The 243,477-nt window shown below is 42.5% G+C and overlaps 9 protein-coding genes and 2 long non-coding RNA genes across 20 annotated transcripts; 5 read left to right on the plus strand and 6 right to left on the minus strand.

Moving 5' to 3' along the window:
• Nucleotides 1-822: 822 nt before the first annotated feature.
• On the plus strand, nucleotides 823-38,348 carry MAPK1 (mitogen-activated protein kinase 1). Its single transcript, XM_066331390.1, has 9 exons — nucleotides 823-1,196; nucleotides 17,207-17,389; nucleotides 18,410-18,599; nucleotides 22,776-22,892; nucleotides 24,498-24,612; nucleotides 25,199-25,330; nucleotides 27,440-27,549; nucleotides 28,279-28,406; nucleotides 30,593-38,348. Exons 1-8 carry the CDS (start codon nucleotides 1,054-1,056, stop codon nucleotides 28,393-28,395), a joined length of 1,107 nt encoding a protein of 368 aa, XP_066187487.1. The 5' UTR covers nucleotides 823-1,053; the 3' UTR covers nucleotides 28,396-28,406; nucleotides 30,593-38,348.
• A 14,649-nt stretch (nucleotides 38,349-52,997) lies between these two features.
• On the plus strand, nucleotides 52,998-74,787 carry YPEL1 (yippee like 1). Its single transcript, XM_066331391.1, has 5 exons — nucleotides 52,998-53,135; nucleotides 56,714-56,996; nucleotides 67,841-67,884; nucleotides 69,305-69,413; nucleotides 70,377-74,787. The coding sequence occupies exons 2-5, from the start codon at nucleotides 56,880-56,882 to the stop codon at nucleotides 70,464-70,466; spliced, it is 360 nt and encodes a 119-aa protein (XP_066187488.1). The 5' UTR covers nucleotides 52,998-53,135; nucleotides 56,714-56,879; the 3' UTR covers nucleotides 70,467-74,787.
• Nucleotides 53,670-54,100, minus strand: LOC136368919 (uncharacterized). Its single transcript, XR_010744929.1, has 2 exons — nucleotides 53,840-54,100; nucleotides 53,670-53,760 (listed from the first exon to the last, which is right to left on the minus strand). It is a non-coding gene; the product is annotated as an uncharacterized lncRNA (long non-coding RNA).
• A 3,929-nt stretch (nucleotides 74,788-78,716) lies between the features above and the next one.
• Nucleotides 78,717-115,594, plus strand: LOC136368921 (uncharacterized). The gene is made up of 2 exons (XR_010744930.1): nucleotides 78,717-79,477; nucleotides 115,232-115,594. It is a non-coding gene; the product is annotated as an uncharacterized lncRNA (long non-coding RNA).
• On the minus strand, nucleotides 91,450-159,685 carry PPIL2 (peptidylprolyl isomerase like 2). Of its 2 annotated transcripts, XM_066331393.1 has the most exons (20): nucleotides 159,589-159,685; nucleotides 159,456-159,505; nucleotides 159,002-159,047; nucleotides 158,318-158,380; nucleotides 158,105-158,156; nucleotides 145,257-145,308; nucleotides 142,526-142,617; nucleotides 140,988-141,077; nucleotides 132,452-132,527; nucleotides 131,500-131,660; nucleotides 129,874-129,949; nucleotides 128,586-128,692; nucleotides 116,932-117,021; nucleotides 115,486-115,519; nucleotides 107,366-107,483; nucleotides 104,805-104,861; nucleotides 95,271-95,343; nucleotides 95,086-95,148; nucleotides 94,448-94,587; nucleotides 91,450-92,790 (listed from the first exon to the last, which is right to left on the minus strand). In XM_066331393.1, exons 1-20 carry the CDS (start codon nucleotides 159,618-159,620, stop codon nucleotides 92,697-92,699), a joined length of 1,566 nt encoding a protein of 521 aa, XP_066187490.1. In that variant the 5' UTR covers nucleotides 159,621-159,685; the 3' UTR covers nucleotides 91,450-92,696. The 2 variants fall into 2 exon arrangements, with proteins under 2 accessions (XP_066187490.1, XP_066187491.1); XM_066331394.1 differs by lacking the exons at nucleotides 140,988-141,077; nucleotides 142,526-142,617; nucleotides 145,257-145,308.
• Nucleotides 159,686-161,365: 1,680 nt separating this feature from the next.
• On the minus strand, nucleotides 161,366-193,785 carry HIRA (histone cell cycle regulator). 5 transcript variants are annotated; one of them, XM_066331395.1, is made up of 25 exons: nucleotides 193,522-193,785; nucleotides 186,668-186,730; nucleotides 185,799-185,909; nucleotides 184,924-185,014; nucleotides 184,351-184,445; nucleotides 183,428-183,523; nucleotides 182,445-182,605; nucleotides 181,354-181,521; nucleotides 180,714-180,827; nucleotides 179,124-179,194; nucleotides 177,071-177,176; nucleotides 176,280-176,501; nucleotides 175,588-175,673; nucleotides 174,945-175,139; nucleotides 173,400-173,570; nucleotides 171,217-171,436; nucleotides 170,369-170,473; nucleotides 169,413-169,561; nucleotides 168,517-168,678; nucleotides 167,706-167,764; nucleotides 166,622-166,727; nucleotides 165,341-165,463; nucleotides 164,223-164,386; nucleotides 162,581-162,669; nucleotides 161,366-162,086 (listed from the first exon to the last, which is right to left on the minus strand). In XM_066331395.1, the coding sequence occupies exons 1-25, from the start codon at nucleotides 193,625-193,627 to the stop codon at nucleotides 161,970-161,972; spliced, it is 3,150 nt and encodes a 1,049-aa protein (XP_066187492.1). In that variant the 5' UTR covers nucleotides 193,628-193,785; the 3' UTR covers nucleotides 161,366-161,969. The 5 variants fall into 5 exon arrangements, with proteins under 5 accessions (XP_066187492.1, XP_066187495.1, XP_066187494.1 ...); XM_066331398.1 differs by having other exon boundaries at nucleotides 193,591-193,783; XM_066331397.1 differs by having other exon boundaries at nucleotides 171,217-171,421; nucleotides 193,522-193,782.
• Nucleotides 193,786-194,017: 232 nt separating this feature from the next.
• MRPL40 (mitochondrial ribosomal protein L40) lies at nucleotides 194,018-196,944 on the plus strand. The gene is made up of 4 exons (XM_066331406.1): nucleotides 194,018-194,145; nucleotides 194,780-194,863; nucleotides 195,877-196,032; nucleotides 196,383-196,944. The coding sequence occupies exons 1-4, from the start codon at nucleotides 194,099-194,101 to the stop codon at nucleotides 196,690-196,692; spliced, it is 597 nt and encodes a 198-aa protein (XP_066187503.1). The 5' UTR covers nucleotides 194,018-194,098; the 3' UTR covers nucleotides 196,693-196,944.
• C17H22orf39 (chromosome 17 C22orf39 homolog) lies at nucleotides 195,828-198,670 on the minus strand. Of its 2 annotated transcripts, XM_066331408.1 has the most exons (4): nucleotides 198,519-198,670; nucleotides 198,239-198,406; nucleotides 197,509-197,655; nucleotides 195,828-196,417 (listed from the first exon to the last, which is right to left on the minus strand). In XM_066331408.1, exons 1-3 carry the CDS (start codon nucleotides 198,543-198,545, stop codon nucleotides 197,530-197,532), a joined length of 321 nt encoding a protein of 106 aa, XP_066187505.1. In that variant the 5' UTR covers nucleotides 198,546-198,670; the 3' UTR covers nucleotides 195,828-196,417; nucleotides 197,509-197,529. The 2 variants fall into 2 exon arrangements, with proteins under 2 accessions (XP_066187505.1, XP_066187504.1); XM_066331407.1 differs by lacking the exon at nucleotides 195,828-196,417 and having other exon boundaries at nucleotides 197,481-197,655.
• Nucleotides 198,671-199,426: 756 nt separating this feature from the next.
• Nucleotides 199,427-204,907, minus strand: UFD1 (ubiquitin recognition factor in ER associated degradation 1). Of its 4 annotated transcripts, none has more exons than XM_066331401.1 (12): nucleotides 204,762-204,907; nucleotides 204,489-204,621; nucleotides 203,753-203,785; nucleotides 203,214-203,335; nucleotides 202,784-202,914; nucleotides 202,347-202,419; nucleotides 201,795-201,863; nucleotides 201,213-201,278; nucleotides 200,876-200,923; nucleotides 200,426-200,514; nucleotides 199,965-200,046; nucleotides 199,427-199,551 (listed from the first exon to the last, which is right to left on the minus strand). In XM_066331401.1, exons 1-12 carry the CDS (start codon nucleotides 204,762-204,764, stop codon nucleotides 199,477-199,479), a joined length of 924 nt encoding a protein of 307 aa, XP_066187498.1. In that variant the 5' UTR covers nucleotides 204,765-204,907; the 3' UTR covers nucleotides 199,427-199,476. The 4 variants fall into 4 exon arrangements, with proteins under 4 accessions (XP_066187498.1, XP_066187500.1, XP_066187502.1 ...); XM_066331403.1 differs by having other exon boundaries at nucleotides 204,515-204,621; nucleotides 204,762-204,839; XM_066331405.1 differs by lacking the exon at nucleotides 204,489-204,621 and having other exon boundaries at nucleotides 204,674-204,839.
• A 425-nt stretch (nucleotides 204,908-205,332) lies between these two features.
• Nucleotides 205,333-217,539, plus strand: CDC45 (cell division cycle 45). Its single transcript, XM_066331409.1, has 19 exons — nucleotides 205,333-205,409; nucleotides 206,652-206,711; nucleotides 207,043-207,135; nucleotides 207,569-207,706; nucleotides 208,287-208,436; nucleotides 209,360-209,415; nucleotides 210,002-210,050; nucleotides 210,637-210,698; nucleotides 211,085-211,135; nucleotides 211,933-212,052; nucleotides 212,426-212,557; nucleotides 212,922-213,020; nucleotides 213,270-213,431; nucleotides 213,632-213,770; nucleotides 214,123-214,206; nucleotides 214,669-214,787; nucleotides 215,200-215,276; nucleotides 215,808-215,874; nucleotides 216,526-217,539. The coding sequence occupies exons 1-18, from the start codon at nucleotides 205,359-205,361 to the stop codon at nucleotides 215,870-215,872; spliced, it is 1,707 nt and encodes a 568-aa protein (XP_066187506.1). The 5' UTR covers nucleotides 205,333-205,358; the 3' UTR covers nucleotides 215,873-215,874; nucleotides 216,526-217,539.
• A 13,203-nt stretch (nucleotides 217,540-230,742) lies between these two features.
• CLDN5 (claudin 5) lies at nucleotides 230,743-234,453 on the minus strand. Its single transcript, XM_066331410.1, has one exon. The coding sequence runs from the start codon at nucleotides 234,376-234,378 to the stop codon at nucleotides 233,728-233,730; it is 651 nt and encodes a 216-aa protein (XP_066187507.1). The 5' UTR covers nucleotides 234,379-234,453; the 3' UTR covers nucleotides 230,743-233,727.
• Nucleotides 234,454-243,477: the final 9,024 nt, after the last annotated feature.

Consider the following 243,477-nt stretch of genomic DNA (forward strand, 5'->3'; position numbering starts at 1 on the left):
GCGGCTGCGGTAAACTACCACGGTTTGGCCGATGGCAAAGGAAACTGGTGGGGAGCGGGAAGGTGGGATGCCAGAAATGACCTCGGGGAGTTGGGAGAAGTAAGGAATTGTCAGGGACAGGGGTGGGGACAGCTTCAAGGCAGGGACAGATGAAACGCAGCAGAGATTTTGGTAGTGAAAATGTCGGTGGTTGTCAGGGTCATTAGAGAACTGCAGAAAAAAAGGCAGAAGTGGAGTTATGATCCTTGTGCATAAACTCTCACAAACAAGGAAAAGCTATTGTAGGAGAACTCTGCCTTGCAGAAAAACAGAGAAGGTACAACACTGTTGCAAGCAGTGATCAAACCATGACAAACCTTCTTTTAGCTCGGATTTCACCTCCCCTACAAAGTTTATTTACATTTATACGGGAAGCAGCGAACAGGAAAACGTAATTACATGTAAAAACAACGTGCTAAAAAGAGGTCGCCAAGCTGTGCGCTGAAGTCGGGGAGTGAGAAATGAGGCGGCCCTTATCGCGGTCCCGAGCCGCGGCGCACGGCGGGCCCGGCCGGGCGCTGAGGGCGGCGGCGCGCTGAGGGCGGCCCGGGCCCGGCTCCATTTCCCGCCCGTCACCTGACGCCTCTAATGGCGCCGCGCGGCCGCGCGCCCACGTGACCCGCCGCGCGCCCCACGTGACCCGCGGCCGCCGCGCCCCCTCCCCAGCGGCTGCGGTTACCGCAGTCCCCGGCCCCGCCCCCGGCCCCGCCCCCGCCGCGCGCGGCCCCGCCCCGCGCCGCTCCCTGCGCGCGCGCCCTCGCCCCCCCGCTTCCACCTCCCGGGCCGGGCGGTGCGCGCGCGCGGCCGGCGGCGCCTCCTCACAGCGGCCGCGGCGGGTTCGGCGCTGACGGGGCCCACGGGTCGGGACCGGCGGAGCAGGCGGCGCCTCTTCCTTCCTCCTCCTTCTCCTCCTCCTCCTCCTCTCTCCTCCCTCCCGCATCCTCCTCCTCGCCCCCCTCCTCGCCCGCCTCCGCCCCCCCGCACGCAGGCACCGCGGTTCCCGGCACGGACAACATGGCGGCGGTGTCGGGGGCAGGGGCTGCAGGCGGCTCCGCTAGCGCCGGCGGCCCGGAGATGGTGCGAGGACAAGTGTTCGACGTGGGGCCGCGCTACACCAACCTCTCCTACATCGGCGAGGGGGCCTACGGCATGGTGTGGTGAGTGCGGCCGCCGGGGCAGCGCCCTTGCCCCGGACAACTCCCTCCTCCCTTGGCTCCCTCCCTCCCGCCGCCCTGCCCGGCCGCGGGCCCGGCCCGCCCTTGCCCTCGGGGAGGGGGAGCAGCTCTGCCGCGCTCTGCTCGGCTCTGCCTCTCCCTCCGTGTTCCCGAGCTTGTCCCTCCGGCATCACCCTTCTTTGCTCTCCCTCCCTGCACCCCCACCATCCCTCCGTCGCTGGGTGCAGCTGAGCGTCTCCTTTCGTTTCGCCCCTGCGTTTATTTTCTTTAATATCTTCTGCCTCTGGAGTTGGTCGCTCTCGTTATTTCCTCCGTCTCCGTAGTGCGATTGCAGACGTTCAGGAAGAAGGGGGGGAAGGCGGTAAATCCTGCTGGCAGCCCCGCGTCCCTGCCCGTGCCCTGCCGGGGCTCACCTGGCTGCAGCAGCCCGAGGTCGCGGGGGATAAAAAAGGTGAATGTGAGCGCAGGAGTTGCTGCCGCTGCCTGACTTTGCTCAGGACGTGCTGTCTGTGCTGCAGAGCCGGCTGGATTAGTGCCTACGTTACCGTGTGCGGGTGAAAGTTCTCTTCAGCTCTCCTAGCTCTGAATTATATTGCTGTATAAAGACTTAGACTGAGTCTCACTGAAAAGCGGTCGTGTATCTTTGCTGTGGGTAACATCGGTCTTAAAGAGGGAGGTGAGCAAACTACAAAAAACGTGAACTGACTGGATTAAGAGTGTGAGATGGATTTTTTGGCAGCCTGTATGAGCTGGGGTGATGCTGTGTGATCTGTGTATCTAATGACTGGCTTATTAACCTGGCACGGTCAGTGACCTTACTTAGGATTTCATATTTTGCCTTCCATTAGTAAAACTCCTTCTATTAGTTTAAAAAAAACCCGTAGTCCTGAAATAACTTAAGGGATGCAGATGAAAAACTCTTTTTTGTTGCTGTCTTATAAACTTTCTTGCAACACTGGCTCTGTTTCTTCGGTGTGGTTTTCAACCAGAGGTACTAAAAAGCGGCTTAGAGGCTGTGACTTCGTGAAAGCTTTATCAGCATTAATTTCTCTCTCCGGTGAGGAATCTTTTGTAAAGCAGCACATTTCTCAGTGAGGACACCTCACAGCCTTCAGCTGTGCCTTACAGATTTTTATAGCTGTAGGTTTTTGCACATAGTCACTGAACTGTGCTGGCCTGTCAGGATGAAGTCATTGTGTGTTTCAGGGAGGGAGCTTTCATCTAGGCCTGAGTTTTGTGTTGTGGCCTTCAGGTTTTGTTTTTTTTTGCTGTGAGAAGAACCTTCAAAATGTAAATCAGAAATCCCATTTACAGTGTAAAAATATCCTTGTTATTGTTTCAGTGTTAGAAATTGCTGCAATATATCCAGTCCAAAACTTGTTGATGTAGCTTCTGGTACAGGCTGTATTTTATTATGGTTATTTTATCATCTGAGCCAGGGCAAGGAAATGGCTGCAGATAATCTCAGTGGTGGCTGCACTGGTTTGCACTCTCAGGTTTTGGAAGGTCCTGGGGAATAGCATTGCCAAGGTGTGTGCTGGGCACAGTCCAGTTCACATCAGTGGGGTGTTAAAAACTGTGTTCCACAAACCAAGTGAAAAGCTGAAATATTTCACCACAGGTCAGGGACTGCAGAAGCAGCACGATGGCAGCTGATGCCCTTTTTTGGCATCCCTGTGCCAGTGAGCAGATACAGGGGAAACAGGGCCACCTCTGCCCCTCCAAATGATGTGTGGTAAACTTCTACACTGAAGCTGTTTCCCCTCCAAGTCCAAAAGGTTATTTTTTACTTGAAAACTTCTTCTAATACTTTGTGTCTGCTGTGAATGCTGCACAGAATTACTGTAAAAATTTCCAAATCTCCAGTTCAGCTGAAATATGCACTTGGCTCCTGTATTTTCTCCTATAAAATTATTAACATAAAATGCCACGTTATGTATTTTGTGCTCTTGCTTATTGCTCTTGTGCCTTGGGTGTGAAGTGACAGGGAACAAAGTCTCAGTTTATAGCATGTACTTGGTCAGGAGCGTGTTGGGTGCACTTGTGGCTAATGCCATAGCAGCTGTGCTGAATTGTAGTGACTGCAATGAAATGTGATTAGCTCTCAATCCCGGGCACGCAGGTTGTGCAGTTCCGTGCTCTGTGTCGGTGTTTGCTCTGGTTGCTAATGCAGTGAGGATCTGCAGGAGCTTCTCCCTCGGGGGGTGGGGTAGAGGGCAAGCTGTGAGTGTGCAGATGGAGATGTTTCCTGCAACTGCAAAATCCATTTGAATGTGTACACTTTAATAAAGGAAAGCGAAGCAGGCCCTGATGCTTTTGTTTTAGACCCACAGCTGATGTGGACCTCTTCGGAGATGATGGTTATTTATTTACAAGTGCTCTGTGCCATAAGGCTTGTTACACAGCAAACGAGTGTCTTTTGACTCGTAAAATCCTTCACTCTCTTTCTCATTTTTATCCTGATTCTTATGTTTTTAGATTATTGGATTAGGGATTTGAAAACAACAAAATGCTTTCGATTATATGAGTAAAAGGGCAAATGAAGTTCTTAGGATATTGCTGTTATGGTCAATCTTCCATTTTGATTTTGCAGCAGAGAGAATAATGTTTGAGAAATATTGATCACAACATAAAATACCAGTACAGGAAATAGGGGAAGATGTTGGCTGAAGAGACTGTACATGAATGTTCTCTCATCTGGATTTGAAAACCCTTAAAGGCATTTAACCATTTTCCCTAGTGCAGTCATTTTTTTACATAATCAGGTTTTGAGTAAAAATAAACTCAGCAGAGCACTATATTTACTGCTGTGTTGTGGTTGCACTTTCTCAGCTTTGTAAGCAGAAAAGGCAAGTTATCAGGCCAAACCCTGTCCTAATGTCTTCCAGTTGAACTCTGCCAGAAACGTTCAGCCTGTGATACAGCCTTGTGCCTCTCTCTTGTGGCACAGGGTGAAGTGGGATCCCTGTCAGAGCCCCTTTCTAACCCGTTTTTGTTTTGGTCATTCTGCATGTGAAACTGAGGGCTGAGCACAGAGCTAAGTCTGAGCCAAAATCCTCAGCACTTCCTAGGACTGCAGGACATTCTTTGGGCAATTACTTAGTCATGCAGTCATGTTTGTTACTCTGACTTAATTTATCCAAATACATGTAAATGTTGTCTTATCCTCCTCTGCTTTCACTTTAGAATTGTTAGTTGTTTTGAGGGGCATCGGTGTAAAGTTCTTTAAGTGACTTTCCCTTTCATTCAGTGATGGGGGGCTATCAACACCAGAGTCAGATGGAACCCACTTTTAGACCAGGTCTGAAAGTTTCAGAAATGCCTTTCAGACTCAGCGAATTGGGAAAGGCTGTTGGGTTGTTTCTTTCTCCCCTTATGTGGGCTTGGTTTTATTATTATTAGTAGTAGTATTTTTTAAAGCAGCCTGCTAACAAGCCATACTTCAAACAAACTGGAACAGCAATAAAAACATGATAGAGTTGAGTTTAAATTTCCAGTGTGACTTATTCTTCATCCAGTGGTAATCAGTGGTCAGTGGTAATTTGGCAAGGATGATAATTGGACAGTTAAAAGCAAATAATCTTTGGAAAGAAATGGCAAATTGAATGTGATAGGGATGTTCTCATTTTTATCCTAGTTTTTGGAAGCTTTTTTTGTCATCAAGCTTATATGAATGTGAAGTGATATCAGTGCTGCAAATAACTGCTTATAAATAAGCAGTTGAATGCAGATGAGTGCAGTTGGAAGAAAATAATCTGCAAGCTCAAATCTTGGATTTCTTGCTCTGAATTTGGTGTGTTACAAAGAGAGCTTTGTGTTACTGATGTGCCGAGGAAGAGTGATATTAGAAGTTTAGGTAGTTATAGATAAATTTTAAGGTAATACTGATAAGAATACTTGAAGCATTTGGCAGTAGATTCTCTGAAGTTACACTTCTCTCTGCTGTCTCACGGAACAGCCCTCCTTTTAGAGCATCGATAAATTAAAATGAAGAGAAGCATTCTAATAAACTAAAACCAGTAAGAAATCAGGAATAGAGCAATCCACAAGGCATAGATAGTTATATTAAAACATAAAAAACTTGAGTGGGATTGATGGTTGCATAATAGATTCTTTGGAGTTACATAAAAAGGTGGCTTTTGCGTGCTCTGTGAGGGTCAGCCCGGGCTGGGGTGGGCTGTTCAGCGGCCGCGATCAGAAGGAGCCTGTTGTGTCTGTTGTTAACTCTTGCCTTGGTGCAGAGGGGCACGGAGCCCTTCAGTGATGGAGCCAGTGCCGGGATCCGTGCCCCCGTTTGCCCGTGCTTTAGGGAGCGCGGCTTGGGTACGGGTGTCGATACCTGGTGATTAACATGTTCTGTCTGAGCGATAAGGAGAACAGGGAGCTGATACAACTTGGCCAACCCGCCCCAGTGCAAGGATCAGAGGAGGGAATTAGGGAGTGTAATTGGTGGCTAGTTATCAGCTTCTTCCCTCTGGGGAGAAGGCAAATGTAAGCACTTCCCTTCAGTCACTCAGGCTTCTAGCCCTTGCCTAACCTGGCGTGGGAACCCAGAGGAGAAATGAGAGCTGCTTTTCCTGCTCTCCGCGGTGATGGGCAGGCGGCCCCTCGCGGGCTGTGCTGCAGAGATGGGCGGCAGCCGCTCCCTCTGTGGCAGAGCTGTCTTCAGGTTCGTGGAACGTGAGAGGTAGCAGCTTTTGCTGTCAGCCCAGGGCAATGGCATACAGCTCATGGACACTTGCATTTTATAAATAAATACACGTTTTTGTAGCACAGCATGATCCATCCCATGGGTGCAAACAGAGATGACTTACGCGTTTTCTTTGAAGCGTGCTTTATTAAGAACATAATGCTTATGTTCACAGCATGTCGATGTGGCTGCATCAGTCCATCTCCCATACCCCTGCAAACAGTTCTAATACCTGTTGTCTGCCTTCTGTAAAATCTGACAGATGGTAAAAACCTTAAAGATGGGAAGTTATTCTGCAGGTTTTGCAAAAACAGGTATTTTGCTCGAGTGAAGAGATCCTGTATGCTGCTCCGCTGGGGAAGAGATTGTATCAGGTCACATGTGAGAAATCAGACTCCCCGAGGAGACATGACATGCCCCAGTTTCACAGATGGATTTATTGCTACTCCTGAGACTAGAAATGTGTATTTGTAGGACACCAGGCTCTGTTAGTTCAGTGGCTTCTTGTTCAGGGGTGGGGATCTGCAGCCCACAGAAGAGTTGGTGCTTTACCAACTGAGTAGGTGTAGAGCTCAGCTTGTGTTGAAAACTAGTACTTCGCCAACATAGTAGGTTTTTAATGCTTCTTCTGTTGATGCTTTGTCAGTTTTCAGCTGTGATCTAGAAATTAAAATAACTGATTGATTTGGTACTTAATGAAAATATTTTATGACCTCTTGCAATGGAATATTTCCAGCATAATGTAGGTTGAAAGGAACTTTCTGAGGTCATGTAGTGCAACCTCCTACTCAAAGCAGGGCTGATGTCAAAATTAGACCAAGTTGCTCAACGTGTCCACTCAATATTTCCAAAATCTCCAGGGATGGAGATTCTACAGCATCTATGGGCAACTTCTGTTTTTAGTGTTAAACCAGTTGTCCAGTGATACTTTTCCCCTTAAAAACATGAGAGTTTGCCTTGCTGCAACTCGGGACCATCCCCTCGTGTCCTTTGTACTCTTTGTCTCTGAGAGAAATCTGGATCACTTTTCTCAGTGATTCCCCTTTATGAAACTTAAAAGAGCAGTTGGGTTTTTTCCACCACCACCCCTTTTTCCCCTCCTAACTATACAAACCCGGTTTCTTAAATTTTTTTTTTTTTTTATGTCACATCCTTCAACTCTTTATGAAATCCTAATGGTTTTCTGCTGGATTTGGTGCAGTACTGGGAGGGAGGAAAACTGGATGCAGAATTCCAGATGTGCCCTCACAGCAGGAATCAGTTCCCTTGACCTTCTGGCTGTGCACATAACACTGCCCAGTCCATGGTCAGCCTTCATTGCTGGGAGCTGGCACTGCTCGTGGATGAAGCTGGATGTTGTTCTGATAATTTGGAGAAGGCTTTCACTTAAAGTGAAGTATTTTAGGAACTTTTAAAATAACATCTGGAAAAAAATCCCAAACCCAGAAACATTTTATTGAGTGATTTCAATTGTATTTGATTTTGATTGCCAGATCACTCAAATGAAGTGTATGGAGCTATAAATGTATTCAAAAATATAACTTCTATGCTATTGTTGTTATAAGGTAAATAAGAATGGTAGTGTAATAGTGTGAAATTCAGCAGTATAGTTCATTTCAAGTGATTTATCTGTGTGAAATCTGTGTTCTGTTAATTGGCGGGACAGTTATTAAAGACACTGGTTTACCTGTGGGTGAATCTCCTTTTCAGCAGAGAGCTTGTTTTCCTTTGCTTTAGTACAGCTTTTGGGTATGTGAAGAAGCTATATTCAAACTCATCTTTTTGCAAGGTGCACAAAAAACCGAATACAGTTCACTGTCAGCTTTGGGCAGGTAGATTAGTAATAGCCAGGTGATAATAAACGTCAGTGATTCAGATGGGGTCATTTGATGAGCGATCAGTCGGTCCTTTGGCAGGGTTTCCTGTGCTCCATCGGGGTGCAGGAGTTGGTTTCTGTTTCACAAGCATTCCTGTCTCCACCCGTTTCCGCTGGGGAGAGCCAGCGCAGGGACAGCCCCGGGTCCCTCTGCAGCCTCCTGTGCCCCTGCTGCCCCCACACTGCCTGGGCTTGTGCTCTGCCCTCCAGCCCAGTCACCTCTGAGTGATGGATCTAATACTGCTTTGTGTATTTATCTCTTCTAGAAAGGCTGTAATGTTCATTTTTCTGTTAGATTTGGGCAGAATCTTCACGACAGTCCAGTTTTAGCAGAGTTGTGCCTTTGCTGTCCGTCTGTTTGCAATCCCCAAAATCACAACTGCCTAAGTTCCCCTAGGAGGAAGTCTCTTCTCTTGGAAGTTCTTCTTTTGTATTTTAAGAGAATTTTCATAAAATACTGAAATACTCTGTGGTGATTATGATGCAAATGAGAGTTTTTGTTACATGGTGGAAAGTAATTTGTCTGTGTTGTGGGTACGTTTTAAGTACGAGCAACTCGCAATTAGGCTTACAGTTTATAATGTACAATTACTTCATTTTGCAGTTTCTCTTAAAATTAGCAGTTGCCACTGCAGTACCTTGCTTACTTCTTGCTTTTTTGTAAGGAAGGCAGATTGCTCCACCAAATATTGCTGATGTGCTCTGAGGAAAATTTCAGGTCATTTGAGCACTCCAAATCAATACTCCCCAAAATGCTTCAGTCCAGAATTTGTCCAATTTTATTGGGATTTGGATGTTGCAGAATATCCCAAATGACATTCAGGTTGACTTCTATATTGGATTTTTTTTTGAGTGTTATGAAATAGCTTCCTTTCAGCTACTGTAGCCAACTTGTTCTTATGCCGATACCTCCTCTGAACAAAACACCAAGCTGTGAATATGCTGAGGGTTTACTGTTGGCAGGTCTTGTTAGAAACGTGGAAAAAAACATGCAGAAAATGCCTTGTAATCTGATACAAAGGGAAATAACTTCTGGTAGTGATGAGATGCACACTCAGTGCTAGTTTTGGTTTGGCTTGGTTGTTTTGTTGTGTTTTGGTTTGCAAGTGAAATAGTGAACTAACCATGGCAGAGTGGACAGTAGCAATGGCCTTATTTTCATCGATGCTTTGGGATAGTTTTCATTTTGCACTGATGTTTCTACATCAGGTTTAGGAAAATCTCTGCTTTTGAGTGTACATGGATGATTTTCTTCTATTTTCTGTTGGAATGAAATACTGTGAACTATCTCTTCTGAAGATTTATGTGGTGTGGAATCAATTAAATAAGCTATTTATATGGTGTGGAATCAATTAAATAAGCTGATTTTAGGAGGAGTATCTGGGATATAAGTCAAATTAGAACCTTAGCAGACAAAAGACTAAACTACACTGGAGGATTTGTTAATCCCATCACCACTCACAGCTCTCTGGTAGTGCTCTCCCTTCTCTCTGGGAAAGGGGAGATGTTTCATGCACACTTTTGTGGTTCCCACTTTGCTGCTTGGGGACGTGGTGGTTGTTTTCCAGGCTCTGGAGTAACAGTGGTGATGTCAGTGACCTGTCCTGGTGGCTTTTTGTTGCCCCTTGAGGAGCCTTAAGCACAGGGGGAGGAGGTGGCACCTCTGTGTGTGGGGCTGAGCCCTCCTGGGAGCCCCAGACCCCGGGCTGAGCCCTGCCCTGGGCTGGGGCTCTGCTGCTCCTGCAGGGGCAGCTTTTCTCTCCACACCTCTGCTCTGGCATCCCTGTCTCCTCTCTTGTGCTGGGCCTTTTGTGGTGTTGGAAAGCTGGTTTAGCTGAACAGTGACTTCATAAAAAAATACAGTTGAAAGGTGAGGGGTTGAAATGATGGACACAAAGCCCTGGGAGTGCTGGTGCTGACACGGGGAATAGGACAGTGCAGGTAAAGGCTTTGTTACTGTTCCTGCTTCAACTTGGAGCTGCCTTAGTTCTCTGAACTGACACAATGAAAAGCACCAAAAAAGTGCCTTTTGCTCCAACCAAAAAAGTGAGAAAGGCCAGAGATGTGAGGCATAAAAGGGAAAATGAACCACAACTACTCCTTTGAATTCATGGTGACCTTAGGTCGTCTCATGTTGTGGAGTTCTTACAATTTTAGCCCAAAATTCATTCCCACAGGAATTTATATACAGAGGAGAACTAGACAGGGATAGTGATATTTAATATCATAATATTTTATCAAAAGCTTTGGGTGCCTTTGGAATAAATTCATTTCACAGATGCCGAAGGCCTTTAAATGTAGTGCAGTTTGTTAAATTTGGTATCGATGCTGTCAAAGGAAATACTGGCAGTGGAGAACCAGTAAACCTCTAAAATAGGGAAGTGGGAAGGGAAGAAGTAGATAAAGTGAGATGTCAGAGTTTTCTATTTTCTGCAGACTAACATGAAGTGGCATTAAACAGAGTAGGCATACATGGTGGTTTGAAGTCAGTGTTCTACAGCTAAAGGTATGGAAAGAAAAATGCATATTAGAAGAGATTGAATTTTTTTTTTCAAACAACTAACAATAATCAAAGCACTATAGAATTAAACAGTATCTTTAGCCAAATAGTACAGAACCTTGGGTGAAATAGCCTGTATTGTTCTAGTGCCAGTATTAAGGTGTAGTTCTGGAACTGCTGCTCTTCATAGTTCTGTTTAGTAGGTGCAAACAAAACACAAATCATCTGGTCTGCCACACCCAGGATTATGAATTGACTGAGCTTCTGGCAAAAGTAATTAATTTAACAGACTCCATTTTGCATGACTAGCTCTTCGTTTTCAAAATACGAGGAGTGATCTCAGGAATTGTACTATTAAGTAATTATTATGTGCATAGTAAGTAGCTTTTTTTTTTTTTTTTTTTTTTTTTTTTTTTTTTTTTTTTTTTAAGGATCCATCAAATACTGCTTTTCAAATTCTGAAAAATAAAATTGGGCCTTTGTAACCTATCAGAGCCTAGAGTGGTTTGAGTTGGAAGGGACCTTAAGGGTCAAGTAGAGCCAACGCCCTGCAGGGACACGTTCCACTGGTCAGGTTGCTCCAAACACCTCCAGGGATGGGACATCCACTGCTGCTCTGGGAAGCCTGTGCCAGTGTCTCACCAGTATTAATTAGAATTATTTGAGCAGATACAATGAAATGAAAGCAGATATCCTTAGGAAGTTATGCAAGTGCTGTAAGAATTGGTGGCGTGAAGAGCAGTAACCTGCAGTAGATCAGATCGGAGTAAAATCGCTCCAGAGTCATTATTCACCTTTGTCACGGGAGGAAGGAGTTGGCGTAATTGTAGCAGGAAGCTTCACTCGGGATGGTTTGGATCGTTAGGAGGAAGGTGACTGAGGCAGTGGGCGCTGCTCCAGTTGGACCCATGAGCCTCGGGGTTAACTGAGAGCACAGGGGGCACACGGGCACCGTGCTATGGACTGGTGCCAAAATACCAGCACTGATTTAGAAATTCTATTTCTTTTCTCCCTTGTTGCTTTTCTATTTGTTTGTTGTATTTTAAAAAATCTAATAGTGAGGTAACTCTCCATTTTCCATGGATTGCTGGCTTTCCTTCGTGGCAGGGGGTAGTCTGTAAAACTGAATCTTTAATGGAGAAAAGTGGAAGTGTATTAAGATGCCCCTGTTTCTATAGTTTATTTCCTGAATTTTCAGCTGACAAACCTGAGAAATGCTTTGTTATTGAGAACCTCTTCTAGAGAAAGCTGAGAAATCAAAATGAAACTGCATGTGACATGGGTTGTCTTTTCATAAACTGAGGTTTCTCGAAACATGGCAAATGTATCCCAATATGAGTAGGCACTTTTTCCTTTTAAAACAAAGTGCTGATTTTGTAGATTAGTGCTAATAAAAAAGTCTAATGAATAATACACTTGTCTTCAAAAATATTATGAATAAATGGAGGAAAGTAACAAATATTTCTAGTAAACGTAGGTGTTTACAGTTGGCTACAAAAAATACATTCAACCGTGTAAAAATGACACATTGCTCAGTGTCCTCGAATAGTCTTTGACTATTTTTATTCTTTTTCCAGTCTTTTCTCTTTATTAAAAAAGTTGTACACTGTAGCTGCTCTCTGATGTTTAATCATGTAGAAGAATAAGCGAATTCTTCTGAAGAATCTGGAAGGGTTAACATCTGATTGTTTTAAAAAAAAGGGCCCCAAACCAAAACCCCAAAACCCTCTGCAAATTTGCACTTCTGCAACCACCTTCCCCCACCTCCAAAAATTGTAGCGAACAGTCTGTTATGGTGGTTGTTACTGTGTCATAATATTGCATTATTTTATTTACAGCAGTCTTAAAAATAAGTTTAAGCTATTTGCATTGTAACTTGATAAATGTCAGCGTGTTGTGGAAATGTCCACGATTGAGCTAAATGTAGACTGAATGAAAAGATTGAAGATCTCCATAGATCAGCTTGCTTGCTGGGAATTATTTTTGCCTTTCCTATTCTGAGGGTAAGCAGAATTATCCAATATCTCAGATTCTTATCGCTGGATATGCCCTTGGAATCCTGTTTCTGCAGCAACACAAAGCTACTGATAAAAAAAAATCCCTTTTAAACTTCGAATCAGTCTTTTATTTAGAGTTGCAATTAGGATGTGTGCCGGTAGCATTGTGTATTTTGTGTGTGTGTGCTGAGAGCAGCCTGTAAAACAGCCACGAGGTGAATAATCCTCGAAGTGTTGGAAGAACCTCCGTTCCCGTGGAGGGGAAGCCTGCAGGCAGCGTGGCAGAGGAGCAGGCAGTTGTTTTTCAGCGTGGAGGACCAGCCCCGTGTGGGATACGCGGGGACTGCCAGGAGCTGGCTCCTTCCCTCCGGCAGCTGCGGCGTGCTCTCACTTGTTCAGTTCTGCCCCAAATGAAACATGCGAGGAATAGGAATGGGTGAAGAACGTGCAGCAGGCATTGTGGGCAGAAGGGGCTGAGCTCTGGCACTCGGCCACACGTGCCTGGTGAAAGGTTCCCTTGCCGACACGGAGTTCATGGCAGAGGGGCCCGAGGCCGCCTGAGCAGGAGGGGCCGGGGGCTGCGGGCTGGGGGCCGGGGGCTGGGGGCTGCGGGCTCGGGGCCGGGGGCTGCGGGCTGGGGGGCTGCGGGCCGGGGGCTGCGGGCTGCGGGCTCGGGGCCGGGGGCTGGGGGCTCGGGGGGCTGCGGGCTCGGGGCCGGGGGCTGCGGGCTGGGGGGCTGCGGGCTGGGGGGCTGCGGGCTGGGGGGCTGCGGGCCGGGGGCTGCGGGCTGCGGGCTCGGGGCCGGGGGCTGCGGGCTGCGGGCCGGAGGCTGGGGGGGCTGCGGGTCGGGGGCTGCGGGCTGGGGGGGCTGCGGGCTGCGGGCTCGGGGAGCTGCGGGCTCGGGGCCGGGGGCTGCGGGCTGGGGGGCTGCGGGCTGCTGTGCCTCGCTAGTCACCGCTCTTGGAAGCAGCCCCGCCCTGGATTTCTGTTTAAAAAGGAAGTTGGTATCAGAGAGAAGAAGGATAAAAACTGGCGTTAAAAGTTATGTGGTGCAACTTCTTGGGTTATAAATGCTCATTTGTTTATTTTGTACAGCTGTGCCTGATGTTTTACTTAGTCAAAACTTTGTTAAGTTTACTTAAAATCGGGAATGATAAACTCTACTGCTGGCACTTGTATTGATTTTCACAGGACGTTGCAGAAGTATCTAACGGTGCTCAGGCAGGTTGTCACAGGTTAGTAACCACAGCTTGAAATAGGAATAATGTTGTGGCTACGAAGTTGGGCAGTTGCAAAATCTATGTTTAAATTTATCACATTACAGATAAACAGCACTCACAGCTGAATGGTTGCTTCAGCTTGTGAGGCTGCACCTGATTGGGGTGGAAATAAATCCTTCCTTCTGAATATTTCGAGTGTTGGTGACAAGATTCATCATAATGGGACAGTTCTGGTGGGTGATGATCAGTACGTGTGCTTAACATTAAAAACTAAAAACTATAAACCGGCACTCTTAAGAGTTGTTAACATGGGAACTGTTATTCCTACTTTACAGATTTTTTATCTTCTCTGGGAAAAAGTCAAGATAATAGAAAGCTCCTGACTTTAGGTGTCCCGGTTAACTGCTTCATTGCAAATATAACTAGTTGTTGTGCAGTTTAGTAGAAGCTGACAGCGCAGCCAAATCGGTTACCCTGCGCACGCTGGGACAGCCCTGCCAGAATGCAAATAATCTAAATTTAGAGCGCGCTGGGAGGGGTGTGGATGGGATGTGCTGCGGAGCCGGTCCTGGCCGGACTGCAGGGGGAGCACGGGTGATGAGGAGCCGTAAAATGAGATCAGAACTGCGGCTGGAACCCGCAGAGAGGAGCCGGTGCCGGGGCTCTGGGGGATGCACCAGGCCTGCGTTTGCACCTTCAGAGTGGTTTTGTTTGCAAATACCGGAGTGCACACTGTGAGCCGTGTATTTCTTCAGCAGAGCTCTGGGGAGGAGGGTATAAATCGCCCGGTGGCAGGCAGAACAGTTGGATGGAGGGAGACCTTGGGAAATGGTTCAGTGGGCCTTGCAAAGGACCCAGTTCTGTGAGTTTATGGTGTTTCCTGTGTAGTCAATCAGTTATTTCAGTAGGACTTTGTCGGCCAAATAGGGGCCAGGTTGTGCCTGACTCTTCAGTTCCACTGAAGTTCATAGCACGTGTCAAATCAAGAAAGCATTTTTGAAGGGTAACAGGGTTTACTTAAAGCAATATGTGCTTTAAGGGCTGTGGCTGAGAATGTGAAATGGTGTTAACTAGATAACACAGATTCTCAATATACCTGTATTATGCATGACATTTAAAGTATTATGCGCCAGCAAGTGTACCTGACTGCTTGTATGATTAGCTTCTTGCTCATAGAAGTTGAGATAATACCTCAGATGTTTAATCAAGTTGCAAAAAGACTCATCTTTCAAAAGGTGTGACATCAGAAATAAATCCCTTTTAATGTTTCAACTAGACAATATTTCAGTTTTGCTCCCCTCAGCTGAGGCGATGGAAGCTTAGCTCTGTTAGTGCACAGAAATCTGATACAAACAAAAAGATGACTGTATGGGGAAGGTACCCTGGAGAGGAAACTGATTGCATCTTTATTCCAAATACGCAGCTTTTTTCCCCAGTGAATCATGTGTATTATGGTTGAACCATCAGAAAGCAAAATTAGCCATCCTTTGCTAAATAACAGCATAAATCTTCTGCTAAGAAAATGCTTGAAGGACTGTAGGTGAAACAGCTACAAGAGTAGAAATCTTGGTATATTTAATTGATGAATTCATGTTCATTTAATCTGTACAAGGAAAGATATTTTCCATCAATAAGCAACCTTTTCTTGAGAAGCAATAACTGATTTATCAGTTATTTATCAATATTACAAGAGACTGGGAGCTTTTATTTAAGCAGCATCCATGGGTAAATATTGGCATTTTGCCTCTTTGCACTCTGCATAGCTGCTACTGTCCAGTCCTTTGAAAGGAAGTAAGATTCTGCATTGTGGCAGAAAAAATGCTCAGGTCAGTACAAAGGAGGAGCCAGGAGGTTTGTTTGTAATGATGAACTGGCCCACAGGATTCTTTCATTTCTTTCCCAAATCCAGGTTGTTCGTGCTTCTGAGTTATTTCTGGTTTTGTTTTCTGCTTGTGAGTGACCTCACTGCTCTATTGTAAACACCACGGGTGATGAGCTAAGAAAATTACTGGAGCCCGAGTGCTCTTGGAGGCCATGCCAAGTTCCACTTAGGCACTGGTTACTATCTATTTTAGGACCCAGGAACTGCTAATGTGTTATCTATACATATGCAGTAGCAGCAGTTGTAATGAATACTTGCTCATCATGTGGCATTTCAGAGCTCCCCGTGGAGCATTTGAGTTCAGTGTTTCTAGAGGCAAATAAACGGTGCTGTCTGTGGGCACAGGCAGGACTGGGGGTGCAGGCAGGTCAAAGGGATTCTGGGGGAAAACCGTGCAAAAAGGATGTCCTTACACATGATGTGCTCTATGAAGATCTTACTGATGGCTCTAGTTGACTGAATTAAATGTCCATTTTAATAACGAAAGTGAGAAATTTCAAACCATTTTGCATCCAGTGGTGATAGTTCCATCTCAAAAACACCTTGTTGCACCATATCTCTGCTTAGTTGTAGAAGAGCTTTGATGTGGCCAGGCATTTGAATTCCTCTGAGGTTTCCTTTTCTGATTGGATTTTTGTATTTTATTCTGCTTTACCTGGTCACCAGGTACCTAGCAGAGTAAGGCAAATTAAAAGAGTATCAAAGAAAGTTCTGGGACTCAATTATAGAAAATTGGTGGGATGTAAAGCCTCCTTGGTTAGTATGGTTATATTTTTATATGAAATAGTTGAGGCTAACAGAAATGTGTAGAAGGTAGGCTTGATTATTTTTTAATTTCCTAATAATGCAGTAGTGAGCTTGAGTAGGAACAAGAATCATCTAAACACATCTAAATTCTAATTAATTAAATTACCGTATACTTCTAATATAGTAGAAGCTATGATAATGAGATGCTTTGTCATTCATATGAAGAAGACTACAGAAAACATACTAAAACCTGTTAGGATTCATAGTCCAGATTTCAGAAAGTTAGGTATGTTTTACTGAGACTTTTAATTAGGCTATGGTATTCTTCATAAATGCATAGGCATGTTGAGCAGAAATACCATTTATTGAGCCTATTTATTGGTGTAGCTGGGAATGGAGTTCTGAGCTCCTGGAAAGAGTCGTGTAAATGCAGGAGGCAGTGAGTTCCTTACCGTGGGTCAGTCACTGTGATCCTCATTGTGCTGCCTGCTTCCCCACCACGTGTGTGCCTGGAGGCAGCTTTCTGTCCTCAAACTCTTGTTGTCCTTGGAACTGGACTTGGAGAGGTGTTGTCACAAATTCTCCATCCCTTTGGTTCTTCCGTGCCTGTTACAGAGGTGCTGGCAGTATAGATTGTGACAACTGCTGTTACTTGTGGGAGCTGGACATAGGACGTGGAATTCTGCTGCTTAAAAGATGATTTCTGAAAGTTTTACTGCGCCCCAAAGTGAATGGGTTAACTCAAGACGAACTTTCTCAAGCTTCTGATGATTGCAGCATATAGAACAAACCTCAGTCTTTGTTGTTGCACAAGCTGATAAAGAGGACAAATACCTTTCCTTTGTGCAGTACCCACAAATCTGAGTCAGCTGGGAAAGCCAGTGACTGTAGAGACCCAAACAGGCTGGTGACAGAGCAGTGTTCACAGCCCACCAAACTAAAAGATATGTCACTGTCACCTCTCCCCATCTGATAAAGGCAAATGTAAACAAAATGCACCATCGCTATATTCAATTGAATTCACTTTTTTCTTTCTGAATTGAATGTTCCTTGTAATGGATGTTATTGATTCTCTTCTAGCTCTGCTTATGATAATGTCAACAAAGTTCGAGTTGCTATAAAGAAAATCAGTCCTTTTGAGCACCAGACATATTGCCAGAGAACTCTGAGAGAGATCAAGATCCTACTGCGCTTCAGGCATGAGAATATTATTGGAATAAATGACATTATCAGAGCTCCGACTATTGAACAGATGAAAGATGTGTATCCTTTCAAAGTGTCACTTGGCATCAGTGTAATAGTTGCCTCCTCTCTTTTGATTGTTCCTTCCCCTTCATCCTCTTCCTTCCTAAATGCTAATAAAAGTTGGCTTCTACTATTGTAAATCAAAAGGGAAGTTAATAGTATTTGATCAGTTTATAGATTTGATGTAGACAAGCACTAGTTTTATTCATTTTTTTCCAGCAAAAGAGAAAGATGTTAATTTCTATCTTGCAAGGCAAAGAACTCAACATTGTAGAGAAGATTTAGTTCAATCATACAATTCTAAAACTATATTTGCTCTTAGTAGTGCTGCTGTTAGAACTGGTCACTTTGAAGAGAAAGTAAAATGGCCAGACTCTGCTATAATTGTCTCAAATTTTCTTGAATAAAGGGGTAAGAAAATTTTACTTAACTCTTTTCTGTCAGAGCAAAAAAAAAGAAACCCTTTTTATTGCAGTCTTATTTAAAAAAATCATCTGACTGAGTATATTGGAATTTAATTTTGGTAAGAGAAGGACTGTTGTGTTCAGTGTAGCATAATAAATATTTTTGTAGAGAAGAAGAGCTGAATTTTTTAAGTGGGGAGATGGTAGAAAAAATTGATCAGAAATGATATCTTCTACATTCCTGCTTTTATGCAACTGCTGACGAGTATCTTGGAAGCTTATTACTCATTAACCAAAAAACCACCCTTTGTTTCTTGGCAAGCAGGATAGGAATCAGATCAAATTAAGATTCCAATAAAAGTCAAGGCCTATTATGAAGAAATAGAGGTTTATGAGGATTAATTTGAGAGGATCACATGCTGGAGCTTCTTTATTCTATAAAGGGCTGTATCATGTAACAGGATTGATTGGATTCCAAACTTGTAAAGCAAGAATCATCTGCACGGTTTCATGATTGTCCTCAAACAGACAAATAAGAGAGAAAAAATGTTCTAGAAGTTTCCTTGGGTACTGTATGTTGATATCTGACATGACACCAAGGTTTTTTTGCTGCCTTACATCTAATACCTCACAGATATATTGTGCAAGATCTTATGGAGACAGATCTTTACAAGCTCTTAAAGACTCAACACCTCAGCAACGACCACATTTGTTATTTCCTTTACCAGATTCTGAGAGGGTTAAAATATATCCATTCAGCCAATGTGCTTCACCGTGACCTCAAACCTTCAAATCTGCTGCTTAACACCACGTGTGATCTCAAGGTGAGTTGGAATTTCTTTCAGGTTTTCCTGCTGTGGTCTTCATAAACAAACTGTTATAACCATGAATGTGGGATTTTGAGTATTAGTGGGATTTTTGTCCTGGAAAGATTGCCGAAACATTATTTGGTTTGATAAAGTAATTATCAAGATTTGAGTGACTAAGGATCTGTTAGGTTGCTGTAATGAGTGCATCACTGTTTCCATCTGGAGGCTGACTTGGAAACAGCCTCTTTGAAAGCTGGGTGAAAGTACTGATGTGAGGCAGCATCATGTTTACCTCAGAAGTAAACTCAGAACTGTGTATGTTTCAAGATTTGGTTTCTCTGTTTACACTGTTACCCTTTTGTTGTTGGAAAAGGACTTTGTGTTAGTGGGCAGCTAAAGCGTCTTGTGAGATTCAGTGCTGATGAAATGCACGGCAATTACTTAGGGAGAAAATGTTCCTAATTTGCATTTCCAGTGATGGGCTCTGTACTCGTTAATACTACAGAAGGACGAGCTTAGAGCTGTTATGATTCTTGGAAAATGTCAGCTCAATGCTTAGTGGCATTCAGTAAAGCAAACCAAGTGTGAAGAATTAGAACAGAAGTAGAGAATAAAACAGAAAACATGCCATTCTGTACCTTTCGGTTGGTTTTGAGTCTTCAGTGTGATCACAGTTCTCACACTTCCCCTGTGATATGAGGAGAGCAGGATTTCAAAGCGCTGCTCTCCGTATCACAAAGAGCTGTGTAGCCTGGATCTCCTCTGCTGGAAGATACTGCATGAGGAGCAGAGTGATAACACTGATAACACTGTCAGTGGCATAGGGACAGTGAACAGGGACCAGTTGTGTTCACTGTCCTTAGATATGGAAAAGGCTGGGGGAGGAAAGGAGCTGGTGAAGTTTACTTGCAGCATTGTTAAGCTGTGGAATTTGGTATCACAGAGCACTGTAGATATTGCAGTTTTTAAAAAACCACCAAGCAAGTTAGCAAAAAAAAAAAAAACCCTTATTGAGTGCCTCCTGTGGTTTAGAGTCCCACAGGGGCAGATCCATGGAAGATGAGAAAGGCACTGGAATATGTGCCCTTTTACTCTGTATGTGTATTTGCTGCTGGCCACTGATGGAGTGGAATTGCAGAGTTTACAGTGCTTGATCTGAGGTGGTGCAATGGTGTTAGTTGAATACTGTGTTGCTCCCTAATTACCCTTTGTTTTCAGTGTAGTTTTAACTTTCTCAATAAACAAAGCACAAAAAAAAAAAAAGAAGGAAAGAAGAAACCCTCTTCAAAGTGTGAACCCGTTGTGGGCTGGTACAGGTTTGTCACAATTCCTTGCTGTTCATATGCTGGTCATGATACATGATCAATTCTGTCTACATAATGAAAACTCACAATTAATAAAACAACCAGGAGTTGTTACCTACTGCAACAGGCGTGAACAGAAGGTGATGTGGAGGGATTTTTTTTAAAGAAAACTGCAATCCTTAAACTGTTTGTTTCAGAATTTTACCAATTACTCTGGAGATGCAACTGTTTGAACCACGATCTTATCAGTAACAAACTTAATGTCTCTATTTCCTTTCATACAAATACATAGAGGCAGAGGCTACTCAACAATACAACTGCAGATATTTTAGTATATTAGTAGTACTGTTGGTGTAGTTTCATTTGCTTAGTAACTGGTTGTATGTACATGATCCTCCTAAATCTTCCCATCTGCTTGATAGCTTCATCCAATTTTAAGCCATCTCTGTTTAAAAAATCCCTGATACTGATGGCAAGAACATTGTTTTCAAGAAGTGTAAGCTAAATATATAAATAGAATGCTGGTTTTATTTATTTATTCAAATTTATTTATTTCTTTAGCTGGGATGTAATTTCTTCTGTCTCAGTAGCATCTGCTCTGTCTCTCCAAGGCATGAAGCACTGACTGACATACCTGGGTCTCTCATTATGCAGTTTTTTATTCTCCGCTATGACTTAGTCAAAATGCCAAGAAAATTTGCCTGTTATTATTTTGCTCTCATATTATTTCTTTCATTTTTATTGTTTTGGTTCACATGGAGAAGCCTAAAAACCAACTCGTGGTGCTTTGGCTGGTGCTCATCATCATTTGTCTGGGCACAGGGCCCCAGAGGCCCCTCGGGCAGAGCGGCTGCTCTCAGAGTGCCCTGTTGGCACAGGGGAGAGGTGTCTGCCCTCCCCAGAGCTGTGCCCGTGCTCAGCCGGGGCTGCAGCCAGAGCCCTGCATCTCCAGGGCCCTTTCACTCTTGTGCTCCTCTCGGCTCTGCAGCCAAAACCTCTTCCTTGCAGCTTCAAACCTTCAAGTCTTTAATGGTGTTTTTGCTTTTCTGCTTAACCTGTTTCTGCTCCACTCAGCAGGGGCTTTTTGTCATTTTAATGAGCTCTCTTTGTCATTATTCTTCCTTTGCGTCCCATGAGCATTTTTCTACTTGAGTTGAGAGATTCAGAGACATCTTCTGAAATTCAGTTCTTGCTTTTCACTGTGGACCGGGGTATCTTTCTTCTTTTGTTTTAATAGTAACAAACCCTAGTGCTTTGCTTTTGTGTAACACTGAAATTCTGCACAAGTCTTCTTGCCTGTAATCTTATCTAGCTTTTTCCAAGGTTAAGAAGAAGAGATTACAACAATTTTGCCTGCTCCATAATTATTTTCTGAAGTCTCTAAGCTGTCCTCTACAATTTCTTCGTTTCTGTCTTCAGAGGAGGCTCCTCTGATTATTTGTACTGAGTGTCTGTGTAAGCTGCTAATTGCACACAAGGCAGCTGCTCTGTTCCTGTAGCCTGGGAGAACCTTGCCATGCTTAAAAAAAAGATTCTTTTTAGGTTGTTTTCTAAAGATTCAGGAGCTGGGTTTATTTTTTTACTATGTAGCCAAAGTAATGGCATGCAGCTTGGCTGTGACATTCATCATTGCCTTCTCTTCAGACCCTCTGTGTAACAGTCAGCTGCTGAATCTTGTCTTTCAGATGTAGCTTTTAGTCAGCTGAAGTATTTCTTCCCTAACTGATCCATCAGTTACTTCACTGACAGGCTGTCCCTACAGGAAAATTAAGAAATATCTGCCAGAGCAAAGTGAGGTTTCTGTGGTTTTGGTAGGATTTTCCATTACTGACTATATTGACTGCAGCCTGTTTTCACTTCACATTTTCAATATAATCACTGTACACAATCAACTATCTAAGTGCAAATATTATAAAACAACTGTAGGAGAGGAACCTCACACTGTTTGCCACTCTTCATTTGATGCCTGGTTTTCCTGAGAGCATGTATTCTTTCATGGAAATGCACTTTGTGTGGCAGTCATAACCTGGTGTGTCTGGGGGGCAGCAGAGGCTCCTGGATGTGTCTAAAGGCACTCACCAGCCTTGCCCCTGACCTGTGGGATGGTGAGAAGGCAGCAGCTGCTCTGCTCTACAGCAGTCTGTCTTCACAGTTTCAACTGTCTTAATTTCTCTCCAGGCACTAAATAGCTCTGAAAGCCATGGAGCCTCCTTACCAGAACATAACTAAAACCACCTTTTTCTTTTTCCTGAACTCACTAGTCTAAATCAGTGTTTGGTTTGCTTTTCATAGTTAGATAAAACTGTTTTCTTGGTAAGGGATTGAGAATTATTTTCTTGCTTGTGTTTCATTTTTAGGGGATTTTTTTTTTCTTTTAGGTTTATGCTTCCTTCAACAGCCCATAATCTCTCCAGTCTACCATTATCTCATGATTGGATAGGTTGTTTCTCTTGCAAAGATGCAGTTATGATGATAACTATTGTAAAATAGGGTGTTGAACTTGGTTACAAATGTGTTGGTTGCTAATTATGTTTTCTGGAAGTCATAATTGCTTTTCTTTTTGTTTTCTGGTAAGTTTCTGAGAGGTTGGAGCAGCATATCTTTGCCTGTTTGGCAAAGGTGCTGTAATCAAGCCCATAGTGGAACATAAACTGTGAACTTTTTATTATTCCTGACCCTTGAATGGCAGTTGGATATTTCTTTGTAATTAATCCAAAGCATTTTTCTTCACCTTTGTGCAGAAATTTGTTTTCTAAAAACATAGATTGCCGTCACTGCCTTCATGGCTGTTACATCATTGATTGGGGGATGGTGAATTAGTAATGTTACAGTATTGGAAATGTGTGTCTAATGTGCCTTTTTTTTCCATTTCCTTCTCTAAAACCAGATATGTGACTTTGGATTGGCTCGTGTCGCAGATCCCGATCATGATCACACAGGATTCCTGACAGAGTACGTGGCCACACGTTGGTACAGGGCTCCTGAAATCATGCTGAATTCTAAGGTGAGGCCACAGTGAGCTGCTGGGCTGCTGCTGCTGCTTATTCCCTTGGGGGTCCCAACTGTGCTTCTCCCTTCTGTGTCTTTAGGATCAGAGCACACACAGAGTCCTGGGGAGAAGTGGGCATGGGCTTCCAGTAGAGCTGCAATAAATTGTGATTCCAGAATCAGTTATTGGGTACTAGAACTGAGTAATCACGTGCTCAGCTGCCCACACATCCAGTTCCTTGCCAGTCATGAGACTGCTTCCATCACCTGCTGTGCCACTGAGCAGGACAGGAGGGGTAGGAATGAGCATTCCACTGCTGCCTCCATCAGTGTTGCCTTAATGTTATCTTGACATCTTAATTTAGGTTTAGAATATATAATGAGGGTGAATCTAATTCTGAATGAAGGCATGTGATCCTTCTTATGTGTCAGTCTTAATGGCATTCCCATAGTCTTCATGAAATCATTCCTTTGATTTTTACATATTTGGAATTACTGTTGTGTTCTGTGGCCCTCTTAAGGTGCATCCAACCCCCGTGTGAGTGGTGGGTGTCCAGCAGAGCCCCTGTGTTCACTCCCAGAGGCAGACACTTGTTAGCAAAACACCTGGGTGACTCCTGGAGCTGTATTTTATATTCTAGGATGGCTGTTCCTGTAGGATTTCCAGCTTTTCCAGTTGATGGATTTGTTTTGTTGTGGCATTAGCGTGTCCAAGACACTTTATTAAAATAGACATCTGACCAATGGAGAGGTTTCCCCCCCCCAGCTTCTTGTATTTTAAACTCTGAGGCTACAGCATTGGGCTATCCACATCTAATTATCAAAGGCCCTCACAAAGAAAATACTTTGTATTTGAGGTGGTCATCTTAAAAATTCCTGGCTTAATGTGTGATTCCTTTTATAATTCTGGCTCCTTGAACACAAATGGTGAAGGGATGACGTCCTGAGGAGCTGGTGCCAGTGGCTGTGGGGTCAGTGGGGACACAGGAGGGGCAGTGGCAGCAGGCCAGGCACAGTGGGGCTCTGTCAGTGCTGTGCCTTTCCCTGGGGATGGCACAGGTTTTCCATACCTGTGGGTATCCCAGTGTTTGTTCCATTCCCATTGTATCCCAGGGACTGGTGTGGCCTCCTGCCTGCCGTGCTGAGCAGAGCAGCCAGCCAGCAGCACTGCTTTGGCCATTCCCCCCTTGCCAAAGCCTTGTCCTGGAGGGCTGCTTACATCCCCTCAGAGGAGGGACAGCTGCTTTCACCCGTGTTCAGCACTCTGTCAGGGGCTGTGCAATTCAGAATGCCTGGTTTCCAAAAGGTTTTAGTTGAAATTTGTTATAAAATTAGGGAATCTCAACGATTTGCAGTTGGTAACAGATTTAGCTAAACTTAAAGAATCCTTTTGGAAAACTGTATCTTGGAAACTTCAGTTCTTGCTACCTCTTCAAAGTAGTGTTTTGATATATGGTTCTTAATTGTTTCATTTGTACAGAGAAACCAAACAGCATGAGAAAGCATGACTCATCTAAAAAAGAAAAAGATGGTTTGTGTGCACTTTCACAGCTTACTGAAGTAACATGTATCTGCTATTATGCAAAAATGTGACAAAAATGTGTTTCTGCTTCACTTGCAGGGTTACACCAAGTCTATTGACATCTGGTCAGTGGGCTGCATTCTGGCAGAGATGCTCTCCAACAGACCCATCTTCCCAGGAAAACACTACCTTGACCAACTTAACCATATCCTTGGTAAGCTTTGTGGAAAGGCAGCATTTCCACACCCATCTGTCTGTCTCCAGCATTTCTCCCAGCTGGGCTGGTCTTTCTCCACGGATCACTGTGTAAGGTGTGGATCTGAAGTGTGTCTGCTGTGCCCTCTAGTTATTTTTGCAGCAATGATACAGGTGATCATTGCTTTGGGGACAACTAGAGAATACCTACCAATTTATTTACTACATCAGCAGATACTTTTTTAAAACAAAATTTTAAAAGAATTTTAAAGCTTATATATTATTAGGTCCAGGTCAAATTTTTAAAAATTTCTACAAGGTGCACCACTTCGCCACTTACTGGGATCTTTTTAAGAGATTAGAGATCATTAGAAAACTCAAAATCATTTATTTCTTTTAAAAAAGAAAAGTTTTTAAGACTTTTAGTTTTTAAGCTTTAGTTTTAGTAAAAGTTTTTTAAACTCCTAAGGTATTCTGTATCCTTAAAACATGTGGTCTGAAGTATCTTTCCCAGCAGTTTTAATAGTGCATTTTAGCAGATATGATACAGCTGTATTAATGTGCTTTTCATAGAATGCACTATTGTTTGTATTCATGTTTTTTAGGTATACTTGGATCCCCTTCCCAAGAAGATTTGAATTGTATAATAAATTTAAAGGCCAGAAACTACTTGCTTTCCCTACCACACAAAAATAAGGTACCATGGAACAGGCTGTTTCCAAACGCTGACCCCAAAGGTATTTTATACTCTATTAAATTGTGTCAAAGTAATGGCAGGATGGGAGCTTTTATAACCTAAGAATTTATCTTTATATTGGAAATAGAACATGTAGGTGCCTTAAAAAGCCCTGTAAATCTAATATAAAATCATAAGCCAGCACAAAGCCCTCCCTTAGTTTATCTCTTTAAGATTAGTTTATCTTTTTAATGCAACTTTTAGTAACTCTAAGATTACGTGTTGTGGAGTTTGATCTTTAACATACATGTGAAATCCAAACTCTTATCACTTTCCTTGGAAGCGCAGTTCATTATTTAAGTGCTGAACATCAGCACTGGATTTCAACACTGGCATCAAACAGGTTTGAACTTTGTTCCTAACATCAGCCAGGAGGCAGCTGGGTAGAGTTTGTGCAGACTGTGCATCAGCTCTAGGGCACACAGGGTGGGATCACTTGGGCACCATGACAGCTTAAAATTTAATGGGTTTAAAAATTTGGTTGGGATATGTGGAGCAAAAGTTATAAAAGCAAGGAATGTAATAATTGTTAACCTTTCTTAACAAGGCTTTAGTAAAGGGTAAATATGACTTTGTTTGCTAGATAGCTATTAATTTGCCTTTTATACTCAGCTTCATACAGTTTAAGGGTGGTTGTGTTCCCAGTACAGTAGTGCTCTTTTACCTGCTCTAGCACAGTTCGTCACTTCTTTTTTAACTGATATGATAATTTACTCCTAGTGGATATGATCAGGTACTGAATTACCATGTAAAAGCTGATTTCTGCGTATGGAGCTTATTATCCCTGTCATTGAGGAAAACAGCAGTGATTTATTCTGCTTTTATAACAGTGCTCATCAGTGTGAGAATCCTCCCCGTGGGCTTTGACAGCTCAGATGGCAGCAGTGCTGGTACCTCAGCTGAGGGGGAATGTGCTGTTTGGTGCAGCACCTTGGCAGTGGCCGAGAGCAGCTGTGCCAGGGCACTCTCAGGAGCTGGCACCGAGGGCAGGACATTGCTGGGCCCCTCGTGCTCTGCCTGGGGGTGAGCACAGCCCTGGGTGGTGGTTACAGTGCAGGCCTGAGGCCTCTGGAGCTGCCCTCCAGTGCAGGGGTGTGTCTCATGCAGTGCTGGCTCTGCACAGGCCCAGAGGGGCTCGCTGCACTGAGGTGATGGTGATCCTCCCTCCCCAGGCTGTGCCACGACCTGAGCTCACAGCTGGGCTCCTCATCCTGGTGCAAAGCTGCAACTGCTGCTCTGCACTGAGACGCCTCTCCTAAAGTTCTGGTTCACAAATGATGGTGGTGAGGAGAAGAAATGTGATGGAATTTAGGATATTGCAGATATCCTAGGGCTTCTTGCTCCTGTAATAAGTTTTTTTGTCTTCTTGGAAAAGGGAAATGTGTTACAGGCAAAGTAGCTGACCAGCTGCAGTAGCACTGAATTGTGATGTCTGTCCAGAGTTTCACCAGACCTCACTCTCTGTCTTACTGGATCTTCAGGTTTTTTATGGATTCATCACGAGTTGTCTTCAATAGATTTTTGCCTGAATCTCATGAATATCAATGTGTTTGCATCTTCTCTGGAGAGTATCTGCTGCTGGTTGTGCAAGAATAGTTCACTGTGATGATCTAGAACTCCTAATGACTTCTGGATGATATTTTCATCCATAAACAGCCAAGTTTTCTTTTCAGAATAAGAAGATATTAATAATTATTTATTTCAGAAAAGCTCCATCTTAGTTTGGATTTTGGCACAAAAATCCAAATAATTTTCCTTTGAAGAATGAAGAAGTCTCATCTGTTTAATTTCTGTTGTGGTTCAAACCAGACTGCACTGTAGGATTCCTTGTGTTTCTTGCCTTGCCATTCGTTCTGAGGCTGAAGGGCCTTTGGCAGGGTCACACCTGAGCTGGAGCAGGTGGTCCCCAGGGCAGCTGTAGCCCAGGAATGCTGCGAGGGGCAGCACAGCCTCTGTGCCCAAGTTCCAGGTGCCAGCTACAGCAGGGCAGCTCCAGGGGTGCACTGCCATTAGCACAGACCTTGGGTGGTGGGTACTGTCTGGGTAAGGCTGGGTTTGTAACGCTGTAGTGGAGTGTGTATTAAATTCTTGCTCACTTTTTTCCTCTTAGCACTTGATTTGTTGGATAAAATGTTGACCTTTAATCCTCATAAGCGGATTGAAGTGGAGCAAGCTTTAGCCCATCCATATCTGGAGCAGTATTATGATCCAAGTGATGAGGTAAAGACATTGTTAAAATGTAAACATTGATAAAATGATACAGCTGATTATTTTCTACTTTAGTTTAAGGGTAGGATTTCTTCTACTGCATTAATGGAGCTGAAGAACAAATTACATCAATTTACCAAAATTTGTGTTTCTCACTTTAGTATAACACTTGGGAGATGCCACACAATACATAGATATTAAGGTGCCCTCCTTCTCCAGCAAATGGAGATTCTTAGCTCATGTGAGGCCTGGTTTCATAATGTCTGAGGCAAAGGAGACGAATGACTGAGATTGTTGTCAGATTATGCTTTAAAAACCCTGAATTGGGACTGACTGTAGTTTATGTACAATTCTGAGGAGATTCCTGGCTCCTTTTTGTGAAGAAATAGAGGAGAAGGAAATAAGCTAGTTTTCCTTAAGGGCCAGATATGTTTATTCCAAGAAATAAAAAGGTGTAAGATATTTTTTTTCTTCAAATGAATACTGAGTTATGAGCCTCAAATAAATATTTCAACTTACGGTTTGGATTTGACTAGGTACTTAGTGTGGTTGATGTAAAATTTGGTAAACTAATACATAAGCACACACAGGACTAATAGGGGCAGCTCTGCCTTGAAGGCTGCTCAGTGTTAGCTATTTGTGTGAAGGACGTTTTCAGATTTTTCCACATCTATAAGAGGAGTGCATGAAATTCAGCAGCACAGTGACAGGACAGTAATCATATTTCTTTGTGTTGTTAAGCCTGTAGCTGAAGCACCCTTCAAGTTTGATATGGAGTTGGATGACTTGCCGAAGGAAAAGCTGAAAGAATTGATTTTTGAGGAAACTGCAAGATTCCAGCCAGGATACCGATCTTAAATCGTGCATAGGTAAAGTGACAGCAGTAGGGGACACTGGGGCAGGGGGGAAATTTGGGACTTACCTTTTCCAGTGCCCAGTAATGTCCTGTCCAAGGGCCTGATCTCAGTCCTGTCCCGTTTCTGAGGAAAGTTTCTTTTTGCCCACAGCACTGAAGTGTCCACATGGAATCCAGGCAACTGTCCAAGGTGTTTACCTTGTTTGTAGGTTACATTTAGGGAATAAGAATTGCATTTCAATAGTGCTGCTTAGAATAAAAGCAATGGTAATGCTTTGAAATGCAAATTTTATTAAAATAATTTTTTAAGGGGCAATATTCTTCATGTATTAGAGATGCGTAATTTTGTCATTTGGCATCAAATGCTTTTAAGGAAACCTTCTCCTAAATGTAATGTACAGAGGAGAAATCTCTTAAATTATTTTAAAGGAAAAAAACCCACACAAGAAACTTTAATATGAATTATCTTTAGTTTTAAGTAGCTCCCAAATAGTGTTGAGCAAATAAGAAAGGTATTTAAATATTCATAAATTAATTATGACTAATCTTCCTAGCATTTTGAAGGTCTGAAATTTTAATTGAAAATGAAATGTAGTGATACTTACTGTTTCTGACTTTTTTTTTTTTTAATCAATTAATTTAACTGGTCTTCCTGTACCACAAGGCTTGTAAGTCTGGGGAGTTTCATACCAAATTGGTCAGACACTGCCTTGATTTGAGTATCTGTGACACTTCTGTGATACTAACAGGGGAAAGATCGAAGGTTTATGAGTGGAAAGGAAAAACAAGCCAAAGGCAGCCAGCTGCCCTGGGATGCCTGGTTTGTGCTCTCCTCCCTCGGAGCAGCTTCCTGCAATCACTGCTGTGTGTGAGCAGTCCAGCAGGAAGGTGAAGTTTTCAGCCAGGGCACCTGCGTGCTGCCAGCAATCCATGGCTCTGCTGGCAGTGGGCAGGAGCTTTGTGACTTTGCTGTAAGCAGTAATTTTTCTGCACTAAAGATGGGATTTCAGTTTCTGCATTGCATATACCCCTAGGTTTTCATTTAATGATGAACTAATAGGAAAGAAAAAGAAAAAAAAAGGTAGAGGAAACTTTTTAAAATGCAGTTTTTCCTTAATAGGGTAACTGCTGTTGCCACTGGCTTGAATACTTAGATGTATAGAAGCTCACAAATGAACCAATTTCAGTTTTTACAAATACTGCATTTGGTTTATTTAAGCTTGCTAGATGATATTGGAGCTGTTGCAATAACTAAAAGGTAGGGAAATCTGAAGTTATGTAAGTTGTATTGTGAATAGAGCAGACCTGGGACACAGTAACTGACTGGTGTTAATGTCCCACCCGTGTTTTCTGTGTGAGCACAGCCCTGCATGTACACATCAGTTTTGAAGAACAAGATGAAGCCTGTTCCTCATAGGGTGTAGTCTCAAGGAAGGACAGCGAGTGGTGACTGCTGTGGTAAATCACAGTTCATGATCTCTTGCTTGCCTCTTTGCCCAGACCATACTTACCTAGGTTGTATTGGGGATTAAGGGATAAAAGGATTAGGGATGAAGATATCAGTGATGTGTTGCTAGCAGAAATTTCTGGTTTGATAAAAATGTTACCTTCAAATGCTGCTATGCTGAGTTAATTTGGGGGGCACAGTACTGAAATTGAAATGTTGTCCTTAGCTTGATAAGGATATGCTGGTAACTTATCCCAGTCGTTTGTGGTTGGGATTGGCAGCTATGCCACAGCACAACAGTTTAAACACAGCTGCTTGACATCCTAGTGAGGGCCAGTCCCCAGGAGCTGGCTTCAAATGCACAGTAACAGCGTCCTGCTGTGCATTCCTGCTCCCCTGCTTTATCAGCCAGCTCTTCTCACTGGGCTCTTTCTCCAGATTCAAAGTGGCCCCGGGGCTGTGGGGTTTGGAATTGAGAAACAATATGAAAATAACAGATTTTTGGTTCAGACAAACAGTGTACTTCATTGATTAGTTATGTTTAATCTTCCTAATCTTTTGAAGAACCAAGAGACTAAAATGGAATGCCCTGATATCCACTGTCTCTGAATTCTTTTAAACATCTATAGATGGTGCTGGCTCTGGGTTAAGGTAAACACAGTGTGCACAGAGCACAGAATTAGGAAAGGGCTTGTTTTAAAAGGTGTTATTAAAGTTCCTTCACTGAAATATGTCTCTGCTCTCTTTTGTAGGACAAGGACTTAAAGGACTGGGCATGCTCAAACGTTGCTGTTCCTCTTCCCAGTTCTTTATTGTTGGTCATGTCTTGTGGCCTCTCTCAGCTTATCCACTAACTCCTTTGAGCCATTCAGGAGGGCGGTTCCTGGTAGTTTTGGCTTTTCATGCTTTCAATGAATCTTTTAAGCCTGAAGAATTGTAATTGACACTCCTATGCGTAATGCCCATTGTTGACCTATTGCAGTACTGTACTGTACGTGCACCTACTGCTGCCCGTGTTTTAACTGCTTGCTTTCTGGTTTGAAAGATGCAGTGGTTCCTTTCACTCCTGGATCAATATCCAAGAAGATAATTCATTAACCTGTAAGACGTTTACACCATGAACTATGTTTTTCTGACTTTACTGAAGTCGCTGGCATTTTTTTTTGTTTGTTTTTTTAGAAAAGCTACTATTCAGGGCACTTTAAGTCAGTGACATCCCAGATTTTTTTTGCACGTCCTTTTTAAATAGAAATGGTTGGTTAGCATCCAGCAGAGTGTACCATTATGCTATGGATTGCAGCATAAGTTGTGTTCATGTTAATCTTGCTTATGCACTTGTTTGGGTGTCCTGTGCTGTACATACAGGTATTCTATCCAGTGTAAGAGCCACATAGGAACCCAACTTAACCGAATTCACCTAAGAAACAGTTTTCCATGTATTGACAAAATTTGTACCTTTTTCTCCCTGCTTTTTCTAAGAGAGATCATTTAAAGTTTACCCACGTTGGAGGCATAGTACTCCCAAAGTTCCTACCACACAGTAGTGTTTATATGGCCTGTGCAAAGGCAAGGTGGCAGCTGCAGCTGCTCTTTGCTCCCTGAGTGCTGAAGGGTTAACACACACCACGATGGCACCACCACCCCATGGCCAGTGCTTTCCCTGGGCGAGGCAGCCGTATCTGGTGGCAAGCAAGAAACCAAAATACCATGTTAATTAACTCAGTCTACATCCTGCAAACCAATGAAATGCTTCAAATGAGGATTGATAGTTTTGATATTTGAATCTAATCACTGACATTCAGATTCTTGCAGAGAGGAACACTGCATCTTCAAATGAGAAAGTTTGATTTTACTTTTGCTCCTACAGCATGTCAGCATCTCAAGTTCATTTCTTGCAACCTACACTATGGTGATTTGTAATCAAGCCTCCATGAGCTCGTGACATGAAGTACTGTTCTGTTGTCAAGTACTATCAAACTTTTCTGATAATGCTGAGTTAGGACAACCAAACAAAGCTAGCACTAAATAACGTTTAAAATTGTATACCTTTTAATGATCTTTTCAAGTATTTGTTACTGAAATTGTATAATGTGGAGTTTACTAGGTGTTATGTTCCAGTGCAGTGCCTCCTTTTCTTTCCCCACTGCTCTCTGTGGTGAGAAATTTGCCTTGTTTAAAATAATTACTGTGCCCTCGCATGACTGTTAAAGCTTTCTGTGCAAAGATGATTGTCTAAGTGCCACATGCCTATGATCGAGAAAAAAAATAATCTATTGTTACCTCTGAGTTGTGTTCAACTGAAATGCTATTCAACAAATAACTTAGGAAAAATCGTTCTATTTTTAGCTTTTCATATCTCTGCTGTCTTTTTCTCATTTTATTTTGGCAGCAGTGAAGAATGGATTGTATAAAGACTGCTTGCTAATATGAACAAAATGCACTTGTAATTCCTGGAAATAAATTTAAATCTTATATCTTCACATTAACATTAAGAATTAGTTTTTGGTTTCCTCTTGGGTAATGTCTTTGAATGGAAATCAGGTTCAATTGCTACTGTAGTACATAAGGATGCTGGCTGGTTAATAACTCCAGGCTTCCTCATACCATTTAATCTGCTCTTCAGAGAAATCTAGAAAGCCATTAACTTAGACTCCAGTAGATAAGGGTGCTTACAAGATTCCATTTCAAAATTTTCTTTTTTCCTATAGTTTAAGTGTTAGTCTGCCAAAAGTAATTTTTAATAAGCAAGGGTTCATCAATAAAGGGCATTTTTTATTAGGAAGTTCCTGTGGTACATAAATCTCTGTAGTGGGGAATAAATTTGGAGCTTTGTCAGGACACTGCACAAGTGATCATGGAATCGTGGTATGGAACCTATGCTAAAAACATTTCTGTAGAAGAAATACGCACTTGACTGTTGATACCAGTGTAGAAATTTCTCTTGACCTTTCTACACATCTTTACCAAAATGCTTTTCTCACTCAGTTTTGAAAATTGAAATATTTCTGGAATCTCTGCTACTTGCATGATCATCATTACAACAGGAATCATTTTTGGCACGGTTGGAAAGATGACTGTTACTGAAATTAGTTTGTAACACCTCAGTTTTAATTTATTAAGGAAGAACTTTGGCAGCTTACTTCACCCTTCTCTTTCTCTTTTTTTTTTTTTTTTTTTTTTTTTTTTTTTTTTTTTTTTTTTTTAAATACTTTCTTGAATTTGGGATGTTTGAGGAGGTGTAGACTTACCCTTGCATCCTGTCTTTCTGAGTGAGAAGCCGAAGGTTTGCTTTACCTAATGTCTGGTGCTTTTGGGCTTTCTTCCTTAACTACTTTTGCTGAATCCAATTGGCATCCATCAGGATCAGTAACCACACTCATCAATCTTTTACTGAATTCAGTAAACGTTGTTGGGTTGAATTTGTTGATGCATCAAATGCTGAAGAACGATTTTTTTTTGTCAGATATTGAAAATAGTTTAAAGAAGGTGCCTCTAACAACACTGTGTTAGGTCAGTTATTTCATCATTTTACATTGGGTTCTTTTCTTTATGCAGTTTTTATATTTTAGAGCGGAGAACAGCAACTCTTAATCGAAGTAGCATGCATATTTCATGGTAAAGATGCTTTGGGAATAAGGAATGTAAACAGTTCACTGTCAAAAACATTCCAACCTTACAGCTGAAGAAAAATATGCAAACACAAAATTCTCATGGATGCTTTGGCAAACAAGCGTCTGACTCTGCTGTCCTGCCTGTGGCCAGACTCTTCCTCACGCCGAGACACCAGAGCTGGGCCGCCTGCGCCGGGAGCCGCCGGGACTGGCAGTGGGGACAGAACTCTGCAGTGGCCAAACAAAACCTGAGGAGCTGAGCAGGGCTTTCCTTGCAGAATGAGAGAAAGAAAATCCTGTTGTTGCTGCCCACTGTAATATGCTACGATATATTTATACCATGTCGAAGTTGTTTGCTGAGCAACTGTACTATAGATTTAAACTTTATTAATATATATTTGCTTATGTTAGTGTAGTTTATATAGTCCTTGGTTATTGATAAATTTATTGTGTTGTTACAGCACAGTGATATGGTATAAATATAGGTCTATACATACACACCATACACTTATGAATTTGGTCCCTTGCATAGTACTTTTATATTTGTACAGCAATGTCTTCAAGCAATCCCAGATTTTAGGGGAAATATTTTTGTAAATGCAGTGGTTTAAACAAAAAAGTCCAAACAATCCTTTTACTAAGTTTTAAATACATTTGTGGTTCAAAATGGTTTAGTTAACAATTGAAATCAAGACACTAAATTAGTGAAAAGTGCACATTAGTAAAGTGAAGCTTACAGTGGTTTTTGTAGCATGTGCTGTGATCAAACCAAGTGACACATCGGCGGAAATGTAGAAGTTGGACTACATGTGTAAATCTAGAACAAATTTCTAAAGGTTGCAGCTGGTTTACTTACTATTGTTGCCTTTTCTCGTGTTGTATCAGTGTAGAGCACTCTTAAAATACTCAAACTGCTTTGTCTTTGCTTTGTACTGTTGGTGCCTTCTTAGTCATGTACCCCACAAGTCCTGCATAGCTAATTTAGTTAATGGTAAGTTTAAAATAAAAAAGCAAAGGAAGATTTTATAAAAAAATAAATAAATCATTTTCTGTATGTTCTTATTCATTGTAACAATTAAACATTTATATTGTGACAGATTTGTGATTTGGTTAATCTGTATAGATCAATTGTAAGTAGCAAAGGTTTATATTTCGTCTTATTCTTTTGATGTTGTAAACGTTTGTGATTTTCTTTTTTAAATCAGGTAACTTAATGTTCTGTTTTGTTTTTTGGCATCTGAATCTTGTAAAAACAAATGCAAAGAAAATCATTAAATTGTGTCCCTGTATTACCAAACCAGCATAGTTCCGTGCATATCTAGAACGACTGGGACTTTGCTTTGCCCTGAGCTGGTCCATTGGCTGATCCAAAACTGCCCCTCCTGGGAAGTGCAGGGGGAGCAGCCTGCAGGCAGGAGCTCTAACTGCTCCAGGTGTGTGTCCCCCTGTGGAACTGAACCAGCTTGGAATTAAATTAGGAAAGCCATCCAAAAAAAAAAAAAAAAAAAGATACTGATGAACTTTCTTTATAGACAGGCAGAAATGTTTTATCTTTGGTGTAAGAAAATCATGAAATCTTGACCTGCTGAGTGATGCTAATCAATTCCAGTGTATCTGATGGGCTTTTTTGACACTTTGTATGAATGTTTGTATTGCACTGTTCCCATGAAATCTTGAAAGTTATTACTTGCATAATCCCTAAAATTCAAATGTTTTCATTTCAGTACAAGAGTTCTCCTCCAACCAGGAATTTGAAATGTGGGATTTCTGGGAGCAGTGCAACTAAGTTCATATCACTGTCATGGACTTTTAATTCTTTTTCAGAGAACTAAACTCTTAAAAGGTGTAGCTGGATAATGGCAGCTAAAAACCTCTCTAATTAATATGAAAAGGCAAAAAATGTGACCTGGAACTAAAGAAAGCTTAACCATAACTGATCAGTCTGTAACAGCTCTGAGAATTGGCTTGTAAAAATTAATCTCTCATTCCTCTCCTTGGCTTTCGCTGCAGAGTACAGATTTCTTTCCCCCAAGAATAATACAGAATTTCATTTTCACCATGTTTCTGTGTGTTCTTACATTTTTGTTGGCTGTGGCTGCTCCCCTGGCAGAAGGTGTGTTCGTAGCATGCACTTCAGGGAGGGACCTCAAGGTACAACTGCACAGCCACTTGGCTCCAGGAAGGTTTTCACAAGCAACTGATTGACTTAACATTGTTGTGATCTTTTTTTCAGTGGGATTAGTTTGAAATACCACACAGATTTCCTGTGTTTCACCAGAAGTGGCTGTAAACCCTCCATCTGTAAGCTTCAGGTGTAGTGGGCACTCCTGAGCTGTTGGGCATGTGGGTCGGGGTGGTGGTTCCAGGGAGCACCCCTGGGTGCTGGGCAGATGCTGCACTCAAGTACTCAGGAAGGCTGGCAAGGAGCTGCTTTTGAGTACAAGCCGTGTTTATTGGAAGAGATTAATGTAGGTCTGATGGAATCAAACTGTAGAACTCTGACCCAGGACTTTGCAGACCAAAGACAATTCTGTGTTGTGCACATTTCATCTTCAGTTATACTTTTTACTAAATTGTATGTATGTAACACTGACAAGGTTAAAAAATGTGAAACATTTGAGGCATGTAGAAGACTCAAACACCACCGCATCAACGTATGCCGTGTCTGTTGGTGGTTATGTTGCTCTGATGTGTCTTCTCACCACACGAGTCCAGGTAGCTTCAGAAAGAGTCCTAGAGCCTCAACTCTGCTTCTAAAGGCAACTTCAGTGTGTCTGCTGAGCACCACCCTGGTGTCAGAGGTGTTCACATCCCCAACAGAAATGCGGCCCCGCTCATGAGCTGCCTGTGTGAAGCCTGGTCTTGGGAGTTGGATGTGAGGACTGTTCTGTAACCCTCTGTCTGTTCCCTGTCATTTATAAATTACATGTATGACTTTCCTCCGTGTGTTTTCTAAAACTCTGCCTTTTTTTCAGTCTATCTTGCTATTGGCAATTTACTTTTCTCTGTGTTTAAACTGAGTCCAAACAAGTTCCAGTTGTTACAAAAAAAATCTTTATTCTATAGGATTTGTGAGCTTTCTGATGATAAACAGCAGATTATTGATCCTGTTAAACTGATGTACCTTGTGAATACTGAAAACTTCCTGCAACTTCCCTAAAGCTGCCTCTTGTTTTCTTCTCAACATGCACACACACAGAGCCCATTTTTCCTGAAGTTCCTTCTCTTTCCAGCTGATGAATTAGTGTGGTAGAGAAATGTGTGATCCTTCTAGCTTCGTACAGAGGTAGCTTATGTTTGTATGTGAAGGCTGAAGAGAGGAGACTTGAAGTCTTCCATTCCTGATTTCCCTGAAATGAGCAGGAAATACCTTGGAAGGGTCTTGAGTTTGTAGTGTTTTCTCACCTAAAAAGACAGTAATAAAAATACTTGCATTTCTCTTCCCAGTCTGTGAGTTTGTGTGCACTCAGCTGTTGGCTGCTGCCTCAGCACTGCTCCTCCCTGTCCCCTTGCCTTGCTGCTTGCACTGGGCTGACCTTTGATCTCACTGAGTTCCTCTTCCAGCGACTGCTCTTCCTCAGGGGTTTACACTTTCCGTGTTGGGATCTTTCTCCAAAGTCCCTTGTCTGCTCTGGCGTGATGACTTCACTCCTTTGTTCTTACTTTTCCTTACCTTGCACGCTTGTAGGTTCCTGCAGTCTCACAGCTCTGCTTTTATTTGCTGCTTTCATTTTTTGCCTCTGTACAGCTGAGCCAAGGTTACAGTTGTGCTCCACAGAGCTGGGTACAGCAGCTGGCCCTGGAGCCCTGTTCAGGGCTGGCTCTGGGGAGACTGAGATGGTGCAGAGCAGCTCCAGCCCTGGGATGGCACCAGCCACGGCGTTGGCAGTGCAGGGATCTCTTACTCCACCTTTGCCAGTTTAATTCCAGCCTTGAACACACAACTTACAAATAATGGAAGATGTTTATCTGTGATGTGTGATCTATGTCTCCATAGATCCAGGCTTTTTTAGCAAAAAACCCCCAACAAACCCAAAGCTGTAAGAGAATGCCATAGGTTTTTTTAAAAATTGCTATTACTAAAAGACTTGAAATGCACCTTTTAGGGATGTTGTTTGTTTTTGTTGGTTTGTTGTTTGTGATTTTTTTGTAACGCCCAAGACTAAATGGCTTGCTGTGAACATCTTTTTCTGCCTTAAAGCTGCAAATGCAAAAATGCTGAATATTCAGAATTTTAGCTTGAGACTCACTGAACTGATGATACCACAAGAAAGCTGGAAGGGTTTTTTTTAGTCAAGCCTTTCTCCTAGGTCACCTTTAATTTTGACAGCCAGTACTGAAAAGGAAATTTGAACTAAAAATCCTTTCTTTGTTCCTGGAAGTGTTAAAACTCACAGATATTCTAACTTACAGTTGAGGCACCACAGACTTAAGACTTCGAACTTTAGACTTTTTAATCATTCTGTGTTTTAAAAAATCCTTTTTGTTAGTTTTTGTACACGTACATACCTTTGCAGGCTTTCCACAGGTGTGGAGGGGACACAAACTTGCCCACTCAGAAATATTTCAGTGGGTGTTGTGGCTGTCACTGTAGCTCTGTGTTTTGATTCTGTTTCCCTTCATGCAGTGTAAGCACAGCACTCCAGACAAAAGTGGGGATTGAAAACAAAACCATTTCTTAATCATTCTATTGTAGCTAAACTTAATATAAACTTGGATTTGAGGATATGCTTGGTATTTTGGAAGAACTGTGTTAAGCTGTTTTTACAGCTGACTTGGTGACATTTCTGTAAGTAAAATATGCTGTTGTTCCAGCATGGCAAAGGTCTGCATAATTCATGTGCTCAACTTAATCACTGGTTTTCTTCTTGTGACAATAAATGGCATTGTACCAAAAGCAATATATCCTCTGTGTAGTTAGTAGTGGAAATAATTATTACTGTGCAGCTTGTATTGTCATTGTCTTTGCAGCCACTAGCATGGATTGTGTGCACTGTCACTTGCTCCAGGCTATTAAAGACGTCTGGGGGAAAACCAGGTCCTGAATAAGAGTTGTTTGCTTTCTGGAAGCTGCTGCTCTACTTTGAAGCAGAAAAGGGTTGCATCTGGTGCTGCATTAAGCTTATTTTCCTCTGAGTCTCGTTATCAGAATACATTTAAGTCTAGAGTCTTTCTCCAGATTTGCTCCTCCACATTGTTCCTCTTGAGAAAGGCCCAGGCTCAACACCAGCATCATTAGAGCCAAGGATGTAAGAGAGCAGAAGGGCTTTTTTCTCTGCTTGATTTTGGGATTCTGCTAACCTGTACTCAGCGTTACAGCATGGCACTGTAAAAAGACTTGTGGAATGCTGCAACTGGCTTTGCTCACCAACTACTTAAGACTAGATAAGACCTCACAAGGAATATGCAATGCTTGGGAACTTCTAGTCACAAGTTCTGTTCCCTCCTGCCCTCCAGTAGCCATTCTGCACTACTGGCTCTGCAAGTAAAGCAGCCCTGGATAACTCCCTTCAAAGGGAAGTTTCCCTTCAAAAGAAGTTTTCATTTCTGGGTGCTCAAAAGGGCAAGATTTTAAGACAGTGTCCTCCCTATCACTTGCATTTGACTGCTAGTGTAGTACTCATTATACTCAATTGTCACTGTACAAAAAATTTCATGCTGTAGAAATAAGAGGGCTGAAGAGCTTGTTCTTCTCAACATATATTCCTTCTTGCTTTCTAGGTCTAGAAAAATACCTTCTTTCAGTTATAGCCAAATAGCCTTTCTGCATTCTCTGTGCATATTTTTCTCTGCTGCCTCCTACTCATTTTAGATGTGACTTATTTTACTGCTAATGGTGTTACAAAAACTGTAGTACTACAGGTGTCATGTGGTAACTTGTAAATAAAATTACTGTAAACGCACAATCAAGTTATTTGTGGTGCTGCTCTGTACACGTGTGACACTGCCTTAGCTGTCAATCCTCACTGCACTTCCCTTGAGGATCACTTGGGGATTATAAAGGCTGTGCCTTGTGTGAGGAGCCTTTTGCTGACCAGCCTCCACAGCAATCTGCTCCTATTAACAAGCTCCAGGCAACTCTAGCATTGACAGCAATTATTCCTAGGCAGGAACGTTTGCCACATCATTTGCCAGCTGACAGCAAATCAACCCTTCTGTCAGACTGATTGTCAGCGGAGCAATAATACAGTTTTATTTGAATACCTCTAACCATTTGTATAGCAAGGACAGAACACAGGATTATTTACAGTGGGCAGCTGATGAGGAAGCTGCTGCTGGGGCGTTGTGTCCTTGGAGCCTGTTGGTGTGTTTCCTATCCAAGTGAGAGATGTGTGTGGAGAACACCAAGTGCTGTGGTTTGGTTCCAAACCCAGATGAGCTGCTCTGCTGCACTCTCAGCAGGTGCCGAGGCAAGCAGAGGAGCAGCAGAGGCTGGGCTGGAGCAGAGGGACAGCAGAATGCCGGGAGCTGGGAAATGTGCTCAGCAGCAGCTCCCTCTCCGAGAATTTGTCCTGAGCAGATGGAATGAGCAGCCAGATGTGAAGGCCTTCAGAACACTTTGCCCTCATGCATCCATGTGTTGTGGAAGGCCTGTCTTCAGGCAGTGCAGCAGCAGATAAAATTTAAGGGGTTTCATGTCTTTTCTTCAGGGAGGTGAATATGAAATGCTTTTAGGAAATATTCAAATGGATGAATTTTCTGCAGTGCTGAAGAGAGAAGCAGCTTGTAACTCCCAGCTACCTGAGACTCCAGTCAACTGTCTTTCATGTATGCAGGGAAAAACTCACTTCTTGGAAATGACAATATTTCTGCTTCCAACTTTAACTGCTTCTGTAATTCATCACTGTTTTCTTCCCTTTAAATCTCCTTCCCTGCAACTGTCACATACAGTCTCTGGGAGCCTGAGTCTTCCAAAGGTATTTAAGAGAATTAAGAGGAATACTACATGGAAACATTTATCTGGAAACAGTTTCACTTAACATGGCTCAAACAGTTTCTCAAAGCAGGAACTTGTGGCCTTTTACCACAAGGGGTAATAGAGTTCATTTACAACAGGCATATTAAACTGAACCCTTAACTCAAAGAATAAATACAATCCTTTTCAGAATAAAATGCCATGTCTGTAATAGCTATTGAATTAAATCTCCGGGAAAAGAAAAGGGACTAGAAAACAAAAGTATCTCCAAATCAATGTGCTTGAATGAATGAAATTTGCGTGTGCAACAGGGATTGTCTGAAGGTGGTGATTATAATCCAGGTGGGTTTGGTGGGTAGAGAGGTGGGCAGCAACAATGAAGCCCATGGCATTTCTTGTATAAATATTTCTATCTGCAAATTGCCACACTCCTTATCAAAAAAAGGTAGCAATTAATAAAGCAGGAGAGTCTATTTCAGCTCTTAAGGTGCTTATTTCAGGATATTCAGGAATTGTCTTGGCATTCACTTGCACTAAGAATGGATTAATGATGACATGTTTGTGTTCAGTTCCTGAAATTTTGCATGTGTATATTTTGGTTTTACTTGAATGTATGAATCATTTGAGTATCTGGTAATTTTCACTGTGAAAAGAAGTGTGATTGCCTTTCAGTGATCTGTCTTGCTCCTGCTTGCTGACTGTGCTAGATCTTGGAGCAGGGGGCGTGAAGCCTTCATTCTCTGGAATAAAATAATCTTCAGGTAAACTAGTAAAAATTACAAACTCTTTGTATGGCCTGTTTAGGGGTAATAAATGCATCTGCAAACCCTTTGCACCTACTCAGGCAGTGAAGAGCTAAGTAATTTCTGAAAAGCTTGAGGGAAACAAAGAAATGTAAACCCAGCTCATGCTCTCTTCCTGTGAGCACAATTCCTCCTGCTGGAGACTACACCACGGGCTGTCAGCTTCCTGGCTTGGTAATCAGCAGCTGCTTACAATACCACTGAGTGGGTTTTCCAATGCCATGTTGGTTTTCTTAAACCAGCCCAAAACTGGATTCCCCCAGTCTAGTGCCCAGTCTCCCTCAGGAAGTAACAGGCGCAGCCAGAGGTGTTCTGCCTGGTGTCTTCTTGCAATGGTTTTATTTCCATTTGATGTCCTGTGCAATCATTTATTTTTTTCTTGTTTTACTGTTCTCTTTAGTCCTCTTACACTTTAAAGGCTGTGCTAGGGTCAGATGAATGCCTGGCCTTCCTGGATAACAGGCAGTCCATCCTGAGAACTTTCTGGAATTCACTGCCATTAGATGTGGCTGTTGTCAAAGGCAACCACAGGAAAGTTCTGCTGCAGGGAACCTCTGAAGGTCCCAGCCCAAACCCTGCTGAGAGTGCAGATGTGGTGACCTGGACACCTCTGGGCCGCATGGGGCTGAAAAGGACCTGCTCAAGGGAGCAGGATCTTTAGTTCATACTTGCTAAAACCTTATACTTCTAAACTTCACAGTTTTTAAGAAATGCAGTGATCAAGACAGAGATTTAGGCACGGAATTTATCCTTGAATCACTTCCACCCCACTTCAGTCCCGCTGGGTGTAGGGTATAAAGGGGGCTACCCCTCACAGTTTTTTTCTGACTGGAAGACATTGGCAGCGAAGGACCATCCCCGTTTGTGCAGAGCCTTCAGCTGCCGCAGAGATGCGAAGGCTGCGCCCCTCGCAGCACAGGCTGCCCTTCCTGGCACCACCACACTTTGTGCTGTTCCCGCTCCCGGGACGGGCTTTCACTCCTGTGCCACCGTGCACGTTTCAGGTACTGGATTTTACACATCTTTTCTACAAATCAACCCCCGTCTGGTGTAATGTTTGCTATGCATTTTGTCCGCGGGTATAATTTTTCAGCATCTGGTGCTGTAGTCTCCAGAAAGCAAAAATAACAGAGATAAAACCGTCCATAGAAATGACGTAATGACACTTCTTATTCAGCCTCGTAGCAGAAACCTTGCCTTGGTTAAAATCCAAATACAAGCTTTCGAAGGAAATAAGGAAGCGCAGCTCAGAGCTCTGTGTGCAAAGCGCTCCTGCCCAGCCCGGACCCGCAGAGCCCTCGGGATGGTCACGGCTGTGCTCGGGCCATCTGCTGGGGGAAAGCTGCCATGAACTGCCTCACACAAATAAAAACCTTGCTGACGGCAGTCAACCGCGATCATTAAAAAGCAGAATTTTTAATAATAATAGTACCCAGACTGTCTAGAAAAATATCATGTCTTCTAGATTTACAGCTCCAGTGTTTTTCAAAGGCTAACTTAGTGACAGGGTACAACACAAATGTATCTCTGAAACTGTAAATGACTCATTTTTATTTTTTGTGGTGGGTTTGGGGCTTCTTTTGTTTTGGGTTTGGTTATTTGTTTAGTTGTGTTATTTTAAAGCAGTCTGAGTCTCACAGTGGGTGTACACTGTGACTGGTCAAGGCAGTAGAAATGAGGATTTAAAGACAATTGTGTTGCATGGCAGTGATTTGGTCATTCTTCCTTTTTTTCCCCCATTTCTGGTGTAGGTCCAAGCAATTACAACCACCTACAAAAAAAAGCGCACCACCGTGCTAAGGAATGAAGCACAGAAGCAAGGTGAGGCATTGGGAACTTAATATGAATATTAATGATTATGATTATGCTAGTTATGATTGTCAAACTTTGTACAATCTGTTCTTCTCATCTCCGTTCCCATCCACCCGTTCCATACATACTGGCAGAAGTATCAAAAGAGCAATTCAAGATAGAGGATTGAGAGAAGAGTATTATAGCTTGTAACATGAAAAATAAACGTCACCAGCCTGTGGCTGTGTTTTATACCCCCAGCTAAGTTGACACATTTCTCTCTTGTAACAATATCCAAGGGGTTGCAGAATCTTGTTTGTAGCAGCAGCAAAGTGTCTTACAGGAAGTTCCTGGATACTGATGCTCGGGGGATTTTGCTGGTTCCAGTAGCTTTTCTGTCACATCCCATGCCCTGCTTTGCACCCTGCTCACATGCTCAATGCTGTCGGCTCTGCTCTAGAATTCTTTAGCTCACACAAGAGTAAGTATCAGTCCCCTGATCAAATGTGAGTTATGTTGACTTGTGCTTGTGTGCTCCTGCCAGAGCAGCTGGTTTGGTTTTGTCCTGTGCCCCCTGAGCCATCCAGAGGTCTCAGGTGACATTTTTTTAGAACCCAAAAGTTTGAGATACCCCCGAAAGCCACTGGAATGTGGATATTTCTGGCAGAACAGGGTCTCCTCAAGGATACTGGGGAATACAAAAACAAAATGTAGGATGCAAAATGGGTTTCATAAAAACACAGTACAGAGGCATCTGTGACAGTTCCATCGCATGGTACAGCAGCAGTGGCACGACTTTCCTGGAATATATGGATGCAGAAGTTGACGACTGTAACCCTCAGCTGGTGTGGGTAAGATCCACCTGAGCACTGGCCTCTCCAGAATTTGGATACCAGCTGAGATGGCGTTGCAATATTTGCATTTCACCCCTCTGTTACCAGACAACAACCTTCTAACCTGGCACACTGCAGAACATGAAGCAGTAGCATTACCTCTGCCTTTATTTTAAGTAATTGTTATTCCATTCTCTGACACATGCCTGGTAACTTTGATGTGTAGTGCTGGGTGCTGCTGTCTCGAGCAGATGTAAGAGAGTCTTTTATAGCTTCCTCCCACCCTTGTTCCAGTCATTTCAAACACTGATTATGCTGTGGTTGCAGCAGCCTGGCCACACCGTTCCTCTCCTGTGCTGCCCCCCTGGGCCACAAGCTGCAGCAGTCCCTGTGCCGGGCTCAGCACACAATCTGACAGACATGTCGGTAGCAGAGCAGAACAGAGCGAGCACTCAGCAGCTGTATGGCACTGCACAGAGCACAGGAGGTGTGTACTGTGTGCAAAGTGCCTCCTGACCAAGTGACACGCTTAATGCAAAGGTTTTCTCTTGATGCAGAATCTAGCAAGGAATCCTTCACGTGAAACTCTAGTGCAGCTCTGAGCAGATTTGCTTTATGAAATGGGTACGATGTAAGGCAAAGAGAGTGAGACTTGGGCGCTGTTAACTCACTGTGGCAGTCCTGCAAACCTGTATTTATTTTCATATTTCTGAGCATGTCTGCAGGGGATACAGAATGAAATTTTAGATATGGAATGTTTTCCAGCTTGGCAGCTACATTACAGGGTAAAGCTGCTTTGTCACTCACGCCTGGATATCGTGGATGCTTTATATGACATCGCAAGAGAGACTGTTCTTGCCATGCATATTTTGCTGGGGCTTGTGACTCCTTGGAAACAGGCACTTTCTTTGTTTCCACATCGTATGGATCAGGGAATATGTCTTTCATATTAACTCTGCCAAAATATGGCTGCAGCCAGTCTTATCCTGCCTGGTACCCAGTAACCAACCCTCTACCAGTTTCCGCAGTCGTAATTTGTATTCTCTTGATCTCTGCCATCTTGCAACTGTGGCAATATCTTTAGAGATGGATGTCATTTCTACTGTGCCTGTTAGAGGCTCTATCCTGTAACACACAAGCTGATACACAACAGAACAGAACACCCAGCATGCCCTGGCAGCTCACTGCCTTTCTGCTGCCAGCACTGAAGGTGCTAAAAGTGAGCTATTTACTTTTCTGCAGTCTGAAGAAAATACCTGGTTGTGCTATACACCAAAACATGAACTTACATAACTGGGACATGATGCAGGCACCATCTTAGCCATGTGGTCAGTGAGCTGGGGTGTTGGCAGCCTTCTGTGTGTTTTCTCCTTTCCTGTGCTGAATTCAGGGTTTGGGTCACTGAGCAATCAAATCGAGGCACTTACTGAACGCAGTTCAGGGATGGCAGGAAAAGGTTAATTGAAAGGTGTCTGCTTTTATCTTCCATTCAAATGCTAGCATTTTGTTTAATGACAACCACTTGAAAAAATATTTGTTTTAGAAAAAAAGAATGCTGCCAAAATAAACAACACTGATCTATGTTTTTGTTTTGGTAGAAACTGGAGGCCACTCTTGAAGGTAAATGGTAAACTGCTTTACTGACCACAGCAAGTTAATGATGAACAGCAACGTTAGTGCAGGTTGGAGTCAAAAAGTGCTGGTATTTGCTTGTTCTCTGCGTGGCCTCGGCTCCTCTGACAGTGAGCAGGAGGACGTAACCAAATACTGTGATTGGCAGTGCTACACAGGGAAACGGGCAATGCTTGCTTGGGCTAATCTTTCTTCAACCTGTCTCCCCATTTCTCTGTTACCAGAAACGTTTGGGCCATTTGTTCTAAAACTCATAAAGGAAATCCACACACTTACGTATCAATATTTATATAAGAATGATGGCAAGAAGGGTCAGCCCGTTGTAAAGAGTCAGTGAAGGTTCAGCCACAAGATGGAGCCAGTACAGTACCAGGCACACCTTCCCAGTGGGACAAAGTGTTAGGCTGTTTTGTCTCTAAATCCTTCAGCAGTTTTAATAGGATTGTTCACTTCTCAGTTACTGAGATAGCGTTGGAGAAAATAAAATCCATTCGAAAAATAAAAAGTCAGAAATGTCTAGTATTTAGGGTACAGAAATCACATACAGCTTGTTCCAACATACAAATGAAACGTACAGGTAATCTGATCACAAAACATAAAAATCAGTGATGCTTTTTCTTGAGTCTAAATAAAACTAGTCTTTAGACTCAGTTGCATTCTCCAGGGATTTATGGAATTAAATGACCTTAGGGGAAAAAAAAAGAAGGAAAGATTAAGGAGGAGGGGAAAATTACAGGGTGGCAAATAAGGCCTTTGAGTAAATCTTATGGAATCAGATGCATGAATACGAGTAACAAATCAGCAAAGGCAGCTCTAGCAGTTGCCACAATGAAATTAAAAACCCCAGTGTGAAGAGCAGGAAGATAGGGGTTGTTTTGTATGTTTCCCTTCCAGCAGCCTGTGTACAACCCTGTGCTCTGATCATCACAGAACATCTATGGTTTTTCTTGTTAATACTGTTCTTCTCTTCTGTCTTCTTCTCACTCCGTTTCAAAGTTACACTGGATTCATATTAATTACAGTAAAAGCTTTTATTTTTGTCCTCAGAAAATTTCCATGGCCAACATTACTCTTTACTTTGTATATTTATCTCAACATTGCAAGAAGAATCAGCTCTTTAGTATCTGTCTTCATGTAATTCCGGAGAATAATTTGATGCCCTGTTGCACTTTGCCCTATAAACAATAGGCTGGCGACCACAGGAAGCCAATCCTAATCAAAATCTGTTTGCATTTAATTTTTCCTAGAGTACTGCTTTGCTATGGAAATCTGTAATTCACCTCTGAAACGAAATGAAATTCACCTTCTATGAAAAATTCCAGGTGACCTCCTGGTCATTCCTGATAACAGACACCTTCTGAATGTGGCCAAGCTTTTCATTTGTATGGTATGTCTAGCCTGATTCATGAGAAAACACTAAGAAGGTGAAAATGTTTTTACCATCAATTAGGTAACTTTGGCTTTGCTTGCCCCTTATAAGATACTCCTGCTTTTGAAGTGGGAGCAGCAATTCTGAAATGCCTTTGGGGATCCCAATGAAGAATCAGTTGAACTGGCAATTAACTGCACAGATAGATATGATCATCTGACTGTCTGAACAGGAAAAGAACAGTCCCATGCTTGAATCCACTGCTGAAATCCACAGCTCAAGAAATAATTTGATACCTTGGAAAAGGATCTGAGAAGAGATATAGAAACAACTTAGAAATTGAAAAATGTGCTTTATCAAATGCTATTACTTAAAAGGATGTTCTCATGTCTGTAGTGAGTCCTACAGTCTCCTCCATCTTACAGAGACAGAGGAAACAGCAGCTGAAAGGTAAAATTAAACACATTCAAGGGAGAAATAAGAGATATATAACTGTCAATGAGAGTAATTAATGACTGGAACAAGGAATTAACAATTTGTAGAGACAGGATGTACTAAGGCATGTTTCCCTAAGGGATGTTCTGGTTTAAATGACAAGTAATATCACCAGTCACATGGCTTGTGTCCCACAGTGAGTTGTACCACATGATTACAATAATCCTCTGGCTCTGTTTATCTGTGAAACGACAGAATATTCTTGTGCTGGATGCCCTAATCTGGGCAGGACAGAAAATGAAGATGGAAATATAAGTCTGGGTTTTAAGATGAGAAACACATCTCTTAGAAGAAAGAAAAAAAAAAAAAAAAAAAAAAAAAAAAAAAAAAAAAAAAAAAAAAGGAAACTGAACAATACCAACACAGAAAAAGCTTAAATCCCTGCCCCTAGCCAACTGTTTTGCATATATAGGCAAGCATATGCAGAATGTGTTTCTACAAAACACATATCAACAGAAATTTAATCTCTGCTTTTCTGTGGCTCACAAAACACAGGTTTAACTTCCCAGATAAGCAACAGCTGGCCAACAGTTCACCAAGGAGTTGACAGCTGCATGAGATAGGTGACAATCCTACATTTGAGTGGAGTTTTTAACATGTATGTATGCATTGAAAAGCTTACATAATTCTCTTTATTCTACTACCTTTTCCTTTTTCCTCAGAAAAACACATCTTCTGCTTTCTCTACTGCTAAATACAGGCAATCCCTGCTAGCATCTGATTTTGTGATTTAAATGCTATGTCCTCATCAAGTGCAATTAGTTTTCTACATGGTGTTGTGCTGGTTTACTGTGTTGCCACTCCTGTTTGCAAGTTAAATATTCCATTGTACTGTGTCATTTCCTTACCAGGAGTGAACAGCTGGAAACTGATGGTGCTGTTTCCAGTGTCCAGGTAAGGTGCACACTGCTCCTTGTCTACAGTCTCAGTGTTTGATGCTGGAGGCACAGCCTGCAGCCCTCTCTGCAGTCACAGTCACACAGCCACTATCAGGGAGGGCTTAGAACAGTTCTGGCATTTCAGTCTCCAGAGGTGATCTCCCCTAGACAGCACCCCTTGCAAAGGAGCTTGAGACAGCGTGAAAGAGCTACTGCTCCTTTATCAGAGATGAGGGGGAAGTTACAGAACAGACAGACAGGATCTGTCAATCCTGCATTTCCAGAGGCGTGCCAGATACAAACACAAATGGAACAGTCACAGATTCTCCCATTAGAAACACAGTGTTGTAGGTTTTAGACATACACACAGGTATTTACACACTACAATTGCCTGTTCTGCTCTTGAGTCTCCTGAGAGACTCACAAAGCCAACAACCAAAGCCATAAGGAGAAGGAGACACCACCAGGTTTCCCCACTTACACAGCCTGGACACAGTCCCTGCAGTTGCATCTGCTTTTGAGAACAGACAAAACCTCATCTCTCCACAGCTTGGTTAGTACAAAAACCAAATTTCAACAATAAATACAGCTGTCACTTGCTCTTCTGATCACCATTTTCATTACTGTGCTTATAGCACCATGATTATTTTGTGGGCCTAATATTTCTGTTTAAGAACAAAAAAGAAGTATAAAACAAAACTCAACTCTTAGTGTTATCATGCAGAGAAAGATCTAGATTTTCTACTGGAAGTTGATATTAAATTATTTAAAAAACAAATGCAAGGGTAAAATATAATAAAATTTAACCTAGCTGCTAAAGCATGGTGATGCTTGAAGGGCATGTGTCCTGGCTAATTCCCTGGAGAACCTCTCTTCTCTAGGTAGGACACTTGTATATCTGTCAGTCTGAATATTAGAAAAGTTTAATTAACATCTGGTTTTGCTATTTCAAAAGTCACACAAGAGATAAAGTAGATCTTCCACAGTGATGGTGGGCATAAACAGAGCATTTCAGATTTTGCAGATGACAAACTGCCCTCCAGTGGTGTGTATTTCAGCCCTCTGATAGAGAGAACGTATATTCTCCTAAATTAGGGATCTGGAGCTCTGGGTGATTCTGGTTTTTTTCCACATCACATCCATTTATATGTATATGAGCAGATGTCTACATCACATAAAAATCATGATACAGATTTGTTTGATTCATAGCCCCCAAACAAATTCCTCTGCTTATTGTCCCCTTGAGGAAAGCTTGAGACATCAAAGTGTTTCAGGACAGCTGATCACATCACTTGATATTCCCTGATCCACTGAAGATGCAGCTTCACTGCATCTTTTTGGGGTTTGCAGGTTTTATATTGGCACAAGTGGTACAATTTAATAGTTCTATTGGTCTCAGAAAGCATCCCAAATGAAAGGAGACTAATTTATTTGTTCACCTGAAATACCTCCCTACAGGCAGTTCCAGACAAGCAACTAAAATACACTGTGATAAATAGCAGTATAACTTATGACCTAGCAACAAGCTGGTGTACAATTAATGCATTATGTTGTATTTTCATACTATATAATCAGAAGTTTGATATTAATTTTGTAAGTTATTTCTACATTATGCTCTTTAGATCAATTGCTGCCATGTCCCAAGAAAAAAGATGCATTTTTGTTTTCCTTGGAGAACTTTGGAGAACACAATGTTACAAACCTGACTAAACAGAGAACACAAGATCAGATTTCTTGTTTTTCATTACTAAGCTTGCATTTATGGCAAGCATATAGGAAAGTAGTTAAATTCATTTTTTTAAAAATTAATTTTTCCTTCTTTCAGTGGTTTTCTTTCAGCTAACACAGAGGATCTGGAGTTTGAAATTCTAAGACAAATTGATTTTTTTAAACTTGGTTAAAGTCTCCAAACTTTTGAGACTTAACATATCCTGAAGAAGCAAAGGAAGTAATGATATTTTTCTTCTATGCTTTTTAAGCTATTTCACTGTCTCAGCCACTGATTACATGCAGTGCCCTCAAGTGCATCACGCTGTATTGGAGGTTCATTCCTCCAAGCAACCTTCACCTGCTATCACTGACTACATCCTTGACATGTCTTTATCTAAAAAAAAAAGAGAGAGAGAGAAAAGGATGAAAGGATAGTATCTAACAGTGCAGCTTGTGTATTTGTTACTAGGGAAACAAACAGCCAAGAGAAAGAAAGCCTCAGTGTCCTTGTCATTTGGATCTTTCAGCAGAGAAGCGGAGCTTGTGTTAAAACAATGGAAACACTGTTCAGCTTTCAGGATCCTTTGCTGTCCTTGCTGAATGACAGACACTTCTTTCTCCCCCTTGTCCATCTTGTCATCTCTGAAAAGGACAGTCATTGCTGCATTCCACACTGGATTGCTGGTTGTTTTTTATTCATCATGTAAGCTTTAACCCCCGATTCTGTGTAACCTGGTCAGTTCCCAACACCAAACCAAGATCACAGCAGGTCTCTTGAGGTAAATAAAAGGCAGAATCCCTGTGTTGTGTTCATACCCGTAGAAAAGCAGGCACAGCAGCACTAAGAGTGCCAGGCTTGTGCTACTTTGAGTTTGTACTGAATCAGAGCATCATCAGGACTTCAGAGAGCGTGAGAGCTGCGCTCCAGCGCGGGGAGCCGTGCTGCCCTGCAGGCCTGGGCAGGTGTGACACCATCGCCTCGGAGGGCCGGGGGACGTGTGGGAGCTTTGCCACCAGTGCCGGTGACCCCGGGAGGTGCCAGGCCGTGTAAGCCCCGCCTGACACCTCGGTTTCAGTCGCCCCCGACGCGTCAGGCACGGCTTAGCTGGACTGACACCTCCCTGCGTGGGTTGGGAGGGCAGTGCAGACATCAGCATTGTGTGTACCACGACCTTCTGCTCATTGCTAAGAATGCACTGTGTTTCTCTACCAAACGATGCTACATCCCTGCTTCTTTTTCTACTCCAATTATTACCTTGGTCATCTTTAGCTTTTGCCTCATCTAACTCATCTGGTGGGAACTGGATTAGGAAGCTGGATTTGGTGCACTCTGAAGTGTAGCTAAGTAAATCCACAGGATTATCACCTTTCTCCTGTTCTTACAGGACTACAGCTGCCAGCACCAGAGCTGGAGAGACGATGGGAAAATTGCAATAAAAGCCCTTTTGGAAATACTCTCACAGATTTTTGTGCCCTGCTGTTTCAACAAAGCATGTTTCTTCTTTACTGTGCAAGCAGGGCTTTTTTATCCTGTTCAAGATTGGCTGTTAATTTGCCATTAAGGAGGAAGGATATGATGAAGCCCTCACATAAACATGTGAATTACATTAAAAAATGGATAGGCAGAATAAAATCAACAAGCACATGGTTTACTGATCAAAGCCACTAGCTGCATTGTAATGGATTCCCTCTCTCTAGTATTCCTCAAAGTACTAAAGCCCCTTGGGTAAAGAAAACAAACCACTCGGTAAAGATTAGGAAAAAAAGAAAAACTATGTCAGGACCGACAAGAAAAGGAAGCGACAAACGCGTTATTGTCGGTGTGAGCTCATAGCATGGCAGCAGAGCCCTGCGGGTACAGTGTAAATGACAACTTCGTCACAGGCTCCAGCAGTTTGTGTCCCTACACTCCTTGTCCGTGGAAATAAAAAGGGTACAGCCAAAATAAACCAGGGGGTGGCTTTTATTGACTTTTTAAAGAAAAACACGATCACGGCCAACAGAGCTCAAATACTTGGGCAACTACTTGTATGTGAGTTGTGTTTTGGTTCCCTAAGGTGGAAAATTGTTCTTTGACACCATAAAAGCTGTGTATTTTTTCTCTATAAGCAACGAGGTTTTCCCAAACTCTTTCTCTGGAATCAATTGCTCTACCGACCCTCCTTGTCTTTCAGCCTCTAAGTGGTCTTTTTTTCCTTAATGTTTTTTTCTACAGCACTTACGTTTTACCAGACCAGTGCCACCTCCCAGGGTTTTACTAATTCCTGTAGAAACGCGGAGGACAAATTCTTTCTGGTGTGAAAACTCACTCTGATCAATCCGACAAAGCCGATTGCGGCGCTTTCACGTGGAAACTGCAGGCGGCGGCGGAACCGCGAACCGAGCGGGTTGTTTCGGCCCGGGCTGTTTCACCCCGCGATCGCTCCGTGGCCGCTGCCGTCCCGCCGCCGCTCCCCTCAGGGCCGGGCCCGCCTCAGCCCTCAGGAGCGCGCGCCGCCCGTTTCCCGCCCTCCGGGGGCGCGGTGAAGGGGCGGGGGGCGCTCGCGGCACGCGCCCGGCGGCACGCGCCTTCCCCCACAGCCCCCCCCGGCCCCGCCGCGCGCACAACGGCCGGCGGGAGGGGCGGGGCCAAACGGGGGCGGGGCCGACGCCCCCAACACACCCCTTCGCTCGCGCTCTGGCCCCGCCCCCCCGGCCCGAGCCCGTTCCCTCCTCCACACAGCCGGGGGCGAAGGAGGGAGGGGCGCGCGCCGCTTCTGCCCGCCCCCCCCCGGGAGGGGCGGGGCCGGGCGCGGGGGGCGCGCGCGCGCGGGCGCGAGGGCGCGCGGCGATTGGCTGGCGGCCGCGGGGGGAGCGCGTTTAACGGCCGCTGCGCCCCCGGGCCGGGGCAAAGCAAAACAAAGGCGGCGGCGGCGGCGGGAGCGGGAGCCCGGGCGGAGCGCACGGCACGGGCACGGCACCATGCCTCGGCCGCTCCTCGGCCCTCAGCGCGGCACACGCGCGCCCGGCCCCCGTCTATGACCCTTCCGGCGGCCACCGCCGAGACGGTACCTTCGAGGCGAGGGAAGCCGTCGTGTCCCGCCCCCTCCCCTGATCTCCCCTCTTTGTTTTTCGGTGAAGGCCCGGCGCGGAGCTCTCGCTGCCCGCCGCGCGAGGACCGGGGGTCCCGCCTCCCCTCCTACCCGTGCCCCCTAAGGGAGAGGGGCCCGGGGGCCGCTCGGAGCCCGGGCTGGGAGCGGAGTCGGCGCGGCGCAGCGGTGAGTACCGAGCGGGTGAGAAGCGGCACCTCTTCCCTGTGCTGGGATTTATTTTTTTGGAGCGGGGGGGAAGGGGACGGGTGAAGGCGGCTGCCGGAGGAGCCCCGTGCCGCTCCCCGGCCGGGTGGGGGGCGCCGTCTCCCGCGTGCGCGGGGCCGCCGAGGCAACTTTGCTGGCGGGAGGAGGCTCGGCGCTATTTATAGCGCCTGGAAATGACGGCAGCGCTGTCTGCCCGCAGCCTCCTCGGTGCGGGGCGGGTAAGGGCGGTTTACATAATTGAGGGGGGGCGAAGCTGAGCTCGGCGCGCCGGGGGCCGGTGGGGTCCCCCCGCGCTCTTCCCCGCGCCGCGCGGGGCCGGGAGCCGTGCGGTTCTGCGCGGAGCCGCTGGCCGGAGAAGCGCCGAGGCCGTGTTCGGCTGGTGGCGCAGGGAGAACGAGCCTCTGTCGTGCTGGAATCGCTGCGAGGGGCGACAGAAAAGGCGACGGCGTCACCCGCGGCCGCAGCTTCGTGCCCCGGCGTGAGAGAGGAAACGGCTTTAAAGGCGTAGGGCCAGCGGCTCCCTCCCGGCGGGGAAGGGGAGTGTCAGCCGGTAACTTTCTCCACGCTTTTTTTCTCCTGTTATTTCCTGGTACGTAAAGGTAAAAATTAGGCTGCTGTGGCTCAGTCTTTAACTCGGAGGTTTTTCCCTGCTGGAGTAAGCTCACCGCAGGTTACTGAGAGTGCGTACACAGGCTGGGTCCGGCTTTGTGCAGCTGCTCAAAGACTCTTTCAGCGTCGCTCCTTCCCTAGCGCCCCGCGGGAGCGGCGGAGGGGCCGGTTCCTGGCACGGCTCCTCCCGTGCGGCGCACGGCCGGCAGCCGCCGTTCCCCGGGCCCGCTCGGGGCCGCCCCCCCCCGCCACGCTTACCGGGGTGTTTGTTTACACATCCGGGGCCCGCGGGGGCGGGGCCGCCACGCCCCTTTGGCCGCCGCCACGCCCCTTTGGCCGCCCCGCGCCCCGCCCGGTGACGTCACGGGCGGCGGGCCCGGGCCGCTGTCGGCCCGGTTCGGGGCGGCCCCGCGACGACGGCGGACATCGCCGTGCCCGGGCCGCCGCTCTGGTAGGTGCCACACGAGTCGAGCTTCTGGACACACAGCTGGCTTTGCGCTGCGCCAAAGCACGGACTGTGCCGCGGCCGAAGAGCGAGAGGGAAATAGTCGGTTCGGGTTTTTGCTCTGTTCTGTGCGGAATAATGAGCAGCGGCCCGAGGAACTGCTCGTAACTGTGAGAGGGAAGTGAGACTGGGTTTATTCACCATTGTTAGAGCGAGCTAGGAAATGGTTTGTTCTGAATTGTGCTGTTAGAGGCGCAACAGGTCTGTGGTTCCTATGGTGTCTATCAAACAGAGTCGTCTTTTTGAAGAGAGCAATAGCAAATGCAGTTCTGTTAAATGGGCCTTGGAATTATTTTAATTTCTGTAGTTGAAGTACATTGAATCTGTAAGCGTCCAGATTTCCCATTAGAAGTGTGAACTGAAAACATTTCTAGGAATGTCTTGGAGAAAAATATTTTCTTTTTACGTTCTGGGTCACAGAGTTGCTAAGGTTAGGAAAGATCTCTAAGATCATAGAGTTCAACCATTAACACAGGACACAAGGCCACAGTAACCCACATCCCCAAATGCCACATTTACACCTATGGAACCTCTGCAAGGATTGAACTCATGTTTCAATTAATGATGGAAGGATTTAATTTAAGCCAAAGTCAAAATATCTTAGCATGTGATGCCTTTCATTCTGAAGCCATGTTTTGTTCTGGTTTTGTCTATTTCTATTAACCTAAACAACATCTGTATCTACCATTGAGTTCAAACAGGGAATTTAACAGAAACCTCAGGTTCTTAGTTCACTTTTCTCTCATATCTTCTGATAAGTGTGGCTTCATATTTAGCTGTTATACAAGAGCAAACTGTTTTCTGCAAATAATGTAATTATTATTCTTTGTGCAGATGTAGTTAAATTATCTCAGGACTCTAAGTATATAATGTTTGTTTAAATTACTATTAGCATTTAAGTCCTGCTCTTCATCCCAAAGGAGTTATTATTTCAAATATATAAATGTATCCCTTATCAAATGTTTTCCCAGTCATTCTCATGTGTAGATCCATGCCTTGGATGATAACTTGTTCCCATTTTGTTGGATTCCCATGTTGCTTTATTTTTTTGGGTTTCCTGTTGTGTGTTACATGTCTTGTTTTTGGCTTATCTCTGCCTTTGCAACTCCTTGTGTAAGAAATTTTCTTTAGCAATTCCTTCAGTAATTTGAGTTTTCTCCTGCTTACAATTAAAAAAACTAAACTGAAACCCCTGTAAGTTTTGCTGTGGTTGTCTCATGTGCTAGGCTTGCTGTTCAGTTTGCTTTCTCAGGGCTTCTTTTGGAGCCCAGTGACTGCTTCCTATAAACGGGCTTTAATTTATGTAGCTTTCACTCTCTGCTCTAGCTGTATTACCGGTATCCTCCTGCTAGAAGAGAGGTTAGTGCTGCCCTGCACACAGCTTACAACTGTGCTCGGTCAACTGCATGCTGGTAGCTGGATCAGCGTACTGTAAATTCCGTATATTGTCTCTGATTTCTGTTTGTGCTATTGACCTACTCCGGCAGTCAGCTGACAGCCGATGACACAAGTTGACGGTGCAGTGTTGGGAGTGCTCATTAGCACGGTGCCTGCATACCCTGAGAGCTGCTGGCCTCGGGCAGACCAGGAGATGTTATCAGTGTTTAGCATCTGTTTCATTTTCAGGCAAAATAAAAAGGTTTGCTTTCCAGCACAGCAGGAGGCTGTGCATGCTCTGACATGTACTGTCTGAAATGCACTCTGAGGACTAAGGATTTGCAGTTGGGTGTTCTCTGTGCAGAATTGAGCTTCAGTATCAGATTGTGGGTTCGGTGGCTTCCATCAGGCTATTCTGGTACAGTGAGGAAGTACCTAATTAGCTTTGATCAGGACACTAGTTAAGAAGGTCTTTGCCTAAAGGCATAATTCTGCAGAGCTTGAAAGAGCAGACAGGATCCCTGAATAGCGTGGCAGTATCTTGGTATTTGACTTAAAGCCAGACGTGATCCTGCTAAATTTTTGCTGAAAACTGAAGTGTACATATATAAAATATATTTACTGTTGGACAGAACAAGTGTTTTCCAAGATTGCCTTCCTTGTTGCTCACTATATTGCAACTGACCACTAGAACTTCAAAGACAAATTAACCTCCTCTCCTTCCTGACCTTTTCAGTGGGATTTTCTGCATGGATGTCTTAAAGAGTACACCTGGTATAACGTAGAAAGTGCTTGTGTTTTGTGTGGAGAGCTGTTTGAATCTTGCCCCTCATTAGAAGTGTGATGGAGTAGAAGCCATTAGTGGAACAGAACTGCTTTTTGCTGTGTTGAATGGAACTTGAACTGCGCAGCGCCTTAGAAAAGGGGCCTGTAGTGCAGCCAGGCATTTGCTCCAAATACGCTTTGCTTTATGGCTGGACTTGTTAAATAACAAGTTAACTCTGGTCTTGTTGTAAGCTGCTAATTGTTCTGCTCTTTTCACCTACAGGTTGTGACTGTTTCTCTTCTGTCATTTGTGTGGAAAGTGCCACACACACTCCAGAACAACAACGGCTTTTGCTTGCATATTCCAGTGTTTCTTTTGTCAGCGAGTTCAGCAAAGTTGTAATTCTTCAAGTGCCAGCCCTGAGCTGAGTGAGGAGCCACCAGCAGAGATGGTAAAAATGACAAAATCAAAAACGTTCCAGGCTTACCTGCCAAACTGTCACCGAACCTACAGCTGCATCCACTGCAGAGCCCATCTCGCCAATCACGATGAATTGATCTCCAAGGCAAGTGGTTTCTTTAGAGACCTCGTGAATTATTTCTTAACCAAAATGGTTGTCACTGTGACACCACTGCCAGTAGATAAGGGATGCAAATTGATGCATACTTCAAAGTATCTTCCTTGGGTTCACTCTTAGGTCATACATGTTGTGTACTAAAGAACTGGATATATTCTGGAACCTTCTGCATGTGGCATAAAGGTTGATCTAACACATTTCCCATGTTAACAGCCTGTGTCTGCGGTCAGGTGGGTACTATTTGTGACCTGTTGTGTCTCAAAAGTCTGCTAAGGAAAACTGTCAGAAGAAAGCATGGATCTCTGGGTAGGAAAATTATTCTGGTTATGGCTATTCCCGATAGAGATTTCTTTTGACTCTGGTGGACTGAAGGTCACAAAGGTGTCTGTTTCTAGAGTGTCCCACTTGTGTTGCTGAATCTGTAACCACACTTTTGCTGTCTACCAGCTCCTAAGGAATATGATTAGCCAGAGGTGTTCAAAATCGTTGGACTGTTGGAGCCTAGAGAATAGGTGGAACCTTGAATAGGCCTGCCCTTCTTCCATGTTGCTAGAAGACACCAAGAGTTGTGATGTATGAAATATGTAGGAAAGCTTGATGTTTGGGATAAATACTTGACAGACTGGTTCATTCTTTGCTTCAAACAAACTCCTGATTAAATTACTCTTGATGCTGTCATGGAGAAAACACTCCAGTTGCTTTTCAAACTTTTTGATACCAGATGTTCTCTATATAATGCTTTGTCAAATAAAATTAGTTATAAAGGGTTTGATGCTAAAAGTTCTCTCTGCTCCTGCCTGTTTGTGTTCAGCAGCACTCAGGTGATGCTCTTCTTCAGTGCTGAAGAGATGGGAGGGCTTGAAAATGCTGCTTCTTCTGTAATTACGTTTTCTTTGGGTGAGGAGAAAATATACCTGCTTGCTCATCCAAGGGCTATCAGGCAATAATGGGTTTTCCCCATACAATTTTTTCTTTTTCCTCGAATTTAATTTTTTTCCATGTTGATTTCAGAATTTGAGTATAAGGCCTTTTTGGTACTACTGCATTCTAAATGAAAAGCACTCAGGTTCATTTTTCACTTCCTGTTCTGGGCCAGAAAATACTGGGAGGGGTTAATCTTTCCTGAACTTCAGGTTGTAGATACCTACAAGAAGAAAGACTTTTTTTTTTTTTTTTTTTTTTTTTTTTTTTTTTTTTTTTTTTTTTTTTTTTTTTTTTCCTGTGTCCCTTAGGATGTATTAATTCATTGAGAAAATGCAATCCAAGCACATACCTAATAGGAAGCTTTTCTTTTTGTGGACTTAACTTTTGCATGCCAACTAAGCTGCCACATTTGCTACATGAGCCAATTTTGTCCAAGGGCTTGGGAGCTTTGGTCAACAGAATACTTCAAATATGTTAAGCAAATCATGTGTTCATTTTACAGCTTCATAAATAATTTCAAATGTTAAGAATCAAATTTTCAATTCAAAGAAAACATAGGGGACTCTTCAAAAAATCTGTAAATACAAACAATTACTTCTAAGTTGTTTCCAGTGGTGTTGGAAAGGGTGTTAGAGATGGATTCTGCTTGATTTCTGGCTTCCATAATTTTTGATGAAGACACTTTAGAAAAGTATTTGTACTTGCAGGTTGACCATATGCTTATTTGACAGCTGGTTCATATTTTGTCTAGTTAAGATTTCTTAAGCATATTTTATTGTCTAAATCTGTATGGTAAAAGAGAAATGCATTTAAATGTGCGGTATATTTTTTGTATGTTTCTAAAATAAAAAAACCTTTGTCATCTATTGTACTTGTATTTGGGACATAGCTTTGGAAAACCCTCATCTTCCTTAGGCTGAAGCTTTATATCATCCAACACTGGAGAAGTTCTTCTGATGGAAACAATTGCAAAGCAATAGATAGACTTGGATCATTAAAAATAAGTACAGCTGGCCCTTGGGAGGGGGGGAGTTGAGGCACATTGTATGCAATGAACCTAGGTTACAGATGGTTTTCTGACACATCTAGAATTCTAGTTACTACTCAGATGCAGAAAAAAACCCCAAACAAACACAAACCAACCTGAGGTGTAGCAAGTTGATTATATACCCTCTAAAGTTAACAAAGAACAGTGTGGTTCCTGGGCTGCTTTGGATTTATTGAAGGAGTAGAGACTTGGACTGTTCAACCTGACTTTTCCCCTCCCACTGCCTTACCTTGAAGGCCTAGTGCAAACCTAAAACTGTGTTACATTCTCTAAATACAGTTTTTGGTTGCAGAGTCTCACTTTGTTCCAAATGCTTCCTTTACTTCATGCCAGCACCCCGTGCCACAGGTCCTCTGCAGCAGATAAAAGCAAACAGTATTTACTTAATGCCTGGCTGTAGCTGCTTCATTTGGGGGTTGTCCCTTGCCCCTTCTTTTCTGGGTACGTGGTGCTTGTTTCTTCCTCATGTGTGGTCAGGGAAAAATGAACTAAAATGCATGGTGCACTTCTAATTTAAAGCAGCTCCAACTGGCTTTCTAATATGCTTTGAGGCTTAAGGCTTTATCATACCTGACACTGTAGTGGTTTTTGACTTGAAGATAAAAAGATAAGTTATGCTGTGAACTGAGTGGTGTTTCTCTTAAATGTTGGTCTGTCATAGAAAAGCAAGAAGTGCTGCATATTTCTGTCAATCATCCCTTTGATTCTGATCCTCAGAATACCCTAACTTCAATACAGATTTGCAATAATTCTGCTTTTGAGAACTGTTGATGTCAATTGTGTGACAAGGATGGCAGCATACACGAATCACCTTTCCATTTTCTGTTCTGTTTGAGCAGCAGGATCTCTTTCTTGCCCTGGAATGAATCACAAAGCTCTCTTTTTCTTGGGCCCTTGCTGGTGATAAAATGGCAACCAAGAGTCTTGGCAATAGCTTAGAAATAAGAACACAGATTAATGAGACTGGCTAAAAATGTGTTACCTCCTCAAGTGAATTCAGTTGTGGCTTTTGTTTTCTCTGCAGCTGTGAAAGGACTTGGTTGCTGCCCAGTGTTGAAATCAACATGATGTTAGTGGTTAGAACATACATTTCTAGAGGGTTTCACCCTGTAATAACCTTGTGTTTTCAGCAGCTGGGGAGGAGCCTGGGGAAGGGGAAGGCATGGGAAGAGCACTGGTTGAGATGAGGAGCCCCAGACTGGGAGGTCATTGGTAGTAGAGATAATGACAAACGTTAGTCTGTACAGCTGCACACATGTATGAACAGTTGCCTTAATAATTTATAACTCCCAGGTTATCTTAGGGCAACCATTGATTTGAAGGATACAGAAAAGTTATAAATTGCAGGTGGCTTTTAATTGGAGTAAGTGTGAGGTGATGCCAGGTGCATCTTAGACATGACTGATTTGAGTTGCTAACGGGTCTGTGAGTGCTGGATTTTCTCTTTCTTTGGTGAAGACTTCAGAGTCTGTCAGCATGTTAAAAGTATTTTTTAAAGGCTATGAGAAGGAATAAACCTATCATCACTACACTGGGTTGTGTTCACAAGATGGGGAAGAACCTATGGCTCTTTAAAATGTCTTTAAAAAGGCAAATATTTTTAGAACCATATCCTACCAGGACTGTAGGCACAGAAGAGAAACTATGAACAATGGGTCTTGATGAAGACTAAGGCAAGGAGCTGATAACATAGGAAGCACCTAGTGGATTTAAAATTGCTACCATAGGAGGAGGCACTTTGTGGATTTAAGATGCTCAAACAGCACATAGAAAGTGACCAAACAGTATATGTTAATAATAATAATATTAAAAATCCAAACATAATTTAATTTTGAGAGAACTTCTACACGACTTATTGAAGTACAGGGGAGGTTACCACTTTTGTGGGCTAAATAAAATGTTATATATTTGCTGCTCTTGGAGCAATTCTGGAGTAAGTTTTGTGGAAGGCCTCACTGAAAGAGCTCTTTTGATTTGTTGTGTAATAGTAGGAAATGTGCAGTGATTATTAAGAGCAGTAAATTTTGTAGGAGACAAATATTCCTTGAAGAGCATAAGTTCCTAAGCACTTGGTTTGTACCTAGTAAGTTCCAATAATTGTTTAGAAATTCAGGTATGATCCAACAAATTACAAAAAATTACAAGTACTTAATGGACTCTTGGAATGTATTGGATGTACTGCAGAGGATGTTTTGTTGCTCAGGGTTGACCTGCTTGAAGACTATTGAAGCATCTTACAGTGTGCCTTAATTCTGGGAATAGAGAGAATTTGGATTACTTTGTATAGATGTCTGTATAAATACTGTGACTTTGTTCTGTCTCATTCATTGCCAAGCATATCTGACCAAAGGGGAAAAAAGTCATGTGAAGTCACAGACAGGACTAGATGTGTCAATATTTTCAAGAATGAGTTCTGCATAAAGGTGTATATATATATGCAATTGTTATTGACTCCACTGGGAAATCCTTGCACCTTGTGGGTGAAAGAATGATCTTAGTGCTTAAATTTAGTTCTCCAAGGCATTCAGTGTGATTGTTCTTCTATTATTGATGAGAAGGAGGAGTCCTAAGCCTAAATAGATGCTAAAACATTTTTAGTCTTGCTTAGCAATCTGTGGTTTTGTCCGCCACTATTTAACTGATGAGATCAAGAGGAATTTTTAAAGGGTTTATTGTCTTTAAGTAAATATGCTGTGCTTAGCTTGGTTCAATTTGCAATCCTCCTTTGCTTATGATATAACAAGTATTTAGGAAGATAGATGGGCCTGTTCTATGTATTCTTGAAGGCTGTTTTTGTTCCTGCACCAATTTCATAAATATTCTGCTGATAATTTTTTCCAAGACGCTTTTAGTTTTTTGGGTTCATTTTTTTCTTCTGGGGGAAGAATCTGGTTTTTGAAAGAGAAGCAATCTTTGGAAAACATCCAAGAATAGATTTGAAAGCTTAAAGGAGTTGGAAAGTGCAAGGGAAGTGTTCTCCTCTGTGTATTTTGACATAATTATTTCTGAAATCCATTCAAGAAGCTGCATAGGTCAAGATAACTTGTCCTGCCTGACAAAGTCTTCACTTTGGGGAACTATCATTTGCCAGGATTGCAGGCATGCAGTTTTTGGGATAGAATTTTTTAAGGTTATTCTCTGCATATTGAACTTCATAACTTGCTTAATAAAAGTCAGTAAATAATTGAATGAAAATGAGCTTTAAAAAAAATCCTGTTTATCATGGAGTCTTCTAGAACTTGCCTAGGATGCAGCTGAGCAGCAGCATCTCTGGTGGTCTGCATTATCAAGGATTTGGATGTGAGGGAAACACCAACTGGAACAAATGTGGGGGTTTTCCTCTGATATATTTGTGTCTGTACCTTAGGTTGAATTCAGTTTTCTGAATTTATGCTGTAAGTCTGGAAGTGAGGATATCCTTACAGTCTCTGATGCATCTTGCTGAGGAGATAATTTCACACATCAGAGCCCTTGTGTTGCTGGTTTACTTTAAGAATGCTGCCCCTAACAAATACAGTTTTCTGTATTTCCCTAATTTGCTTATTTGTTCAGAGAACTGATTCAGCTTGATCTATCTTAGCTTGTAAAGGGAACGCCAGCAAATGAAAGGAAACTCAAGAAAATTAAACCGAATAAAAACCTATGGACTTCTTTCATTTTCCTCCTTTAATATTTCATCTCTGTGTTTCCAGTAGCTTGCAGACACTGGTAGTGCCCCTGTGACTTGCTCAGAATAACACCTGCCTTGCCCCCAGTACATGCTAAGATGGCAGTTTCCCTGGATATTTGCTGTAGAGCGTGATCCCTAGCCATGCAATCTAATCCCATCTCTGGGGAATAATTGATGGCATAAGCTTTTCAGTAGCATCCCTTCCCCCAGCCATGCCTTCAGCTGTGCCTTAGGGCAGTAAATACATGTTCTGCTTGACTGATATTTCCTTTCCTCCTGGGTAAAACAGCTAATCCTGGTGTTAGAGGTAAGGGTGAGTTTAACTTACAAGCACAGATCATACCTAATTCTGCATGTGTGTGCAAGTGAAACACGTAAAAAGCTTCTTTACCACACAGTGTATCAGTGACAGAGGTCTGTCAGATGACTTGAAGAGATCCTAGATCCAAACCATTCCTGCAGGTGACTTTACTGTGCTTTGTAAGGACAGTTCAACATTTTTGCTGATAATATTAGACATTCTGGATACTTTTAGCTGGGCTGAAACAAGAAAACATGATAGATCTTAAACATCCTTCTGTATAAATGGGCAGCTGGTCAGAGATACGGATTTTCTAAGGAATAAGTTAACTCATAAATCAGTACAGTATTATTAATTGAGGACCATAAAAAACCAGCCTTATAACAAGTGTAAAGTTCAACTGCAGATATTAGTGGAACTGATAAATTGCCCAGCTTCTAAGTAAAAATCCTGGTTGCTGAGAGTCATTATTGATGAGCGTTGGTCACGCTACTCTCTTCTAATTCCACTCTACTGAGTAAGACATATGTAAGACTCAGTTTGAATAGAATGTTCTGCTTTAGTTCTGATTTATATATAGTGTTCGTGATCTTGGGAGTGCTGAACAAATGTTGCAAAGTTAAAGTTTGTGTTTGCATAGGTGATGTTTATTCTTTTGAAGAGTGGTTTGTCTGCAGACTGGTTTGAACAGTTGTGCCTGTTAGTCCTTCACATTGCCATTTAAAGTACTTTCTTGGATTTTCTTTGAGGAGTTGACACACAAGGTGTTCAACCTGTCAGTCCCTTAAAATTCATATCAGTGTAACTGAATCATACAGTGCAGAGTGTGAGAAACGTTGTGCTGGTTAAAGCAAATGTTCAGTATTAATTTTTCTGGTTATGCAAAATACTGTGTTTATAGCCAAGTTACAAGCTTAGCAAGCAACTCGAGCACCAAACTGAGTTGTCCTCTTTCCATTTCTAGTAGTAGGCTGCATCAGAAAGTAGAGTTCTGATAATAAATCTTTCTCTCACCGTTCAGAGGATGCATCTGTGACAGATGTGTACCTTTTTGTGGTGTTTGAATAGAGTTTTGGGGGCAAATCTCAGCTGTTCATGTGAATAAGAAACTGACTGCCAAGTGCTGATAAGAGATGGATAATAAAAGTTCAAAGGCACGGGAATTTAAAAATTGGTATCTTTGCAGTGCTTCTATCCCAGTCAGCGTGTAAGAGCTCTGCATGGCTGGATTGCAGACCATTCAATGCTGTGAGGATGTGGCTGGGCACTGGTTTTAAAGGGAAGTCTGAGTTGCCTGGACCCACGTTCTGTGTCCCAGAATGCAGTTACACAAGTTGCTGCAGGTTCCTGTTGAGTTATCTGGGTGATGTAAACATGGAGGAACTTGCTCTTCACAGCTGGGCATGGAAACAACTGTTCTGTGGCATGTAAATACAATCCTTAGCCTCTAAACATGAGTGTAGGTAAGAAAAGATGGTATCAAATTGATCAGCCATACTCTGGGAATGGGAAGCAAGGTTGGAAGGGTGGAGCTTTTCACAGTGAGATTTTTGTGAACAGACTTTGTAAAATCACTGTCACAGGAAAAGATTGTGTTGCTCCCTCCACTCTACCTTGATAATCCTAAAAATTAGAAGGTAATGGCCATTTCTGAGGGAAAATAAGCCTAGAAGAGTACTGTATATCTAGGGCAACAAAGCAAAGGGTGCAAGAAAAGTCAAGTCATCTTTAAAAATATATTAGGAAAAGAAAAACAACTAAAACAGTACTTTCCAACCAGTGGTTTGTATTTCATTTGGCTTGAAGTTTTTTCAGCTTATGAAACAAGAGAGGGGAATAGCTGCTTTTTGTGCTATTCCTGGCATCCTGTTACTGCCCTCTGCTTAATTTTGAAAAATGCAGGGTCAAAGGAGAGCTTTTATTAGGTGATACTAAGTCAAGACTAAACATAAACTTGGCAGAAGTAATTGCATAAGATCGTTCAGAAGATCTCCTGACTCTTTGTTTTTTTTTCTGGAATCTTTTTTTTTTTTCCTTCCCCAGCCTGCTGGGGAACTTCAGGTATGGCATGTAAGTAGTCTAAAAATTATTATGTAGGACAAGACCAAAAAAACCAAAAAATTTGTATGTAGTTGGCATGTGTAATTACATACAAATAGAGAAACTAGCACATGATTAATAGAGTATTTCTTGGTGCTGTTTGGAAAAGGATTTGTGAATTCTAGTTCACAACATGGCGTTTTTAAAACAAGGGGAAATGGCTGCACCTTTTTTCATTTTAAGAATTTTTACAGTAGCTTAAGTAAATATCAATGGTCATCATGACTTTGGAAGTTCTTTTTAATCATTCCAGGCACATGAAACAAGGAAGTTCTAGTTTTATGTTTACTTCTTAATGAGTAAGAGGATTTTTGAAGTGTTCCCTTTACCCTTTCTTAAATTTTGGACTTGCACCTCTGTAGTTTTCTCTAATGTGTTGTTTATGCAGGCTAGTTACTCATTTGTTAATGGGCAGTTTTTAAGAGCACCTGAAGAGTTTTGTTTCCACCTGCAGTAAGCATTCTCTGTTTCCCACTGGCTCTAGTCTGGGGAGTCCTGGTGATCTGTAGGAGCTGCAGAGTGTAGGTCTGCACCACTCCACCAGTTTTGTGTTTAAGTATCTCAGGAGAACTGAACTAGTGGCGAGGTTTTTGTTTGTTTTAAAGGCAGCTATAAGGATAATTTTTTTTTCTGGCAGAGCTGTTCAGACACTGTCCTCAACCAAGTCTCCCCTTTTCAGGGTCAGTCCCACCTGAAGTTTCAGGTTTCACTCTCCTGCACAGCCTATCTGGTTTTCCTTGCCTGGTGAAAAATAAGACTTGTAGTTCGGGTTGGTGGAGACAGTGCTTTTTCTTTTGTCTTTGCTAAGGGTAGAACTTCCTTAGAATCAGTGAGCTTGGAAAAGACCTGTAAGGTCATCAAGTCCAACCACAAACCCAGCAGTGACCTACCACTAAACCGTGTCCCCAAGTGCCACATCTGTGTCTATGGTGACTCCACCACTGCCCTGGGTAGCTCATTCCATTGCTTGACAACCCTTTTGGTGTAGAAATGTTTCCTGGAATCCAACCTAAACCTCCACTGGTGCAACCTGAGGCCATTTCTTCTGGTCTCTCAATACTTCTTTTAAATGGTTGCTAAAATAATAAAATATTAGTGCTATGAACTGTTAAGCAGAATTTCTCATCTTCTATTAAAGATTTTACAAGTACATAAGGGCTGTATGTAACTACTCTGCCACTATTGCTACTTAGAGCAGTCCAGAGTCAGGGACTTCTTTAAACATCATTGCAGTATATAATCTGGTTAGTGTTGATTGAAAAGGATTAATTTATATGCCTTTTCTTTTTGCAAAGTGGGGGGTTTCCTTGCAAACTGTTCTGAGTAATTAAAAGACAACAATTATGGCTGTTGTGTTGCTAGTTGGTAGACTGGCAAAATACCTATTTTCATGTCAAATTACTTGTAATGATATAACTAATTACATGTCAGAAGAGGAATCCATTGCAGAAAGGACATTCTGACTATGGTTTCATGCCTGATGCAACCAAAACCATGCAGAAGTATTCAGGTTGATGTTTTCCTTCCAAAATCCTTCCATGTTTATCTAATGCAGGCTTCTGAAAAATTGGTCTGTGATGTTCAACACCAGAACCACAGGGATTCTGAAAAACAATTGTACTTTCACTGCATCATGGATAAAGTAATTAATTTTCTTGAAAGTAGGTTAGAGAATGGAAAGCCTGGAAGAAAAAAATTAAGACAGTTTACAGGGTTCTTTTTTTTTGATGGAATTTAGTATGGAAGAGAAAAAAGAAAAACTCAGTTCCAGTGTGATCCTGTTTGGATGGGAAATAATGGTTGTATCTAAATTACCAAGTAATTCAATGCAGAAGGCACCAGATGAAAGCAGTGATGTGTGGGACAGAGGTTTGGAATGTTTTACCTGTGACTACCTCTAGTCTGCTCACAAGTTCTCCCAGGATGTCTGCAGCTCATATCCTGAGCACAGGTTCAGGTCTGTGTCTGCATTAACATTGCTGAGTGCATGGGAGAAGAGCTGTTGGTTTAGTTGGTTCAGAAGGATCAAGGGTGCAGTTCCCAGGAACTGAAACTGCTCCACAAGCCAAACCAGCCCCCAGTAAGTGTGGCTGATTAGGGGTTTTAATTCAAAACTGTGCTGCTGCTCTGAACTAAAACATTAATTGAGATCCAGCTAAGAAAGTCTTAACAGTCATCGTTTGTCCATAATTTGTCAGGAATGTGAGAGATCTGAAAGCAAATGCCTGTGGTCAGGCATTTGATGGTAACAGTTGTCTTACTAAAATGAAGCTGACCTTATCTGTGAATTATAAACTCATCGGATGCATTTCCTGAGTACAATATGCTCATTTTATGCTTGGTCCAGAATTTCACTGCTCTTATATCAAATGAAGCAATGAAATTGAAATAAATCATCTTCTGGCTGCAGCAGGGGAAGACAGAGGAGATGTGAGTAATTCCCTTTGAGTTAAAAGCAGATTATTTCAATTAGCATGAAGGATGTCTAGGAAAATGAGAATTGATATCTTGCAGAGGAGTAGAAAAAACTGTTTTGCTTGTGTTATGGATATTCAATTTTGGGCAATAGCACTTGACAAAGTAAGATAAAATAATTATTAAAAATCTATTGTAGGTGAAAAATTGTCTGACCAGACTTTCCTATAAAGAACTAGTATAAAGCAATTAATCCAAATTAGTTTATATCTATATTAGCATTGTGTGTTTACTTACATATCCTTCTGGAACTATTTTTTGTTTGGTGAGGCTTGTGTTTTTTAACATGTGCAATTTCTTTTATTTTAATGCAGTCCTTCCAGGGAAGCCAGGGACGAGCCTACCTCTTCAATTCTGTGTAAGTATGTGGTTCTGGTTCTGTACACCACCTGCAGAGTGTAACTTTAGCTTCCCAGAGGGAAAACAGTAGGAATTAATGTAGCTGTACTTTGCCCTGTTCTTTTTAATGCTGGCTTTACTCACCAGCAATAGTTGTTAAAGAGCCACTGGGCTGATTCTGAAGCATTCCTGTGCACATATATGAGTTTATCTTACATTTTAAGTAATTCTGCTAAGAGCTGAAAGATTAGGGGAGAGTGTTAATGTGAAATTCCTTTTGTGTATGTAATGGTAGCTGTTTCAAGCCGGAGCTGCCATTCTGAGATACTCCAGAAGTCACAAGGTATTGAGTGATTGACTGTAGATTTTCTTTAGACAGCTCTGCTGTGGTCTAAAGAATTTCCCAGTCTGACAGTTGGATACATTTACAGGTTAATGTTTCAGTAGACTTGGTGCATCTTAAATGACCTTGAACATTGCAATGTGCTAGAGGCAAAAGGTCTCTGTGATCTTATCAAGCCTAATATTTGCAATCTTAGGCACGTCCTTCCCTTGATAGGAGCCTCTTTGCATTTGTTAGTGGGTGTATTTTAAGTTTTAATATGCAGGATTGCATTTTTGTCTTTATTTTTCAGCAGCTTCTTTTGTAGCATTTTGAAAAAGAGATACAGTTGAGTGTCCTGGTCTATTTTTGACCAGGATAATGGAACTGTAACTGCAAAGGATTTGATCACAGATCCTTGAAATTCTTTTAATATGTAGTTGTTTAGTAGTGACCTGGGATTTCTGCTATAATTCTAATAGGAAGAATCTGGTACTACAACAGCAAAAATGGCAAAATTTTGCTCCTGTTTAAAACTGTCCAAAAACTTGGTTTAGTCTTGCCTCATGTTTTCTGCAGAGACTCGTTTGTGGAAAAATTGGCTTGATGCAGTACTTCATGGGATGTTTTGTTTTGAAATAGCTGTTCGTTCATCAGAACTTTGTCTGCTGATCTGTAGCAAAGAAATATTTATGAGGCTTTTTTCTTGCTGCTATTTTGGTGCTGGTTCTAAATTCAGCTGTTGGTGCTGATTCACTGGTACAGACTTCCATTAGAGAGGTCTCAAATTGTTTTTGAAGTAAAGCCTGAAACTGTAGAAGTGTCCACTTACTGTGTAGTCTTCTGTTCTCTGCAAGTTTAACTATTTAGCTTGTCTTTGTTGCTGGGAATAAGTGGGTGTCACCAACAGTGACACCATAGCCACTTAACACCAAAAAACAAACCCCTTTTTTCTTCCTGTCCTTCTGCTCAGTGTAACTGAGGAAGTTAGTTCTGCAGCATTGAATGAGTTAGGCATTTTTTTTAACTATTTTTTGTCTGCAGGAGAAAAGGGTAGGGAACAGTAAGAAAAGAAACACACTCATCTGTTAACATAATTTCTCCCTTTTTTTTCCAGGGTAAATGTGGGCTGTGGTCCAGCAGAGGAGAGAGTTCTTCTGACAGGTTTACATGCTGTAGCAGATATCTATTGTGAAAACTGTAAAACCACTCTTGGATGGAAATATGTAAGTAATACACTTAAAACCTCAATCAGTGTTTGTGTGTTGAAGCACAGATGTTTGAGTAGCCACTGAGTAGCACCTTTGCTGACAGTTTAGGTGAGTTAGCTCTGGTGCTTTTGTGTACATCAGGCTCCAATGCAGGTTTGCTTCCTTGCATCTGCAGAAATGCTGTAGCAGAGAATAACTTCACTCTGGACTGCAAATCAAGCATGAGCTATAGGTGCTATTGCAGCTATCTAATATTTCTGTTTGGTAATCTTTTTGCAAGACTGCCAAGCACACATGCACTGAACCAGGTGGGAGAAATTGTCAGAGTCTGTAGTGTCTTGGATTGCAAAACTTGGTTATACAGCAAAAATATAAACTACAATAAATGGTACTGAGCATATTGCACTGTTTAGAAATCATGTGGACTCCATCTCAATTCTGTTGCTTGAAAATTTACCTGTGCACTTGCAGCTGTGTTGCAAGTTTGAGGTTTTGAAAATGTTAGGTTCTGGGTAGGATTTTCACTGATTCAATGTAGCTTCAGATCTTAGTTTTCCTAATGCATTCCCTGTGATGATGAATATAGAGGAGAGCTTTTGAAGAGGTTTGCATTCCCTCTTTTCATTACTTCTGGGAATAAATAACACATATAACATGCCATTTCCTAACCTTTACTTTTAAAAGCATTGAAATTCCCTAATTCTAGGGAATTAGCAGAGAGAGAACATGGATAGTTCTGCAGCAAGATCTGTGCAGTAGATCTGCTGATTCCACTTAAGAGAAGTTTGCTTCTGTTTCCTTCTCACTGCTTTTCAACCTCTAATTTTTCCCCTCCCTCCCCTTACTCAGTGTAACCAATATGGGTTGTTAACTGTAATGGCTCCTGGTTTGTATTTTTAATGTAAGCTTGAAGTTTAAAATACTTCATTTCCTGAGCTTAATTCAGTGTTGTCTTGATATTTTTTTTTCCTTTTCCAGGAACATGCTTTTGAGAGCAGTCAGAAATACAAAGAAGGAAAATTTATCATTGAACTTGCCCACATGATAAAAGACAATGGCTGGGAGTGAACCACAACCTTTTTCCTTCTGTTTGGACTATATTCTGTGGAACAGGCTTTACAAAGACTATTGCAAAGTAAAGGAAGAGCTTGGCTAGAGTGGCCCTGAGAATATCACTGAACTCTGAAACCTCACAAATGAGTAGTGTAGTGTAAGTGGCTATTTCAGGCCATGTTTGCCTTTTCTCCTTGTGTAAGTTCCCTCTTTTTGTACGTGTATTATTGTGTGAAGAGTTGTTTTGGAACATTTTGGATGACCTTTTTCTAAACTCTCTGACTAGAGAAACAGTTCACTAATTGAAAACAGATTTTACTGGTTAGCATCTCTCTGACCTATGCCTTTAATGCTACTTCTGCTGTGCATGCTTCTTGCCTAAACACCTACACTCCAGTCCTGTAGAAGTTCTGTACCTGAGCAGTCCGAAAGAATGTATGGGATGGGGTGCTTTTTTATATGTAGCATTTTCTGATGTGTTTGGCAGTGAAGAGGATGCAGTATTGTAGTTATTAATTTCTTTTTTCAATTTGAGTGTACCACAACCTATGTACATCTTGTAGGTGAATTGGTTAAAGGTACAGTGCTCACTTCAAAAAATATTTCAGTTGCACTGATCGAAGTTAGCAGGTCTCAAGTTGTTAGGAAAGGTTCTGCCAGAGATTTGCTATCTTAATGAAATAACATAGAAGGATTTAAAATCAATAATGCTATAGAACATGTTCCTTTAAGACCAACATATTCCCTAAGGAGTTTGCTGGATAAAAAATTTATAAAACTATAACTTGCAAGATGAAAAAGACAGAAAAATATATGCATCTTCTATTTTGAAAAAGAAAATTAGTTGATATATTAGGAAAAAACAAAGTTTTGGTACTGTACCTTTGCCAGTAACAGGGACTTGTGCATCAGTAAATTTTTATGGCTGGTTCCATTTACATGTATAGTCCTAATGCACTGGACAAAGAGGTTGTTGTCAAGGAAACTTGTTGAAGTCTTCTGCTTCTGCTACATTTGAACAAAAATATTTATTTTTGTGAGAAATGGCCAGAGCCTATGACATGAAAATTAATATAGTACCTGTAGGAAAAGGAGAAGTAATAAGAGGGAAGGGAAGTTTGACTTGTTTTTTCATAAAATAAAATAGCAAGATAGTTTTTAAAATTTGTGGGTGGGGAAAGGCTTTCCTGGTTTGCTGGCTAAATCATCCCCAAGTATCTTTTTATAATAAAAATTTATACGAAACTCACCTTCTCTTTTGTTCTCATGCTGTTTCTTTAATGGAATCAGTTAATGAGAGAAACTTCTGGAAAGTATATGCACAATATGAGCTGTTGGTATCTGTGTATGCAAACTGAGCAACTGTGAAAGAAATGCTCTACATAAATTTGCTAACTTAATTTTCAAATTAAACAGACTTTTTGTATGTTAAGCCTTTTAATGCTTGAGGACAAACTGTTTGAAAAAAAAACCCTTTAACACTACATAAGTCCTATAACTGAACAATACAGAAGCCTTGCCATACTAAATCCCTTTCTCTCAATAACAATTCTAATATGGCACCTGTGAAATTAATCACAGGTGCTGCTGCTGCTGTTCTGTTTTTGGGACTCTCTCATAGGCTTTCTGAACTCTGCTGCACTTTAGAAATTGTCAGACATGAAAAATTATGCCAATGGGTAGGGGCAATACAAATCTTTAAAACCAGCTTTCCAGTGTTTTTGTGGGGAGTGAGAAGAGCATTCTCCTGGGTATACACATTCTCTGTGATGCAGGCCGGCTAAACTGCCTGCCAGCTGTTGTCATGATTGATATCCATGAATTAAAAATGTAAGAATTAGAGAAGTAGTTCAAGCTGTTGGGTTTCAGTCCAGAGGCCTGAGGTGGTACAGTTACGTTCAATCTGGATTTTGTAGCTTACATGTTACTACTTTGTGTTCACGTCAGGTCTCATTTTTAACAATGTCATTGATGCAAGATGGGCTTGGGTGTTGCCTGTCTCGTGCTCTTTTTGACCTGGATTTCTTGGGATTTTGTTTTCCACCATTGCAATGTATGTTGCCAACAAGGAAGGCACTAAAACTTCTATCAGCAAAAAGTTTGTGTTGGCTTTTAAGTCCTGTTGCAATGTTGATACTTGTGAACAGCTTGTGTGAGGTTTGTGTATCTTTGGGCTTTTCTTATTTCCTGCCTACAGACTTGCTGAGGCAGTACACTGGACTGAAGGCAAAAGTAATGGCTGCTTTTCCAGAGAGAGTTGAAATTAAAGAAAATACATAAAGTATTAAAGATTTTTCTCTCCAAAATTGGGGGTTTGGCTAGCTCTTGTTAGTAAGCTAATGCTGTCTGTAACACAGTCTTATTCTTAAAAATTCAACCTCTTTCTTCAGTGCATTATTTATATTTCAAACTGGACATTTTCACCAAAACCTTAATTAACTTTGATGCCAAAGGTTGGGACTTCAAGTGCTTAGCACACAGAGCTTCAGACTACTGGCATAAAGAGTTAATGACCTATATGTGATGTTTATGGCTTTCAAGAGAACCAAACTAAGCAATATTCTTTTTGGTCTTTTATTAAGAGTGGATGCTTAGAAGGAGTAAAGAATAGAACTAGTACAAAATCACTATTTTATGCTGCCATATAACAATTCTTGAGGCTCATTCTTTTGAGGGAATATGTGAATTTTCTTCCTGTGTTCTTTGGCAGCATCAATGATTATTTTCTCCCCTCAGAAAGATATAGAGAATTCTTGTTATTGGTTTTGGTGAAAGTTGAATCCAGATAGCAATGACTGCTGGCAGATGTGAAGAGGTCAGTCTGGTCACTGAACCCTCCAGCAGTCATTTGAAAGAAAAATAAACTTACTTGAAAAAAAAATTTTACTAAAGCATTTTCCCTCTAACCAATTTTTGTAATATATTAAAGATTATATTTAAAGTTTGTATGCGTTTGCTCTGGGCAAGTTTACTTCCCCTCCAACTTGAGCACTTTTGTTACTTGTACTGGTTATTTTTGGTCTTAACATTTATTTTGTATTTTGTTTTTTATAAATTGTAACAAAAAGCTTTTGTGAACCTTTGTTTCTTGCTGGCTCTTTCTTGGACCAAATGAACTGACTATGAGCTGGCTTAGAAGAAAAGTTCATTGGGATGCATAGGAATTTGCTAGCAAAAATGTACATGTATTGAAAGTTTTTTTTTTTCCACTGAACCTCTAAAGCCACACCTGTCCTAAAGTAATTAATTATAATTTGGTGTGACTTTAGTAATCTGACCACACAGTCTCTGTCTAGGTCCAAAATAATGGTTGTAACAATGGTTTTCCAGGACTGAGTCTGCCTCCAAACCCTAGAGTTCTTCTTTGGCTGGTTATTTTAATACCTTTTTGATTACTAGAAGGCAATTGCTGCCATGTATAAAGATTGTCACGTTGCAAACTTGCTGTGAAATCAGCTGCATAATTTGGTGAGGGATTGCTGACTACTCAGCCTAACCACTCCTGCTGAATGCTTTTAGTGGCCTGGTAACCTTCATTTCATCTGCCAGTTAAAGGGCCAGGATATGAACTTGCCTTGTTGGGTGTAAGCTGTACAATGGCAAACTGTGTGAAGGAAGATTGTTACAGCTCCATTGTAATGTCCCAGTGGCAAGGCCCAGCATAATGGCCAATGTGGGTGGTGTGCTTTCAGTCCTTGGGAATCATATGGGTTATGATATTTCTTTGAGTTAAAAACTGGCCTCAGAGGTTCTGACAGAGTCCCCACTGCACCCATAACCAAAGGTCATCTGTATTTCCCACTGGTGGACCAGTGCAAGAGTGCCCCAAGGCCGGGTGCCAGGGTTGGTGGCCACGCACTTCCCTCCAAATGCCGCTCGTAGGGCTCCTCCTGCCCGCTCATCTCAGCAGCCAGATTGCACAGCAGTGACCTCCAGACTCACAGACCAAACTTCAGTCATCTCCAGCCTTGGATATTGGCCATGAGAGGAAGAAGCTGTCAAATTACTGTTAAACTTCTTGGACACTTTATTGGACTTCACTGAGACTCATGTTAAGCCAACCAGCAATATAAACACTTACTGGAAAAGGAACAGATACTTCAGAGGTTTCTTTTAAAAGGACTGTTACAAGTGGTTTAAGGTCTAAAGCATGAGTCATAAATGGCAGTTGAGTTGTGCCTCATTGTTTCTTAAACTCTTTAAAATGCTTTCTTTTACAGGTGACATGGCTGTGTTGCTGTTTTGTCCTTGCAATACTGTACATCATTTGTTGTTTCACTATATTGTATCTATTCAAGGTATCACAATAAAAGCTTTCAATTGTTTTGTTGGGTTACCTGTTGGTTTTGTGCTGTCTGTTCTTGCTACTTGAGTTCTCAGGCTTTATCCTCCGGTAGGGCCAGAGAGAGAAGACAGTGCTCTTAGTTGCTCTTAAAAACTTGTAAATGCGTTGAATCTGATTTTTATGTGGTTTTAGGACTGCCACAAAACATTTGGGATTTTTTCCTTTCACAAATCTTTCTAAAATGCAGGAATTTGTGTTGCTACTATTACGGCATTTGCCTATTTTGAGTCAACTGTGGGATCTCTGCATAGTGAGAGCCAGTCCTGAGGGGAACTGAAGTGTGGATGTGCTTTTTGTTGTGTCAGTTCAATCAGCTGTAGACCTGAGGAGCACAGCACTCCCTCTGTTCATTCTGCTTTGGCTGGGAGGAACTCCTGTAGCTGCTCTGATGAGATTATTGGTCTTGTCAGTGATACGATCCCTCTGGACTGCCTGAGGCTCAGAAGGAAGTCATTCAGTGCACACTTACGTGGTGTCTTCAATAATCCATCATTTCATCTCACAAAGGCATAGTGATGCTCTTCATGCAAGATCAAACATATTATTTCCATCTTGAGAAAATGGAAGATAGCCAACTACCCATTTTCTTATTGAAGTGCTGTCTTAGGGACATGAAATAAGGGTCTTTCCAGGTGTGAAATAACCCCCTATCCCTAGGGTTAAAGTGGCATTTAATGTGAGATGTATAATCTTCATTGTATAACAATCTACCTTTTGCCAGGATATAATTGAAGTAATAAAGACCAAATAGCAAATATCTTTGGGATTTCATAGTAACACCCCATTATATTTTGGTGTATCAGAGGGACTATAAAAACACCAACTGTCAGCAACAGAATAATTTTGGCAATGTGAACTCCAGTGTTCTGTCTTACCAGCTGGAAAACACCAGGATATGTGATTTCCAGACAGACAAGGATGGGCAGGTGCCTCATCTAAAGCTCGAGAACCTTCCACTAGCTGTCTTTTTGCCTGTTAAATTTCAGTAACTGGGCAGTGGTGTAGTTCTGGATTCTCCCCCATGCCCCAAGCCCTGCAGTTGTGACTGGGGACAGCAGTAGGTCTGTGCTGCCTGAGTCCAGGTAGCCTGAACTGGAAAACTGCCACAACTAGAGCTGAGCTTATCCTCTGCACAGGGCTCCAGCCTCTGCACAGGGCTCCAGCTGGGTCACTGCCCGTGTGAGGTCCTTTCCACTTTTGTCTCTTCCTCTGCTCCCTGCCCTTGGCTCTGCCCCAGATGGGTCTGAGCAGGGAGTGAGCACCTGTGCTGCCCCTGGCACTCACCTCCAGCAGACACAGCAGCTGTGGATTAACTGAGGCTGGACAAAGTAGTTCCTGGCTGTGAAGCAGCTCTGCTGAGCCATGGCACTGATGAGCATTAACTGTTTCTCCTCTAGCAGAGGCTGAGCTGTTCTCAGGGTTTGGCTCATTCATTTCTGTACTATTGCTGAATGAGCCGAGGTGCTCTCTGATCCTGGCAGCAGTTTAATCTATGCTAACCTGATTGCCTGAAGATTTTACTTACTAAAGATCACTCTAGATAGCAGACAATACACGTTTTTCAGTGTTTAATGAATTAATTAGTAGATTTTTCATGGTCTGATTTCTGTATTTTAATAGTAAGCACAGTTCAACTTATTTTCTTGCCCAAATAGAACTCAGTGATTTCTAGTTTAAGAAAAAAACAATGGCCAAACTAGCCCTTTATTCAAAATAGAGTTTGCATCCTGACATTAAAACATGTACATGCATGCAAAGTCCACTCCGGCATGGAATATCATGGCTTGCCCTGTACCTGCAGGAGGAGTTGCAAATGTTATTTAATTTTCAGAACATCTTTTTTTGACATGATTACCTATGATCATCTGCTTTCTTTTTACACTTGGTAGAAATTAGTTTTACAACATAAGCAAAACCTTCCAGTTTGGGACCTGGAGCTGATGACAGAGCAGCAATGCTGTATTGGGTATCTGAAATGTTTTTCTAATGTTTCAAATATTGTAGAGCTAAAAATCCAGTGGATTAAAGTGCCTGATTATGGTAAAAGGTTTGGGAGTTTTTTAGCTGTTGGCTGAGTGGCATTAATAACTATGTTTGAATTGTGAGTTGAGGTATTTGCCCATTTAAAGGTAAAATCATATAAGCTTTATTCTGCATAAAATATTATTCAAAATGTTTCAGTATGGGACCATATAAAACCACTTCCACAGAGGTGTAACACTGAAAGGAAAAAAAAAATCCCAACCCGAACTGCAGGAGCTCTGTGCATTGCCTGCACAAACAAACTTTTTTCCAAAACTTTCTTTAAAAGCCCACTAGAAGTCCGGAATCTTGTGACAGGGAGCAGGGCTGCCAAGGGCCAGAGCAGCTTGTTTTGCAATTGGGCCCTGGGGAAATTGCTACATCTGGGGGCTGTGTTGAAGCTGTAAAGCACGTGCTTTTGAGGACTGGGGGGGCTTTCCTAAACAAATATATTTCCTAAACAAATGTTAATAGATTCTCTGCCATGCGCAGGGGAAACCTGCTGATTGTTATCACAGTAAACTTTTATTCTGTTAAACTGGAACTGCTGAACACTGTGAAACCACTTAGAGGGGCACATGCTGAGTGCCATAAAGCTCGTGTGTCAAAGTTATGTGGGGCACTGGGACAGGAGGGTGAGGACCGACCAGTGAGTGCTGCCAGGGTGGCTCTGCTCAGGAAAGAGCTGGATCGGCACGGCTCTGACAGCCTGCCCTGCAGAGCAGGCACAAGTGCGAATCCGTGGGAAAACGTGACATTTTGTGACACCTCAGGCCTCTCCCCAAACCATCCCTCTCCATGCCTTGCGTTAAATGGCAAATGACACTGCTTTTGTGTGCCCTGCGGAGAAGGATGTGCCCCTGCCCGAACAGCCTGTGCTGGGCGGCGAGCGGAGCCTCCTGTGCACTGCCCGAGGGCAGGCTGCGCTGGCAACACACAGCTCCCAGCTCCTTGGGGCAAGAGGCTCTTTCTGGCCATAATCTCCTGATAGATGAATTCATCATCTGTTTCCTACTGATGGTCAAACAAGCACTATTGACTGGCTGGCACGCTCCACTTTGTTATCAGCTATAACTGATAAGATTGAAAACCCACTTCTGCTTGTCCACTTAAATTATCTTCCCTTCCTTTCTTCCTCTTTTATCTTCCTCCTTCCTCAATTCCTCACTTTTTATGATACCCATAACAGTCCAAAGTCTACAGAATTTTGTTTTTTTTCGTTGTTCCTCTACTTTCCCCCACAGAATGTGCTCCCCAAGGGGCAGCAATAAGGATTCGTGGTCAGGCATGAGACAGATGTTTCACGGTGTTTGATCCAGTGCCGAACCAACCCGAGAGAGCCACTGTGCTCCCACCCTGCCTGGCTTTGTGCGCAGCCCTGTGCTGGGAGCCCGCATGGCCAGCCCCTGAACCTCAAGGGCAGAGGACACAGGGCTGCTCTTTGCTCCTAAACTATCGCTGCTTTACTGATTAAGCTCCTGCAGCAAGTTTTAGGTCCGAATACATTTTTTGGCATGATAATCAGCAGCAAATGAGCATGTATGAACTGCAGACCTATAGCAATGCTGTGCTTTACTGCCCCTACTCCTCCTGCTCCCAAGCTGATGAAGCCAATGGATTATTTTTCTGAACAGTACTTCCCCCCCGCCCCCATCCTTCTCTTCTGCAATGAAAAGTTTCTCACAGCATCAAGGCTGGAGACACAAACTAACGCCCTTTAATTACCTACTCATAATATACAAAAACAAAAGCTTTCTCACGTCATTCTTTCAATGTTTACTAAAATAGAGACCTTGCTCTGGCAGATCTCTCCTTTACCGGCCAAAACTCACACTGAAGGTTAACAGCTCCTGAAGTTAATGATTATCTTGCCTTGTTTGCTCAGTGTTTCAGAGTTAAAACATGTAAATATGCCTCCCCCGTGTAATTGCTGTGGTCAGCCAGTGATGAGCTCTGCAGCAAACATAAACACAGCTATTAGCAGAGACAAATGTTTCTCCCTGGCCTGGCCTCCCGGGGCTCCCAGAAGTGTCAGCTCCCCCAGAAAACAGCCAGGCTGTCCCGCTGGCACTGGCGATTACACAGAGCCTGCTATGAAAACCCCCTCTCAAAATAGCAATTTCTAATCTCCCCTGAGGCCATTAATCAGGTTTCTAATCCAGCAAAGCTGTCCCTACTGTACAGGCTGTGATCCCCAGGCCTTTATTAGAAACCCCTCTTGGTCACAGCATTTACTGGGTCAGGGGACTGATTGTCACATTTGCCTGGGCAGGAATAGCTGCCCGTGTATTTCGTGAGACAGATCTGTGATAGTGATTAATGCCAAGACCTGGCTGCACCTTACCTGTGAGTGCTGGACTTAGCAAAGGCTCATCTGCATAGAAATACATCCCAACGTCAACTCAAATTTGGTAATTCCTGAAGACTTACAGTAATCTGCTTTTCTGGAGACAAATGCAATACCCAGTCCTGTCTGATTGGTTTCAGATCAGAAAGGGATGTCCTGAAGATGTGTGACGGTCAAAACTTTCTGGACAGCTTCACAAGAGCAGAGGTTTTGCCCCCGTATTGACTAAACTGCTGCTGGGGTAATTTCACCTGCCTCTTCTCCACCATTCCCCGGGTGATTCTATCTCGGAGGACCTGATGTGTTGCAGAGGTGAGGGGATGTGGCTGATGTGTGTAGCCTCCACACAAGTATGTGACAGTTGCAGCATTAGCGGAGATCCCTCTGGGAAAAGGCACTGGACAAATGCAAACCCATCGCTCACAGAGTGCTGCAGCGTCTGTGGGCAGGGCTGAGCCGCGGGCAGGGTGTTACTGAGGCGCTGGGCTCCTAAATCTCCTCCTGTTACAGGAGCTCTAGAGGTTCCCTGCGGCCCACGGTGATATTTAGGTACTGAGGAGATGCAGCTCCCACAGGGGCTTGGCTGGAGGATGCTCTGGGGCCGGTGGGGGCTGTCCTGATGCTCAGCAGTGTTGCCACTGCCCAATGGAGGGGATGGTGTGGCTGAGCCCCATCTGAGGATTTGCCTTGGTGGTTTCTGGTCCGTAGGGCCGTACTGTGCAACTCAGTGTCCCAGCCAAGCTGGAAGATGATGCCAAGGGGCAAGCAGGCAGTGGGGAGCTCTGGCTGGTGGGCAGTGCTTTATGCGCCCCAGGGCTTGTTATCCAAAGGCTAATGCGAGTGAGCAGGACAAACTTGGGGCTAGCATCATGATTCACCCCACACCATGAGTCCTGCTGGCTGAAATCCTGAGCAGTGCAGCCAAGAGATGAGCCCCCACCTTGCACAGCTGCCCATCCTGTACCGAGCAGACCCAGGGGTGTGGAGTCAGAGTGTCCCAGCGCTGGATGCTGTCAGCACAGGGCAGTGACTCATTGTGCCGCTCGGGACTCTGGGTGTGGATGCCTCACTCACGTCTCATCTTGGCAGCAGCAGCTTCCCCTGCTCAAGGGCTTCTGCTCCTGCCCAGCACGGCACCGGGTGGTGGCCAAGCAGTCATGGTCCTGGTCTGCTGCTCTACATCTGATCACATCAGGCCACAAACCTGCATTAAAGGTATCTGCCTCATCCTTGGTTTCCTAGAAATCCAGCAGCTGGCCTGGCAAGCAGACACCCAGCCCACAGGGCCGGTTAAATCAGCACAGCAGTGACCATTACACAGAGGTTTGCATGACGAAGTGTTTGCAGCTATGCCACAGGGTGGGGGAAGTGTTTTTAATCTTTGCTTTTTCCCATTTGCACTATGGATGCAAAAGAATGGCGCGGTGGGACACAGCCTGCACACACAGGTGGGGTGTTGGAGCTGAGTCCAGCTGCTGGAGCCCAGGGGTTGCCTTGCCTGTGACCAGCAGTGCCTGGGCACAGCTCCCTGCCTGCCCGGCACTGCCCAGAGCAGCAGGCGAAGGAGTTGGGAGCTTCTGCTGGAAACCAGCCCCAACCCAGGGACATGCACTGCTGAGCATTGCACTGGGCCTGTTCAAGGCTCAGGCTCCTGGTGCTGAAAGGAAAAATTATTTCAGTGCAATGAACATAATCTGAGATGCAGATGCAGCAATGGGACATGGGCAGCATGCCCAGCTGTCTTTCTCAGGGGGTGGGAACCCCTCAAGACTTTTTTCCAGCCTTTTCTTCATCATGCAGCAGTGCTGCCCCTTGCAATTGCTTTCCTTTGCATCTTTTGGCTTTTCTCTTTGTCCTTTGTTTCCTCCTCTTCTCTCTCTTTTTCTCTTTTTTTCCTTTTTTTCTCCTTTCCACTTGGCTCTTCCTTTCCCAATCAGACAAAGCCTGACAGCCAGGAGCAGTTACTGGCTTTGTGAGCTGCTCATGTCCAGCAGTACCATGGCCTGACTATGCTGGCTGGGACATAATTCCTTCCTGAGGGCAGGATTGGTGCTGGTGCCTAGGAGGGAGCTGAACTGGTTCAAGATGGAACATCCTATCCCTCTGCCCACACAAGCTGTTGTTGTGGCGTCTGTTTGTGAGCATTAACACGCCATGGTTTTGCTACTCCAAAATCCTAGGAGCTGTAACAAGAGCCAGGGCTTCACCCAACACTGTCAGTGTGAAGGGCTTCATGGAAACTTCTCTGGTTTCTGCATGTCAGCTCTGAAAACCAAGCTCATCTCCTCCTAGCCAGGCAGCAGGTCTCACACTTGAATTCTGTCCAAGAGGCAAGGGCAGCAGCAGGGCTGTGTGTGGATCTCCAGCCCTCACATCATGGGTCAGTCAGATCTGCCCTGGGCACTGGCAGCAATATCAGTAGAGCTGGTAGTTACCCCTCCTCCCCATTTTTTCCATTTTTCTCTCTTTCCTGTGTTTACATGAAGCTGAGCTACACAAATCTCTGATCCCTTCAGATGCTGGATAGAGAAGTGAAGGTTGTTGCCATTCTCCCAGGGAAGACTCTCTGTGGTCAGCACTGGGTGCTGGACTTACTGGATGGGCACAGATGGACACCTGAGGACTATCTGCTCCCTGCTCCCTGCTCCCTGCTCCCAATCCCTCAGCACTCTGCCACCATCTCCAACTGTGCCCCTTTGGTACGAGCCTGAGTGGCTCTGCTTTGGCTCTGCTGTTGCTCCCTGTGGCCTTGTTGCTCTGTGGGATTGATAAGGGAAGGTGAAAGTGTGGCAGGGGTGTGGAGGCAGCAGAGCTGGGCCCTGGGCTGAATGAAGCTCAGGTTGGCACTGATCCCTTGACAGAGCAGCCATGCTCAGTGAGCAGGGTGTGTGTGAGCCCTCTCCCTTGGAGAAAACACAGGGATGCTAAAACATCCCAACAGGCCAAGCTCTAGCAAGATCTAACTTGTTTTGTTATAGATTAACTGCCCCAATAGACTCCAGGCACTGTGCTGAGCTGGATATTTAACCTACTCTAGTGACTTATTTTTTTAGGACAGGAACATTACAAACGTCATCTGTGCTTTGATGGGGTGGTCACAGTCTGCCAAGATGTTCACCTTGCCTCTGTGCAACTCCAGGAAGGGGGTCGGGAGCAGGGGGATCCATATCTAAACACTCCAACCCCAGAGTTGTGGGACACAGCCTGGTGTGGGTCTGGGGAGCACTCTGTCCCCAAGACACGTGTGATGGCAGAAGCCTAGACCCTTCATCTCAATGCTGGGCAGAAATGCCATGTATTAACTGATTAATTCTCCCGAGCATCTGCCATCTCCTGGCAGGGCTGCTGGAGGCCCCCTGCCCCCCACCAAAGGCCCTTTGCCAGGCTCAGCAGTGCTCCGGGTGGTTTCCTTTCTGGAAAAGGTTCAGGTGCCGCCCAGAGCACGGAGGGTTTTGCTGACCCCACAGCCTGTAATCTTATGCCTGGACTTGAGACACCTCTTGGCCCCGTTCCCCACTCCTCTGTCCCCAGGACAGGCTGTAATCATCACTTGGCAGGACAGCCCTGACCTGAGCAGTCCGGCTCCCAGCAGATTTCCCCAGCCTCGCCAAGTGTTTGCAAAAATACCCAGTGATTTATTCTCGACAGCTCAGCTGAACGAAGAAAAAGACACGTTGCTCTTTACAACTATTCTTAATTTTGTTGTTTTTCCTTATAACAGAGGTTGCCAATAATAACACAGCAGGAACAGCTCCTGGCCCCAAACCTGACCGTTTTCTACCCTTTTTTGTGGCAAATGCCAGCCTGGTTTCTTGCCAGCCCAGTGTCTGCTGACGGTGTCCGGCAGAGACGTGGGCGGGATTAGCGGTAGTGAGGGCGAGCTGTGCTCCCTCAGCCCCGGCCTGCGATGGGAACGGCGGGTGACACCCAGCCCTTTGCTGCCGCTTACAGTCACTGCGACAGCTGACACCCCCCACCCCAAAGAGCTGGTTATGGAAATACGGCCGGATGAAATGGAAAACCAACAGAGACACACAAGGGCGGGAGCATTCATTACGCCCCTGCAAGACCGGACCTGGGCAAAGCCTCGCAGTGATGGGCAGAGGAGAAACCAGGAACGTTTACTTAGCCCTGGCAAGGTGGGGTGGGTGGTGTTTCTGGTTTCCTTGTCTGCACTGGGAGTGGGGCTGGCAAGGGAACCGAGCTCTGCGTCCCACCCCACAGACCCGGCGGGGATAAGCACGCTCTTTGCCTGGGAGGGGGAAATACATCAGTGTCTTAAAATGTGACCCTCCAGGTTATTCACTATGTAAATATATGCTCTTAACTAATCAAAGCTGTAAAACTCAGTTGACGTCTTCCTTGTGTCCCTGCCTGCCTCCTCCCAGAGCTCCACAAGGTCTGCAGCCACAAACACGATCAAAAATGTATTTATTCAGCTGAGCCCCTGAGAGCAGTGTGGACAGGGAGACAGCCCAGGACTGACAGATACGGAGCAGGATAGAGAAAGCAGGATTTTTGCCTGGGGTGAGGCTGGCATTGCCCAAATCAGGACAGGGAAGGTCCAGCCATGCTCCCACTAGCTGGGACGCTGCAGGATCTGGACACAACACCTCCATTGCCCGACAAAGAAAAGCTGCTTCCCTGTGAGTGTGGGAGACTGGGAATCCTGTTCACGGTCAGCCCCTTTCCCAAGCATCTCTGCCCCCACCTTCCCTTCCCAGGGGTGGCCATGGGGCTTGACCCCCATTTCCATGTTTCTGGGGAGAGGCAGAGGGCTGAGCCCAGCACTGGGCCAGCCGAGCCCTCCTCCCCCCGCAAGCCCTGGGCTCCCCCTCCCTGCCGCCTCCTGCCGCGGCCTGGCACACAAACCCAGCTGCAGACCCGGGCTGTGCAACAGCTAAATACTGGGAATCTGGGCGGCTGCCAGGGACTTTGATCCCCAGCCACAAAAACCTCCTCCACAAGCTGCCTTCTCTTGCGAAATAACCTCCTGGGGGGCTGAGCTGGCGTGTGCTGCCCCTGAGACCTTTGCAGCCCCAAAAAGGGAGTCTGTCTGGTCAGCAGCCTCACCCTGTAGTGGTGCAGTTCCAGTGCCAATGCCTGTGCCAGCGGTGGAGCCGGGCAGACGCGTGTGGCACCAAATGCATTTACCTTGGACTGCTCCCAAGCACTGCTGCGTTTCTCCCTGGTACATCTGCACATTCCAGCCCCTGCAAGGCCAGCTGAAAACCTTCCCAGCTGGGAAACCCCAGGCAGAGGGTATGTGCCTGCTTTGGCACTCAGCCTCTTCTCCCAGAGGTGCCCAGTGAGGCAGGACAGGCAGCACCATGGGGCACTGGGATCCTGATCCTGCACTGCAGGCTGGGTGGCTGGTACAGACTGATCAGGGGTGGATGATAGGACTGCCTTAAAAGCATTTTAAAAGTATTTTTAAATTTTTTTCCAATTTTTTTTTCTTTTGTTCCCAGTCAGCAGCCACAGCCTAGCTTGACTCATGGTAGGCAATAGTGAGCATCTGGGTACAAGCCCTGGACTCTGCTGGACATGCAACATCAGCCTGGCTGGGGATGACAGAGCCACAGGTGCCCTCTGCTAAAGGGCTCACCGAGCCACTGATGAACAAATTGTTTTTCCTCTTTTTGCTGTCTTTCTTCCAATGCTACCATCATCCAGCATGATGGTGGAGAGGGGCCTTTTACATTGTTTAAAGGCAAGCATGGGAAACTGAGGGACTTTCTAGTGAATGATAGACTGCAGCTTGATCAAATCAAGGCAAAACAGGGTCTGCACTAATAGGGATGTTTAAAAAGATGGCAGAAGAACATCTGGGGCTTCTCATACCAGGAAATCTCTTATGCAGCAATAAACCCTATCCCATGGTCCAAAACGCTGCCAGATGCTGGTGGTCTCCCCTGAGTTGCTGCAAACACCCCAGACTGCCAGATGGACGCTGGCTGTGTGGTCACAGCCAGCCCTGCTGTGAGCTGCTTTTATTTCACTGTTCTGTGGTCAAACCCAGATTTTCCCTGTCCTTGTTTGTCACTTTTATGAGCATTTCTGCTCCTTTATTTCTAACCACAGCCTTATCTCTCACAACCATGGACACAATGTGTCAGTGAGACACCTCTGCTTTTCCTCCTGGGACTGTGGCTCAATCTGCCACCACCTGACTATCCCCTGGGTGTGGGAAGGTTAGGATATCAGCCTTTAACACCACTCCTGTGTCACCCAGCTGTGGTTCCCTAAGCCCAGCAATAACTTGGAGTGTTTTCGTGCATTGCCAAGTAACCTGAGTGACTCCCAGCACCCTCTTCCTGGTCTCCCTGCAGTTGGACTCCAGCACATGCACTCTTGGTCGCACTTGGATTTGTGATTTTGCAGCTCCAGGTCAAGCACTTCACCGCCAGCACCCTCCTGGGTCTCCCTGTGTTTCAGGAGCCTCTGGCTGCTGCAGCTCCTGGAGCTGGCTGGGGCCAAGGGGAACTCACTGTGTTGGTGCTGAGCAGTGCAGATCACTGCTGGGGCTGCTGCTGCCAGCCCCTGTGGTGCAGCCATGGCTCAGCAGCGTGGGAGAATTTCCTTTCTTTATGAGCCAGAGTGCTGTACTTTCCTGCCCCCCACAAGGTTCCCATGGATCGGGGTGAAATCAGGGTTTGGCTCCGTGTCAGCCCCTGCCTGGGAGTGAGACAGGCCCAGTTCTGGTCCCAGGGGAGGGATGGAGGCAGCAGCACCAGTTCACCCCCTGCCAGACCAACGTGGGCCACAGCACCCAGCAGCTCCACAGAGCTGGCCATGGACATGGCACCTAACACTTCCTCCAGAGAATGGAACTTTTTTTAACCTCTCAAAATTGAAAAAAGAAAGAAAAAGTCCTAACCCCAAACAGTTTTTTAAGGAAAACCAAAGATTAGAAATACTGTAAGCAGTGGAGGCAAACCACCAAAAATAGCATCCGAAGTTTCCTCCGCGCACTCTCCCTGCAGGCAGCCTGCACTATATTTGTCTTCACTTGCCATTTCTGCTGCAATCAATTTGCAATTGCCGCTGGCAAGGAACCCATCTATTAAAAGCTCGGCTGAGACCTCTGGTGAAGATGTCTCCACTAAAAAAAATCTGGCCATTCATTAAAACAAACAAACAGAACAGTGTTGTTCTCTGCAGACCTTCCCGTTCCCAACAAAATCCCCCAAAAGCATCCCTGGCCGTGTTGTCCGGGCGCGGGAGCAGCTGTGGAAGCCCAGTGCGGGTTTCCTTCCACACAGGGAGGGATTTGCTCTGCAGCTGCTCCGAGGCTTGGAACCACTTCGTGTTTGCTGCCTGTTGTGCCTTATCTCCACGATTTGCTGCAGGCCACCCTGGGGAGGCGATTCCTCCCGGGTCAATTGCTTTTATCACAAAAGCAAATGTTTTCTATCATCCTTTTCATCCCAGGATGAAAGTGCAGCAAGGAATCACACGCCTTCTCTCACTGCCTTGGTGGGCCGTGCTGCTGGGTGCTCCTCTCCCCCCACAGAAATGTGGAAGGAGGGACAGGGAAAGGCAAACAGGAGCCTGGAGTGATTCCTGCCTTTACCTAAAAAAATAACCCCATGGGGCTGCCTAAAAAATAATCTCACAGGACTCCCTAGGGACACATGGCTCTGCCCCCAGGTTCCTGTCCCAAAAGCATCGTGGCCAGTGCTGACATGAAACTGGTTTCTCCCTGAGCCAGGCACTGGCTGGGGACTCATCTCCTGACGGGACACTGATGGGACACTGAGAACGGGACACTGGGGGAGGCAGGAGGGCTCTTTGAGGAGGCCAAAGGCTCAGAGCCTGTGTAGCCAAACACAACAGTGGCTGCAGGGGGATACAATTGCTGCCTATAAATAGCGCTGGGAAGCAAACATTAGGGAGGCAAAAAAGCTATTCAAGCTAAAGGACAATGTTGGCACTAAAGCAAATAGATATAATTAGCCATTAACAAATGAAGGCCAAAGATTAGGGAAAGTAATATCAGAAAAGTGAGAGGTGGGAAGGCTTTCCAAGGGGAAGGGCAGAGAAGACCTTGACCAGCATTTAAAACAGGCTGTGGCTATTTTTTAAAAGCCATTAAGTTATGAGCTGTCAAACCTAGCCTGCTGTGATTGCTGATGAGCCTATTTTTCTGTATAAATGGGAAAATTTGGCCTCTTTGTGATGTCAGGAATGGTAGAAGGGCCTAGGAAGCTGCCCTAATCCCTACTCTGCTTCCCCCTCCCTTGGTCAGATTGATAAATCCCAACCCTTTGTGGAGCCCTCTGTGCCTTCTTTGCCCCTCATAATCCAGTGAAGTTCTACAGCCCTTCTCCAAACTTGCCTGAAGAGATGCTTTAACCTCTGAAAGCTCCACAGCAATGCTGGAGGGGGCAAGCGCCATGGGCTTGCCCCAGCTAGGGGATGTGGAGCAGGGGAGGGTTTTTCTCACCACAGCTGAGGAGGCAGGTGGATGCAGGGACTGCCGCATGTGGGACACCTGCCCTGAGCCCACAGCAGCCCTTCACTGGCGTCAGTGCCACGAGTCCTGTCCCTGCGCTGCTGCCCTGGAAAAACCCAGACTGGAAACCCTCAGGGTGCCTTCACGGGAACTCCAGCATCCCTGGACATTTGTGGCAGGGCCATAGTTTGGATGATCAGGGGTTGGCCTTTTGCTGCCCCAGCAGAAACCTCAGGAAAACATAGTTCATCGGTGATAAGAGTGAAGGTCCCTGTTACCTGAGATAGCCACTGCCAGCTGCTGCCACGGCTTTGCTTTACTTCGCAACCAGGATGCAGGAGTCATTTCTCCCTTGAAGCCCTCACAGGGAATCAGGTGCCTTTTCTGGAATACACATTTTAGCCACGGAGCCATTATTGGCTGAGTGTCTGTACGGGTACGGTAGTGACAGAGATGGTTCCTCCTCGGTTGCTATTTCCAGAGGATGAAGTCACCGGGCTGCAGCGCCTGAGCTCCCTGAGGCTGAGTCAGTGTCGGCCCCGCCGAGCTCCGTGTGCGGCCCCCACTCCGCAGTGCCCGCCATGGCCGGTGTCCCCGGGCCGAGGGCTCTGGGTATTATTGCAGCAGAATGGCCGCAGGGCAATGGCCCGCCATGGCCGGTGTCCCCGGGCCGAGGGCTCCGGGTACTGAGGCAGAATGGCGGCAGGGCAGCAGCCCGCCATGGCCGGTGTCCCCGGGTATTGCAGCAGAATGGCCGCAGGGCAATGGCCCGCCATGGCCGGTGTCCCCGGGCCGAGGGCTCCGGGCATTATTGCAGCAGAATGGCGGCAGGGCAGCGGCCCGCCATGGCCGGTGTCCCCGGGCCGAGGGCTCCGGGCATTATTACAGCAGAATGGCGGCAGGGCAGCGGCCCGCCATGGCCGGTGTCCCCGGGTATTGCAGCAGAATGGCGGCAGGGCAGCGGCCCGCCATGGCCGGTGTCCCCGGGTATTGCAGCAGAATGGCCGCAGGGCAATGGCCCGCCATGGCCGGTGTCCCCGGGCCGAGGGCTCCGGGTACTGAGGCAGAATGGCGGCAGGGCAGCAGCCCGCCATGGCCGGTGTCCCCGGGTATTGAAGCAGAATGGCGGCAGGGCAGCGGCCCCACACGGCTTCACCCCCCCTCAGCTCTCCCGCCCTCAGCTCTCCCGCCATGGCCCCGCCACCGCCAGCGCTGTCCCAACAGCTGCGTGCCCCTTCACGGGGAATGTCCCTCCTGGGCCATGGCCGTGGCTCCCTCCCCAGTCCCAGCACAGGCCGGGTAAATCCTCCACGAGGCTGTGATAACAAACACTTCCCGAAGGCAGAGAGGAAGCGAGAGCTGCCCGGCCGCGCCGCCGAGCTGTAACCTGGCCGGGCCCGGCGCTGCCGCCTCTTCCTGTGCTGACCGACGGCGTTTGTTTGCCTCCTCCAAAGCAAACAGTGAGCAGCACACTCGGGGGGTGTTTTGGCAAACCCCCTCCTCTTGCTGATAAAAGATGCTTCCTGTGCCAGCTTTCCGACATCCTCTTCCTTCCCAGCGTTGCCGGCGATGGTGGCAGGGGGATCCCTGAAGTATTTGATACTTAGAAGCCAGTGGTTTATCCACCAGCTGCTCCCTCCTGCATGGCCATGGCCACAGCCCTGACTCCACCAAAAGCTGAGGGGACTCAGCCCCGCTCAGCTGTGTCTTGAAAGGGGCTGGAGGGAAAAGCAGGATTTCCTTGGAGACCTTCAAACACAGTCTGACTTCTCACAGTTCGTGGCCCCACATGAGATGGGAAACACCACGATCAACCATGTGATGCTAAAGCAGAGCAACTGGTAGTCTGAACTCCTGGGCTTCCGCCATTCAAACCAGCAGGGAACAAGCAAAATTAAACTGAACAATAATATTTTTGGCTTTTTCTCTTAGTAAATATGGTAACAGAGTTGCAGCTACTTGGCTTGAAAAACTGTTCGGTCTGTGCTGTTTCCCACACAGACAATACTTTGCTCCTTGAGGGGCCAGGCTGAATCCATGCCAGAAAAAGCAGAGGTGAAGAGCCGAGTCCCCCAGGAGCCCCCTCTTTGTGTGTGGAAACAATCGGCCCCGGCTGCCAGCCCCACCACACACCACTGCCTTCTCAAGGGTGTTTTGCTCTCTGCCATGGTGCCAGATCTCAGGAAACATCGAGTCCACTGGTCACCCAGTGCCTTTCAGCAGAACAACCCAGGTATGGGGCAGGAGCAGTGCAAGGTACCATAGGGCTGGTGTTATTCTAGTCAAGGCCAGACAAAAGCTTCTTCAGCCCCTGGTTAAAACCCTACTTTTTCTCTCAAAGCACATTTACTGGAAAAGTGTCAAAGAATGTAAAAATGTGCTTACAAACAGCACAGTGGTTCCCAGGAGTGAGTTTCTTGTAGTAAGGCTGCACAATTCTTGCTGATCCCTCTGGCCATTGCAGGAGTTGGCTGGGTCTTCCCTTAACACACCATTTTTGCTGGAGAACCAAGTGATGAAAGGGGAAAAAAGGGGTTTCAGTACAGCCTCCTTCCTCCCCTTTCCTGGCTCAGGTAGTGGAAACCACAAGTCACCCTGCAAAGAGCCAGGTTTTGGGAAAAGGAGGGATACAGCCCACTGCCTTGCTCTCTGTGCCCCTGTTGTCCTTCAGAGAAGAGCTTGCGTCACACTGGCCCTGTAGATTCCAATGACTGGAAGGGAAATTGAAATTAAAAAGAAATTGACTTGAATACACAGAATTAGGGGTGTGGGAGGGAGCAGAGGTGGAGCTCTGCAGGACAAAACTCCACCGTAGCGTCTGGCTGTGGTGAACAGTGACAGTGTTGGCCCCGCAGAGCTCTCATGAATCCCAGTCTGGCTGCTGACTCAACACTGGGCACAGGCCAAACCCTTGGGCCACGGCAGCACCCTGGGGATGGACCAGAGCCCAGTGTCCCCCAGCCTGGGAGCCACCAACAGCAGCTGGGAGCACCAGCCAGCCAGAGCTGGATCCAGGTCCAGAGGTGAATCACAGCTGGAGAGCTTCACTCCTGCCTGGAGCTAAACTGAAAGGGTCACGCTCAGCCTTTCCTAGAAGCCAGGAAATTGTTTCTTTTGTTATGGTGGAATGATGGTGAGCAAATGGGCAGTGCAAAGGCAGTGCTTGGAAGGGCAGGAGTGTGCTGTACTGTGCACAGAATGGTACTTCAGGGACTGCAGTGAGCTCTACCAAAAAGCTGGAACAGAATGGGAAAGTGGGCAGCTATCTCTACAGCCTGCTGCCCCTCAGATCAATCTGCAGCAAGGACTTGCTAAAATGGGAGTCCTTACCACAGCTCTGCTGTAATCAAAAGCTCCTTTCTTTCATAATAATCTCCACTTTAATCTAGTACAAAACCAGCATTTTACCTCTATGGATTCATAAAACTCCCAGCTCTAGTAATGCTGTGAACTGGACTACTCAAAAGTATGAGTTAGTTAAAGGGGATCAGTAACAATTTATCATGAAAGGGCCAGTGCAAGAGAAGCAAGAGGTTCCAGTAAGACAGAAAAAACTCAGCTTTAGGAAAGTACCATCAAATCCCCTGTTCCAGTAATCAAACGTGTTATTTCAAACTCAGACATTTGCAAAACAAACTCCCCCTATTATTCTTTCAAATTAGTTTGGACTTCCTATAATTTAACAAAGATGTAATCATATCCGCAGAGATCCCAGAATTCCTTATGAGCATCTTAAAAAGCAGCAGTGAATCATTTCCTTGTACAACAATCAACTCTGCAATGCTGTGATCTTGGAAATAACAATTGAACAGTCAAAGTCAAGCACTCAAAAGAAAATTAAAGCATTTAATGCAAAATATTTCCAAAAGTTTTTACAGTAATTTTCTATAAATGGAGTCTTTTCTTAAAGAATGAAATCACTGATACAAATGTATTGTTCCAAAGAGGATTACAAAACTTTCTCCTCAGCCACACGGGAGGTATGGAGGGCATTTCTCTTACCTGAAAACATCTAAGATGAACTGAGAAGTGATATTCAGGATCTAGCCTGCTACATCTAAGTGATGGTAACACAGATTCTTTGGGATTGAAATGTCACAGGCTGATATATCTTCACCTCATAAGGCCTTTATTAAGATGCCTAATAATTTGTGGGTATGTAATGGAAATATCTGAGATGCCTGTCAGCTACATTATATGGGTTTTCCTAATGATGGGAAGCCTGACATCAGAGCAGACTATGGGATGCGTTACCCTGCAAGGACCAGGATTTAGAGATAGGTGTTAAAAAAACCAAAAGAGTTGCTTTTGTTCCTGCTCAGTTGCTCAAGGCTGTAGTTTGTGGCACCTGAGGGCAGATGAACTGGTGCATCCTAGCACCTCTGGCTGCACAGTGGCTCAGGGAAGGGCAGCCACTGGGAGGTGTAAGTGGTGCAGCTGCCCCAGGCTCTCCCTGTAGATTTGCAGCTTCCCAGGCTGTTGGAGGCTTTAACGGGTAGAGAGAGCTCGTTGGGAGTGAGGCCCTTCAGATGACAGCAGTCAGTCCAGACAAAACTGGCCCTTGTTGAGGACCAGCAGGAGGCAGCTGGAAGGTAAGGGCAGGACAGGCTGGAGCCGCTCCACAGAGCTCTCCAGGAGCACAGGAGCTTCCCAGCACATTAATTCCTTCCCTGGCTTGGCACACTTGGCTGGTCTGGGAACAATTACCTGTAAAAGGAGCTCTTTCACCACCGTAGCTGTTCACTGCAGTTGTGCCCTGCAAGGCTGGGCGCTGCCTGGTCTGCTGCCAGCCATGCAGAGAAAGGCTCCAGCTGATCCCTGGGGAGCTGGGCTGCCTGCTCCCTGCTTTGCAGAACAACAAAACGGCCTTCGAGGAAGATGCGGTGGGGGAATGTGCTCTCTAGAAAACAAAGCCACATTAACCAGCCTCAACAAAGCAGCAGTTTTCTCTGCCAGTGGAGGGGCAGGCTGGTGCCTTCTTTCCCCAGGACAGACTGTCTTTTGGGCTCTCTGGGGCCACGTGAGAGGCTCCTGTTTGTGCTGTGCCGCCCCAGTGCTGGGCTCCCCACACTGCTACCAGGAGCTGAAGTCGCCGAAGCCTGTGCTCTTCTTCTCTTTCTTCACAGCTGTGCTGGTTGAGGGCCCATCATCCTCCATGCTGCGCTTCCTGTGGCCAGAATGAAAACAACTCTCAGGGAGTCTTTACTGCAGTGGGACCAGGGCAGCTTGGACGCCTGTTCTGCCTCCTTTCTCCCAGCACCAGCTGTACTGGAGCCATCCCTTGCCACCTAGACAGAAGTGCAAGCTCCATGCCAGCATGGGGATTGTAGGGGTTGGGGGTCTTTGCCATACCCAAAAAGAGGGAGAATGGGTCCATAGAGATGGTTTGGATCAGGCTTTGAACATTCCCAGGAATGTGTTCAAAGCACAGAAAGTTCTCCAGGCCAGAGCAGAAGATTTAACAGCTGTACCTTTTTAACATGGTCAGGAAAACATGAGCCATGAGGTCTCCCCCGGCCTTCTCACCTGCACTTGTGGCAGCAAAAGGGTTTATGGGGAACTAGGTATAAAGCAGCTGGGAGAGCTCTTCTGATCCTTCCTGTTTCTTGAGCCCAGCCTGTTGCAGTTGCTGCTGCTATTACCAGTCTCTCTTGAGCAGAGCTAGCAACCTCAGGGAATGCAGTGCAGCCAGCTCATATGCTGTGGTTTTTAGTCAGATATCAGTAGCTGATAGGGAGAACACAGAACCCTAAATCTGCCAGAACAGGCTGCAATGACTGAAGGTCCTTTCTATACTACCTGGTCTTTTCCACAGAGCCACAACTGCTGGATTTACTCTGCAAATAAAAGTGCAGCATGTCAGGAGTTTTAAGCTGGACATAGTATTTTAAGGGACACACAATAACCTGCAACTGGAAAATTTTACTGACACACTAAACTGACCTACCTGAGCTAACATATTTCTGTTCTCACAGTTATGCAAATGCCTGTAAGTCACACACAAGCTGATTAAATGGCTGCCCAGATCTGTATATGCATAAATACAGGCCTTTATGTGGCAGACAGACAACAGCAATTTTGCAAATGCTTTTAGAGAAGGCTGCTAAAAATCAAGTGGAAGGCACTTATTTTAATATTTTCCAAAACACATGCTAAGCTGCTGCTCAGCAAGGATTCTGTGCTGTCCTTAGGAAAGAAAGCAGTGCTGCCAATCCTGACAGGGGTACAAAGGGTGTCTGGGAGAGGGTGCTTTAGGATAAGCCTGTCCAACCAGCCAGGTACCCTGGAGCTGCCCAGCTGCCCTGCCCTCCCACAGCAAGGCAGGAAACCTGCTCCTCTTTCCAGCCATTTCAGCTGTGCTGGTACAGCTGTTTGTGTGGCTGAACAGGGAACCAGAGCAGCAAAGTGACGGGGGCCTGGGGCAGTTACTTTGTGCAGGGCAGAAGTTGCTAAAAGACAAACATTTGTGGGACTATGGCCTTCAGAAATAGCTGCAGAAAAGGAAGAGGATAAAAGATGGTGTAGGAAGTGACACAGCACAGTTCCTCAAAGACTTCTGAGTTCTGGAAATGTATGTACAGTTCTGAAGTCAGCAAATGCTTTTAAAGACCAACTTGGTCATGTTCAAGGGCTAAAAGAGAAGCTCAGTTAATGTATGACTTTGAAAAACAACAGAAATGAAGTAAACTCTTGACTGTCAGGACTAATGAGGGTGTGTTTGCTGGCCCAAACCAAACATCTGAGCAATGGCACTGGACAGGGCCAGCATTTGGTAGAAAGGCACCTAAAATATTCAGCAAAAATCAAAAGGACAGGGAACTCACGCTGCAGCCATGTTGATGTATTTTCCAATCCCCTGCCTGTAAGTTTTAGGAGTCTGAACCTCTTTTTTTGGTGGAACCACTTCAGCCTTTATTTTGGCTGCTTCTTCTTCCTGCTGGAACTTCTCTCTTTCAGCAGCGACCTGTGGGAAGCAAAGGGTGCAATCTGTTGCAAGAGATAGTGCAGAATAAGGAGGAAATGTCTACAATTCTTTGAAGCTTTAAAGCACTCTAAACCAGCAATCAGCAGCACTGAGATTACAGGGCAGACTTTAGGAGACAGCCCTCAAGGGCCACTACAAACAGGCTGTCTGCAGCCATTATAGCAAGACTCCTTCTCACCTGCAGCTACCCACAGCTACTGGGGGCATTCGATAGGAAATCATCAGAAGCCTGATGGACTGGGAGCTGTGCCAGACTCAGTTACAAGAGTAACTCTCCACTGAAAGAGCAGCCAGGATCCTGGCAAAAAGGCAGTGTAGAATGGCAGCTGCTTAATCTTAGCTGGCAACCAGATGGGCCAGGGGGACTGCCCATGTGCAAAGAAAAGGCATTAAGTTGCAAAGTTCTCCCCAGAAAAGCTTTGGCCTTTGAAAAAAAAAAAAAAAAAACAACCACCTCAACCCACCAAGCAACCTCACCTGTGCATCTGCCTCTTCATAGGGATCAACAAAAACAGTTGTTGTCTCAATTCTTATTTCCTCCTGGAAGCAGAAGAGAAGAGCAGTGATTCCATCTGCTGATTAAGTTGTGCCATCTCCCCCTGTTTTGGCTTCAAGAAGTGTCAGCAGAGTGACCAGCACTGCCCCCAGTGCTTCACACATACCTTGGGACGGTCTGTTTTTGGGTCACTTTCCACATTCTCCATAGCAGTCAGGGTTTCAAAGCCACCAACCACCCTAAATGAGGAAGGATATGTTATCCAGTTGTCACAACATACTCAAAATATTCCTACACCCTTACCTTTAATATATCTCATTATGCCCATTACTCTGGCAGATTTTTAAATCATCCTGTTTGGGGAGAGGGGAATTAGCAACTGTGTTTAGAAGACCTAAGATAATGTCATTCAGTGTGGAAGATAAGATTTTTTTCCTCAAATATCAGATTTGAATTTAAAATTAAACAGAACATGGAAAAGTCCAACACTCAGAGGCAAAGCAAAGCCCAAAACCTGGAAGCCACACAAACCAGACAGATGAAGAACAAGTCTTTTCTTCTTTGTTTTTACATTGTGTATGAGACCTAGGAGTGTTATCAGGAAGAGAATGGTAACTACAGCAGCACGGCAGGGCGGTGGCAGAGCTCTCTGCATTAACACTGAAAGCACAGGATTCCTCCACAAGAACATCAAGACTGTGAGCTCATGAGGGCTCTGGGAAGGCAGCAGAGCAGCAAGTCACAGCCTCAGGGAAAGGACAGGACACTTCTCAAAGCAGTTTTCACCTAGAAGGGCCTTAGATCCCTGGATTCTCACTTTTCAACTCAACATATCCAAACTCTTGAAAATGTTTAAGGCTGAAGGCTTTCTGGACTGTTGCATGTTTATTTTCAAAAAAAGTGTGGAACAATGGGAACATTCTAGAAAAGCATATTTAGAAAGGATAAATGGGGAAACCCAGATAATTATAATCCTGTCATCCTGTCATTTATCCCAGCAAAATAATGGAATAGTGGAGACAGGACATGATTAATAAAGAAAGGAAATAAGTAACAGCAATCAACAAGGTTTTGTGGAAAACAGTGTCTGTCAAACAACCTTCTATCTTTGAGACAACAGATGTGGTTAACAGGGATAACAGTGTCCATGGAACAGACTTCTGGAAGGCGGCTGATATTTTGATGGAGGAACCAGAATGATATAAAGTGAATACAGTACACATTAAATAAAAAATTGGCTGACAGGTGTCAAAATCTAATTTTAAACAGGAACCACTGAGTCAGTATGTTTTCAGAGGGGTCCCTCTGGGATCAGCTCTTGATCCCAGGGTATTCAACACTTTTATCCACTCCACCATCCACAATTAAATTTGAAAACAGCTATTCTTAGAAGAGCAGTAAATAAAGAGGAAGACAGGCTGTTGATGCCAAGTGATCCACATCCATTAGCAAAGGAGGCTGTAGCTGGACAACATCTGTTTTAATAGAGCCAAGCCACATGGCCAGGAACCAAAAATACAGCCCATATTTACAGCTGTGGGACAATGAGAAGCAGCCATAATTCTCAAACACTGCTCTAGGAGCCAGGGGAGTATGGGGCCAGGAGATCAGAAGCAGAGGCAGGAATTGGCCACTGAGGAGTCCAGGGCTGCCCATGGGACAGGACAAGCCAAGAGCCAGCAATTCCCCAACTTCCACAGGAAGGCAACTGTTTTGAAGCCCATTGTTCCTGGGACTGCAGCACCAGCACGAGGAGGCTGGCAAGGGATGGGCAAATGAAGTGGGGGAAAATCTAATTAAATGAAGCTGGTGGGGAAAAAGGATACCAAACTGGTGGAATATGTGGAGCATTTTATCACCTAACTCTGCTTTCATATCAAAGCAATGCCTTGACCAAAACACAAATGGTATTACAGTCACCTTTGTAGACTTTATACACTCACACCAGGGTATTTCCCCCTCAAAGGCATCTGTCCAGTGCCAGCATGGCAGAGTCTGCCTGGGCAGCACCAGGAGAGGCCTCTGACTCTCAGCTGCCACGGTCTCAGCCGATCCAATGGAGAAACACACTTTGTACAGCACTCCCCAGTGCCCTCAGTGCCACCCCGTGGGCTGGGACAGGCTGTAACCACAAGCCACAGGACAGACCCCGCCACAGAGAATGAACACACAGAGGGTGTTCTCACACCTGCCCCAGCACAGCTGTGATGGCTCATCTTTCACTGCTGCTCCAAACTTTATTCCCCAGGGGCCTGCTGATATTCTGTAATCAGGCTGTGACTTTTAGGTGCAATTAAAAGCCATGGATGCAGGCTAGAACAGCCTCAGTCATTTCTGACTGGAGGGAGCAGACTGCGGGAGGCTGCACATGGCTTCAGGACCCTGTATGAACTTTGGAAAGTTCATAACAAAAACTCAATTTTAAAATCTCTCTCCAGGCCAATATCAGATTCACTTATAACACTGATTAACACCCAGCCCAAGATATAGTTGCTGTATTTTAACTGCCCCAAAGGAAACTTCTGATTTAATATCAGAGGATTTTCTAGCCAACAGCTCACTCATTATCTGCTTGTATGTTTTCATTTAATTAGGTTTCTGATAATTTGAAGTGGCCAGATCAGCTGTGCACTGGCAATCTCAGCTGAGTAATCCTTTAGCCCATAGCTAGACCTCCCACAATATTAGCCCTAATGCATTTGACTGATGCTACCAGATCTTCAGTTGCTCTGCTAATTAAACTTTATTGGTAATATTTTGTCACTTGTACATTTTGAAAGGCCGTGATAGACATGGCATTCACAGGTCATCAGTAAACGACCTAAATAGTCTATTTTTGACATGACTGTAAAGCACTAAGGGGGAAGAAGACAAAGTTGTTATGCCTGCAGAGCATGTCATTCTCTTTTCTTCTTCACTTCTTGTATCTCAAATGGAAAATTGCTTCCTTTTCCCTTACTTGCACTCTCCAAGATTTTTCACAGAGTATCTCTGTGTCACTGTCAGCACAGTCAGCTCTCAATTTATGTTTTTGTCTTTATAAAGTCACTGCTGCAATCCTGACAAAAAATAAAAATTAATTTCAATACAAACCACCAGCTCAGAGGAGAGAGCTCTGACCAAAGGGACAGGAAATAATCTATGAGTCACTTTTGTTCAGGGAGCACTTGGGAGCTTTGTCAGGGTCAGGCCTGGCTGAGGTTGGTATCTCACCACTAAAAACTACCATTCAAAAAGAACAAGATCTGATTGCAAACATCACCCATCCAGTAAAAACTGAACTACACACTAACAGTCAGACCTGGATGCAAAAGAAATTGAATATTCCAAACTGTAAAAGCTTTTGCAAGCTTTCCTCTGATCTAAGAGAGACAAGGTACAGGCAGGCCCTTGAAATGTTACATGTTGTTATTGTCAAATCTCATGATGCTACAGTGCAGCACTAAGATCAGTTTGATGAGATATAATGTGTCAAAGCCCATGAACTGGCATCCCTCACAGCAACCAACACACCAGAGGAGTTTTTGGGATTCTTCGCCTGCCCAACAACACATATTTTGGCCCAAGCAAAAAGCCCATACAAGTTATATGTAGAAAAGATCATCAGATCAGTACATAAAAACATTTTTTAAAGTCCTCTAAAGAGCCTCTACTTAATATCATTCTAATATTCAAGGAAATCCGTACATAATTTTCAGTAAAAGAAAATGCAGATTCCAGAAATTCAGATTCACATCCTTTTACACATGCTAAACGTGTGACACAGACAGTGACTGTTCCCACTACATTGTCTGGTCTTGTGCAATGTCACTTCTGCCAAGTTGGGAGTCAGCATGGGAAGGAAGGGAGAGGGCATAAACAAGTTTAACCTTTCCCACTGCTTCTGGCTCTATTCCTTTTATAAGGTGTCATACATGCTTTGTCCTAACCTGACACAGGTGTTTAAAAAGGTGTTCAGATGACACCCAACAGTGAAAAGGTTGACACTTTCAAGACATCATTCACATCAGAACACCCAGAAACTGAGAGTTTGCTGTGTGCTTCCAGTAGATGTTGAACAGAGAAATGATGATCTCAACTATATATTTAGCTCAGCAACCCTGAGACAGCTTGTATTTTTAGAGGAGCTTGATAAATGTTGCATTACATTTAAGCATGAACGACAAGGCAGGTACATTTAGGGTATTTTTTTCTGTTAGCATAGGAATGAAAACAAAAATGTGCCCTTACTTTGTGCAATTCTGTTTTCTTGAAATCTGGCTAAGTTAGCACTGGAAATCTTTGCATTTCACATTTAGATGTGTTATTAAAATCTTACTTCCTGTTTATGTAAACTAGTAACCTTACTTCATAACCTTTGCATAATGCAGAAGTGAAATGTCTGGAGCAGGCTCTATCCATTTGCAATATGCCAATGAAGGTCTCACTGTACTTTAGTTAGTGCTGCCCCAAAGAAAACTGCATCTCCCCTGCAGCCCAGAGACAGTCAAACATGAACCTATTTCTCATATTTTTGTTTGCAAGAACGGTAGGAATTAAGCCTTCTCAATGCTGGGGATGGCACTGGGCCAACCTGAAAGAGTTTCCTGGTCAGAAGATGATACAAGAACAATGTCTGGACTTTTTTTTTTTTTTTTTTTTTTTTTTTTTTTTTTTTTTTAAAGAAAGCTTTAAACTACAAACAGAAACCAGAAAGAAAAACTGCTCTTTTGTAAACACATTCTGCCCTGAAGGTTATTTTTATAAAAAGGAGAACATACATTTATATACACCCACACAGAGAACAACACGTGCACAAACACGTACACTCAGGACAAAATGTTTTCTATGCATACACCCAATCTGCAATGGAGTGAGCAATTCAAATGTGCAACAAGGATGCAGCCAAAACATCTCCATCTCTCTGCTAGATAAGGGCTTAATCTAGCAGGCGAGACACGGTAATAAAGGGTGCTGAAAAAATAAAACAACTTGGAAAAAAGCTTATTGAAACTAGACTCAACAGATGAACCTGGCACGAAAGGACTTCCCTGCCTTGGCACAGGTCCCTGTTCAGAGATCATACAACTGTTTTGGAAACGACAGCAGCCCTCATGCAGCTCCAACAGCCCAGTGCTCGTGTGCTGCAGCACAGCACAGCCATGGCTTCCACAGGGAGGCCTGGCTCCTTTCCCCACCTTGCTCTTTGCTCCTATCCCAGTGTCTGGGGAGCAGACTCTGATGTGCAAAATTAGGTCAGTCGCCCTACACGGAATCAGCTCTTCTGCTGTCACACAATTTCTCCGATCTTCAGATGTACTAAAGGAGAAGAACCACAAGAACATTCCCAGCTTAGAAACAACTGGGATTCACTGATTCAAACCCTACAGGGAATGTTGCAAGTGGAAACAGACACTGTTATATAACAGTACCTGGGTAACTGGGTAATGCCTGGTAGTTGCTTTATGTAGCTAATTACTTTAGAGGACAGGAGTTACTTTCATTGCCCCAGTCTACAGAATTGCAGTAGAAAGCATTAAACAGGTTCAGGATTACTTAATACAGTGGTACTGATCCAAGGGAATAACTCTTCCACAAAAGCATCTGGCTTTTGTGGAAGGGGAGAAGAGAAGAGAAGAAAAAGCTGAGTGCACGTCAGCTACTGACTGATGCCTCCAGTGTGACCAAGCCCCTGGTTTCCCAAAGCACCTTGTTCATTATTTCTGGGAACAAGAGAATTGAAGAATGGAGCAGCAAAACCTTGAGAGGCAGTAAAAGTTATGCACATTAGCAGATATGTACAGCCTCGTACAAAAGAGAAAACTGTCCCTGACATACTCATCTCCTGTCTCAGTTGCCACTTTTTCTCAGCTCTTGACAAACACAAGTGATGCTCTAATAAACACACAGAACTGCTGTACAGATAGTTTCCAGCTTTGCCACTCTGACCACAACACTTTTCTCTCTGCTCCCTTAACTGCCCTTCATTTCATCACATCACATATCTGCAACATGCCCTTGTTTTCAAGCCCACATGCCCTGCTTGTCCTAAATCTCATCCAAAATTCTGAAAGCATTTTTTCCTTCTGTTGATTGCTTTCCACTACTATTTTAAACATGCACTTTTTAATGTGTGCCTTTAGCTTTGGAACAGGCTCCCAAAAAACATCAATGAAGCAAGTTCTTTTTTTTCCTGAGGCTTTCTTTTTTCCAAAGGTGGTGGAATATAGGTTGAAATGGGTCAGTGTCACAACTCCCCTGTATCTATATGCAATCTCTTTTCTACTTACACAGCTCTCAGGGACAGAGATTATGTTTCTATTTCTGCTTATAAAATGTTGCAGGACTCTAATCCACAGGAGCTGTGAACCATTGCAACAGAAAACATAATAACAACATGGATGGGATATGCTTGCACCTAAATTTCATGAAGCATACACTGAAGAAAAGCCTGAGCCTATCTGCTGTTTTGGCTGCAGTGTTCCTGTAGCTCCTGCAGGTCACAGCACAGCTGAGGCCCTGCTTGGAGCAGTGGTAGGAGGGAGAGCCCAGGCACAGGGCCCAGGGCAGCAGCAGGCAGGACCCTCTGCAGGCAGCAGCCCCCTGCAAATACTTCTCATCCCCTCTGTGCAGAGCAAAAGCATGTCAGTTGGTTTACATTATCTCAGTTTCTAAATTAAACCTCTTACCAGCAAGCTAAAAGCCCACAAAAGCCACCAGTTGGTTTTCATGGTAATTACATCATTCTCTAAGTCAGAAGAAATAGTAATTACTAGAAATGGTAATTACTAATTTAATCTAGGCAGCTCTGTTGGAGCAGGAAATCCATGCAGCCTGCAACACACCTCCAAGGGAAGGCCTTCTTCTCTCACTCTCTGTTTTTGCTCCCCAGCCATGCCAGATTATCTCCTTTCCTTTCAGTACCTGAGTCCTCATCACTGCCAAGGTGGGCAGCACAGTCATGATGAGCCCTTCCCTGTCCTCAGCCACACCTTTCTCCTGAGATGTGAAAGCTGCAGTGCACCAAGGCAGGCACATCACCTCTTCACTGTCCCACTGTCCAGGTGTGGGCATTAATAGATTCCCCTACATAAAAAATTGTGTTTCAAACCAGTGGGGACGTGAATGAGATGCATTTCCAGAGAAGGAACTTCTCAATGTTGCATCTCACACAGGACTGAGGTAACAAAGAAAGGAGTAGGGAATGGTTGCCCTTTCACTCTTTTTTGTTCTCCAAAGTAGGGAAAGCCTGCTGAAAAGCTCTACACAAATTACAAACAGGTCAAACTGTGCTCTCCAAGATACCTGTGTGACACTAACATGAACCAGAGTCACACTGGAGTAGTTGAGAGTACAGTTCAGATTAGAGTACTTAGGTTTTTATATTAACTGAAATAAGTAATCCTCAAATCTATATGAAAGTCACAACAGGCCAGTGAGCATCCAGGTAATAATACAATTAAACACTGATGGAAACAAAGAATCCTGATATCACGGGTTCATTCTGCTCTTAAACCTAGATATTATTCCTAGATATGCTTCCCAGATATTATTGTGCTATAATCAGCTCAGATACAGTCACCAAATCCTGGAATCCCCCAGGATCTAAAATAGCAAACTGAAGTTGGAGTTTTACTAGAGGTACAATCTCTGGCACCTTCTGGCTTTTATGACTTTTAAAAACAATGCAGGTAAAAACAGTTGATGGATTTTGATGGCAAAATATAGATTTTAAGAGCTCCACACATCAACCTTTTATTATTAAATTTGTAGGTACATTCAATTATTCAGAAATTCAATTTCTAGATTAATACAGTCTGACTGGGATACATATATCCCAGCATCCTAATTTTTACTTTTTTTGAATTAATCTTCATTTATATGCAAGACAGATCACAGTAAAATTTCCCTGCTCTGTGTTCATATGAATATGTCACTCAGTTTTCAGGCAGGAAGCCAAATATCATTCTAAAACAACACTTTTAATGAACTTTTTCCGTTGTATTTCAGCTAAAAAGGTAAGCAGCACCACTTCTTCACTCTACCACCTAAGCTCAGATTCCTCTTACAGCAAAGACAATTCACAAATTAAGACAGACTTTGCTAAAACTGCAGAAATCTCTGCTATAAATGCTTAATCAGATTCACCTGGACTAAGGGCAACATACAGTGTGAAACACCATCTGAGCTATTTTGCTCACAAGGTGCTTGAGATATTCAGCACAGTGTGAAGGTTTTGGGGAGCACCCTCCCTGCAGCACAGAAAGCTCAGCTTCTCTCCAAATTCTTTCCTGGTGAATTCTGGTAAAACACAGCAAAGACACTGGAGGACTACACAGGATGCTCACTGAGGCCAGGCTGCACCCAGAACTGAAGACCAGGCACATTTTCAGCTGAGCTGTCCTAACACAGACATTATTTGATGAGCTGGCCAGCTCAGATTAACAGCATTACTGTAGGGGATTTGAGGGGGTTTTTGCAAGGTGGACTCAAATTGTAGCTTAAGTGAAATAGTCCTAAGATCTGGATAAGGTAACTCCTCCAGGAATATACTGACTCTCAGCTTGTAGTATTAGAGTTTGCTTTATTTATCTGCTTTCACAAAAGGACAAGGGAACTTTGAATTTTTCTAGGACAAACCTGAGAAAGAAAAAAGAAACACATTTCCAAGAGTGCAATTATTGAAGAATCAGTATTGGAACTAGCAGCACTAAAATAAAGTGCCATTAAAATGAAGTGGTTTCTGTCTCAAAAACTTGCAGCCAGGGAAGATGGATTAAACGTATCACTTCCACTGTACAGCACAACTGTATGACATTCAATCAAAGTAAACAGCACATGGTTCTATTTTCCATTGCTACTTCCAAATGAATAAAACCATGAAAATAATAAAACTCCAAATCTAGAAGTAAAAAAGACTGTAGGATTCTCAGGAACTCCCAAAGCAGGAGGCTAAGCAACATTCCCACTCCTGACAAGTACAAGGAGTGTCTGAGAACAGCTCTGCTTCACTTGGTAAATACCAAATACCTGCAGCAGAGGAAGAGCAAACCATAACAAAGATTTTGTACCTTCTTCTTCAATAAATACCCCAATCTTTGTCATGTGAAGACTTCACTGAAAAACTTTCAGAAGAGACTTCTTTATAAGGAATTAAGTTCTCTCATTGTCTGGGCATTGATGGCATCTTTGTATGTGTCTGCACAAATATACATATTTTATACCAGTGATAATTGTCAGGAAGAAAAGAAAAGAAGAACAAAATAAAACAGAATAAGAAGGGCCAAAAGACCTAATCTATGCAGAAGCTCTATGCCAGGATGAAGAGCAGTCCTGCCATGACTAATTTTTCAGTTGATGGCTCATAAGAGGATGAAAGCAGTATTGAAGAGCTAATCTCTTGTGTCCCAGCAATTAACATGCACAAATATTAACATGGCTCATTACACGACGATGATTACTTTGCTCATGACTCCTGGAGGGCCACCCACAGAAGGGAAGTGAGGCAACTTTCAGTGATGGAAGGAGGAAAAAAAAGGCAGGGTCTGCTCACAGGCATTGGTGCAGTGCTGCCCACGTACTCATGACCAGGAGAGCTGGATTGTGAGCTGGCATTTTGCTCCAGTTCAGTTACAAGAGTCACTAGATTCTTCTCTTTAAGGCTTCAGACACACAAGGGAGAATGTCTGCTATGCTGCTGCCCAAAATATCCTTCACTTACCTTCCAAAAACTGTGTGCTTCTTGTCCAGATACGCACAAGAGCGGAACGTGATGAAGCTAGAAAGAATAAAGATATAACAGTTACCACATTGTCCCACTGACCCTCAACAACAGCCAGTAATGCTTAGAAACACTAAGTGTCTGCAAAAGCTTAGGGAAAGAAGCCAAGCCCATCTCCCTCTCTGGCTCCTCTCTGGAAGGCCCGTGGACAAAACATCCTTCAACTCTTCAGTTTTGTGGGTTCCATCTGGATTTCTAGAGTTTAGGTTTCTCACTTTTCATCACACTAACGTTCTTCAACAGTGCTCCAAGAGTGGGGCCTTGCAGTGTGTCCAGAATTAATCTGAGCATCTGCCTCCTTGGCCAAGCAGGCCCTGGGAAGCTCCTGCAGGGCAGGCAGACGTGTGTCCTGCTTGGGAGGAACATTTCTCATGCAAGATGGGCAGCTTGTATCCAGCAAATAAAGTTACATGACACAACAGTCTCTGACAGTGTAAACTCCTGTGTTCTGCATATTTACTTTTTGCATTTCTCTTCCCTTAAACTGGCCTGTCAGTGATCCATTTCTCCTCTGGACAGAGCACACTCGTGCTCCAGATACAGACATCCCAGAAGAATACTTTGAAGTGTCGAAAGTAATTAACTAGACTTTTAATTTTGGGGGCTGTACTTTGAAACTTAAACATGGGAACTAAAACACTAATCCAAAGCAACCTTTAGTATAAGGTTTTTCTCTAAAATTCGATGCTTCTTTGGAAGCCTTGGACTACAAATGTATGAGACAAAGGTTTCCACACTGTGGTCTGCAGACCACAATGGCCTGTCTTGGCTGGACATGCAGTGCTGGCTCTCCTCCCTGTCTCCATCTGTTACACTACATAGGAGACAGCTAAAAATATACAAGCATTCCAAAAGCACTTTTCCATATAAGCAACTGCCCCAGGAAGTTATATGATTGGAAATAGGAGAGGCTGTAATGTGCCAGTCTATTAAGATGTAGCTTGCCCTAGGAAAGCATTGAGATGCTGTGCAGAATGCAAACTTCTACGTGGGATACCACTTTACTCCTGGATACCCAATACTTAAAGTCATCACATGGTCAGTTATGTAGCATTGTAATAAAAACCCCCTGAGAAGTAGCAAATATACAGGGAAAACTTCTCATCTGTCACTGCAGTCAAAATAAAATTAAAGACAAGAGAATTAACATAACTCAGGATGGTCCCAGAGAAGTCCTGAGCATTATTCAAGCATCACCTTCCAGAGGAGACCCAGCTCCCTCTGCCCTGTAGTGCCTGTCACCTCTGGGGAGAGCTATTCACAGAGCTCCTAAGGCTGGAGGAGATGTATCTAAGTGCTGCCTGGGAACCTTTATAAATATGGGCAGCTGCACTCTCTTAAGGACTTACATATAATGGAATTTTGTATTTCATTTGCAAATTTTAGGAGAACATACAGTCACATTTACAGCAGCAGATGATGTAACTCAAAATGGCACATCACTTATGGTCTCTGTAACTTCTGTTTTTAGAATCCCCCCCCCCTTGTTTTTTTTTAAATATATATATATTAAAAAAAGAGGAAAGAAGCCTCTACTCTCCCCTAATTTAGCATGTGAGAGATGGCAGTAACACTCAAATCCAAAATAAGTTGTACAGCAACTCAATCCAGCAAACTGCCCCACACGTGCTTAGGCTTAAGAATGCAAATAAGCCTAAGAATGTGAGGCCCTGAGACAAGCCCTGGTGTTTAATTAAAGCAAACCACACTGCTGCAAAGTTTACAAGCCAACAGAACACTCAGCATCACGAACACCAAGAGCCCCTCTCCCTCCTCAGTGCCAAGACACAGTACTATAAACACACACACTCTTACTCTTTCCTGGGACTCTCAATAAAAGAACATTTTTTTATATTTACTGAGCAACCAATAAATAATTGGCTCAAAGTGACACAGAACATTTTTAAAGGACTGCAGGCAAACACCAGTATTAATGTTACACATGAAAAAGGCCATTACAACTTCAGTATCTTTAAATTTTCCCTCATTTTAGTCTTCATTCTGATTTTGTACATTGGAAACCAAGTTATTCTCATCCCAGATCATACACTCTGCCATGTCTGGGTCTACACATTTCAACAGAGCAGAACTGTTCCCATTTATTTAAAATCAGGTGACTAAAAAGAAGTTATATTCCCACAGAGTTTATGTTTCACCTAATTCCTTCAAAAAACACAATATGGAGCTAAATTTAAATTGTGAAGAAGTGTGATAAATGATAACAACTATAAGGGTAACACTGGGGAGGGACATCAACAAAAACAGAAACTTCAAATCATTACAACAAAGACAACAAATTATTGCTGATATAATAAACCTACAGGTCTTTTTCCTGTGCTTCACTTTGCTCTTAGACTGGATTGCAATATGCACCACTTGACAGAATATTTCCCTTGACTGAACTTTTAAGAGCTCATAAAACATCATTTTTCTTCTTAACAGAATGAGACACAATGTCCAGAGGAAATCAATAAAGCACAAAAAAGCAAATGACTACTTACAACTGTGATTTGTTTGTGTTGGGTCCCGAATTTGCCATACTAAGAACACCACGTCCCGTGTGGGACAAATTGGGCTTGAATTCATCTTTGAAAGGTTTTCCCCAGTAAGATTCTCCCCCTTAAAAAAAAATTAGAAGAATAATGTTTGTTTTCATTAGTTCCTCACTGTGTTTTGCAGCAGGCACTGACATTAAATTCAAGGTTTCCAGGGCCTGCAGTCACTGTGTGTTAATACATTGTCACCTCACCCCTATCACTAGGCCAATGTTTGTGCACGACCTTGAAATCTGCTGTTTGCAACTGGCAACACATTTCTGTGCCCTCACACTATCAGCTGCAACAAACCACACTTTATCAACAGCTTTATGTACCATGTGCTGAAGAACTGTCAAGGATTTAATTTTTCCATCCTGGTCCACCATAATTTTTCTCTTTTGAGGCATTAAATCTTTAAAATTGGCTTCAAGACAAAACACAGAGCAAAGAGTTACCAGTTTAATTGCACTCTGGATATAGCACTGCTTCCAGAAATAAAATATCAGGGAGATGAAACACATTCATAGAATCAACTAAGAATAGGAGCTAGAAGCTCAAATGCTTAATCCCAGACTAAACAATGAAGAATGATGATATATGGTGCTCCAAATTAAAAGGCAAAAATTAGATATTTGGACTAGGTACCTGGATGATGTGAACATTTAATATGCATTGAAGGTAAAAGAAGGATAAAATTGCACAAAACCCCAGCCCCAGCCCTCCAAAACTGATTTCTTTTCTGTGTCTGGACAGAAAGAGGGTCCGTGAGAGCTCTCTTCCTGGCTGTCATTTTTACATTATTTATGACAGATCTGACATTTTCATTTGCACTTTCCTCCAGGATCATCCTTAATAAGAAAAACAAAGGCTGAGATGAGTCATAGTTTTATAGTCAAATCCATAATCTTGTTTGACAAACCATGAAAAAATATTTCACCTTAGGACAGTATTAAAAATAAAACAAACAAAACTACCCAAATAGGCAGCAAGCCTTGTCCATTTGCAGAACTGGCTCAAGAGCCCTCCAGAGCAGGTAAGTGTACCACTAGAGAAGCAGCAGGTCAGGGAGGGATCTGTGGTGCTCCACAGCCACGTGCACACATAGCACAGAGAGCAATTTGATGATATGGCTGCACACAGAAGCAGCCAATAAAACCCAGGAATGAATCAGGCTCCTACCCAAAGCCTTACCCAAAAAATCACAGGAGTGCGTTAAATGAGGAAAGAGTTTCAGATGATACTGTGAAAACAAAGCATCACACATGGACAGCTGCAAGTGGAACTAAGTGAGAAATTCTGGAAGAAGCTGACCCACTTAAAAACCAAATTAATCATATTCAAAAGACCTATTAATAGAGTTGAGTGTTGCCTGCTCTGCAGTTTGACAAGTGGTGGCAGAAGGGGACAAACCCTGTAGAGATTTTCTGTAATCAGGAGTACAGCAGTGGTTACTTCAGCAATCTCTGGCTATTGAATATTTTAAGATCAGCTAAATTACATCAGGTTGATCCCATATGCCAATCTTTTCCAGTAGTGGATGACAGGGATATAGTACAGTTGCAGGCAGCTCTAGAGGAGTTTGTGCTGTCTGAAGTTTTCAGAGGATATAGAACATGAGCTCAGTCTGTTGAGATGGGACACAGCAGCAAGTGGCCAAACCCGTGAGCCTGGCACATCCTTCATGTGCCTCCAGCTGATGCTGGAATTACAGTCAAGCTGCTGAAATAGAGTGGAATCAAGCCTGAAGCCTTCACTGGTCAGAAAAATGATTCAAAAGGAAAGAGAAAAATTGTGAATGACAGAGGGACTCTCTCTTTGTGGCACAACAAACAGCCAGACCCAAGAGCTTGCAGACAGGAGCAATGAGCCATGATCTTTAGGTTTTGGAGTATTTATTTTTGTATGATTTCATTTTGGATCATGCACTGCAGGTCAGAATTAATCTCATACGTATGAAAGCTAAGTTTGGTTCATTCCAGTTCTCTGGAAATAAGCACTAATATTTTAGCAGAGAGTTACAGTCCCTGCTCTGTCTGCCATACAGCTGTTTCCAAGGTTAATTCTGTCTGCCTGGGAGCTGCAGCAGGAACAGGGAATGGCCTGTGCAGCATCTGCCTAAAAGGCCAGACGTCCTGTGAAGGACATAACTGAAGTGTTGAGGAGACCTGGCAGCACAAACTGGCAAAGGGCAGTGGAGACGCTGCAAAGGCTCTCAGCAGAGCAGGCAAGGCTTGGGGGCTTCTGTTGTTGTTTTGGTCTAGGTTTTTTTAATAAATTAAAGGGAATACTTTGTTTTCTTTTTCAAGGAAAACCCCAAAGTATTCTCCTTAAATTAAAAATAGCCTGAATGTGCTTTTCATCAAACTCCTGCTAACCTTTGGAATTGTTCCAGGCTTCAAGTATCTGCTTGAAGCAGGACTAGACAGAACATGTCAGAAGATGGCAAGTTACATCTATACATTTTTTTAATTACTGAAACCCAGCATGACTTTCTCTGTGAAGATTAAGTACAGACCCCTCATCAGTTTAGGGCCATGGCAGCACAGTGCCTAATAATGCTCAGCTGGAACAGGGATTTTACATTCTTTCTTTTTATTCTCCCCATTAGAGCTCAATGTAAACTTCGGAAAAACACTCACAGGTTCCAAACCTACTAATAATTATGAGGTGTTTTTAAGTATCTAGCAGATTTTACTGTGTTTATTCTCAGCACAGTTGGGAGGTGTGGCTGTACATTTCCTGAAAGCAGAATAGATGCAGACAGAGGAGGTGGGAGCATGGCAGTGTCTGGCTCCAGCCTTTTCATGTTACACTCCCTGTACTGCCACAAAGAGAGGAGGCTCCTCCTGACACTCCCCAAATCTTCCTCAGAGTGCACACAGATCTCTGCTGGCTATATTTGGAGTCACAGTGATGCAAACCCCTCACCCCAGTGCTGATGCACAGCCTACAAGGAAAGCCCAGGGGAAACAAGACTTGACTCGGGGTGTTGGGTTCAAGGCTGGCAGCACTGCCTGTCACTTCACCTCCCTCTCAGCTTATCTTCTGTCCAAGCGGAGCTGCGTGCCTACTGGACTTGCAAATGTTTCTGAGATCATATTACACAAATGCTGGAAAAGAATTCTGTGGGGTTCTGTGCTAAGAATCAGTTCACATGGCAGCAGCCATGGCTCCAGCATGTACTGCCACTGGCTTGATTGGTGTTGGGAATAATTACAGCCTGCACGTGGGAATCTACTGCTTGCACAAAGCTGGAAATGTACTTGGGATCAGCCACAGAAATACACATCATTCATCAGCATTTAACCTGTACACTGTCAATGCATCAGGAGTCAGAAAGAGTTTTTGTACAATTCTGTAAAATAAAAATCACATGCCTACTCAGATACACATGATTCAAAGCTGCAGGAAGCTGGGAGACAATTCCACACATTCTCCATTAAAAAAAAATTCTCTTAAATTAAAGACGTGTTTAACTCATCATCACACAGAGATGAAATGAAACAGACTACACAGCTCTTAGAAAAGAACATTAATAATTTCTGTGGCTATCCAGAGTGGCAAGATATATTTAGCTTGTACTGAGGCATGGTTAGTTATTCAGTCTTGTATCTGCATCCTGTGCTGATAGTAACCAGGTGAACAGATCTAAACTGACATCTGAAGCAATCACACATTAGCAACTACACAGAAAAAAGACACATTTTCAGATTGTCTTTTGAACTAAACCAGATTACTCTTTGGTAGTCTTTGTTCCTACTAAAAGCATATAATTTTTTTGGAGGCACACTGAATTTGTACAACTTTCTTGCAAAGAGCTGAGAGATGCATCTAAAGCTTCAGAAATATAGCATTCCAAAAGCCAGGTGTGGGTTGGGAATCATCATTCATGACAGTTGTGATTTTAAATAAATCCTTCCTTTTTCTGGCTTAAAAATTGCTAAGCAGTGGTAAGGAAGTAGGAGGGCTCTGATTCACAAAAATGATGGCTTACTTTCTGTAATTTTCTTCTTATCATTTGGAACAACGAGGTACATAATAACATCTGACACTTCTGTAGAGCTTTCCAAGAGAGATTCTGGAATCATTTTGCAAATATGAAAGCCTTAGCTCAGGCAGTAAGTGCTTCTCTCCCTTCAGATAAGCAGACATGGTACCCAACCCTGCAAACCTGAGAGTGGATTTGCAGAGGGCTGGAGATTAAAAGAAGTATTTTCTAGAAAAAAGATCTTGCTCTTGTCCTTTTGCTGAGCTTTGATCATGCAAGAAAAGGGGCTCTAAAACTGCTACAGTTTAGGAACTTGCCATCTTAGGAAGTCACATTGCATTGACCAAGTTTGTCTGGAGTCCTTTGCTGTTGACATTTCAGAGGAGCTCTTCTTGCTGCCAAACAAAATGAAATTCCCATCTATCAGTGGCATTTCATCCTGGACTTTTACAGCTATAATGGGGCTCCTTTGTGCCCTCCTGGATTCATAAATCACAGGCTGATTCATGAGACCTTCCACCAGGTTGCAAGAAGGAGTAGCTGAAAAAAGCCTGTGCTGCTTTGAAAATCTGAGGCTTTGCATATAGTTTTTCCTTTTTCATACAAAAGGGTTAGGATATTAAACCTATTTTTTCTACATGCAAATTTTCTTCTATTATTTGGAACACTGAAAATACAGAGCAGCTGCTCCACTTGCACGACCGTGAGTTAGAATTACTCACAATGTTCAACCACTTACTTGTTATGAACAGCAGGAAAAGAGATACATCACAAATCTAAAATTCATTTTCAAATAATTAATCATTACAAAGAATGACCATGACTCAGCTTATTGCTCTGAATACTGCCTCTATGGGTGGTTATTGTGCTAGAGAAGAAATAAGCTGCTGCACCACAATTAAACTTCTCCCAGTAGTCTTGTGAAACAGTAAGGTGAAGGCTGTAGGAAAATGAGTCAGGTCCTCCAAACCAGTGTCAGCCTTGCAGGACTGTGTCTAACTGCTCTGGCACTGCAGGTCTGACAGCTATGCTAAGGTAAAACTCTATTCCTCACTCTTTTCCCAGGGTGGTATCTCAACTCCCAGATGCCATAATGCTAATTTCCACCCTTCTCCACTCCAGGGTTAACTGCTGAGTACCAGGGATTAGTTGTCCTTCACGTGTCTGCTGGGTCACATTTACTTCTACAACAGTCCAAAAGAGACTCAAAAAGGACAAAGTGAGGAGCTGAATAACAAACAACAAAGCAAGGCTCAGGGCTGCCTACAGAGAGGAGTTCAGCTGGAGCAGCCATGGGAGAGGAGGGTCAGTGACAACCAGCTTGGCATTTGCCTCTGTGAACTGTTTCCAAAACACAAGCACACTTAATCCAGGTGAGCCAAAGCACAGTTATAGTCTGTGTATGTATCACAAGTAACCTTCTGTCATGTTGTACTAATTGTGCCCAAATCCACCCAGAAGATGAATAGTCCTGGGCTTAGTTAGCAATGGAGTGGGTGATCATCTCAGCATCTGGGGGCTGCAACCATCAACCTGACACCCTGACACATGGAATGAATATCAGATGACAGAAACCAAATGGTGGGAAGATAGTCAAACAAGTCTGTTCTAATTCCTGAACTAATGAACAGGAATAATTAAATAAATAGAAGAATATATACAGGCTTAATGCATCTTCCATGTACCAGTTTTCCATGTTTTTTTTTAAAAACAAAAAGGCCAAATCTCCTAGCTAGAAACCATCAGTTAAAGCAGAAGGTTCTGTGTGGATGAGGAAACAAAGTATGTGTTTTTTGTTCTGAAGTCATCCTACAAAAGGCTGTAATAGAAACAGTTTATAATATTGACATTTAAAGGGTAACCTCCAAATAGTCCTCCCTATTGCCAATTGAAATATCTGGGAAGAAAGCCCTGTTCTGTTCTCATATGCTTCTCTTATATTACAGAAGTCAAGTTATTTGCTTCTAAAGCCCATTTAATCTTACAGATCTTTTTTAGGTTTCAAAGGTGCATCTTTTTTTCCCTTCTAAGAAGCAGTGAGTCAAAAAAATACTGAAATCCCTTCCAGCAGAAGAAATAAAAAAAGGGAATTTATCCTGCAAATAACAAACAGGCCACAGGCAAAAAAGGTACAAAGTATGGAATCCCAGTGCTTTACTCCAAAGCTTTCCTAAAATGAATGCCTGTGATCACATTAATAATGCACAAAGCAATGGACCAACACTTTTACAGCATGGGAGCCCAGAGAGCATCAGTCCATGTGCTGCTGAGCTGAGCCCTCCTCTGGCTGCCCTGCTGCCAAGGGAACATCAAGCCTCAGGTCTGGCCACCTTCTTACAGCTTGAGACACACAAGTGGAATTTCTGCCTCACAGTCAAGTGCCCTGGATCTATCCAGTAGTCAGGAACAAATCCTGACAGACTACTTGCACTCTGTGAACTGTCTAAGCAGCTTCACTGAAGTATTAAATACAAAGGCATGACAGTTCAAGAGCAATCTACAGCCCACCAGGCTCTCCATTTAGATTTTCTTGTGATATTATCATATTCAACAAGCAATTAGGTAAAGACATATAAAATTCAATTGCCTTCAAAAAATAAAAGCCATTCAGGTGCAAAGAAGACATTTGCACCGTTTGGACTCTACAATAATTGCAGCCAGTCTCTAAAAATGTGCAAGACTCATGTCTGTTTGAGTGCACACTGTTCACTTCATTAGAACTTTAACAGTCCTGACAGATGTTTGCGAGACATCTCGCCTGGGATACACTCCTATTTAATTAAGAATGACAAGGAGGAAAACAAGATGGAAAATACTAGAGGTCATTAGACTCCCTTGTTTAAGTGAAAGAATATATGTAGGAGGATTTTCATCCTATGTGCTTATTACCATTTCACTTCCTCCTGGCCCAGCCAGTGGAGCTGAGCCTTGCCCTCAGTGCAGCAGTGCTGCCAGTCCTCTGAACTCTGTTGTCTTACAGCACTTCTGCAATTTGCACAAACAGAAGCAGGAATGACACCAGCAAGTTCATTTTCATTCCACAGCAGGATCTGAACTCCACCCTGCAAGGGTGAGAGGTGTCTGAGGCAAGCTATTAAATCTCTCCTGTCTCCTGACACCTCTTTAATTTCTCATTTCAAAAGATGTTCCTAATTACGTCTTTCCGGATTTGAACCAAAACTTTCCATATCAAAAAAAAATCAAATCACATTTGACAGTCCAAGCATAGATGGTAACAATTCTTGTTAATGGGGTTTTGTCACCAAAACACTGAAGCTTTAACTAGTCTCAAATCCTGCACCTGTTGATTATCACATACACTTAACAAGAAAAGTTGTTGAGCAACTCACACTAACGTAATTTACAAAGTAAATAGAGCTGAAGCATTTAAGCAGGCGAGGAGCTGGGGATGCTGGTGACAGCCACGAGTGGGCAGATAGAAGGTGCAAGTGGAAAATGAGCAAATTTACAGCAGTGACCAGAGGTATGACGTGACCCATCTTCTGTGGTGGGCAATGCTCTGCCACCCTTCAGCTGCTCTGCCTCCTGACCATTCCTGCTATGACACTTCCCAGATCCCAGCCAAGGGAGGAGGAGCAGGAGGAAGAATTTTGTAGCAGTGATCCCTACAAGTTAGAAAAAGAGCAGCTTGGGCATTATAAGGCAACTAGCTGGGAGAACAGATGGTGTCTGGCCAATCACCAATTCCAAAGCAGGTCTCAAGTATTTAATTAACATGGAATTTGAAAGTAACTTTGCATAAATGCGTTTCTTCCTTTGTTCTTTGTCCTGGAAGATCAGCTGTAAAATCATTATCATTTTCATTTCTTTATTTTCTGAAGGAAAAAGGAAGTAAAACCTGCAAGAATTCTACATGGAAGAGTGTCCAGTGTTTACACTGAGAATGTACTGGATGCAATTTTGAACATAGTCAACATGGTCATAAAAATATATCAACGAAACCTCTGTTTTAAAGTAAACACAATGCACCACATATCATCATTGAGATAATTTTACTTTAAAATTGTCTGGAAGTAAATGTAATAACACAGCCCATGAAGTGAGAACAACTTACTTGATTCAAACTCAACCTTACCTGTTCCTGTTCCAGTCGGATCACCTCCTTGGATCTGCAGAATTAAAATTAAATCAGTGTTACAGAGGTATCTGTGTGAAAGACATTAAATACAAACCATAAAAGCCAATTCTGCTCAATTTTCTGCCTTCTGTATTGTGTCATGTTGACAAGTCAGGAACAAGGAAACCATTACTACTTATTTGGAGCTTATTTATCAGCTGGCTGTCATAAGCATGTCATCCCTGACATCGCTTATCCATAAGCAGAATGGCAGTTCTGTAGAAATAATAGGTCTTTTATGGGTAAATAGGGAAAATAACCAATTTCAAATGGGTTAACCAGATCATCCCTTTTTTATAATGTGCCGAATAAGAACCTGCTTTTTAACTGAAGAGGCACTACTTTTAGAACTGAAAAGGCTTTACATTTTGCTACCAACCCTCCACATGATTGGAAGCAAGAAAAGAGGGAATATGGAATATTTTTTGTACCTGAATCTGTATTCCACTCACTACCTCAGTAGGAAAAATCTTTATGGGAAACCAATCTTTCAGTAACACAATTAATTACATGTACTGATCATTGTACATGCAGGATCTACAGAAATATTATTCAATGTGTTTTAATGCCAGTGGAGGGAGAGTGACACAATCACTTTCAAAGTAATACCACACAAGCACAATTTTAGTTGTGAGTTTAACTAAGAACTGAGATATACAGTGCTGTCAAAAGAAAAAAAGCTTTTTGTAGGATGACAGGATGGAATGTAACATGCAGTGATGTTCCTTGCGAGATGTGCTCTGCCTTCAGGATCAGGCTGTTAATTCTTCTGAAAGGAAGTTACAGGGCAGCCACAATATCCTAAACGGCCTGGACTGTAACTCTGTAAATAAAGATCTTTGACTACCAAAGATACAGTTCTGGAACACAAGGTGCTCTTTAACTCCTTCACAAGAAAGCCTGGGCACCCAGTGCTGGAGCACATTAGGAAAGGATGATCTGGTAATATCCAAGTACCACAGCCTGAAACAGAAATTCAGATGCTTGCTAAAGTTTCATCTGAATGGGATTTCAACAGACCACTGTATTACTTATCTAAATTAGCATTTCCCTCTCTCCTTCTGTTCATTAACCACCCACCCACATCTTAGGGAAGATAACAAGAGCCAAGGCAATGACTCTTCAAGGCTTTGTCTGGAATGCCAGCAAATGCAGTGCGGAAAGCAGTGATGCTCCCAGTGACAATGTTAGTCAGAGACAATTGTCAGTGACACCCCTAAGTACACATGGCATGGGATAGGACAGCCTCATTCTGATGGTATATTTAATACACATATATATTTAATACACATTTATTGCAGGTTGCCATGCATGGAACAACCTAAACCTGAGATAAGTTAAATACATGGGATATTTGGAGTATATCACATGTTTTGCATTACACGGGAGCTTTTTAATACTCACCACAAAATTCCGGATTGATCGGTGAAAAATTGTTCCATCGTAATAGTTCTTCTTGCACAATTTGATAAAGTTTTCACATGTTCGGGGTGTCTGAAAGACAACAGGAAGTTTTAATGAAGCACAACTTTTAAACAATCCTTACAGTGGTCACAAGAATCACTTTCCATATGTGCCTTACAAACATGCAGGACTCGAGGAGGACAGAGGCTCTGTCTACAGGAAAAAGCCTGTAATGTACCTTCTTTTAAGGCCCACTGGGGAGACACACACTGTGTTAAATAAATTAAATCCAGACTTGCAATTAGCACTAAGAAGTGTTGAACATAAGCTCAGATAATGGGAGCTCCCAGTTGACATCATGATGGTGAACACAGGTAAGCTCAGAGACTTGCAAGTAACTGAGTTTCAGCAGAGCATCACAATCCTGCTCCAAAGGGGGGCTTCTAGCACGGAAAAATGTTAATTTATCAGAGTGAGAAAGAACCTGACTTCTCTGCTTCACTATTTCAAAGTGAGCACATTGCAGTTAACTGGGAGAGGAGGATTTGGTCCTCTTCACCACTTGAAAGTGACAATGGGACTGACCCAAGTCACTGGAACACAGGAAAAATAAAAAAGACCCAAAATGGATTTTTTAAAATATTATTTAGAGTTTTGAAAAGTTAGATATATTGCCAACTTCTAACTCACTTTTACAGGGCAAATTAAAGTTATTTAGTGAATTTATGAGCCATGACATTCAAACAGTACCTTCTGAAAAACTTCATTTTCCACCTAATCATCCTTGCACAGTAATTGTATGGATTCCATTCTCTGCAATACTAAAATACCTTCAGACATACAAACACAAGTACAGGAACAGCCTGTTTCTACACTTGGGGTATGTTTTCCAGCCCTACTGTGGATTATGTGCATAAATCTATTTCAGTTTTACAAAAGAATACATCTGAGTTCTTAAAAGCCTTAAAAATATCCTTATTGCTGGATGTGCTGGCAAGTAAAGCCCCAGTATGAGCTGCAGTGGCTGTAAGTGAGCACACACAAGACTTGTCTTTGTGAAAGGCACCAGTGCACTTTGCACTGCTGTGACATCACTCTTGCTCTGGGAGCTGCTGAGAGACAGAGACTGAGCCATGCAACCTCAATGACTTAAGAGCAAAAAGAACCAAGGACAGCCTGATTATAATGATTTAAAGATTAAATAATCCCTATCTCTTGAAAAGGCAGTTCACACAAGTATTCATCTGGAACCTACAGAACTTCAGTTTCCTGTATTTTCTCATCTGGAACACAATCATTCTCACCCCTCTTTATTTACACTGAAATGTCTCTTAATTTCCCCAACAAACTTCACTTGTCATTATAAATTCTCTATATTGATTCCTTCTTAATTAGTCCGCTCAGACAACAGTTGTTAGCTGGCCCACAAGTGAAAAAATGAGCAAATTCTAATCCTACACCAGCCGTTATTTCAGATTTCCTACAGAATTCCTTACTGAGTTAAATGGTAATGGTACCATAAGGGCTTGATGGTAGAATGTCACCAAGACATTTACTTTGGTGGCATCCTGAGGGCAACTCATAAGTAACTACATTTCATTAAAATTGTATCAAGCAACAGGAGGTTTTCTTACAGTTTCAATGTTTATAGTAATTGTGAACATTTCCCTTTGAATTCAACATATATATGCTTTAAAATAATCTTTGTACTTAATCTTTGTAGTAAAATTCAACCTCTGAGGAATCACTTCTGCAGCACATGCTTCCTTTATAAGACAATATCATAATAACAGCCTTGATCCTAGTGTTTTGCTATTAGTTATTACTCTTATGTCAGTAAGGATAAAAATAAGTTTAAAATTTTTCTTTATGAATCAGAAATGGAATCAGCAGCTTTTAGCCTAAGGCACTTTATCTCTTGAGAGCCAAGCACTCTTTGGAGAGAGAGACATAGTTAATAAGTTCTCGAGGGGGAATACAGCAACCTGTAATTAATTTTTTACAAAAAAATGAAACCAGGCAAAAGACTGAGTCCCCTAGGAATGGACACCAAATCATTTTAAATTTGCACCAAGTTGATAACCCCAAACTGATTTCCTATTTATTTTCAAAACACGATTTGTAAATTATACATCAAAAAAACTGGCTCTAGTGATGTATTTTTTATGCAGGACCTGTCCTGACCCTTCTCTCTAAATGGATTTCTAGCTATTATACTCTTTCCCAGAAATAAGCTTTTCAAATGCAACCTCAGAAATATTTAGTGTATATGCAATAGTAATTTCACTGCAAGGTTTTCTTTAAATAATTGCCACCAAATTGGTTCCCATGGTCACCTTATGCATCACAGAGATACATCTGGCAGGTAAACAGCTCCTTAGCAACATTACCACTATCTTTTATAGTGCTTTTTAGCAGACACAAATAAAAGGGTTTGCATTCAATCAGTGATAAACCCCAGTTTCAGTCATGCAGTAGATCTAGAATATCTGGCTCAGATTATCTGATTTATTCAAAGCAGCCTATGTTCTTGCCAAATCTCACACTGCCAAGCACATTTCAGGGATTTTTTAAAGCAGCATCCTGTCCAAAGCAGGAGAAAAAGGCTTGAGGTTTATGGGGTAGGTGCAGATCCTCAGGACTGAAGTTGTGTTCCGCACTGACCGCACAAACAAGGCCGGTCTTTGAAGTCTTTGTTCCAACTACAAAGACATATAAACACACATAAACAAACCTGACTTTGTAATTTGATGTAAGATCTTGTGGCAGATGTCAGACTCCCAGTCTCTGAAAGCAAAGCTGTCTCCCTCAGAAACTTCCTGCACACCATTTCTGCAGGAGGAGGGGATGCTCAAGGCACCTGGCAGTGCAGGAGGTAACGCTGGTTTCTTGTTCTCTCACACTGACTGTGTGCTCCAGGCTCTCTTTTTGGCTGGTTTTGTCTTAAACCACCCTCAACAGCAACAGCTATTTTTTCCCTTCTTTATCCCTTTTACATTAAGCAGGAAATGACTTAAATTATTTTATTCTGCTGACGATGACTTAGACCTATATGTAAGGAAAAAATGGGAAAAATGACACTGTATTCACTTGATCTGAAATCCACTGACAGAAAACACTGTTTTAAACCTACTGCAACATTTCCTCAGAATGATGCAGAGACACTCCTAAACAGGAAAATTTAAAAACTGTGGAAGGCTTTTCTGACCAGGGTGTGTTAGGACAGCCCTGAGAAATCCTCCTTTTCTTAGGTCCAGTTGGGACCATGTAAGTGAACACAGTCTCTCTATGATGTCCTTCAGCTTTAAGACACTTCTCTTTCCAAATGACAAATAGTAAGGAGAAAAATCTTATTTATATCAAAAATGAGTCACCTGCTCCAACTGTGCTCCCTATTTATTTTGTAGATGCCAGATAACTGTCTTTCAACTGCTGAAAATTCACACCCAAGACAAGCAGTAAAATTTTAATAAATGCTTTGAGACAGGAATCCAGAAGAGCACTTATTCCAGAAGATGCCACAAATGCTTTGCTTGGCTCACAGACATATATATTTAATGGGGCCACAGCCCAATGGCTTTCTAAGTAAGTTTAAGTCCCCATTTAGCTAACACACTTAGTAGGTAACTCTGCATGGGAACACCAGCACTCTACCAGTTACTACGCCCAGACAAATTTCAGAGTTAAAGAGAGATTGCAACAAAGAATGACCCTGCAAAAATAGCAGTGACAGAAGACTCTGAAGTCATGATACTGGGTGAACACTGAAAAAAGGAACATACAATTTAGAAAACCAAAGCAAAACAGAAAAAAAAAAACCCTGACTGCTTACTTCTAGGATAAATGCAGATTTTATCCGAGCCAATTTCAGTTTGCATTTTGCCAGCAAGGGTGGCTGCAAGCCAGGTAAAATTCATGTCTCCTGCTGCAATCCGACACCTGAAGGGTGGGACCAACCAAGCCAGGTCCCTATCTGATTTCCCAGTCTGCAGCTGTCCATTCTCATTAGCTACAATGGGTCATTACATTTGTAAAAGTTACCTTAACTCAGAATCTGTACTGAGCAGTGAAGAGCCAAACAGGAGGAGATGAAAAACCTGCAGCACTCCTGTTGCCAAGGTGCGGGAGATGGGAAAGAGGGAGAGCTCCTGAGTTGTTGCCATGACTGCAAGGAAAAAGGCTTTACTATGTGAAGAGCTAATCATTTCAAAATGCTCCATCCCTTGAGGATGTGCATGAACCTTGAAGGGAAATTTCACACTAAGCATTCAGAAGCTGTCATTCGCACATCTGTATAATTTTCTTGTGCTAATTCCACTTCCCTTTTATTTCTTTTTTTCTCTATAAATTGGATGAACTGTAGTAGTGGCACTAAACTACAGAGACTTGCTATATGCTCATTAACCCTATGTTTCAAAGCAGGAAATAATGAAAAGCTCATTCCTCTCAAATTAAAATTGCATTCTACTGCCTTCATCTTATCACACAAATGCCAGAATTCTGCTACTCAGAGGCACGAACTAGTGATGGAAATTTCTAAAGCATCAAATGAAGCCTTCCATTTTCTTAACACATATCTCCTTTAAAATGCAAGGTGGATTTTGTTTTGCTTTAATCCATTTACATACTTTACACAGAGCAGTTTCAATCTTGTAATTCTTCATTCAGCAACTCTTCTAATGTGTGAGCCCATAAAGAGGTGATTTGATAAGGTTTTAAACTCAGTTTCCCCCCTGCCTTTCAACCCGCAGTACTCAGCCTACCCATCACAAAGAAAAGAACTCAGCAATAAAAGCTTGGCTTTATTAGGGGCTTAGTCAGAGCTAAATGCAATGGTACAATTTCAGGAATCACCATCTATCAGGTGCAAGTGTCTGTTCCCCCCTCCAAGCCATGGAAAGAAACACATCAGTGTTTCAGGCTCCAATACCAGAAGGCCATTTAAACCACCCTGTTTCACTCTGCACCCATGAACTATGAGCACGCTCCATTTGTTTCACAGCAAGAGGGACAAGAAAACCCCAAACTCCACAAAGCCCACTGCAAGAGCATGGGAAGAATTTCACTGTGGGAAGCCTATGACATTTCCTGCAGGAGAAACGTTTACTCCAGACCTAAACACCACTCCCTGCCAGCTCCACTTTCCTGCTAACAGTTCCCCAGTGTGAGAGAGGGACTGAGCCAGTGACAGGTGATGGTGGCAAACAACAGCTGCCTATGATGGTTCAGTTCAAGAAAGCCACAGTTCATCTAAGGGACACAATTCTCAATCTGGTTATACCAAGAGCAAACGTGTTCAGGTAATTTGTGATCCGTGATCAGAAGAGCACAGCTCCAGAGTGAGCACTGGGAGACATGAAAGCACTGGGGCACTGTGGGGTAAAACACTCAGCCAGACTCCTACTGATAATAAAAAAGAATCAGAACAAGCTAACTATGCCTTGGGAAATAGATTGCTGACTTGATAGCAAACATTTGCCTATTTTGTTACCTCAAAGCCTCCAAGTTTGCTTAGAACAAAGAGCAGAATGAATGCATTCTCATTACGCAGAAACTCACTGTAATTCAATCAGCTACTTAGCAAAGACTTCGGCAGATAGCTAAATCTCACTTTTAAAAGGCATTTCTTCCACAATACTGACGTTCATGATGTTACTGAAAACTTTTCTGAAGTCTAAGCAAGATGCTCAGCTTAGACAAGATGCCAGTAAAAAGATGACACACTTCAGTTTTACTTCTCACATTTTTGCAAACACAGGGACAATCAATCAGTTTAGCTGAGCACAACTCAAATTAAACAAGACATCTAATTCACTCATCTAATTTGTCAATGTTAACTACTAGTTCTCCAGAGGCAGAGTCAGACACAGTTACTACTCTTCCTCTAACTTATATTTACTGCAGTGGCAGAAGGCAAAACAACTCTCTCCCCAACTCACTGCCCCCTCCTAAATTGTCATCACACAAGGGTTAAAGGAGCTGGTCAGACAGCACAGTGCAGGGCTGGGTGCTGATGAGGATGGACTGGTAAGACAAACAGCACAAGTGGGTACAGTCTAAATGAAGATGCAACTTTAATTGCTCAAGCAACCTCCATCAGCTTAAAACTTAGAGTAAGGCAGATCCCAGGGCGACTCCCTGGCATTTTATCAATCTGCAACTGCCTGCACATAAATTCCACCCTTTCAGAAGATGCAACCTGTAAAAATTTTCACATAAGACAGAGAAGCTCTGGTAGCTGTCAACCTCCCAAGGTCACCCCGCTCTCATCAGAGGAGCTAAGGTACAAAAAAGAAACACGTCAGAGAAAGATGAAGAGCAGCAGCTGTGTAACTCCAAACCACCCAGCCCATCCTGGGGTTTGGGATCACTAAGTGGCAGACACAGCTGGCACGGTGTGTCTGCACCTCATGTCTGCAAATGTCAGAAACCAAGGGGCACGATCCAGTAACAGTCAATTCCCTTCCCAGATCCAGCTTGCCAGAGCAGCTGGGAAGGCAGAAAGGGTCCAAATGTGCCAAATGCCTTTGCACCAACTACTCAGTGCCAAAGGCTGCCAGGAAAACACACAGACAGCCCAGGGCAGCAGGGACATGGAGATGTGGCTCAGCATATAAAGCTGTGGGAATAAGGAGGAAGGGGGACAATCAAAAGGATGATGTTTGTTTTCCCAAGTAAACGTTATGGTGATGGAATCCAGCCTTCCTGGGGATGGCTGAACACCTGCCTGCCCTTGGGAACTGGTGAATTAATTCCTTATTTTGCTCTGCTTGTGTGTGCAGCTCTTGCTTTACTTGTTAAACTGCCTTTACCTCAGCCCAGAAGTTCTCCCCTTTTCTGATCCTCTCTCCCACTGGCCAGGGAGTGAGTGCCTGTGTGGGGCTTAGCTGCTGACTGCAGTTAAACTAGGACAGGGTGTTATGCCCCCAACGTTAAAACTATTAAAATATCAGCTCCCAATCACCTAGAACAACCTAGAAGTGACCTGTTCATCAAGATGGCTGTGCAGAGCCATCCTACTCTCAACCCCAAAGGACAACAGATCTGCCTGCCATTGTACCACTTGGAGGAAAAAACACACCAAGAAGTAACAACATCCTCTCTAACAAATGTTTTTTTAAAACGTATCCAGCACTTCTACCGCAAAAACACAGCCTTGTTTGTTCTTAGTTTCTGTTAACAAGATCTCTCAAAGTTTAGAGTTGCAGCTCTTCCCATAATGGTCTACTTCGATGAAAAAATAAGAAAAAAGTCATTACAACCATACCAAGACCACTGTATTTCATCCCTCAATCCTATTACCAAATGAACAGATACTGATAAAACATAAACCAGTTATTTCCCAGACAGTGCCAATCTCATGTTGACAGAAAGCGAGTAGAATGAAGGTTTAAATCAGAAAGAAAATGAGAGATTCAAGCAGACTGGAGAATCCCATCATGCCAGGAGGTCAAAGGATTTTTTCAGCAATTCACTTCTTTGCCACTGGAAATGGATAAGAAGTTTACAGGCTTCTGATCTTCAGAACAGTCCCTCACACAAAAGGTGAGATGATTTCAAAGACCAGGGGCTGAATTACACATTTATAGATCACAGGCATATTTAACAGGTCAGAGGGCCTAAAAAGATTAAAACAATCAATGTTTGTAGAGCAACAGCTTCTTTGGAAAGCTATGCCAAGACATCATCATTAAGCAGAGTCTGCCAGGCCCTAAAATCTCAAAAAGCATTTGTGGAGTGTCAGATGGAGCTTTGAAATCCATCTCATACTCTTCTTTGTTTTGCCATTCTGCCCTTAAGCCCTAAAGTACAAAACCCGAGAGAGACAAGTGAATTTACAAAACCTGCTGTGGCAGCTACAGACCAGTATTTGATTACAGCTCTTGGCACGTGCTGAACCACCAGATCATCACCCCAGTGACCACTTGTTTGCAGAGGACTCCCCCAGCAGTGAAGGGAGATAGAACACCAAACCATGTGTTCATAATTTTGACAGGATCTTCTGAGGCATGACATTTACATATTTATTTATATGTAGATATATATTTTTAAAAATGGCTGCTCTACCACCTACAAGGTAAAACTCCATCACTGTAGTGACTAATACACCAGAATGCACATGGGTAATATGCAGTTGTTCCCAGCAGCATCCTGATTAAAGCAATTAAAAGAACTTGAGGAGACTAGAAAAATCACAGCAAATAAAATACAAGAAATTCAGTGATATTCATTGCCTTTCATCAGTTATTTCTTCAGAATTTATGTGTTTGACATGCATAGGACTAGAACTGAAAGAATAACGCTTGTTGGACGTTGTTAAATCTTTGGTACTTGCCAGAACTACTTCTGGCAAGTAGAATTTTTGTAAATTTTTATCCAATTAGTGTATACAACAAATGTTGCTTATGCACAGCTGAGCTCAGCTTCCTGGAAAACGTCCCTACAAATGGCCATCTGATTAGTCCCCATCAGGAGGAACATACTGTATCTGAATAGGAGGATTGGGAGAAAAACAAATGACCAAAAAAAAAAGCAGTAGGCACACTGCTATGATCCCAAGAGAGAACAGTACCTTTGCTCATCTGAGGCACAAATTCAAAAGGGTGGGAAAAAATCCAGCTTATCTTCCAAAATCCTTTTATTGCCTTTTTTCAGGTCAATGATTGAAACCACACACCATCCTTCTGGAACCTGAGTGAAGTTTTTAGGTGATCTGAACAAGTGATTTCAAACACTGAAAATATCTGGATTCTAGTCCTATTTCATGCTCCTTCTAAATCTTGTCACAAAATAACTGATGACTTCAATCACACTGCAACACTGATTTCCTGCCCTGGATCAATACAAAACCTTTCTTGATTAGGTTTTTGGTGCTAGGAAGAATTTCATCACTATCAATCTTATTGACTGGCATCTTAAAGTACTAGTATATGAAGAACCCTGTATTTATTTTAAACAAAGGTTTCCACATGTACATATAGACTGAGCTACAAACAATCCATACTGGCAAATAGCTCACAAAAAATGGGAAAGAAAGGAGACAACAGGGCTGTGAAGTGACAGGGAGTGAGCACCCAAGGAGAGTACTGAAGGCAACAGATACTGGGCAGATTTCAGAAGCAGTGCAGAGTGCTGACAGCACGACTGCAAGAATATTTTGCTTAAATACAGACAAGAGGCATGAAAATCCAATTGAAGATTCAGTACACCGACCATCTAAGAGAGGGAGTATGTCACTTGCTGCTCTCTATTTTAGTGAGGAGACTTCACCTAAAAGTATGTATTGAAATCTAAACCATAAGACTATTTTAAAGTTTAATTTAAATGTTGCAAGTCCTACTTCCAGACAGAGGTATTTATCTGTCATATTTATATAGCAACTCCATCCTCAAGCTTCCTTAAACATTTCACAATCATGTATTTGCAGTACTGTGAAATTTTGATCACTGCCAGGGTGGCTTCCATAATGACCAGAGCACAGGATATCCTTCAGCAATTACAGAAACCCTCTGCAGTTTCATTTGAGGGAGCATTATGGTACAGTCCTGCTCCCCCTGACTGCATTCAAGGACCTTACCCACACTGTACACTTTGACAGGAAAAGGAAATTCTGTATATAAACCAGCTCCAATCAGCTCCCGGACTGGTCCAGCCTGTGCACTGGGTAAGGTAGAAAAGCTGGTAAAAACTTGGCATATGATTAATTAAGACTATTAACACACATATTCACAAGCAGAGTGAACTGGAAGTGTTTAACAGTGTTTAAATTTTGGCACTTTCCCACTTTCTAGGTCAATCTTTGCAATCTCAATAGATTCACTGTAGCTGATTTGTGCATGTTTGTGACCTATGTATGTGCTATATGTTTGCAAGATGTTTGCTCTGTCTGCACTGAGCTGACCTCAGTGTGATTCAGGAAAACCAAAGTTAGAAGCACAAACTCCTTATTTAGTAAAGAGAGAAAAACAAGTGCCTCCCGGAAAGAACTGATTTCACAGACCTAAGATGATGACCTAAAGGTGGATGTTGTGAAAACCTCCCTACAGCAGCAAGTTTTTCTATTTATTCTAAATATATATCTTTTCCCCCTGTGCAGTGCCAAAGGTCTGCTAAATTCACACAGATTTAATCAACATGAAGGAACAGATGGCTGGAGGCCAGTGTTTGAGCATGTCTGCTTGTGTAAAACAGCACACACTTCCAGGGTGTACATGAAGAAGCTTTGTGAGTGAAAGGTGGATGAATAGGAATTCATCTGCGAAAAAAAAAAAGGAAACAGAATGGATATCATACAGGAAGTTCATAATGAGCAATTGAGCCTGGGTCCTCAGGACTGAGTGACACTGGTCACACAAGTGGCCAAAAAGCCCACACTGATAAGAATAGCTGCAGTCAGCCTGCTTTAGCCAGGAGCCAGTTTGAGAACATATGGCAAAACAAATGATTCAATGCAATCTGCTCGTTCTGCCACTTCCCCTAAATATTGCTGTACTCACATCCTCTGCTTTTTGCCTTATTACAGTGTTACTATTTCAGAGCATGGAAAACACCTGTAGGGATAACAGAGACCTAGAGAATTACTAACACGATACGCTGCTGTGGAGATTCTCATGCTGTTTGCATAGATCAGCTTGAGATGTTTACACATAACTTGCTTCTTACTCATGTGGGAGAAAGGAAGAGAAGGGAAAGCCAGAAGGTTTCTGCTGTTTGCTCCTTTTTCTTCCTTGCATGCAAAAATGGATGTGTTCTCGCAGTACATCTGGATTTCACATAGGTACCCCAGCTCCTACCCTGCACCACTGCCCTTATCAGCTTTGTGAGGGTCACAGGAAACAGCAATTTTACCATTTAAACTCCTATTCACATCCTTCAACTTGCCAAAATATCAGCTTTCAGGCCGATAATATCCTGAAACAGAAATCTCAGTAAACCATCAAAGGTTTGAGAACTTTTTTCCTTTTATAGAAGTGGCTGTACAAATAAATAAGCAAACACACTACCCGAGCAGTGACGTCTTGAGACATCACAACTCATTCATCTATCAGAAGTCTTGCCACGTTTATTATTTTAAGTCATTGATTTCCACCAGAATCAGTCTGTATAGACTATAAAAAACTCCAGTCTGTTGCTTTTTTAAAATCAACTTCTCTTAATGGCAAAGGAAAAGTGTCTGAAAACTTGAACTTCAAAAACAGGAAGGGACAACAGGAAGTAAAATATTTTAAGGTTCTCATTTAGGTTTGTTCTATAAAGCTTAGGCTTTAGAAACAAATCTAACTATTTCTGGGGATCTTAACTACATGGAATCAGACTGAAAGACTGCTCTTGGTTTCAGTGAGGTTCTTTTCCTGGTTCTGTCAGTAAGCTGCTGTGTAAGCTTGGATTATTCCCTCCTCACTGTGCTCTGCCTTCTGTTTGCTCTCTTCCTTCCTGGTCGTTTGGGTCATTAATCCTGACCCTTTGAAGCCCTAAACATCCACCTTGGCATATTGTAGGTAGTCCACTACAATGATGGGACTACTCACAGAGAACACTTACACATATACTGCAAATACATACAGTTAATTAATTTATGTATACATATAAACATTTCACTGCCAGCTCTAATTCTGGTTGTTATCTATAGAAATTGATCTCATGGGGCACAGTACCATGTCACAGTGCAGCTCCAAGTTTAGGTCTCCTTTATTAGTGTGAAGTCGCACATATCCCTTCTTCTTCACATACTGGTATCTCACAACATCTTCTTCAATAGCAGCTACACCAAAGCAAAGACAGTAATTAGCTCTCTGTAAGCTTGCTCATTGATCTTTAGAAATCACCAGTAAACGATTCAGAGAACCTACTGTTTGAACTCTTCTCCTGTGGTACTAGGTCTTGAGGGATCCTACTCTGCAATTCATCTATGATAACCTTGCATGAATCTCTGTGCAAAACACTTTCCATTACAGTAAACCACCAACTCTTTGAGAACCAACCAAATAATGTGCATTTTAAATCCCAGAAGCATTCAGTATTACAAACTATAATTTTCAAGCAATGTCTAGCAACCATAAACGTTACTTTGAACCCAAGTGGCTTCTTGTCAATCCTGCAAGCCAAGCAGGCAGTCATCAGTCGACCACAAGCTGCTGACATAGAGACCTACCCAGTTCTGAAAACAACTCAAGCTGTTACTGTTGACATCACTGGCAAGTCAAACCAAAGGATCAATCTATGATGTTTCCATTCCCATTTTGTCAAAATGTCCAGTTAGTGAGATATTTTCTGTACTCAGTCACCTTCAAATCACTCGAACTTAAAGGAACTGAATTTGGTAAACAGTTTTAGCAATGTGTTCAATCCTCGCCTAAGTATGTGCAATCTAAATTTTAGTTAGTTTAGCCCAACTTTCTCAACTGGAAATACTAATGACTCAGCTGTTTAATCAATCTCCAAACTAAATAAATCTTATACATTTGTGTTTAGGTTGGAGAATAAAAGGAAAAATTTACTGTATTAAAACGTATTTTCATGTGAAAAGCAGTAAACTAAAAGCAGTAAAAGTTACCATTACAAAATTTGTCCTAATACTGGGGTAGGCCAAAAAGGTGGGCAAGGTTTTGTATGGTATCTGAGGAGAGATTATACTTCATTCCTAACTTAGAGAAGGGGATATTTCAATTTGTCATCCCTGGGCATAGAAAATGTCTCATTAATTTTTGTTCAAAAGAAGTAACAGTCATTCAAAGCCAAAGCTTGATCATAATTGCTCCGGTATTTTCAGAACAACCTCACTGGAAAGTAAGGCTACATCTGGTCAGGGAACACATTTCCATGGCATCAGCACTGACCAATTACCAATGTATTCCTTCAGCCCTCATAAATGTTTATGTGCTAAGAGGCACACTTTGACACTCAGCAATAAATAAACAGTTTGTAGGTAGGTAGCTCTAGTACCTGCTTCGTGGGTAGTTTCAGGCACCATTGCAGTGGAGGTGAAGGATGCACTTACAGCTCCAGTGGAATAGTGAGCCTGTTTGCAGAGGAAAAAGCAAGAGAAAAAGACATTAGATCTTCAAATTTATCTACTAAAGATACTATATAAGCATTAGAAACACACAAATGCCATTCTTCTGAAGGCAGACTTTTGAGCTCTAGCTCCTACTGAAAGAAACAAATACCCAGTGCAGTGATAATTCTCCATCTGTTGCCCACATTTGCTCTGATGGAACTGTAGTTAAGGCTGCTCATGCACTGAGCCAAAGAGGCTTAATGCTTCCACTACGATTTAATACATCACTATGCAGAGATTCTATTATCAGAATTGATCTGAATGTTCAGGGGTGGAGATAGGCAAGGAGTACTTCTGCCAAGACATCTGCAGAAGTCTCCAGTGCTGCTGAGTGGAAGGAAAATGCAGTGAACCACAGAGATACTGTAGGGGAGAGCAAACCAGCCCCTTCCCACAGCTGGCCCTGCTGTGTGCAGAGGCACCATCCCATGATTGCCAAAGGTCTATTTTGAGCTCTGTAATTCTGCAGGGGGGAAATGTCAACGTCACACATGGATTTTGTAGTAAATTACAAAGATCTAATCAATCCAGAGATGTGCAGCAGTTCCAGGGAAATGCCTGTAAAGAGTCCAGGCCAGGTCAGTGCTCACTCCCTAAGGTTTCACTGTGTCCTAAGCAAGTTTACAGCTATGCTCACCCACGTCATAAGCTGACAATCTGACTCACCAGCATTGTAGAGCTCATCCTTATTTCTGCCCTCTTCTTTCTTCCCCTTACTTTTTAAAAAATTATTTTTTAATCACTACAATGTCCCAAAAAAGGGGGCACTTGTGATCCTACTTCTTGGTCACATACACTCCCTAATCTGTCCCTAAATCCTCTGCTTTAAAGTTGTGTGCTGCACTGCTGTTCATTTTCATTTAAGTGTAATCAAAGCAAGCAGGCACACACATCCCAGAATTATTAAAGGACACTTGAATACTCTCTGTTGCCCATTTCAAACAGCCTTTGATGTAGGAAATCTAGATGCAGATAAATTGTTTCTCTTGAGAACCATGAACATGCAACTGGAAGAACATACTTTAAAATATTCCACTGAACTCTGCATTCCAGTGGAAAAAGAAAATGGAGGAGCAGCTGTGGATGATTTATGTATTTGTCCACAGCAGAAATGATTCACCTCCACTACCCTTAAGGTGTGCTCTCTCTGCCAATAAATGCAGGAGACAATGATAAACAAACTCAAAGTGAGAGATTAGAACCTGGGAAAAAGGTTCTGCCAACACATACATAACCACATCATAGGGATTCTTCCTTCTTATTGCAATTCAGTTCTCAAATGTTTAGGTTCATTTGCAATGATTTAACAAATAGAAACCCACTGACACATACTATGCATGTCTAAGGAATCCTGATATGATTCTCATTTTTTTATCTATGACAAATTTCTGTGTGAGAGGAAACAGAAGCAGTGTTTGTTTATACTGCAATACGGCCTCTAAGAAGAAAAACAAGTATTACCATTCTTGAAGAAGTCAATCAGTACCAAACTACAAATTAAGTCAACTTACTGCATTCAGCTTATCCACTTTCTTCTTTTCAGGAGCCTTCATAGTAGCCGCTAAAATATCATCGCCTTTGAATTCCTTATAAAGCTCCAGTAAAGTCTCTCGGGTCTCTGTATTTGTATTCTTCAAATAGTAAGATGGATCTGATTTTGCTTTTTCTTCATCTAGGTGAGACAAAGTTAAATCTCTCAGAATTTAAAAGAAACATTGTATTTTGTCCTCCTTCACTTCTTTACATAACTAATTACACAAAAACTTTACAGACATTAATGTTACTTTTTTTTAAATAAAAAGATCTAGCAACTATATATATTCCTCCAGACACAGTGACAAACAGCAATGCATAACACTAATGACAGTGTAACCCAAAATACAGCATGATAAATGCCAATATGATGTACAAGAAAAAAAAAATCAAGCCAACTATCATGAACATTTATGTGAAACCACTACAAACTATACAAGTCCATTCAAGTCTTGTAAATTTTTTATAGAACAATAAAGACAAAATACAGTTGGGTACAATATAAACTTCTGTCCTCCATCTCGTCACTGAATGGCCAGGCCTGTGATACAAAAATGCCAGGATCAGATATTTAATGTGAAAGTAGGGGAAGGAGGTTGCTGGACTGGACTGTGGTATTTGATTTAGTTAATATTTTAATTTAATATTTAATTTCTACAAGTTTCACTTGTCCTCCGTATTGGCATGCTTATTATTTGCTGGATATTAGATATTCCATATCTGAGATAATACTCACTTCTTCTGATTGGGTAAATAAAGAGATGCTTGTTTGCACAAGAGTAGATTTAAAAAACCCAAAATCCATACACAAGCATAATAAGCTAACTACTGAGAGATGTCCTTCCAGAAAACAGAGGCAATTCCACATCATCTTCAGATTTTGCATGTTTGGGTTGGTGTTTTCTCAGCCTACCTCCAATTCATCCTTACCTGGATCAATTACTTTTATGTTGTTCTTAACATGAAAGAAGTTTGAGACATTGAACTTATCCAGGTTTGTTGGATCCTGAAAATAATAATAATTTAAAAAACTAATATTAGTGATCTTGGTAGGCACCTATTCCAAGACACAGACTAGACCAAAGGGCAGACACCATAATAAATAAACTGGGAGAGACAGAATAACTTCCATACTCCCCAAACCACAGAAAGATGAAAAAAATATAAAGCAGTCCACTCCAACCAGCACCAGCAGCGAGTCTGTTCACAGCAGACTCCTGAGGGATCTGGAATTCAGTTCAAACATAATGTTACACATATATCACCTACAGAAGTTACTACCAGAACTCAGCCAAGCCTCCCCTGTCCTAGAGAAGCAAGAACAATGCAATCCTCTGGTTCTTTCCTTTGTTCTCAGCTTTGGTCTAAGATCTATGTAAAAGCACATCAACTACCTCCTGCTATTTATAATCCCAGGCTGATTTGCACATGCTCTGTGAACTTTTGCAATGCATTTCAAAATACAAATAAAACCTCAGAGCAAGTCTCTGCAGTAAGAAATGTTTTGACAGTTGCTTTTTCTACAATTGCTTACAGAACTATGTTTAAAAATGATGGGAAAAAAAGAAAAATACTATTTTGAAAATTCAATTTAGTGACCACTGGAGAAAAACAGCAAAAACTCACAGTCTGATTCTTTATGCTATCTCTAGGCAACTTTCTGCAGAACTCTGACCTTTCGTTAGAGACAGTGAGACAAGGAATGCCTACTGGTGATCTAGGTTACTTTATACTACTATTAAACAGTCTTTAATCCTCTCCTTACAACGGCTTCAAGGCTTTCTCCTCAAGCTCCTCTGCAGCACAGAAAGGTCAAAACATCAGCCCAGGACACCCAGGCACTAATGGAAAGTCTATCTTACAGGAAACAATTCAAACTTTAAAATATCAAACTAACGAAATAATATGCAATGGTTTCTGGCTCAGGATGAAAATAATACAGCATATTATGCAAAAAACTATGACCTAATGTATAGTATTAAATATATTATCCTAAAAAAATTAACAAAGCTTCTCAGACCACCATGGTTAATAAAAACTTTGACAATTTCATCTCTGCCAGAAGTAATGCTCAATACAAGCAGAGCTGCTAGCTCCATAACTTATAAAATTATCTAATTATGCCTTTCATTCATCCCTGAAATGGTATGCTTCCACTAGAGAGTGCGTTTTTAGTTTTATTGCTGGTACTAAAACCAAAACACATTTATGAAATCAAGCTGTGTGATTCTGCACCTTAATGGGATCTCCTGGCTTTTGCTGTCCCCCTTCCTAATCACCAGATAACAAATTTCTATTGTTTTCTGTCCCACTATACCCCTCCAACAGAACTTCACTGACACAAAAAAAACCCCCCAAAAAAACCCAAACCTGCTTCAAAAAACTGTATCTTTAAGATTCTGCTTTGGAAACAGACCATCTTTAAATAAAACTACTAAAAAATAGGAAATTAAGGTCTATTTTTTAGCCATTTTTGTTTCCTCTGACACCAGCATTGAGGTGTATTTATTATTTATTACCTTACATACATATTTATATATGTGAATAGAGCTGATTTTGAGCCTTGCTTCCTGACAGTCAACAAGATGCATGGAGAAAGTCTGGAGAAAGACCTCTGTGTGTTTTCACAAGATTTCTTCACTCCCAAGTACTCTGCAGCAATCATGAGCTGCAGCTTTCCAAGACAGCAATCACTGTTCTGCACATAAATGTCCTACCTCAAAAGGTGAAGGAAGGAAGAACTGCTTACCCTTTCAGGAAAGGGAAAAATATCTGTATTAATATTAATAGAGATAAATGGATTTATAGCAATCCACATCTGCAGGGCATGGCAAAGCTGAAGGGCAAGACTGACTCTTGAAACCAATTTTTCATGGACAGGAGGGAAGGCAGCAGTAAAAATGAAACAGAAAACACCTTCATGATGTTCCTCTAAAAAAAGCTTCTTCATTTATTGATTTATTGATTGTTTAAAAATAAACAAAGGACATCACAATTGCCAGTGCCTTACAAAACCCAGGGGCTTGTGCTCAGGGTACCACATATCGGATTAGTTCACACTGTTTAGCAGCCACAATTCAATCAAACATCTATGTGGCCTAACCAGCCTAATCAAAGGCATTGAGCAACTCCAAAATGTTTACAGCCTCTTTCCTTGCAGGGGATTTCTCAGGGCTCTCCAAATCACCACCAGGCCCTGCTTTGGCAGTGCATCTCTTATTCTAAGAAGGACAGCAGAGGCCCCAGGGCAGCTCCTTCTCCTTGCAGACCAGCTGTCCATCTGCCCTCTGGGAGACCTGAACTCCAAACCCAGAACTGTGACCCAGGTCCCCTGCACTAGTCCTTCCATCACATCCACGTGGGCCATCTGTTCCAATGGAAACCTTGACAAAGGTTTGGTTTACAGTGCTGTCTCTGTTTTCCTGATTCTGCAAAGCAGGAGTCTCACCACAACACATCGAGAAGGGGGACAACCCACACTCCTACCCAAAAAGAGATTTCCCTCTGTCAGTGAAACAGACTCAAAAATGGCTCCTCAAATTGAAATCTGAGTATCATCTTCTACAGGACACCTAGGACATGTTTATTCCTCCCTCTAAAATACAGCATCTTCATATACTTAGAGAAGTTCGATTAGAATTCATTTGATCGGAATTAATGTGGATCAGAATTAGCATCCTGCCAAAGTACTGCAGTGAATACTAAGTCAAACACAAGATCCCAGTTGCTTCTACCTGTCCCCAAGAGCAGAAACACTTCTGACCAGTCCAACCTGTGCTGCTGAAGACACAAACCATTTCCTTACTGCTGGTATTGACTCCTACAACATGAGAGACACAATTTTTTAAAGGTAAGACTATGAAAATTTTTAAGTTTGCACAGTATTCAGACATATACTCCAGGAAGAAAACTGTCTAAACACTAATAATTAGCTGCCAAGCTCCTCTCATTGCATCCATGACAGTTACTGGGCACGGAATCAGAGCAGTCTGAACAAGATGCCACAGGGACGGGCAGACAGACACATTCACATTGTCAAAGCCTCAAGCTCTAATGAATTAATTGCCTCTCCCTTGTCAGAGAAAGGCTGGACTCATGGGGATGTTCCCAGTCCTCTTAAGATTAAGGCTTGGAGCCCAAAGACCTAAAGGAATAAGTTCTGTGTAAGTGCACAGAAACCAGAAAGGAAGATGAACCATGGCCTACTTTTGTTTATCTTAGCATGTTTAAAAATACATATTCAAAACACCATGGCTGGCAGTCTCAGGGTTTTTCTTATTAAGGTTATGAACCATAAACTTTAGTTTAGCAAATTATAGCACAGATATAGACTTCAAAGGGTTGCTAACTATCATCACTATTAAAAATCTCATATTTAATGTTTGCCTGAAAGCTGAGCTCTGAAAACAGCTAACCTCAAGTTTCACTCCACTTGTTTTTTTTCTAGTCATTTTCTGGTTTTACCTACTCAGGGAAACAGCTTGAACTCTGTTAATCTTATGCACCACATCCAAGCCCCCAAAAAGCAGGTTAACACCAGCGGGTTTAGACTGTGATTTCTTTGAGTCTTGATTTCTCTCTTACCATTTGGTTGGCCATGCTGCATCCCTAATTATCCTCAGGACTGTCACCCTCACTGTCACTGTCCCACTTCTTTACCTGCTACTCTGCATGTCCATTGGTGCAGGATTCTCCCTCACAGAGACCTCACCCACAACTGTGAGGAAATCTGCTCTGACCTTCTGTCACACGAAGAGAAATGAGGAATAGCTGAGGAGTGAAATATCAATTAACAGTGTGCAGCTCAGCTACCTCCAGCTCTGCTCATTAACTGTGCTTCCTGCCACAAATGTCAGTGATGTTTAACAGCTTGTCTTGTCCACAGCTGATTAGGTTATAGAGAAACAATAAAACTGACATAAAGAAGCACATAACGGTAGGAGGCTTTTTTTTTCTCTTTAACAGCAGCAAACCTGTTAGCATTTAGCCAGACTTGGTGCTATCTTCTCTTCCCCCTCTCCATTTCTGAAGTGCAAAGAAGATGCATTTGTTAGCCTGCATTTATCAGGGAAGGCTCTCTGCAGGCTGCCACCAGAGCACTGTGCCTGCTACCCCTGGCACAGCGGGGCAGGGGCTTTACTGCGATTCCTTAGGCAAGGAGGAACCCCCATGCGTGCCTCTGCCTCACCTGCAGCACTGCCACATTTCTCATTAAATCCCCTGCCAGCACGCAGCTCAGCATTGGTTTGAGGATTTCCAGAGCAGGAATCATTTCTGCTCTATCCTCACAAACTTAAGTTTGTCTCTTGTTTGTGAACAGACCCACACTGGAAGATGATAAATTGACAGGGTGCTAAAGGGGAAACTGTTCTTCACTCCTCTGAATACTTCCTATCAAATGGGATGTGAAAGTTGGGTATTTCAATGTTCTCACTTTCCTCTTACACTTGCTGGAATGGGGAGTTCATCACTGTGACCAGCAAAGCACGACCTGACCCTGTTCCCCTCTCCACCTTGAGCTGGGGCAGACACTTCAGCCTGCCTGGTCATATATGGGGGGATTCAGACAACAGGTATTTATGTGCTTGTCATTAAGTTCCACATCATTACACAAAGAATAATCTGCATAATATAGGATTGAAACACACATGGAATTTACATTCACACTAATTAATAATAATTTCTACCAGATTTTGCCATAAAGATTTGACAGTAGACATTGAAATCTAGCAGTCAATCCCCCATAAATTTGAAGATAATCTCAAATTAGGCTGAACATCTAGACTGAATACTAGCTGAAAACCTGTAAAACACAGGACTGGAAGAATTACCTAGATCTGAACTGAGGTCTAATGAACTATTATTTCAAAAGCTGTGCTCAATCCTACCTTGAAATCAATTGCAAAGTGAAATGATGAACAGCAATGTACCAGAAAGGCAAGCAGAAGAGGGAGGTAAGAACACTGCAAACAAGTGTTAACAATATCAGCTTTTCCACTACAGACACCCTGTCCCCACAGATCTCCAAGCGCTTTACATCCTGCCTTACTCATTAAGGGCAACTAATTAATCTTACAGTACTCGAGTTGTCTAGCAGCTGGGAACACATTCATGACATTTTCAAGGGATGCTGGGTTTGGCTGAGCTGATCATCATCAAGGTAAAGAATATAAGTGGGTTTAAAGTTATGAAAAACATAGACAACATACAAGAGGAAATTCCATTTAAGAGACATGAACCAGTACAGTTAAGAGAAAAATTATGTGAAATAATGAGAAGGAGAGAGAAACTTGGAAAAATGTAAGACCTGCACTGCAGAAGAGGGAAAGCTTGAGTTTGTAGCAAGATCACAAAGCCAAGATAATTTAAACTTTAGTGTAAAGAGCTAGAGTCTAAAAACCTAGGAGTGCTGTCATAGTAGTAGTGCTGTATCTGGGAAGGGTATCATATGGAATAATGTCATGTGCATTTCTGTCATCATCAGCAAAATCCTTAACTAGAATCCATGAATTCTTCTGCCTGAATAACTCCATTCCAGTACTGCTAATGTATCTTGCACACCAGGATATAGTATTACTCTTTACCTCCTGCCCTGACTGGCTGGATAATATGGCCATATGCTGATGAAAAACTGCCATGCTCCACTCCAGGACATTTGCATTTCAACGGGGGAAAATGTAATTTCTGTAGATGGACTATGTGTAGGAAGCACTGCAGATTCCTTTACTAAGAGAAGCACATCAAAGACCTAAGACAGCATTTTTAACAACTAAAGTTGTGATTCTGCTTTTTTAGTTTCAAATAATAAAAGAAAGCGCTGTCCTTTTTAACAAATTTATGTTATTTATGTAAATATCACATAAATAACTGCTACTAAATTCAAAGCAACCAGATAAAATGGTGCTTAGCAGAAAAGGTAACAGGATGGATTATTACTCGTTTCAATAATGTTTAGCAGCAAGAACAGGAAAAACATATTATGCAATTCTGCCTCCTCTGAAAAGAGTAAATCTTTCTTGTTTTAATTATATATATTAGGAGGGAGAAGCAAGTTTGAGGTCAATTGCTATTCTGGTAAAATACAAGCAGATGTAGGATTGTCCTTTTTGTATCAACAAGGAAAAATGTGATCATACAAATAATCTGTAAACATGTATAATTCATATTTTCCACTTATCACATTGTATTTCACTACCAAACACAGGTATCCCATCTGTTTCCTAGGACATTCAGAGTCAGCCTCTGGAAATGCTATCTTCTATTGCTAAACACAGTATTACAGACAGCCCTATTCAGCTGTTATTTGCAAAGCAAAGAATGTTTTTTATACCAACTTCCTTCATATCCACTTTTCTGCCAAACAGCAGGGTCAGTGATACCAACTCAGTCTCAATTCCATCTCTCTTGGATTCCACAGCACTCAATTTACATGGCAGAATGAGAAAACAACAAAGTGATAAATTTCAACACAGAACTGAAAGGTTTTTAAGAGAAGGAGGAATTGGGGTAGAGCTCTGAAACACAACAGATTGCAGCCATGAACTCTGGCTAAGAAACAGAGCCACAGGTGGTGGAGCTTGGCAGTGTGAAGCCTGAAGTCACCACGCTGCCTGCAGTGCTGTCAACAAGAGAGCTCATAGAGGAGACACTGGTCTGTCTTTCAATAATTTATATGAAGAAAACACTGTGAGAAAATAACAACACATTTCTCTACCACATCTACTTAAGCAACTCTAATAGCCAGGCTAGTCATGCCACTTCAGGTTGAATCCTGGCCTCAACAAAGCAAGGCAGGGTAGGGCAGAATTTGAATAGGAGAAATCAAGTTCTGTGTGCAAGTTTGCAGTGGGTGTTGTGCAGTGCAGTAAATGGCTCTTACTTCTTCAACAGCCTGAAGCCATTTTCTGAAAAAAATACTTAAAAACTGATCTGGTAAAAGGTTAAACTCTATCTGGTCAACAGCATTCAGGTGGTCAAATCTCTTGCAGTACAATCCCAAGATGGGGGTGTCTTTGCTATTTCTAAACTTATCTAAGAAGAGGGTAGCACAGGACTGTACAGTGCAGAAGTTAACACCAATCCACAACGAACTGTTTAATTAAGAGGATCTAATCTACTCACACATTATGAACACCACAGTGGAGGTGGGAGAGGTGCAGGCAGTGTGTGACTGTGACCTTGGACTGCACAACTATCAGAATCTACTGAGTCTCATATTAGACATATTCCTCCAAGCAAGACAGAATCCCAACATGTCGAGATTGAAGATGAAAAATATTGATAAAAACTCACATAGAGAACAACTAAATTTTTAGATGTTGCACATTGAGATTTAGAGGACTAGAGCAGCTGTGAAAAATCAAAGCTAGGCAAGTAACAGGAACACACTCTTTATATATATGTTCAATTCCAACCCTACAAAACATACCAAAATATTTTTTCAGCAACTGCACATTTCAATTGTTTGTTCAAAATAACTTGATTTTCCACACGGGTGCACAGACACATTTTTTAGACACTTGTCTTTTTTTACTTTTCCAAATCCATTAGCAACCATGCAGTTACACAGAAATAACATTCTGCTGGGAGCTTTCAAACAGAAAAAAAAGCTGTATTTTTTGTATCCATTGGAATAAAAACATTTTACTTTCTTGCATTAGCTTGAACACCAACAAGCCCAAGGGAACAGAGGAAAAATATTTAAAAACATGCTGTTAAGCACTGGGGAGTAGAGAAGAAGGCTTACACTTTATTTAAATTCAGACATAAATGAAAAGTGTTTCTCTATTTGAATTAGACTGTATTGGTCATGGCTAGTGGCAAATAAGTGTTTGTGAGATGCATACTAACTCATGATTTCAATAATAATGATCCAGGAACCTTTTTCTCCCTGTTTTGAAATCATGCAAGCTTAAAAATACCTACTTTTAAACTAAAGGTTTAGATCTTTTGAGACTAAACATCACCTGTAAAGAACTATATTTTACACTGTAAAATTCACAATGCTCTTTTAATTTAGGTTTTAATTTTCTTAAAACCAGCAAGGAACCAACACTGGTATCTATTAAGAAGCAAAACATTCCAAACAAGCAAGTACAGAAAGTCCTCTGGTTTGCTGCCTTACTCTACATTTACAGAAAGGTTCCATGGAAAACACTTTTCTGAGTTTTGACTATTTTATACATCTTTGGAAGAGTAAGAAGGACAATCCACTTCAGTCTTAATGTAACATGCCAAGTTCCTAAAAGTTCAAATACTTTACATTCTAAACATTGTTTCTTTTGATACCACAGACCATGTTACTAACTCAGCCAGACTGTGTCACATGGGACCTTTGTGGCTCATCTGGATAGTTTCTCTGTCCAGTTACTCTAGTTTCCTGCTAGAACAGTGTAGATGGCATCCTTTCAGCCTCTGTAAAATAAAACCCTGTATGGGGTAAGGTGTAACAGAGAGAGGAGTTCACCTGCAGTGTGACGATGTCTTGCCGAGTGAAGGGCTCATCTGTCAGGAGATCCTTGTAGCTCTTTGGTTTTATGTTCAGCTGCTCAACTGCCTAACAGCCAGGCAAAACACACAGATAGCAAAAATCAGGTCCTTGTGTGTAAATACTACAAGTAAATATGTGGTATCAATAAAATCTTAAAGTACAAATCGTAAAGAAAACAATTTCACCCTCATTCTCAACTGGCAGCTGCAATATTTTCATTGTGGGCTTTAACAAATGAGAAGCTTTTGTCTCTCATCCCTTCAAAACTTGACAGTTTTGTGTGGTTTGCTGGGTTGTTTCTTTAAGAGGAATCTTGCAGTCTCCATTCCATAGTTATGCCTATCATTCAAACCAAATTAATCATGAAATTACTGCCAAAATTAAAAAAAAGTAATTCTTGCTTTCAGTTTCTGAGCTCTTACCTGCCAAAGACCCCTCAATCTGCCTTATTTACCCAAATGTCCCCTGTGCTCCTCAGACAGAAGTGATAATGCTGTCCCAGTACCTCCAGAAGTCCATAAATTAATTCCATGCCTATAATAACCCAGTAACTGCTATTACTTCATGTGGCACCACTTGGGGCACAAAGGCTCTTGGCACAGCCCATTCAGGGAGCCCAGTGTTGTAGATTGCAGCAAACAGAGCAAGAGTTCTGCACTACTGACCAGGGTTTAACAAAGACCACTCCTAAACTCATCCTTGCCTGTTTAACCCCAGCAGCCAAAGCACCCTGCTTACAGAAAGAACAGAAAATGCTTTCTGTTTTAACCTGAGCTTGACTGCTCTCACAGTAAGGACAGCTCTACTACATCAGAGCAAGTTTTCAAAACCATGATGAATCCAGCCTTTTCCTTGATTGCAATGGTTTCAGCCTGTTCCTCCCTCAGTATCTGAATGCCCCATCAGAATTCAAAAAGAGGATGTTCCAGTGTTTAGACTTTTCACAAAACTGGATACAGATTCATTAATTGAAGGACTTATTTGCTACTGAAAAAAACTAAACCTTGATTTTACAGTAAGGACTACACAAAGAAGTCACAATCAAAATTCCACTTGGGTTTACATAAATGTTCACAAAACACAAATAAAAATGCAGTATAAGTGTCCATGAAGGCATTCTTTCTCCTGTTCCCTCAGTGCCAGCTAAAATGCTCTTTTTTATTCACTGATATGAATAGAAATGAGGCAATTTGTGTTTTGTGATGACACTGTATCAGAAAGACAACAGAAAAATTGTACATTAATTCAACTAAGAAGCATATAAAAGCTACTCATTTTGAAACACAAGATTCAGTACATGCAGATTAACTTAAGGTTTTAGAAATATTATTTAATTCATATTCTAAAGTTGTTTCTATTTTGAAGGCTAAAGCTGGACAATGATTTGTGAAGTCAGTTCATCTCCCATCCTTTTAATTTCCCTGGATGTAAAACAAGAATAAAATTTACCTGTGATTTTGACTGAAATGCATCAAGTATAAAACATTAATAATGAAACACAACAGAGAACCTACCTCATAGGCAAAGACATTTCCAGTAGTCTTGATGGCCACAATATGGGAGTTATTTGTAAATACAGTAAACAGCACTGGACAGTGGTACTTGCCTGATAGAGGGAACAAAGTTTAAAATGAAGACCTGTAACTGTTTCAAAATAGCTAATTTCTCTGATCTCTGTGGATGGTATTTACATTAATTTTTAATATAAAGTGTAACTTCAGTGTGTATTTAATGGTGTTTAATAACATTTTGATTCTCCAGTGACAAAAAAAGTGCTAGAAAAGTAACAGTTAAGAGAGCTATAAAACAAGCAAGGAAAATGCAGTTTTGAAATCTATTTCCTTCAATTTCCTAACACAGAACTTTGTCCAACTTGCTTGATATTTATGAGATACCACAATATAATTGTTACTGTTGTAATCAAAGATTTATTGATACATGAGCCTGTACCTTGCAACATGTCCAGTGCTCTGTATCACTCTTGTTCTCAGGAATAAATGTTTAGCTCATAGCCAACAGAAAAGTTCACAACAGCTGTTGTGCTTTAAGCAGAGGGGAGCATTTTGTATTCAAATGTGGCAAGCAGAATGCCATTAAATCTGAACACGTTACTCAATAAGGAACCCAGCTTCTGCTCTAATCAAGCTGTGAATTTTCCAGGAGGGTCAGCATAAATATTAAGCAAGTCAACAGCAAGCAAACTGATGGGAGGCAATGTAGGAGGAAAAACAAAAATGTCTGGATAATCTCAGCAGAAAGCAATTAGAAGAAGGTTATTAATACTTGATCAGTTTGCTAGAACTGGGGGTTTGGGTGAGATTTTTGAAATAAGTTGGGCCTATTTGGTTCTTTTTTTTTCCTAATTACCATTTGAAAATGTAAACCAGCAGGGAGGCCAGAACAGGCTGCTCACAGCACCTGCAGGGACAGGGGAGGCAAACACCTGCAGAGACTGACTGCTCACTGTGTCACCAGAGGCAGCTCTGCCCTGATGGCCTAAGTTTCAGCTTTCATGTTTTTCAGACTCTGTGCTGCCTAGGTGTGCAGCTCTGAGCCTCATATTAAGTGTTAATCGGCTCTCTTCACAGGGTAGGTAAACAAAACAATCCTTTTTCAGCTTGAGACCAAGGACAACTATTACAAATTTCACATCCAAAACAGCATAAACAAGGGAGGGCTGAGGGAACAGAACAAGGAGGATGGAACTTCATGACCTGAAGCTGTAACTGGACAATTAAACCCCAATATGCAAATGGACCAAAACTTACAAAAGTGTGAGACCTCGTGACCATTTGTCCATTTTGTGACCACTCTGGGTCCACCCTGGGTGTAGCCCTGGCCAGGCTCTTGTCCTGCCCAAGGTGGATCCTTAAAGACCTTTTAATAAATACCTACTAGATCTCTGTCTAGTCTCTGCTCCAGGTCAGCCTTTTCAAGGCATCAACCCTCCTGCACAAGTCAAACCGAGGACACTTTTGTTAAAGCCACCAGGGCTGAAGGAAAGCCATTGCCACAAGGGACTGAAACTCAGCTTCAGAAAGAGATTTCTGCAAGTGGCATCAGGGTATGGCCCAACTGATGGATACAGAAACACACCAGTAAAATGTGAGGCCTCATTTCAGCTTCATAAAAAAGAAAAAGTCATATTCTCAGTCAAAACTGCTGAGGGCACACACATGTTGATCTGGATAGAAGGTACTCAACTCATAAGTGATCACTAATTGTGAGAAACTGCAAAAAGAACCTTTTATATCACATTTCTGTGTGAACAGAGAAGATCCTACACATGCAGCAACTATTCCACGTTATGATTTAGAGAAAAGTCTGGTGACAGACAGAACTGCAACATTTAATTTTTGTCTTTTGTTGCATTTTCCTTTGACTGGTGAATGACACAGAATGCACCTTTTTGAGGAAAAGGCTTATAAGACTCTATGGCTGTTGTCATTCCACCCCAGCGTTATGAGCTGGACTCCTCTAGGGAAAGCACAGTGTCATGGCATCTTCCAAAAGCCTTGGCTACACTACTGATCAATTTTTAACACCCTGCTCATGAGATAGATGGAACAAAATGCACACAAGAAATCCATCAGCTACAGAAAAGAGCTTGTAATCCATAGATTTTGGTTAGATAAGGAGAGAGACACTCCAGAATTTTATTCCCACCTAATCTTAGCCATTTTCATTTCAAAGAAATCATTATCTGCTTTGTAGAAGATAAATTCATCTCACTCTTCTCTTTTGTTCCCATCATGCTCTCTTAGGAGGCTGATTTTATATCTTGCAGAAATAAAACTCAAGGCAGCTGTCTTGTGTGCTTCTACTCATAAAATCCCACGTGTTTATTTAAGTCTAGTCCCTTTTATAAACAAAAAGCTGTTCAAAACCAAGTGAACAGCAAATATTGCCACAGGCAAGTTGGAAATAAGATAACATTACAGAAATTTCACTTTTTCTGATTCTTTCCTTAAAGTAAACAGTACCTTAGTGCAGTAGCAGCTACAGTAAAGTGAAATTGCTGAATAATTCACAGCTCCCCAGTGTAAAGAAAAACAGAAATGGAACTTTGAAGGTAAACATATCATTCACAAGAAGCAATTATTCTACTCAAAAAAATAAAAAGCATGATAGAGATCACAAACTGCTTAAGTTCATCATGAGTAAGACAAGTCAGAATTTATTAAAGCACTAATTACGGAAAAAAAACCCAAACAAAACACCACCACAGAAAATGACTGCACTTACCTTCACTGTTTTTAGCAAAATTCAGCTTTATAAGTGATTTGGCATCTAGTTTCTAAAGAAAATAAAGCATTAAAAAGATTAATCACAACAGAATGTAACCATGGAAATGAAAGGAAACTGTAACATCACTGTTAAGATTTTAATAGCACATAATTTATTAATAATATATTGCAAGTTGTCTGAATCATCAGAACCCTGGGAATTCAAGTCACAGCCCACAAAAACAAGGCTCAGGGAGCCTGAGAACCGGGATAGGTTTGTTTACAGGGCTGTGTTGGACACAGTGCAGTGCTAACCATGGGGAATCAGCTCGAGGAGTTGCACAACTCATAGCACAGACTGAAAGGGGAGTTTGCATGAAAAGCCAAGAGGCAAAGATCATTGCCACTGATCAGAAAGGGCAATTCAGCAGAGACCTCTGATCAAAGTCATAAAGCCAGCAAACCATTTTGGCAATCAAGTTTAATGTTTTTCTGAAATAACTGTAATTTTCCTTTTACTCAGGAAATGTGCAGCAGAGCTCACATGACAGCCAGCAATAATAAGGAGAAACAGAGGCACAGGTTCTCTGGAGAGGCTCTTGGGGTCACAAAAGGAGTCCCAGGAGGAATTTTCAGCCACTTAATCCCCAGGTAACAATTCCACTGAACTGAGGTGACAGCCAAGGGTGGGATAATGTTCTCCAGCTCTGGAGAGGACATTGCAAACTAAACTACTCCTGCTCTCCCACGCTTCATCAGAAGCATGTCTATGGCATTTTTCTGCTGCCCTCTCTCTGGAAGGGTTTTCTAACATGGGAAGAGCAGAGCTGTCAGGCTGGCAAACATTTCTGGACAATCAGGCTGCTCCTGTCCTGCAGCCTTCTCTAAGACATGGAAGCTGCAAACACACCCAAAGTAGCAGTGAGCTTCCAGTAACATGCCAGGCCCCAGTCACTCCACGGGGTCAGTATGTGATTTGGGTACATCACAACCTGGCTGACCTCACCAGCACAGCCCACTGGGATGGTCAGGTAGTGCTCCACTGTGGCACCCAGCTGGAGAAGAAAGTCCATCCCAACAAGCCGCAAGGCTGAGTCAGGATCTGAGACTTCTAAAAAACAAACCCTTTGATTGTATCAGCTGTCAGAGACAGTTTCACTGCCAAATGGATCCTTAAAAGCACACACAGCACAGGCCTTTTAAAAGAAACAATCGGTTTTCTTCTCAAAACATGCACCTGAAGAGATTAGGGAGGTTTTTGTAATCCAGACAGCTCTTTATAAACAGCTACGAGTGGAGATCTGCCAGCCCCAACACTGCTACTTCAATCATTATGGCAAAGAGCAATAAAGGCAAGTGTGAAACTAAGTTAGTGGGCTTTCTGTGCCTAATCAAAATTCATATTCTTGGTTTACAGAGTACATGTTATGACAGCTGGACTCATTCGTTTATAGGAAGGCGCTTCTCAAATTGCTCTCCACCAACTGGCAGGCTCATTTGCTGCCAGAAAGGTAACCATCTCTCTAATTTATTAGCAGGAAGAGCAATGAGAGCTAGTAGGAACAAGATGGGAAGGGAAAAAGAGGCCAGGTTTGGTTATATTTAGTTATGTGATAGAAGACCAGTACTGCTGCTTTTCCTTAAGTGGATTCTCAAAAAACCCACCCAAAACACTCCAATATCTGCCCACTGCTGGGGTACAAAGGACAGCAAAGGCAGCGCAGGTTCTGAAATGGCTAAGTGAATATAGAGCCTTATCTATTTATTTATCTTCTTACAAGAACAAATTTATCAAAGAGGTCGTAGGGGAACTGCAGAGTTGCCAAAATGAACATCTGATCCTGGACTGATCTGTTCAGCCTAAACAACTATTAACAAAAAGCAGCATCCATCTGTGCACATGTTGTGCAACAGCCCAAAAACCATGTTTCAGAAAAAGCTTCTTTAGAAATATAACCACTGGAAACGCTGATAATTTCAAGAAAGATCCTTAAATTATCCTCCTGGCAGACCTGAGCTATGCCCAAAACATACCCTCAAAGAAAGGTATCTTTAAAGCATCTTGAAAGAAAAATGGAAATAGTTCCATAAGAAACAGTTTAGCATGATTGAAGATTCAGATTTATACCTTGACAAAAATTCACAGAAAAGACAGACTAAACCACTGTGCAGACTTTAAAGGTAGCAAAAGCTGCAGTGCACTGTTTCATCTGTCAAACCATGATGTGTTGTTAGAAGTGCTGCCAAGTCCTCGGACTCTCACTCTGTGCCCAGGGAAATAGTACGGTATTCCAGGTCATATCTTTCCATAATATGGAAAATGGTTATTTTCCAGCCTCAGTTACTCATGGTGCATCACTGCTCGTGCTGGATCTGCCCCACAGAGACCAGCACTTAAACAGTCTTATGTCAACAGTAAATAAAAACCCAGTGATTGTCGTACAGGAGTTGACACTGCCTGGAGTGAAAACTCTGCAGTGAAGTGCTCTATGAATATTACAAACCTTTATGGCCACAGGCTGGCCTTCTATCAGGCCTTTCTTGAAGAAATGACCTTGGCATGTCAACTCAATGCCCTTTGGAGCAGCTCTGTGCTTTGGCTTGTGTGGCGAAGCAAGAGGGAGATACAGTGTTTCATCAAAGGAAATCTCTGGGGCTCAGAACAACAAAACCAATGATGATGCGCTACAGATTGCTCAGTGCCCAGTACCAGGCTACAGGATCTGGCAACTGCTCATAGAGCAGTCACAAAGGAGGGAGTCCAAAACCAGGACTTCCAGGAGATTCAGTTTTGAAACACCTACACATTATCCAGGGAAGCGTAAAAGAACATGCTAAACTGTGTAACATCATTTTTTTCCTCTCAAGTTCTTCATTTCACACGAAAACAGGATTATCTTGCACGTGGGTGAATCTCCTTTTATTTATTCTCCATCAAAAGTCAAAGCTTTCCAAGCACCATCACACAGTTTGTTGCCATGGAAATGACCGTTCTGCCACAAACGGGCGCTGATCTTCACGGGAAGAGACAGCAGGAGTGAATGAATCCTAAAATGAGTTAAAGTACTTGTTTTCATGTATTTTTTATTATTAATAATGCTTAAGAGAGAACAAATACTGCATGCACAGCTCAAGTTCAGAACTATTTTCAACCTGAGTTTCCCTGACACACACCCACCATCCAGTCAAAGCCACGCTCCAGTTAAGAAAGCAAGAGGAAAAAAACCAAGTGTTTATTAAAAACACTTGATCTAATTAAATCCTAAATTCTTAATGACAATGAAAAGGCCACAAGCATCTGCCACTTCCCTTAAGCAGAAATAAGACCCGCATATTCCTTTCTAAAAATATTTTATGCAGAAATACTGGAAAGCAGACGCATTTCATGGCACGTAGTGCCAGCTGCTCCACAGCAAGGAAAGGCTAAAAAAAAAACAACAAAAAAGAAACGCAAAAAAGCGTGCGAGCTCTTTTCTCAGCTGACTCCTCTCTCGCAGGCACACACTTCCACAAAGGCAGCCAAGGCTACTTTTGGCCATGACCTACTTTCCTGCGGCAGCGAGCAGCCCCAGCGCCCTGTCAGCTGACAGCCTGGCTCCTGCAGGCTCCCAAAGGGCAGCATCCTTTATTGATACCCCGGCAGAGGTGCTGACGCCACGGAGGTTAGTGGGGCACTGTGGCAGCTCGCGGGTGGAACGCGCCGATTGTTCCCAATTAAATCACTCTCTGTCAGCGCCGGGCGTCTCATGCAGATATGACCCACAATCCCCACGCATCAATTAGTTACACTCGCTGAATCCCTTTGGTCTGTGGCTGCACGTTCTTCTTGTTAATAAGGCTCTGACCCTGTTGGATATGCACCAGCCTGAAAAGCAATCAAAAGGGGCTCCACTGACTCTCTACCCACACATGGGCGGAGCTGGTGATGTGCGAGAGCTGTGTTCAGTAAAGACAGATTTTCCCGCCCTACCAACAGCGACTGTGTAAGGGTTCAAATGTTCAGCACTTGGGGATTGCACCCCCTGATGGGACACATTGAATGGCCTCTCTTGGGAACACACAGATAACCAGAGAAGCTGGCACTGGGGTTGTGTGGCCGGGTTTTGGTTGTGGGGGGCTACAGAGATGGCTTCTGTGAAAAGTTGCTGGAAGCTTCCACTGTGTCCCGCCAGCTCCAGGATGGACAAGCTGCTGGCCAAGGCTGGGACAATCAGAAATGGTGATAAGGCATCAGGTGTAACATATCCAAGAGGAAAATCTGTCCTGGCCCTGATCTCAACCCACGAACCCCCAGTGACATTTTCTCTCCCCTGTCCAGCTGTGGAGGGCAGTGAGAGAGGGGCTCCAGTAGTGCCTGGGGACCAGCCAGGACCAATGCTCTACATGGGGAAAAATTAACAAGTCACATCTGCCTGCACTGGCTGATAACATGGGGTCAAAAATCATTCAGAGCTGGTATGGCCATTTCATGGTTTTCCATCCCACCAAAACAAGAAACAGTGAGTTACCTCAAGCAGAAGAGAAAGCCAGAACAAATACTAATATTGAAATGCACTGTTGCTTAACAAGTACCAAACTCAGCTTAGCAACAGCCAATGAATTTTGTATTACATTCTTTGGTTCCTTTAGAGATGAGACCTGTTACATATAACTTTACATACGACTTCCCACTTTAAGAAGCCCTCTTACAATTTTCCTTGCTATAAAATCTTCCCCCAAAAATGGGGACACGAGTTCAATGAATAGTACTGGAATAACTCCACATATAATGGTACTTATTTTAGATTTGGTATATGGATTTAATGACGATAAAGGGCATTGAAAATCCTCAAGTCTAAACATTAGGCTTATTGGAAACAGCAGCACTGTTTTAACAAGATAAGCCATCTATATGTAGTTTAACACTCCATGAAAAATTTGGGCTCAGCTGCCAAGAGGCCAGAACAGTCTCTGGCTCTATCAAAGAGCACATTAGTAGAAATTACAATGAGAAAAAGACGTGTAGCTGTATTGCAAGATCAAAACCTGCAGTCTTAATGCAGTCAGAAGTTTACCAATCCAGAGACTCACAGCCAAATACAGCACAGTTCAAGGAAAATAAAGCTTTGCAGAAGCACCAAAAATCTAGTCTCCAATTTTAGTGAAAAACAGGCAAGTAAAGATCTGTGGGAAACCTCATGCTGCATCTCATTTAAGGCTGGAGTGCTTCACAGCTGCTAGTTTTTCAAGTGTCACAGTCACAGAATCCCATCCAATGTGCACACTTACACCAAAACACAGAAAAGGAAAAGAAGAGACCATCTGTTCAGTCTGTAAAACCTAGATGTAAATACTCTTTTGCTGTAAGGGACGTAATGCATTAGAAATATTAGGAGACACATTTATCTGCCTGTGCCCAGAGGTGGGTTACTGGACCAAACACTGCCCACCACCACCACAGTCAGCAAGGTGTGAAGGGGGAACAGCAGTTTGGCCAGTGACTCATGACACTGGAAGGTTTTAAATGTCTTTTTTTGATAAAGCACTTGAACAGTAAGTAGAAGCAAATCTCATCTTCTTCGCCCTCACTGTTTCTCAAAGATACAGGGAATTGAAAAATAAATCCCCTTTTTAGGACAGATAAAGGCTAACTCTTAGTAGTGCTGGGTACTCTGCTGTAAAACACACAAACAACTCTGGAAAAGAAGGAATCAGCTATCCATGTTTGTCAGCAACAAAGGAGAGAGGGAAATGTTCAGAAAACCCAACAAAGGAAGGAGTTCTCTGTCAGGGTTTTCATCCCCTTGACTGCCCCTGTGTTTTACGACCATTTCGTTATGACACATGACTTCCCAGTCATTCCTCAGGGTAGAAGTCATGTCCTCATTTGTTTCTATCCAGGGGCCTTGAAAATTTATGGTCACTAGTCAAATATTAACTCATTTAGACTGTTGACTAAAAGCTAATAATTTCTGAGGCCAATGAGGTAAGACGACACGGCTCAGTTGCTGCATATTGAAGAGTTCATCTCGTTCAAAGTGGATTCTGGCATTTGAGCAGCAGCCTGTGTCTGCTGCCCCAGACAAAAATGCACCTGGAGAGAGGTGCTTAACAACAACAGCTGTAACCACCCATGTCTGAAAGGCTGCTATGCCCACAGAAATACAGGCAGCAACGTTCAGCTGGAAACAACAACAACAACAAAAAAGAGAAAAGGAAGAACTACTGCTCATCCTGGCTAACTCTAACTTACATAAATAAGTACCTGCTTCTCAAATGATCCAGCCTACCAAAAGAAAATGCAAGAAATTCTCATTTTCTCCAAGCACGCTTCCTATCTCAACACATACACTGAAATGGGTTTTTGGTTTTACACTATCGAGTGTAATGTATCAAATATTACCAAAGTATTTCAGGAATAGGTTAGAAAATATTCCCACCACTGTACCAGGCATTCACACAGCATTTACTGTGTATGATTAAGATTAACCCTGTTCAAAGAAGATATATTAAAATTTAACAGATGTGGAGGAGAACTGTGACCATGTAGGGTATGAAGAACTTAAAGACATGAAGAACATCTGAGAAGAAAACACAAGTCTCAACAACAAAATGTCAAGAAAGCATTAAATTCCTCCGTGCCAAATACACAGATGTAAACACTAACAGAGAGAAACACAATTTTGGCACCAATACAAACAGGACTAAGCTGGTCAAACACAAAATTTACAGGAGATATGAATCAGATGAAAAACCATCAGCAGAAGCTCTCAGCAGCCATAGCAGGCAGAAAGTAAACACTGGTTCAAGACAGAGCAAGCAGTTTGCAAAGCAGCCTGAGAGAGCTGAAGACCTCAGACAGTCTTCCAGTTTTCTGTTCCTGATCATTTCACTCCTCTTTCTGCTACACATGAAAACCAAGATGGATTTGTCTGAATCATTTTTCAACAACAAAGCCTCCCTTGGCTTTATTTCTGTAAGCTTTGTTCTCTGCTCTGTAATAAGCTATTACTCACCCAAAACAAAACTGTATTTCTACTCCACATTGAAACTTTTCTTACAAAAAAAAAAGAAAAAAACCCTCACTGCAAACATATAGGAAAAATATGTTTAACAAAAGGGGAAAAAAGGGTGCGATTGACATTTAAACTTTTGCAATATCTGAAGACCTGAGTTGCATCAGAAATTAGGAAATATACTTTGAATTTCAAAGCTGAAGATGTGCAGACTTCTTCTGACATGTACGTGAAAGGAGTTCTCTAGAGAAAGATTAAAATTCACATTTATACGTCACTCATATTACATCCAAATGAGGCCTGAAGTGACTGATCCACCTAAATGATCACTCATTCCCAAAGCCCCAAGGAGAAAACACAGCAGACTACTTGGATTTCAGGTGCTGTGCTCTGATGTTGAAGAAAAAAATAATATGAGAGGGATATGACTCACTCCTGTACTCTACACAATAAAAATTATCTCAACTGGTCAAACTATTCAGCTCTTAATTAGACAGTCCCAGCACTCTAGATAGGGAAAACTGATGTGGACATAGCCTGCCTATGGCATTCTCCACAGCATTTTCCTGCTGCTATTTTATATCCAGACAAAAGATGAAAATGCTCCAAGTAAGCACAATCTCTTTGGAAACATTAAGTGAAGAAAACTTTTCAAGAAAAGAAGATGGAAAAGCACAAGGAAAATCTGACTCCTGCTTCAGTGTGCCATTTTTAGATGATCATCAGAATTGTGAGGTAACATTACCATCAGGTTACAGAAAGGTCTCAACAAACACTGAAAATGAATCCCACTGAACATTATCTATGGCTGTTGCACTTTCCTGATAATGTACACTGCCACACTGCCCTGAAAGAGGGCACCTTCAAACCACAGGGTTTTGCCTAATGACATCCATTATTTGCTGCTCATTATCTAGAAACACACCTGGAACAACACAATTAAAAGCAGCAATCTGCAGTAAATTACCTCCCAGGTCCTATGAACTGAGTGGAAAGCCATTGTCACTGTTGATTTAGCCAGTAAGGGTCACATGAAATTGGAACTTGTCCTCCTCCCAGTTCAGGCCTGAGATTTGCTCCACTTGACTCAAGGTTGGATGAGTTTTGTCTGTGACTGTGACCTCCACACCTCTGACTCAGTAATGTGTGAAGCTCATCCAACCCACTTTTAGTAATCCATTCCTGAAACACAGGGACCCTGCACTGATTATGTGACAGAGGTGGAAAGCAATTTGTAGTGAACCATAAAGCCCTGGCTGGAACTTAAACTGTATTTTAACACCTGTTCCTACTTGGTATTTCCCACGTTGCTCACACATGACAGTTTCTTTGCTCAGAATATTGCAAAAGTAGAAAAAATACCTAAGCCCTGTTTCTCATTATGTTTACTCCCCAGGTGAAGAAACAATAATCAATGTTTTCTGTTTCTATCTCTGTGCTTTCAAAATACCAACACGGTAAAAACACTTTCATGTTTAAGGAAGTTTCACCTTTGCTCCAATTTCTGCGTCCTTTTCAGACAGGATTTCCCTTACTTAGATAGCCAAAGACTTTTTTAATGCATTAAAAAAAAGTGTTGCAAGGTTGTTTGTTGATTTTTTAAGTGGGATTAACAAATCAACAGTAAAAGAAGTAATCTTCTTCATATCCTCATCATTAAAGCAGGTCAGCAAGCTGCACTGCAAAACCAGCAACTGATTTCTATGGGACCTATGAGACTCACTGAAATCTACTTGACCAAATTGAAAAGAAATAATGACTTCAACAACAAAATGAAGTAACAACAGCCACCAGCATTTGGAAGATAAATATATTTAAGGAATGTACATGAGAACGATTTTCCAAGTTTTGAAATAACAGATTTAGTTGCAATTTTTTTCTTTTGTGGGTAAGAAGTTATAGGTTTTGAAAGTGCCTGTAATTATCATGGCAAGCATAATCTTACCAACCTTAATTCAAACAAATGATTGAAAAAAAAGGGCACTGTTCACATTCCTAGTCAGCAGTGCTGGAGGGAGGAGGTGTCCACTGCAGCCTGTCATTGCTGCAGGGCATTGCAGGTACAAGCTCTCTGGTGCTTCCAAGGCCTGGATCAGACAGGCCTACTGCAGGAGCCAGGCACCTGTACTGCCACAATTATTTGACCACGTTAATTTCACCCCAAGTCAGCTTCATTTGGTAAATACAGGATTAAAGAGTGTGGGAGAAAAACAGCAAATATTTATATTGTACACAGAACAAAGCTTGGTGTCCAGCTCTCTCTTTTTGAAAAGCAGATGTCTCACTGGGAAAAGTCAGGGATTTTAGCCTTCTGACTCCAAAGCTGGTTCTCATTTTCCATGTCAGTGGCTCTGCTTTCTATTACTTCATCCTATGCACCACACTCCTCTTTATGGTTATCTTCAGAGGCAGACAAAGCAAAAGGCTTTTCTAACCTGTAAAAAACCCTCAGCATCTACAAAAAATTTCCTTCTTAACATAGTGAGAAGCTAAAACATTGTGACACTTAAGAAAATGTCTTCTCTGGCCTGCAGGTCTGGGTTCTAACTTTGCACGAGACAGGGCACAACACAAATTCTGTTCTGCCTCATTCAGACCAGAAAGAAACGGGACTCTCAGTCCCATAAATCCACCCCACAGCATCTTCATGTCTCCTAACCTGACTCATAGGCCAGGCTAAATTAACTGGGCTGAATCAAATTAACTGCCTTTCCAGTGTCCAAAAGAATTGAATTCCCACAGAAAAGAGGGAACCAGGGACAAAGACAGTAGCTACTTCTGAGACAAGGGAACAGAGATATTTGCCCAAGGTTACAGAGTCTTGATAGGGGCTGAAAGTACAGCCACAACAATCTGGCCTGCCCACACACAGTCAGAATGTCACTGAACCAGAGTGGAAAAAATAGGTATTGACATCAGACACATTACAATGCACAGGAGGAAAAATAGCTCAGCCCACATAGAACATACCCATGCAACAAAAAAACCCACCCCATTTTCCTCGAAATTCCTGTCAAAAGGCACGCTGATCTATCACCTGCTCATATTTGAGATTCCAAGCAAGCAGACATGCTCTGGCCAATCTCACTCCTTGAGACAGGTATCCTGAGCCCAGCTGGCTGCTCGTGTGGGCACGCTGGTCAGGCTGTCAGAACGTCCCTACATGAAACAGCCTGGCAAGCCTGCAACTCTCTGCAAGCCCAAGGAGCCAAAGTGCTGCTGTCAGTAAAAAGGAATGAGCTAACTATCACTTTCTGCTTTCTTTTTTGCAATTTTAGCATAAGGACAAGGCAGGGCAGTGTCCTGACAAAGCTGACAAGAAAAGTGAGACAATGCCAACTGACAGACTGTAGTTCAGCTGTGAGAAATGCACTCTTCTTCTAAAATGATTGGAGTAGCAGTAAAACAAACTAGAAACATTTTGTACCACAATGCATTGTTAGAAGGGGGAGGAGGGGAATAAATCTAAAGTTACTTTCTAGAATAGCTCATGGTAAATTCTAGACAAAGGTCAACAACGATTTGCATTGCAGCATTTCTTTAAGAACAAAGGCTAGTCCAATAGTTTAGGATTCAGACAAATCAGAGAAGTCCCTTGCAGACCAGTTCACAGACATCCAACTAATTAAAGACTAGCACAGTCCTATCCCCTGGAGCACAGCAAAAATAAATATATTAATGACTGCAAGGCTCTCCAGTTCTCCACTGAGGGGTCCACTTCAAAAATAAGACACTAGACAGAACTAGTGAGAGCCAAGAGTGCACCATTAACACCCCATTTCCAAGTAGTCTATTGACTTCTCTGAAGCATCTGTGCTGTAGCAAACCACAATTAGAGAAGTACAAGCCACAAAGGGTTTCACTACTACTTTTTACTTCAAGACAAATAAATGGAAAAATTCTCCAGAGCATCATCACCAACCTGTGCACAGTAATTCCATAAGTTAGTGTACACAACATGGCACTGCAGCTAACCTGGCTCACTTCCTTTCTAAGTAAGCCCAGAGTCCTGAGTGTCTCTAAGTCACCAATTCACTACCAAAGATACTTTCTGGTTTCCATGAACAAGCTGCACAGGGAACAGAGGGTGCACACACAGTGACAGATTCAGCAGAAGACAGAACAGTCCAGAGATGCTCAATTCACTCAACTGACTTCCTCTGCCACCTACCCTGCCTTATCCCAGCACTCCTACCCCATCCCTGCCCAATGCCACCCTCCTCTTCCAAAAACCTTGAGCTGCCCCTCTGGGAAACAAAGTCTAAATTACAATCCCTCTTTTGACACCACTCTTCAACTTAGAGCTCCACAGGGCTGGATTCAGCAGGGCTGTGTGCTATTCTGAAGAACAAGTGTCTCCTTTTCCCAATTGATCTGGAACACCTTGGTTTTGTGGAGGACAGAGCTGTACAGCACCAAGAGGGGGAAGAAAGGGCTCCCCAGACAGTGAGACAGAGGAAAAGGGGGGAATGCACACTGAGAGCTGGAAAAGGACTGCAGATCAACTACAGAAGCCCAAGTCAGGTAAACTAACAGGTTTCAAGGCCTGACTTCATTTAAACATTTATGGTTCACCTAGTATATTGTGCACAGTCTCCCTCTCTCTCCATTACACAACACAGTCAGGTATGTTACACTTCTTGCTTAGCATTTACTTGAAGCAATTTTAAACCACATCATGGTTCACAGTCTGCAATGAGCTGCTCTGAGTGAAAAAAAAATTGATCTGGTAACACCTCAAAACTCAAGAGCAGCAAGGTGGTGAGAGGCTGGCAAAAACAAATGAAATAGCTGTAATTCCTTCTCAACAACACACTGGCCTCCTCACGTGTGACGGAAGACCTTCACCCATCTCACCATGGCACAAACACTGCAGGAATATATGAAGTCTCAGACAGGCTGCTCATGCGTAGAGTTTGGAATGTTGCATCTGTATTTAGCTTTTTTCTCGTATCTGGCTGACGGGAAGATCTTTAATCAAACACAAGATATTTGAGAAGGAATCCCACAGCCCAGAGGCAGCGGCAAACCTCCCCAATCCTGGGCAATGGCTGCCACCCAGCGCCTGGAAAAGTAACTGCACACACTGAGGGAAAAGACAAACCTCAGCTGCTCAAGCAACAACTTTCTGCTTAAAAATTTCCTCTATGCCCTCATAATTAATGCACTTTAACACAGCAGAAAAGAAGATAATTCCAACTGGGAAATATTTCCTGTACTTAACGTTTTTTCAGTGTTTTACAACTTCATGCTGCTACAGAAAGTAATCCCTTCATAATTATCATTTATGCAGAAAAAAGGGGGAGAAACTCACAAAGGTTTCTCTCACAGTGAACCATCATGACACAAGATTTCTGAAACATACTGTCAGGGCAACTACAAATATTTTGTAGTGTGAGCTTACCTACCACTCATAATATCATCTATTAATCTCTTTAATCTGCACGATGCCAAATATCCTTTGGGTTAGGAAACATTGCTGCAAGTTTAATCTCAAATGGAGAGGTGCCAGCCTCTTGCCCTGCAGGGACCACAATTCTGCTTATATCAATGACCAGTCAGGCTTTCTGGGCAGCACCAGCATTAACAACAGCTTGTATTTCCTTCTGTACAGATGTTCCTTGTGCCACAGCTGGAAGGTAGGCAAGATACTCTGGGAGTTCATACAAATGAACCACTCACCTCTGCTCTATTTACAATTATATTACAAAAAGTAAATAGAGGTAATGCTCTCCTTTCTTCCACACGTCTTCACAGCTGAACTCTCATTCAGCTTCTGCTTTCACTAAGGTGTTTCTGTTTCTCTAACACATTAAATTAAAAACTGAACACAAAGAAAGCAAAGACATGAGGTGATCCCATCATTACTTACTTCTCCCGTGATTGGATTGGTTCCATATTTCTTTATCCAAGGTACAATGCTCCTGAAAAGAGAAGGGATCAAATAATTAATGATAAGCACCATCAGAAACCTCTACTGATGGCCATGACTGTTTTTGCCAACTTGCCAAGACCAACTGATGATTACACAGCTGTAACCAGTTCAACACCACAAAAGTAAAGCTAAGGACAGACAGGAACTTACAGAATATCAAAGACTGTCCCATCTGGTGTGCAAACTGGGTATTCAAATGGCTGCAGAGACAAACTAGAAAAGAGAGAACACAATCTTGTTAGCAAAACCAGCTGGAAATCACAATGTAACTGGCAATCACATTCAGCATCCCCTGGCAGGGAAACTTCCATAATCCTGGCAGCTGTTAGCTCATAGGTATGGAAGGCAACTTCCTGAACTGCCCAATTTACAGGGATTTCTACCCCACTTCCAGAAACTCTCTTCCTTCACTCCTGCACATCAAGCAGTAAACTCTAAAGAGAAAAAAAAGTTAGGCAGAAATATTCTCCAATCTACCTTAACCTCTATTTTAGCAAGATGAGTGACTGGCCAAGCCCATTCTGAGCAGGGACAAGTAGATTGAGCCCTGATGACACAGATTTGAAGGACTGGGACGTACACAGTAGCTGTTGTGCATTATTTTATCACTTGTGTATCCTTTCAGCCATCAGCTCCAAGCTCTGCAGACACTGGTCATGGGTCATGCAGACTCTGTTCCAGTTCTTATTCAACTTTTTCTCACCACACTAGTGCCACAGCAGGCACAAGTGAATGAAAGTAACTACCTCAGAAGAACATGGCTTTAGTTCAGTGTCAACAGCCTGATAAATAAACGTGTCATTAAATAATGATAATGTAAATTTGTTGTCTTACCTGCAGTGATCAAATGATAAACGCCTAAAATTGGTTCGTGGAAGGTCTGTTTATGGAAAAAGAAGACCCACACAACAGATTTTAATAAATACATGGTATTCTATGTGACAAAAAAACATTTGAAAGTTACGTATTGCTACGTAAACAGTTACTGGCAAGTTACTGAAGACAAGGATAAATACCCTAAAGCTTGCGAAACTTTTAGTAAAATTTCTGAAGTGAAATTACACTGCCGGAAAAAGCCCAAACCAGAGCTCTGACAGACCGAGAGCGCTGAATTCAAACGCGGTAATGAAGGCTCAGGCTGTGCCCCAGCAGCGGGCACAGACCCGGCGGAGGGCGGGGCCGCTCCTCTGGCCCGGAACGCGGCAGTTCCGAGCAGCACCGCGGGCTCAGGCCGCAGCTCGGCCCCCGGGGTCTGAGGGAAGGGAAGGGAAGGCCGGTCCCCCCTTACCTGCTTTCTTGCCGCCGTAGAACTGCGTGTACTCGGCGCACGTGATGTACCTGCGAGACAGCGGGGTCACTGAGACACAGCACAGACACGGCCCCGCACAGCCCGGCACCCCCTCCCCGCGCCCCCCGCTCACATTTTATCCTTCTGGTGCTGCCGCTTCCCCATGGCGGCGGCTGGGCCTGCCCGGCCCGCGCTGCGCCTCAGGCCCGCCCGCGCTTCCGCCCGGTGCGGCGGGGACGGCCCGGCTGGAAACGGCGGCGGCGGCAGCAGCGTTCCGGGGCCGCGGGGACGGCCCGGCTGGAAACGGCGGCGGCGGCAGCAGCGTTCCGGGGCCGCGGGGACGGCCCCAGAGAACCGCGCTGTTCGGCCTCAGGGAGGGCGCTGGGACCCCAGAGCAGCTGCCGCTTCGCTAAAGGATGTTTTCTTGCCTGGAATTTGAAATCTTTGTATGCCTGTTCTGTTGGGCAGTGATAGAACCCCCCCAAGAAAAAATGGGTAGAAAAACCTACTTAGTGTCTTAATATGGATACAGCTCTTTACAAAAAGTATTTCAGCGTCTCTTCAAAGACTTAACGACAAAGAATTGGCTGTCCCTTAACTAATTACCTTTAAATCCCGTCAAAGAGCCTTCATTAGAAAACTGGTATGAACAGCATAAGGCTGAACAGAGAATGGTCAGAGCCCAGGTCCCTTGTCTTCAGCAGGAGGAAACTGCTCGTTGTCCTGGAGCTTTCACTTATCAAACACCTCCAAATCCATTCATGCTCCTTTTTTTTTTCTTTCCTCGTTAAACCAGCACCCTGGCCGCTGCCTACAGAGCCACTGGAGTGACATCCATGGAAGTGGACAGCCAGACTCCCACTGACTGCACCAGGCTTGGCCCCAGAAGAATTTCAGCTCCTGTTTTAATCCCAGCACTTGGTTCTTGGCTGCATCTGTGAGGACAAGGTGAGCACAACCTGCCCTGCTTGCAGGGGGCTATACTAAACGATTTCTGAAAGTCCATGATTCTGTGTTGTTACAGTTCTCCTCTGAGGAACAGAATCCTTGTTCCCATGACTGCAGTCTCATTGGCAACAGCATGTGAATTATTTACATTACAACTGGTTCTCTCTATCAGACTCTTTGGCCACAGCAGCACAGCTACTCCTTGTCCTGGCTGAGGGTGAAGGATATTGTTTGTTTGCTGTTTAGGGGAGAAACGGCTCTTTTTAAAGGGTTTAAATACACTTATTCATTTCGATTCTCTTACTCAAAAACATTTCAAATCAAGACATTGAGGCGTACCCAAAGAACAGGGCCTGCAAAGAACCAACACCTTCACTTGCTCTTTTCCCAGCACCAAGTACACTCTGGGAAAAGCAAACAATTTGTTTTCAGTGGAATTCCAAAAGCACTCCACAAGCAACCATAAGTGCAGAAAGCTCTTTCCTTGCTGCAGAGCAGGCAGTGTGGTCAGGGCTGAGGGGAGCCTGTTTGGCTCTGTGAGAGATGATGAGCATTCCCACACATCTCCTACTGAGATGGGGCTGTGGAGGCAAACACTGTACCTGTCCACAGACATCAGCAGCACTTGTCTGATCACACTGTCAGAGGAAAGATCAGCCAGACAGAATTATTTATTTCCAGACACCTTACCATGATTCAGCCTGTGTTGACATTCCTGGAGATGCCTGTGCCCTTTGTAATAATTCAAGACCATATTTTTGCTTTTTGTTTGTTTTTCTTTTTTAACCAATGCAATGTTCTTTTATTTTGTACTTACAAAAAGAGCCACCCCATCGTATCCCTCCCCCTCCCCCCAAATGCCTTTTACAAACATTGAAAAATTAAAAACCTGATGATGACATGTTAATTTGGTAGAATTACTTTGAAACATAGCCTTTGAAATTAAATTCCTACAAGATGACTTTGTAGTGACAGCCTGATTATTGGCCAAATAAAATTCCTTATTACAAGTTAGCAAATTCTAGTACAAAAATAGTCCATGTGTTAGAACAGCCTCTTATTATTATTATATTCACAGGAAAGAGTCTATTGGCTGCATAATACCTTAATATTTATGAAATTTCTTTTTACGTGGCTCATTCATCTAATTCAATATAGTGTTGAGCCTCAATAAATCCTCAGGCAAAAACCCCTAAACAGGGTTAAATATGCTGTTCAGTGTACTCTGAAGTACTGTGCTTTTCACAGGACATCCAAGAAACCGCACAAACAGTTCTCAGCTAGTTTTAATATTAAATGAGATCCAGATCCAAAAGGATCCCCCTGAAGTACATATCCATGACTTTCCAGAGAAACAGAGGTCACAGCTTCAATGGTCGAGTTTCACTTGGGAAACTGTCGAGCTCCTCCACTTTGCATTTCCAGGAATCTGCTGGCACCTCTGCAGCACAGCCCCTTCTTCAGGAGTGTCCCCACGGCAGGGCTCTCGCTCCTCTTTTGTCTCTGGTTAATGCTGTTCAGCAGTTTCTCTCGGACCAGGCCCCACAGGGAAAATCTGGGGACATGCTACTTGTCTCTCAAGATGTCCAGCTGCTCTTGATACTCTGTGAAAAGCCTCTGGAAGCGGAGGTTCTGTCCAATAACAGGAAGAAGCTCTTTCAATAGTTCTCTCTTCCGTAAACCCTGCACAGAAAACACAACAGCATCCTCAGAATCTATTATTTGTTATCATTAACATGTTCCACAGAGCTCTCTAAGATTCATGCTCTTTTTCCTGCCTAGAGAGAGCTGTGTATTTATGTTCTCACTCTGCTTCCATGACTCCCAGAATAAAAACTGTCTTTATATTTCTCATGAAGCTGGAGCAGCCTCTGCAGTTCCAGACTCCAGGCTGTGCTCTGGGAGGGAAGAGATGTCTTTGGCATGTCCCTGTTTCAAAGCTGCTGTCTGAACAATGTGAAGAGCTGAAAATGCAACTCTCCTTTATCTGTGTGATACTCAAGACAGCACCAGAACTCACACTGGGACAACAAACCTCTGATTTCACATGGAATAAACCTCAGTGCCATGGGAAAAAGCCTGCTCATGTGATCAGAGCAGTGTATGGAAGGGTAACACCCTGTAATTTTGATGGGAAACTCTTCCTTGTTGTTCATTAAACTATTATCAGGACTTACCATAACTGTTGATTCCCACTGACTTCCAGCTGAGTAATGGACTGGACCCAGTAAATCCTTGCATAATTCTCGCAAACGATATTCAAACCCTGGAGACAGTCAGAAATAAAATCAGGTTTGACAGCATTTCACTACATATAACCACTCCACAATGTAGCAGACAACATTCAGGGAAGAATTACAAGTATCTGGAATAAAATAAAGCCCAAAACATTGATTTCTGGAAAGTTATATTACTATTCTTACAGCAATTCTTTGGAAATATGAAATGATTTTTACAGCTCTAAAGCATCTTATATAAGGTTCTCAAACACACCCACTACTAAAGATGATCTACAACAGGGAGAAAAACTGAAGTCTAAAGTAATTACTCCAGCTTGTTTTAAGAGCTGTCCTGATCTCAACCTTACTCTGCCCTCCCACACAAACATACCAGCTTTTAAAAAACCAAAACATCTTTAATAAAACCACACAGTTTCCAGGCTACCTTTATTTACCCAAAAATCAGAGAAGGGAATTCCCTTGCAAGAAACAAAGTCTATTCAAGAGTAACTTGTCAATTAACATATATTAGATCAAGAATTTTCATGGATTATTATTCAGTAGGTGTTGAAATAATCATAAGAATAAAGGGTCAAAAATAGGATGTGCAATTCTCGAAGTTCAGCAGCTCTAGAAAACTAGTGACGCAGCAGTACACATCTGGCAAAGCAGTTTTTGTGACATCCATCCATGGCAGCAACATTTGGAGGTGCCAGAGGAACCCAGTGCATGCAACAGAGGTTCTCAATTAGTGAAGGCTTTAAAAATACATCTCTTGATCATATGACCATCTCTTGAACTGACGACCCAAGATGAATATTTTAATTTAACTGGGGAAGGACAGAGAGAACCACACGCAGTTCAACAAGCTCTCTTGTTAAATAAGATTAGGGTCAAAGGGCAAGAATTAATGAGTTTGATTTTAATTCTGCCAACGCCTATTAGGTGGCGTAATGTGAACCGTTTCATTTCCCTCTGTGCAGAATGATTATGGAAGGTGAGGAGTAAGGCTGAATTAATACAAAGGGAACTACTAAATTATGGATACAGATAGGCCAAGATACAGCAGAGATCTTTAGAATCCAGAAAGTAAAAAGTCAGTAGGTTAACCTTGTTTAACATAACAGCATAGAGACAAAGTGTATTCAGATATAAAATAGACACAAGGAGCCTTCCTTCTGTGTTTCTTTTCTCACAGAATTTAACACGTGGAATTCACTAGTAGACACAGTTGGACTTTTAGAACGTAAAAAAGGAATAAAGTGCAAGCAATATGAGGAAATTCTCTGCCATTTTATGTGCTTGGGTACAAAGTGCACCAAGTAGTTCATTTTCTACAATGCAGTTGCCATCACTGGAGTCTGCAGATGGCACTGCCTCCCCAGACCACGGTCTGTTCCCAGTCACTGTGTCAAAACAGGACTCCTGAGGACTGAGCACTGCAGAAGCAAATGCCGTTTGGTTTGGTTTTAAGCAAAGCAGAAGCCAAGTGCTAAAAGGAGGGCGTTAAGGGCAATCATACACATACATGGCATGAACAGAGTGTTTTTTAGAAGCCCATCAGAGCTGCAGAGAAATACCAGAGCCTGGCAGGTCTCACCTTCATTAACTAGGTACCGTGCATAGATAAGGAGCCAGTGGTGATATTCATGACTGGATTGTAACATAAGTGCTGCTGCTATCTGGTTCTCCAGGTATGCAAGTGTTGTTTCTTGTTGCACTAAATGAGGCATGGAGAACAATCTTGCAGCTTGCCTTCCTGAACTGCAAAACCAAAAAGATTAACGTGCCATAAAATCAGATACAAGTTTAAGGAATACATGTTTTTGTAGCACTAGCTATATTGCACTGATCTTTAGAGGCACACAAGATATTAAGTTAAAGCATTTTAAGCATTTCTTGCATATAAACACACAGTCATAAAAAAGCTAATTTGGAAAGAAGTAGCTAGGTATTAGATTTTTTTCCAAAAAGGGATTTTTTTTGTTCTGTTATTCTCTCTCAAAAAGAGAGTGTTTTTGTTTATATTTCAAGTGCTTTTCCCAACGAAATCCCTTTCCCCTCAAGAGAACAGCAATAAAATCATAAAACTCTACACAGTTTTTCTCCAGAAAAAAACCTAAACTTGGAGGTGAAGGGCAGAAATAGCAAAGAAATCTGCCTGAGAAATCTAATTCAAATCTAAGTGAGGATGGGCTATTAAGCTACCTACAAGAATCTGCTCTGGCACACCAATATTCCTTGGTGATATTTTCACATGTCAAAAATACATATTATATGACTAATACCTCAACTTTCTCAAAGACTTCATTAAATATTAAATAAATAATAGATATAAATAAATATAGATTCTTTGAGGCCAATTGAACTAACTCAAAAATTGTAGGCCTACTCCAGAAAGCTGGTAAACTAAAAATCAAAATGTAAAAAAATGCAGTTTAGCTAATAAATGTATAATGGAATTGTCCAATACCTTACCCATCCAATAAAGAGGAGCCTTAAAATGATTATATTTTAAGAGCATGCTTTCCTGCCCCCCAAACAATCTCATAACAGCATTAAAATACAGACTATAAACATGCAAAGGATTAAAAAACCACTGTATGAACGACTGATGACTTCAGAGCCATTGGCATTCCATCAGTAACTCAGTGGTTCAGGCGTGTGAGTGGAGAACGTGACCAAACCCAAAGGCTGGTGACACGAAGGTGTCCGTACTTTGATGTGCGTCCCTGTATGACAGCCAAGGGCCCAGAACACAGCATGGCTTCTTGGGATGGCAAACTAGTCCTGAAGTCTGCACATTGTGCTAGAGAGTCCTGTTTGTCTGAAACAAGATTCCTGAAAAAAAGCAAACAGACAAGAAACAAGTCTGAGGAGTGCAAACAGCAACGTCAGCAGATCCAGCTCTGTTCTGCCTCAAAACATGATTTGCGTTTTCACCAAAAAACATCACTGAAGTGTCTCAGGAATTCCAGGGACCCTGATTGTTCCCACTACACATCCAAATTCTGCTTGTGTCGTGTCCCTCCTACCCACAAAGTTAAATATATCTAATTACATAATACAATTTACCATTAGTTTGGAAGGAAATTAACTTTCTCCTTGCCGCTTTACAATTTAATAAGAAGCCATGACCCAGAACAATGCTTGGAGTGAACATAGATAATGACTTTCTCATTAAGAACTTGATTTTACCTTATGTCAGGTCTCAACCCCCCCAACCAGAACACACACACATTGACAATCTTTTCCATAATTGCAGCTATCCCTTCATATGAAGGGAGCTGACATTACAGCTGCCATTCCCATACCTAATTAAGGATATCAACTTCACTGGCTTGAGATGCCAGGAGAAAGAGTGGCTCAAACCAATGCTAAGTTTAGACTTCAGACAGCACAGGGGTAAAATGGTACAAATATTTAAAATACTCTTTGCTGCTTTATCATGTTTAAATTTGTATGATGACTAAAGGCATTGCTGTTTTATGTATTTCCCAAGCTATGGTACAAATTAAGAAATGGCAGCAAATTCAGAATTATGGCTGAGAGCCTGTCCTCTGCTCCTTACTCCCTTAATAAAAAGAGCAAATAAGGTATTTTTCCTTTTCCAGAGGATTTGCTTTGAGTAGTTGAATAACAACAATTATTCTAAAGAGGAGTTAAAACAATAAGCCCTTTCATCCAGCAGGCTCATTACACTAATTACAACAATTATATTAGGATTACGACATGGAGTTTTTTTTCTTCTTAGGAAGACAACAAAGAACCTGCTTTGGAAAGACACTGTAAATAATTTGCCCATAGAAATTTTTCATAGGAACATAAGCCTTCCCATGGGGAAAGCCTATCCCCAACAAGATACAGACTCTTGTGCAGCCTTTTCTTGTGTTTAGTGATGACTCTTCCATGACTCTGAGGTAGAACAATTTCTTCCCAGTACATCAGAACACGTCAGTTCCTCTGAGTTGCAAAAGCAGGAAATAATCCATGACTTACCATGTAGAAAGAGAAGGATTAAAGCAGTATGCCTTCCCATCAGACATGCTCATGACAGGAATTCCGTGCTGAGTCAGCAAGATCTGAGAGACAGTTGCATCACTTCCTAAAAGTCAAATCAGACCAAAGTGTTTATTTTGGAGCCTTGCCAAAGACTCATAATGGTAAAAAATGGTATGCACCATCAATTATCAGAAAAAGGTTCAATGTTGTTCTCAAGCACTGATAGGAAGGTCAAGACACAGCTAATGATGGCAAGCACCAGGCTCAGTGCAGCAGCATTAACATCAATTTTGCAAAATACATTATCAGTCTTGATGCTGCAATTTATACGGGACATGGGCTTAATCAGGAACATTCTCCTTACCTAGGGAAAATCTTCAGCAATTCTGCCATGTCTTTTGTAACCCAAGAAGTCTTTAGCTTTCTTTTTCCCATTAAAATTAGAATTTTAAGCCCCAGCAGATTTAGAAAAGTGTGCTCTCTACAAGCACAATTTAAACGGGATAGCTGGAGTCTCATTTCCCAGCATATTCCAAGCCCAGAGCTTGTGCATGTAACTTCTAATGATGACATTTGCAAACTGCTAATACAACTTCTTTCTAGCTAGTTTGGGTTAGTACAGTATGGGTTAAAGCTAAAATAGAAGCTAATGTACTCTGAGACACTGCTTTTTTGATGATTTGTGCTGTGCCAGATATTCCAGTGATTGAAACTGAAGATTTTTAAGTAATGAATCAGAAGATAATCAGTTGTTGTTCATCACTGAAACAAATGTGCAAATTACACAGAGAAACTGCTGTAATAGCAGATTTACATTAAGTATTTATTTTGTGATCTTCACAACCCTGAATTTCTACATTCAGAAGCAAGGCAGCCTATAAGCCACAGAATCTCACACAAGTTTGCTACTCACTGATACTGTCATCACTGTTATTTCAAGAACTTCCATTTTTACACAATAATGAAGGGAAATTATTTGTTTTAGGCTTTTCAGGTTTCACAAAACTAGTGCATATTCATAAATGGCCCTAAATAGTACAGGTGGGCTCAAAGGTTGGTAATTAAAGGACTTTTTTCTTACCTGAAAATATTGTTTGCAAAGACTCATCTCTAACAATGGCTATCTGCTTGTGAACATCCCTGAAAAAGACAAAAGAACAAGTCTGCAGTCAGAAAACAACTGAAAACTCCAACCTTTTAACAAATGCACTTCTTCACTACCCATGACTAAGTGAGGGGCTGGGGAGTTTGTTTGGGCTTTTTTTTTGTTGTTGTTTTGACATTTTTCATTGCTTCAACAAAATTATTTTGGCAAACTCAAACCCCTTATGGCAAGACAGAAGTTAATAGCAGAGAAACATTTTTATGACTATTTACCAGGAAACCTCATTACAACAAAGCAAATAGTGGGGATCCAAATAACTCCTTTAGGAGCTCTGACTTGCCTGAGACAATAGATTGAATTCAACAACTGTAAACGAGTTACCAGTGTCTTTATCTTGGCATCTTGAAAATGACTGGAGTACTTTAACTCTGAAACTCGTGTGCTTCATTGGTTAAGTGTGATGGAAGATGGAAGTATCCATACTTCTCTTCCCCACCCTCCCATTCCATTCCATGTGTATCACAAGCACTTAAGCTAGTGACTTCTAGCTGATTCTTTATCGTCACTCTACAATGAAGTTCAATATTCTGGACTCTCCTAGCACAGAGACAGCATTCTGCTGAAACAGAAACAGGTTAACTGCCCAGTTAACTCTGCATATTCTAATCAAAAGTGACTTGTGGTCAGACCTGGTGTGGTTGAAGCTCCTGTCACAACAGCAGTGACACAGCTGAAGGTAGCTATGAGCATGGCCTGAGGCAGCTGCTGCAGCCAACGTGGCCCTTACCAAACAGAGAGCGTAGCAGCAGTGGTGAGAGCCATGATGCAAGAACCTGTGCAGTGCAGGGTGGAAATGGGTGTATTCAATATTATAGGAGGAAGAAGGCGACGACCACAAGCTGAAAATACTGACAGTGTTCGTTTCTCACAGGCCACGGTTACAATCTCACTGGGAAAAAAACAAACAACAAACAAGAAACATTTGCGTGTTGTCAAATTCAAGTAGCATTAAAACAGGCTGAATTCTTGAGCTATCGTATAACTTGGATAAATTCCCTAAAAAGTAACTATTGCAGCTTTAAGAAAAAATCTTCAATACCAAGAGGAGGAATGATAAACTAAACAGACCAAGGGGCATAGCTGGAAATATCAGTAAAGCTTTGGGTTATGCACAAGCTCTCCCTCAAGCCTGTACTTGTATTTAGCTTTAAAATCTGCTGCTTCTTTTCAGACCTAGACAGGGCTCAGACTTCAGAAATATACTTCCAGTTTAAACTCTGAAGTTGGAATTAGGCAAAAATGAGAAAAATTGGGAGGAAAAATAGCAAAATACTCAGGTACTCAGGAAAATACTTTGACATGACCAAACGTGCCATTTCAGATTTTTCATTCTTTAATAGTTAGCACTTGAAAACCTGTCACTTATGATTTAGTCAACTTTAATGAAGAAATTTAAAGGAGAAATGTGAAAATACAGGAAAATAGTTATAACCGGCTAATGCAAATTGTGATGTTTTAAGACTGCATAGAGTCAATACTTGAAGCAAAACCTGAGACCAAGAGCAGTGCACATTTTTGCCCATAAATATTTATTATGAAAAACAACTGCAAACTGTACTTTTGTACACCTAAAAATGTCTTCTTGCCTTCAGGGCCTCCTTCCTCCAAAAGTTACTCTCTTACCAGCTTCCTGCTGCAGCGAGGATTCGGGTGGTGAGGACTGTCTCCCACTCTTTTCCTTCTCGGTTACACTTTAACCTGCTCAACTTTGAGCCCCCCACTGTGGTAATTTCATTCTCCACTTCAAGGTACATTGATGGATCTGAACTTATCTGAAATAGAAAAAAAATGAAATAATTTTTGGAAGAGGAAACAAACTCCTCAAAAAAGCTGCAACTACTATTGGAACCAAAACAATGCAATCTTTAAGAACAGATTTAAATATGGCATTCTTTGTTTAATGTGGCTTCAAAATATACCATGGCACTTCAAAAGAAGCAGACTTCTGAAAATCAGCCTTGCCTAAAACACAAGTAATTTCTTTGTATTTGAAGCACCAAACATAAAGAAAGGCTGTGCTAGTCTGTCTCTGCTTCCTACTTATGGGCACCAGGTCAAGTCTGTATGTGCCCAGTCTCCCCACAGTCTTGAACTGGAACCACACTACCACAGTCTGAACACACCTAAAAACTGTTTCATAAATACCTAAAATATTACTGTTTGCCAGCCTGCTGAGATGCAGAGCACCTCCAGAGAGCTCTCAGAAAAGCCCTGGTTTTACTCCTCTGAGGTGAATTCCCAACAGCAGTGACAGTGCAGCAGCCACTCCCCCCAGAGACTCTTATCTCCACCACACACTGGCTAACCAGGAGGAGGGACTGATGAACCAGAGGTACTCACTCCTCTTTGGAGTTTAGCTGGCTCAGAAGTGTCCTATTTTTAGCTGATTTGCCATTATCTTTACTCATACAGACATATTCTTAGGAGCTAAAGCGTTACCATCTTGCTTGCTTGAACAAATACAGGCATTCAAACATTCATGCATCAAAGGATGTGAATAACCATAGGATATTTAAAAGAAAACAGGATGTTTTTGTTTGTTTTAAAAGTATTATTTTTTTCCCTTATAATCCACTTACTTGCAAAGTAAACGTTTTCTGTGGGATTGGGGTTGGCAGTTTAAGTGCTAATGCTGGTGCAGAGATGCAAGCAGCATCCTTCTCAGAGGCCAGTGTAGCTGGGGACTGGAAAGAAATTGCAGAAATTGTTACATTTTTCTATTACAAAAGTGAAAACCAAATAAATTCTACGAAATAGACTGATTTGAAAAAGAATTTTCTTAAAATTCCCAATAATGCCAATTGCAAAATATTAGTCTTGTTCCAATTAGTTGTATGAATACAAGTTTTTTAATATAGCTTCTAAGAATCAAAGAAAAACAAAAACTTTAAGCGATTTTTTTTAAACACCCCTATTTTCAGCTGCAACTAATTCATGAAAATTCTAGTATATTACATGGAAAATTTAAGTTCTAGATACTGAAAGCACAGGTATCTATAGGCCCTAAAATGATGGAAATTCTAATGCAACTACTTTAGGGTTCTGAGGAAATTAATGAGCATTTAAGTCACCATATCCAAGTCACTTTCTTGTTCTTGGACCACTCTCCATCATACACCACCAAAAACTGATGGCATTTCATTTTATGCTATACAGTCATGTGGCAGGTTAGCATTACTGAGCATGCTGGGACCTTTAGTAAGTAGCTACATATCTACATAAAAGATAAATGCATTTGCCACGTCATGTGCACCTGCTTTTTCTGAGTTTAAATTCTAAAACCAAAAAGTTTAAAGGCAGGGAAGAGGGATGGCTAAAAATTCTGAGGGACTGCTAGTACTTGTGTTTCCCCTGATGGAACAAGTCAACACGGGACTGATTTTATTAAGTGAACTTTGAAAGCCACAATGAATCTTTTATATTTCACCTGAACAGTTAAAGTTACTGGTACAAGTCTGGAGTCTTTCCGAGGCCTCCCTTTTTTCTTCTTTTCTACTGTTTCTCCCTCAAGTTCCAGTTTCCGTTTGGGTACAGTGAGTGGTTTAACAGCTGGAATCTTCTCTTCACTGTCACTGCTGCTTTCCAGAATATCCTTGGGTTTATTGTCTTTAATTAAATTCTGATCCTTCAGTCTGTAAAATAAAGGTCTGTAAAAAAAAAGCTGATTCCAAAAGTTGTCATGTATCTTACACATTGCCTCCTTGCAGATAAGGTGATATTTCTTAGCCCTCACTGAGTGAATTTCAAAATGTACAAAGACAGGAGGAAGAGGCTGAAGAGCTTTGGCAAACCCTTTTCAGAAGTACAATGTGCAGTATATATGTGAACCAATCAGACATATTCTCCCCTTTAAAGAAAATTAATCAAACCAGCAGTTAGCCATGGGATAAATCTGGAAATAGCAACTTTATTTTAGCATTCAGTTCCAATTACCATCAGATCTCTTTCCCTGAGCTGATACAAATAATTCAGCACTCTAAGATGCAAAAGTAGTTAATCTTTTCCCCTTCAGTGGACATTAGACTTTCAGCTTATTCATGTGGAACTTTTGTCATTCTGTTGTCTACCCCCAGAAGTTGTTCTGTGCAGTTCTGACTGCTGCAAAATGTGTATCTGCAAACCATACACGAGTTCACTGCTCCAGCTTCCATTTCAGAAAACAACTGTGGAATCACAGAATGGCTGGACTTGGAAGAGACCTTAAAGACCATCTGATTCCAACCCCCTGCCATGGGCAGGGACATCTTCCCCTAGGCCAGGTGGCTCCAAGCCCCATCCCACCTGGCCTTGAACACTTCCAGGGATGAGACATCAACATTTTCTCTGGGCAACCTGTTCCAGTGTCTCTCACCCTCACACTAAGGGATTTTTTTACTAATGTCTCACCTAAACCTGTCCTCTTTCAGTTTGAAGCCATTCTCCCTTGTGCTGTCACTACATGCCTCTGTGCAAAGTCCCTCCCCAGTTGTTTTGCAGCCCCTTTAGGCACTGGAAGGCAGCAATGAAGTCACCCTGGAGCCTTCTCTTCCCCAGGCTGTACAGCCCCAGCTCTCAGCCTGTCTTCACAGCAGAGCTGCTCCAGCTATCCCATTATCTTTGTGGCCTCCTCTGGGCTTGCTCCAATAGGTCCCTGCCCCTATATAAGTAAATATAATAGAACTAATGCAAAGTACAATCCCTGTGAACTCTCTTGTTAACCATTATACCCTAAAACAGGTCATTTAATCATGCTCTTCCCCTTCCCTCCAAGAGCTGGGTATTAACTCACACTTGTTTGGCCACTTATTCCTTAACTACTTGGCTTCAGAGAAATACCTTGCATAATCCAAACCTTTTTTCTCTGGCATCTGAATTATGCCAAACAATACACTTTTATCCATTTTTCACTGACACATTAGAAGCAATTAGGAGAGTAATTTAATACATCTTGCTTCTGCATTGCATGGTCAAGCTCATTGACATAAAAATACTGATGTATAAAAATACGTTTTACTGATAATAACTGAGGAACTACATACTTTTTTCTCAAGATTGCTATCTTTTTTTATCATTTGTTTTGGTGAAACAGGAATATTTATGCCATAACACTATGTCACAAAATAAAATGCCTTTTTTTTTTTTTCCCCTAAATCACATGGATCCAGAGCCAAAACCTTTTAAAATCAGAGAATCTTCTCTGCATGCCTTCAAGGCATAAAATTGAAATATAACTGCATCTATGATGATGAGAGGTCATCTACTGACATGTATGGTAATTTATCTTGAAGTGAATCTCTCTTGTACAGAGATGCAGCCTGGCTATTTTTGTCTGGTTTTGTCTTCTGAGGAGTCCAGCTGCACTCAGCCACACAGCATGTGCACAAACAGCCTCTTACAATAGTTTTAACTTGAAATATCTTGGAGAATCTGCTTGATACCAAAATGCCAAGCTCAAATGTACAAAGAGAAAACACTACACAGAATTTACCTATTTGTAGCTGCCCCCTTCCTTCCAATAGTGGAAGGCACCCAAGACAACTTCTAGAGTGTCAGCAGTGCGACATCTACACCACAGAATTGATGTTTCAACTCTGCATCCTTCCCTTCCTCCCTCCCCAGGCAAAGTCTTACCTGTCCACAACAGTCTGATTGGTGTTTGTTACAACAGCAGTCCCTGAGGTGGCTTTGGATCGTTCTGTGAATCGGGAATCAAACGCTTTCATAGGTTCAATCTTGGATGGAGTTGTCAACACAGAGGAAGACGATGCAGAAGGAGCAGCTGAGGCAGAGGTAGCATTTACACTGTCAAGAAAAGAGATAGCAAAAGAAGGATGGAAAAATTTAGTACTGGTAAGCTGCATTGCTCATAAAAACTAGCACTCATGATACTGCCTAGAAACCATGTTGAAAAGCTTTCACTCAAGTACACAATCAGTGATGATATTCTTTCTCCACTCCTTCATGCACCAGTGTTTTGCAAACTTTGCCTATCCTAAAAAGCTGTCTGTGATACACATCAGAGCTCAGAGCTTCATGTGGCCACATATCTGGATTAAAAGACCCTAATTCATGAATTGTGATTTTTAAATTCAGGAAGGAAATTATACTTTCAGCTGGTACTTACTATGAAAGGATCACTTTTTAAAATGATCACAGGGGTTCCTGCTTTTACCCCTTGTTCAGGTTACCAAGTATTTCCATTGCAATATTATATTTCACTGTTTATCAATCAAACAATTTGGGATGAAACAATTTATGCCAGCTTTGGATTTTGTCGTTGAAAAATCCAACCTGATTATTAGGCCTTTCCAAGCATAACTCTAGGGCAAAGGAATGTGTTTTCCCCACACTACAGCATTCTGGGATCTATTATTTCAATGGCTGTTTACTTTAGAGGTTTTTCAATCCATTCAGAGAATGAATTCAGAGAATGAATGGCTCTAAAATAACTGATGCTTGTACTAAAAAGCTGCTAGAAGTACAATTTACAAAGAAAAGGATACTTAGTAGTTTCATCTATCAATCATTTCTCATAGTCCACCCGCTCATTTTTAAATCTGTGGCCAATTTCAACTGAATTGGATGGAGAACTAGAGGTTTCAATGACACTGTGCTGCTACACATGCTATAAAAACACACTGAGAAGAAGTCATGTCAGTGCCACCACTGAGGGAAATGCAAGTAAAATTCAGCTGTTCTGTAATTAATTTGAAAGACACACTGGCCCCTCAGCACATGTGCACTGACAAGTCAATGTCACTGTGCTCTGATGGGGTTGTTACACTGGAAAAAAGGATCACCATGTCTGAAGAGAGGACACAGGTCAGAATCTGATGTAAAGTAGGTTTCATTACTTACACTACTAGAACACCTATTGTTCACTAATGGCAACTCACCAATCCATAAGCAAGTCATTTTGTTAAAGCAATCAGTAGTGTACTTCACTGCACTGAAGTTCACTGCTAGAACTATGCACCTGGATTTATCCATTCCTGATTTATCAATATGTAAAGTAACCAAACACTAATAAAATCTCAAGTGTTTTAAGGAAGGTTAGATTCTTGGGGTTTTGCAGTAAGGAAACCACTTTAACAATTTCTTCATTATAAAAATATAAAGAAGAATTAAACACTAAACAGACTCACGTAAGTGAAAAACCGAACAGCAAATACTGACCCATCTTTATTGGCTGCATCATCTGTTGGTTTTATACTGGCTGCTGTTGGCTCTATAGAAGGCTTTGAAGTATTAAGGGAATTTGCTGCGTTAGAATCTAGTGACATGAGCTGCTGGTTACTTTGAGAAGACATCATTGAGCCAGACAGAGTTCCAGATATTGGGATGCTATTGAAAAATGCTGTAGAAAAATCCCTAAACAGAAAGACAAACAACAAATACATTTCTCAAAATCACTTTGAAGATAATTCAAAAATAGTAATTTTAGCTAAAATATTTATTCCATTCTTCCTTTTTCCACATGCAGATACTCACACACAACCTAAATAAATCCTCAATTACTTTCCAGAGTAATTTCTCATGTCCAAAGGATATGAAAGCTGCTACTAATATAGATATGAATCAACAACACTTAAGAGCACTGTTCACCTACAACAGTAAATAATGAGAATTAGCCTGATCTATTAGAAGTGAAATCTTACGGCCAAAGGACACTGGTTGAAACTGTATTTCACAGGGATACACACTTATTTCCAGTAAGGGCTTTATGATGCCCTAAGACAGAAAATGCCAAGTTTGGAACAGGAAAAAAGCAAAAAAGAAGAAGGTAAGAAAGGATTTTAAAGATTACTCTCAAACATACCCAGTGTCCAGTTGAGCTATGCAGAGAGGTGTGATCCTTCTCCGACCATCTGCTGTTCGCGTCTCAACTTGCTTTTTTAAGAGATTCTGTTGGAAAATGCATTTTATCATAATTTCTGATAAATGGGAAATGCTATTTCAATTTTTTTTAACTGACAAGAATAGATATATTAGAAGAGATACCTCAATTAAAAATCTGTTAGCAAAGACTTTTTCCCATATACACAAACACTTCCAATTTTCAATCTATCCATCTGTAGAAAGGGCATTTGTGGAGGATGTAATCTGCTCTCCACTTCAGAATCAAGTGTAAAACACTGCGCTTATCAAATCTTTAAACATTGTGTTCTGTGTTTAGGACAGAATTAAATAATGCTTTCAACCTCTTTCATTAAGAAACTGAAACAGTTGTACAGCTTTTCTGTCACTAGCTACTCTTGGTTTCCATTCTGCACACCAAGAATTTTGCACCCATCAGAGAAATATCCACAAGCCTGCTTCCACACAGCCTTACTTCTGCTTAAAAGCATTTAACTTTTAACAAGTCCCAGTAAATGACCCCCAAGTTGATCAGCTGGGCCATACACAGGCTGAAAGGTGCCATTCAACACAAATAAAGGAACAGAAACTGGTTCTTCCCCAACAGTTGGGTATTTATTGACTCAGCATTTGACAGTGCCCAAGAGCACCTACCTTTCTGATGTCCTCCAGACTCTCCCCATTAACCATGCTTGCCACTTTGGGAGCTGTGGAGTTCCCAGAGCCATCCCGAATTGAGGTGTTCTTCTGATCCCCCTGCTGCTGCTGTCTCTGCTGGTACTTGAGCATCTCTGGATTCTCAATAATGGTGGTGGACAACTGAGCTTCAGTCATGATAGCCAGGCTTTTGCCATAGGTGGACTGGTGAATGTTGCTCTGTGGGTGTTAAAGATGCGAGTGAGTACAAGTGCTACCATGACATCACTGATATAATACAAGGGAATCACACAAATCTAATGGAATCCATCAAATGCCCTCTGTATCATTTATCCACCAGATTTTTTTTTTCTTGGTGTTTTCAACTAACACTAAATCAATATGTAAAATAAATGAAATTCAAAGCTCTAGTTGCTAATAGCAATGAGAGGAAAAACAGCCAAAAGCAATCAATCAGTTTTAAAAGACTTGCATATATGCAAGTGAAAGAGTAATTTTATAGTGTTTTGAAGCACCCACTTCTTGTTTCCTTGGCCAAATAATTACTTCAGATGTATAATGATGTGTAAGCAAGTGAATGTTTTCCAAATTCTTTCCAGAACAGAAATTAATACCACAAATTCACTTCTTGATTACTCTTTTTAAATGATTTGTAAAGCAGACAAGAGCAACACATTTTCTATAATATGGAAATCAGTTACTACAGAGTTCTATAAACAGGCCAGTATTTTAATTGAATCAATCCATCCCTGAAATATGATCAAAGGTTCTCTGAGTGCTTACTGTACCTTTTCCTCCTCACTGAGTGGATCTCCAAGCTCATCCTGGGAAAAGTCCAAAAATGCCACTGATCCATCCATGGAACACACCAGGATACCAAGTCCATTAAGGGTCCTGAGGGAAATTAAAGTCCACCTTTGTTTTTAATCTCTTTCATTCATGCAGAGTAGCAATCTGATGGATTGTTCAATAAAAATCTCATTTGAAGATTTATTATCACAGCACTAACTCATGGAACTAAAGAAATGGGACAGTGAGGAGACAGGATGGCAGGCAGCAGAGTCTCTGTGCCAATGCTCCTTTGCAGACTGCACAAGGATGACAACACATCTGCCCATGGCATGAGCAGCACCAGAAAACCTTTCTGAAGGGGTAAACCAGAATAGTGTTCACAATGAACAGTGAGAGAAAAATAGAAACACATTTCCTTCAATAGATGAACAAAATTTTTGTGCTAATGGAAGTGGGTGAAGAAAGGGGCCCTCAGCTGACAAGCAGGCCAAAAATCTTGGTACTAGGCAAGAACACAGGTTTGATTTTGTTATTGTTCATTATTTGGGTTTTTAAGCAAACTGCATATGTGATTATTTGTGGATACACAGTAACCCTCTTTTGGAGGTCAGGTTTTCTTAACAAAAAGAGAGAGGAGAAGCGATACCTTCTATCTTAATAGAATTATAATCTTGCATATGTAACCTATTATTGCCCATTTGAAAAAATACTTGATAAGTTTTGACTTCTACCCCAGACACTTTAAGTACAGAACTGACAGAAACAGTGACACAGTGGCTTACAGATAAAATGTTATACAGAAGGGAAGAGGAAAGGAAAGCTGGCATAGCTCCTAAGTCCTATCCAAGTTATTAAAAATCTATTACAAGTACCACAGCTATAGGCATTTGGAAACCCCTGTTTTTGTGGCAGCTGGTGCCCTGGTAGCATCACATCCAGAGAAATCAGCCTCAGCACCATAAAACAAGGTACACCAATAGTACTTCAAACTAGAAAACAGTAAAATCGTGTTGAGAGTTTTCTGCCTGCTTAGCAGAGAAAATTGCTGAGCTCCTATTGACCTCTGGATCCAAGCAATTGTTCCATGAAAACATAATCATTTGCAGATATTATGTTGATAGATCCAAGTCTAAAATTCTAAAATAGAAATTATACAGATATAGCAATATAATAGTATCAGGTTTCTCAGAATTTAATCAGTCTGTTTTCAGAATGGAGCATGTCCTGGGAACATCCCATATTATTAACATTTTAGCTATCCATTTCATATATAAAAAATCAAAGTAATGGCTGTAATTCTTATTTTAGATGGATATAAAATATCAAGCTGCCTGATGATCTTTTGTCTCTCAAATATCCCACAGAACCATTTCCTCAGAAACTGCAACATGTTAACTAGCTATTACTCCCAATGACTTCATGCCATGAAAAATGTGCAAATTGCAGATGGAGAAATAAAAAACACTACAGGAAAACTAAACTATTCAAAGCTATTGTACTAGAACAATAGCAGTACTTCTCATGAAATATTCCACTTGCTGGCTTTCTAGCCTTAATCTGTTAATGAAGGAAAAATGTTTTGGTTTTGGAAACGTTTTATTGTGGTTCACTGAGCTTTATGGCAAAATCCACATATGGCACATAGAAGCCAGGAAGTTACACAATTGTTAGCTTTAAAATTCACAGTATAAACCCACCAAGAGATTGTTGTAACTATTAAAGGCGAATTTCAGATGTGACAGAATTAAGACAACCTATGTCAGAGAATCATAACAAGTAGGATCTCATTCCACAGCTATTTTACTGTGTCTTGTTCCAAACACATTCCTATTTGTTCAGTCAATAATCTCAAGTGACCACGTGCTAGTTGGTCTTATTATTATCAAAGATGCTGCAGCAGCAACAAAACCTTCAGCAACCAATTACTTGTGCTCCAACAACCTCAGTCTGTACTGCTTGTACTGCTTTTAAGCATTTCCACCTAATAAGTACACCTGAAGTTGGTAACAATGCTTTGGCTTCCATAACAAACAGAAGAAGTCAACTTACCAGGAGATGTCCATGATTGACTTGTCAAACAGCTCATGTATGACAACTAAAGGTCGCTTCAGGCACGTGAGCTTAAGAAAACAAGAAACAAGACTCAGAAATGTCGAAGTTCTACACTGCTACACATAGTGTGGAACATTAACACTCTCCCAGAGCCTCACAACATGCACTGAACAAGATCTGGCCAGGAAACAGCTGCATGCCTGGTGGTGCATCTGAAGCACCAAGTCACCTGTTCCAGGGCTGGGACAGAAAAGCTCTGCAGAAAGATCAGCTGACATTCACCTCTCCTTTCTGAAATACAGACTGAATTTCTTAATCAACTGTGCCTTTACACCACAGTCATAAAACACTCTCTGCCACTCCAAAAGCAATTCCACAGATGCAAAAGACAGCTTCTATTCTAAGCTGTACTGAGATAAGGATGCTGCAAACTGCCAGCACAAGAGGACAGAAAACAGATGAGGTTTCCATGTCCTCACTCAGACTACTTGTCTGAGAAAGTGAAACCTATCAAGAGCAAAGGGAATTTGACTCATAATTACTCTTAAAGAGGATTTCTCTGCACTAAAGAACCAGCTTAGTAATAAAGAACTGAATAAAAAACTCCAATAACCTATAATAACTCTAAATTAGACATTCTAAGCTCTTTAATGTCAAACCAATGGACTTCAAATCTCTAGTGTATAGTACAACTGAAATGAAGCAGAGGTTCATTCAGGGAAGTTCTATGCTCACAGGTTGACAGATGCAGTGTCACTGTCATCTTCAGTAGTTATTTATGCTTCCATAGGTCTTTTGCTCTATATATGTTTATTAAGCTCCTCAGAGCAAAGACAGCCTATAACTTTGCATTTCTTTACTACCTTCTATCACCCCAACAGCCACTCCAAATGAAATCTTCATAATATAAATAGAACGTAAAATATACTGAGTGATACTTTGAAAGGGGTATGCACTGGTAGCCATTACCAGAAGCAGATTTAGTTATGCATCCAGAGGTTGATGGATAAATGTCACACTGGAATCTATAAATAGTAGATTGCAGTTAGCAATTGGTGTGGTCTGGCATGAGTTCTCATCACAAAGCTTTGCGAATCAGTTAAATTGATTCCCTGTATTTTTCAGTTGCATTTAAAAATGTGAAAATAGCTACTCTTCTCTTAGCCAGAATAAAACTTTTAGCGTAGATTTTAATGTGAAACTCAAACTAGGTATCAAAAACTTGAAAGAAGACTTAAAAAGCTCATTCACTTTCACATCCCTTTCCTTTACAAAGACAGAAGACAAGTAAAAGGAAGAAAATAAAGTTGCATTTATTAACTGTGGTAAAATGTCTTATCCTCTAACAGCTGCTCGCCCTTACCAGGGCACACTCTGCCACTGGCTTCTAACTGCTCTTGCCTTTAAAGAAATCAACTAACACCAATCCACTTCCTCCCCCCCAGCCAAACCTGTAACAACAGAGACAAAAAAACCCTAAACATGAGACTAAATATAAGACCTAATGCAGTACATGTGACCTTTGTGCTAAACCCCCAAGTTATCCAATGACCACATTAGCTCAAAGGCAGCAAAGAAACCACTTACCCAGACAGAAAGAGATCGATCTTTGCTACCAACAGCACAACAGCAGTAGGGACAACTTGACTTGGTAGAGCTCCCATTCTTTTGTTTCTTTTTGAAGATTTTTGGATTGAATTTCTAAACAAATGAGATGCCCAAATTTAATCATTCAATTTATCATATAATTACATTTTAGTAGGAGTTCTGCTTTCAAAGCAAAATTTCCACTTAAGAGTGAAAAATCATAATCATATAAATAAAGTCCTGAACCAGACTCCGTAAGAGCAACAACAAAAGCTGCAGAGGCTTTCTTAATGCCTTCACAGGAAAGGCAAACAATATTAATTTTATTAGGGATCAGAAATCCACTAGAAACCTAAATCATTTTAATCAAGTCACTGAACAGCCAACACAGCTGATGTTTGACATTCCTAACATCTCCTGTATTCCCCCTTGTCTCGTTCATTTACATTCAGTTCTCTTATCATGAGAGCAACCTAAATGCTTCCAACATGTAAAGTTGACATGATTTTTTAATCATGACCATGCATTTGCTTTACTAATCTTGACACCCATCTTCACCTCTTGTGCCATGTATACATAAAATTATCAAAAAGCACATACAAGTTTTAACTTCAGGGATCAGTCACTATCACTCACTCACCACTACTGTAACTGCCTTCCGATGCCCTACAAAATCCATGTTGGTTTTCCATCCATCCCTCTCAATGATCTGAGCAGTGGGTCCAGAATTATTCATGGCATGAGCAGAAACAAGATAGTGACCATCAGGTGACCAGCTAAGGCGCAACACGTGAGTCGTCCCTCCACACTGAAAAAAAAAATTAACATACCAGAGCTGTAAAACTGTTTGGCAAACAAAGGGCCTGTACTATAAACTATTTAAATTTCAGATTTAGGGAATTACAAAGTAACATTACAAAGTAATGATTACAAAGTAACTTTCCTGTGAATATAAAAGAATGACCTCACACACAATTCTCAGCACTTGGCCATCTTTACACAGGTGATGTAGTGTAACTTAAGAGTCCCCAACAAAAGGTGAGAAAGGAATCCTGGGAACTTTTTTAAAGGAAACATAAATGTTACATCTTCTTGGATACTTCCTCAGCATTTATCACAGTCCTAGTCAGTAGCAGGGCTGCAACACAGCAACCACTATCGATGATGATGAGACTTCATTTTGCCACACCAGCTCCCAGGTGAACTGAAGCAGATAAGGTTATTACAAAGAGCAATTGCACTAATCACAATCAGATCACTGCAGAACACTCCACTCACCAAGGACCAGCTTCTGTCCCCAGAAACTTGATCTCTTCATCAAGGTCATCACCTAACAGCCCGATGATGCCAGACCAAAGACCCCTCCTAAGTACTTACCTCATTTCTGACAGTGGCCAATGGAAGATGCATAGGGAAGAATGTCAGACTGTTGTGATCAGTGTGCCACACCTCCCCAGAATAACCACTGCATTTCCAGAAATTTGCTTTATTGTTTACATAACCCATGTAAACCTTTGACATCCACAGTAACAAATGGAAATAAGAGTCTCTAGTCAATCATATTTTTATGAGAAAGTAATTCTTTTTTCCCCTCTTTTGAAGCTGCCATCTGAGAGCTTCACTTGATACAGCACTGTTCAATTAATTCATGTTTGTGCAAAATCAGAGTTATTCTTCTAGTTTTCATTCATCCTAAGGGAATTCACTCTGAACAGTCACATTCTGAAGTACCTCATCAAAGGGTTTTGTGATGCTGGTTTCCAGCTGCCAGTCCATGGTCCGCCACACCTTTAAACTTCGATCATCAGCCTGAGAGGCAATGTACTTTCCAACAGGATCCCAGGTCAGCCCTTTCACCAAGCCAGAATGCCCCTTCAAAGTGGCAAGGATTTCTGTGCACATAAAAATTGAGAATAGAGAGTAGTCACCACTATCTCCCTTAGGGCAGAGTGTTGAGAAAATGTACATCTTTTTGAAACAGAATATTAAGTATAACCTCCATTAGTGTAGAAAGAACATATCAACCAAATTGGAACCTGTACTTAAGAAAAAACTGATATAAAAAAGTGGTAAGAAGAATTCTGGCCAGAATAAGAGGGGCAAAACTCTTTAGAAGACACATCAGAGCAGGAAGAGCAGCAGAGTCCCAGTGCTTCAGAGTTGCACTTTGAAGCTGTGGAAAGCAGCACTTGAACTGGAGTTTCAGTTAAACATTCACCCTTTCCTCCACACCCAAGGATTATCACAACTAATCCAGCTTTGTGCAGCAAGTGTGAACCAAGTCAAAGTTGTGACTCAACAGACACACAAGGCTGGTAGACCTGGTAACCTACTTTCAGTCACACTCCTGCTTATCAGCCTGTGGGAGGAGAGGCTGAGAGGGTGCACAATTAGCTTCAAAGTCTAAAAACTCTGCTATCAATATTGGACGGCAGCTTAAAATAAATGGCATGTAAATAAACACACGCAATCATGACTTTCATGTAAAATCAGCAGCACAGCCTGAATGCAGCTGCTGTCTGCAGCAGTGTGGAATTCCCTGTTCATTGCCATCCAGACCAGGAAGAAGGACTGACCTGCCAGACTGCAGGTGTGGCACCTCAAAAGACAGACAACCCATTCCCTCCTAGAGATTTGAAAAGTCAGTGAACTACAGCCAAGGAGAGAAAACTGACACAAAGCTTTACATACTGGCACACCTTTAGAGCTCTCACCTGGGAATTTGACAGCATTCCAGATGACAACAGTGTTATCTACACTACAGGATGCCAGCCAGGCATCGTGTGGAGACCACGCTACATCCATCACATCTGTTTGGGAAAAAGAAGTTTTTATTTGAGAGATTGATGGTAATCAGAAAATCAAGAAGTCTTTTTACAAAGGACTCGTGTTCTCTGTAACAATCTCTTGCTATCACTAAGAAATTATTATCACCTCACTAAAGTGGTAGGTAAGAAAGCAGCACTCATTGGGAGTGAGACTCCCCAACTTCCAATGTTCAATGGGGGTCAAGAAAAAAAAAACAAAAGGGAAAGAATGCAATGTTTAGTGATTGTAGGAAGTACTAAAGCCAGCACAAAGAACTTTGTCTCATTTTGAATGAAAAAGTAACAGAAGCTATTACAATGCACTCACTTAGATCCAACACACGTGGAGTGATCAAAGTGATTTCCATCTTGATTTTAATCACAGCTCGTATCAGCAGATGCAAAATACATTTGAAATTATTTATTTATTCCACTTTTGCATTGCTCTTTAGATATTTTTCTTCTAAATAAATATTTATATTATTTGGTTTACAAAAACATGGTCTTCTGCCAATCAGATTATTCAGTGCTAGTGTGAACCTTTAGAGTTTAGCTTCCTTTATTCAGATTCATTTTTAAGCTAGAAAATAGCAAAATATAAGTTTCTTTAGTTGTTAATTTTTCTCCTACATACCACACTTGCCAGAAGCTTTGTATGAAAAGTGCATTTCATTAAAGATTCTATTTTTTTAAATTTTCATTGTTGCTCTTAAAATTAGTTACTGACTTGCCACCAAATATATATATTTCAAACAAGAAAATGTGATGCTGAAAAGCAATTTTTTTCCAAACACATGCAAATTGTGTTCATTCAACACCTTTAAACTTACCCCCTGAATGGCTTCTGAGAATCGACACACACCTCCACTGCTCAACATTAGTAAGTTTGCTACTAGAACCAAACACAGTGCTAGGTCCAATGTACCTAATTAAAATAGAAACAGTTATAAAAAGAACCACCACAAGTTCTTCACTTTTTTTAAAGAAAATCAGCTGCACAGTACACTTCTATTTTATAGTCAGTTATTCCTACAATATGGAAGGGGAAAAAAAAGTATTTTTTTTAGAGAGAGTAATTCCAATTATTAAAAAATCAGCCTCAAAAAAATGTAGAATTTCTATGGATAGCCTAAAATGGTAACATTTCAAGTGATTCTTCAAATCCCACCAGTTTTCTTCAAGGACAGAAGAAAAGGTCTCAGCTCCTCCAGAGGAGAGAGGCTGCCCAGGCAGACACCCTCCACATCTCCAACCCCAGCGCTTTGGTGTCCCAGCTTTCAGCTCCTTACACACCAGGTGGAGCACTGAGCTCACCGAAGGCCAGCACGGGGAGGGAGCACTAAGATGTCCCAGAGTGACCTACTTGAAACGAAATCTAAAGCTGAAGGAAGAAAGATGCTTACGCAGCTCGTTTCCACACCATAATCAACTTGTCATCTCCCCCCGAAGCCAAGTAAAGGCCATTGTTGGACCATCGCACACAGTTCACACAAGCTGAAAGGCAGAAAAGAAAGTTTGCAAGATGAAATATGGGAATAAGTGGTTCTGGACTGCAGAAAGGATTTATAATACAAATAAGCAAAACTTGACAGGAGACATTTAGGATTTAAGTGGGCTTTTTCCACTCAAAGCAGTTACTCTGTCTGCTTTAGATAAATGAATTGGTACTTATCTTTCAGGAGCAGCTGAGGAATTTCTTACCTAAAACCCCCTATTCCTTATCTAAAAAAGTGTCACCAAAAGAGGCTTGAAGGAATAAAGATTAATATTCCTCTAATGAAGGAAACTTACTCTGGTAAATAAAGTGGGATTAAGAGGGCAAAGAAGGAAAGGTATATTTTCAAGAAAAGAAGGGACAACTTGTCAGGTGACCACACTAATTTCAAATGTAATGATTTATAATGTAATCAATGTAATAATTTAAAACTATAACAAATATACTTCACGTGATGCATCTTTTACACTTACTTCTCCTATCCTTTCCTTCAAAGCTCCCAGTTTCTCAGAATGTGCATTATCAAATATTTTATGGCCAGAGCTGAAAAAAGGAGATTTCCAAAGGTATCTACAGTCCTCAGCACATTTCCTTACATTTTAACAACATTTTCTGCTGAATATCTTGAAAAGTATACAGCCAAAGTATGAGACCACTCTGCAGTGTTTCATTGATTCTTCACCACTGGACAGATGATTTTTGAATTACAGACATGTCAGTCTTAGGCTTTGGCAAATTACCAATAGTCGGTAAGGAAAAAACCCAACCAAGCAACTTTGTTACCTAAGTGATTGTCCATCTGACAAAGCATCTTGGGGATATTTTCATTCTTTTCATCTTCCTCTTTCAGGACTGGAGCCATATTCCAGATCACAACTTTGCCAGAATCCTGACCTGTAAGAGACCAAAAAGCATCCCCTTCTAAATACATGCAAAAAAAGCTATTCCAATTAATCTCAGTTCCAGAACAGATGTGGAAATGTAGGCATGACTGCAGTGGGGACTTTGGAAACATCTGAATACAGATGTCACTTTGATATAATTAGACCAATTCAGAAGTGCTTTATTTTTCTTGCATCTATTAAAAATAAATTTATACAGCCTAGTACAAAAGTCATACTGTACATAACTGATACCAACTATAAGGACAACTACTTGTAATAAAACTGTATTTTAAAAGAGAAAAGATACATATTCAAATACTAAATTGCAATTATTGTAGCCAACATAAAATTATTCACTATTGTGAACCAAATAATATTTTTGGATATATTTCTTAAGCTATTCTATTTATATAATTGGATTTTTCTGTCCCAATAGCTCTACTGTTTAGCAACTGAAAAAGCTCAACTGCACATCCAGTTCCTCTTCAGATGAAAAGGAAAATTTAGCCCATATGGCCAGGACTCAATCACTGATAGCAGCTACTATCTCAATGACATCCAAGGGGACAAGGACATCAGAACATGTAACCCTGCCTTCTGCAGGAGCAGCAGCACTTCCCAACACATTTTAATAGCCTACACAATTACCTGTTTCTTAGAGATAAAAGTGATGTCTTTTTAAAAGGGTCAAACCAATTTGAGTGCTGTGGAGGCACAAGATGATTATTATTACCCAAAATTCTGCTTCCTATCAGTATACAGACTTACCTTGTCCTCCTGTTGCAAACTTGGTCCCATCTGGGTGAATGTCCACTGAAAATATTGGCTTTCCTGGAATTAGAGAACAAGCAGGAACATAGTGAGTTGTTTCACATTCAAGGGAATGCAGTAGCACCAGAACCACCATAACTCTTCTGGCTGGCAAGGGACTTTCTTCTGCTAAAGGCTCGAGTTGTAAGAATTACAGCTGACTACAAGAGCTGAGAGCAGCCTGCTGACAGGAATGGCAGCCTATTAAAAGCCTATTTGGAAGTTATCATGCCACAAAACCCAGTGATAACCAGGGACACTTAATCCAGCAGGATATGCCAAATACCTCAGAGCAAAGTAATACCACAAAGCAAGTGCCAACAAGGCAAAACTGCATCTGAGTATGGAATTTCTTCCAGGTTTCTACAGTTCATTAGCTGATGACCTGAAGCGAGTCTTCTTTTGGTTTCTGCTTTTGTTTTTTTTAAAATCCTTCCCAGTCTCAGGCTGCATTTATTGGTCACACAATTACCTGTCTCAAATTTCAATTCTCTTAATGAAACTCTTTTACCCAAAGCCTAGTTTTGATTTTATGGCTTCCATATAGAAAGAAGAGGAGTAACCAACAGTAGTATTCCTCTTAAATCCTTCAATTCTCCATATTCTACATCTTTCAGAAGAAAGCTAATAATTTTACTAGAATGTAAACTCTGTAGCAAATAACATAGCTGGGGAACAGCTTTGGAAAGCAGAAAGCCCTCACTTCCAACATGTTCTGCTCTAACCACTCATATTCACTCTCTATATGCTCACAGTCATTTTAACCTTTGAGAGGAAAAGGAAGAGGGGAGCAGCAGGTTTCCTGCCTTTCAGTGATGCTCAAAGAGCCACCACTAAAGATGATTTGAAAGAGCACGCATGCGATTTCCACATCCAAAGAATTTCTGGCAGCACTTCCAACCCTTTCCAACTGGAATGTCTCTGCAGGCAAGATCACATATAGGCCACTATAAAACAAGGCAGTTTATCAAACAGCCAAAAGGACCAGTACCAACACACCAAGATTACTTGATAAATTTCCCATGAGTGTCAAGTCTTGTGCTGTATCTTCATGAGATGTTAAGACACAAAAAAACCCCCATATAAAACCTGATAAAACCTGGAGATCTTATCCAACAGCAAGTTTGATGTCCAACTGTAGCAACTGAAACTTTGACACTAAACTCCTAATAAAATCCTCATCCAAATACCCACTCTTTCTTACTTTTTAAGGGATACACATTCGGCTTCGTTTTGACTTCTGTATCCTTTATGTTGACTTGTTTTAAGGTTTGTTTTATTTGGATTTATATTGCAACTCTGACATGTGACTTCCCTGAAAATTTTTACAGGCAGCCAAGCAAAGACCTTAAGCACAGAAAGATGGCACTCAACTTACATTCCTTCCAAGTCCTTCAGACCACATGGCACACATGAGCTAAGACACACATGAGCTGTGGTTTTTCTTCAGCTTGTTGTGCCTGATTCTCTCTTTCATCCTATTAACTCAAATGCAACATTCAGGGCTAAGCTGAATATTTAGAGAAGCACAAGCAAGAAACAAACATTTATTTTACCCTTTCCAAAATGTGGAAGTTCCTTTAAATTAAACCAGGGCATCGTTTGAAATAGTTGAGTCCACTAACACTGAGAAGGCCATTCTGGAGACCTTAGAGGTGGAAGAGGTGACCTTTTCAATCTGCATCAAGCTTTGGACAAGAAGAGCTCATTTGCTCTTGCCATTCTCTGCTATTTGCCATTACATGTGTAGGGGAGAGTGGAAAGCCAGCTATCAAAGACCTTGGAATTCTAATAACTTGGCTCATTTGTCTCTGTATCATTCACACCTAGAGAAAACTTGCAAATCAGAAAGAGCAGCAACCTAGCCACCTCTACCATTACTATTCAGGCAAAGCAGATATGCTACACATTCAAAAAATTGTCATTGCACCCACTGCTTTGCAAAAATTATTGATATAATTTTCCAGTCCTTTACTACATCTTTAAAACTACCACAGGGTTTCTAATTTCTGCCTTATCTTAACAGCACAACACAACAGAAGCTGTAACATCAGCTCCTTCCCTTCTCCTGGGCAAAGATTTTTCACAAATCTACATATAGGGTTGAAAGAACTCAGCAAATTACTTTTCTTAAAGAGCCAGAGGTAACTGACCTACAAACTCACCATAAAAGCTTAAAATGAGCCACACCAGGGAAAATGGCCACCAAAGCCCAGTACTCTGTGTTCAGAAACCAGCACTACATAAGTCCCTAGGGATCTGTACAATGGTAAGCACACAATGCTTCTTCCTAAGATAATCCTCCAACTCCAAAAAATTACAGTTCTGACTTCTCGAATCAGGGGCCCTCTGTGGACTTTCTTCTATAAATTCAATCAGCCATTTCTCAGATCCATAATTACCATCATCAGCCCCTAAAGAAAGAGATCCACTGCTCAGCCATGGACTCTGTGAGGATCCTCCTACTCCATGATCTGCACCAGCTGTTTGTTCCTTTAACACAATTAATTCTTGTACAGTCCCCAGTCCAGTCATCCCACTCCTTGCCCAAAGAGTCCTCCTCTACTCCCTTGTTTCTCGTACAAAGGGTGTCTCACACTTCTGGTCACTCCAAGCCACTTTCAGGTCTTCTCTATTTAATGACATGAATGGGAACTGGCATTGAAGACCACATGTTCAAATACAAACTATCCATATATTTACACAGCAAGATAACATTTTATTTTTAGGATTTTTCTAGCACAGATTTCAGGTTCAATCAAATAAGCACTGAGCAGATTTTCATAAATCTATCAGGTTATAATCCTACAAACTCAGACCTCAGTGAAAGTTGTCATGTCACAGGGCATTATTTCATACATGAAGTTTAAAGAGGGTATGGACTTTGCACCCAGGAAAGGCAGCAATAAATGAAGCCCTGGACAACGACGTTTCCTATACGGCTCAATCCAGGAAGGGATCTTATTCCACAGGTACACAATGATACACAATGATCTGCCCAGTACTCAATGTCCAACTACTAATTAAAAAAAAAACAACAAAACAACCAGATAAACTGATCCCAGGACAGAAATTCAGCATGACAAAGCCATTGCCAGGTGTTCTTTCCTCCAGGGTACCGCTATTAAGAGAATGTCATCTACAGTGCTGGGTAAGTGTAACAGGCTAAAGCTATAAGACTTGTTCTATACTATTTGTTGTTTACAAATTGAGCACAGATACTGGGGTTTTCTTCACTTCCTTCAATTTCTCAAAATAATGAAGACAGAGTCATTATTTGATAGCAATCGCCTTCTTCCCCTGGTTCATGTCTTTATCAGATAATGTTGTGAGTTCCTGTCGAAACAAGCCAAAAGGCACAAGGTCCCTGCTTCAAAGTGACTGAAGCTTTCCATGCTCCTAATTGGAGATGTGTTGAGTTTCCCAACAGTAATGATGCACCAAAACAAAATGGGATATTTAAGCAGCAACACTAAAATCTAACAGTGTGTTTTAAGACATTCTGACCTCTTGCAATAATTTCTAAAAAAAGATAAGGCTTAAATTATTTAAGTTCCCAGAATCACATTGCAGGAGGAGGCAAACCAGGTTCATTAAAAACAGAACACCTTATGATATACCAGATGTCCTGTGGGCTTGAACCCAAATATACCTTATACACTTAAAGAAATACTGATAATGAAACAAGCTTGGAACAAAAAGATCTAAGTAAGATAATTGAAATCCAAGGAGAAGGCCCCATCTTTTAAAAAAATACACCAGTGAAGAATAAAAGCCATTTTAAATATTGCATCATTTTTGCTTGTTTAACTTTATACAATAATCAATGAAATATAAGAACTGTTTTAGGTGAATTTCTACCTCAACATGAATGACTTTCTATTCAATTTGCTTCCAGCCCACCTAATATATAACATTCAACGTGACTCAGAAATCAATCCAAATATTTACATTCCACCATTACAGCTTGGAGAGATAAACCCCATGCCTATATTTAAACAACAGCAGGCTCCAGTTTCCACAAGCTGTTACACATGAGCAGCACCTTGGGGCTTGCAAGGGTTTCTTGGAACAGCAAGGGACCCCTTTTTGCCTGCATGAGTTGTCTTTCAGCACCTGGGCTCTCCAAACCCTGAGTGTGTAAAGGCAGCTGCTGGATGCATGATGCATCTGTACAGAGGCACTGAATGCAACACTGGGAAGGAGAAGCCAAGAACACCACTTGTATCTTACAGTCATCTCATCCCACCATTAGACTGCACTTTTGAATATTGTTCCTTGCCCCAAGTCAAAGACATATGGAAGAGAAGAACACAACAATAATGAGAATTTCATGCAAAACCTAATAAACCCACATTAAGTGCTTGAAAAGCTTACAGAAAATGCATCTGGGCAAGAAATAATTCCAATAAGCACTCCGAAAAAGTGACATGAAGAACTCCACAGTAAAAACCTGCAGAGCCAAAACGTGCTGAAGTGCTTTTACCACAAGTGCACAGCACACAATTCCCAGGTGTGCTGGATTTCCTGGCTCAAACACTCACTTCTAGTGCCTATTATCTCCTGGAGAATGCATGCCTGGAAGCATCATTCTAGTCCATTCAGTAAAACAAAACTCCCAGAACTGAGTGGGAAGAGGGAAAGGCTGAAATGACAGCAGCTGATTTGGAGTGTGGAAGAGCCAGCCCTGCTCTCAGGACTCACTCACAAATGAGAACAGTGAAGCAGCTCCGTGAGCCTGTGCAGAAATCAAAGGAGTAAGAATTACCACAGAGCCTGCAGCACACTCAGTGTAAACTCTCTTCATCCTGTTTCTGGAGAGGTTTCAGAGCCAAGAGAGGCCGGTCAGGAGTGATGGAGACTCCTCACATGCAGAGTTGCCTGCAGGATCCAGAACCTGGGTATGTTATAAGAGGCTGACTAAACTCACCGTTTTTTATCCCGCACTCCCTGCCCCAAGGACAGGAATGTGTGAGTGTCACACAGCCCTGCACACCTCTGCAGCCCTGACAGCACCTCACAAATGGAGCTGGTGGTGAATGTTTCTTTTGCACGTGGCGAAATTATGACAAAGTGCCTTGGCCAAACCCATCCCAAAAGGTCAGTGGTGAAACAGGAGTAAAATTCAGGACTGTCAAGGCACTGTGTAGTGCATTATCCATAATCCATTATCACAGGGCTCTGAAAATGAAGCCCTGCTTGGCTGAAGCCTGTGTTCTGCAATGGTTGGATGTGTTCTGAATTTCTACAGATTTCCAATACATACCCATACCAAAACGTGCATCGGTTTAAAAAATAAAGGAAGAAGTTACAGAACTAATCTCTATAATCTCCAAGGACTTAGGCTGAAAGTTTTTATTCAGCTGCTCCTGTGCTCCCACTGAAGATACATGGAGGCACAGGACTGACTGACCACAGGCAGCCAGAGATGAAGATGTAAATGCTACATTTGTTTAAAGTAACCAAGCAGAAATGTAAAAAACATCTTAAATAAAGCACTTCCACATTTTTTTCAGTTCACTACAACCTTTGGTTACAAGGTTGAGTCCATCTGCTGCTTATAGAGTCCCTGGAGAGGCGGCCAAGTAAAGATGCACGAGAACAGCAACTTGAGGCTTAAACTGTTATCAAAATCTGCAGCATGAACTCAACACAAAACATGCAGAAAGGCAGCTATAAAGTTCTACCTGGGGTTTTAAACTCAAAGCACGCTTTTGCAGCTTGAATAACCAGGTCATAGTTTTATTCTAGATACCAATCAGCTACATGAGCCTAGCTAATGACATTTATACATTGACAGAGTATAAAATTTGCAGTTGAAATAAAGCTGCATCCATGAATCTGAGGGCAAAACTTGCATAAACAGAAGTGCATTATATCAGACTGATAGATTTCTTCTCACTGCTTCACCAGGAACAGTACAGAAATCTGGAAATTCATCCTAAGCAGCGTAAATATCACATAAACACTGATGCTCTCCTGTAGTTACCACACAAGAAAAGTACAGAGCCTTCTGTCAATATCTACACCACTCTTAAGCTGTTTTAGGTCACACATCTCTTCAACATCACCAGAGGACTGGCAGACAGGATGCCAGACAAATTTAGGGAGTTGTTTTGAAAGAAACCTTTCCCTCCACGGAGAACGAAAGCACAGCTTAGTGCACTTGAAGACTTTTAACACTCTGTTGTCCCAGCAACGTGAGACCTCATCCCGAGGGGACCTCGACCTCTGCACAAAACTCCTTCTCTCTTCTGCAGGGGCTATACTGGAGTCAAACTATCCCTCCGCACTTTCTCCAGCACGCAGTGGCCCAGCGGCCGTGCCCGGCCGGCGGCAGCAGCTCGGCGTCCCCTCAGAGCCTGCAGCTCTCCCCGCAGAGCCCGGGCGCGGCTGTGCCCGGCTGTGCCCAGCGAACACGCCGTGCCCGGCTGTGCCCAGCGAACACGCCGTGCCCGGCTGTGCCCAGCGAACACGCCGTGCCCGGCTGTGCCCAGCGAACACGCCGTGCCCGGCTGTGCCCAGCGAACACGCCGTGCCCGGGTCCCAGCGGCTGCCGGGCACGGCCGCTCCTGCGGGACGAGCTCTCCCCACGCCGCCCTCGGGAACCCGCCCGGCTCCAGAGACCGGGCTGCGCTCCCGCCTGCCAGGACAGCGGGGTGCGGACTTGTTGCCGCCGCCGCCCCGGCCCGCACCCGCCGTTCCCGGGGCGGCGGAGCTCCGGCACCCGCGGCCGCCCGGGGAGCGCCCGGCAGCGGCCCGAGGCTCCGCCCGCCCCGCGCCCCCCGCGTGTGCCCGTTCCCCCGCCGCACCTGCCCGGCCAGCCCGCGGCACCTGCTGCCCGGCCGGCCCGCGGCACCTGCTGCCCGGCCGGCCCTCACCATTGTGGTTGACCCAGGTCGGCTTCAGCAGCTTCATTGTTCCCCGCCCGGAGCCCCCGCCGGCCTCCGCCCTCGGGACCCCAGGGCGGCTCCGCCCGGGCTGCCTCCGCGGCCGCGGCGCTCAGCGGCCGCCGGCCACCATGGGCCCGCGCCCGGCGCCGCAGTGCCCGCGCCCCCGGCCGGCCCGAGCCGCCTCAGCGCCGCTCCATGTCCCGGTGCCGCCGCCGCCCCGCCGCATCCCCCGCCCGGCGCCGCCGGCGATCCGGCACCGCCGGAACTCGGCGCCTGGCAACCGCCAAACCGGCCCGGCGGGAAACAGCGCCCCCGAGCCCGCCGTTCCCCCGCCAGGCGCCGCCCCCCCACGGCGCGGGCGGGCGCCCCCTGCCGGGCGGAGCGGGGCGGTGCCGGCGGGGCGGGAGCCGCGCGTAGCGCGCCCGGAACGTTTGTGCGCCGGAACGGGGGACGCGGGCTCCAGCGGGAGCGGCGGGGCGCGGCGCAGCGCGGGGCCATGTGGGCGGCGGCGGCGGTGCGGGGGCTCCGCGGGGCCCGGCTCAGGTAGGGCTCTGGGGCTGCGCTCCGGGGCTGCGCTCTGCCCCAGGACCGCGGGGAGGGGGCCCGGGCAGCGCCCCTTAGCCGCGGGGCCTGCCCAGCCCGCGCCCTCCTGTTCCTGGGGCTGGTGTCCCCCGGCTCCCGCGGCGGGCCGGGCCCGCGCTCACCCCCCGCACCTGGAGAAGTCGGTGCCTTGGCACCTGGGCCGTTCGTCCTCCCGTCACAGCCGCCAAAATACGGCAGTCGGGATCGCGCCCCTAATGCGAACGGCAGTGGGCTGACGTCTCCCATACCAGCTCCTCAAAGGGGTCATTGTCAGAGCTTAAAAATAAAACTGCTATAACCTATCCAAAAACTGCAGCTGTTTGACCCCTCGGTATCCTCTGGGCTCACACTGACCAGTCCGTATTTGGGATCGCTTACCTAGCTCAAGAGTTTGAGGCCATCTCTGGGCAAACGCTGTATCCTGCCATGAATGAAGTGGCCGAAGATGATTCAAAACTCATCACTGTTGTTATAATTATTGCGTTATTTATAACAACTGTGATGGTTCTTCACTCATCACAAGTAGCTCTTGTGCAGAATCAATGGCACCAGAGTCAGTTTCTCCTCATGTTTTATGTTACTTTTTCCCCTGCAGCTCCTGGCTGCCCCAGAGGGTCCCACTCCGAGAGAGTCACTGGCAGAGCTCATTGTTGGAGTTGAGAACATCCCTCCCTGTGAGGTGAGTGCAGCTTCCTTGGAGTTACACTGAAGTATTCTCATCCGTGGGGGGAACACAATTTTTCCCAAGTTCAAATGTAACCTTTAACTGTACACGTTTAAGTCTCTATATGCCAAAGCAGTTAGGAACTGTTGGCCTCTTGTGGAGAGTTCAGAGGTGATACAATTATCACCTTGTGCTCGTGGGTGGCACAACCACAGGATGTAGCTGGAAATGTTGAGGTTTATGCAGTGCTCCAGAATTCCCTGCTGGGCAACACCAGCCTGGCTGAACCAGAAATGCTTTGCTGTGAAGGCAGAGGCAGCCCACGTGTATTTCTGTGCCACATTACAGTGTCTGTTTTTGTTTTGATGCAGCTTGATTTAAAATAACCAGGTAGCTCTTAGAGACTGTTGGAAAGGGACTTCCACACCATAAATGTTGTTTGTTCAGTCTGCCAGGCAGGAGTGGGGGTCAGTTTGTGTTTGTGGATGGTGTATTGGATCAGCATGGAGAAGTACATCTACAGCCTGAACATTTCCAAATGCAGAAATTTTGGAAGCATGTATAAAACCACTTATAGTCTTCTTTAATGTGAAATAACAGGAATATTTATTCAAGGCCAGGCTGGATGGGCCTTGGAGCAACCTGGTCTAGTGAAAGGTTTCTCTGCCCATGGCAGAGGGTTAGAACCACATGAGGTTTAAGGTCCTTTCCAACACAAGCCACTTATGTGATAAACCTGCTTTGCTGAACTCTGAGCCAGTTAAAACAATTCTAATTGAATTTTTGTGGAACTTCCTCAGGTCATTCTGATGTTCAGCACAAAATTGCTTTTTCCAGGCAGTTACAGTTCTCTCTGCAGGAAATCTCAGCAGACATGTCACTGGCTCCTGGAAATTACATTACTTGAATAAAGCTAATGGCTGGAAATTGTGTCAGACACCAAGTTAAGCAATGGAAAAGAAAGTGAAAGTTACTGGTGTTGAATTATAGGACAAAATATCATCTTTCATTTACTGTTTCCCTTGTAGAGCACAACCAAAGAAGAAAAAGAAGGTGGATGTGAAGAAAGAACAAGCACAGAAGGAGCGTATGAAGAAAAAGCTTAAAAAGTTGGAAAAAGCTGCCCCAGAACTGATTCCAATTGAGGATTTTATAACACCACTCAAGTACTCAGAGAGCAACAGGTCAGTAGGTCTGTCTTTGACCATGCACCTGCACTCACAGTGAATTTCTTTGTCTGCCCAACTGCAACATATGTCAGCCCTGGCACAAACGTTACTCACTTCCATCAGGACAAAAATGTGGAAAGGAAATATTATTTGTTCTGGCTAAAAGTAATGAAAAGCAGTGCATTTCCTGTAAGATTGACTGGAAGACCTAACAGATTGACTAAATTATTATTGAATTCATTGTATCCTCTGGATTTGGTGGGACTTTTTGCATGGTGGTGGGATTTTTGGTTTTGGCATTTTTTCTCAGTTTGGTCTTTGGAGTCAGGCTCTTTCTCTGTTACAGTGATCCTTCTCTTCATCAGGGTGCGAAGTCTTCCCGGTCTCTCTCCTGAAGAGTCTGAAAGAAGAGTTTTACTTTTGAAGAAGTGGTGTTTGTTTAAGCAGAAACAAGATGAGGCAGAAAAGAAAGCAATTAAGGGCCTTGTGGAATCTCAGCAAGAGGCCCTGAAGGAACTGCGCCTGGAATCCGAGGAGCTGTATGAGGCAGCCATCCGGAGGGATGAGGAGCTTTTCCCCTTCGAGAGGGACGGACCCAGTTACACCCCGCCCCTTCCTGGCTACGATCCTCCCGAAGGGAAGTGCATCGACATCACCAAGGTGTACACGCAGTGACAGGGGAGCTCCTGCTTCAGCCGGCTGAAGGAAGTTGGTTTGGAATAAGAATAAACGATTTTTCCTGCAGGTTACAACACTGCAGGATGTGACTGTAAAAAAAAACAAATGAAGTATCTCTCTGTTTTAATGACTGTCCAGGTCGTTAGCAAAGCTTACAGAGTGGCAAAGCCGAATCTTTTTTTATTGCCATGTAACTGTTGTAACTAAGTTTCCATGGGTTTGCCCTAATACAAACCAGATCTCTCTGTACACTCGTTTAAACCTTTATTTTTTAGTAGTTTTGAGTACTGCCACTACACACACCACCATCTGAGAGCAGTTCCACAAAGGGGCAGTTTCAGGCTGTGCAGCTCCCAGGTGAGAAGCTCTTCAACCACCACAATCCTGATTCTGGGAAATGTCTTTTAAATGCCAGTGGTTGGGATTGTCCTGAGCTGGCAAGGAAGAGGCCCAACCTGATTTTGGGGGTTTTTTCCCCATCTGGCAGGCCTGGGGTGGGTACCTTGTTCCAGAATTCTCAGTGCCAGCTGGTAGGATAAGAGGCCCTTAGAGCTAGAGCATATGTACATTAATTTGGAAGGTACCTAGTGAGATGAAATCCTGAAGTGTAAGACATCAGTAAAAGACCACAATCAAATTAAGTATCTCAAATTTCCCTTTAAAAATACTCTGCATTTAAATAAACTTTCAGTGTTTTTAAGTGAGTGCTGAAAAATTGCAGGGCAGAGCTACAGTTGTGTAACTTAAAGATGATAAGGAAGGAAAAAAAAAAAAAAAAAGCCAGCATTCTGAATTGTGTATTATTTTACTGACCAAACACAGAAAACAGTCTTGTTACTTTGATTTGTCATGGTCAAGTGGTAGATACCAGTCAGGTGGTGGGCTCTTCCTGAGCTCCCACACTGGAGCATATTTCTGTTTTTCCATAACTCGAGCTCTTTCACTCTTGCACAAAGCTTCCTGAAATACAGGAAAAATAATATTACCCTAATAGTGTTGGATGTTCCAGTCATGCAGAGCTGATTTCCTGCTGTGAATATTTGAGATAAAAGGAATAAAAATATCATGCTTTAGCAGAAGTGCTAAATGTTATCCACGTAAGCCAGAATACAAGCTTTTAACTAAGTGAGAGTTGTGTTTTGCCTCTGGCTGCTAAGTTAGGAAGGAAACTGCAGTGGAGCCCTCCCCGCCAGAAGCTGTCCTGGCTGGCCATAGGGAGGAGTTCCGCTGCGCTGGTGTCCTCCAGTGTCCGCGGGGCTGTGGCCAGGGGCACTTCTAGACACCCCAGGAACGCCTTTCCCTGTAACATGCCGGCTTTTCCTATTAGGAAGGAAATCTCAGAGTAACAGAAATCAAGAGCTTTAACATCTGAAAACTGAAAATACTCCCTGAATCCTCCACTGGATTTTAAGACAATCCTACCCAACCTCCGCTGCGAGCCGGCGCTGCTTTCCAAACCCTCCCCACGGCCCGCGGCTGCGAGGTTTCTGTCGCAGCAGCGGCGGCCTGCAGAGCCCGGGCAGGCGCAGGGGCGGGCCGGTACCTTCGCGGCGGCGGCGCGGTCCCTCTCCCAGGCGCGGCAGGCCTCGTAGTCCTCCCGCCAGCGGCCGCACTCCGGCAGCTCCCCGTGCGCGTAGTAGTGGTGGAAGGCGTGGCGCAGCCCGCGGCAATGCTTCCACTCCCCCCAGTAGTCCTCGCACGACCGCGGCGGCTGCGGACGGACATGGCCGGGCTGAACCGAGTCCCGCCGCCCTCCCGGTCCCGATCCCGATCCCGATCCCGGTCCCGGTCCCGGCCCTGATCCCGGCCCCGCGCCCGCTCACCCGCCAGGAGCCGTCCGCGCTCGCCATGCTGCGCCGCCGCCAATGGCCACCGCGCTTACAGCGGCCCCCGCGGCAGCGGCCAATGGCGAGGGGCGGCACAAAGCGGCCCCGGGACCGGCAGCCAATGGGAGCGCGGCACGTGACGCAGGCGGAGGAGGCGCCGCGCAGCCCCGGCCGGCCCCGGCTCCGAGCCAAACACCACACGGGGACGGGCTGCGGACAGCGGCTTTTACTCGGCTCTCAGCACACCGCGGCCGTGCGCCCGCGTACGCTCACCGGCAGACGCGAGGGCGCACACGGTACACTCGCACCGTTCCAAAGCGGCACCGGGCAGTGCAGCTGCGTTTCTCCTCTCCCTACACGTGCCAAGAGATTGCTACGCTACTTTATAGTATCTCAACTATTAAAAGGCATGTTATTAATTATAAATATAAAAAGCAGTTAGAGGGGGTTTGCTTAGAATGATTAATAACCCAACACCTGAAGCTAAGCTCAATGAGACTCCCTGCACTAAAATCCTAAACACCAAACTTACCCTCCATTTGCACCACACCAAAAAGCTGATCTGAAATTGTGGCAAAATATATATAAAGTGAGGAAAATACCAAGCACAGAGCAACATGAGATCATCATCACTCAGGAGATGAGGGAAGGATGCAGTCTAAGTACTGTGCCCTTAGTAAGGTAGAGCTTGTTAGTTTTGCTTCTCAGGTTTATCACAAATCTACATTCCCCTCTTTACAACACATACAAAAAGCTTCTTCCAAACTCCCAGGACTTAATTTTCAGTTGAAAATTAAGACAGTCTGACAGCTCCAGCTCTAAACATGAAACCGAACCCAAAACACCTATTAAGTGTTCCTGTGTTGCAAAATGATCTCTTCAACTGCATTTACTAAGATCCAAGATGCTGCAACTGTTATTTTATTTCCCCCTAACTAGCTGAAGGTACCACAACTTAGGGCTTTCTTCCTTTCTTGCGCAGGGACTGGCCTTCTCCTGAAAAGGCAATAAACCGGCTTCCAGATTCATCCTGCAAAAAAGAGAGGGGAAAAGGGTTTTTCCTCTTTGCTCGCTGCTTGTGTGTGATGAAAGCTGAACAACTGTTAGCAAGAGTACTCCATCAGAGCAGCCACTGGCTGCAGACATTTCACATCCTTAACCTAGATAAAAACCACTTTCTTCCTGAAAATAAAATAGCAGCATTTTTGGTGACCTTTCAGCCAGCTAGCTTATTAAACTGACACCAGGCCAACCTTTTTCCACCAGTAACAAGGACATCAGAGGTTGCTTCACGTAACTCAAACCATTCTAAACTACCACTACTTTTTAACAGAAGCATGGTGTAAAAAAAATCAAGGGGAAAGAGAGAGGAGCCATAAACTTGGATCTTAGTTCTAATGTTCTAATTCTGCATGAGGCTGGTGAGGATTCAATTTTAATTACCTCTTCCACTTTCTTGACCAGTGGACGTGAATTCCTAATGAATGTGATTCTACCAATCTTGAAGTCATAGTTGGGAATTCCTCTGGAAAAGAAGCATAAAAGCATAATGATATTAAATTTTATACCTACCACTGAATTGAACATCGAGACATTTATTCTGTGTCTGTCAGTGTAATACTAACACTGACTGCACATTTTCATTTCGAAATAATTCCAGAGTTAAACCACTGAATTATTCTCTGAAGGTAGGCACAGGCTACAGAAGTAAATAATCAGACACTGGAGTTGTTGTGGAAGCTTGGCCACAGGCATGTTTCCACTAGCCTATAGATAAAAATGACTATTTATTTTCTAAATGCAAACTCATGACGAAATTAGTTTGTTTATATTGCAGGAGCAAAGAAAAGAACCTAAAAACTCTGCCCAAACACTGATCCTTCACTTGAATGACACAAACATACCTTCGGATGTCTCCTGGTTTAATTGGTGAGGGACTGGGCTCCACACCTTTCTTCTTGCCATCCAATCTGTTCCCAGATCCAGAGAAAGCCTGTGGATACATAAGGCATTTTAATTTAACTCCTGGCATTTGAAAGCACACTGCACAAGGACATTATACTCTGTCAAATCTTACAGCAATGTTTATTTAGTTATTTAATTCAGTACGCTTCTTTTTGGTACACATAAGCTGGTGAATCGTGGGTGCAGGGGTCTGTTTCAGCCTCCCATCTGCCCTTTGCAGAGAGCAAGTCATGCTGTTCCTGGCTGTGATCACACAGAACATCCACAGGCTCTTGCCAGTTAAACAACAAGCATCTCTAAGAACAGGTACCAATATTCTGCAGTTGTTCAGAACAACTTCCCCTCACCATTTTACAGCATTTAGAAACCAGCAGAAATAAGGGACTTACACGAAATCCTATGTCACTCACATACCCACTGTGGTCTGCTTCCACGTCCTGTGAGGGAAAAAACAAGTTCATTTTGTTCCTATTCTGACACACACATGGCATGAAAACAGTTCCAAGTATTTCTGACCAAACAAAACTTCAGAACAATCCCTTTCCCAAAGCAACAGTTTGTAAACAACAGTCTCCTAAGTAACACATGCAAAAGCTTCTGGTAAATAAAATTTACCCTTAAGAATTTGTTTAAATAAAAAGAAATTATGTTGGCACTCACTGCTCCCCCCACAATCAATGCTGACTTGTAGGGAATGCATTTTGGAAGAACAAAAGCTTAACCTACTGCAGTCTCTTCATGTTGTGCACTTCTTTCTGGCTCTTTGTATCCCAAAGGAGCATCAAAATCCACCTATTAAACAGAGCATGAAAAACCCCACAATTAGTATTTTTCTTTAAATCATAGCTTTACTATTCCTCAAAACTCTGTGAACTATTATCATGATTTGATCTAAAAAGAACTAAACTAGGTTTGCTTGTTAAACATTTTAACTCAGAACTAAAAAAGAAGACCAAGCCTCCTAGGAATGAACTTTGGCATGTAATGGAAACAGAGCAGTAAAACAGCTCCACAATATCACTGGAGTACGAGTCAAGACAAGGGTATTAACTAAAACTCAGATAAAACATGCTGAACATTAAATTCTAGGCACTGCAGTCCCCTGATGGTACATGAAGTGCTAATCAGGACCACGGATGGGGTTACAAAGGCACATGAGTACCAAGTGAGTCCCCTTCCCTACCCCATGGATTGCACCCTTCTTGCAGCAGCAGGCAGGCCGGGTGTGCAGAGCTACCACTGCACAAGTGCTCCCTCCTCTTGGGAGGACACAGTCAGGGCAGACTTTCCCCACCAGCTTTAACTTACGTTCATGTCACACTCTATGATGGACACAGCCTTGTCTGGTTTGGTCTCCATCACCCGAAGCTCATAGATCTGAAATGGTCAGAGATATTTTAAGATTGCATTATCTGTAAGGAAAGCAGATCTAAACCCTTCCCCTCCAAACAGCTTGAAGGAAACTGAAGTAAGTACTCTTTAGATTGAGGACTAGATACTGCAGGGTCTCTACAGAACTTAAAAGCAAAAGTTTTTAACTTATAAGCTAGAGAACCCATTACTGTACCTTGCCGCACTCTTTTTAATCTGCCTTTTTGAAAACAAATTCTGCATTTAGGACAAATTCTTTCCCTTGACTTGTAAAACCTTCAGCAGCACAAACATTTATTTTCTTGTCAGTCCAAAAAAGTTTAAACAGCAGCTCAGGAAAAGACTTAGCTGACTCCTTTTTCCCTCCAACAGAAAACCCACTGTGAAATCTGCCACATGGGATTACTTGTCCAAAACACTGGGTTGACAGTTTTAGTACCAACATCCAACAGCTGAACTTAGTCTATAACCCTCAACCCTGAACTGTACCTTTTCATTGTAGTTGATGGCAATAACATCCCCAGTAGTTAGACAGGCAAAGTTTCTCAATGCATTTTCCAGTCTTCGGAGTATGTTAAGATGAAATATTTGTTTTCAGTGAAACATCAAAGCCTTAAAGTTACCACACTGTAGATGTCTGATGCTTAGTTTCTCAAACATGGTTTAAAAGTCATCAGTACTGCAGATAGGATTTCAGTAAATATTAGGATGTACAAGTTCTTCAAAGGGACACTGAAAACTCTCCTTCTTCAGATTACACCTTGTACCAACAGTTGACCACATCAGCTCTCCATCCCTTTTGTTTTCAGAAGGAGTAGCAGTACTGGAAGTGTATGAGCCACACCTGAAAAGCTAGCTCTGTTTGATCATTCCAATTTGGAAGAAAAATTATTTCCCCTTAATCCATAATTGAATAGGAAGGATACACAGCTTTGGGATTGGTGATATCAAGAAAATCTGGACTCTGTGGCTGAAATTTTGAGTAAGTAGCAACTTGCAGATTCACACTCTCCACTTGCACCAGGCCTCCTTCTTCCAGCAGCAAATTCTGCATCATCTGCAAGAATGGAAACAAACACAGAAAGCCCTATCACTGCGTCTGATGCTTTCAAATCTCTCCCCTGTGTTTATCAGTCCCTGTGTATATTCAGTTTCAGGAAGAACAGTCAGGTGCACGTTAAAAGCAGTCTGCTTTGCTTAGTTAAACTCCTGTGGAGGGAAGCCTGAGCCAGAACTGAAGGCTGCTGCAGAGACCAGCAGAGACAGTCAGGAAACATTCCACCTCCTTAATACTAAACTTGGCAACTTGTTAATCCTACTTTTCAGGTTCTGACAGTCCAGCATGAGGCAACTCACCCAGTGTGGAAGGTAACAGATGCCCTCATCAGCCACAAACTCCAGCACCCCACAGTGCGTCATCCGGTCGGAGTTTTTGTTGGTCAGCTTGAACAGCATGGGGTAAGTGATGTTAAGGCGGCCTGGGGAGGAAGGAGAAACAAAGTTTTCTTTGTTAAAAGCCCCTAGAACACTCCTGAAGCGTTCTGATGCCAAGCACCACCAAGAGAATGGGCCAGACTACAGAGAGGATTCTACTCCTTCACACCATTACTCCAACTGCTCAAAACCACAGAGAAAGCAGATACACAAATACAGCGTTGGCATCACACTCAGAACTTTAAATGCTCAGGGAGCCAACACTTCAGATGCCTCTACTTGAAAGCAGACAAGCCTCATTAATTCTGACAGGAAAAAACACCTTCAAATACAATTTTTACACAAATTACTCTCACAGTGTCAATTCAAGACTTTAATAGATAACTAAAATACTGTGGTATTTGCCTACACATTTGCCCCTATTTCTAATTTTGTTATTCCAGAATAAAGTATTCACTTACTGAGTTGATCCAAAGCTGATGGTGGCATAATTACTGCAGAAATGAATAAGAATGTAAAATTAGGAAAAGTATATCTGTATGAGAGTACATAACACACAATTTTGTCCTTCCTTTCTCTAAAATCTCTTTTAAAAAAAGATTCTGAAACCTGCAAATTTATTTTTGGAAAGAGACTTAAGTAGAATCAGTCATGACAAATATCCCTGTTATGTGGGGAATTCAGAATTATAATCAGGGGGAAAACAAAGAAAAGACAAGGTTTTACAATACTATTCCTAAGGAAAAAAATCTCCAGTCTAATTTTATTTATTTGTTGCTCTTCAATCTATACCAACTCAAAACAACATAGCATTAGTCTGACAGCCTGAAAATAAAGTTGGCCAATCTATTACTTTCTTTATATAAATTAAATGAAGTACAACACGGTGAGGGGAGAAACTCTTAAATCCTAAACTTCCATGCTCACACTTGATACAAGATTGTAACAAGAAACTTTATAGAAGACCGTCTCCTTCCAGTGCTCATAAACCCCGACTCACTTGGTAAACATTTTTAATTACCGAGTAATGCAATGGAAGATGAGCCCTCCTCCTTCCGCCAAGCCCCACCCAGGGAGCTCAGCACTGTCACCGTGTTTTCAATGTTCCGGCTGTTTTGGCCAAAAGCTGCATTACTTGACACTATTCACAAACACTCTTCCAACAGGTTTATTAGGCAAAATAAAACATGCACATACTCTTCCCGCCTTTCTCCACATCTGACCTGTCATTAGGTCCGGCAAGCATGGATACCGAGAAGCAGCGGTACTGGGTTGAAAAACGGTTCTGGAACACCCGGGGGATGGGGTGGTCAAACATATTAAAAGAAAACTAGAGGAGGAAAAAACAACACAGAGAGAAGAACGCGATCATCAGTATCTACAGCACGCAAAGTGTCACAGCACCCACTGAGGGCTCCTGAACTGTCGCCGCCGTGACGCGGCCCCTCCCCGGCCGCCCCCCGGCCTCACCATGGCGGCAGCGGCGGCGGCGGTCGCTCCCTCGGGGCCGCCGGGCCGGGCCGGGCCAGGGCCGCTCCTTCGCCTCACGGGCTGTGCCGGGCCCCGCCCCCGGGCCCGCCCCTCCCGGCGTGCCGCGCGGCGCCGGCCGCTCCGGCGGCCATTGCGGGTGAGGGCGGAAAACTGCCCTCGCGCGCTCCGAGGCGGCCATCGCCGGGAGCTCCTTCGGCCCGCTCGGCTTCTCTTCTGCCACCGGGTGTTGATGTAACCCTGTTGAACTTTCTCCGCCTTCACTTTAACGGCAAAGGGAACAACCCGCCCGCAGCAAAGATGTCGGACGCGGCGACCAGACCCGGCAGGGTGCTTCCGGCCGAGGCGCTCTCGGGATTGGCCAGCAACGCGTTTCGTCACCGCCTTCTCCACATCCCATTGGCGAAGCCCCGGAAAGGATTGGTCAGCTCCCCCTTCAGGGGTGGGGTGGGCGCGTTTCTATTGGCCAGCGCTCCGTGAGGCGCGGACCAATGGGACACGGCGCTGGTTTGGCGCCCAGTTTGAGCGGGGGCGGGCTGCGGCTGCCGCCCGTTCCCGCCGCGCGCGCCCGTTCCCGCCATGTTCGTCACCGACTGCCGCCGGGAGTTCTACGACCTGATCGTCACCCAGGTGCGGGCAGCGGGCCGTGACCGGGCCGGGGCGGTATCCCCGGCGGCGGGCGGAGCGGCCTCCGCTAGGGCTCTCTCCCCTCTCTGGGCTGCCGCGGTTCCCGCCGCCTCACGGCCCAGGGTTGGTGCGGGGTATCCCCGGCTGTACCGGCGGCGGCTGAGGCGCTCCGGGGCGGTGGTGGCCTCTCTCCGGGGGCTGCGGGCCGGGGGTCGGCGGGGGGGAGCAGCGGGCGGGCGGCCGCGCTGAGGGCGGCGGGGCCGGCAGTCGGCCCGGTCGGAAAAATCCCTCTCCCGGGAATTTGTCCCCTTCCCTACCCATGGGAACCCGTGACAAAGCAGCCTCAGCGCCGTGAGGTTCGGCCTTAGGTTCGCCTCCTTCCGCAAAAGGGTTTTTGTGTGTTCTGCATCTCGTGTTTAACCATGACATCTCTGAAGTATTTTTTAAAATATCTTTCTAGCCGTTTTAGTGTTATTTGCCCAGACACTATATACTGTGTTCTGTCGTCTTTAATGTTTCTCGTGCAGTCTTTCTTGTAGCACATCTATCTGCTCCTTTTATTTTTTACTCAGGGTTTGCCTAATTCCGTTCATTGTCGATGTGTACAGTAAGATGGTGAAGCTTTTTTTGGACAGTCTTTTGGCGTTTCTACCAATTAAATGATATTATGGACTGCTCAAATGAAAGTATTTATCTTAATTTCTCCAGCTGCCAGCAAAATCTCAGAGCACCCTTTCCCCAAGACCAAAAACAACACTCAGAAAACAAACAAAAACCAAACCAACCAACCCCTCTCCCCTCCAAAAAAACCCCAACCAACCGTGATTTAGGTGAAATAATTTCTTTTCTGAGTTGCCCTGCTCTTGCTTTTGCTACAGGTTTTCTTTAGTCAAATAGTTGCAGATCTGTGCTGAAAAGGAATGGTATTCTAAACACAGTGAAAATAATTGTAGGGCTTGACTAGGTGTGAAACTTCACAAGTATGTGAGGCTCAGAGGAGCCTGAGTAATTACATATCCCTAAAGGAGCTGGAATATTTTGGGTATGTGGAGTTGCTTGTTCTTAACATTGATGGATATCCAAAATGATTCATTTTGGTTGCAGTGCCCATTCAGAAGCAATCCTCTTTTTTACTTATGACGATCTCTGTCTCAATTCCTGGTGTCTCAGTGCTCTGTGTATTTCATATACCAGCACACTCTATTTGGCCCCAATATTAATGCTCTTATTTTGTTATTTTTACAGCGTGTTCTTCTTCTTGTTGCTTCAGATGTCGATGCATTATGTGCTTGTAAAATACTCCAAGTAAGTCTTGCTTCATTTTCACTGCAAGCTGCAGTGGGAGAAAATATCTGTGCCCTGGGATCCTATAAATGGGTGTGATCTGGGGAACGGGGAAAGGTTTAAACTGCTTTTGTAACATTTGTTTCCATGAGTTGTGGCGCCAAAAACTGGTGAGTCACAGTCTCAGAGTTCACGTATGACAACGGGCATTTGTCATAAATGACAAGTGTGTGTTTGTCAGTTGGGATGTCTTAATTTTAAAGATTTCTATGGAATAGAATCAAAGCCTGGTGTAGATTGCAGGAGAGGCTGTTTCCCCTCCCCTTTGCTAACAGCTGTTGCTTCCTTACAGGCTTTGTTTCACTGTGACCATGTGCAATACACACTCGTGCCTGTGGCTGGGTGGCAAGAACTTGAAACTGCCTTTCTGGAGCATAAAGATCAGGTGAAAAAACACTGGAAAATTTTTGAGCGATGGCTCATCTTTTGTAAAGACAAATTTCTTCCCCAATTTAAAATGTCAACACTGAAGCTCATTATTATTCGTAGTTACTTCAAAACTGTGGTTACATTTTAACATACCAGTAATAAACTCACCCAGTTTTAAGCATCATCTCCAACAACTGTGTTGATAAATCAAATGAAATTTACACACATTTTAAGATATAAAGGTGCTGGTATTGGATGTCCAACATCCCTGAATTGTGTGGGGGTTTTTTTTGCCTTCAAAAAAATTCTGCCTCACAGACATCAAATATCAGAAAGTAAACACAAGTTTGGGCAATGATGAGTGCTCTGGAAGTTTTGTAAGCATGTTTTCAGTGCTTCCTGGCAATTTAAGTAACAAACTCCTCCTTTTTCTCTGCTTTTGTTTGCAGTTCAAATACTTTGTTCTTATTAATTGTGGTGCCAATGTTGACCTCCTGGAAATCTTGCAGCCTGAAGAAGACACTTTATTTTTCGTGTGTGACAGTCACAGACCGATCAATGTAGTGAATGTTTACAATGACACACAGGTAAAAGCTTTTCTTTCATAACAAACACCTCACCACAGTGTGGTGGTGAGCAGTGGAGTGCTTTTCTGTGTCTGCAAAACTGGTTAGAACGTGAGCTTGTAGGTCAGCAAGCAGCACTAATAAATAAATATTTGCAGTGGTAATGTACATGACCAGAAAAATCCTCTTTCTGCTAGTAAAATCTCTAATCTTAGCAATGTGTTATCATTAGTAAGCACTTGTTAATCTTGTTGCTATAAATCAAACTGCCATAAATCAGAGGATAAACATCCTCCAGAATGTAGCATTTATTATCCCTCAGCATCTAGCAGGGCGTAGAACTTAAAGAATTAAGCACACATGATTTTATTTTAACAAGCATTAAAATGATAATTCTTTCAGTAATGCTCTAACAAAGGAATATGGATTTTTACTCTTATTTTCTGTAAATCAGTATGGTATTTGTATTAAAACCCAATGTTTTGTTATACCAGGAATTAACACAGTCTAAATGAATTTCTAGTTTCTTTTAGTAAGTAAGAGTGCCTTTTGCTCACTGAATAAGATACTTCCTCTAAAATACAGTTTTCTTCTTGCCAAGATTAAGCTGTTAGTCAAGCAGGATGATGATCTCGATGTTCCTGCTTATGATGACATCTTCAGAGACGAGGAGGATGAGGAAGAGGAAGAGGACTCAGAGAATGAGAGTGAAGGCTCAGAGCCCTCAGAGAAGCGCAGGCGTTTTGAAGAGGTTTGCTTCACTGTTGTGTTGTGAAAGGAGGAAAAATAACACTGCTATTCACCTGTATTTTACATCACAATAATAGCTGAGTTTTAAAATTCTGTCCCATTAGATCACAAATCCAAGTGCAAGGTTTAAAAATAATCTACTGCCACAGGTAGTACAATATATTTATTTATCTGAACTACACAGAAATATTTTCTCCAAATTAAAAAAAAAAGTTTTAAACTGACATATGCATAACTCTTGATATAATCAGTGAACTAGAGAGACCTATCTCCTAAAATGTGCTGTGGCAATATGTTGGCAGTCTAGCAATAGAATTGTTTAGGTATTAACTCTTTTTACAAAAAAAGAGTTTGAGAAGATACAAGCTCACAAATAGTCTAGCAATGCATTTCGTCTGTGCTTGTAGCAGTAAAATAACAAAAGTATATTAAGTGTACAATTGAAATTAAATCTGCCATGTTACTTGTAGCATATTTTCTATTTTTATTATATAAGCAAGCAAAATTATGAGACCAGCAACATTAAGGGAGGAGTAAATATAAAAGACACCCTTAGATTTTATATATATTTCATGTTATCTTTTGTTATCTTTGCTATCTTCCCATCAACATTGTACATTTTTTTCTTAGTGATATAAAAAGGCCAATATTTTAGCCTAAGAACCCAATTCAAAGGAAAATTACAAATACACAAAAGCTGTTCTCAGATCTGTTAAACATTTCACAAAGATCTTATATCTGTGCCTTGGAAATATTTTTGATAATACTTTTCTCATTAGATGTTGTTAAAGGCAATTTTTTTTAAGAAAAAATATTTTTAATGAAAATCTTAATTACATTTTTAAATTAAGGTTTAATAATCTAGATGCTAATCTTTTAGAACATTTTTTCTAGTTTTTTAACACCCTGGAAATTAATTTACAGGAGGTAATGGAGAGGACGATGAAAAGGCGACAGAGGCGAGAATGGGAAGCACGGAGGTGGGTTAATGGGTTTTTCTTGTTTCTCTCTTTTTCTGTCATTCTTTAATTAAAATTAAAAATACAAACACAAGATACCAAGCTGTGATTTGCTTATGAGAGGCTTTAGTTACAACTTTGTTTAGAAAGTTGAGAGGGATATTCAGTACATAAAAATAAAATGTTTAAATTGAGGGAATTGGAAATAGAAATTTAAAATTTGAGTACAAATAGGTGCACTGGTTCACTTTAAATAGCTGTAATACTTTTATCTTGTCTATCTTGAAGTGAAACTTCTCCTTCTGGTTTATACTTTTTTACAATCCCACTGTAGCCAATAGTTACCTGACACCCATCAGATAAAATGGGTTTTGAGGAATAGTGATGTAAAAAATATTTCCTTTTTGCTTTATGAGTGCATTTCAGTGTGGCTTCAATGTTGTTACTAAAGTCTAATTGCCTTGCAGACAATTCCTAGCCAAAGTTTATTATTTTTAATTGCTAAAATGAAATTTAAATATTAATCACCATTTCTGGCTTATATTTTTAATTAGCTCCAATGATCATTTCACCACTTAGTTAAATGTGCGATTTTTTCCCTTTTTAGACGAGAAATTCTTTTTGATTACGAGCAGTATGAATACCATGGGACCTCAGTAAGTATAAACTCTGTTTCAAGGAGGCAGTGTAAAGGTAATTGGACAATATCTAATGTTAGAATTATCTATTACAATTATTTAAGTATCTAATAATAGTATTCAATATTATATTTTTGTATCTCACAATTTTTGTGTCTTATTCTTAAATATATAACCTGCATCATATATATACAAGTAGTTTAACTTAGTTTAATGTTTTTTGCCTCTTTTGGGTTTTTTTAGATGTTTGTAAGGATATCTATCTATTTACAAAACACTCACAAAAAGACTTGAGCATGTAGGGAGGTTGTTTCCTTTCAAAGTGTCAGGATATCCCAAACAGCACTTAGCACATCAAACTGTTCTTTCTGTCATTTGGCCCATCTGATTATTTATATTTTATTAAGTGTTTGCTTTACATACAATGCAGGTTTACAGAACTCTCTAGAATATTTTTCTTTGTAGTTAATTTCTTAGGAAGGAGCTGGCAGATTGTCAGGCTCCAGGGTGATTTCTGTGCTGGTACTTGGCAGATTGACCTGTTCTATTTATTTAGTGAACTGTGTCTTGTGTTCATTTGTCTTTTTGCTTCTCCCTCTTGTAGTCTGCAATGGTGATGTTTGATCTGGCATGGATCATGTCTAAGGACTTGAATGACATGTTGTGGTACGTTTCCAGCATCTTTTTTTCTAGAGATTTGAAGCTTAAACCTGTTGCAAAAGCAGGCAAGATTTCCCAAAATTATTTGGTTTCACTATGAGATTTGACTTTTTTGGGGAGTGGATGTTTGTCTTCAACTAGAGGATGCAGCTGTGTAAATTAATTAAAAGCAACTACAGATTTTTGCATGGGAAAATGGAGAATGGTGCTATATGTATGTCTGAAAAGGAGAGAATAATGGTAGATAAATTTGTTGTTAATTTCTCTGTACTGCTGGTAAATAATGTTTTTGAATTGTTCTCTTACATACTTAGAGGGTTAAATAAAATATACTCTACTGGAATATTTGTTGGTTTAACTTTTTTTTTTCTTTTTTTCAAAAAAAAATTTAGGTGGGCTATTGTTGGCCTAACAGATCAATGGGTCCAGGATAAAATCACTCAGTAAGAAAGTTTTTTTTAAATTTATTTTTTTATTATTATTCTTTCTTATTTATTTGTCTATCTTTTAAAATTTTATTTTTGGGACTATTTAGCAGCAATTAGTAGAGATCAGGAACCATAAGGGTACTACTATAACTGATATAAGTAATTAACAGTGATATTAAATATATTTATGCCAGAATGTGATCTGTTGCCTTCCAAGAATAGGAATATGTATCTTTTAAAAATATTTTTTATTATTTAAAGTTTTTAAGCTAAATTTTTTTCCCCACAAAATTTTAAATCAATCACTTCCGATCCATAAGGAAGTCGTGTTTAATGGTAGTTTACCTAAGCATGAACATGATATAGTTTTATTAAAGGAGGAAATTTTGTATGTTCTGTATCGTCCAGGTTCCTTTACAGTTTTAGTTAATAAGTTTCAGATTTTTTTTTCTCTTTTTTAATTTCTATTTATTTATTTTTTATTAATTATTTCCCACTAAAATTCTAGTATTACATGTGTAGACTTAAATTCTGATATTTTTGCTAATACACGGACATTTTAAAAGAGATAAATGTAATAACTAACTGATTTCACTGGTCAGTCTATTTGTTTTTGTTGGGTTTTTTTCTTGTTTTAATTGCCTGGCTAAAAAGATGAATACTGAAAAAACATTATTTAACGGGTTGGGAGGGTTTAAAAATGTACCTACAGATTTCCTGCTGCTGACTTTAGGAAGCACTTTTATTTTCTTGTAATGAGAAACAAGAATTCGCAGGCAGAAGAATGAAGTGGCCAACCTGTTTTGTTGCAGGATGAAGTATGTGACTGACATTGGCGTCCTGCAGCGCCACGTGTCCCGCCACAACCACCGCAACGAGGACGAGGAGAATTCTCTCTCCATCGACTGCACCAGGATTGCTTTTGAGTATGAGTATCCTCAGAGAAGGGCTGGGGAAAAGGCACTCTCACCCCTCTGGTGAACCCCTTTTCCTTTTTATTTAGAGGAAAAACAGAATCCCAGCACCATCGCTGCTGAGAGTGGAACTGAAATAAAGGGAAACCCAAATGTTTTGTGTATGAATCCCTCTCGCAGCAGCTCGTGGGGCTTCAGTCCAGCTTTACCTTTCAGAACTGGTTACAAGCCAACATTGCTGCTCTTGTGGTACATCACCTGAGCTTCTCACTGCATTTTTGGCAGCACAGACATGCTGTATGTAAGGGCAGCTGAATCCTTTCCCACTCGTGGAGTTTGTAGGGTCAGAGGATGTTTGTGTTTGCAGTTATTTGCCCTAACTCCTGCTCAGCCTGCGCCTGGCACTGTACCAGCACTGGTCTCTCTATGAAAGTCTCTGTAACACCTCCTACACCTCTGCCAGCCTCAAGCTTTGGTCTGTACAGGGGCAGAAGAGGCTCCAGGAATTTTTGGCTGACATGGGGTGAGTTATAAAAATCTGGATTTTTTTTTTTTTTCAATAACTTACAGGAAAATATTCAGAATATAGCTTGCAAGTAGTCAAGCTGTTGGTTTTTAAATGTGATTGTGGGGCTCTGAGTTACACAGCTTCTATGTTGGTTTACAGGGAGCACTTGCTGTGTGTCTTTATGGAATGGCAGCTCAGCAAAGTAACCTCTGCTTCCTCGCATCCACTTTTCAATGACTGAAAAAAATGAATGCATGCAAGTTTAGTCAGACTTAACCTTGTCAAATTATCTAATAATTTTAAAAGTCCTATAAAAAAAGGCAGAATGCTTGTTTCTTCTGGTGGTACCTGTTAATGAATTTTTTCCTTCTGTTCTTAGTTTGCCCTTGAAGCAAGTGAAACAGAAGTTTAATTCCATGGACATGTCTTTGAAAGAAAATCTGCGGGAGATGATCGAAGAATCTGCAAACAAATTTGGGTAAATTGTTTTAAACACAAAAGTTTTCTTTGAAAATAGTTTTTAATTAAGTTCAAATATTTTTCTATGAAGAAGATCTAATATGTTGTTTTTAAAAATATTATTCTTAGATTGACAAAGTAACACTAGATATGTTGCAAATGTTAGGATAAGGTTTTTCTTCATGTTTTTAAGATTAACATACTGGGAAGACAGCTGGTCAATGTTGATAATGTTAATAGATTTTCCTGGGTTTATTTCATTTTGCAGAATGAAAGATTTACGAGTTCAGACTTTCAGCATTCACTTTGGCTTTAAGAACAAGTTCTCAGCAAGTGACATAGTTTATGCAACAACTTCTCTCATGGAGAACATAGAGAAAGAGGGGCCTGAAACAACAAATTTCATTAAGGCTTTGGACAGTCTCTCCAGGTACTGAAAATATGCCTCTGCAGTATTTTGCAATATTATTTAGGGAAATGTATGTGGATTGTGGATCTAAAATATGAACTGTTGCTTCATAAACGATTGAAAAATCAAAATATCCCTGTGAATAGTGTTTAGATATATTTTTTAATATGAAAAGCTTTATTTTACTGAGGAAGTGTCTATTTTTATTCTTTTTGTTGCAGGGGTAACCTGGACAAGCTGCACCAAGGACTTGACCTAGCCAAAAAGCAGCTACGTGCCATTCAGCAGACAGTGGCCAGCTGTATTTGCACCAACCTTGTCATTTCTCAGGGACCATTTCTCTATTGCTCCCTCATGGAGGTCAGAATTGTGTGTTTGGGTTCTCATTTGTCTCTCCTTTTTGCCTATATCATCCTTGAATGACAGCTTCCTTGGCACAGCAAGAATTACTCTGTAGGAAAGCAGCTGTTTGTCTGTACTGTGCTGCCTGTGATGGGCCAATATTGACACTGCTCTGGACTTCCCAAGGGCAGAATCAGCCCTCACAAGGGGCAGAGAGATTTGTGTAAAGCTGGGTGAGCTCAACCTCCTGCATTGTAATGGTTTTTGGTGTTCTTTGAGCCACAGAAAGTTTCTAGGCCTGTCAGTAGATAATAAAAGTAAGGGTAAGAATCATCCTGGGCTGTAATTGAAATAATTCTTCTTTTCCTAGGGCACACCAGATGTGAAACTGTTTTCCAAACCAGTGTCTCTATGTCTGCTTAGTAAATACTTACTGAAATCATTCGTTTGCTCTGTAAGTAAATCAAAAGCACTTGACTCACAAACTTCTGGCTGGTGTAGTACTTAATGTTCTGTCAGATACTTGCAGCTGATTGTTAAAAGCATTATAGGAAACTATTAATAATTTTCTGCTGATTGATTGGAAGATTTTAGCATATTTGTGAATGCTGCTCTAGGGAAGATACCTGTTTGGAAACTTCATTGCATTGAGTTTTCATTTCTAAGATAATTACAAGCTAAATGTTTGTGTAATTTCCTAAGTTTTGAGGGAGTACATCACTGGAATTTCTTTAAATAATTTTTAAAGTGACTTTTACTGTAAGGAACAAGTGGATTAAGAGATCCTGTAAAGAAATCACTATCTGTTGAACTGCAGAATATCTGTATTCTTAGGTTTGGTAAAGCTATCCCACATGGAGAACTAATATTAAATTGCCTTCTGAGCCTCTTGTAACACAAGCTTTCTGACTTCCAGACAAAAAACAAGCGCTGCAAGCTGCTGCCCCTGGTCATGGCTGCACCCATGGATGTTGAACAGGGAACTGTGATCATGGTGGGGATTCCTCCAGAGACAGAAAGCTCGGACAAAAAGAAGTAAGCAAAGTGTTTACAAGTTCTAAACCTGTCTCTGAAGCACATATATCTTTCCTGTACTGATTTAACACTGATTATGTTGGCTTGAACTGTATCCTTCTCAAAAACACACCTTCTGCATACAGTGTGCATGTAGTACTTGAAGAGAGGATACAGATCTTCAAGACCTTCCTTGGAAGGGTTTTTTTCTTTTCCTTCCCTCTTACAAGAGGGAAATAGCTCAGTACATGGCTCATGACTCCACTTCTCAAAGCCTCCAACATAAAGATTTTTGCACGCGACTAAGTGAGGTGTGCATTGAATACACGGCACCTGTAAAAACATCTGGCAGCCAGGAGAGAAAGCTCCTTGCTTCTACCTTAGTCACAGGAAAGGATGTTTATTCTCATTCATGTTTCTGCTCCTGCCTCAGCTTTTTCGGGAGAGCCTTTGAGAAGGCTGCGGAGAGCACCAACTCGCGGACGCTGCACAACCACTTCGAGCTGTCGAGTGAGTGAGTGAGCAGCGGCGGGGGCGGCTCCCGGGGCCGGGCAGGGCTGTGCCGGGCTCCCGGGGCTGCTGCGGGCACCGCAGACATCCCGGCCTGGCTCCGGACAGGAGTCTGCCTTTTGCACGTGTGCATGTCGCTTCACACTGCATGAGCTTATAGTGAAGGCTTTAAACTTGGCGGCCAAACCAAGCGTGGTGTTGATGAGACACTCAGGCAGTGAAATCCTGCACGTGCTTAAAGAGACAGCTGTTTTTAACAATATCTCTTTGTCTGTGCATGTTGAACACACAGAGAAATGTTAGATTTAAGAAGTGCCTGCTCTATTGGAGGGTTAGCACCTACAAATTAGTTTGCGGATATTTAGGGTGCAAAACAAACCGTGTCCTTTGCATTTTGTGCAAATAGCTTCTCCCTCTTAATTTATCTTAAACAAGATAAATTGGTATACTCAGGCTTATTGTTCTTCAAGTGTGACATCTGGTATATCTTTCAGTTGTTTGCATCCTGTAATAAAATATTTCATGTTTTAGTAATTGAATTGAAAACAGAAGATCGGAGCAAATTTCTGGATGCTCTCATTTCTCTCTTGTCTTAAAGGTAAGACACTATAAGGATTAATTTAAAAATTATTATAAATCAAGTAACCTGCTGCTATCTGAAAAATATTTTTTTTTCAAATGTGGCAACTTTTAGTGAAAATATTAATTGAAGCTAAGAGTTTCTTACAAATGTTTTCCTTTGAAGGAGGAGGCAGTAGACAATGTAGAAACAATTTTTTTTTCCTCCCTAAGAGATTTATTTAAGTTTCATCATCCATGAGCTTCTCTTTCATTATTCTTAACTTTCTGTGGGTTTTTAACTTAGTGTGGAAAAGCAGCATCTGTTTGTGTTGTGAGAGAAATGGCAATATTTCCTAATTGTAGCTGATGCTGTTACATTTAATTCTGATGGCTTGAATTTGAGCTTAGGATTGGCCACAGCAATGCCACTGGCTTTGATGTTAATAAAGAATTTGCATTTTTCTTTCCCAGTGTGAGGGTTGTAGCCTAGGTTGGTGTGTAGGTTTTATTTGGAACAGAGATGGGGGTATAAGACTATTTTTGTAATTGTGACAAATAGCTTCACACTAGTCCAGAGTTGCTCGTTAGACAGCAGAGGCATGCATGGCTTGCAGGATTTCTAAATCAGTTTGTTTCCCTCCTTACACTTTGACTACTGATTATTTTGTCTTCTGCTCTTGTTATGCAGTGGTGCCTTTTGGCTCCTTGTTCTGGAAGCTGAGGATGGGACCCTCTGAAATTATTTTGGCTGTTCCAAAGTTCATGGTGCTGCAGTTCTGGTGTATCTTGGGTACTGGTATACTCCTGGACTGGTGTTTTATGCCTTTTGGAAGGTCAAAAGGATTTTGATCTCAGCACAGAGATACTGAACTCTTCTTTTTCTAAATATCTCACCCTGGTAATGGCAAAAGCTGTCACCTGTATTTGTACATTGGATTTCTATATATCAAGTCTGCTTTTATTACTAGACATATTCTTGTGATGTGGAGTTGTTGACTGATAACAACAAATAGGTTTTGAAGTTCCATATTTATATTACTATTCAAATGTGCTTTTAAATTTGTCTTTAATGATTTTTATTTTTTTACTCAAGCTATTTGAAGCTCCTTGAAGTTCTAGAATGTTGAAAATGTATGTTAGTATCATCAGATTGAAGTCTTGTAGTTTTACTGAAAGACTTGCTTTGTGAGAGGAGTTTTAGGATTTTAGGGTTTTTAAAATCCAAATACTGAGTAACTGCCAAATACCAAATGAAAAATCCAGGGAATGCCAGTGTCAATAAAGCCTTTTTAGCTTTGTAATACTCCATTGTCACTTGTAGCTTGACTCTGGGAATAATTTTCCTGGAAGGAGGCTGAAGTCCTGTGATAATTCTGTGTAGACTGTAGCACTATAAATATTAGCAGAGTAGCTTATCCTGCTCCATAGCAGATTTCATTTCACTTTGGTCATATGAAATGTCTTGTTGGCCTTACCCTGCTGTGTATATGTGTACATGTGGAATGCTCTTCTGCTTGAAGTTAATTGCTTGAATTCACTGTGACTTCAATGTTTTCATGTATTATAACAAATACAACGAGGCTGTGTATCATCACATCATTCTTTGTACATATTTTAATACAGATTAATTTAATATTAAATGTGATGTAAATGTAGCCAACAGAAACCTAATTAAACTATCTATTTTTATTCAAGAAAAAAAGGTTGGTTTGGGGGTTTTTTTTAATTTTTTTATATGTTGTCATCTTATCTGAATAAGAATCCCTGTGCCAAGTTGGGATGGCCAAAAAATTATGCTTTCTTAGATAAGGCAATGCTGCTTTTTAGGTTTGCATGCTTACTAGGTAGAGTCAACAATAAATTATATTGCCCCTTGCCAGCACATTTTGGGTTTTACACAGCATACAGAAACTTCATCACTTCCCTAAAGTACCTTGCTGAGCTTTAGGTCTCTGGAAATGGAAACACAGAAGTTCTTGCTGTCTTTCAAACAAGTAGTGTCAGGCCAGTTAATATGTGAAATGTAGGATGTTTAGTGACCCTGCAGTGCACTTCTAAATATTTTCACTTTATCTTTCAGTTGAAAGCTGCTGAGTGAGTTAAGTTTAAGATGAACATAGGAAATTCATTTATTTATCACAAAAGAATCACTGTCATTTCCACAGCATTCAATGAATAATTAATTCAGCCCTATCACATATTTAAGACTTCTTTTACGAAGTGACTGTCATGTTTTGAAAAATGGACACATTTTCAGGCACAAGCACCCTCTAGCTTCAGCATGTTGTGTCACACCTGGAGGATGAGGAGTGGGAGCTAGTTTTTTGCTGGGATGTGTTGGTAATTGCTTTTCTGCCAGGTTCTTCAATCAAATGTGTGTAGCATAAAACAAACTTTCCTTGTCCCTCCTCTATTGGTGGGGTTTTGTTGTGGTTGGTTGGTTGTTTTTTGCTGTTTTTTAATGTTCATTTTTTCCCAAGATCTACTGGAAGCGCCAAGAATGCCTTTGCAAATTTTAGAATTGATCAGCTGTTAAACTGATTCCAAGGCCATCCAAATGTGGCCATAAATCAGTCAGGAGTGTGGGATGCTGTGTAAAAAGAAAGTTATTCAATCTGTATGGACACCTGAAGAAGTCTCTGTCAATAGATAAAAATTTTGCATGTTGGCATTTTCCAATGTGGGCAATAGAATCCAATGCTCTTTATGTAGTTTATGCTCTAGGATTTCTAAATTAATACGTTAATACTCCTGGAGAATAATTGTATGAGGAAATTGTGGAGCAGTTTCATTCAGCAGCAGTAACTTGGTGGTTTGAGTGGCCTGTGGAAATTTGTGTAGGTTGGATAAAATGGTCACTTGACATCTCTGCCTGAAGAGATAATTATGTTTTTGATTGATTACCCCACAACAGAAATTGTGTCTCTAATGAGTGATTTTTAAATAAAGAGGGCACCAAGAAATCAACTTAATTATGACTTAAATGTACGGTCCTAGCTGTACATTTGTCTGAATGCCAATAGAAACATTCCCCAAGGATTACACTGAAGCTGCAGTAACTCTTCCAATGGGTTTGCTTTCTGTAATAGTTGCCCCCTAATCAGTTCTTTAAATATTTCTGCTGCTGCTAATCTGAGAACAATAGTAGTGTGAAACAAATCCTTTAAAATGTTTTAGCTTTTCTTAACAAAATAAAATGATGAAAATCCTTAAATAGCAAAGTACTGAAGCAGCTGAACAAGCTGATTTATACCATTCCTGCTCAGTGATTCATGGCTTTTTTCCTTATGGGGAGATAAATTTAAACATAATTGAAATTGCACAGTAAGGATCTGATTTGGTTGGAATTGAAATGAATCCCCTTCCACAAAAGAATTGTGACTTAACAAACTTGCACTTACCAATGTCAAGGTTGCATAGTGGGTAAGAATTAATTCTTATCTCTTTTCCTATTTTTCTTTAGGAAAGAAAATTAAGGGATGTTACGACTTCCTTGTATGAAAAGCCTACCCGGTCTGTGCCAGTGTGATTGTGGCAGTAACAGCCACAGGGGGAGGCCAGTGGGCTTTGGTCAGTTCTTGGCCTCTCTAATGTCAGCAGCAGGTGCTAGGGAAGGGTAGAGAAGCAAAGCGTTTGATGCTTCCTTCCAGACACAAACAAGTGCTGCCCCAGTCCTCTGCTCAAGGCCATCCTGAGCCAGGTGTGGCTTCTGTGGATTTGGTCACTGTCAGGCATTATCTGGGAATCTGGATTCACTTCCTCCCAGATATCCTTGCAAAATTCTGGCCTTTGCAGTATTTTGTGGTGAGTAGATCTGCAGCTTAGCTAGGTACTGTATGAAAAACTACAGCCCTGTGGAACAGTGTAATAGTGCTGATTGTTCTTATAACTGGAAGTTAAAATCTCTACAATGATTTCTAAGCAAATTATTTTGCAAAGATTCGTTATTTTTACTTGCTATTGTAAAAACTTTTCTTATAAAGGACAGAAAATATTCCTGTGTTGAGTATTGGGAGATATTAGGGGATTTTGCCTTGATCTACAGGAGTGTGTGTATTTATCATCAGGCTTTTATGCTTTGGTACTTAAATGAAAATACAGTTGGACCTACAACAACAGGAGCTCTAGTTCATGAGCCAGATCAAATTTAACTGCAGGATCTGCTGCTTCTTCCCACTCTTCCCTGTGACTACTCTCTTAGAGCTACTGCTCTGCTTTTATGGCAGAAGCAGTAAATCAGAGGTATTTCAGGATCTGATGGTTTTAGCTGCTCTCAGCAATCTGAGTTTACAACAGTAAATAGCAATCACCACTTGTGAACCTGACAGGATCTGAGAGAGCCACTGCAGTCTAAAAATGCTGAATGGTTTGCAGGAGAGCTGGTTGACTGTTCAGTTAAATCCTATGTACTCTAGAGAACTCAGGTAGGAAAAGTACCTTTGAATTGCCATGTTTGACAATCTCTTATGCTTCAGTTTCACTTTTTCCACTCCTGTTTTCAGGGCAACATTTGCAACGTTCACCTGTCCAGAAATACAAGAGAAATAAAACTTTACATCACTCTAATCACTAGTCTGGAGTACCCCAGTTGTAAAGTCCAGGAAAGGAAGTTTTAAAATCAGTCTCTTTTGTACAGAAGTTCTTTGAAGATGGTTTTGTTGAGTTGAATTGGCCTCTCAGGGTGTGCTAACTTGTAAAGAGGGGAGCAGCACAGAGCAATCCTTAGTAAAAGGGAAATGTGGTAATCAGAAGTCAGGAGGAATCAAAACATTAAACACCAGGACTGTTCTCACGGCAATAAACAGCACCATTTGTTGATTTTATGTGTACATCTGTCAATCAATGGTTTTGATTCCCTCACAGAAGGAATATTCTTGAAAACATTCCTCTGAAATTTCCTTTGTGAGTAAGTCTGGCTTGCGGGAAAGAAAGCAGTGAAATGTTTGTTTCTTTAAATGGAAAAATTGAAATCCCTCTTGGCACTCATGTGCCATTGTTGGCTTCAAGGTGGTACTAAAAGTTCCCTTGGAGCAGATTCAAGAACTGAAAAATGTGCTGCCCAGGGTGGAGCTCAAAAATGCCACCTTTATGTACAAACATTTGGGTTATAAACACACACTTAGCAGGAAATATTGCAGAACATTCACTAGGGAAAGAAAATTATGGGAGCTTTTTATTTCAGACTGGATGCCATTCTTTTGAAGCATTTGAGTTGGGATTTTTGTCATTCGGGAGGTTGGCAGAATTAGAGAAGAAATGCAAAGGTCAAACACGTTGAAAATAACTTCATGGTACCTAAACTCATGACACCCCTGGGTCTGACAGAGCAGAGAATGTGGGTTTCCCAGTCACTGCTGCTGTGTGATAGAAAAGTTTTGATCTTCTGTGCCCCCTCAAGGCAGTTGTGGCTGCTGGGTTGTTATCCTGGCGTGGGTTGCCTTGCCTTGCTGTCTGCTCCCGTGGTGTGCATCTGGGCAATACACAAAGATCTCAGCAAGCAGAGAGAAAGACTTGTCTGGTGGTTTGATATCACAGCAAGCATTTAGCAGAGTTGCTGATGCATGATCTTCTCAATGAGCTAAAGGCTCTCAAGCCATTCTTAAATCAGAATTAGAACCAATCCCATAGGAATTTATGGGCACGCCTAATCATATCTCGTGGACTAAACCAAGGCAAAATGTATACATAAGCTGGATCACAGCATAGTTCCTTCCAGTGCTGGGTCTGGGTTTATTTTATTAGGAGGTGTGGGGATTTTTCTGTTCCTTGCTTCAACAACATCCTTCTCTGAAGCCCTTGCCACTGGCTTAAGAAGATGACTTCTTTGGGTATTCCTTCATGTTAATGACTAGGTTGCCTGGTTTAGACAAGTACCATGACATTCTGTGTCCTTTGTTTCCTTTTCAAAACCAGTTTTGATTGAGATGATTCCTTTCTGGCCCTTGCTAAAGAGAGAAATGCTCCCTCACAACAAAAAGGTAATTGTCTTTTATAGCACTTAGAGCCCCCTCTTCTCATTGCTGCAGCTTGTTTCCAGTCCCTGTGGTGTTGGTGTCTCTTTCCACTCTTTAGCTCAGTGGAATTTACTTTCATTTAATCATTCATTTGCAGCATGTGGAAAATTGGAAGTACCTGCCACTGAATTGGAAAGAATTCACAGGGACAGTCAGCTCTTAGGACGTTTTTATTTTCTGAAAGGAGTCACCAAGGAGTTCTCAAAATAAATATGCCATTAATAATGATCTACTGTCTGATCTGAAGGTCTAACTGGATCAGTAGGCTAGAAGGAAGGGACATGTAAAATGGTGTTTTCTTTAAACAGTGGTGTGGTCAGTGTAGTAATTCAGGACTCAAATAGCAAGAATACAGCATGCCCTGGATCAGGCCTGCTCTGAGCTCTGAGCTTACCTTCTTGGGCCCTGGCTGAGTTCCTCTTCTGACACCATGCACTGACCAAAACGTGCACGACTTCCCTATTGTACAGAATGATATTTTAAAAAAATATTTTTAAAAATTATTATTAGCATTATAATTTTTTTTTCTGAAGCTGCTGTGGTTCCTTCAGGGAGGTGTCTTAATTGGAAATGGCTTTGTTACATCATATGGAAGCTGTTCAAATTAATAAATTAAAACTAAAAAAAAAAAAAAAAAGATGCTCTCCAAACAGTTCTGTGCTTTTCCAGTAGTAACTGCCAAGTTCAAAAAACTCCACAGAGTCTTTGGCTATGTCCAGCTAATTACTCGTGTGGGGGCAGACTGTCTTGGGGGCTTTTTTTTACAGGATCTCAAATTTGAAAAGTTGTTGCCCTACAATGGAAACAAGATCTCAACAGCTGCAGAACTAATTACTAACTGTAATATAATTCTGCAACCTGATCCTCTAGCTGAGAACTGTGGTGTTTCATGGTGCTGTTTGGTATGTGCCACACCACTCAAATAATTGCTTTCTAAACAGAGCCAGGGCTTGTTTAGTGTTTAATTTGCACTGTCTGTGTTTTCCTTAATTACACAGTCATTGCTTTCGAGGTTAAATCAATATCCAGTTTTTAGATATATCCAGATTTCAGAAATCCAATTTTGTCTATAATTGAGAGTTCAGGTAACTGTCTAGTACCAGACCAGATTACCACTCAACACTGATTGTGGTATTTTCCTTAGGAAGTTTAAGATGTTGTCTGTCATCTCAACCTTTACTTTCTCACTTGCCAAAATCTTCATGACTGAAAATATTTTCTACTTTAAAAATATAAAACCTGGTATGCTCTTTGTTATTTATAGCTCTTGTCAGTAAAATGCATTACCCTCCAGGGTTAATGGCTCTGCAAGTGTGTGCTATCAGAACAGCACCATTTCTGGACTGTGTAAAAGTTACATTTTGAAAAATTAAGCACAGTCCTTTAAAGACCTGTGTGCACATATTGTAAAGCACTTGTGGAATTTCCCAGATGAGCCTGTTCTAGGGAGGGAAGTACTGTCCCCCTAAAACATTCTGAGGAAAAGCCAAACAATTTTTCCCTCTCTGCCTGCCTGTTTTCTCTCCCCGTGAGATTTTTCTGCCTCTCTGTTATCTGCTTCTAACGTTAAGCAAAACTCCCTCCCATTCTTCCTACCAAAGGGCTGAATCTCCCTCCAGTGTTTAGGTTTCTTTATCCTGTTATTGGGCTGCAGTTTGTTCACACCCACAAAAACAGCATACACGGCTGTTGGATTTGGTTACCTGCTTTGCAAATCCAGTGGGTGCTGTTTGGTGAAGAAGGGGAAGAGTATTGTTGTTTCAGCTGGTTCCACTTGCTGTGTAGCCATGTAAGTAGATTAGCTGATATCACTGTTAAGGACAGAGTAATTAAAACAATAACCTGATGAACATATCCTTTTTATGAGGCTTTTTCCATGCAAAAAGCTACTGAATTCTGACTCATTTTTCTGACTCATACTGAATTGCTGGCTTCTGTTGTGGAATATCCTCTTAGAAGAGTCCTTGAGCATGGCACGCTGTGTCAAAGGGACAGGGCTTCCCAACTGTTGCATACAAAACTGAGAAGGGGACCTGAAAAGGACTGAAAATGACAGGGTGAAGTACAAAAATAGAAAATAAAGAACTAAGAGGAAAAGAGAGGCTGAGTAACAATAGAGGGTAAGCAGTAAATCCGGTTTGTCTTTCTAGCTCAGGAAGGTGTCTTGGAATCTGTGTTTCAGGGCACCCACTGGGTGGTCACCAGAGCTCTTTGAGTGTGTGAAATGAAATGGAAAACAATAGCTCAGCAGCAATTGCTTTTTTTCCCTCTGATGAGGTGTTCCTTGAATTGCCAGCACGACTCCTGCTTGATTTAGCAGTGAATACAGCCAGGCATTTCCTGAAAGGACAGCACTACATGGCGCTATTAGAAATGCTAAGTGAAAGGTTCTGCTGTGAATAACCAGGGAAAGGGAATAGGATACGGGAGCGTGTCCCACTGAACTGTCTGTGCAACAAAAGAGAGAATGAAATGCAGCACAGCTGCACAGGGGTCATCTACCCACTCTGAAAACCCTCATCTCATTCCACAAATAGGTGATAGGAGCCAACAAGATCTGTTTGGAGGAGATACACCTTTTTGGAATGGTTAGAAGCTAAAATCAGCATTGTTGTCGTAGTAACTTGTCTTCTTTTTACTTTAACTCCTATCTTCTAATAAACTCTCAACTATCTCGATTCTCTTGGGGAATTTTTGCCAGTAAATGCAGATATTGTGTTCTGGGCCAATATCCCATTCTGACAAGTCTATGTATGTATATATCTGCTTACTCATCTGTTCCATTATCTCCAGATAACCAGTAAATTATTCCTTTCAGAAAGGGTATCTTCTCTGAGCCTTTCAGAGATACAAATACAGTGTATGGCTCCAAGAGTACTGCACTGACTTGGCAGAAACTATTCAAGAATCACTGCTACCCCTCCTCCTCCCTGATTACAGCCCTTAGGAAAGAAATGTGATGAGCCCTCGTTTTTTTGTTATTCAGCACATTTTTGTGGTATTTTCTTATTAAACTTCGTATTTCCTCTTTGCCGCACCTTCTTCCTTTATCAGGATGGATGTTAGAGTGTGCCTCATGCAAATGCACAGGGAAACCCCAAAGGACATTACTGTGACAGATTAATTGGTTATTAGCTAAGCAGTATCTAGTCTCATCTCATGCCTTTATATTTAGTCACTTGGGCTGGTTTTTATCCAGTGTCCAGTTACTCATAGTAGTTCTCTCCTTTTGTTTTTAGAATAAAAAACCTTGTACATTGCTGAGATCAGTTTTAAACCCTCCCAGCGTCCAGGGCGTTCACCACCTTACCTACACACGTGTTATGTGTACTATTTTCTAGTCTGTTAAAAAAATCCTTTCCTATTGTACTTTCAGCTTGGGTGCAATCTGAAACAAAGTTAACTGTAGTTCTACATTTACATTTTAAGTTAATTGAGCTCTTCAGTCCTCTCTTCTGCCCTGGATATGATAATTTCCGTTTCCAGGCTCTCATTCCTGTTAACTGTTTATCAGTGTGCAGTGTGTGTGTTTGCACTGTCACCTCAGATACTCAGGTTGGTGCCTGCAGCAGGGTGGGGTCTTAACCCACTTTGCTCATTATAAAGCACTAACATTATGTCTTTCCTTTGTCTTCCTCCGAGTTAAGACCCATCTGCTTGATCCAAACTTCCTTGCGAGGTCACAAAGTGAAGTTTCACAGCAGTTTAAGAGCTCCTGCATCCTGCCTGCCCATGTCATGAGGCCAGGACAGACCTAAGACATTTTGGTTCAGGAGAAGGGTTGCAGTTTGCCCTTTTCCTTCACAATCTGAATTCCTGTGTAGCAACAGGCGCTAAAACTGAAATTCTCAATTTCTTATTGTGACATGACTCAGGTTTCAGCAACTCTACTAAGGGGAAAAAACTTGGTCTTACAATTTAGCAGCCCCTCCCACCCACTGTCTTTGAAGTGGGCTTGTTTTCTACACACCACTGGAGTTCAATACTTGCACTGCAATCTGCCAGGGGCCATTTCTGCAAGGCTGTGAATACATTTTGCCAGAAAGCAAAAAAAAATCTCCAGCCTTGTGAGAGAGGCCAGGAGAAAAAGGGATTGCTCTCCCCACCACCAATGATCAGCCTTTAGGACAGATGTCAGTAACTGCTTCAGAGTGTGAAATGAGCCCATACAGCATCCAGGTATGAGGTCAGGATTGCTGTACTGAGCTAAAAGTGCAGGTTCTAAAGAATGTAATCAGCTCTGCAGGAATCTGGGCAGGATGCCATGGATAATAGCTTTCCTTTTAGGAGGGACACTAATGATGATATGGATGTCTTAAATAGTTGTGGTCATTAATAACCTCAGGTAGACAAGAAGTCTCTTTTAATATTATCCAAACAACAGCATTTTACCCCTAGAGTCTCAGTATGATATTGGCTTCTGGGAATATCCACTATCTATAATTGCAGAATAACTGCTTTAATGATGTCTTTGTTTAGTTTCTTCCTAATGGAATTCCCACCCAATGGAACTCTCTCTTTCTCCAAACTTCAGCCCAATCCACATGGTTACAGTAGACAAAGATTATATTTATGGAGAAACTAGTTCCATATGCCTGAAAAGGGGCATTATTCTGTCTTATACTTTTCTGAAAAACTGAAATTCCTCTTCCATTGCACAAGCTGTGGGAGTTAAGATTTTATAAAATTGACAGGTATTTGGGTGCACAGATAGTCTCAACTGGTCAAGACAAGAAAATCAGGAGAAAATGAGACAGCCTAAAAATAATTTAAGGGTTCAAGAACATAATGGAATTCAAGTAGATGATAAATTTTTAAAACTTGCCTTGTATGTCAACATTTTGAAATGTCAACAGTATAACAAAAATAAAGTAGATGTAAACAGTGAAATGTATTATGCTGCTTGGATCTTGGCAGTCACTTCCAATGAAATAATAGCAGGAAATTATAGAGGAAAAAAATGGTGAAATCATTCTGTAGTCATTGGGTATTCATGTGAGTCTTCTGTGTCGAGATAACACTTGGGTTTATTTGTATTATAGAATGAAAGATTGCTGTTATAATTGGAAACTGTTAAAGGTTTTGTAGCTCGGGCTAAAGGTTATCCAGGCTGCTGCAGCAGATATCCTAATTCTAACAAAAGATATACAGTAAGGACAGAACATTATAACTGGAAGAGTAATCTAAAAATATACATAGTGCAAGAATTCTGCCGTGCTAGGCACTTGTTAGAGCTGATAAAAATTGGTGATTGTTGTTTTTTGTCCCAATCCTTCAAATATATGAAGGTATATTGAAACTAATATACTAATCCTTCCATTTTGAGATTTCACATATGTTCTTGTCAGGCAGTGCCTATTTTTCTTTCCTGAGTGATCTTTTATGCCCAAGCCTAAATTCTCTTAAGGTTTAACCTTCTCTGGAAGTGTTGTGATAACAAACACAGTTAATGCTAATGAGTTATGTATGAGTGTAACAGAGGGGAATCAATTCAGCTCAGAATGTGTTTGAGAGTGGGAACAGAGCCCAGAGGCACCCACATATGGCTAGATTAATTGTCAGAGTACCTGGCATGGGATCAAGAGGAATGTCACTCAGAGCTCTGCCAGCTAACCTGCTTCACTGAAACTGTAGGAACACACACAGCTGAAACCAAACGTGCATTTACCATTGCAAATTGGTTTTGCTACCAGATTAAAATCGTTGTTGTGGGATCTGGTTTTGTGCTTTTAGTGCATTTGTTCAAGCCATGAAAATCTTCTGCTTATCCCAGAAATGTTCCACAGACAGCACAGCTGGTGCTAAGACCTAAAATGTGCACGTGTGTGACTTACCTGCTTGCAGGATGTAGCCAGCAATGAGAGATGCACAGGAGCTCACAGCTTGCTCACTGGATCAGAGTCATTTTGGGAGGGTTATCTATTGTTGGCCTGGAAAAATCAGCTATTTTAAACATTTACTTTTGTTCTGCACTGTAAATAAACATGAACAGGCTTCATCTGATCTGTTTTGTTTGCGTGCACCAGAGCACCTCCCTGGGCCATGCAAACCCTCTGCCTGGCTGGTGCAGCAGGGAGGATCCCCCAGAAGGGAACATCCCTGGATTTGGGGCTGAGGTAAGAAATGGATCCACTGCTATTGCTGTACATAATAGCACTGAGGCACTTCATCATGCCTAAACTATGGTTATTTTTTTCCAAAAGAAGGAGTAACTTGTGTGGATGACATAATCAGCTGGGCTTCAGGAACACCTTGTACATGAATACCCTGCCAGCTGCTGCCAGGGCTTTAGTCAATGTAAGTGCCTTTTGCCATTCAAGATGCTCTAAGGAGGAACAGAGTAAAAGATGCAGCTTATTTTATTTACTGCCTGGTTTTCTAAATGGTCAAAGTCCTTTTGTACTGGGTATCAGAGGTGGTCTTGTCATTTACTCTCCATCATTAAGGTAATGAGATTTGTATGCCTTGTTGAAAAGGCTGTGGCTTGTGGAGTAAGGTGTGTTTCCCTTTCTTTTTCCTTTTGTAGCCTGAGACCAAAACAGCTGGATAGTAGTCTCAAGGCTAATTCTTCTTTTGCTTTAATCAGTGCTGTATATACAGTACCCCACGCTGTATGATTCTATTGTTCTCAAATCAAAAAGCTAAAGCCAGTAGTTCAGTTAATGCACCAGTTAATTCTTGTCAGGATGGTTGACATCCAGACTCGTTCCTATACTCATTTTCCTGTATCACTTTTAAAACAGACTCTGGTGCTGATGAGTATTTTCACATTGGAAGTGGTAAAGTTTGTGTGATTTGATCCCCCATTATCCTGAGCTCATTTGGATACAGTGACCCCAACCACAGGTGCCAGTTTCAGAGAGGCAAAGCTCTCCCTCAGGGCAGGGGATGAGTGGCCAGGGTGCAGTTGTCTCCAGCGTGATGAGAAGATTGGCATGAGCCCTGGGCAGATGCCCTCAGCACAACACTGGTGTTTGTTTCCATGCTGAGTCCTACTACTCCTTTCCTTTCTCTGTCCCATTTTGGGTTGAATCCACATGGTGAGCTTTGGAAGGAGGGGAAAGCTCGGTGTTGTAAACAACATCCCCAAGTGCCACAGACAAAGGACACTGCTCAATTGGTTCATGATGTCTCAATCTGTGTTTAAGAAAAAGGTGAAGCAAGTCTTGTGTATCCAAGCAACTGTAAAGCCTTCACTGTTACTGTGGGAGGTTTTGTCAGTGATGCAGTGGTTGAAGTCTCCTTTTCTTCTAGCTGAGGGTTGTAATAGGTAGACAGAGCTTATTGCTGCAGAGTCAGCAAGGATCAGTCTGGAGCAGTCACACACACACAGACACAGACACAGACACAAAGGTCTGATCAAAATAAAAATGATAGAAGTCAGTCACATCCAAAATATAAATATAAGAACCTCTTGAAGCTTTGTTTTTGAAATTATTTGTCTTATCACAATCAGGCTACAAGTAAAACAAACGCAGTATTTGACCTGAAAAGAGAATTCACCTGCTTTCACCCAATTAATATAATACAGCAGGAATATTTGTTATGTCTTACCGAGCAGATTTACAAAAGCAAATCTCCAAACACGTGTACCTAATGAATGATTTTCTTCCTCAGTGCACACACAAAAAGGGATGCATTGTGGGTACCATCTGATGCTGAATACTGCATTAATATGTTGTTCAATATGTGCATGAATGTGGCACTTACACGTGGCATATGGCTCCTGACAGGCAGAGCTGCCTTTTAGCATTACAGATACATGGATGAGTTGGAGGAGACCTGCATTTGGGGTTTGAAAGATGACCAAGGAAAAAGAACAAATTCCTTGCATAAGATTTGATCAGAGAATAGATTTTAAATAAAAATCTGAAGTTACACTGCCTTCTCACTTCAAGAGTAAAATGTTTTGTATGTTGCAAAGAGCAGATGCTCAACAAACATCTTTGTACAGGAAAAGGAAATATTTCCTTAAACATCCTGCAGCAAACGTGACTGATTGAGCTTCCTTTTCCCTCTGCCTGGTGCATTTCCCTTCTTTGCACAGACAGGATCTAACCAGATTTGCAGGGTATGAACTGCAGGTTACTTTCAAATTCATAACTATGAAATGGTTCGTTTAGCAGGACAAAGGCCAAGCCGACAGACACCCTTTTTCCAGCTCAGCATGTGCATAGCAATGGGAGGGTGTCAAGGAGCTTTTGTTAATCTCAACCGAGCTGGCAAGTATGCTGCAAAATGAAGGCTTTGAAGATGTTTTTTTCTTCATTTTTAAAGCAACCGTTTGTTAGAAAAAAGCTTGAAAATCTTGCAAAAAAAAAAAAAACTCCAAAATATTGAATGTCCTCCCTGGCAGTTATGTAACTTAGGCAAATTTCTCCACTAGCAATTAGTCTGTGTAGTTTACCAGTCTTTATTGGTTTGTGGGGATTTTTTAGGATCTGTTCTACTGCATCTGTGAAAATGTTTTTCCCCAGCTTGAATGCACTTTAGAGAAAAAAAAAAAAGAAATGGTTGGCAGAAAGAATTAGGGTATCAGGTCAGGTTGGGGCCGATCCAAGCACCAGGATTTTTTTTTTTTTTCCTTTTAGTTTAAACGTGTAGAAATTGAAAGCCTTAAAAGCTTCATGCTTAGAGCTGTTCCCAAAATAGCTGGGACTCACACTCCACTTCCTAATGTGCTCACATCACAAGACCAACTGCTGCTACTTTGCTCTCTTTTGTCTGAGGCTTCAGTGGAGAGCTGAGATGCTGCCTGCAAGGGAGCAGCCCTTCCCTCTTCCCCAGAGGCGACCCAGGGAATCCCCCTCTGGGCACTAATATCACACCCCACCTTCCTGAGCCCGAACAATCCAGTGGCTTTCACAAAACACAGTGACCCTGTTCAGGGATTGGTTTACAGGTTTTTATTTTTATGCGAAATCATAAATACAAAATAAAAACAGTAAACAAGTGCTATAGATTTATCTTTTCATTGGGATGAGGTTCAGGCCTGATCCTGAGCACTTCCAAGGTTTTAAGTTCAGGATTAGGTCCTTGTTCTTAGAAAACAAATCATAGCAAAAGCCAACTTAGGCTTTTACCCTGAAGCCAGTGACATCAGTAACAGTGTTCTCTCAGGTTATCTTTTAAAGCACAGCAACAACTAAGGATACTGATGGATGAGATTAAATAATAAAATATTTTTTTTAAATGGGCCCCAGTTCCTGCAAGTATTGTTGGGTGCTGCCCCCCTGATCTCATCCATAAGTTACAGTTTTGGTGATGCTGTGTTTAGTGGCACATGCACAGTTAGCATGGGCTTCCTCCAAGAGGTCTTTCTCTGTAATTTTTCCAGATTTTGGTTATAAAAGGATCCAGCCCTGCCTTGATACAAGAAATTTGGCTTTTTAAAATTCCCTTCTAAGTCGTGGGTTTCCCTCCCTCTCCCAAAGACACCAGTTTTCATTTTAAATGCTGGGGATGCACTGTCCAGAAACATTTCGTCTTTTGGTCAGACCCCTAATTCTGCGGCACTTCTGAAGGCTCTAATCTTCACAGACATGCAGACATTTTTGTCAGTGGGGTTTAGTTCTTTAACTTGAGACAAAAGAGTGAGGTCCAGCATTTGGGCTAATATCTGTGGACTCATTTACTAGACACCAAAGAGCTGAGTGAGGGTGAGTGACAAATACAGTTGGATGTTACAATTTAAAATAAAGCAGTCATGAAACAAAGAAAGGCACCAAACCATATAACAAGCCAACTTTGGTAGATTTCTTGCAAAATATATGCATTTAAATACATTTACATTACATTAAGGTTACACTGTTCTTAAAAAGTTGAAATGATGAAATACAGAATATTTCACTCTTGTACCAAAACTACATATCACATCATAAAAACAATATTACAGCTTTTATTTAAATGGAGACAGTATTAGAACTGCACCTCTTTATAGAGCAGTAGTTTTATTACATATTACTCTGCTTTTGTATTCTCTGAGGAGCTCAGAGCCTGCTATTTATGTGTTTAAAAAACAAAAGCAGTTATCTTCAAAAGGATAAACCATGTGCTCAATATTCAACATCAAAATTGACAGGGACAAGGCTTTATTCTTTTATTCCAGTTTATGAATTGCTGATGCCTCCAGGGTTTTAAGTCTGCTAAGCAAGGCAAGAACAGAGTCAATGTAAATCTGTCAGACCCACAGTCATGGTTTGTCCCTAAGTTTGGTGTTACCACAAAGCTGTTAGAGTTAATGCTCAGGTCAGGTGTGCACTGTCCTGCTGTGTGATTGTGAGGACCTATGAGGTGGTAGCGTTGCTCTCTGAGGAGTATAAACAGCACATTTCCTCCCTAACTCTTGGCAGAAATCTCCTTATGGCAATGCAGATGCTGCCACAGTCAGTAGCATAATCCTGTGTGGATTTACAAGTAATTAAGAAGACCAAATCAATTTACAAGATTGGAAAAGTATCACACCCATCTCCTTAAGCCCTTCCCTCAACAAAGTTTGTCTCTGCAGTATAAAATGAAAAAGTGTAAGCTAATATTTCAGACTGTGGTGAAGTTCAGGTGTTGACCTCAAAAAATTAGAGTTATGTTGCCCAAACCATCTTCCTTCCAGTCTGCAGAGTGTTACCAGGGCAGTGCAGAGGAGCTGAGAGCTGTGAGAGTCATCACTTCACAACTGATCACCTGGCATAAAGTCTCAGTAAAGACATTTTTGGTAAAATTCTTCTAGCAATTTTTTGCTTGATTTGGTAAATGAAGGAAAGCACATGTTAACAAAACCACCATGGGGAACCAACCAAGCCCACATCCAACTGAACACAGTTCAAAACTGGCAGCAAGCAGAGTTTGGCAAGAAGGCCACAAAGACATCATTCCCTCCAGCCATCAGAATCTGGGGCAATTTTTATGTTTCCAGTCACCTGTAGTGCATACAGGAGGAGCAGAGGCCCTGCTGGAGCCAGGACATACAGTGATCTCCTAGATTGCTTAATCTACTCCTCAAATAATTCTGGCAATGAGTTCATATTCAAGTAAAAACAGAGCATAAGCTGAAGAAGAGGAGATGAAGAACCTCAAGAGACAACCTAGTGTTATCTGATTTGTACTCCGCTAAAGGACAGCAACTACTCGAAATCTCTTTCAAGGTTTCAAGTACACACAGACCAATACACTTCACTGAGGGACTGAAACAACTGAAGAAAGTCAAATAACTTTCTCCAAGCAGTTGCTGCTTGTGGTATTTAGGACCAAGGTTAGTGTCATGCTTTGGACAGGATCCCTATTTTAATTGCCCAAACAGATCAAACCCCGGCTTATGAGTCCGAGCAGGAACTGCCAGATGCAGCCTCTGGGAGAGATGAAGAAGATGGGAAGCTGCTCCTCGGCTGCGGCGCGCACCGACGGCCGGTGCCAGCAGCCAGGCGGTGCCCCGGGGCGGGCGGCAAAGTACTCACAAGTGTCACGGTAACGCCGGGGCCAGCGGCAAGAGGCGGGCGGGCGGGCGGCGGAGACGAAGCCCGGACGGCGCGTCCCGGTAAACGCCGCCGTGACTCGCCCGGGCTCCTCGGTTCCCCCGGCCGCCCCGTGCCGGGGACACGCTGGTTCTCCTGCTCTGGGCGGCCGCGGAGGGCTTTGCTGGGCCGGCAGCGCGGTCCGTCAGTACCGGGAGCCCGCGGCGCTGCCCGCAGCGGAGCGGCCGGACCCGCCGGGGAGCCGCGCTGGAAGGCAGCGGGGCGCTGCCCTGCCTAGGGCCGCCGCTTCACGGGGGTCCCCGTTAGGAAAAGCCTCCAGGCAGGGGAGCGCTGGAGCTCCCCGCAGACGCTCCCGGCCCGCAGCCGTGTGTCCGTGGCCCGCGGGGCCGCGCAGCGCGCCAGCCCCGCTCAGACGTAGTTCTTCTTGTCGTACTCGCCGTTGGACGTGGGCCGCCGCGGCGCCGAGTACTTGACGGGGAAGGAGCTCTCGTCGCGCTGGGAGCAGGAGCAGCAGCAGATGAGGCAGCCCCCGAAGAGCAGCAGGGCCGTGGCCGCCCAGCCGATGTAGAGCGCGGCCCCCATCTCCCGCTTCTTGGACGACGGCACGGTGGGGTCGTAGAAGTCGCTGATGACGATGTTGGCGAACCAGCAGAGCGGGATGAGGACCAGGACCCCGCAGAGGATGTAGATGGCACCGCCGGCGATCACGATGCGGGACTTCATCTTGCCGGGCCGGATGCAGTTGGTGCACTGAGCGCCCACCACGGTCACCATCAGCGCCACCAGCCCCAGCAGCGCCACGATGACGGTGAGCGCCCGGCCCGCCTGCACCTCGGGCGGCAGCGCCAGGATGGAGTCGTACACCTTGCACTGCATCTGCCCCGTGCTCTGCACCACGCAGTTCATCCACAGCCCTTCCCAGATGGTCTGCGCCACCACGATGTTCACGTCGATGAAGGCCGACACCTGCCACATGGGCAACCCGCAGGCCAGGATCACCCCCACCCAGCCCAGGATGCCCAGTCCCAGCCCCAAAATTTCCACCGCCGCCGAAGTCATGCTGCTGCCGGCGCTGTCCCACGGGCTCCGCAGGAAGGAAGGCGCGGCGGGTCCGCTGCGCTGCCCCGGGCGGCTGCCGAGCCGGCTCTGAGCGCCTCGGCCGCGGGCAGGGCTATATGAGGAGCCGCGGGGCGCCCGCCCTCCGCCCCCGTCCCGCCCGGCCCGGCCCGGCCCCGCCGGGAGCAGCACCGCCCGCCGCGGGCCGGGGCCGGGTGTCCGGCCCTCCCTCCCGCTCGGGGGCTGCCTTCGCTCTGCTCTCCCCGGCACCCTGCTCCGGGACGCTGCCCGTTCCCAGTTAAGCGTGGGACGGGAGGCATCTCGTCTCGGATTTCGGCTGCTCAAATTCCTTTTAGTACCGTTATCTCTGTATTTCCTATTTACTGATAAAGTCCGCAGACAGACTTTCGCAGCGGTCTTGCCAATACAGGCACGCAGCAGTGTGGAAGTCCTGGTTATCGGAGTCTAATTGATCATTTTTCGGAAGACTAAGCAGTGATAGACAATCACAATTCTCTCCTGCACAATGTGTTGGGCAAATGTTAAATAAAACCGGCGTCAAACACGTAGGAACCACCCAAAAAATATAAGAGCCTTGGATATGGGATCTGCATGTCACCTGTCAGTACCAGTAGAGAGGTTCTTAGACTGGTCCAGGAAGAAAGCTGCTCTTAGCTTATACCAGGCATGAAACTCTGTTTGCTCTTATCCCGGAGCCAAGAGCAAGGCGTACAATTTAAACATGTTTTCACAAAGATTCCAAACTTGACTTTACTGTTTGAATTGTTTGAGTACATTTCAAGTCTTTGTGGTATGTTAAGGAGTTAAATGCCCGTGTCAAAAACACTGTATTTACAAGAGGTTTTATCATCAGGCCAAGCAGACATTGTAATTGCTGCAGTCTCTTCGTGGATCATTGGTGTCCTGCATTGTTCTTGCAAAGTAGCCTTGGTTCAGCCCCTGCAGCCAGGTCTCAGCCACCCAAGGCTGACAGACGCAGGGAGTGTTTGTGCTGTGAATGCTGCAGTTACAGCAGCTGGAGAAAGGGAACAGACCTCTCCAACTGCCTCACAGCACTGACAAGGAGCTGTGCCCCAGTGGCTTTGCACTGGGTGTCCTGAGGAAGGCTTGTTTTGATTGCAATTGGTTTACATGTTTTAGACAAGATTTAAAGTTATATTCACAATGACATTTGAATTGGTTTGACTAGATTTAGTTTCAGTTAGCCCAAATTGTCCTTCCAGTGTAGAGGAGATCGCAGAGTTGAAAAGAACACATTTCCTGCCCCTGTATAAGTGGTTTTATCTGTTGTACAAAAATGCACAGCACATACTGTGGCATGCAGAGGTTTGTGGTCCAAATCTTAAGACTGATACGGATGCAGCATGAATGGAAAAGTGCACATGTGAAGCAGAAGCAGCAGAAGAAAGGACAAGTAAAGGTCAAAGGAATCACATGGATTGACAGCTGAGGTAACCAGGAGCAATGCCCTGCACACATCCTGGCAGGTGACTTCAGCAGAGGACCCTAGTGCAGTAACAGGAAAATGACAGCAAGGTCACAACACACTGAATATGGCCTTCCACTTTTTTTTTTTTTAACAACCGGAGGATGAACTTTAGCCACAAGACACCCAAAAAAAGAATTACAAGAACATCAGGAGCTTGTGGACCATCATGGAGTTGGACATGCTGACACATGATGACTGCAGCCTTTTGATTATCTCTGCCTGAGAAGCTGTAAACAATTCTTGCATGGAAAATGTCTTCCTAACAAACACTGCCTGTTAAACAGAGTTCAGAGGATTTATCTCCTCTTCCAGTTGTATATAAAATACATAGAGTTTACTTCAATTATTCAAAACTGCAAATTCCAGTGTGCAAGTCCAGGAGGAATGTGTGACTGGGGCTGTGCAGTTTGTCAAACTGGGGCTGCTTCCAATCACTCAGAAGAGTCCCTGGTGTCGGGGAGAGGAGAATGTGCAAAAAAGTCATCCACAGAGACAGAGATATCTCAGAGGTGAACAGGAAGAAACCCAGAGCACAGGCTGAAACCGAATACATCTGTATTTATGATGATAATAATGATTATATAGAAAACAGCACAGAAGAACAATTAAGAAAGGGGGGAGAAATGCCAGTTATCTTAGCCCATAAGCACAGGAAAGCCCCACCCTTGCCACTTGCCCGGCAGCACGGAACTCCGGGTTTCCTCCCATACACGGCCTGTGTGTGCTCCTGTGCCGGCGGGGAGGCACCCACGGGGCCGGTGCAGCGCCTGGGTCCTCGGGCTGAGAAGGGAAACCAGCCCGTGGCTTATTTTACCTCTGCAACCTTCACCCCACCTTTCCTTGCTACCTGTAACCCAGCAACAGAGTCCTACAAATCGCTTAATCCAAGGCAATTATTTCTCCGGGGAAATACACGCTTAATAATCACAGGGCAACAGAACCTTTCTGCTTAGAGGCATTTCCATTCCTGGTATTTCACTTTTGTCTGTTTCTTTGCATTATCCCAGATATTAGCTTTTTATCCTGGTTACTGGCAACAACATCCATTTTTAATTACTCTGTTCCCTGATCCTAAAAGTTTGTTGTACAGACTGCCCTTAATGAGACCAGTGGTGCAAGGTGCTCAGAGGTTTGCTTACCTGCCCTACTGCTACCTTGACTGACACAGCTGCTGGGGGGCCTGAGGACACCATCAGCTTCAGCACGTTGTGGTTTCTTATGTGTTAATGTCAAAACACTGGAAATTACACTCCCAGAAATGAAAAGGTTCCACTTTCTTAAAAGGAAATACAAATCAGCATGATGTTTTATTTGGGGTGTTAAGCAAAGAAAATTGCTCCTTGTAAGTTAAACCCTTGCTGGAAAAGTCTGGATCCCTTTAAACTCAAAGGCACATTGTTAATACAGCAAAGTAGCTCTTTAACAAATGACCATTCCTGTCATTACATCCATTTCTGCTTCAGCTGTGTATTAATTAAATCATTCTAGGGGATACATAGGGGGGCTTTACAGCCTGTGAAAATGGGCGGAAGTGGTATTCAAGCTGAGAACAATTGCACAGGAGCCATGCTATAGCAAGAGGGGCTCTGGGATTAGAAGTGATTGTGGTTTTGCTCCTTTCCTGACAATCAGGACAAACAGCAGGCACAGAGTCACTGGGAGGGCTGTTAATGGGGGGTCCAGGCTCTCACCAGCACTGCTCGTCCTGGTGCATGGACCCTGTCCCACGGCACAGACCTGCTGTGCCCTGCCCTCCAGCCTCGCCAGGGCTTTGCTCAGTCCCAAGGCTTCCCACCAGCAATGTTTGGATAGATTTGCCTTTGGGGACCTGAAATGTAGTGTGCAGAGCACACTTCGTTTATAATTTGTGGAGTGTCCCTTACCAAAGTGCTTCTGCTCTTTCTAATCCCTAAAATATTAAGCATCTGGAAGACAGAGGGGAAAATGACATTTGGGATCAATCTTATGCACAAACCTTGTATTGTTTGTGTGTATAAGATGGAGAATGAGTCAAAAGATTAATTAAATTCCAATGATCTCAAGGCAGCTTACCATAACTTTTGGATCAGACATAAGCAAAGGTGAAGAATTAGGAATCCTATTAGGGACAGATTTTGTGCCATATTTTGTATTCTAATTAGTGCTGAAATAAAGGCAGGGAGATTTACAAACACAGAGGGTTAAGCAAAGGCTGTTCTTTATTTAGAAAGCCTGAGGCTTCTCATTGAAGATTACTTCTTTCTGAATTTTCTATCAAAATGCAGTTATTTCTCAACAGAAGAGATTCCATACTAGGATAGGACTCCAGGAAGTTCTTGTGTGTCAGCAGTGCCAAAGTGTCCTCAGTGCGACACAACAGAAGACTGGCACGTAGGAAATGAGCACTTGTCAAATGAGCAGGTTATTACAAAATGGAAATGCTCAATTTCACCATTGGATTTATTTCACAATCATTTAATTTGGGAACAAGCTGAAGTGGTTAACACGAAATGGTCACTCCTCTTAGATCATCTTTCCAGTAAAGACAAAACCAGACCAGAATTTTGCAAGAACAAGTAGTGTTCTCAGTGACTGGTGCTAATGATGTGGAATCCAACACTTTTTTTAGTACAAGTGTTGCTGCTGCCCCTCAGGATTGAGAAATGGATGCCTTGTTCCCTCTCAGTGCTGATGTGACTAGACTCAGGTAAAAGAAAGGAAGGAAACGAATACATGTAGCTGGAAAAACACTGAAAGAAGTTACAAATGTGCTTCCAGCTTTCATCTATTTGCTGCTGTGGATCCCTTTCCAGACACAGTGGCCCAAGCCCTGTATCAGTCTCTGCTCTTTACCCACCCTCTGCCTGGGTGCAGCCAGGGCTACCCACGGTGGGAATGCTGAGACAGGGTTACAGGTGCTTTCCTCAGTGCATGAGGAAAACAACAGTGGTAAAACATGATTTCAACTAAGTTCCACATGTCTCCTCTTGAATTTCTTTGCACACAAACTTCTGGAGCAGCACTTGAAACTTCCCAGTGTTGGAATTGATCTTCATGTGTCTCTGTCAAATCATGCCCTGCTGAGAACATTTCCAGTCACCCCAGTCAGGACCTGCTGGGCTGCACTGGTGAGCTGCTGTGCACCCAACCCTTCAGCGCCTTGTTTTCTGGATTTAGCTTTGCAGAGAACACTGTGGTGTCACTGGACAGCCATGACCCTGTGTTAATGGTGTTCCAGGGCAGTTAATGTGGGCAATGAAGGCCCTTTCTCAAAGTTTAGAATGTCATGTAGATGAGTTTGATCATCCCACTCATCAGAAGATCACACTGGGTATATGCTTAGGCTGTGCCACTTCAAATACTTCTCTTTAATGCTATGGACAGATCTTGAGAACATAACATTAAAGCTTGGATAGGCAGGATGGGGGGGAAGCTATAGGAAATACACATTGTTTCATGCCTAATGGTCCATTCTACATCATGTTTCCTTCAGGACAACTATAGTTTAATTTTGTCCTCTTCCACAGTTAGCCTCCTTCCACAGATTGTGGTGTACCGGGATCCTGGTAGAGCTTTTTCCCATGTAATTCTTGGGAAATCACATGAGATGTCAGTTTGTAAAGAGCAGCGTCAGCAAGGACAAATGCCATTGTCTTAAATACATATTGCAGATGTTCAAAGTAATTAATAAAGACATGACCATGAAGTTACTGAAAACTATTCAGGGTTAGTGACGGGAAAGACACTACATTTATCTCGTGTTTCAAGAAATGTGCATTGCTGATGTTATAAATGCCTATTATAAAGTTGGCTTTTCCCAAGATGTGTCCTATATGATTAATAACTTTGTGGTAAGGATGTAAGTTTTTATTTCTGCTGTTAGTAAAGAAAATTAGGCATAGTGGTAGTAGTGATATAGTAATTGCTTAAACTGTCTGTTTGGCTGGGGTAACATCCAGAGAACACGTAAAGAAAACTCTGCTGTTGATACACCAACCATCAGCATCTCCCATCTGAAGGAAGCACGGACCAAGGCCCAAGCTGGAGGTGATAATGAAGACACAGCCCAGAAACACGCAGCTCTAAAAGGGCAGACCCAAGGAGGGGCCATGCAAAACAGTCCCTGGGATATGGAAACTAGTTTATGGAAAAATATGAATATTCAACAGATTGATAATTGTATCAATTATCAAATGACACAATAGAAAGGGTATTTAAAGAAAGTCTCTGAAACAGCAGGGTGTGGACTTGGCTGAGTACCAAGTGACCCGGCCAGCCATACTTTGCTTTTTTTTAATCTCCTAATTATCTTATCTTTTGTTGCACCTATTTCTTAAAATTTACATAGAAAGTGAATCTCATTTTTCACACTGAGAAGATGTGGGAGGTTAGGGACATCTCTTCTTGGCAGTGCAGAGAGTCTACGTGTCCCAGACAAGTTCTGCTTTTGGGAATAACACACATCTGTTTGGTCAATCCTGATTTTCTTCTTAAAAGGGGAAGAGGAAACAAAAAGAGAAAAGTGGCTGTTATTGGGGAAAAGATGCAAAATGTCTCTTATACTGGAGAATATTTGTAGGCTTTTCTTATTTCTTCTTCATTGCCATGAGTAGCATCTTGAAAAGGAGAGCTTGTATGCACTTGTAAATGCAAAAGAAACACTTCTGTTCCTCTGAGACTACTATAAATCAAATATAATCTCCATTTCCTGTAGTGTGTCACTGAAAATGAGGCTTGGGCATTTTTTTTCAGCAAGGGAAAATACTTATCTGTTGCAGATTTTCTTGTAAAGTGGCTTGTGTCAGTAAATCCTGGTGTGTGCACACAGAGTTCCTGTTTGGACCCTGCCCGGCCTCCAGCTCTGAGCTGCAGGTCTCAGAAGTGAGACCAGCTTTCCCTGGGACATCTCTGATTCCTGATGCAGCATGTCTGCGAAGATGAGGAAATCTGAGATGTTAGAATGGTTCTCTCCGTTGGTGATGCCATAGATAAAGCCCTACACAAAAGAGTTTTTTGATTAAATCAATGGAAACTTCACCCTTAATTTTCTGCCTTTCAGCACACCCAAATCCTACAAATTAACCCAGGGAATATCTAAATTACTTCACCTGACATTCCCACTAGCTACATTCAAAGTAGTTTTTTCTCTGGTAATCCTTTAAAGAGGATGTCATCCACAGTGTGCAGCAGATTTATTTCTAAAAGGTTTGGACCTGGAGCCATGTACTGTAACTTGGCAAAGCATACACAAATACTTTGAATCAAACACAAACTGAAATCTCATGGTAATGAAAAAGATTTATGTATGTGATTAAGTTGTTTAATCAGCCCTTGGGCAATTTTACCTCCAGAGAGGACTGAGAGAGTTCAAGATGCTCAGTGTGTTACAGTAGTGAGTCAATATCTCCATGAACTGCTTTTATAGTGCAGCCACCACAGCAATCACACAGAATTTTGGGCTCAAAACCAAACATTTATCTACGTGAAGAAAAGACTGCCCTGAAAGAAAATCGAGTTAAAAGGGATCTCACAACTGAAAAAACAAAACCAAAAACAAACAGAAGAACAAAACTAACCCCTCAAACAAACAAACAAAAATAAAAAACCACAAACAAAACAAAAACAAAAAACCCCCAAAAAACCCCACATACAACAAACAAACAAACAAAATACACACCAAAAAAATCCAAAAAACAAAACCCACAAAACCATGGCAGTTTTAAGCAGCATATCCTTTTAGGTTTTAGTTTATGGCTGTATTTATTTCATTATAATCAGTATCACCATTTTCTCTGGTAAGAACTGGAACAAAAGACACACATAATGTCTTCTCCTGAACGTATGAGGTATTTCTCACTAACTAAGATGTGACTCCACAAAGCTGAGATTTGAATTCAAGGAAGGACTTTTGTGCTTTTGATAATGTAAACTCTGATGTATCAGGAACTTTAAGAAAAAGCATTGGAACTTCCAGAGGAAAAAAATGAAACAAAATTCTTTCACAAATAATAATTCTGGGAATGAGTGATTCATAGTCAGACTGCTGTTCACAGCATGAACATTTCTAGACTATTTAACCAGAGTTCCTCAGTACAAGCACTTCTGTTTGCACCTCTGCTAATACTGATGTGAGAAATAAATATGCAGCATGTGTCTGGGGGGCTGCATTTGCTGCAGGTGTCTGCAGTGCAGCATTGCTCAGTCACACCAAACCATTCCAGTTCTGCTGCCTGACATTCCTGTGAACTGCAGTTTCATAATGAGTCTCATAACACATTTTAAAAGTAACAAAAAGTACATTTTCGTCAAGTGAGTAACACACTGTATCACTCATTGTCACAGGATGCTCTTTAATGCCAGAAGTTGGGATGGGTTCAAAAAGCAGGAAGAAAAATTCATGGAAGGGAGAACTATCAAGATAAAACTTCTGGCTCAGGAAGCTGCTGAGCTCCAGATTGCCGGAAGCTGGGAGGATACACAGGCACCTTTATCTTTTCCTAAGCATCTGCTCCTGGGCACTGCAGGGGCAGGCCACTGCCTGGGACTGACCGCTGCTCTTACCCCAAGTGCCCTCCCTTACATCACTTTCTGGCCTGATGGGACGTCTTTGGAAGGATTGTTGCTTCCCTGAACATTTTGTGTTCAGTTTGTCACAACTGGTGACAATTGGTCAGCGATCTGATTCAGCCGTCACTTGGGAAAATTAGTGGTATGCCTCAAGAGTGAAAGATTGGAAATTTCTGGAGACTTTTTCATGCCTTGCACTAAATCCTGCCAAAGGAAAGGAGCGACAGTCATGGGAAAGCACTGCCTTCCACCTGTCTCTATGTTGATCAGACTGTTGGCAGTCTGTAGTTCAGCATTGTCTGTGACAATTTCTTCAAATGCTAAGCAGTTGTTTGCAATAGCAGTGCACGTGTGCAAAACCTTGTGTCCCTCACAGTGTTCTAATTTAGTGAAAGAAAAACTGCCACAGTTGTTCCTCTGGTGCTAGTAGAAAACACCTATATGGAAACCCATGGAATAATTTAACATAAAACCTTAATTTCTAAGGAAAACTGAAATGCTGTCTTTTAACTCCTCCAGGAAGGAAGTGTGTATCAGAACTCTGAGTTATAACATTACAATTTGTCTTAGGAAATAGAACTCGCTTGTGCTTTCACTGGCTTTTATCTTGTTCTTACTCAGATCCCGTCAATGCTCAGTTGATAATATGAGCACAATGTGAATTGCAAATAAAGCCAGTCCGCCTTCAACAGCGTTTGTTTCACTTCCACATTTTCCTGTTGTGAGCTGCAACCCTGTTTGCTTGATGGATGGGAATACAGACAGAAGAGAAATGTGTTTCTTGGTATTCAGAATTTTAAGTCAAAAGATTCGCTGCCAGATCACACATACAAGCTGCCTTCTCAGAATGTGTGGATGGATGTCTAGGAACTTTCCTAACACAGTTCTTGCAGCTGGAAGGTTGGAAAAAGCCTTTCCAGTACCTCTGCTAATATGTGTTTTAGTTTCGACAGTGTTGCATTTAGAGTTCGGGCTGTGGAACGCTGTTTCATGTGAGACAGTGATCTGTCTCTGTAATCTAACTGTCGGTATCAGTTACACTCCGG

Source organism: Sylvia atricapilla, chromosome 17, assembly GCF_009819655.1.
Source record: "Sylvia atricapilla isolate bSylAtr1 chromosome 17, bSylAtr1.pri, whole genome shotgun sequence".
In the NCBI taxonomy this organism is placed as follows: domain Eukaryota; kingdom Metazoa; phylum Chordata; class Aves; order Passeriformes; family Sylviidae; genus Sylvia; species Sylvia atricapilla.

Excerpts from the sequence above, each read along its gene's own strand:
- PPIL2 (XM_066331393.1), bottom strand. The coding sequence starts at position 159,620 with ATGGGGAAGCGGCAGCACCAGAAGGATAAAAT. Across the intron at positions 159,048-159,455 it reads CTACGGCGGCAAGAAAGCAG|ACCTTCCACGAACCAATTTT; the intron begins GTAAGGGGGGAC and ends TTCCATAAACAG. Across the intron at positions 131,661-132,451 it reads CATAAAAGTAATTGATCCAG|ATGAAGAAAAAGCAAAATCA; the intron begins GTAAGGATGAAT and ends TGTCTCACCTAG.
- C17H22orf39 (XM_066331408.1), bottom strand. The coding sequence starts at position 198,545 with ATGGCGAGCGCGGACGGCTCCTGGCGG. Across the intron at positions 198,407-198,518 it reads GCGCGGACGGCTCCTGGCGG|CCGCCGCGGTCGTGCGAGGA; the intron begins GTGAGCGGGCGC and ends GTCCGTCCGCAG. Across the intron at positions 197,656-198,238 it reads ACCGCGCCGCCGCCGCGAAG|GAAGCTTTGTGCAAGAGTGA; the intron begins GTACCGGCCCGC and ends CCTGTATTTCAG.
- MAPK1 (XM_066331390.1), top strand. The coding sequence starts at position 1,054 with ATGGCGGCGGTGTCGGGGGCAGGGGCTGCAGGCGGCTCCGCTAGCGCC. Across the intron at positions 17,390-18,409 it reads ATTGAACAGATGAAAGATGT|ATATATTGTGCAAGATCTTA; the intron begins GTATCCTTTCAA and ends AATACCTCACAG. Across the intron at positions 22,893-24,497 it reads AAATCATGCTGAATTCTAAG|GGTTACACCAAGTCTATTGA; the intron begins GTGAGGCCACAG and ends CTTCACTTGCAG.
- UFD1 (XM_066331401.1), bottom strand. Across the intron at positions 201,864-202,346 it reads CCATCAACTACAATGAAAAG|ATCTATGAGCTTCGGGTGAT; the intron begins GTACAGTTCAGG and ends TGACCATTTCAG. Across the intron at positions 200,047-200,425 it reads AAACCAGGAGACATCCGAAG|AGGAATTCCCAACTATGACT; the intron begins GTATGTTTGTGT and ends CTTCTTTTCCAG.
- HIRA (XM_066331395.1), bottom strand. The coding sequence starts at position 193,627 with ATGAAGCTGCTGAAGCCGACCTGGGTCAACCACAATGGTGAGGGCCGG. Across the intron at positions 180,828-181,353 it reads GGAAGGCAGTTACAGTAGTG|AAATTCAATCCAAAAATCTT; the intron begins GTGAGTGAGTGA and ends TCATTTGTTTAG. Across the intron at positions 176,502-177,070 it reads CACTCAGTGAGGAGGAAAAG|AGCAACATTCACCAGTCCAC; the intron begins GTACAGTAAGCA and ends TAACACCCACAG.
- YPEL1 (XM_066331391.1), top strand. The coding sequence starts at position 56,880 with ATGGTAAAAATGACAAAATCAAAAACGTTCCAGGCTTACCTGCCAAAC. Across the intron at positions 67,885-69,304 it reads GCCTACCTCTTCAATTCTGT|GGTAAATGTGGGCTGTGGTC; the intron begins GTAAGTATGTGG and ends TTTTTTTTCCAG. Across the intron at positions 69,414-70,376 it reads CCACTCTTGGATGGAAATAT|GAACATGCTTTTGAGAGCAG; the intron begins GTAAGTAATACA and ends TTCCTTTTCCAG.
- CLDN5 (XM_066331410.1), bottom strand. The coding sequence starts at position 234,378 with ATGACTTCGGCGGCGGTGGAAATTTTGGGGCTGGGACTGGGCATCCTG.
- CDC45 (XM_066331409.1), top strand. The coding sequence starts at position 205,359 with ATGTTCGTCACCGACTGCCGCCGGGAGTTCTACGACCTGATCGTCACC. Across the intron at positions 205,410-206,651 it reads ACGACCTGATCGTCACCCAG|CGTGTTCTTCTTCTTGTTGC; the intron begins GTGCGGGCAGCG and ends TTATTTTTACAG. Across the intron at positions 213,021-213,269 it reads GAATCTGCAAACAAATTTGG|AATGAAAGATTTACGAGTTC; the intron begins GTAAATTGTTTT and ends TTCATTTTGCAG.
- MRPL40 (XM_066331406.1), top strand. The coding sequence starts at position 194,099 with ATGTGGGCGGCGGCGGCGGTGCGGGGGCTCCGCGGGGCCCGGCTCAG. Across the intron at positions 194,146-194,779 it reads CTCCGCGGGGCCCGGCTCAG|CTCCTGGCTGCCCCAGAGGG; the intron begins GTAGGGCTCTGG and ends TTTCCCCTGCAG. Across the intron at positions 194,864-195,876 it reads AGAACATCCCTCCCTGTGAG|AGCACAACCAAAGAAGAAAA; the intron begins GTGAGTGCAGCT and ends TTTCCCTTGTAG.